Genomic DNA, 285221 nt, shown 5'->3' with positions numbered 1-285221 from the left:
CAGGGCTCTGCCCTCGAGGCAGCTCGGTGGCAGCTGGGGGCTCCCCTTCATCTCCCGCTTTCTCTCTCTCTTTAATTTTAATATTTCCCTGCAGCCTTTTCCTTTTTAAGCGGAGGAATGTGGAAGTTGTCCTGAAACATCTCTTAGAGCAGAGATAAAACTGTTCCGATCTGTAGAAATATTTACTTAGAAACGGCAAAGCTCAGAGGACTGCTCGTGCTGAAATTCGGGCCTGCCAAGAAGAAGGAAGGCGAGCGCTGGGAATGCCTCCGTGACCCTCGTCGTGCCTCCCAGGCACCTAAATATAAATAGAGACACTGTGACTACATGACATAACAGTATATTTTCCACGGTGCTGCAGCCTCATTCAGTGCAAAATTTGGATGAAGCCCATCAATGAGCTCCTTGGGGTGGGAGGAGGAGGTCGAGGCCGCGTTATCTGCGCTTCTTCAGGCCCCGCTGTGAATCCCCAGGGGTCTGCTTGGCTGTGCTGTTGCCAGATGCCTCCTAGGCATCAATTAATTATTTTTCTCAACACACCAGCGAGCTGAAGAGACTCTGGGCCTGGTTGGACAAGAGGAGGATGAGTATCCATGTGCATTGAGGCTCAGTAAACAGTTTTGCCCCGATTTAGGCAATTCCCAGCCCTCCCTCGTACGGCGATGTGAGCTGAGCTCGTGTGGTAGCCATGGGCACACGGTGAAACACCAACTGCAACCTGTGCCAGAAGTGAAAAAACAGGTCCTGACAGCCAAGGTTACAGCTTTTTCTGGCCATTTTCTGAGAAACATCAAACTTGGTGGAGCAGGAAGGAGTCTCTACCATAACTTCCATGGGGAGACTTTGCACGTGCTTAAAAATGTCGCGGCGTGACGTTGTGTTGTGCAAGTGAACGGGTTTTGGGGTCTGCCTTGGTCCCGGTTTTGGGGTCTGCTTTGGTCCATTAATGACTGTTATCTGAGTTAATGGGTATTAATGGAGTTGTGGGGATTAATGGATGTTTTCAGAATTTATGGATATTAATAGAATTTGGGGGATTTTCAGAGAACTCATTTCGTGCTAAAGTATCCAGAATACCTGCCAAGGACTGAAGTCATGCTGCCCTAGCTTGGGCCTCTCTTTTTTCCCCATATTCCTTGCAGCCTCCTAATGCTGAGATTGAGGGTTTTTTTTGAATATAAGGTCTTCATTGTGTGCAAGCAGGAAAGCCCCAGCTGGGTGTGAGCCCCTGGTGCAGGAGGCAATGGGTATGCGAGAATTGTCGCATTCTCCCTTGGAAAGGCATCACCCTCTTCCCCATCCAATGGACAGAAATTTGAGTTTTGGAGGTTTTGAAGCATCAAGGTCTGGAGCAGACTTGGTGGTGTTATGTTGGCTGCAGGTTTTGTTGATGACGTTGTCTTTTAACGAAGCAAAACCCCAAATGTGGCCATGCCTCGGGACGTTTCCCTGCCTCCCTGCCCAGCCCCTCTCTCGTTGCAGTGCGTGACGTGCGGGAAGGGCTTCAAGAAGCTCTGGTCGCTCCACGAGCACAACAAGATCGTCCACGGCTACGCCGAGAAGAAGTTCTCCTGCGAGATCTGCGAGAAGAAGTTCTACACCATGGCCCATGTGCGCAAACACATGGTTGGTGAGTGCAGGAGGCGCCGGGGCTGCGGGAGGTCTCCTTAGGGTGCTCGTCTGGCAATCCCATGATGACGAGCATTTTTCTATTTCTGCCGTGTTGGGAATTTGGGGCTGGGTTAACTCTTGGTGAGCTTTCTAACGGCAAGCTGAGGCATTGAGATTTGCCTTTTTTTATCCTGCGGTGCTGGGTGGTTAATGCTGAGCGTGTGCCTGCTCTGTTCAGCTTGCTTTTGGAGCAGGCACGGCACCGGGGAATCTCATTTATTTCATTTAACCAGAAAAAAAAAAAAAGACCTCAGAAGTGATCAAAGGAGGGTTTGAAGTGTAACCATCCTTCCCTTGTAAAAGAGGATGAGCCTGCGCCAGTGCTGGGCTTTGAAAAGCAAACTGCACATGGCCATGGTGGTCACGTCCCTCAGGCTGGCTGCTGCTTCAGGCACCAAAAAGGACCAAAAAAGGGATTTTTTTTGCAGGCAGTGAGGGAGGTGTCCCACACTGGGTTGTTTTAAGGAGAACTCTGGAGGACAGGGTGCTGTTGGTGAGCCCCAGGATGTGCTCACGGGTGGCACGGTGCTGCCGTGCACCTTCTCAAGATGTTTTTGGGTTGACCATGGTTGGGTGATTGTGGGATTTGGGGATCTTGGGACTGTTGGAGGTGGATGTGCGGGGAGGGTGCATGACGCTGCTCGCCTCTGCTCCAGCTCACACCAAGGACATGCCCTTCACCTGCGAGACCTGCGGGAAGTCCTTCAAGCGCAGCATGTCCCTCAAGGTCCATTCGCTGCAGCACTCGGGGGAGAAGCCTTTCAAATGCGAGGTAAGGTCCTTTCCCTGGGAAGACATTTTTTTGCATTATTTTAGGGGAAAAAAAAAAAGATTTTTGTGCCGCTCCCACACGCTGGTGATTGGGCAGAGGTGGGACGGGACGCGGGGGTGTTCGAGGTGCTCATTGTCCGCTCGTCCTCACCCTGCAGAACTGCAACGAGCGCTTCCAGTACAAGTACCAGCTGCGCTCCCACATGAGCATCCACATCGGGCACAAGCAGTTCATGTGCCAGTGGTGCGGCAAGGACTTCAACATGAAGCAGTACTTCGACGAGCACATGAAGACGCACACGGGTGAGAGAGAGCTCCTGGCTTGTGGGATGGGGAAGCGATGGGGTGCGGGTGGCACGGGTGGGGTTGGATGATCGCCTCTTTCTCAACCCATGCACCCCTCCCCAACGCAGGCGAGAAGCCCTACATCTGCGAGATCTGCGGGAAGAGCTTCACCAGCCGCCCCAACATGAAGCGGCACCGCCGGACCCACACGGGAGAGAAGCCCTACCCCTGCGACGTCTGCGGCCAGCGCTTCCGCTTCTCCAACATGCTCAAAGCCCACAAGGAGAAATGTTTCCGCGTCAGCAACCCCCTGGCTTCGGACACGGCCGCCCCCCAGCCCGCCGCCAGCCCGGCCCCGCTGCCCCCCGGCCCCGGCGTCTCCCCGCTGCCGCTGCTTCATCCCCTCCCACAGAGCCTCCCTCCTCCTCCTCACCTACCGCCCCCGCCTCCCCTCTTCCCCGCGGGGAGGATAAATTCCAATAACAACTAGGTGCCCCCAAACGCCCCGCACAGACTGCTCTGCCCTTCGGAAACGCCCGGGGAGCCGTGGCTTTGCTTGCTCTCTACCCCCCTTCCTCCTCATTTTGGGGTTGTTTTGGTGGGTTTTATTTTATTTTATTTTATTTTGTTTTCATTTTCTCGCCCATAAAGCCTTTTTTTTTTTTTTTTTTTTTTTTTTTGTGGAGAGGGGGAGCTGGGGGAAGCCCCTGAGGAGCGTGGATGCTGGGGGTGGGGGGAACCGTCCGTAAAGGTGCAGATAAAAGGCATCGCTCTCCGTTTTGTCCCAGCCGTCAGCCCCCGTGCAGTCTTCCACCAGCAATCCCCGTTATTGGGAAAACAGGGAAGGGAAGCCTCTCCCAAAGGGATTTTTCCCACCAGGAGATGGTGATTCAACCCAGCGAGGGGACAGATGCCGACGTGCAGGTTCCATCGGCTCCGTCCCCAGCTGGGCTGCTCGTCCCGACCCTCCCCGGCTTGCCCTTTCCCCACGCATCGGCTTCATCTCCATGCCAAGAGGGCTGTGGGGCACGGAGGGACACGATGCTGCGCCATCCTGGGTGCCAGCACTTCCGTATTTATAAGCAGAAATCTAGCTAGTGGTGCTTGAAACCCTGTACTGTAAAGCTGGTCTTTAATCAGGCCCTTTCCCCGAGAGTTGAGGTGGGCACTGTGCAAGAGCTTCCCGCTGGCCCTGGTGGCCTTTGGCGAGGAGATGTCCCCGTTGGAGAGCCATCAGCAGCCCTCGCCTCGTCTTCCTGCCCCAACACAGGTTTTCCTCCCCGATAGGCAAAAGCACAAACACCGGTGCTGTGTCCTGGGGCATCAGCAGCCAGCTGCCCCTTTGGTTTTGGGGGTTTTGGGGGGGTTTTCTTCTGGTCCCAGTGAGAGCCGGCTTGCTGGGGATGCTCTGGAGTTTGCAGGGTGGCTTTGGAGGAGCTCAGATGGCCTCGGGACCGGTGGGAGGGTGGCTCCGGGATGGAGGAGCGGGATGCAGCCCGTTCTCGGCAGAATCAGCCCAGAATAGTGCCTTAACAATTCGAATAAACCCCTGACCCTTAGGGGAACTCCAGGCTGGGAGCTGCTGGGTCTCATCCCAAGGATTAGACCCTGGTCAGCCCGTTGACGTCCCATCCTCCAACTTCTTGCCATGCCAGGAAAGCCCACGTTGCTCTACCAAGCTTCCCATCCCAGTAGGGTTGGCAGCCCCTTGAGGGGACCCCGATGTGCCCGTGTTGTCCCGAAAAGGGCTGCGGTTGGCTCAGTGTTGCCCCACGGTGTGGGTTAGCACCTTTCCGGCCACCTTGTCCTTGCGTGTTCCTCTCCCAGTGAGCTGAATGATGTTGAAGTTGAGCTGGTCTTGGATTTCACTTTTTCAGCCTGGCTTCATGCCAGCGGGGGAGAAGAGGAATTGTGGTGGGGAGCGGCAAAGCCAGGGAGGTTTTGCTGTTTTCTTTTTTTGTCTTTTTTTTTTTTTGTCAGACGCCGGGGGTCCAAGGTGGGTCTCTTGCTGCTGTGATTTACCTTGGGGTGTCACGCGTTGATCTGACCATGTCTTCGTGATCTCTCTGCCCAGGAAAATGCCCCTGGTCTGGGTCAGGGTGAGCTGGGAGCACCGCAGAGACCCCAGCCCGGGCAGAGAGGTGCCAGGCAAGAAGTGGGGCTCGTTGCAGCTGCCCAGGCCAGCAGATGTGTGTGGATGTGGTCAGGTTGTGGAGGAGGTCTGGTGGTGGTTAAGGAGGTAGAGAGGACACTGCAGGAGCCCTTTCTCATTCGCACCTCAGTCTGGGCAGTGTCGGGGTGCTGGGGAGGGTGATCCACGCCTGGCTCTGTGCGAAGTCTTTGCGCTTCGTCTCCTGGACCAAGCTAGCAAAGCGCTTGGGCACTTCTAAACCTGCCCCTGCGTAGCCAGGAGGGCTCATCCACGTGCTCAGGAGCTCTGCTGGATGGGGTTGTGCAGGGCCAGCAGCCTCACTGGGACAGGGCAGAGCCCGCTCTCCCCTTCTCCAGCTCCCACCTGTGAGGGACACGGGCTCTTGGTTCTTGGGGCCATTGGCTTTTTGAAGGGACCATGACCCAGCCTGGAAAGTAGTTGCTTTGGAGGCACTTTCAGTGATACCTTTGGAGATGTTGGTGGGCCTCAGTAGGGTGGTCCATGCTGTCTCCTCCTTCTCTGCCTTCCAGACCCCTTCCCCTTGGGCTCCCTTGGGTTTCTTTCCCCTTGCACTCGGCATTGAGACAGGACGGGAGCCCGCACCCCAAGGAGACTTCACCTTGCCTGTATGGTCTTCTGTGACGGAGCCCATCAGCCTGCCTGCCTGGCAGACTTCTCCCCCCAAGTAAATCCCTACACCAACGCATGCCCCCTCGTACCGCTCACCTGGAGGTGGCTTTCCCCATCCCTGCCCCAGCTCTTCCTCTCCCAGCGAGGACCTGTCCCGCTCAGATGTCACCAGGAGATGACAGCTCCTCCTCGAGGCTGATGAAGCCTCCTTGGGCTCAGGTGGGAAGAGTTGGCCCTCAAAAAACTTCCTGGTCCATGGAAAACCCAACGACTGCTCTCAACCACCTCCAGTCCCCTTCGAGAGCCTGCCCGGAGAGCCGCTTGGAGACGTCGAGATGTGACCATGCACACAGCACTTTGGAGAACCAGATCCCTGCTGCTCCCTCCCCTCTCCGAGGCCTGGGCAGCTCCCAGGAGTCCTACACAGCCTTCGAGCCCTTTTGTCTACGCCCTGACTCAGTCCCGATGTGTCTCGTCGTGTCTGGTTTTCATTAACGTACTAAGAGCTCAACCGAGTCGCTCCCACAGCGCCTCGTCCCACATCCACCCCGGTCGGCCCCCGTCGGCCCCCATTGGGTTAGACGGGGCGGAGGAGTTGGGTCCGTTGTTTTCAAGCTTTTTATATTTTATTTTATTATTATTATTATTATTTTTTAACTCTTGCACCTTAATCTCTCACATCCCTTCTTCGACAGACCGTGAGGGTGGAGAGGGGCTTGGTTTCCATCGCGCCTACCCGTGAGCAGACCGCAAGGCAACGGACCTGGCGGCGTTTTGGGTTTTCTTTTCCCTTTGCTTTGAACTCTGGGGAGGGAGGGAGCCACGCAGGGAGGGTTGTTTTTGTTTTTCTATATCCCAGGAGCCTGGTAGCACAGACCAGTTAGCCTCATAATGCCCATGAGGTACGGCTGGCCCTTCGGACCACAGCCATAACCCAAGCGCGGTGGGAAGGTGATGGGTGGACGGACGGTGGGAGGGAACGGCTGTGACAGTGCAATAGAGACGAGCATCCGCTGCTAGACAACTCCACTGATTAAACTCTTGGTTCGCCTGAAGTCAAGAGGGAAGGACAGATGGACAGACGCCCTTGGTTCACACGGACGGAGAGAGCTTCCCCGCACGCAGCCCCGCTTAATGACACGCAACCACGCCGGAGTTGGGTCGAACTCACAAAGGAAGAAAATTGTTGAAAAACAGGAACAAAAAAAAAAAAATAAAAAATAAGAACAACCTCGGTAGCATGGAACTTGAAGGAAATGAACGAAACCCCAAGCACTTGCCTCAAAACTAGTTTCTCATGCCTGGTGTTCGGCTCTGTATTATTTTGCGGCATTCAGTACCGGTTGCCCAAACATGCCAAGTTAAAGAGTGTATCGGTGGCTCTACTAGTGTGAACAACCTAAACGAAGCACTTTATTCTGTATAGATAAGGGAAGACGGGGAGGGGAGGGGAAGCGTGGATGCTTTTCGGAAGCGTCTTAAGTAATGTTCTAGGAAATGTATTATTATTATTATTATTACTTTTTTTTTTTTTTTTATGACCATGTGTAATCAATATATGTTTATCTTTAACGCCAAGTACAGCAGTTACTCTCTTTGGGACGGTGTGAGGAGGGGGAGGCTGAGGCTGCCGGTTTAGCCCATCGTCACGGGGCCACCGGGGCAAGGCTGCAGGAACGGGCGACTCTTGCTGTGGTCTTGGCCCCGTTGATTGTCCGGGAGGTCCCAAGAGGTGCTTCAAAGCTGCCTTCCAGGGCACAGCTCACAGCCAGCCTTGGCACCGCGGCCCCAGCCTGAGCCATCTTCTGCCTGGGGGTGCTGGAGCTGCTCTCTGGGCCACCGGCGAGCAAGACGAGCCACGGCAGGCTGTTTGGGGGTGTCCCTAGAGGCCATGGTCCTTGGCCGTGCTTTGAAACCTGCTTTTGGCCTCTCACCAAGGCACGTTCAGGGGTCGCTGAGCTCTGGAAGTGGTGAGAGGACAGAACCGGGCCTTTCCACCGCGTTCTCCCAGTCTGGAAGTGTTACGACTGTTACCAAAGAGGTTGCAAAGTGGAAGGACTGAATCAATAAACGATTTGTCTTTTATAAAAGAAAGCCTAAAGCTCCGCCGCTTTCTTTGTTCTTAGGGCAGGGTCTCGCTTCTGCTGGTGCCTCACACGCGTGGATGTCGCGTTGGGTTTGGTGGGAGGTGTCTGAGCAGTCTGTGTGAGGCAACTGGACTGTTGTGGGCCAACAAAAAGTAGCTTTTCAGGGAAGGGTGATGAGTGGGTAGAGGAAACAGCTCGATGCTTGCAGCCCCGGGGGTGTTAGGAGGGGTGAGGACTGAGCTCCTAGGTCCTACCGGCTGCACGAGCTTTGGGTGAACTAAGAGATGAGGCTTCCTGAGCACCTCTGCAGGCAGTGGAGAAAGCGAGGAACCCATCCAAAGGCACGCAGCACCTTCATTGATTGGAAATGAAGCTGTGGGAACCTCGCCAGCTGATGTCAGCGCCGATGTTGGGAAGCTAATGGAAGACGAGGTGATTTTGCTGCACCCATGGGATGTACCTGCTCCTCTACAGCTAGCATTGCCTGGAGAAGATACCCGGGGGGACCTGTGCTGATGGAGCTGTGTGCATCTCAGCCAGGAAACCACGGGGCAGCAGCAAGGAGTGATGCCTCCCTGGGTGTTCCTGCTGGCGTTTCTTCCTTATGATTTCCTTTGAACTGAAGCAGTCTCTTGGCGAGGAGGTGGTGAACCTCCCTGGGCCAGACTTTTGCTTGGCGTTGTGCAAATCTTCTGCCTTCCTTGGGCCAACTCTGGCTTGCAGACTCTGAGAGCTTGCCCTTGTTGCTCAAGCGATGGGATATTTCAAGCTCTTCTTTTATAAAATTGCCTTTTTTTTCTTTTATCTTTTCTTGCCCTGTGCCAGCAGTGGCGTCTCTCAGGGCTTCATAAAGGATGTGAACTGCACACGAGTGCTCACCTCCCGTTAACCATATCCCCAGCGGACAGCTGCAAGGGGAGAGGACTGAGGATTTGGACCTGGCTTAATCACCACTTCTCGAGCTGTTATTGAGGGACCACACCACAGCAACTTACCAAGACACAGCAGTGCTCCCCTTGACTTCAAAGGGCCCACATTTCCCCCAGGAAAGAATCTTTCGAGATTCTTTTGACAATGCTCTGGTTCCTTTACTCATGCAAAATGGTCTTTACTTCCAAACATGTTTTAGTTTCTCCGAGACTTCATTTTGAGCTAGACAAATCAGCCAGACTTTTGATACCGTAATTTTCATGCCACTTTCAGGGCGTTTACAAGGTTTGTATTTATTGTTTTTTTATCGTCACCCCCGTTCACTGCATCATGATGTTGTGTAAGCATCCAGCTGGCTTTCCTCTTCCTTTCCCTAGGTAAGCCTCTAGTCCTCATATCTACAGGGAAAAGCTTTAAGGATATGAGCATTAAGTTTCAGCTCCGAAATGCAAGAAAATAAGAATAAAATCTGGGTCTCTGCTAGGGCTCTCCATGGGGCTGGTTTGCTGGATGTGTTCATCACAGCTTTTGCTTGGTCCTTGTGTTTAGTTGCTGTGGACATTTGGTTACGGCTCTATAAGCATGCAGACAAAGTGAATTTCTTTTGAAACATTTTAAAGATTTATTTTTAAATAAACCACTGGTCAGGCAGCATGGACATCATTAGATTTTTGCTCTAACAGATCTTTGTCCTGCTGCCAGTACAGTCATGTTTCTATCAAAACATCATTATGATAACTTAAAAAAAAAAAACACAATGCATTTTTTTCTCAGTAGGAAGCTCTCTTTGAGCCAAACACGGCTGAGATCTCCAAGAATTCTGCAAATTAGAATAGTGTTAAAAAAAAAAAAAAAAAAAGAAAGAAAAAAGTTCAGAACAATAAAAATGAAAGACAGCATAAATAAAAAAAAACCTTTCCCTGAAAAACAGCATTTGTCCAACCGTAGGTCAGGACAATGTGATCTGTGATTGAAGATGGGGAGCCCAAAAAGATGGAGATGAGTGCTCACGGCCCTCCCTGCCTGTCTCTCTTCCCTTCCCTACCTTACTCCTAGCATGACTCTCCCCCTCCTGCAGTCTTTAGCTCTTTACATCTCTTCAGTCCAAAGTTGGGATGGAGATGAAGAACCAAAACTTTTTCTTTTCATTGCAATGTCCTACAGATTTCCGCTGCCCATGCTCACGTGCCTTTTTTCTTTTAACTGTCTCATCCCAACAACCTGCATCTCTTGGGAACTCATCCAAGTCCCCCCACGTGTCACCTGCACCACTAGCCTTCGCCTCTTCCTTTTCCCCTCCAAGGTGAGCTCTAGCACCACACCTCAGGTGAGGAAATAAATATATTAGAGACATCTCTGTCTGGGAAAACATCAGCTTAATTCCTTCAGACACACTTTCTGCCTCCACTCTTGGTTGGGGAGCTTCAACAGTGGTTGAGAAGATCGGAAGAAACCTGAAGTGGAACAGAAGTACAATCTTTTTGTCCCGGAGTAGCTCATTGTTCCATGTTTGTAACTCTACCCCAGCTCCATGCAGGTGCTAGGGCCCTTCTGTAGTAATCTAGTGAACTAGAATTAAATTAAATTCCCATAATACCAATAAATTCCCATAATGCCTCAAGATAATTTCCCCCTTTCCCATTTGATGAAGTAAAATGGTACCAATCACAGATGCAATGTCCTGCACGGTATCTAGAGAAACCTGCCATGTCTCTGTGCTGCTACGCATGGCCTCACCTCCCCCCGTCCCTCCTTGTCCCAGACCCCAGTGGAAGAAGTAAATCCTGCCCCACTACATCTTCGTTAGCCGCAAAACGTTGAGGCGCACGGGAAGGAAGGTGGCACCGGAGGCGTACTGGATCTCCCGGAGGACCCCTTCCCACTTCTTCTGCTCTTCGTCATATCTGGGGAGAGACAGAGAGTTATGGTGAGGAAAGCATCTTCCCTCCCCACTTCAGCTGCTCTCTGTAGTGCTGGGAGGCCTAGGGTGCGGGGTGGTGTCCAATGGAGGGTTTTTGGTCACTGTGGGGGTACCATGGGGACTTTCAGCCCTGATATACTTTGGTTCAACAGGCTAGGATGTGCAGATATCAGCTCATGGTCTCGCAGGAGACACCACTTCCACTGGAAATGGCTTGATGCTTGATGTCAAGATTGAACATCTCTGGTGAAGGCCAGGAGGTGCCTGCTGAGGGTGCTCTAGAGCCACAGAGCCGAAGGACAGGAGCTAGCCCTGCATTAGCAGCTGTCAGAAAGTGTTTTCTGACTGCTTCTCTGCTCCCACGTAAGACAATCTCATTTCCATCCTGAGCACTGGCTCTTCCCGGGGAGAGCGCTCATTGCACAAACACGGCTTCGAGCCAGAGGGGAGGTCTGGAACCAGCTCCAAACAAAATGTCAGTTCAGGAAAAAGCTGAAGGAGCAGATTTTGCCTGGTGTGTTGCTGTACGAGGCTGGGAGAAATCACTGAATTGCCTAACGTGCCCTCCAGCACAGCACAGGGCAAACACCTCACCCAGAGCCCCCATGCTGAGCCTTCAGCCTTGTGCTGAGGCAACACCAACATGCTGAAGGCATCAAGAAGCACAAACTATCTGTTCCCTCGGTGGCTTTTGCTGAGTAACGTCCCCCCCATCTCCCATACCACCACGGAGAGCCCCAGGGAAGGTCATCACCTCCAAACGTCGTTCAGCTCCGTTGGCACCAGCTCTCCCGACTCCGTCTCCACCGTGGCGAAGCCCCCGAGCAGGTAGAGCACCCCAGCCAGGCTCACCAGGCTGACGGAGCTGCGCTCCTGCGGGAACTCAGTGAAGGTGTCCCACCTGCCATGTCAAGAGGGGACACGTTAGGGCACCCTGCCAATCCCTGTCATCATTAGCAACTGAATTAACTAGCAGCAGATTAACTTGTGTAGGTTTACACGGGATGGGATCATACACTGCCTGGTGCTAGGGAGGTGTTCCCATCATCGTAGCTCAACTTCATTTCTCCACGAGTAGCTGAGCTGTGGTGCTCACCCAGCATGGACCAGCATGTTCCAGGGGCTGGATGCGACCATAAAACCCACCCCAAGTCAGGAAACACATCTCTTGCACAGGACAAAGATGACAAGATGAAGCTACAGCCCTGAAAAGTACCTAAGAAGTTGACCAGTTGATGAAACCACTTTGAGTGTGAGCCTGGCGTGATCCACAGCCCAGTGGTCTCACTGATTCCCAGTGGTCTGAAAAATACAGACTGGGAGAAACTGGGATCAGGAGTTGCAAAGAAACTCCTGAAGGGTTGGAAGCTGCTTAATATAAATCCACAGCTTGTAATTAGGCCCTGAAGGTGTGCCCAGGTACATACTTGTTGGTGGCGATGTCGTACACTTCCACTGAGTTGGTCAGGCCGGAGTCGGTCACACCAGCCGCCACGTAGATTTTGTCTTTGTGCACCGTGGCTCCAAAAAGTGAGCGGGCAGTTTTCATGGGAGCCAGCTCCTTCCACTCGAACTTGTTGGGGTTGTAGACACACATGTTCTTCAGGCACTTCCTAGAGAAAGAGGAGAGAGAGGAGGCTCGCTCACTCACCTGCTTGGCACTGCAGGAGGTACTGACTCATGCTCTGCCCTCCCTCTAGTTTGGGGGATGACTCCTTGGTTTCTCTTGGTTTTTGACTTACTTGTCGCTTCCTTTGCCACCAATGACGTAGACAAGGTCCTTGTGGGACACCACCGCGTGACCGTAGACCGCATAGGGGAGGGAATCGGCTTCACCCCACTTGAAGGACCTGGATCAGGGAAAGATGGGAGGCAAGAGGATTTGTAGCTTGCTGGGTGAGGCCCAGAGCACAGGGCACTTTCCAGACCTGGAGGTGAGTGCAGATCCTGACTAATGGAAAATAAAGTGTCTTAAAAATAGGAGTCTTCCAATGAGATAATGCTGAACCAGTAAATTTTGTCATCCTAAAAAAAAAAAAAAAGGAAGATCAAACATAAAACATGCCAGATGCTTATGCTAATGCTCATCCTTTTCTGCAGCATCCTCTACTTCTGGGCTTTGTGCATAAACAGTGCCTTCTTCTAGGGCCTCACATCATTTACAAGCATTACCAGCCAAATACAGATGAGACAGAGATTTCAGCATTATGTAAAAAATAAAAATCCAAGAGACTTAAGCGTGCAATATTCTGAGGACAAATTTATCTCTTTTTTCTTTTTTTCTTTTTAACCATGACCTTTGATTTTAAAGTGCTTTGGTTTGCCAGCAGCCACCAAGGTGGTTGCATCCACATTTTGGAGCGTGGGATTGTGCTGAAGTCTCTGAGCTAGCTCCAGGGCAGCTGAGCTGAGGACGTAGCTAAAAGATTTGGAAACCCCAAAGCGGTGCCTCTGCTAGGATACCCACTGCTTTTCCACGGCAGACCCTCCAGCTCTGTCCTCAGGCAGGGCTTTGACACCTTTATTTTTACATCCTTGTTGTTTATGTTGGGTAGCAGCAGCCCAAAATGGAAACAACTAAAATTTGGGGGCATTTGTGGTGATCTGGACCCAAGGGAAGGCTCATCATCGATTAAACAGCTACATTTAGTGGGCAGGTGTACAGGCACAAATAGGGCTGACCAATTTCTCAAGATCTGGCTGTTGATATCCACGTTGCTTAGAGTCATCCCCAATTTTTATTGATGTAGGATGAACCCCTCAAAATATGGCACTTTATTTTACCTAAGAATGGAGATGCCTGGGCTCTGAGTGCTTCCTAATTGCCCAACCACTCTAGGGAAATAGTTGCTATTATAGACCAGCAATTTTTTCTCTCCAGGTTTGTTACTGTTGACGTTTTTACCTAAATAACACCAGAAATAGGAGAGGTGTTGATCATCTCTCTGCCAGCCTCCAGCCAATATTTAAGCCACCCCCGAGCGAGCAGCAAGGGGACACGAGATATGTCCCAGAGGGGCAATAAATACCCTACTGTTGGGAAATTAAACTGGTTTCAAATCTCTGCCTATAAAACAGATTTTGGAGCACACAAATCTAAATATAAGCTGACCAAAGGCTTGTTAACACCTACCACTGTGCTTCTTTAGGGCAGAGAGGAGAACTCTTTGGATATTTCTGCCTTCTGTGAGCAGAACAGGATGGTCAGTTTTAATATAGCTCATGACATAACATGGTTCAGAGCCCATTGTGCAAAAATAATCATATATTAAGCCTGATATCAATCAGGGTGGGCCATTCAGTGCCACGTCTGAATAGTTTCAAAACAAGCTTTCCTGTACAAAACCACTCCCTGTGAGACCACAGTGAAGGTCACCAAAACACGAACCAATGGGCAAGAGCAGAAGGAAAAACTCCCCTCGCTCCTCCATGCGGGTGCCACGTGAGCATCTGCTAAGTTCAGTCCTTGATAATTTAATATCCCAGGTATGGCTCCCACCCTGGGAGCTTCAATTAGAACAAACGAAGCAGCTGGAGAGGGGCAGCTCGGAGCCCCAAGGTTCATCTCAAATTGCTCCCCGTGGTCCCAGCATCGAGGTGCAGAGATCAAGCTCTGTCTCTAAACCTGGTCCCTGAAGAACTGGGGTCATTTTTCACGGCAGCTGCCTCACCTTCTCCTGCCAGCCACCTCCTGCCCCTCGCTCACACGTGGACACTTACAGCCGGTCGTAGCACAGGACCGAATCCAAGGTCTTCTCTCCCTCCTTCAGTTCTTTCCCTCCGACCACAAAAATGGAGTTTTCTGCCTCTCCCAGGCCAAAGAGGCAGCGAGGGGAGGGCAGGGGGGGCATGCCCAGCCAGTCTGCATCCAGATGGTCATACTGAAAGGAAACACATACTCGTTAGTGTGTGCTCTCCCGGCGTCTTGGCTTAATGAAGAGCCAGAGGCTAAGAGCAGGGCTGTTCCCATGTGCTGCTCATCACCCCAACAGACACCTTCTGCCCATGCTTTGCCCCTGATGCTGCATCTGGTGCAGGACAGGGAATCTCAGTGCAAATCCAAGTCACACATCACCAGCTGTGTTTTATGACAAGGTGTAAGAGCAGAGATGCATGAGCAGGAACGTTTTCTGCTCCGTACACCAAAGCCTTGGCTTGGAACAAGCTTGGTTGTCTTTGGATAGGAGAGTCTCATGTTGGACCTAATTAAAAATAGTTCCTGGGACTGGAGGAGCTGAAACACTGAAGAGTAAAATGCCTTCTCCTCCCACCAATTCTCCCTCTTTCTGGCAAAGCTCAGTTACTGCGTTCCTCCTCTGCTTCTCAAGATACTGATGTCCTCTACCACCCTGGTGTGAGAGATGAAACGTGTGTATCTGTCGGCACAAACGGTATTTACACAACACCTATGTACCCAACATCTTCAGATGAAGCTGAGATCACGTTGCAAAGACCAGAGCTCTTCATGCTGACCACGGTGTGTCCATCCCACCCACCAGACATGGAGATTAATCCATAAAATGCCAGTAGGTCAGATGGCAAAGTCCTTGGACATCTGTGGACCAAGGCATTACCCCACTTCCCACCAGAAAAAAAAGGCGTGAAGGATTATGACACAGCACGGGGCTGGGGGCTCTTTGGACGTGGTGTGACTTGCAAACCGGGGTAATATTTTTAACACATCTTGGCAGCATCATGTATTAAGCCTGGGGTGACCTCTAGCAGCCCGTTTGGGGGGCCTCTGCATGAGGAAGCTGGGCTGAAGCACTGCCCGAAGCGCCGTGGAGCTCCAGCTTGCTGGGCTGCCTCCAAAATTCAGCCTCAGCTGGAGGCCTGTGGCTGTTGTCTCTGTGTAAGCTGTGGCCCACATTTCTGTTATTTATAGCACAGACCCGAGCAGCCCGGTCACCAGGAGAGTTCCTGCTTCTCGATGGCTTCAGCATTGTTTTCAAGGCATAAATCTTAGAAGTGACAAATAAAGGATACCCTTTTCCATCTGGAATGTCAACGGAATCATTTTGTTCCTGCCAAAATGTGCAAGGCCTCTGGGATTTATCAGCCTTTATATACATCGGTGCTTGTCCTCAAGTCTAAACTATCCCTGACCTCTCAGCAGGAGGAACACGAAAACAGAGGATAGAAACAGAGTTAGAAGATGTAAGATGCTGCTGCACTGACACCGTGGTTCAAGGGTTTATCACACAGCTGCCTGCCTATATCTATGTGAAGTTCCAGCTGAAAAAGGCTCAGAAGAACATCGTATTCCTATAGGAACTATGACCTATGTAAAAGGAACTGATGGAAACAAATCACACACCCACAAACTGACAGCACCTTCCAGCTCTGGGACGTGTCTGCTCTTCCCATGCAGGAGAGTCAGAGCAGGCTGTGAAGGCACCTCTGTCCCCCTTTTTTGGGGGGGAAAGCAGCTAAAAATGTCCATGATGTACCCCATTAAGGAACTGCAGACATCAATGAGATCTTCCCCTCCTCTTCTCCTGGCTGACAAGACCCAGACGCTTCTCTTCCTCAGCCCTAACCACCTTGGTGGCCTCCGCTGGACCCACACCAGTACCTCAACGTCCTCCTTGTACTCAGCACCCAAATGTGGGCTCACAAGTGCCTGATTAAAGGAAAAATCACTTTAGTTGACCTGCTTGCCACAATCATGGCAATACAACCTTGCTTGATCAGCAACAAAACAGGTGGAGTATTGATCTTTAGACATAGCTTGGTTACCTGCTTTGCACTGCTAACTGATGGAGCTGCCCACATCTGCTGCGGTCAAAGCTCCTGCTCAGCACAAAGGGTCATTCCCCTCAGCACTCCCACTGCCTTTCCCCTCCATCCTACTTTCCTGGGCCGCTTTCACGGTTTCTTCCCACTAACTCCTCATTTCACAGGCTGCACAGGCTCCAAATGCTGCCCCTTTCCAGGTGAGGCACCCACACGTGGCGTGGGTGCACAGCCTTACCCGTGCAACGAGGCAGGGAAAGGACCAAACTGTGTGTCTCAGCATGGGGCCTCCCCTTTGCTTTATCCTTTCATTGCTTTACTGCTTCCTCCAAAAACAGATGTGAGCCATGGGAGAAGTACAAAAAGATTTCTGGGTATAAGGGAAGAGGATATAGGATTTACTGGATTCATACAGGGTCAACAGGAAGGGTAGGAAACAGCCAAGGCAGGCTGAGCTGAAACTAGAACACACCCAGGGACAAGAGGAGCATTTGAAAAGGGATGGATATTGGATCTCTCCCGTCAGAGAGATCTCCATTAAAAATATAATGCTAAGAATCTCTAGTAAAACAATTTAGATGTCTCACCTTCATTTACAACCTTCAGTTTAGCATCATACAACAACGGATATTACTGGCATCTGGTGGTGCTCTTAAGTGGTCAAAGAAACAACAAAGAAATAAAGCTGGTACCTGCAGGAAGTAGGAGCTCATGGGATCCTCTTTGCTGTCCTCGTTGTAGTACAGTCCTCCGACAATGAAGATCTGATTCTCTTTGGTCACCAGACTGACGTGGTTCTTGGGGATTTGAGCAGACAGGGAGGCAAAGTAGCACTCGTTGGCAGTGGGGTCATAGGCCACTGCTCCACTGTCACTGACCATGAAAATGAGGTCCTGGAGGAACATGCCAAAGCGCATCGTGTCGTTTAGGATCCCTGGAAGGGCATCCTCCTCCGCATCTTCCTCCTCCTCTACTGCTCCATTGACAACGTTGTCTTTTGCCTGCTTTTCACTGCTTTTCTTCACTTTCTTCTTCTTCACCACGGTGAATTTGCCTTGCTGGGCATCCTTCACCATCTGCAGTTTCTTGAGCAGCTCTGGGCTGGACTTCACCACGGCATGCTTCTCCACGTGGTCCTTGATGTAGTCCTTGGGCATGAGGCGGAAGCGGATGCTTTCAAAGATGACCGGCAGGGCCTTCTGCCGGCTCTCACGGTCCTTGGTCCCCACCCACTTCATCACCACCTCGAAGACAGTCTCCTCTTTCTCGATGTTGAGGGAGTCACTGGAGATGATGGCAATGAGCTCGTCGGGTGAGAGCTGGTAGAACTCCTCATCGCGGGAGACCAGCGCAAAGCGATCGCAGATGAAATCCCGAGCTGCCACGGCCAGCCGGGCGCAATCCAGCATCAAGCCCAGCCTGAAGATGGCCAAGCAGTTGCTGAGGCAAAGCCGCTTCTGCAGGAAGGACACGCAGACGGTGAAGATGGAGGGGATCTGGAACATGTTGGCCACGGAGAAGATGTCCTGCACATTCTGCTCTGTGATCTCCAGCTCAGAGGTGTAGATATAATGGAGGATCTTACCCATGACATCTGGATCAACATCTTCCAAGCTGACCTCCTTCTTCTTGCTCTCCTCCATGTCTGAGAGGAACATCGCCCGGAAATATGGGCTGCAAGCCGCCAGCACCAGCCGATGGCAGGGGAACTCCTTCCCCTTGACTTTCAAGACACAGTCCAGAAACTTATTGTGGTCCAACATGTCCTTGAGTCCATCCTGGAGGAGAGTTTGCTGGTAGAGACGCAGTTCTTCCACTTGATCGAAAGGCAAACCCATAGTGCAGAGTAAAAGTTCTTATTTTTTCCCCAAACCTTTCACCAAATCTAACTGTGGATTTACAAATATTTCTGTCTGTGTGCCCTGGTAAAGAAACTTACTCAAAGCAGGTCTCCCTTGCTTCCAGCCTGTCAGCACACTGGGAATGTGAAAGGCTCGCTGCTATCGCAGCTGTCTGTGTACTTCAGCTTGCAGCGCAGGGCTTTATATATAGCTGCTGCGCTACAAAGCTTAGGAATCCATATTGGAGCATGTGTAAGCCGATCACCCTCTAATATGACACATGGGACAAGGGGGAAGGGAGGGGACGGGGGGAACAGCTGTACTTCCAGCCTTGATGCTTCAAGAGCGGCCTGGCAGCCCGTGAGTCACCGCGGGGGGAACGCGAGCTTCTGCTGCCGTCCCATGACGGAAGACGCGTGCGACCCCACGGCACGGCCGCCACGCTTGGGGAAAACATCCTCCAGATGAATCAACCCCCCTAATCTGCCTTCTGGGTCATCAACAGCAGGGCTGGGACCTCCTAACGCTACTAAATGACCACTCCGAAGCCTTTTGCTGTGCTAAGAATAGACGATGAAGTCAACGCTGGAAAGATGCAAGAAGGGAGAGTCTCGTGTGGGCTTTGTGGCACCCATGAGGCCAAACGGCTCATCCCCTGGGCTGCTTTTCTGCATGGTTTTGTCCTTTATTCTCCTCTGGAGTCACTTTTTGAGGCTGGATGGGGCTGGGGAACGAAGGTGAATTTTTTATTTACACCTGTGTATGGGGTATGGGACTTATGTGGGAAGTTACTTAAAAAGTCTTACCAAAGGAGGAGACCCCCGGAGTCTGGGGGAGGGATGTGCCTGTGTTGCCTGCACTATGTGCGTAGGCCCTACCAGCACAGTCTCTGGACACCTCACCACTAATAAATCCACCTTTTCCACATTTTGGTGGTGGAGAGAATGTCTGAAGCAAACCCAAAATATAGAGACCCCAACAGTGGGCTTCAACTCATAGACTAAGGCATCTAAACCCAGGTATCTCCTTGCAAGCTGGGGGTCTCCTGATAAGGTCTACTGAGATTGAGCACCCCCATTCTGAGGCCTAGAGCCTCCCTGGCCCTCAGCTGATGCTCCAGGAAAGCTGAGGACTCCATCAGGTCCTGCATCCTGCTTCCACGTCCTTGGATGTCAAAGAAGCCTCGTGGGACCTCAAGTGGCTGGTCCAGGCCCAGCTCTTCCTAAAGAGCTCTCAAGGAAGCAAATTAATTTTGGCAGGCATAGGTGAGCAGAGTAACTATAAGTGTTTATACCTACGCTGAAATTTCTAGATAAGTCTTTCATTTTATCTCCGTTATTATGGACCCTCTGGGCTCTCTGACACTCAGAGATGGCAGAGATTTAATTAACAAACTAATTAAATCTATGCAAGAATATTAGCCACTCTTCTCGGTGTATTTAAAGCCACATAACCACTTGCTCTGGAATGGATGTGCTTATAAAAATGCATTGTGCCATGACTGTTATCTACGTAAATGGGAGGAGGGAGGGAACGATACTGGTACGAAGCCCTCTAGTACTGGTGAGGTTCCAGCAGCATCCCAGGCAGTACCAATATAGCAGAGGAGTAATCACATACTGTTTTCAGAGCTCAGATCATAAACTCGTCTGGGCTGCTCATCTGTGACAGGCTCAAAGGATGAGCATTGATCTCTAAGCTGGGTCATACCTCAGAAATGTTCCTTTGCTCCCCGAGGTCTGGGACTGGACAACCCCATCCTCCCCTCTCCCTTCCTTCAGTATAAGTTTTTTTTTTCAATTTTTCCCAGCAAAATCCAGTGTGATTGTGCTATTGTTTGGGATTTTCTTTCTCTGCCTTTAATCTCCCTTGAACCCCTGCTTGTTTTCCTTTTCACTGTGCTCTCAGTGTGTGCTGTCATCTGAGGTTTGCTTCCACATTCCTCACATCACGAGGTGCTGCTGCCAAGCCAGCTACAGCTCAGCTCTTCCCACAGCAGATCCCAGATGATCCTGTGGCTTCTTTAAGTTTTATGGTCCACCCAGGAAAAGAGCACCTCCTTGGTCCCAAACCTGCTCTGAGGTCTCCATCATCTTCTGTGGCTCTGCAGAGCTCCAAGGCTTGGGGAAACAACCCCAGTTCTTCCAGAGTGCTGTCTCCCCTCACTTCTCATCATAAGGTGACACCTCTAAATGCAATGGGACCTACCTGAAATTGCAGCTTCTGTCATAAGTATGAACTTGTATATGGTTTTGGACTGTGCAGGTGATTGGAAATGGGGACTGGCTCTGGAACAGGTGAATATCCCACCCTAGGAAGTGGTAGGTGATGAGTAATGGGCTCAATCCCTCCATGGGCAACAGCTCAGTGGAGAGCAGGAAGGCATTGATCCACCTCCACAAATAAATCTTTCCCTTTAGAGACTGATGGATTGATGGAAATCAGTGCTTTTTCCAGGCAAACAGGGCCTGAGAGCTGTTTTGGGTTCATATTGACAGTTAATGGACCTTTTCAGCCTTCCAGAGTTCACCCTGGGGCAGACTTCTCCAGAGCAGCAGCGACCAGAGCTTTCCGCCCTTTAGGAAGATGGAACACCCTTCAGGGACAACCACCTCAGGACAAATGAACAGCTGGATTTTGGTTGCTTTCACCACCATGCCCTGCTTTGTCAGGGAAAGCAGACTCAGACCCCCCTGCCCATGCAGGGAGCAGCCCTATTGCTAAACACATCCAAGCCCACATGTCAGAGATGGGATTTACCAGGCTTCATTTTGCTCTGAAATGAAGCCAGCCCATTCTAGAGCCTGGTAGAAATGAGCCATTAGGACTGAAAGGCCGCAGAGACACCATGTTATTCCACATGGCTTTGGCTCTCTCAGTCTGGGGGGTGTTGTTTAAGCTCCCTGCAATCACAGGGAGAAGCAGGCACACTTGGAGCTGATTTCCTGCACCCATGTTGGGCAGTTGCCTGTGATGAGAGGGCTCCAGTGCTGCCCATCTTTCCCCTTTCACTTAAATCATGAATTCATACTGGACATCCTTAACTGTTCCCAAAGCCTCCTAACCCTGGCTCCATGCCATCCCCTTGGGTCCTGTCGCTGTCCCCAGAGAGCAGAGCTCAGCGCCTGCCCCTCCGCTCCCCTCGTGAGGGAGCTGCAGGCCGCCATGAGGCCTCCCCTCAGCCTGCTCTGCTCTGGGCTGAGCAAAACAAGAGCCTCAACCACTCCTCACACATCTTCCCCTCTAGATCCTTCACCAACTTTGTTACCCTCCTTTGGACACTCCCTAATAGTTGCGTATATGGCCCAGGCTGGACACGCAGACTGTGCCATCTGTGTTAACCCTGACCTCAAAGCATCTGTAAGCCTCCTTGGCTCCTGAACACAAGTACGTTCATCTCAGATAAGGAAAATTCCTCCCCAAACAAGTTTCTGCCACAGCCTGGTGGGACAGAGGCTCGACCTGGTGGACTCCAAACCCTCTGAGCAGCTCTGTGCCATGGGGAGGCTCACACAGTGCTAATGGGGAGACCCAGGGGTGCTCTTGGAGCTGATGTTTAGCTCTCCTGAAGCCTCCTGGGGCAGGGAGTGAAGAGCCAGAAGTGCTTTGTGCAGCTCAGATCCACAGCCTTCAGGTCCTCTCCACCATTTGGAGTTCAGACGAACTTTCATCTCATATTTAAGGTTACATGTTTCCAGGCAGGATCTCGAGCATGAAATGTTTTTCTCAGTTGTGTGCACACTATTCCCCCAGTCCTGATTTTTATTTGTTTATACTGGTTTGTCATTGCCATTTTACAATCTGTGTTTATGTGCAGGGGATTCGACAGAACTGGGGAGGTCTGGGGCTGGGTCCTGCCACACTGGAGACTCAGGACCACATCTTATTGACTGGTGAGGGAGACGTTTCTCTCTCTCATGATAGCAGTGGAAAATGAGGCAATTGACACCTGTGTAAATATTAATTTCTTACGGAGGCTTTGATCACGGTAGACTTTTCCCACCCAGTTTCCATTTGCTGCATCAACATGAAGGTAAGCTGGCCTCCAAGCAAGTACCAGCAAAGTTTAGAGGGTTTTAAAACCTAAAAGCAGATGATAAGGCACATATAGATGTGATTAGAGCAAGCAGTGATCGTTGTTACAATTTGGCTATCTCTGTGCACGTGAATCGACTATCTCAGCACCCCAGGGAACCCTCCAAACAGTGCTGACTGCTGTAAAATAGGCAACACAGCCCTGAACAGAGGTGGGCTACTCTGAGATAGCTTTCAGCTAACTGGCCCTGGTCTAATGGGACTACAGCAAATGATACCTGATGACCAATGGACTAAGTCATTGTCTTCAAGTGGACAATAGTCCCCCACCCAGGGAGGGGAGTGAGTGAGAATGAATGAAAAGCATCCTAAGGGGATCCGTTCCCCATCATTCCCTCCCGTACAAAATTTTAGAACAAGAAAGTTGAACGCAGGACCTACAGCCATGCTGGGTGTAACATGAAGGTGTCTAGTGTAGGATTATGGATTTGGATTTGAAGTTGCAATAATTTTTGTTTTGTTTTGTTGTTTTGGCTTCCAGGTGAGTTTTGCTATCACAGTCAAGTAATAATGAGATCAGGTGAGATTCTTTCCAGGAGGGAGATGGGCAGTTGATAAAACCCATTCCACAGAGGACTATGCTGAGGCTGAGGGACTCTGCACAAGGCTGAGCAGTGAGACATGGCTGCAATAGCACCACTTTGGTGCTTCTGGCCCACAAGATTCCCTGAACTTCTAATGACATTGATAACTAAGGGGATGTCTTCAGGCAAACAGATACAAAGCCCAAGTTCTCCCATGTACTGTTTCTCTAACAGATCGCTTGCTCGGTGTCTAAGATTAGCTCCTCCTGACAGCTCCATTAGATGCAGCTGCTGGGTAAATTTAGATCCTTAGTGAATGGGTTATTTTCTCCCCCAGATTATCCAAGTCAGGAGAGCAGTGCAGAGTCACTGAGTTTTGCTTTGTGAGTCATTCCAGCACCAGGAGCTGGGTGACTCTACTTCTCTTCCCGTGCAGCCAGGGACACCTGCAGAGACAGAGCCCTTATTCTCTGCAGCTCAGGGTGGTGGCTTGAGCTGTGTGAGGGTGTGAGGACACCCATATGAAGGAGAAGAACTGAACTTTACCCTGGGAGGCGGCACATCATATCATAGCTGCTTTGGTGGTAGAGAGTAAATGTGAGATGATGGAGAGGCTAAGAAACATCTACTAAAGGTCCAGCAGTAGACCTCTGTTTAAAAAAGCAACTGAAGAGGTTTTAGGGATGTGACTGGAGGTGCCACCAAGCACAATACCTCCCTCCTGTGCTTCCAGCATTTTGGACCAGGCTCCCAAAAAGAAAACCAGCAAGACTTCTGCCCCAAAAGCTACACAGATGACGGTTTTACAGCAGTAGACTGGTGATATTTTACCAACGTGGTAGTAGATTCAAAATACGAATGCAGCTGCAGCCAAACTTCACCGGCTCCAATTTGGTGATGTTGTTAAGGTTGATTTCTATTAATATCAGCAATGTCTGATGTGTCAAAAGTGGAGGCAGGTGAGGCCTTGCAGACATACCCTTGTGTCTCCCAGCTCTGATGGTAGCGCGTTGCCCAGGGTTTCACTGGCATCACAGCAATATACCATTGATGAGTGGCAGGCAGCAGAAACGTCCAACAATTATTTACTACATAAATAAATGACATTTATCAGGGACTTCATAAATTACTTTGGCAGAGCTGAAGGCTGGCAAAGAACCATTCCCGTTTCATCCACAGAGAAGCCAGAACACACCAGCACCAAGCATCTCAACCCATGGTTGCAAAGTGGTCCAGATCCCACACTCACCAAACACTGACATAATTCAGACATAAGGCCACTGAAAGCTACTGTAAACTGCAAGAGAGCTGGAACTATTTTGAGTTATAAACTCACCTCTTCCCCAAGGCACCGTGTTCCACATTCAATGCACTCCCTATGCAGTGTCCCAAAGTCTACTTCTCCTAGGAGGCTATCAGGCACTTTCCCTCCACCACCCAGCCCCAAATCGTTGCCCTTCATTCAGCGTCTTTCTCCTTTGGTTATACAGATGTGTGCGCTCCTTTAGCCACACAGGCTTTGGATGCGTGCACCAAAGTCAGTTGAGCAAAGGGCTGGCTGCTGGAGATGAGCAAGAGCAGGCTGAAGAGTCCTCTTCTTGTCGGCCATGGGCAGGAATGTGAGCTTGAACCTTTGTCCATGGCATGCAAAAAAATGTGAGTGGCATTTGGTTTGAGTCCCAGGGCATATATCACAGAGAGATGGCCATGGTGGCCACACAGATCTCACAACCATGGTGAGGAGCCTTTTGGGTCGGAGTCGGGGTCTGGGGACTGAGTGGTTGTGAGTTGGGTGCTGCGTTTCTTTGGCATGCCCGTTCCACAGGTGATCAGTACACGAAGCAGGTAGGCTTCCTGCACTGTCATTAACCACACCTGGGGTTGGCATTAAATCATTTTTCAAGACATTTAGGAGTGAAGGGACGTGATTTTAGATCATAACAGACATCACTCTGCACCGGTGACAGGGGCAGGAAGATAATTATTCTTCAGTGTGCAGTTCCTGGTCCTCCCCTTTGCTATAAAGGCTGTTCTATTTATTTATTAGCCTCTCGGTGGGTATATATCGTGCTGAGCCATTTCACAAGTCCTTAATGAACAGCCACAGGCATTGAGCACTTCACAGTGCATGGTGACCATTTGTTGTAGTGGAAGAAATGTGTGATGCTTGGACTGGAAGTGACCTGGCATGGTCTGCTCAGCACAAGCTCATCACCAGCTAATCCCCTTCTCAGAGCTGTGTCTGGCCCACGCTAAAACCTCCAGCTGTGGGACCTGAATAGCCTCTTCTGGGAGATATGGGCTACAGGTCCCATGGGAGAGCTGAATGGTGGTGGACAAGGTGTGGTGGGAAGCATGGGGTGAAATCTCTAGGCTTGTATCATGTCAGAGGGTCAGAAAAATGATGGGTACCTAAAGAAATGTCTCGGGAGCCTACCTCAGCAGTCTGTCACACACGGGGAGCCTGTGAAATGCCCACTGTGTCACAGAAAATCTTCCCTGCAGCATGGGGGTGACCTGTGCCTTCCAGGTGACTTCTAGAGGGGTGAGCTACAGCAGTCTGAACGCCAGGAGTGCGTGGAGAGCCCCCGCCAGGAGCTGGCCTGGCAGCGGTGGTCTGAGGGGAGTTGCTCTGGGACAAGCCCAGCGGTGTCCTCTCTACTCTGCCTTGGCTTTGTCACCCTTCTCCTCCTCAATGGCCAGGATGCGTTCGCGCTCTTTGATCAGCTGCACTCCGCAGTAGGTGATGAACCAGATGGACAGGGTGCTGACGGGGAAACCTGGAAGGTGGAGGGAGACACGGTCACCTCGGTGTGGCATCTCGACTAATGGGGCCAGCTTTTCTCCAGCACTTCTGCCTCTCAGGTGGGTTTGGGACATCCCTCAGGCTCATGGCCAGCATCATTTTCCTTTGTGGATCCAGCCCTACAGCTTCGCTGAGAGAGGAGAGCAATCCCCAGGGGCAGATTTTAGATGAAGAAGTGCCTGAACCCACCAAGGCACCCTAGACCATGGTTAATATTGCAGGAACATGCTGGAGCTTTTCTTTGAGCATCCCCTGACCTCCAAACCTGCTTCTGCCCCTCAAGTTCAGCCTCGGTGGTTGGCTTTGTGTCCAATTCAACCTGCCCACACCCATCCTTGTCCAGCACTGTGACCTGCTGGGAACTTTAGGCCCTGCTGATGCTGAGGAACAACCCCAGCCATGTCTCATACCGAACGCGGACACATTGTGTGCCCAGGGTTTTTGTCACCTGGGTAAGCGACCAAGAGCTGGGAGCTCTCCTTCCACTCTCAGGGCCTGAAGGCATTTGTGACGAGCCCGGTATCCACAGCAGAGGGGAGACACAGGCTTTGTACCTGCTAAAACAGGACCTCTGAAATGAATAATGCGACCAGCAAAAGCCAGCTAGCTCAGCGGGCAGGCACTCCTGGCACAGTGAGCCCAGAGCGTCACATTATCCATTTCCTATGCCAGCCCTGTCCCTGAGAGGGAGGAGGACACGGATTCCAGGTGGCTATTTATACTGTGAGTTGCTTGAGATGACTTCAAAATAGTCCCAGCATCTACTGGCAAGAAATGTCCAGATAATTCTGTTCATTAGGAGCCTAGCGTAAGGATTTGTACCCCTCTCCTTCAGCTTGATGCAGGACTAAAGCAAAAGGAGATGAACTAGGAGAAGAAAAGCCCTTTCTCCAGCAAAGGGATCGTTTCAAAGCCCCTCAGCCCTCCTTGGAGGGGTTCCTGACTGCAAGCTCTTTGTTGCTCCAAGGGGTCAAAATCACAGCCTCAGGCTGTGCGAGGAGATGTACAAACACACCTGGGAGGCAGCTCATATCCCAGAGAGCTCATGGGAAGGGTGGGAGCTCAGAAACCCATTCCTTGTACATTTTCCACAAGAATTATGAAGGTTGTGAGCAGACAGAACAAGTCAGTGGCCATACCATGTTGGAGGCAAGAGGACTTGGAAGCTCCAGACCTCAGCTCCCCTCCCAGTGTCCCCCCAGTAGGACGAGGATCCCTTGAAGGGGAAGGCCAGTGGCACCTCACCTGTCAGGAGCAGTCTCTTGGTGACCAGCTGTGCGAACTCCAGGCTGTTGAGGGCCAGGATGTTGTAGAGGACGATGGCCCAGAAATTCGCCGCCCCAAAAGCCGCCCTAATCCGCCGAGACATGGCTGCTGACATCTTGGCCTAGACAGGGGAGAGGAGCAGAGAGTGAGGGGAAACGGGGCTCTAAGGAAGGGTTGCTGGTCCAGCTCCAACCAGGCTTCATCCAGGATCAGAGGGGTAGGCAAAATTTAGGGCAGCCTTTAGTGTCTGTGGGATGAAGGAACAGGAAGAGAAGGTAAACTTCTGTTCTGCTGCTGACGCAGAAGCATTTGGCACCCTGGGCCAGCATTTTGAAGCCCTCTGTCCTTAAAAGGGGCAAGATGTTACACATGGCTTCACGCTGATTGTAATGCCTGGGTACTCCTTTCTTCATTTCTTGCCCTGGGTAAGCCTTTCTGCAAGGCAGATGAACGCTGTTATTCACCAGGATTATTATTAGCCCTATGTGCAAATCACTCCCAGCTCCCGGTAGAAATTGTTTCTTAGGAATTAAAGGGGAAAAAAAAGCTGAAAAGTAGTGACAGCAGCAGAGTGAAATTGTCACTGGCACATAAAATCCTCAGGAGCAGCTGCTCGGAGTGGAGCAGGGAAGTGGTTTATAGCAAGCTTCAAAGAGCGTGATGAATCCCCAGGCCACTTAACGCTGAGAGCTGTGGTGCCGCAGGGAAGGAGATTTCACTGCCTGGGAGTGCTATAATCTGATTAGAAGTTCAACGAGGAGAGCAAACAGGAGGCTTGCTCTGCGAAGTTTTGAGTCAAACGGGGTCTTTACTCAATCAGTTTAGGACCTCCAGACTTTGGGCTGGGCAAAGCAAATAAACAACAGAATTGTTTCCAGAATGGACTTCTCTCCAAATACGTCTCTGAGGCACCTTGATCCCAAACAAAAACGGGGCACTAAGCTTTGGAGCGGTTGGAAAATAATTCATTCTGATACCTAAACATTTACTTTTATCGGAAGTCAGATCAAAAGCTCTCAGAACACCAAAATGTTTTGCAGAACAAGAAGAACAAATGATTTCCATATGGAAATGTATAAACATTTCCTGGTGGACACACCTCAGATTTTGAATCCATCTGTGCTACTTTGGCGCCTTGTCGGGGCTGCAGCCCTGGTTCTCTTGGACTTTTTTTTTTTTTTTTCCTCTTTGAAAGCTCCACACTCAGCCTATATTTTCCATAAAGCAGCATAGGGACTGGGTAAGGAGCATCAGGACTGTCCTTTCCTTGCACAGCTGGGTGCCTGATCACAGGGTGGATAAATTTTGTAGGAGTGCCTGCTCGTAGCCCAGCTCCTCACCTCAAGCTTGGCGAAGGGCTCCCACTGGAAGAACTTCTGCACCCAGAGCTCGAAGTTGAGGCCGAAACAGTTGAAGACAGACCAGATGTAGACGATCTCACAGGGTCCCAACCACAGGGTGGTGACGGCGAACGTGGCGATGGTGGCGATGAGCTCCTTGATGATGTTGTCGTGGTTCTCTCCAATGTGGTCATACACGTACCTAATGGCCAACAAAAGTGGTTGGTGCTCCTTGTAGTCAAGGAAAATTCCTTCTCCCATGTTTGCCCACCACAAGCTCCACACAGACAGGCCTAAAGTGCCCCAGTGAGAAAGGAGGGACGTTTTGGATCGGGCATTCTAGCAATAAATTGATTTTGCTGCAGTCCAGCTACTCATGGCTCACAGTCCTCACAAAACTATAGCTCCTTAAGGAAAAAATACCACCCTTTCCCCACTCCTGCAGGTAAAATTTGATAAAATGTGGGGATTCATGTCTTAGACTTGCTGGGATGCAGCACTGCAGCACAGTGCAGCCACCACCTTCTGCACAGGTTTGCTGGTTTGTCCTGATGGCTGAAGAGAGTTAAGGGCTGAAAGATATGCACATGGAGATCAGGCCACCCTTCTTACACAGGATATGTAAGACTTGGGCTCAATTCCCCTTTCTTCCCAGTGAAATATGAATCTACCTCTTCCTCTGGTGGAACACTAAACCCATCAGACTGAGAGGTTTTTCTTGGAGGGAACTCTTATTCCCAGCTATGGGTGGGCTGTTGCACTTTGTTATGATTAATTAAATGGTCTTTGGGATAAACACAGCAAATCTGACTCCATTCCCTAGTGGGATTCACCCAGAAGAGAGGACACCTCAGCTTTGGGATGAACTGTATTTAATGCTTCGTTGCTGTGTGATAAAAGAGAAGACCCCAAACTAGAGTAGAGACATTGATTAGACACTTACTTGCATAACCAGTCATTAATCCCTCTGTCAAAATGCCTAAAAAACAGATGATAAAAAGCTTGTTAAAACACATGGGGCAATGACACTTCTCCATCCAGCAGTCATCCAGAGAAGGTGCCTGGTCCCCCAGCAAGGCCCACCTCAAAACTCATTCACAGCCATTCTCCATGCTCCTTCCTTGCACAGGTCCCACTCACCTCCCTCCTTACCCATTGCTCCCTGCCCAAAAATATCTCCTTGGGCTATGGCCAGGTCTAGAATTTAGGTTCAGTATAGACGGGTCAAGACGAGGCCAGCTGCTCAGAAGCACAGCTCAGACCTCCTCATCCCCACACACATTTTATTCAGGTCAGACACGCCGCTTATCTTCATCAATGCCCATGGGGTACTCACGTTTCTGCAAAGACGTAGAGCATGGTGATGCATTTGGGGGGCTGGGGAGGGTCCAAGTGGTCCAGTCTGGCAATGGTGTTGGTGACCCCAAACATAACGGCAGCTTTCACCCAGTCGTAGACCAAATTGGAGTAGGCCAGGCCAGCTGGAGCAAAAAGAGGGGTCAAGCAGGTGAAGAGGAGCACAGGACCTATCGTCTTCAGGGCTTTGGGGGACGTCATGACCTGTGGGACTGCATGGTCTACTGCAACAAACATGCCATTGAGGGGACAGTCTGATGATCTCTGGGACCAACAAAGCCCAAAGAGCTCTTCAAAGCTCTTGAAATTAAGTAGCTTTTTAAGAAGCTGGAACCATAGGACAACATCTTCTTGGGGTATTAGGGAGCAAAGTGTTTCTTGGTTTGATAGTCAGAAATGCAGGTCTTATTTCTTCCACCACAAGAACTTGCCTTCCCTGTAAGGCTTAACCTATGACAAACTCAACACAGTTCTCAACCCTGATCTCTAAGGGTTTTACCCACACTTTTAGTTTGAAATACACCCAGCACAGCTCCTTGTGGGTGTAGATGTAACACAGATGCTAGAGAAGAGCTAGGGCCAGAATCTCTGTCCTGGAGAGGTGTCTGACACCATGAAATGATCCCTGCAGGAACAAACACCAAAGAATTCAAATTCCCATGCGGCAGAAGCTAAAATGCCCCATCTGGGTGGGATTCAGCTCACAGATTAAAAAAGCCACAGGGCTTCAGTGTGGGCCATGCCTGAGCTCCCCCTGTGGACAAGGCAGATCTGGCAGATGTGGTACATGGAGCCCACAGCTCCCCTGGTGTAATACATCCTTGATCAGGTTATCTAGGTCCCTTAGGACACCCTAAATCAATGCTAGTGCCATTTGAGCTGCATTAGGACCTCCCCCTGGCCCCCAGCTGCCACTCTGGAGAGCCATCAGGCTCCTCCAGTCCCTGCTAGCCCTACGTGGCTGTCACAAACCCTATGGCATCTCATCTGCTGCCCCTGGACATCTATTTGGGCAACTCAAATCCTCCGTCCAGCTGTCCACTGAACGCTGGCATGCTACCCATCCCAGAAGTTTGGCTTCTGGAAGTCCCTAATCCAGCCCTGAAAGAGCACAGCCAGCTTTGAACGGAGATCAGATTTTCCTGGACCTTGTCCATTTAAACATTGAACATCTCCAGCTCTTTGGGAGAATCTGGGCCCCTATTGCAGCGTTTGACTGCTCTGTGCAAAAAATAATCCTTAGAGGCACTCATAATCTGTCTTGTGTTGTGCTTATTCTGTGCTGCCTCCAAGAACAGTCCACCAACAGCCCCGTTAGGTAGCTGAAGGCTACAGCCCATGCCCCAGCTCTGGGGTCATTTTGGAGGCTCCCAAACACCCTGCTTTGGTACCCAGAATGGGCACCCACCTGTGAAGGCATCTAAGGTGCCAGCTGTGCCTCTGTGGGGCTGATTTTTTGGGGTGCTGAGCTCCCTTTCAGCCCATATGAAGGCAACAGGACTGGTGTGGTGCTCAGCCTCTTAAACCCCCGCACGGCCACTCACCCAGGGACCAGTCCGAGAGGCGGTTCACGAACTTCAGGTCCGAAGGGAGGGTGAGGATGTAGAAGAAGTGGAAGAAGATGTCCACAGCGATGACGGCCCCCACGTGGAGGAGAGCATGGACCCGAATATTCCTCATCTCGTCGTCTTTGCGCCTCAGCTCCCGGGTGCTCACCTGCCAGGTGGCAAAGCAGGAAGAGGCTGAGCTGAGGATGGGCAGCGGGTTCCTCCATCTGGAGAAACATCCGAGGTCTAAACGGGGTCTCAACGCCCTCCTTTAGGAATCCCACAAGGGAATGCACCGCCCAAACCTCCGTTGATAGAGGATCCAAGTGACTAGCTCAGGCCAGCACACCCACAGGGATGTGGGACACGTCCCACCCAGAGCATCCCTCCAATAACCCCATGAGGGTGCTGAGCATGGCAGAACACCTCTTGGGGAGCACCCTCATTGCAGTGACAGGTCGGGCTGCATTGTAGGGACCTGAGCTGAAAAACACACCAACCAGGGAGCTGGGGCTTGGGACGTGCCCAGGAAGCCAACTTTAGGGTGGTCTTTGCACGGGTCACTAAGGGCGAGCAAATGTTGCTACCCAACCCCATCCACGGGATGCCAGAGCCTACAAGAAAAGACATCTGCATGCCCCGAAGGGGTTGGGAGCAGGGCTGGAGTCCCAGCTGAACGCCCTGCCCGGGACAGGTGGACGTGTCTGCTTGGGGTCATTTGGGAGGAGGAGGATGGCTGATGGTCCCTGGAGCTTCTGCTGCAGACATCTGGTATAAACGAGAGGGACAGCTGCTCGAGGGGCCATCCCGGTGGGCTGGGACCAGATCGATGGGGTTTTCCTCTTTGCTGTGCCCTTTGCAAGCACGGGCTGGGCTCTGCCTCCAGGAGCTGTCATTCCTCTGGACGTTGTAACACAAACATCAGCAGAGCGAGAGCTTTTAGGATTACGCCGGGCAGGCTGATGGCCTCGCTTCCCCACGTCGCTGGAAAAAAAATTGCTGCTGTATTCCAAATCCTCTTATGTTTATTGCTTTCCCTTTATGCCCTGCGAGAGGTAAGAGCTCTCTCCAAGTAATCTGCAGGCTGCCGCACCAGCCCTGCCGTCAAACCAGATGATTCCCGAGAATTAAAGCCTTTGCCAGATTTGCTCAGGTCTGCTGGATGCCAAGTGCTTTGCGGAGACGAAGAGGACGCTAAACCCTGAGGCAGGGGAGAAGCCAGGAGAGGACGTGTGGCTCCCACCCATCCTCACGTCTGTGCGGGGTGGCAGCCCTCTGCCACCGTCCCCTTGGGACTGGGGCTCCGTCCCCCACGTCTCCAGCCCTCCAGAAGTGAATTTGTTCTCCTAACCCCACTAAGGAAGAGTCTCTCCATCCTGAGTGGGACTGGCCAAGCCCTGGTGCAGGTGGGCTCCCACCACACGTGGGTGCAAAGCACAAGGGACCCACCACAATTCAGCAGCAGCAGGAGCCAAGGAGCCAGAGCCAGCCCCTAACTCGGCCCTAAATGGCAGCCTGGGGAAGGGACTCGATCCCCCTGCCCCTATAATTGCTTTTAGGGGGATTAGGAATGAACCTCGGCAGTGAGCTGCAGGTCCAGCAGTGCAGGGGGGCATTTAGCCAGGAGGTGGCAGTGGTGGCCAGGCCAAGACGGGTCCTAAGGGGTGGGAAAGGGTTTGGGGTCTTGTTCCCTGTGCCTCTGGGGACAGGGTTTTACGCAGCAGAGGACGTGATTGCTGATGAAGTGGCTACAAACGTCCTGGTTTGGGACTGTGTAAAAGGAGCAGGGGGTCACAGCCCCTTCAGGGGGCTTGGGCAGTGGGGCTGCGGGAGCTGTGGGTGCCTGGACTTCAGCCTGACATATAATGCATGACTGGAAGGGCAAAGCCTTAGGATGAGGTGGTGGGTGCCCCAAATGCTTCTGCCAGGGGGCTGGGAAGAAGATCCCGGCCGTCCCTACTGCTGGGAGCTCGGTGCACTGTGAGCATCCCTTATGAGGGACACCCGAGCTGATCTGGAGAAAGTCCCTGTGGTCCTCGGGGTCAAACACGAACCCTTCTAAACAGATCCTGTGAGACCCGAGGGATCTTCGGTGTAAGGGGATGCAGGGACTGGAGGAGCAGGTGCTTGGTTCTGCTCTTTGGGGTCTGCCCTTCCAAAAGCCCCTTTGGCTGCCTGCAACACGTGCAAAGATTTGGGGCCGCGGGACATTTCACGTGGATCGGAGGAAGCCAAAACACAGCCTTCTGCCCGACCTCATTGATTTCTAGAGAAAGAAGCTCATCTTAAGGCACACACACACAGACCACCCCTGGAAATTCATGCTCCTTGGGCAGACCAGGCGGATGGAGGTGTGCGACTGCCTTTGCTGTCCCAGCCAGCAGCAGGCAGAGGTCCCAGAGATGGGCACCGTGGCCTCCTGGCATCGCACAGCAGGACATCAAGGGCACAAGGACACCGAGCCACCATCAGAGCAAGTCCCCAGCGAGCAAAAACGTGAGCTGAGCCCTCCTGAGGGCATTAAACCCGAATAAAGAGACAAGGGAGAGGTCCCTGGGGACGCTCACCTGGGCATGGAACTGGTCAAACGTCATGACGGGCCCGAAGAAGAAGAAGGGGAGGTAGAAGTTGTACTTGAGGAGGTCGAAGATGGAGTAGATGCCCTCCTTCCTCTCGCAGCTCTCGAGTGCGAAGCTCATGCAGCGCATGATGGTGAAGCCGCAGCCTCCGTAGAAGAGGACATCTTGAAGATCAAAAGCTCCCGTTACAAACCCGCTCTGGACAAGAAACGAAGAGTTACCGCCAAGGAACGTGGTGCCACTGCTGTGCTCCCTCGCCTCGCAGAAGATATCCGTGCTCTAATTACCACTAATTACCCTCTAGCACCAGCAGGCAGTGACCCCTGCCACCCACAGGAGAAAGCCAGGGCCCCGTTGCCGTTGCCTCCTGCATCCCAAGGAGCTGGGAGGTGGTAGATCCCCTCGGCCACGTCCTCACCAAGAGGCTGTGGGCCATGTAGGCTTTGTGTTGGGATGGGAATGTCACCTTTATCCTGGGGACAGAGCCCTCCAGATGGAGGAGAGGCAGCAGGAGGTGGATGGAGAGGTGGGAACACATTTTGGGAGGTGGGAACACATTTTCAGAAGGACTGAAGGGCCTCACAAGGTTCTTGCTGGGCTTCTCTCCACCCATGAGGGAAAGTCCTCAATTGGGCAGACCGAGGGGCAGGCCTGGGCATCACCAAACCCACCCTAGCACCTTGTTACAGGAGGGGAAACTGAGGCAGGAACATGGCTTACCTGGGGGCAGCTAGAAAATTGTCATCTAAGCAGCAAGGAGGACCCAGGCGTCCCGAGCTCTGCTTCTCCCCCGGGTTTGGGCCCAGCCCGGGAGCTAAACCCAAGGAGAGGGACACGGGCAGGCTGGAAACGAGGCAGAGGGGTGGCTCAGCACCTACCTGCCAGGAGCTGAAGGGCTCCAGCTTGAAGGAGGCGAGGCAGCAGAGCCCGGCCACAAAACAGAGCCACTTCTGCTTGGCCAGGGCGACGGAGTAGAGGACGAGGCAGTGGGAGAGGATGATCATCAGGTAGACGAGCCCCATGCTGCCCAGCACGGCCAGGACCCCATAGAGCATGTACACCACAGCCCGGTGCTGCGAGCAGAGAGCCGTCAGCTTGGTGAATTCTCCATCCCCTTCTCTCCCTGCCACCCTGCAGCCTCTTCCCGAAACTCCCCAGGGGATCCCAGGGCCCCCCGAGGGATCCCAGGGCCCCCCCGAGGGGATTTACATCCCTGGCTCACCTGCGGCACCGTCATGGAGCAGATCTTGGCGAAGAGGACGTGTCCCGAGAGGGCGAAGATGATGACGTTGCGGAACGAGGTGAACCACATCACCCACTCGAAATCGGCCGCGTCCTGCGGGAGCATCGTTTCAAGAGGAAACCATAAAAACATCCTGGCTTTTTCCCCATATCCCACCCCGGGGCTCCCGAGCACTTTGGCTTGGTGTTGAAGGCGTGCAGACCTGGCTCGTCTCAGAGCGCACAAAGCAGGGCATCGGTGCTGCAGGGCTAATAATTCCTGACTACATCCACCACATTATTTAGGGAGAAAAAGCAAACACACAGGGGCTTTCCCGAAGAGTCAGGAGCAGAAAAAAAGCAGCTCTGCTTTTCCAGCGGCCAGCTGGGATGGCCGGATCCTTTCTTTGCTTACCATCTTCCTGCCGAAGTAGTGCCAGCCCGGCTTGATGCCATCCCGAAAAGCCTTTCTGTTCGCGCTGTCTGCAAAAGAATAAGAGGTCTGGGGACAGGGACGGCTCCAGGGACAGAAGTGGGAGGTTTTTCAGCAAGGCAAGGAGCCTTCCTCACCACGAGGATGAGCAAACGGGGCTCCAACACCAGCAGCCCCCTCCTGAAAGCGCCCACGTCCCACGGACAGCCAAGAATTGGGAACTTCAACCATTTCCACCCAGCTTACGTTAAACCCTTTTGGATCCAATCCCAAGGATCCCCAAGCCGTTAGGCACGAAAATTAAACCCGTGGCGATGCTGCCAGCAACGAGACCCCCACAACAGGGGGGACGTTACCTCTGGATGCCTCGAAGATGCCGCTGCCGCTGTACAGCACAGCACAGGTCACGGCCAGGGCGTAAAACCCCAGCTCGTAGCTGGGGAGCGTGGTTTTAACCCCCATGATGATGGGTTACGGCCCCAGTTGGTGCAGGGGGTCCAGACCTGAAAAAGGAGGGAAGGAGAAGGACTAAAAGCTGCCCTCCCACCCCTCCAGAGCCCTGACTCGCTGCTGGTCCCTGTTCTAGGGGCTTCCCCACAGGCTGGTAGGAGAGGAGAAGGAGAAAATGGCAACACCTGGGGGCAGCTCAGGTGTAGGGGATGAGGATGCCACGCCACAAAACCCCCCCAGGAGGGAGGATTTGGGCTCTTTCCAGCAAGTTGTGTCCATCCCCATGCCTGGAGATGCTACAAACCCCCCAGGATGGGGCATGTCCAGCATCAAGCCAAATTTCTCTCATTTTCCCCCAGGATCAGGCACAAAATGCCCACCTGGAGGGGCCACGGTGAGATGTTCCCATTCCCAATTATCAATGAGGGGCAAAGGGGGGGCTCCTAAAGCCCTGGGCTAATTACTCCCTTCAGTGCTAATTAACCCGGGCACTGGCAATGCTTTCCCACGACAGCTCAGCAGCTCCTGAGGGTCGGCAGCTGCCAAAACCATCCTTAGGGGCTGGGGCAGATGGAGGGGGGGGACACGGGGACCTGTCCCCACCACCTGGGTGCTGCCACCCCCCCGCTGCCATCCCCTGTAAGCTGCTGCTGGCTTAAAGAAAGAAAAAAGCAGTCGGGTGCCCTTCTGCTCCCCCATCCGCATTGGGAACCCTGCTAGAGAATTTGGGGTCGTGCTTTCGGCCGCTTGGAAAGGGGGGGCCCAGAGGGGGGGGGGGGTAAAGCCAAGCTGCCACCGCTCTGCAGTCCCCTGCAGCGGGGAGGCGGGGGGGCCGCTGGGGGATGCGGCTTTAAAGGGCTTTTGTGGTTTTTATCCCTTTGCCACGCTTTTCAAGGCTTTTTTTTTTTTTTTTTTTTTTGCTTGTTTATTTATGTACTTTGCGGGGGGGGGGAGACACAAGGTCAGTTCTTGCAGCCGGAGCGCAGCTTCCCCCCCCCACCAGCTGCTTCAGGGGGGGCACCCATGGGGGCCCGCAGCATCCTCACCCCATTCCCACAGCAGGGACCACCCCAAAAGCTTGGCCTTTTCCCCCCCCCCCTCCTCCAGCCCCATGTCCCTCCCCATTACTGACCTTGAGCCCCGGGGAATGGGGGGGGTCCAGCGTCCCGCACCGCGACCTCAGGACTTGGGGGTGGGGGGGGGACACCAAGGGGTAAAAAGTGAGGTAGAGGGGGGGAAAAAAATAATTTAAAAATCAAGGCAAAGCTTTGGGGGTCTTTGGCTTCCCCTAGGGCATCTCTCAGCTCGGTTGGGTGTCTTTTGGGGTCTTCAACCCCCCCCCCCCCGGTGTGTGCCCCCGGAGGAAGTTTGGCCGGGAGTGGAGCGCGGCAGCGGGAGGTATTTTTATTTTAGAGCAGCGCTGCAGAGGGGCTGGTTCAGGAGCTGTCTGTCACCGGCAGCTGCCGGAGAGGACCCGCTGCTGGCTGCCAAAAGCAACCCAAGCCAGGTTTGGGGCTCTGCTCCCAAAGCCTGAAGGGTTTTGGGTGGGGGGAGACACCCCAAAGCCCCGTGGGTCTCTGCGAGCACAGGGGGAAACCGAGGCACGGAGGTGAACGGTGCAAGCCCTCCCCGGTTGAATTGGCCCCGAGCTCCTCTGGAGGTTGTGATGCCTCTGGAAAACCTCCTTTTGGGGTCTTCTTTGGCATCTGTAGCCGAAATGAGGGGTGTTAAGGGGCTGGGTTGCGTTGTGGGCGCTGTTATTTTGGGGTCAGCCGAGGGCAAGGTAGGCCCAGCTCCGTTGTCTCCTGCCGGGCTCCTTCTGCCAAGCCCCTGGGAGGATTTGGGGGAGCTCACGTTGGGGCTGATGTCCCTGAACATCTCCTGGGGGAGAGAAACGAGTTGGGATTTTATGAAAAACCCCACAACTTGTCTGATTTGGGGTGAGTCGAGGCGTGTTTTGGGCTCCAGAGAGAGGAACTGCAGCATGGGCCCCCCTCGCTGAGGGGCTCCTCGTCCTGCTGGAGGCTCCCCGAGCACCAAGCCCCCCATGGGGTGACACTGAGGACCCCAAAGAGCCCCAGACTTCATCTGGACAACAGTCTGGGAGTCCATGGGATCTTGTTTTGGGGTGTGTTGGGGGTCTGGGGGGCTCCTGGGAGTGGATCCCAGGTTTTATCCCAGCAGAGAGCAAGAAGGAGCACGGCCCCATAAAATATCCGAGTGGGAAGGGACCCCCAAGGGTCATCGAGTCCAGCTCCTGGGTCCCCAAAGGGCCACCCAAAAAAACAGACCATGGCTGAGAGCATTTCCCAAACACTCCTCAAACTGCTGTCCCCAGGGCTCCCCGTTCCCCAGTACAAGACACGCGGTGTACTCACATCCAGAGGGCTTGCGGCTGATGATTTATTTTATTTTATTTTATTTTATTTTATTTATTTTTTATTATTTTATTTTATTTTATATTTTATATTTTATCTTACTTTATTATTTAATTTTATTTTACTTTAATGTATTATTTTTATTATTTTATTTTACTTTAATTTATTATTTTATTTTTATTTCACTTTATTTTTATTTCACTTTATTTTCACTTCACTTTATTTTTACTTCTTTTTATTTCGTTTTATTTCATTTTATTATTTTTACCCAGAGTAATTTGTGAGCTTGCTGGATGAGAAGTGCGACAGAGGTGCCAGGCCGTGTGGCAGTTTTTCACCAGGCTCTGGGAACAGCGGTGATAAAAATCATTTAGCTTTAATTTATAGAGAGCATAAAAAATTAGGATTAAAAAAAAAATGCTCTTGATTTCTAATATAATAAGATTTATTTTTAATGTGACCAGCGTGCCTTCCTCGGCACGGGGGACACCTCTGTGTTTGATTGCCCCAGCACTGCTGCTATATGGCTGGGGGTTGTTTATGGCCTCGAGCTGATTTTAATGATGTTTTTCGACATCTGGTGGGTTGCTGGAGGCTGTGGCCCTCTTCGGTGTCCAGGGCAGCGAGCAGGAAGGCGGTGGGGTTGAGTGAAAGGCACCCAGCTCCATCACGGTGAGGCACGGCACAAACATGGTGTAGGTTGGATATTAGGAAGAAATTGTTTACCAAAAGGGTTTTGAGGCATTGGGATGGGCTGCCCAGGGAAGTGGTGGAGTCACCATCCCTGGAGGTCTTTAAAAGATGTTGAGATGTTGAACTTAGCGATATGGTTTAGTGGAGGATCAGTTAGTGTTAGGTCAGAGGTTGGACTGGGAGATCTTGGAGGTCTCTTCCCACCTAGATGATTCAGCTGGAGCGGCTCTTTATGGGGTGAACTGGAAGGAAAGAGGGTTATAATAAACCACGTGGCTGTTTTATACTGCCTGAGGTACCCCCTTGGGTTTGCCCATGCACGTAACGCTGCTGGGAACGTGCTGCCACACCAGGACCTCAGCAGGCACCTCCCCGCTTGGATGGTGCGGGAGAAGGCAATGTTCCTGATTGATTCTTGCTGACAAACGAGCTGCTCTAAGCCCCAGGAGCTCTCCCCGTGCCGGCAGATGGGATTTGGAGCCTTTGCTCTGTAAGGGGAGACGCGTGGGGATCGAGGTGGCATTTGCTGCACGGGGTCGCCCTGTCCCGCGGGATCGGCCGGCTCGCGAGCTGGGCTCGGCGGGGAGAGGATGAGGGGAGAAACCCAACACCCCTCTTGGCTCCCTGGTGGCTTAATTTAGAGCCCAGGGGCTCTGCTACGGTGTTTTTCCATTTAAAGCCGACCCTCATTCATCGGTCATGCACGGGGCGATGGCCCCGCCGCTTGCAGGGCAGTAGCAGCTGCTGGCTGTAAGCAGCCGAAGGGGTGGGCAAAGCAGATCTGCAGTGCCCCTTCCTCCTGATTTCCCCCCCTGCAAAGGATTTAAACGTCTCCTCCTCACGCCTCGCCCTGCTCTGGAGCCTTTCCAGCCAGCCCCCAAAAGGCAAAGCCCCTGAGGGTTGGATGTATGGGGCAAGCAGCGCTCACAGCCCAAATTCGTGGCTCTAAATCAGAGCAGTTACAGTGGGAGCGGCTCCGACCCAGCAGCTGATCCTCCAGCAGAGCCCAGGGCACGGAGAGCTCGCGCGTGTCGATGCCGTCTATATTTAACCGTGCTAATGCAACTTAATTCACGTTGCGGCCAGCTGGTTCCGTAGGCTGCCCTCTTGCCATGCCCGCTGCCCGTAGGTAGGCTTGCTCGCCACAGCCCGAGAGGAAAATGCTGACAATTAATCAAAGGTCATGGGGCTTTATTCCCGGCGGCTCAGCTGCGCTTTTAAAATCGGCTGCATCCGTCAGGCACTTTCTGGCTGCTCCGTGGAAGTGCTCTGCCCAGCTCCGGGGCAGGAGATGACCTTTGGCTGAGCCTGAGCGGTTGGAGGATTCGTGCTCTTTGGCTAAAAGCTGGCTGAATCCTACCGGAGAGCATCCACAGCCTCAAATACCTGCAGCAGAATTAACTTAGGCTGTTCTTCGCAGCTGAACTGCAGCCACCAGCCTGCGTCAGCAGCACGGAGCGTTGTCACCGCCAGCTCGCCCCTGCCATCAACTACGAGGCTGAAAAAACTCAGAGTTTATTAAAAAGCGACCTGTGACACGGCTTTATGCTGCATGAAGGCTGTCCCAGAGAGGAGATGCTGGATACTCACGCTGCTTTTATCCAGCAGAGAAAGGCATCGTGGCGGCTGGCTGCAAACTGAAGCCAGAGAAATTCAAGTGGGAATGAAGGCAGGGGGATTCTCACAGGCTGGCACTTACCCGCTAGGAGAAACTTCTGAGGAAAGCAGGGGATTTTGGAGGTTTCAGATCAAGCCCAGCTGCATCTCTAAAAGAAATGTGGCTCAGGCAGCACATTAAGCTTGCTGGGGAGATTCTGTGGCTGGGGACCAGCAGGAAGGGTTTTTGTGGGGAGTGACACCGATATTCTCACTGGTTTTGGCTTCTGGGTGATGGGTTGGGAGATGTGGGGCCACTGCAGCCAGCTGGAATAGGGCTGCTGCTTCGAAGATGTGAGTGGGTTTCTTAACTTCAGTCACAGAACCACGTGCACTGGTAGAAACTCGCACTCATACCTTGAAAAATGGGAATCGGTTGCTGCAAGGGTCAGCACGGAGAGAATTCAAAGTCAGGTCTCTCTGTTGGAGGTGCAGAAGGAATTTATTTCAAAACTTAGGTGAAAGCTGAGAAGGGCTGGACCGCTCTGCGATCCCTCCTGCTCTGTGATCACAGACAGATCGCATATTTCCATGAGAAATGTTACTTACAGGTATGGGCTCCCTAAACAAGCCATTTCATTGTGACTTACTCCATCCTCCTTCTTCAAGGCACCCTGTGGTTGCGTGTGTGAGTGAAAAAAAAGGGAGAAAATGCTTCTGTGCAACCCCAAACAAGCATATGTTTAAAGAAACAAGTGTTGCAGCACTTGTGAAGAAGTTTGCACCATGTGCTAGCGAGCCATATGCGTTCTGTACCATACAGCACTCCCGTTTCTCTCTGAGTTCCCTGGGTTGCCTCAGAGCCATCCCAGGAAGAATTTTGCTAGAGAGCAGTACGATTGTCACTGCTGCAGCACAAGGACAGGAGACAGATGCTGACGGGGTGTTGGGAAGGATGGCAGCTTTCCCCTGGTGTCCTTACGGGGAAATATTATCGATTCACACTTCTGTGTAAGCGAAATCAGAGTCCAGCTGCAAGCTGCCAGCCTGAGCGCAGCAGCTACCACGTACCAAAGGTGCCTTGTGGGTTGCAGGATGTCTTTTCCTCTGATGTTCCTGGCAGGAGGCATCTGGCAGCGAGCAGTTTTGGTCCTGCTTGTTCGAGAGAGGCACCTGGCAGCTCTGCTCCACTTGAGCAGGGCTCTAAAACACAGGCAGGGTTAACGCCCAGGTGCTGAGCTTCTCCTCGCCTCCATCACCTCCAGACTCTGTGACCTGTTTGAAGAGACAGCTCCGGACCTAAGCAGGAGAAAGAGAGGAACCACACGGCTCTGACCACATCTGGAGTAACTCCTGCTCCGCTCTCTCTCTGCCTTATCTCAGTGCAAGCAGAGTCAGAACCCGACCCCGATGCTGCGGTGCTTTGCCCGTCCCCAGCCCCACCCTGTGCTGGTTGGGGCTGAAACCCGACAAACTTCGCGCTCACACAACAGGGCTGAGAAAGCAAAGCAGAAAGAGGAGTGCTTTCAAAAGACTTTCATCTGAAAAACAAAGCGGCTCTATTCCGAAATGACTAGCTCTCCCTTTGCTTGCAGTCCCCAGGGCTGGCTCTCTGCTGGCAGCCTGCATGTTAATGCCTTATTAGCTTGCGTTTGGTGTTCTCACCGCACTGCTTGAGAAAAGGGTGAGATGCGGGAGTTTTCAGCACCTCCAAAAGTCCCTCCTCCACTGTAGGAAAAACGTGCCTGTGTTCCGCTAACCTTTCTTCCTAATGAGAACAAGATCTGCCTGATGCATGCCTGCAGAGACCCAGAAATGTGGGAACTGATAACCTGGATGGGAAGTTTCACGTGAGCTGGATTTAAGGTAAGTCCTACTGATTGTGGGAGCAATCTGCCCAGTTTTCCTTTCCAGTGGAAACTGTACTGAGCTTCAGAAAACTCTGTCAGTACGTTCAAGCAAAGAAATAAGCCAGGATTGTCAACAGAGACCACCCAAAATGCTCCTGTAGATACCCATGTGCCAGGCTAATGCACTCTCTCAGCACTTAAGCACTACAGAAAACCCCAGAGGGGCAGGTGTCAGTGTGCAGATACACAAAGAACTCAGTTTGTTCTTGGCACGGCTTTGGAAGGGGGCTGGCATATCTCGTGTACAGCAAATTCCTTCATGTGCTGATAAAAGCGGCAGCGTAATGAGTATTGAGCCCTCTCTAGGAAAATTCATTTGAAACTAGGGAGGTTTTGCCTAAAATCACACCGCAGAAGTGCAGCTTCCTAAAGTGCACCGAACTATGACACGTGCAGCCTGAGAGCCGGCTGCTTGCTAACTCAGAATCCGCTGACATGCAAAATCTCCGGTCTTTTTGTATTTAATTTCCATTTCTCATCCTCTCTTGCAAGCGCTGACGACACGACATGATCGGAGGCTGCAAAACTCCACTTCCACTGCATTTCAATCCATGGGCACGCTGCCTGGGCTCGCTCTCTCCCTGCTCTGCAGTCCAAAGGACTCTGAGTATCTTGCTTAACTCTTCTCCTGTTTCTGCTGCCGAATGGCCTGTAGAAAGATATCCTTCACTTGGTCCATTGTGTCCTGGTACAGTTTAAAGTCTTCCTCTTTCTTTCTCACAGTAGTCTCCAAAGCAGCCTTCAGAGCTTCGTTCTCATCCAGCTGGATCACGAGCCTACGAGGAAACAAAAGGCAACTTTCATGTGAGCTGTGGAGCTTCAAAGCAAATTAGAACAGTGCTTCAGCTCCAGGGAAGAAAACCCTGAAACACATGCTCTCTGGTAATTTTATAACAGGCTTGAGAAAGAGCAGACTTATAAACACTTGTTCTTTCTCTCTTTGAGATAGAAAAGGGTATTAGAAGACCAAATACTTTTCAGATGTTTCTTTAAAATTGTAATTTTGTTTTCACTAATAGCTTGGAATCGATGGCTAAGGAAAGAAAAATAAAAAGGAAAAAGGTGCCTTTCTTGCAAGTGTTTTGTGCTGCTCGACACTGGATTAACATTCCTGGGTGTAATTTTTAGGAAAGTTATGTAAGAAGGACATAGACAAGAACAAACCAGAGGATCTGTGACTCGTACAATTTCCTGCTTTTTATTTCCTGAGGAGCCGGTCCAGGTAAGAGCACTGCTACGAGGACAACAATGAATCTGAATTATTGAGTTATTGAAAAAATGTGGCAGTAACACAGTGTGGAGGAAGGGAGAACATACCTCGTGCTCAGCTCCTCGACCTGCGATTCCAGAGGCAGCCTGGAGAGCTGGGCTGCAGAGAGCTCCTTCCTATCACTCATGTTCAAGGTGAGTCTTGAGTGACTGGCTTGGCCTGTAGATTTCATCACAAAATGGAGCTTTAGTAAAACAATCTTTTTCACTTGGTGAGGCATCGAGTAAACCTCAGGAAATAGTGAATAAATGTTAGGGAATCTGCTCGGTTCTCCGGATAACCAAAAAGATGGTGTAAATATATAGGATATATATTTTACCTTAATCTCCTTTTAGCAAAATTAAAACATGAGGTAGTAACGTGTATGTTTACCTGGACAGAAAAGTAAAAAAAGACCATCCAAAATATTTAAGGGTCCCAAACAACAGGTGATAGAAGCAGTTGAAAAGTGTTATTTTAACCTTTATCTCATTGTATTTCATTCAAGCTTATGACAACTGTTCCTTACTGAATGCCAGGTACATGTGTGGCACACACTAAAACAGATTTTTTAAAGCACTTTTTGATCCTCAGCATATGAACAATGTAGGTTAAGCTCAGTAAAGCAATTAAATATGCCCTTCAAACTGAGACTGTAAATCAAGAGTGCTCTCCAGAATAAAGCTCTCTCAGAACACGCAGCATTGCTCCTGCCATTTCAAATGGACACAACAACTTCTTCCAGGGTTGTACAGAAAGGGTTATGAGAAAATATCTCAAATTTACTACTGGGCTTGGAGAGTCAACACTGTGACTGCGCAAGGAATCCCTATAACAGAAGAAGGCTCAGAGAGGACAGGCATGGATGATGTGCTCACGAAGCTCAGAAAAGAACGTAGGAAGCAACCACAGCTATCGTGAGAGAAGCTGAACTTATCTCAACACCAAGGGGACTGGAGGGTAGCCTTTGCTGTAGATAAACAGCTGTGTCAGTTGAGCAAATGTAAACGGCCTTCCCTAAAACAATCCACAGAAAGTACTGCCTCAGCCCAACACAGAATATAAAAATCAACCAGCAAACCAAACCTTGAAGAGAACAACGGGCTTGAGCTGGCTTCAACTCACGTATTTCTTCCTGGCAAGTGGGGGCACCCAGCACCCTGACACCCAGAGCAGTGACAGGAACCATGTTTGTGATTCAACTGCACATTGCAGTCGCTATATGGTGCCTATGTTGTGATTTCAGTACATTGCTGATGTATTTTTTCTAAATTAAAAGACATCAGACATTTTTTCTAAATTAAAAACCCACATGTCGCTAAATATCTTCAAGTAAATTTGCTAATAAAACATCAAATCCTCCTCATGTGGAATATATGAAAGAACCTGGTCTTAAAGAACTACAGTCTGACAAAACCACATGGGGAGAAAGGTCATGTTGTATAACAAAGAAATGCTTTTGAACTCGATGCTGTCTTCCACAGGACTGAGGAAAACCTGCTTTTACTTACCCATTCTCCTCTGGGATTATTCTTTGCTAATTAGAAATTTGGATAAGACAGAAAAAAAAAAAACAAACAACAAAAGCACAAATAATTTCAAAACACAACTGTGATGTTTCTAACTACTCAGCATCATTATCTACTTCCCTTGCACTGAGGAGACTAGAAACATTAGATTAGTAATTAGATCAGCTCTCTCCAATTTTGCACTTTCAGAAAGAAAAGAAAATTTTATGTTAATTAGTGGCTTCTCTAGTCTCTATTTTATGTTCAAGCCTTTCATTCCTTCTTATTTCCTCAACTATCTGGCATGAAAGCATTTAGATAACCTACACGCTCTGCTGAAGGGATGTATTACAGATTTCTAGACTTGTTTCTTGTACAAACTCCAGAGAATTTTGGCACATTACAAGGGGCTGGGCTCTCTTCAAACAACTGCAGTGAAAGAGCCTGTTACCTACTCATCTTACAGCCTCACAGAGGATTTCTTCTTGTTAGTCTCCTTGCCAATCCTTTTCTACATTTGCTTTTAGTCCTCAAGCAGGCAAGGCTAATGAACTAAGTATTTAGTTAGAAGGAACCTGTTGTGGTGGTAGGAACAATTTGCTTCCTCCAGCTAGGAAATGCCAGTCTCTCACAGGTGAGTTACCAAACTGTTACAACAATTTGATCCAAATGGCTCGGAACCTGACGAGTTCATCACTACATCAATTTGAGGCTGCGAGGGAAATCTAAGCTGGGCACATGCAAAATAACAGAATAGCACATCAAAGCTTTACACTACCGGGTTGTATAAAAGTTTAAGCTCAAAATATCAGTTAAATTCTCCTGTAAAAGACAGCACCAAAATGCCCCTGTACTATTTAAGGCAGGGAGTCAGAGGAAAAAGCTTGTGATTGATAGCTGTATTCTCCAAACTCCCACCTGCCTACTACCTCTCCCTTCGTACATCCTAATTTCTTCCACAGAAGAAACGAGCTGAGAGCTCCAAAGTGCCTTACATCTAAACCCTACTGGGAATCCTAAGAGGTAGCACCCAATACCACTTCTGCAAGGCCCAGCACTGCCCTTCTATCGGGTTCAATGTCCCATATCCTAAAGCCCACAGGCTGGAGCTCTTGGCTTCTGAGCACTCTTCTAACACCGTGCTGGCCGCTGAACTGCAACTCTCTGTTTTGTGGGGTGAGTCTCTCTGCGAGGATCAAAGTTTTTCTGCAGTACCTTTTCTGCGTCAGGCTCTCAGCTAACGCAGGTAAGGCAGTGCTAACAATCAGTGGTTTCAGAAAAAGAAATAAGTCAGTACTGGCTGGGGCCCTTGTCAAGGACACAAAAGTTCAGAATTGATGGATATTTTACAGAAAGAAGTAGGTTTTAAGCAATCTTTCAGTATCCCTGCAGGACAAAGCTCCTCTGCATCCTGTTCCTACATACCTGGTTCTCTATATTCCAGATGGGTGAATGGCAGTGCTTCACCTGAGGTCCTGAGCAGCTTAAACTGGGGAACTTCGCCCTCCTGTGTGAATCGAGACCATAGTGAACAGCACCAGGCGTTTTTTTGCATCACTGTGCTGCTCCAGAGAGGTTTTATTGCCAACCACTGCACTGTGATGGGAATTGCAAATGCAGTGCAGTTCAAGCAGCATTTCTTACCTCGCCTGAACTGCACCTAAGGAGAAAGAAGATACTGGTGCACGTGAAAGGGAGGTGACTGCTCATACAGGTGCTCAGTACAGAGCTGTAAGAAGCAGATGAGGTAGGATGGGTACACACAATAGGAAAAAGCCACACCACGCATCTGCTGCACTGCGGGGCTGTTGTCCTACAGCCAAAGATCATGTGTTCCTGCGTGGGCCAGGCCAAGAGCACGTACAAGCTCTGTTATGAGGCTTGTGACCTCTCCAGTCACCATAACTCACTCTGATGCCATCCCAGTATTTGCCAAATTAAAATGCTTATTACTACTGTTCGTCTCCTGGCATTTAAACTCATTTTACTTTATGAAAATGCATATAAAAAGGGAAGCCACTGGAAAAGTTTCCTTAAGAATATGTACCATTTTATTGGTTTAGACACCTTACAGAATCAGAGTCCTTAAGTAATAAAAGAATCTGATCAGAGAAATAAAAATTTAACATCCATCATGACTTCTCCTCCTTTAACTATGCTAGTAAGGCTTTCATATTTATAGCAGGAGATTATCATGTTCACGGTGTAATAAATTACACCAGATCTAATTACTACATCACCAGCAATACTTTTTCATCGACACTGACAGGCCTTAAATTGGGATGCGTCCTTTAATTCTGCTCTTAACCTTCAGATGAATCTCTCAGGCAGAAGTGTAAAGGGAACACAGCATGGTCACAGCAGAGACGCAGAACGGCGTGAAGTTCCTTCTGTAGACCATCATCCCGTGAAAACAACATAATGCAAAAGTCCTGGTCCCATTTAAATCTGTGTCAGAGCCCTCTTGAATTAAGTGGAGCCAGGATTTCACCCTCAGTATCAGTCCACTGCTCTGAGCAGGTCCAAATCCCTGTGTGTAAGGTCAAGCACTCGTGTAGGATTGAGAGATGAGAGCCCAAATGTTGCTGCTATTAACCACCGGGGTGGGATGGGGGACACAGCTGTGGGTAAGAGCTCCACCTCACCTGTTTTGCCCCTCAGAGGAGGTTTCTGTGTACTTGTGTTCCTCCCAGGATCCATTTGTAGTTTTTCAAGCTGCTGCTCCAAAAGGACGCATCGCCGCCGCTCTTCCTGAAGCCTCTTCTCAACTTCCAAGACTTTATCGCTGCTTTCCTCCACCCTGATACGCAAAAAAGGTGATTCAAGCTTATTTATGTCCTAAGTATAAAGGATCAGCCAGTCTTAAACACTGAATCCTACTCCATAGCTCCCAGCAGAGGGAACAAGAGAAGTTTCCATGCATCCAAAGGCAGAAATCCCAGTGCGATTCTTCCAGATGACATCCTCTACATTTGCAAAACAGAATTAACTAATGAGTATAATTATAAATAATAGGTTGGCTAGTGGAGGTTGCCTAGATCCCTTAACTCTGCCTAAATTTCCCACTCAGATGAGCAGGCAAGCTGCAGATTGCTGAGGGGAGATCTTTTATTAGAGGAATACTAACTGCATCTTTTTAAACACGGGGAAGAATTTGGAAGGAAAATAGTTTATAAAAACATTGTCAAGCATTTAGCTGTTCTGCGTCAGTTATCTGCGAGTACGAAAAGAAGCTGGACCTTGCTTTTAATAAACTTGGCCGTTAGACACTACCGTGGAAGGAAGCGAGTAGAAGAGATGCAATAAGGGAAGAGCAAACTACCTGCCTGTTCACCTCATGGAACACCTCAGAAAATCAACTACAAAAGTTTGATGTGCACCCACGGATGTATTCAGGGAGCAGAGCCTGACACCAAATGATCTAGAGGAATTTAAAGCTAAGAATTGACTGACACACTGTATTGGACAATGCAAATACAAAAAAAAATTCCTCCCTGGCCCGATGGGTGATAGCTGATTACTCCCTGAATCAAGAGATTTGATTAGTCTTATTCCCCTCCTAGCTGGCAGAACTAAAAAAAAATATTACAACTATAATAAAATTATATCACTGTCTTAAAAGTCTAGCTACAGGCAAGGCTCCAACCTCCTGTGGCAGTGAATTAGCAGGCGGGTGACATGCTATGTGAAATTATATTTCTCCTCAGTGGTTCTGAATTCATTAAACTTTCGTTTGACCAGGTGTTCCCCTAGCACCCGTGTTAGACAAACAGAGGAGGGAAAATGACAGGACTCGTTTTTTATGAAATCTTCTGCCAATATGAGCAGCAAACTGAAATCTTGCTCTAGCTCTTTCCCTTCCTCAGGCAGGGCCCGATCCTACAATCAGTCTACAAGCAAGTGTCTTCTGACAGCATCTTCTGCTCTGCGGTGAGTGGCTGTGAAACACAGTCATAAATTCTGGCTGCTGCTGTAGGAAAATGCTACTCTCATAACCATTCGCAGAGCTCTTCTCTTGGCTTAAGCAGTATGCATGTTCCTTGAGGTTTGTTGACCTGGACTCCTACAGGGGAAAGGAAGGGGAGGAACGCCTCACTTTTTTTACATATATTCATGTTGAAATATGAGTGGATGCTACATTATCCTGAGGTCTTCCAAGAATTATTGCACACAATCTCGTAAAATGTACTTTACCTGCAGGAGCTCTTGATAAATGTGTGATAACGGTGGAGCTGCTGAATCATCACTCTGTGGCACATTTTACTAGGAACTGCACATTTCATTAACTCTGCATTCTTCATTAGCCCATATTCGCAACGGCCCCAGTTCAGAAATCACTCAGACCTCTGTCCTTACCTAATTGCACACCTCTATTAGTCACTGGGCTTACAGACCTGAATAAAATGCACGTTTCTAGGATTTAGCCCTTAAAAGCACAGGGGATGATACCTTTACCACAGTTTTAAGAAACACACTTTTCTGATTGTGATTAATTAAAAGTTAGATAAATGAGAGATGGATTGAGATAACGCAATCAAGCAAACAGAACCTACTGTATTCAAATACAACCAGACAAAAATGTGTCTTCCTGTAAGCTGGAATACAGATTTGGGAATCAAATCGTGTTTAAGGCAAATTGTCTAGCTGGGAAAAAGTCAGTAGCTGAAAGGTGTCTAAAGATAAAAGACTTTGCTTTTTCTTCTCTCCCAAAACCTAGCTTGATTTTAACATTGTCTTAAATTGAATTGAATAATGGGAAAAAATGTCACCGTTATGCTTCAGTTAAACCAGAAGAAATTCATTTAAGAGAGGATACAGTGAAACTTAAAAGAATGTGAAAAGCTTCTGGAGCAGAAATCAGATTATAACTCTAATTGCAGTATTTAGTATTGGTGAATAAAATTGCTGCCTAAATAACACCACGCATACATAAATACACCAACTCCAGCTTTATCTGAGTGTAGCAAGCTTGAAGACGACTCCATTTTTTCTGCACTTTGTTCTAAAAGAATTTAAAAAAAATGAATCATGAAGTCGGCAGTGAAATTGAGCAGAATAATTTCAAACGCCCCTATTTAAGGCAAATTTCACAGTGGCAGAGTGCGGCATACCGGACTGCACGCTACAGACTCTCACACGTCTCAACTGCTCCTTCATCACAGCATCCCACAAAGGGCACGGGCAGACTCAGGCACTACCTTTTCTGCAGCACAGTGACCAGTTCCAGGAGCCTGTCTCTTTCCACTTCAGCAGCCTGGCAGAGAGCCTTGTGCTCTGTGATCTGCGTCTGCAGCGCTTTGAAATCCAGGCTGTCGGTGCCAGCAAGCCTAAAAGCAGCAGAAGCGCAAAGAGTCTGTTTCCCATTTCACGAATGAAAGAAATGAAACAAAGACAGCCTTTGAAAAAAACATATCAAAATACACTTCTGAAGCCCGAGCCAGAACACACAGCCAGGCTCACTGACTCCCCCCAGCATCATGCTTGATACTGCAATACACGGAATAAAAATATGTGGAAAAAAAGCCACTCTGAGTTTCACTCGAAAGGCCTTTCCCCTTGCAATGATGCTCTCCCTTCCCATCACCCTTGAAAACAAACTTCCCGCACTGAGCAGTTCACCAGCACTTGATTCTCATCTCACTGCTCCTGCCAAAGAGAAGCCTGCACGTGGATTCTCCAAAGTGCTGTGCTAAGCTATTAAATGGCACACTATTGATTTTCTTTAACTGAAAGGCTTCAGGCAGCATTAGTAAAATGATTATTCTTCTGCTGAGTAGGTGATGAAAGGAAGGGGCAATTTTTCCACGTATCCCATTACTGTGTACTTCATTTCTTCTACCTCTGCACGGAAATATTCAAGAATATTTCCGTTAGAGCAAAAACCAGGAGAAATCCTGGTGGCTGGGGATGACAAAATGGAAAAGGGGGATTTATGGGGCATAAAACTAGCAATCAATTAAAACATTAAGACAACAAGGAGCCACTGCAGCCTGTGCCAGAACCCTTTGACAGTATCACGTAGAGAGGATGGTAAAAGAAGTTGTTTGTTCTCTTCCAACCTAGAAAATTCTGTGATTCTGTGATTCTGTGAAACAAAGCTGAGGGCTGCCAGCAGCTTGTGGAGCACTGCAGGTTTCCTCTCTGGTTTGTGATGAAGTTTACATACGTACCTTCCAGGTGGGATGTTATTGCTGAGAAGGGGAGGTTGAGTGGCTGCCGATTCTATGAGCATATGGCCCATCTTGGACACTGTGCTACAAGGGCGAAAGCTCTGTTAAACACCGAGATCTACAAAGGGCAGGTTCTCACACACACATACACAGCAGCTCGCCTTGCTCTCCGTCCCCAAAACGCACTGCAAAACCACGTTGCGTGTCCCATGTACAAATATTAAAGCTCGGTTGTTGATCGCTGTGCTTCTGGAGGCACTTTGCTGGCCCTCCACACCAGCATTTGGAGCTGCGCGTCACAGCGTGCAGATGTGGTGAGCAGGAACAGCTCTTGACCCTGCTTGGCTCAAGCTGAACATGCAAACAGCCACAGCAACAGCCAGTGCTGCTCTGTTTCCTCACGGGCACTGCTTGGACCCTCACATAGAGCACTCACATCAGACACCCACTAGGATGTGAGCCAAGGACAGGTTACTGGGTTTCTTTGATGGTGTTTGTGTATCACTTGCTTTCCTAACCAACTGAACCCCTGTTCTGCAGCAAAGTGCAGACCTTTTCTTTCTAGGTGTCTTTTAAAATATATATTTTATAGTATTTTGAACTCTTCTGCTCTTAGGAAGATCTGTCAGACTGCTAACACTAGAGTACCGCTTCCAGCCTGGATGAGTTTTATGCATCCGTGTGCTTGGGACATAAAATTCCAGTGTTTGTTTTCCAGTCTTGAATTCAGCTGCCCAAAGGCAATTCCCTTTTCCTTGCCTTTAAGCTGCAGCTAACAGAGGGTAAAGCCTTAATATTGTGGACCAGGCAGAGCTGCCTTCTAGGCTGCGACTGGTTAATCCATCCTAAAATCAAGTTAAGGTTGGTAATGACGGAAGAGGCTGAGTCTAAAAATGAGGATTTTTACTCTGACATCTCCAAGGGGCTTTAGCTCCTATTTATAGCATTTTTCATTTCATCTTTCCTGATAGGAAAAGATGATTCACTAAAGCAAAATGGAATAGAGGGTTCATCAGCATATTAAAGTTAATGGAATGAGTGAGCCCTGCTGACCAAATTAGTAACGGCTCTTGCAGTTTTCAAACTCTTTCACCGCCCATCTGACACATCAGACATTGTCAAGACAGAGCTATGTCAGCCACGAACACAAGAAATAATTTATGCATTGCATTTATGGGGTTCTACAAAGCCCATTCCCAGCCTAGCTTTCCTGCTCACCCTCCTGCTTACTATCAGCAGACATTTGAAGTAATTGGTAAAAGGAAAAAAAAAGTGGATAAAATATAGATTGGCACAAGAGCACAACGTCTGTGGAGTTGGAAGAGTGAGAGTAAAGTCAACCACTCTGCCAAGAAAACTTGCAGATAAGTTCTAACCCTCATTCCAAAACACTCTGAAGAACATTTCCTACATTTTGTAGTAATGTTCTACTCAGACTTAGGGATACATCTGACAATTTTCAGGCCAATCTCAGTGTCTAAAATAACACGGTAGGCTAGTTAAAATTCCATAGGAGAAATTAGTTGTAGCTTTAACTTGGTAAAAGAATTTCCTCCTTCCTCGGAAGGCCAGTCTCAACTCCTCATTGTCAATTTGACCACGAACTTGTTAGCACCAAACCCTGTGTTTTAACAGGATGGGATACAACTTGTTCTGGTGCAAGTTATGGTCCCTTCATACAGCTGGAATGAGACAGAGTTACGTAAGTGTGAACAAAAATCAGATATAATTATATTAATATGACTATAACGTACATGGTCCTCAATAAGGCTTTAAAAAGGATGTTTGTTAAGAGCAAACAGCGTGGTGTGCTTTCAACATTTCTGCAAGGAAATCTTACTCAAAGCTTCTTTATTGATTTAAATAATGCACCGGTGATTTACTGCTTACCTAAAATGGGGCTATGCATTAATTTGCCACCCTGCTTTCAGGAGGCTGCTCGTTAGAAACCCTGTTTCTCATAAGAGAGAAGAAACACAGGCACTTAAGTTAACCACATAAACATTATCTGAGCCGGAGAAAGAGAATTAGCTGCACTACCATCATGCCAAATGTAGTAATGTCTGCAAGTCTGTGTATCTTTCTCCGCTCCAGGACAAAAGTCCAAGAGACAATGTGATTAGAAATTCCCATATACTGTAAACAGCCCACCACAGCCGCTGGCACACAGCACTTGTGGTTTGATGCAGTTGTCTGGGAAAACCGTGCTTCTGAATAACTCCCAGCAACCTAAAACATTGACTTGAGGCTCTTCTTACCGAGCAGATTCAGTCCTTCCAGCCTGATCACCGCCTGATGCCAGAGGCTTAAGCAGAGTAAAACGTGGATCTTCTGATTGCTCGGAGGGTGCTATAACAGCAGCTCCTGGATTGTCCCCTTGCTGGGCAGATTTCTTCTGTTAATGGTGGAAAAGGTCATAAAATCAGTTACACAGCTCGAAGGAAAAGAGCTGCACTAATGCCTGATCAGCAGATTATGGTTATTGCTACAAGCATGCCACAACTTTTGATTTACAGGACCTGCTACGAAACTTTTCTTTAGTTTCTTACCACTGCAGAAGAGAAACAAAGCAAAAGTCAGTAAAAAGTGCTGTTTTGTAGGAAATGATGGGGTACACACGGTGTCACTACAGAACCTACAATACCACTGCCAGCATTGGTTTGTATCCTTAACCCAAGCTTCATCTTGGACCCAATGCTCTAGCCCCTGTTTCTGAGGTAATTGACAGATTCACAGCCTCACCATTGTGAGGGTTTTGTATCTTTAGGAACTGGATGTCTAAATACCCTTAACAAAACCTGAATGTAAGGTACCAGACCACACAAGAAGCCTTTGATGGTTTAGTGGACTGCCCCTCAATTCCTGTGCCATCTGTACACCTTGCACTGTTACTTTTTTACACTAGACCATAAAAGTTGAAGACATTCTTAACCTGCTAGTCCCTACAGAGCCAACCTTCCTGATTCCTCCATCTGTACAACGAATTTTCCACATGGCTGAGACTCATCAGACTCCTACGACTACCACGGAGATCTGAGGGAGTTTTTAGAGTGGCTCGCAGTGGGAGATGAGAATAACTCACTAGGGAGTCCCATCACTCCATGAGGGGCTGTAGCTGGGCTCCACAGCAGCCGGCTGATGCTGCCTCACCTACGTTTGCCTGCTTGCTTCCTTCAGCAGCCAAGGATGGTCAGTCCCCATTGCAGCCCTACACCTGCTGTCAGGCTGATGTCACTAATATTTCTGTATTTTTCTGCTGCTTAAACAGGTTGAAGAAAGAATATATATAAACAGGAAAGAAAATTAGAGTTACAGGAGAGGACAGAAGAGACTGTCAGTAGGGCAGGTGTTAGTGGCTTCAGCTAGCAACCATCTTGGACAATACTGGAGAAGGAAGTGGAAGAACAGATCTAAAATCCTTACAAGTGTGCTCCTCTAGTTCGTTTCTCTGACTACCTGGAGTGTGAGTTGCCCAATCTCCTCTTCCAGCTCTTTAACTTTTGCCTCTCGTTCAGCCACCAGCTGTCTGAGCTGCTCTATAAGGCAGTTTTGCTTCCGAGCCTCGTTGTTCAAGTGCTGCCCTAGCACCTGCTGAGACTCCTTGTTCTTCTCATCCTGCTGGCTCAGGTGCTTTAAGATCTCCTGCATTTGCTTCAGCTGACTCTGATAAAATAGAAATAATGAGTGAGATATTCACTTTTGTACACAATTATTAAGACTCCCTGTCTTTTACACCCTACAACACATTTAGGAGCGTGAGGGCAAGCCACTGCCCTGCCAAACTCATTCCCTGGTGTAAGCAAACTGATGTCACTAGCACTACTCCAAGAATTTGGTCCACTATGCTTTAAGCATGAGCTCAGCTTGCCTTCCTCTCAGCAGCTATCACTTCAAAGAATGGCCCAGCACATCTACTTGTTAACACTGAGACATGTTCTGCTGGGTAAGGGCCGTCTGCCCTCACTGGTCCTATCAAGACTTTAGGGGCTGGATGGCTCAAGTTGAAAAGATTCTGAAAGGTTCAGTTTGCTGGGAGCTTTGCTACTGAGTGTAGCAGAAAAACAAGCAAGAACGGCTGGCTTTTGACAAAGAAATAGACTTTTTCCATAAACTGAATAAAAAAGGAGATTTCAACCTGTTTTTTGTGACATTCGATTATGATCAGACTGCGTGACAGTGACATTAAAAGAGGAGGGTAGTGTGAGAAAACAGCTATGAGGCTGGGCTGTTTTGCTGGTGGGGTTTGGAGTTTTTCACACTCTGACAAATCTAATATTGTTGGACAGTTTATTCTGACAGGCGAACAGACTGCAAGCAAGGTACTTCTTTGATGTGATAGATCAAAATTTAACCGCTCCTTCCAAACAAAAATTTTGTCTTTCTGTAATACTTTTAGTGAGAGTGCTCAAACTTAGCAGAAGTGCCAGCTCTTATTGGGCTCCCCTGTAATCAGCCTAATCTGCTGGTCAGTGCCCATATTCCCCTCGTGGCTGCCTGGGGTGCAGAAAGGTGAATGCCAGCTTAGTCATTAGCCTCTGTTGACTAAAAGCTCTGTACAGAAGCAAGGATAACTGCTTTTAAACTTGTGAGAAGCTGGATTAGGACTTCTACTAGGAAGTGGTGTATATTCTCATTTTTTTTTCTCATTATTGTAACTGGGGAAAACCAAAGCAATCCCACAAGAGCGTGACAGCGGGCATTTATTTCAGCATAACTGTGTCTTGAGGCCCCAGCAGTACTCCTAGTTTTGAAGGCTCCACGTCCTCTCAGCTCCAGCTACTGCAACTAGATGTGCACATGGTTTAGTATGCATGGTTAAGGTCTTGCGTGTTGTGGGCTGTGTAATACAACAAATTAAAGTGCAAGACTGCAGGCATTCCCAGAGAAAAATAAATAAATTACTATCAGGGCTGAAAGCAGAACAGAGAGTCCAGTCCAGCTTCCAGAGTCAGGGATGAAGCCCTTCCTCTACCTAACACATTTCTATTTCCATCCTTCTGCAAAATGTTTCTTCCAACACTTGACTCCAAACCACCCCTAGTGCTGTCCTGCAGCTGTTGTGTGAGCTGCTCCAAAGTGCACAAGGGCTTTAGCTAACTCTGAAACCTCTGGTTGTCACAGTTTGATTAATCAGGCCCCTGTATAAGGTTCTCTGTGTCATTAAATGACATCATGTTTCATCACTTAGAGAAAGAGGACTGATTGCAAGGGCTGGGATCAACAGTAATGGGCAGTACCAGTAAGGCATCTATGAGCTCATCATCGTGTTTTCCTTTCTCCAGCAGGGTTACAATCTGTCCCTTCAGGGTTTTCACTTCACTGCACAGCACTTTGTTCCTGGCTTTTGATGCGTCGAGTTTTTTCTTCACTTCCTCGTGATTTTTTTGGAGAGCATCGTGTTCCCCAGTGAGTTTCTGCAGATGCAAACACATCGTAGGAAGTGACAGTTACAGCCTGGATACTTTGGTGAGCTAAAGAAACCACATATTGTCCAGCACAATCAAAAATATGGCACTGGTGTATCGTATCATCCCTAACTAAGCAGAAAGTATAAATAGAACTACTCACTGTTTGCTTGCCACCATCAAAAAAGGTCTGTCTGACCAGAAATAGAAGGGAACTAGGTTGGTTTAGTATGTGCCAGGAAGTGTATGATAATTCTGTCCTAAAACATAATTCTGTATGCTCCTGATCGTTCATTTGTCTCACCATATTCCCATGGGGAAACTGTTTTACTCCCAGATAGAGGATGATGCTGCCACATGGTCTACTAGCAGCCCTGTGTGGCACATGCTGTCTCCTGAGCCATGCTTTCACCTAGATGGAAGCGGCCAGGGAGTGTGCTGGCAGTCATGTAGCCATGGACAAGTGCAAGGAGAATTTTGGAGTGGAGCCTGAAACACAAGGGGAGAGTGGAGCCATGCAGATTACAGTTACCGAGGGAAATCTTCCCAGTGCTGCGTGCCTGTGGCTATAAATCTCTTCCCTTCTCATGGCCAAGAGTGAAAGGTGTGCATTACCCCACTGCTCACTCTATTGCACAGTCAAATTGTGGGGAGAAAAGCAGCAGCTAATTAAGCTCTGGAGTGGTGCCAGGTGGCCTTTACAGAAGAGAATCTGGGAAAAGAGCTTAGGGAAACGTGCTTTGCAAGCCTGCTTGTACAGCTGACACCCCCTGCTGCACCCCCCGTGGTTCTTATGGACACAGACCTATGGATCCTTTACACCTCAGGGTTTACTGCGTGCCATGAGCCATAGCCCCTTTCAAGCCCTAAACGTGTTTATTGTTGTAGCAACTCAATACAATAGATGGAGAGTAAGACCCATGTTCAAAATGCCTCTTGGAAAGAGTCCAGTGCAATTCTGAACTTTACTCTGCTCAAATGTAGGAGCCCAGAGCTGTAAAGATGTACGAGGTGTGAGGGGGATGCTTGGATTTAACACTGCGTGGAGAATGCACACCTGGCCACGGGGACAGGGGGATGCTCCAGAGGTTGGATGCAGCTAAGGCAGGGCTTCTGTCTACATGTGACTTCAGCACGAAGCCAGCACCAGCTGCACTGCAACCTGTGGCCTCTCTCCCTCTTTCTTACATCATACATCATGCCCAGTTGTCAGGTGGCCACGTTTCAGGCCCAGTGGATGCATCTGACGTGTGAATCATGAAGCAAGGGGGTGTATCATGTACTGCAAAGATACGCCTTGACATACAATACAGAAAACCAGCGCAGAAGCTTCTTGCACAGGCTGTGAAGTGTGGCATGACTTCTTCGAGGAGATTGAGTGGGTTTCCAAAATGGTCTTCAAGCAGGGCGTGTAACATACATCCCAAAAGTAAGACAAGTTCTTACTCACTATGTACCCAAGTAGGACTCTGTCAGCTCACAACATTTTACCTCCAAGGCTTCTTTCTTTTCTTTTTCCAAGCTGCGAATCTTCAGCAAGTTCTTCTCTTGGGCTGACAACTTCCTGGGATCAGCCAGCGCCAGCAGTTCCTCATCCATTTCACTCAGTGATGTTCTGCTCTTGGTTTGACCCAGCTGATTCTCCAGCTCTCGAACCTAGGGCACAACACAGTGGTCCAGCACGACAGAGCACATAACCAGAGCTCAGAGCTCACTTCTTGGCATTATCATGGTTACACAGAGCAGTGAATGTTTTTTTTTTCCACATTTATATTTGTTAGATGCTAACAAACATGCAGACACTTAGGGCATCTGTGCAGGGAGGAGATACGACCTCAAGACCTACAGGAGATAAAGGACACAAGGGAGTTCTGTGCTTTATCAAAGCCGAATGTGAAAGCAAGGCAGAGACCCCAAAGCATCCTGAATACCACTAAATATGTACATGGTCAACGGAATAATGTTAGATCTCCTCTAAAAGGGCAGACAACCACTTACCCATATAAATTTAAGCATCTCAGTCTTCAGCAGAACCATCATCCAGCATGTCCACATCTAAGGCACAGTTGAGCAGCCTGAACACAGGTATCTGGCAATGTTTTAGATGCCCTGGGGTTCTGGAGACACACGGCACAGGATCTACAGGACATCCCTACTCCTCCAGAGCAATGACCAAATGTCAAAGGAACACCCTATGGCATCTCAGCTGGCACTAGACACCAGTGTGTGGGCAACTGAACTCAGCTGCTGCATATCAGCTTCACTACAGATTTATTTTACAGTCAGGAGAAGGAAGCAGGATCACTTTGGATCCAGTGACTGTATTTACTGTATCACCACTGACTACAGAAGGGGCCTGTGGAGACTGGCTCCAAAATTTGTACAGTAGAGTACAGTAACAATATGCACAGCCTTCAGCTGAATCAAAGGAAAATGTAATTTTGTAAATCAAAGGAAAATGTAACTTGCCCATGGGAAAACAGAGATTAACAACTTCAGTCAGTGCAAAAATCACACTTCATTGGCATATAATTCAACACCAGAAAAATAGGAGGACTGTGTATCAAATTACCTGCGAGAAGTTTTTATGTGAGTCAGACAAACTGCCTCCCTGTCCCGAGCTGACATTTCAGCTAAATTGTGCCCTTCAGAAGATGCAGGAGTTAAAGATTTTACTTAAGGTCTCGAGGGAACAACTTGAACATCTTATCTGGCCTCAATTCTTCCCATCTGACTTTAGGCACTGAACAAAGGTGTCTAAGTCAGAGCACAGAGACTGACAGGGCTCCTTCTGTACGCAGTGGAGAGAGGCACCTTCAGAACATCCTGGGATTTTAACTAGGCTGCCACAGCTCTCCAGAGTCACTGAACTCTCTCCTCTGACACAGATGCTAAAGATCCACAGTTTAAATATGGAGGCTTGCATGTTTGCAATAGACTAATTAGCAGGAATTCTGAAAGACTCTGCACACATCATTACACGTTTAAAATCTAACACACTGTACCCATGCACACACAAGCACTGAAAACAGTCCAAAAGTTACTGTTAAGCTTTTTATTTCAACGGTTGCTTTCCTCAACACAGAAAATGTATTTGGCTGTGTATTTGTAGTAAGCTTTTTGTCCTAGGACATATCTTATCATCAGGTTTAGATGTTAAGAATTACTGAATGACGAACCAACAGTTTATCTCAAACATCCCACTCGGAGCTTGGATGCAGGCCCTGTGCAGGGTCTCAACTCACCTTGCTTTGGAGAACAAGAATTTGCTGGGCTCGCCCACGCCAGCTGCCAGAATTGGTCAAGAGACTCTGAATATTCACATCTTCACCGACTTCATTTGCTAAAAGCTGTGAAGAAAGGATTAGGATCAGCAAAAAGCCTAGGCTGAAATATCTGTGGAGGGGAGGGGAGGAAAAACTGCTCTCTCTAGCAGTAAACCCAAACCACTGTATCTGTACACAGTAGGCTGTGTATAGATAAAACCTGTGTCTGATATCCAGGATCGCATGTGATGTAAGCTATTTGGGACCATTATCATAACACAGAGTGTTGCTGCTTAGGAGGGGTTTGGCTAACATGCGCGATTTCATTTATTAAGGTGGGTATTTTGGTATTTTAATGTTTCAGTATTAGTCTTTAAGTTTTTATTCTTTTATTTTTTTTATTTTTTAAAGGTGAGTCTATATTTTTCTGCCTGCCTACCAAGTCTGTCAAACTGTACCATCTAGCTGCACAGGTGGGTGTTGTGACCTGTATCGCCTTCTCCTGACACCTGATAATATGATTAACATAACCAAAACCACTTTATTAGGCAAATGGCCATAATATGTAAGCATCCCGATCACCAATCAGTCCCCTTCTACCTCCCCCTTTTATAACTAGTTATAACTACCCTCTGGCCAGTCCTTATTCTACTAATTATCCCTAAAAGAACCCATCTGGCCCCGTAGCATCAGACAACAGGTGTCAGGCTGTGCTACCTCTAGAAGAGGATTTCAAATTCATCACCAAGGTTTCCCACGCATTGCTAACAGTTCTCAATACCTGCATTTACTCCGTACTACATATAACCAGAACTGAGCGGGAGCAGAGCAGAGATGCTGTCTGAATACACACCCTTGCAATCAGGCACTAAGCCAACCTCTCTCTTGCACAATTCTGAAGCAGCCACATTAACGAGAGCTAAAGTTAGTATGACGAGCGTTTAAATTATTTATAAAAAGGTCAGCAGAGTTCTATTTTTAGAAGCACATTCTCTACTCTGATCTGCATTGCAGGTCTCTTATGCAAAGTAATGAAACCAAAGGAAGCAGAGCACAGAGGAATGCGTTAAAACCCATCGTGAAGCAAGCAGGAAAAAGTTACTCTGGATGTCACTCCACCAAACTGTTTAAACCTGCTTTGGTTCAAGTGTGGTTTTTAATCTCAGTAACTTCATGGGACTGAAGCTTACATTAAAAGGTAATTACTTACATGTTTTGGAAAAGAGGAATGGGCTTGACTGTATGTTTCAAATCAGTCAAAATCTATTTTGCTGAACTGAGACTTTCAAACCTTAAAGGATCCTTACCCATCATAGCAGCAGAAATAATGGGAATGGTTATCCAGTTACGGGGGTAGAGCATGAAATCTGTGTGTGCCCATGTGCATATCTTTCCAATGCAACCACTATATCTCGGGTTTTGTTACCTCCTTACATTTCACTAATGAGGCTAATGAAAGCTCAGAGGAAAAGAAGCCTCCTCCTGATGTCACAAGAGTACACCTCTTGAACAGGATTCCAGCCACAGGCTGCATCCCGAAACAGTACCTTTTGCATCATCTTCAGTTCCTGCTTTGCTGACTGGACTTGGTTCCGATACTCCATCACTTTAAAGTTGGCCGTGGTTAATTTTTCTTGCAATGCTTTCACCTCTGCGCTCTCGGCCTTTGAAGAGAAGAATGGATGTGGTAAGAACAGAATCCTCAGTGAAAACTTAAAGTTATTAAGATGCACATATCCATCAGGATCACAGTACCTTTTTTTTCCAGGCCCATTCCCTAATTTGTGGGGTATAGAGGAGGTGAAAACAGAGCAATTTGGTCACAAAACTAGAGACAGGGAGACATCCAAGGAATGCACAATGGGAAAGAACCAAGTATCAATTATTACTTCTGATTTCCTCTCTGTGATTACAATTCATACCAAGTTTCCTTCTGTCTTCTTCAGAGTTGACTGCTTGATTCCTGCATCATCACCACCAAGGGAATGTATTTTTTCCACAGCTGTCTGTAGCTGGAAAAAAAAATGCACTGTTATAGAATGGATACAGTGAAGAACACACCTGCATGGAAGACTAATTAGAAAAAAAATACAGCAGTAATTTTAATGAACCTGAATGTTTATTTACTCTACGAAAAAAGAAAAAAAAAAAAGAAAAAAAAAAAAGAAAAAAAAAGGAGACTTCATTTCCCCTTATTTTTTATAAGGAATCAGGAAAAAAGCCTTTTTCTGAAATGCCTCCCAAAGAAGCCTGGGTTATTTCACTGTGAAATAACTTCAGGGAAAATGTCTCTGACTTGCTGCAATGGGATCAGTTATGGGTGTTTCTGGGGGATTTTCTCATCACAGGTTCATAAAATAAGAATGTATACATATAAACACAGATTCTATAAAGTACAGATCAGGATGTTGTCTCTGGATGCCAGTTTACTCACTTTTCAAGAATATCACAGGATATTTAATAAAAAGCACATAGCTCTATTCACCAGAGGAACTTAAAAGGAGAAATGACTACCTAACAACCTACAGCTGAGGTTCAGTAATGATGTTAAATCTCTTATTCTTCAGCTGGGATATCTCTGAAGTAGCATTTCTCAACAGGTGAAGAGTGTATCTGCTATTGCTTGCCACAGAATAGGAAGGCAGCCACATTGCCCCTACTTCTCTGGATCACGTTCTCTGTTGAGGTTGCTAAGACTTCTTGCTGGACAGAAGTGCAGCGAGGTTGGAGCTGGAAAGGCTGGGATGTGTTGCTTTAAAGCGATTGAGACTTCATTCTTTGAGGTGGGCAGGAAATCTTGGTTATTTGCCTGAATAAAAGAAGGCTCTAAGGAATAGCTTCTTCATTTCAGTCGTATCTGGAGAAACAGAGTGCAACTCAGGGCCATCTTACCTTTCTTTGCAATAAATCCATGTGCAGACCAACCACCGCTTCTATCCAGTTCAGAAATTTGTTTAGGCAATGGACCAAGAGTCAGGAATTTCAGCGAGTGGTGGCAGCTGCTGGGTCCCATTTCAGTGATGTTTTCTGCAAACACCCATTTGCAGTCTTTGTTCATGTTCTGCTCTTTGCTAAGCGATTGCTCAACGACCACACCCCGCATTTTGTTTGTGGGAACAGATTCGTGTTAAAACGCTTATGACTTCCATATTTTCCAGCTCTCATGCAAGCAAAGAGCTAACAATTATGTGAAATAACAGTGTTTTCCCCTGGTCAAAGTACATACTGCGACGCGTTTGCAAGGTGCCATCAATATGATTCATTTCCCTGAGTTTAAGCCATCTAGAAGCATATGGGATGAGATCCAACTCTCAAATTAACACTTTTCGTCTTCTCAGCGTGGGTGTCTCTATTCCTAATTAATGGAATCTCATCAATACAACCAGGGAAGTCTACTCTTCAGCTCACTCTACACTAGACCCCTACATCAGGTCAAGCAGATGTGCTGACTGTGGGTTCTTTTTTGCCCCCACACAGGTGTCTGGTCCTGTTGGAGGTGTCCAAGGGACGTGACAACAGCTGCAGCACCCGGAGTGACACCACTGTCATGTCCAACAGCCCTGTTTGGATGTCTGGGAGGTCAAGTGGCACCTCAAATGGTACTTTTATGCTTTGTGTGGGTAACTGAATTGTGCTTTTGTTGTCTTGTTCTATAATCAATGGAAAAAGATGAGTGGCTCTCATCAGCTTAGCATAAAAGTTACCGAAGAGATGTGAATCTCTGCAGGTTCCTCTGTGATAGCTCTCCTTACACCTCACTCAACATTTTTGATAGGTACCTCCCACTGTCAAGCACTGCTTTAATCCTACCCTTCCTTCACATCTTCATAGAGTTCTTCTGAACAAACCCATTCCAAAAACTCAGCCAACGATCATTAGTTTGGAAAAAAGCCATTCCAAAGGAGTCTGTGAGAAAATGGCCTCAAGTTGCACCAGGGGAGGTTCAGGTTGGAAATGAGGAGACATTTCTGCTCAGAAAGAGCAGTCAGGCATTGGGATGGGTTGCCCAGGGAGGTGGTGGCGTCCCCATCCCTGGGGGTGTTCAAGGAGAGGTTGGACGTGGTGCCTGGGGACATGGCTTAGTGGTGACATTGGTGGTAGGGGGATGGCTGGAGCAGATGATCTTGGAGGGCTTTTCCAACCCTAAGGGTTCTGAGATTCGACGAAAATACAGACCAGGGCATGGCTTCACTGGGGCCCACACTGTGGTTCATTTCTACCACAGATGAGACAGGTTGCTTCATTGGTCTTTGATTGTGATGGTGCTGGTGTCCAAGGAACAGATTAGTTCATACCTGAGGTGCCACTCTCTGCCCTGACCAGCACTGTTTCTTGAGGATTTCTGTTTACTTTGACTTTCTTTCCTGAAGCACCTGCAATTCCTTTCTTTTAGGTCAGTACCTGACAATATTTTACATTTCTGTGTCTTTACACTTCTGCAATAGAGGATTATAAATAAGATTTTTTTTTCTTGAAATTATGTGCATCTTGCTCCCCTACTTATTTAACTTCACAGGTCCTCAGCCACACCTGGTATTTCTTAGCCAGCCTGCCAGCTGTGTGACAAGGCCCTTCTGACCAGAACTCTCTGGATTTATGCAGTTCTCAAACCTGTCATCTGCCACTTCTTCATCCTCCAGGTAACTGGGATCCAATTCAGAGAGCTGAATGATTCATGAAAATAAGTGACTGTGAAAGATGGAGTCAAAATGCATTTGTCAGACAGAGCGATAAACATTACTGATACATTTAAATGATGCCTCCTGAGGAGGCGAAGTGAAGAAAAATGCATTGATAATGATCTAAAAAATTACAAATTCTGCAGAAGGAAGATCAGTAGTTGCCAATGAACAAAGCAAACACTGACATCGGGGCATCTAATTTTCATTTCAGCAGTCACCTGAGGGAAATTAGTCCTGTGAAAGGTCAGCCTGTATAAAAACATTGTAGTAAACCAGAAGAATACGGCTGGATGAGTGAAGATTTTCCATCTTAAGTGACGTAGTTCGTTACTGCCTCAGTTCACAAAGCACTTATGCTATTTGTGTTTCAAATACAAGTGAATTTCAGAGGTTGGACTCGATGATCTTGAGGTCTCTTCCAACCTAGAAATTCTGTGATTCTGTGTGATTCTGTGAATGTTTCTAACTGGCATTTCATACATCTTTGGCTTATTATTTTGGCGTAACCTACTGATAGCTTCTCCTAGCTCCTCCTTTCTGCAAAGGTGGAAACAGCTGAGGGCACACATCCCTCCCTCCTAGCATGGAAAGAAACGACAAGAACTCAAAGCAAGCATGAATGCAAGAGCAAATTCAAAATGGCAACGTTAATCAAACCCAGAGCTGCCACAGCTCCTCTGTCCCAAAAGCTGGATTTGTTTCTCTGAGAAAAAAAAAAAAAAAGAGAACAAGAAAAATGCCTCACTTCTCTCTCCAGCTCTTTGACTTTGTTACTCAGTTGCTTCACTTTGGCTTTTTCGCTCTCAGTCTCGGCAGTTATCTCACGATTCTTCTTGGCCAGTTCAACGATTTTAGCAGCAGCAACGTCCCCCGCTAAACCAGACGTCCCTGAAAAGCAGACATAAAAGCAAAGGACATCTCTCACAGGCAAGATTCAGAATAGACAATGCTTTTGTTCTCTGCCCGCCGCACAGTGTACTTTTATTGTCCGAGCCATCGCTCCCAGCGCTGTGCCAGGCACTTAAATGAGTAAGCGAGGGAAAAGAGGCGTCAGTGATCCAGCTGGGCTGCCTGGCACTTTGAGCCAGCGTCACACCGTGGCTAGCAAAGCCAAGTTTCACCCTGTAAGAACAGCCACACGTGAAAAGGCCACACCAGAGGTGCTAGCAACACACACAGAAAGGGGAGAGTGGTTTTCTGCTCACTGCTGTGAAGGACCATTAAGAACTGGCAGAACATTGTGGCATTTGTGGCCTGTTATGGAAAAAGACAACATTTTGTTTCATGCTGGTTGTTTACTCCTGGAGGAGTCGCCGAAACAGAGGTGCAAACATTTTCTAGACATCTGTCCTTAAAGGTCAGGAGCACTACTACAGTTGACTCCTGGGTAACAGCCAGGAAATTTCATTGTGCCTATTTATAAGTCCCTCCCGATAACGCAGGCAGCCTTACTGTATTACTGAGCTCTTCTAAACACACACTGCGCCCTCCTCCTCCTCCTCAGAGAGGGCTGGAGCAGTGTCACAGAGAAAGTAAGCCCCAGGAGTGCCCTCTGTATCACCTGGCTCTTGTTAACATCACACAGGTGAAGAAAAGTCCTTGCACAAGTGCAACATTGATATAATTGCATGCAGCATGCAAGAAAACCTCTAGCTCAGCAATAACTACCAGCCTGCAATAACAAGTCACGTTTGGCATATATAATGCTCGTTATTTTAAGAGTTTCCACTGATCTTCTTTATCTGATGTGCTCCCTCTCTCATCTAGAAGCTACTTCTTCCTTAGTTTTCCTAACAAATACCAGCTACTAAGGAGCACAGGACATACTAAACTAACCAAAAACCAGGCTTGTGCCTCCGTCTGATGGCATTGCACGTGTTTAATTAAAGCTCTTTCTTTCCCTGAGATGCGTGTGGGTCTCTTGCCCCAAAGTGGATAGGTGCAAAATGCCCCCAGCTGGCATCTCAGTCAGCCACGAAGCTGCAGCAGCATTTCTGCCTCCTGGTTTTGACCCAGCAATAGCCTGTCACCTCTCCTAAACACAAGCCAGAGGTAATTATGAAGAGTGGAGGTGTATGCATTATTTAGGTTTGCTTATTGCTGGTTTTCCGATGGTTTTCCCCTTCTCTGCTGGCCTGGTCATCGCTGCTGTCCTGAACAACAGTGGCACCCAGTGGAAGAGGTTCCAACTGCACAGCTCAGCCTTCAGAGGACACCCAAACCGTTTTCAAAGCTGGACTTTGCGTTCAGCCAGCATGCTGCGTGTGTCCTGTTCAGGCTCTTAAACAAAATAAGCCTGAATAAGGAATTTAACACTATGTAGCAGAGAAAAACTGTAACACTTTGGCATTAATATAAAGGCTGCTGGAGTCGTCATGTTTTGTGCTCATCAATGCAAGGTTGCAGAAGATCTGTGAGGAGCTGGGATTAATGCGTATCCCATAAGCACTACACTTCTTTAAAGGGATGTATCGTTATCAATAACAATATTCTGTGCCTCAGTTCTGACCTGGAAACCTCAGACATCTTTTGGTCCTTCCAGCAGCTCTTTTTCTAAGATGGGGAGCGGCAGCATTCATATTTTGCAGCTCATGAAACTGAAGGGGAGTAAGATGCAGACCTTAAGCATACATGCCAAGCCACTGCAAGGAACTCCTCATGGCCAACAAAGCCATGAAATTCTCCAGAGGGGAGAAATGTCAACGTTTAGGTAACTGCAAATGCCAAATAGTGTCAGCTTAGACTTTTGTAAGCTTAGGTAGCAACCCTAAGCGTTGACTATGTGAGTATATTCTCAGGTATCTACTTCTAAAACCCAGAGACAAGAGGCTTCAGTGCTATGGCAAATTACTGCCAAGCTCAACACCAAATCTCAGAGTTGTTTCTCAGTTAAAAGAGCTGACTTTGCTTCATCCTAGAAGCAGCTTATTAGAGAAGAATAAATGGAGGAAAGCACAATGTGAATGATATACTCCTTTTTAGCCCAAAGCAGGTGAAGAGATGTCATGTTACTATTTCACTGCCAGGAGGATTATTTGGCTCACAATGACTCTGTTATCCTGCCTCTATTGTCATCAGCATCAAGCAAACACTGGAACTAACACGGTGTGAACACAAAGCTCCTGCAGTTACCTGACAAAGCCAATCTGTCCTCCTGCATTTTTTTCTGGAGTTGCTTTATTTCAAACTCTTTGTCTTTCACCAGTTTGTACAGCCTGCAGTTCTCATCCCGGACCTCTCGAAGCTGATCCTGAAGTTGCTCGTTCTCAACTTCAAGCAACCTGGGGGGAAAATAAGTCGTAACGACAAAACGTCGCCATGATGTGCTTCAAAACAATGCTTCCAGAGATAAAATAATGCAATGACCGTGTGCTGGATGAGCTGAGCTCACCAGGAATGAGTTTACTGAATTAAGCAGAATATCCTGAACCTCAGGTCAGAAAATAACAGAAGCTGATCATCTGATATCTGATCTGTTCAGTTAGCTTGTGTCTTCTTCAAAAATTCTGCATTTCCCCATGTCTTCTGGGGCAAAACATCACAGAGTAGGTATCTTTTTAGGGCTCCTGAGGTTACAGAATAGTCTCAGCTCACTCATTCTGACTTATCTGGTTCATCAGAGGAAAGCAGGAAGGCTTGCGATTCAGCATCTGTGACATTCAGCCTTTACTTCCTCTGCTTACCAAAGCCACCAGAATCCAACAGAGCATAAATTACAAGAGCTGCCGCAGAGGTTCTTTCTTTAAAAACGAACGCTTCAGAGCAACTCACCAGAGGCCCATTTTCTGTGTCCTCATCCGATTTCTTCTGGTACCCCACCAGGACGGACTAGCATCGGTTTGTATTGTTAATGTCACTTTTTGGAATTCATTTGAGAACAAAGAATATCAAAAAGCCCTCTGAATGGGAGGAAATGGCCTCGCTTCTCCAATTCTTTGGTACATTTAGTAACATTTATGGGTTTCATCTCTCTCAGGCATACAGAGGATGAACAGCTTTAATCTCTTTGCTGCCCTTCCACGATGTTTCCTCCAACAGTAAAATCTAGAAATCAGGGCCATGGGGGCTCAATCAAACTGTGGACACACAGGCACCTACCCGAGACGCCCCAGATTTATCCGAGCCCCCTGTGCGAGGCAGCAGAAACGTTGCAGGGTCCTTGTCTGAGTCATGGGGACGCTCCTGATGTACCCTCAGGCACCCCAGATATCAGCAGGCACTGATGGCAGGCAGCTGAATTGAGCCTTAGGTTGCCACTGCCTGCCGTGTGACCTTGGGTAGCTACATTGTGGTGATTAAATCAGAGCCCCACACCTTTACCCTACACACCGAGTGCTCCAGACTGCAGCTGAAGCAGGAAGTAGGCAGCCTGAGTGATCGTAGAGGGTTGGATGTAGGCCAGTTGTTCCAGTACATGGCTGTGGATATAAGCGTAACGAGAGGGATAAAAGCATTTAGGACAAGAGGGAATGGCCTCAAATTGCACCAGGGGAGGTTCAGGTTGGAAATGAGGAGACATTTCTGCTCAGAAAGAGCAGTCAGGCATTGGGACAGGTTGCCCAGGGAGGTGGTGGTGTCCCCGTCCCTGGGGGTGTTCAAGGAGAGGTTGGACGTGGTGCTTGGGGACATGGCTTAATGGTGGCATTGGTGGTAGGGGATGTTGGACCTGGTGAGGTTGGACCTTGGAGGGCTTTTCCAACCCTAATGATCCTGTGATTCTATATCCACAGCTGGCTGTCAGCTTTCCCAATAGCCACCTGCATATTTTCTCTTCAAGTTTTAGCAAGCCTGTTGCTCAAACCGGGCTTTAGCTGTTAAACACACGCTCCGTGTGTGCATGTCAGAATAAATGACCCCTGAAAGCACTGTCATAAACAGCAGAGTCAATTTATAAGATGATTCACGATCCGTAATTAAGCAGCGCACGTCTGTTCCAAAGCTGCAAATCAAAGGGAGATCAAAGGCAGCTGTTTACAGAGGAGAAGAAAGAAAGCAGCAATCTAGGCAGAGAAAAGACAAAACTAAGTTATTCCCACGTGTACCACTCACAGAAGGGAACAACAAAACGAGGCAGATTTAATGAGGGATACACAGAAACATTTTCAACCTTTATGGTACTAGCATGAAAAAACTGTTCTAAGCTCCCAGCACACCTGGTAAGCGACGGCAGCCAGCTCTGAGGCTGACAAATGGTGATAAATGAAGCGGTACGGATGGAAATCCCAACTGCAAAGAGCTGGAGTCTCCTCTGAGAGACTTCTACGCCTTACAAAGGAGGTTCTACCCAAGTGGTTCGGCAAGGAAAGTCAGCCTAAAGCAGCAGGCCACAGAAAGCCAACCCGATTTACTGCAGCTCAAGGAAAGAGAGCTGGGGAAGCTTGTGAGCGAAGGCTGTGGCTGAAATTCAATGTTTTTCCCAATTCTGTCTGGGATTCTCCACGTGATGGGGAAAATCACTTAATCTGAAATGCACCAAACAGACCACGGAGGATAAAGCCACACAGACACAAAAACAAAAGCAGAAAGACAGACTGGATTGCCAGCTAAGCACCCGCCTGAAAAAAATTTGGATGCAGGAACAGAAAGCTGCAAAAATGAGCTCCGGAGATGTTAGAAGTCCCTAACATCTTATCTTGGCCGTACTGCAAAGCAGCATCTGTGCATCCTGGCAAATCCCCTCCAGAAGCAAGTCCTGATTGGATTTGCCACACTCAGAACCACTCTTCTGTCACATGTAGATGTACATGAACAAAGGACAACGCAAATAAACCTGCAGTGTGCTACACCTGCTACGTCAAACGGGGCTTTTAAGTCCGTGCTGCTGAAAGCAGAGCTAAGCAAAAGCTCCTGAACTACTCAGACCTCGGTTTCTGAACTGTAGGTGGCAGAGGAGCAGCCCCAGAGTTGCTGGGACTCTCTTGTACTCCATACCTCCTGCACCAGGATATTAAGGGAGATTCTAAGCCTCCCCTTAAAATAAATCCAGACCTGAAATGTGGGAATGAGTCTCCCTCTGCATTTAAAAAGAAAAATGATTCAAATCTCCTCAGTAATCTGTGCATACTCTCAGAGAAAATGTTGAAGGGATGATGACAGCTGGCAGAGGTCAGACCAGAAGCTTACACTGCTCAATCAGGCAGCCACGGAGAGGGAGTTGTGTGTGAAGAAGGGAAAGGATGGTGCAAGGAGGAGAGCACCAGGTTATTTCTGGAAGCTCAGCTCCCTGTTTTGCACAAACACCACATTCCCAGAAGCACCTGAAAGTTTCAGTGGCTCACTCCCGGGCTCCCTGCTGCAGCTTCTGTACTCAGGCATTCGAGGAAGCAATCTTTAGAAACAAGCTGAGCAGGGAGCTGCCCAGAGTAACACAGAAGGAAGATCAGCATTTAGGGCCCAATAAACCTGGCTTAGTGGCCTGATAAACCTTGGCAGAGGTGCCCTTCCCCGTATGGATTCTGGGAGGGAAAACTGTCTCAAAGGTATACAGCTACCTGCATGTACCACAGCACGTCACCCTGTCGTGACGCCAATAAAACAGCTTGTGGGGTAAAAGCTGTAACCTGGATCACTGAAAGGACTTGAGATAAAACTACCCTTGCCCAGAAAGGGAATGCAATTTCCAGCACAGCCCTGAAAACAGCTGGGTCAGCACAGTCGCAAGTAGAGAGCAGAAGCAGGAATTGCTCAGGCTGCCTTCGCCACTACCGGGGAGCAAATCCCAGAGTAGCCAACACTGTGCTAACTGCAGACATCTCTGGGATGTGCCCAGTTCCAGACCTGTCCCAGTCTGTGAAAATAAATTAATTAGGTCAGAAGGAGACACTGACTACATCCTAGGAGGAGGATGAATGATCTGAGCTGGGGCTCCAAATCTGGTCCAGTAAATTGATTTCTGCACTCGGCTCCGAAAGCAAGATTCAGGAAGAATCACAGCAGAATGCCCGGTGTCCAGACAATCCAGATACTCAACCATGGGTGAGATAAGGCCCAAACCCTTGCCACCAGGAAGATTTACAACCCTGACTTGTGCATCCTTGTCATGTATCTTACCTGTGAGGCAACCCTACCTATGAGACTCTCCTGTATCTATATTTCATCTCCCGTGGTTGTCTTTTGACTTACTAAATCATGGCACGCTGCACAAGTACATGAGGAACACTGTTCTGGGCTGCAGGCCTTTGGCTTGTACCCATTAGCTGCATGACGCTTTGCGCATCCTGGTTTTTGGAAATTACTGGTGTAGGAAACCTCTTTACAAGGTTAGGCAGGAGCTAACCAGTAGCTCAAAGGGCGCTGGTGATCGTGGAGCAACTGGAGGTGGGCAGATGGCACTTAGCACATCGCCTTAACCCCTCCATCCTTCCTTCAGCTCTTCGTTTGTGAAACTCTGATAACAAAGAGCACAGAGCAGTGCTCTGAGGCTAAACATATTAGAGTGAGGCTGCTGAAAGCCTAACACATGAAGATAAAGTGCTCTGTCTCTGTGAGTTTCATAAGATCATATGCCAAACATAGTTCTGTAACCTCCTGAGGGAACAGTGCTGCTACACCTTTACCTTTTGCTGTCATCTTCAGTTACAGGTTGCTCTGTTTCAAACAGGTTTAGATCATTCGGGATGCCGAAAGTCTCCTTTGCATCGCCATTGTTAACCTTCTGACTGCTCTGCTTGTCCTTTTTCCTCTCCATTAGATTCTGCAGCTTCCTTTGCTGTTGTTCCTGAAGAGCCTTAAACTGGCTTTTAAAATGCTCCTGTGCTTTTAGGTCTGACTCCATGGTTTACTAAAAGCGTCGCAGGAAGAAAACGAAGAGCAACAGAGAGCAGAGATCAACAGCACATTCAAAACATCCTCTTCTAACAGCTGCTTTGTAGTTTTTCCACCCCGACCTTTGCAGTCTCCCTGCCACCTCCTCCTCTTCCTCCTCAGCCTCACCGCCCCGCTTTAAGTGCCCTTTTTGCCATAAGCGGCTTTCAAACAGAAAAGCCTTCAGGTCTTTTTCACTCTAGTGTTCAAAAAGCAATGCCTTAAAATGCTTTTAAACATATCTGTTTAAAATAAACATTTTTAGAGAAGCGCAGGTTGGAGGAAAACCCAAACAAACGGGGCAACCGCACCATGCAACTTTTGTTTTTTATGACTAAAAAGGACGCAGGTTGGTTGCGACCCAGGCCTATGCAGCTTTGCTCCCCAGGTTTCAAAAAAAAGACCCAAATCCCCTAATTTTTGGGGCTAAGCTGGGACCGCCAATGAAAGATCTCTAGCTCCCCTAAACACCAGCAGTGTGGCTTACAACTTTCCCCTCAACTTCCGAGCAGCGAGTGCCACCCAGTGTGACCCAGCCGGGCACGGAGCAGGTCCCGAGGGCCCCACCGCAGCTCAGCCCCCCCTCAGAGGGGGGGTCCCGGCCTGGCTGCCACCAGGCCGCGCTGCCTCCCTCAGCCCCAAAACTTCATCCCTCGTCTCCCTCCCTCCCAAACCTCTCCCGTCCGCCTCTCCCACACCCCCTGGGACCACCTACGCCGCCCCCCGCACCCCCCAGGCCGGCGGCGGAGCCCCTTGAAGCAAGACCCGGGCCCAGGCTTCAGGCTCCCGGCTAGGCCGCGGCCTCACCCGGTTGCCATAGCAACGGGCGGGGCGGGCCCGAGCCGCGCATGCGCCCTGAGCCCGCCGCCGATCCCCCCTCAGCGCGGCCGCCATCTTAGCGCCCTTGCCCCCTGTCCCTCAGGGCTATAGGGCGGCCGCAAATAAGGGCAGCTCCGCCCGCCCCTTCTCTCTCCGCCCTTCTGAGGGAGGCTTGGGGTCCTCCATGGCAGCCCTGTGCCCTCTCAGGGCTTTTTTAAATCTCTGTGTACCCCCCTCACGCAGTCCCCAACCCCCCCCGAGGCTTTGCACCCAGGGGGAGCCCCGCAATAAATCCACAGTGAAACCTCCACCAGCTCCTCGTCTCCACTGCTCACGCCTGTTTATTCATATCACACCTTATTCATATCGTATTTTACTCATATCACACACTGCTCTCAACAAATCACACTGGTGCAGGGCGTTTCTTGCTTTATTAGACCTCCTGTTGTCACACTGCCACCATGGAATGTAAGCTAGTTGGAGAAAATCTTGCCTTTTTTTTTTTTTTTTTTTTTTTTTTTTTTTTTTTACAAATTATCTTCATCATGTTTTTGTGACTGCTGTTAAGAGATTTAAGGGGTTCCTGTGTAAAATAACACTGGCGCTCTGTGGAGAAAGGTTTTACACCTCACAAAGTATGAGGGGGGCTTTTCGGATTCAAACATTTTAAGACTTCTGCAGTACCGTTCCCACAGAAGTCAGATCATACATTTTAAAAGCATTAGAACACCAAATCAAAGTGCATTTTAAATGTTACATTTAAATGTTACCCAGAAGAACACTGTAAATACAGTTACAAAATACAGTAATCTTAAGCATCTGAAAACCTATAGTAAAAATAGGGAGCCGGTGTCTTCATTAACAATTAATAAATATAACATTTAAATAGCTGAAACACACCACATACTTATCTTATGCCTTAAATAAAAAAATAAAATAGATGTCTATAGATATCTTGGTATTTCAGAAGTCAGTGCTGCTGGAAGCTTCTAAATTACACAGCTGGAGGCTGACAAATATACAGGATAGGAAGTGCCAGCAGAACATTCACAGCATTCATGATGCTCTCTTACAGATGTGGCCTCTACCTAACAGAAGCTAGGTCAAACTTTGTCACTTTGGGCAACGGCAGCAAGGGAAGTCACCAACGGCAGGACTGAGCTTATGCTCAAGGGGAAGATAGAGTGATTGTACTCTACTATAGCCCCTAAAACTGGGATAGAGTAGGGTAAATCAAAAAAGAACCAGACCCTGATACCCATTTTACCCACTATGCAATCATTTAGACTGCCAGCCTCGAGACAGCGTACCATACACAAAATAAAGGGCAATTCTCTCAAGCCACGTATTTTTTTCCCCTTAAGAACCCCTCAATATGAAGTTTCTAGCTGCAGTACACAGGCCACCACCAGCACAGACGTTCAGGTTCTTCCATTATTCCTTGGGCTTTATCACGTACTCCCGTACCATTGAATACAGCACACCTGCATGATAAAAGAAAAAGATAGTATTAGAAAGCTGGGTTAAATATGAAACAAAGCTTTCAAAACCTGAACACTGAAGTTATGAGCAACCAAAGTGATGTTTCCCTTACTCTGTTTCATTTTCTTTTTAAACAGCCAAGATAAACACCACAGAATTCTTTACACACAGGAACTTTTCCTAGTTTAGTGGTATGAGGATCCCCAGTCAACGCTAGTTCCCTTTGCGGCTAAAGTCAAGCTTTGCTCTCAGACCTTCTGGGAATGCAGTAGGGGCAAACAGTGCTTCATGGGCTATAAATTCACACACATACACAGACAAAATACTAAAATAAGACTCAGGAAGTTGACTTTCCAGTGCATTAAGTTCAGAAACAGCAACATATTTACAAGGGAAACTATTAACAGCAGGTGGCCTTTTTTCTTATTGCTTCTCATTTCAATACCTTTAGGACCTCACATATTTTCCAACTCTGAAAGTGGTCAGAACTTCTACTCCCAATATTGGTTCAATATTGAATATCTGCACTTAAGCATTACGTGAACTCTAGGAAGAGTGAGCAACCAGGCATAAATATTTACATGTAGTAGCCTGAATGTTTTCACCCCGAGGGTTTTTAACACATGCTGATGTTACCCACCAGCAGAAGAGGTGTGAGAGGGTCTCCATGACCCAGAGGGCCCACCACAAGAACCTCCCGCTCGGTACCTACCACACGTTATTGCTCCCACCACGAAGCCCTGGGCTGCCACGCGCATGTGGATCAGGTGAAGCGACATTTTCATGTTCCCTCGGTGCTTCAGTTTGTACAGCCCATAGCCCACCACCGCCACGAAGCCAGCCATCCCTGCAAAGAAAGGAAGGCATTTATATGATTAAAAACCACCTCTAACACCTTGGTGGTGTTGTTCTATCTAAACCAGAAATCCTGGGACTAAGCCTGGTTTTCTCCAACATTATTTTTGCGTTTTCTTCCTTGTTTTCACCTGAGTGCCATCTCCTTTAACACACAGCAGGCAGAACAATGATTTCCACAGGTGTTAAAGCGCAACAGCAGCAGCTCACGGTGCGTCCCTCAGGGTGTCACGGAGTTTCCTTGCTATTTTTTCAGAGGACACAAGCGCCGCTCGCTTTCTTAGAAGGAACCTCACACCAAGAACACGGCTGGGCTGCGGGCAGGACACTCAGTGCTGCCGGTGCACGGGTGCATCCCGACATACCATCGCCCGCTGTGGATGTTATTTTGGGTCGTCGCATTTGGCGTGCTTTCCCCGGGGACAAGTTACAAGTCATTTCTCCCACCCCACGGGTCTGAGGTTCAGCAAACACCATTCATTTTAGCACTTGGACGGACCAAACGCAGCCCAGGCGGTGCCAGATCCCACCGCGGGCACCGATGCTCTCACAAAATACCCCAAGCCCAGTCCCTTTTATTCCACATTTAGGATTATTTACATAGCCCAAAGGTGGCTGCCAAGTTTTAAGGGCTGGGTATATTTTACTGCCCAGAAGCCAGACAGCTTGGCTGCCCGAACAGGAGCGTGCCCAGCTCTAGCTGAGAACCAAACACCCTTCCCCTGTGCGTAATTCACACGACAGCTTCATTAAACACAAATTAAGAGTTCCAGGGCCTTCAAGCTAGCTCTTAACTCAGGCTGAAGGTAAACTGCCGCTAATCTGCCTGCGAGAAGCCGGACTTACTGAGTCCATCGTGAGCTGGAGCACAAAGTCCTGTGACCACGAACCAGCAGCTATCTGCTGGCAAGGCACGGCTCACCCCGGCTGACCCATCCGCCCTCCATGTAAGGCGGCTGGAAATCAAACCCCGTCCCCTGTTAGAGGCAGTTCCTGAGCAGAGGAAAGTTCCCAGGGCACAAAACCCTCTCCTCGAGGCTTTTTCGGGTCTCGGCAGATTTTAACAGCATCCTTAAAACAGGGAACTGCTAAACCTCGTGGGAAAATGCATTTAGACTATTGGACTAGGGGATGGGCACAAAGAGAGGTGAAACCTTCAGGAGGTGGGATGGATTTGGGATACTTTTGGTTGGGCTTTCGTTTGCTCTAAAATCACTGTGTAGTGACCACGGAGCTCCCAGTCCCTCCAAAACAAGCCACCATCCTCACCACCACCCAGGATCACCCAAACTTGTTTTTTTTTTTTAACCTCACTTAACTTTTTTTTTTTTTTTTTTTTTTTTATAGGTTCTGGGTGCTGTGTTTAAGCCGAGCGGCCTCATCGATTTCCCCCTCTCCCTGACAGCAACCACCACCCCAGGTCCAAGCTGCTCCCACATCCCAGCCCGGCATGAGGAAGTCATTTCACAGCAATTTCCTCTTCACAGCGGGTGACCGTGTTTGCCGTATCGATCCCTCGCGGAGGAGATTGCCCACAGATCCCCATTTTTCCCCGCTTCGTCTCACCGATGGGCACGAACGGCGTCTCCTTGAATTTCCGCAGCAGCTTCGAGGTCTGGCTGCTCTCTGCCTCGTACTCGGTGAAGACGGATTCCTGACCGGACGACATGGTGCCGGCAAGGACACGGAGCCTCCCTGGAGATTTTGGAGATGAGAAGCACAGAGAAATTTTTTTTATTTTTTACTTTTTTTTTTTGGAAAAAAATAAAAAAAAATGGTTATTCCACGCGGGCCGCAGAGCTGAAAAAAAAATAATCACAACGCAGCTTATTTAATTCGCGTGAAATTTCAAGAAATGAGACCTTTATGCACTAGAACAGGAAATAACCAACAGCAACACGTTCCCACCACCCCCAAAAACTCCCTTTTTCCCCGCAATCCCGACCCCAAGCCCAGCCCCCCGCCGCCCCCGCGCTCACCGCCCCCGCCGGGTCTCGAACCCGCGACCCCTAGGCCCGCAGCTGCTCCACGCCCGACCGCCGGCACCGGCCGGCACAACGCCCCGCCCCCCCCTTCTTATTGGCCACCCGCGCCCCGCCCGCCCCGCTCCCATTGGTCCGTCAGGCGCCGGCCCGGCGGAGAACTACAACTCCCAGCGCCCCGCGCGGCGCCCCGCTTGCCGCCGGCCAATCCGAACCGCGGAGGGACCTCCTCCCGGCGCCATTGCGCAGCCGCCCCGCCTTCCAAGTCCTTATACGGGCAAAGAGGCGGGGCAGGGCGTGACGTCACGCGGGGTGGTGCGGAGGCGCGGGGGCTCCCCGGGCGCGCCAAAAGCTGGCCATGTGCCTGCCCCACGCTGCGTGCGCTCCTCCCCTGCTATTTTTTATTGCTATTTTTCCTAATTTTTCTTATTTTTTCATATTTTTTCGTAATGTTTTCCACCCCAGTCAGGTGTCAGGAGCTCGCTCCCCAAAGCTGCGGGGATTTGGGGTTGACCTTAAAGTATTGCTGCACCCCCGAGCTGGTTTTCCAGCTGTTGCTCCCTGGGGGAACAGCAGAGCGCTGCTTTTTCTGCAAATTGTTCGAGTTTTTGCTTCAGAAATGTCTCGTGTTGGTGCAAAGCCACGTTTTGACATCAGATGGGAGTTATCTAGCAAATGGTAAAGGCAGGCCCTGCTTTCCCTCCACCTGATTTTCCTGCCAATGTATTGCCTTTTTATTGTATTTTATTATTTTTTTCTTCTGAATTTTGGCTTTCAAGCACAACTTGGTTTTCCCTCTCTGTATGCCAGGCTGGAAATTTTAAAGCCCAAAGACAACTTAGAAATGGTTCCGGACTTAAACAGCAGGACCCTGGAGCAAAAATCCCCTTGGATCCTGCAGATCCTGAAACCATCCCCTAAATGAGGGGGCACCTCAATAGTGAAAGAGCCAAGAAATGAGGTTTTTGGAGGTCCCTGCCCCGTTTTTGCCCTGGGAAAGGCAGAGCCCCGCTGCCAACCTGCAGCGTTTTCAGCAGCACAAGAGCAAGCAGCCCAGCCTAAACGTTTGGCCGTACCGCTGAATTTCTCTAAGTGCGCTTCCCATTACTGATAACCTCGTTACCGTAATTGCCAAGGCCATTAAGGATCTGCAGAGTATAAAATGAGAAAAAGAAATCTATGCAATTACCAGGTCCTGAATTGAATTAAAGTCTGGTAATAAATGGCAGCGAGGGCTGCTCTTGGCCGCGGCTGGCACAGGCCCATCTGATCCCCAGCGGCTCTGAGTGATACGTGCTCGGCGGGGAGAAACTCGATTAAAAACCCAAACTTACGTTGTTTTTGTTGCTGGGCTAATGAAGCTGCAGTCACCTGGAGCAGCCCCGTTCAGGGGAGCAACGTTTTGCTGCCTGCTGACAGGGACATTGCCCACACGGGTGTGCTCGGGGGCTTGCAGGGGAGGGAGCAGGGCTTCATTTCCAACATGAACCTCCCCTGGCGCAACTTGAGGCCGTTCCCTCTGATCCTATCCCTGGTTATCTGCAAGAAGAGGCCGACCCCCGGCTCCCCACAGCTTCCTTTCAGGCAGTTGTAGAGAGCCATGAGGTCTCCCCTGTGTCCCAGGCCCTTCACCAGCTTCGTAGCCCTTTGTAGCCATTTATTGGGGTTTTTCAGCCCATACCTAGGTCTCTGCTACTCTCCCTTTGTTTCTTTAAGGACACTGATAAGGAATATCACTGAAAGGTGACGAAAGAGGCCCAGAAAGGTCCAAAATAAAACTGGCTCAGTGATAATCCTGCACTTGTCTCATCTCAGACAGCTCCCACAAATTCATTTCCCTCCCCAAAAGCTGTTTTTTTCCCCCAAAGCCTCCATCCCTGGAGGTATTTAAGAGGTGGATGCACCACGAAGGGCCGTGGTTTGGCGATGGGGCTCGGTAGGCCCTGAGGGTTGGATCTCGAAGGTCTTGTCCAACCTAGCTGGTTCTGTAGTATCTTCTACATACAAAAATAACTGCTTCTGCTGCTCCTCACCCTGTTCCCACCAGTGTGCTCCAGGTGGAAACCTAAACAACCCCTCAGTCGTGTCCTAGAGGGGTAGCGCACCCTGGCTCCATGGTGCTGGCGCCCCATCCTGGCCCACATCCCGTGGTGAAGGGATGCACGGAGAAGGGAGGAGAGTCTTGAGAACCTGACCACAGGCAAAACGGAGGAGACCTGAAGGATCTTGTTGCCCACCTCCAAGTGGGATGATGTCCGAAACCGCTGAGAACAGGACGGGAGTGGTACCAGCCAGCAGCACCCCGCCGCTCCTTGCCTAAACGCTGAGGAGAGCAGGGACGAGGATCCTGCAGCATCCAGATTTACTGGAAAATAATTAGATTTGTTGGGAAAAAAAAAAAATAAATTCTATGCTGGCCAGAGAGGTTTCCTGGGCAGCCCCGTGGACATCTCAGTGCTGAGAGCAAGCGGGTTGGATCCTGCCTGTGGGAGCTGGGCAGGGTGGACGTCACCTGAAGGTCCATTTCTCAGGCTGGGGCAGATGTTTCCAGTAATTGAGGTTTTTTCTGGAAAAACGAATCCGAAAGAACAAGTTGTCACATCAGGGCTGGCTATGTAGTGAGGAAAATGAAATTCAGGCTCTGTGCTGAGCAACCCCAGGAAAGGGGAAACGGAGCCAGGGCGGTTCCATTGAGCTCGTGTTTCCTGCCCATCCTCAGACACCACCACAGGAGCTTCCTAAAGCCTGAGTCAAACTCTGGCAGGATGGGAACTGCCCGCCGTGGAGAAGCAGCTCTTGTGAGTGACTTTTCTCTTTTGTGCTCGGTGATAAAGCCGTGGGAGAAACCTGGGGAGGTTCCTTTTTTTTTTTTTTTCGCCTTGGAGGCTCCGAGCGCTGGCACACGGGCGGGCTGGGATTAATGCGAGCACTCAGCCCACGTCGTTTCTGTCAGGGTGCGAGCATCAGCCCGGTACGGAGGGGGAACGACGTGGCAGGGAGGAGAAAAAAGGCTGAAGGAGACCCCAAAATGGGAGCTGTGGGGAAGGGTGGCTCTGCCGTGGGGCTGTCGGAGGTGCTGGGGAGTCCTGCTGGACGGGACCACACTCCGAGCGGCCAAGCAGCTTTGGCTTCCTCCCAAGAGCATCTGGCCGGGGATGGGTTTCCTCCAAAAGACGAATAAAAAAGGTCATTCCTAGGTCTTTATTCGGGGGCTGTGGCTGATGCACCACGGGGTGCTTGCTAAGGGCAGGCAATGAGGGAACATCGCAGCCTGGCCCAACCCAAATTTCCCTTCGTTTCAGCCGACCCCGGGTGCCTGGGATGGATATTTCAGCAACCCTGGAAACGGGACTGCTCCAGGTAGGTCCACAGCTTCCCCCCTCGCTGCTCTGCACCATCAGGAGCCCTCAGCATCCTGCTCCGAGCTTGGGGTGCTTTGCTGAACCTGCTTGGGGTGCAGCGGCTCCTGCTTCAGCCCCATCCTGAGGGGAGACCCAGTTCTGCCCCTGGCTGGATCGGGGGGACCTCGGCCCTTTTGGGGTGGCTGTGGGGTGAGCTGGGACCTCCCTCCGCCTCCCTGAGGCTGTTTCCATGCAGACAGAAGCGGGGCAGAGCTCTGCAACGCAGCTGGAAAATATGTGTGCTTTGGGATTGCTGGAAAAATGAGCCCTGAGGGAAATGAGGGCAGGTTTGGCCATGGCTCAAAACCTGTGCGGTTTTGGGGTCAGGGACATGTGCAGCCAGTCCGCCCTGGTTGCTGGCAGCAGGGCCCTACCAGGAGCACAGCCCCACCAACGTAAAGGGGCTGGTGGTGGGTTCCCCTCACCGAGAAGTGCGGTGTCGCTTCCCGGCAGCAGCCCGGGTGACCCCAAGGCAGCTCACAGCGGGGTGTGGTGCTGGACTCTGCATAATTTAGGGCATGAACTTCCCCAGAAGCTTTCAGTGGTAAGGAAGTAATGAAACATCCCAGAGAAGACCATGCTCTTAATGCGTGGGAGTGAGGAAACCAGAATGAGTTTTTTTTGGGGGTGTGTGTAGGCAGCCTTCTCTGTGCTGCAGGCAAAGAACAAAGAGTGCGGGATGTGGGATGAGGTGGCAGAGATTTAAACTTATGAACTAGAGGGAAAACACTCCATGATTTTTTTTTTGGATGGATTGGAATGATGTGGTTATCTCCTTCGCTTGTCTTTTCATTCTAGGCATCCTCATGGTGAGCTCAGCTTCCAAGGCAGCAACGACTGCTGCAGCCTTGATGGATGCCCAAGATTATGCTGCCAACACCAGTGACTACCCCTACGAGTACTTGGACGAGGTGGACTACATGCAGTATGGCCTTTGCACCAAAGAAGAGGTGCTTTCCTTCAGCAGGGCGTTCTTGCCGGCTTTTTACACCGTGGTGTTCCTGGTCGGCTTGGTGGGGAACCTTCTGCTCTTTGTTGTCCTCGTTCTGTACATCAGGAAGAAAAAGAAGATGACTGAGGTGTATCTGCTCAACCTGGTGGTTTCAGACTTCTTCTTGCTGCTAACCCTTCCTTTCTGGGCCCTGTACATTTCCCAGCGGGTGACCTGGGATATGCTGTGCCCGTTCTTAAACGCCATGTACACCATGAATTTCTACAGCGGTGTCTTCCTTGTGAGCTGCATGAGCCTGGACATGTACCTGCAGATCGTTGACGCTTGCTCTCTTCGCAGCTCCACGACACAGAGGAAATCCATCCTCGTCTTGGTGGCGGTGTGGGTCCTTTCCATCCTCCTCTCCGTTCCAGATGGCCTCTTCACCACCACGAAGCACATCAACAACCAAACCATCGTGTGCACCCGTGATTATGGGCAGGAACACTTGTTTTGGAAAGTAGTCTTTCAGGTCATCCAAAACGTCCTGGGTTTCCTTTTCCCCCTCCTCTTGATGGTGTTCTGCTATTCCCGCATAGCGTGCATCCTCACCACGTCACGGATGCCCGGCTCGAGGAGAGCCCTCTGCTTCGTCTTCACTCTGGTGGGCGTCTTCTTCGTCCTGTGGTTCCCTTACAACATCGTCCTCATCCTCCACTCCCTTCAAGACGTTGGCGTGATCCGGAGCTGTGAGAGGAGCAGGCAGCTGGACTACGCCATTCAGATCACCGAGAGCTTGGCCTTCGTCCACTGCTGCCTCAATCCCTTGCTCTATGCTTTTGTGAAGAAACGGTTCCGGCTGTATTTGTGGAAGATCTGCAGGAGAAGCGCTTTCGTTGACATCCAGCCCTCCGAGACAAGCCCCTCTTGCAGCAGGTACGCTGCCCAGCTAGAAATGCTGAGTATCACAACGGCGTGATAAATATTTACACTATTTTAAGTTATTTTTATGCCCTTGATGCTGTATTTTACTGGTCCTGGCCATGCGATGGGGTCGGCGTGAGTCATGTAGGCAGAAGTGGCAGCCTAGCACCGGCATCCAGCTGAGGAATCTCCACGTTGGGATTGGAAAACTCCGTGTGGGATTTGTTTCTGCTGTCACCGAAATTATGAAACGATTCAAAACGATCACCCTAGGTTTGTGCTAGAACAGAGGAAGGCCCCGTGTGAGGTTTGTGAGGCGTTAGTGGGTGAAGGAGCAGCTTGCCTTTGTGTTGTGCACAATCACATCTGGCTTCTCCTGGCTTTTGCTGTCTGCCAGGCAGATGTGTTTGTAGGATCACAGAACAATTTGGTTTGGAAGAGACCTTAAAGGTCGTCTAACTCCAACCCACTAGATCAGGTTGGCCAAGGCCCCATCCAGCCTGGCCTTGAACACCTCCGGGGATGGGGCATCCACAACATCCTTGGGCAACCTGTGCTAGTGCCTCACCACCCTCTAAATGAAGAATTTCTTCCTAATGTCTAGTCTAAATCAATCCTCTTTTAGCGTAAGACCAGTAAGAACCAGGGGGAAAGAGAAAAACCACAGGCTCAGCAGAATGGCGGTGGAGGTATTTGCCTTCCCAGGGATGGGTTTTGACAAGATAAAAAAGCTCTGTGACCACCTTTAACACAAGTATTGGCTTTACATCACCACAGGGTGACAGCACGGCCTCAGACAGGAGAGCATGGACAGCTGGTACCAGTCCTTACACCCAGCATAGCTTTAAAGTTCAAGGTCATTAGTTTGCTGGCCTTTATGTAAAAGGTACTGTTTGCTTTTGAACCTTAGCTGAGCTATTTCCAGCCTAGAAATAAAGTGAATACAGGAGTTGCATAGAATTGTGCAAATAAAGTTTATAATTTAAGACAAAACTCTCATCACTTTCTTACTTTTATTGTGAGACGATAGGACTGAGAAAGGCTTGGAGTTGAACCAGAAAGGTACGTTTGTTTTCACTGGCATTATAATTTTTTTTTTTTCCAGCATTTCTACAGTGAGTTTTCATGCTGTTTGAGTGAAAAACAGTAAAGCTGGGAGCTTTGCTTAAAAAAAGTGCTGAAGCACATAATTAACCGGCGCTGTGATGTGGCCTTCGCTCCGTGGGTTAGGTCACTGGGAGGGAATGTGGAAAGGGAGAGCAGCTGGGAAACAGATCAAAGATGAAGGCTGCGCTCTTTATTTTGTGATCTCCCCGAGGAGGGCCCATGGGACTGTACAGAACTTGTGATGGGATGTGTAGGGGAAGGGGGGAAGGTGGGGAAAACCGGGTGGATCGGGGAAGGGCAAGGGAGGGATAATGGGAAGGGGGTGTTAAAGGGGTTGGTTGTGGGTAAGCAGCATGCCCTGTGCCTGGTCACTGCTGTCTGTCCCATTTTCTCTACAAATTTTTTTTCTCTCTCCGTGTAACATCCCTCCATCCACGCCAGGTGCTGTGCCGTGCAAGGGGCAGCAGCTGGGGCAGGGGCTGTGGTCATCGGGACCCTGGGCTGGGCTGGCAGCAGCAGGGCATGAGGGACGGGGCCCTCTTCTGTCCCCCAGCTGTGGCAGGGGACATCGAGAAGCAGAAGAAAAGATGGGTAAAGCTCTTGGAAATCTTTCCTTGAAGCCCTTGTGCTTTATGCAGCAGCCCATTAACCCCGGTTGACTGCAACGTGCCTTCCACCTTAAAAATCCCTGCCTGTTAGCCAAGGGGAGAGATGTCCTCACACTACAGGGGAAAAGCAAATACTTGCTGCCAATCCAGGCGGATGCTGGCAGCTCTGCATCTGCATATCAGCCCCTGGATGGGAATAAAAAGCACTCGCCTGCCTCAGCCTGGCTCGGGGTCACGCTCCCGGCCAGGCACGGGGCTCTCATGGAGCTCTGGGCAGCTCTCCTCTGTGCCTTGGTGGCATTGCTGCTCGGTGGGCTCTACCTCCTGGGTGCCTTCCGGAGCCGAAGACCCAATGAGCCCCCTCTGGACAAAGGTGTCATCCCCTGGCTGGGCTACCTGCTGGATTTCCGAAAGAACAGTTCCGAGTTTCTAAAAAAGATGCGGAGGAAACACGGGGATATTTTCACGGTGCTGATCGGAGGCTATTACTTTACCTTCGTGATGGACCCCTTCTGCTTTGGAGCCATCATGAAGGAATCACGATCTAAGCTAGACTTCAGGTCCTTCGCATCTAAACTGGTCCTCCAGGTGTTCGGCTACAAGCCCATCCAAGCCAGCCAGAGCACGATGCATGCTTTGAGCATGAAGCACCTGACGGGAGATGGGCTCAGCCTCCTGACAAAGGCCACCATGGGCAACCTTCAGAAGCTGATGTTTTCCAAGCTGAGCTCAGGAGAGGAGAAGCGACCGTGGCAAGAGGACAACCTCTTCCACTACTGCTACAACATCGTCTTCAGAGCCGGGTACCTGGCTCTGTATGGCACGGAGTCCCACAGAGGGGTAGATAACGAGGAGGAGGCTAACGAGCGAGATCTCGTTAACTCCAACCAGCTGTTCAATGAGTTTCGGAAGTACGACCGCCTCTTCCCTTGCCTGGCCTACGCTATGTTGCCCCCCAAGGACAAACTCGAAGCTGAGCGGCTGAAGAGGTTCTTCTGGAGCACGCTGTCCGTGAGGAGGAGCTGTCAGAAGGACAACATCAGTGGGTGGATAAGCGATCAAGACCAATTTCTGGTAGAAAACGGTGTCCCTGAGTACATGCGGGATCGTTTCAGGTTTATGCTCCTCTGGGCATCCCAAGGCAATACAGGCCCCACCGCCTTCTGGCTCCTCCTTTACCTCATGAAGCATCCAGATGCCATGAGGGCTGTGAAGGGAGAGGTAGAGAAGGTCTTGAGGGAGAATGGCCACGAGGTGAAGGCAGGGAGCCCACCAACTGACATAACCAGGGACATGTTAAACCAGACTCCTCTTCTGGACAGTGCCCTGGAGGAGACCCTAAGGCTGGTGGCAGCCCCATTGCTGGTCAGAGCCATCCTCCAGGAGATGAGCCTGGAGATGAGCAATGGCACGGAGTACGTGCTCCGCAAAGGAGACAGGGTGGCTCTGTTCCCACACCTCTCCGTGCAGATGGACCCTGAAATCCACCCTGAGCCTCACAAATTCAAGTACGATCGCTTCGTAAACCCAGATGGCACCAAGAAAGATTTCTACAAGGATGGGAAACGGCTGAAATACTTCAACATGCCTTGGGGGGCGGGCGTATCCATCTGTCCTGGGCGGTTCTTTGCCACCACTGAAATTAAATTGTTTATCTTCTTGATGCTGGCTCACTATGACCTGGAGCTGGTCGATGGCGAAGAGGAGATCCCAGCCATCGACGTCAGCCGCTGGGGGTTCGGGACCATGCAGCCCATCCGTGATGTTCGCTTCAGGTACCGGCGGCGCTTCTGAGAAGGCCTGGTTGTGGTTTTTGGTTGTTGTTCAGGTGTTATCTATGAAATAAACTGCCAGATCGCATGGTCGCTGGATCTGTGTGGAGCTGACAGCTGTACGTCCTTGTTCGGTTAGTGGTTATTGCGGCTTTCCTCTCTACCTCCTTCACACGTGTCGCTGCTCTGCACCTCTGGTTCCTGAATTCGGTTAGGTTATGAGGTAAAAATTTGTCTGCGCGCCCACAAGAGAGCACAGAGGGACAATGGCGAGGTGGGGGAGCCCAAATAACAAAAACAACACCCTGCTGGGCTACTCCCAACCCCTGCACAGGGGCCACCAGCCCATCAGAGACCCATCCGCACAAGCCCAGAAGAGCATGGGGGCTTTGTGGCAGGTGGAACCCAAATTAAGGACTTCTGAGGAGCCAGCACCTCATCCGAGCCCCACAGGGACCTCAGCCATGTCCAGGACGTGCCATTAGGAGCAGCTCTCCAGACCGTCCCCACATCCAGGTGGGTCACTGCCGAGGGGTGCTGTGGGGTGCAGGGGAAAAGTGGGCATTGTATGGGTCATATGATGGGATGTTTGGGGACAGAACCAAAGGTTTGGGGGTCCGTGGTGCTGGCAGCTGGTGTGAGCATGGGTATGCAAGCAAGACCAAGCTGGATGAGGCAGGGAGAGCTGGGGATGAGCCCTGTGTGTGCCAGCTCCACCTTGGGACTGCTTTATTTCCCTTCAGAGTCCCAATGGCACATTGGAAGGACCACAAGGTGAGCAGGGATCCCAGCTTATTTTCCACACGAAGCGTCACGGGCAGGGTGGCGTCAGCTTGTAGTACACCCCTACAGGTCAGACAACAACAAATATCCTCTCCTTCAGGATTTCTTAGGGGCTTTCAAATAGCTTCATCTGTCGTCCCCTTCTCCCCTCTCTTCAAGATGTGCTCCTGTGAAGCCTCCACAGAGCTGCCCCTCACAGCAGAGGTGGGATGTACAGAGCAAGGACACAACAACAGCTTTACCCCTGCTCGTGCTTAAGAAAAGGAGAGATTTTCCAGTCTTGTTTACTGCTTTAGCAAGAGGAGAAGTGAGTTGCAAATGTCAGGAATAGCCTACGGCCCCGTTTTCATGCAGCATCCTGAACTGGGAATGCATGTGGCCACCTGTCCTTCCAGGACCGCAGGAGGCTGGCTGTTCAAGCCCTGTCTTGTGAACAGTTTCTGGGGATAAAAAAATCTGTGTGTGTGTGTTTGTGTCTGGCTTCGTCCCATCAACACAACACAGCTCAGGAGGGATCCCCTGCAGCACACAGCCAGCTCGCTGCTTCAATGCAAACCATTGCAAAACCCCGAAATTTTGGAGTTTGCAGAGGCCGGGAGCAGGTCTGTCCTCCTGCGAGGGGATGGCTGAGCCTGATCAGGATCCCGATGGTCCTCCACCCTTCCCTCGAGTCCCCTAGACGCCTGCTGAAAAGTGCCTCCCCCCTCCAAATTTAGCCCCCAGCCTCTGCAAATGCATAAAGAAGGGGATGGGGGTGGTGGGAAGGAGCTAGAAAAATGAACTGGGGCATGAGCAAAGACCCTAACAACCTCAGACCCTTACAGACTACAGCTGCTGGGACCTTCTGGGATCCCAAACATCTCAGTTTTATCCACCGAGGGTGATGAAAGGTAAAACTTTGCCCTACAAGCAGTCTTTTGGTTTTTCCCCTTCAATATTGTGGCTCTGGCAGCAGCACTCCTCCCAGCAGTTAAACCCAGCTGTGCCTGTGCGGAGGACAACGAACTGATTCTAACACTGACTTTGGACTTTGGAGGTTATGTCTGAGTGAGGAGCACGGCTCGAACGTTTTCACGTGTGGCAAAACATCAAAGCCAGACCCTGCTCTGTGTCGTGAAGGGCAGGCTTGTGCTGTAACTGCACGTCAAGGGCAAACGGTCCAGTGCTGCCACACTGGGCATGAGCCCAGAGCTTGCAGGGGTGGAAATTCGGACAGAAACTGTCAGGCAACTGTGGCAGAGCCAAGAGAAACAAGATTTACCTGTAACTGTACAAGGCTTGGCTGTGACGCTTCTGATTCAAAACTCCAGCACCATTTCACAACTGACATGTTCCCTCTATGGCTCTCATCTCTCTCTCTCTCTCTTTTTTTTTTTTCTTTCTATTTTTTCATCACACATGGATCCTTTTCTTTGCTCTGCTACCAGGAATTAAGCTGGAGCTCTTCTCAAGTTCTGGCCAATGGCCTGACCTTTGCACACTCCAAACCGTGCCCAGGGATGCCTTGGGATAGCCAGACAGGTCAAGGTCACAGCAAGGACGGTGCTGCCCCTAAAGACATGAACAACTGAACCTCCACACTTACAAATAGTCCCCGAAAGCAACTTAATTGCCTGGGAGAGCCAGACCCTGCAGCTGATGCTGGTAACTGAAAATCTGGCCTGACAGCCTCCCAGAAATGAGCTTGCTTGGGTGGTTTCTGGTGGTTTCTCCCCCTGGTGAAGGCAGCACTGCCCTAAGAAAAAAAACCACTGCATTTCAGTGCTTTATTTTCTCAGCTGTACTCCCAGCCAGGAAATCTGTCACTGACTCTTTTTTTTTTCCTCTATGACAGGAAACTCTTCCTTTCCAGATAACCTGTTTCTAAGTATATCGAGAGGCTGACGGCGGCAGCTGCCTCAAACCTTTTGGGACCCATGGGAGCTCCTGGTCGCACAGTGACGTCCTGGCCTGGTGACATCCCCACTCCAGGGCATGTTCTGGCATGAGGATTTTTTTTTTTCTGTGGGTCGTTTACATAAAGGCTGTTCATGACTAATGCACTTTGCAGTGTGTGTTTTTTGTTATCGCCTGTATGGGCTCCAGGTCAGAGGGGAGGGACGGGTTCTGCACAAACATGGACTAGGGCTGAGAAGGGGGGTGTAAAAATAATGACAGTGACAATGATTCAGCAGGAAAATGTGGCTTTACTTCCTTGTCAGAATGGTTAATTTAACGAAACAATATTGAGTCTGTAAAGGACACTTCAGACATGCCCAAATGCATGCAAGTGTGAGAAGCAAAAAATCACTTAATTTGAGGAAGTGTGAAAGCTCCAAATGGGTTAATCAGCAATCAATGTTTTATGCGTAGATGGGCTGTCCCCTGGCACCCAGCACTCCATCCCAACATGTACCAGCAAGAGTGAAGAACTAGATGCGCCAACAGAAACCTTACCGGGTTTGTAAAAGAAGTTAAATCAGAAGGAATCCAGGGTCCTGAAACTTTTAGTGGCCAGACCTCGTCATGCTGTCTGTGTTGCTTAACTCCTCTGTCCCTCAGGAGTGGGATCTGGCCCTAAAACCTTGGTTTTCTCTTCTGTACATCATTGTGAGGACAATATGACCTTGCTATTCAAAGTTTTATGGTCTATTAAATTAGTGTCTGCTCTCCACAGCACAGTGAAAGCTCCTTTGCTCCCAGGTCACTCTGCACACCATGCAGGAGAAGTAGCTGTGATGCTGCACGCGTCAGGTCTGGGACAACACGGGCTAAATGTGTTGGAAAAGACCACCACGGGTGAAACAGCATCACATCTAGTACTAAACTGTAACATGTTAGGAACTGATTTCCTATCCTCGTCCCTCTAAGGAGAGTGAGATGTGGCTCTGGGAAAGCCTCTGCTTGCGTGCTGCTTGTGGGGAAAGCTCAGGAAACCCAAGTGCTCCAGCAGGTACATCATTCATGGCAGAGAAGCTGGCAGGAACAGAGGTTATAAGGGCGAAGCAATGACACAGCTAATGCCGTCCTTCGTGACAGCAAGCAATCCTCAGCAGATTTTGAGGAAGATAGAGTCCAGTTCAGGTTGCTCTAGACTTTTCGGAAGAAATAAAACCCCTACCATTTGCTAATGCTGCTGGTGTCACATCTCGTGATAGGTGAGCCTCCCTGGAAAAGGACAGCTGGGCTTCGAAGCAGCAAAGCCCCTTGTGGTGCAAAGCCTGCATGTGTCGAGGTCACGGTCACTTCTGTGTGCTGAGCTATTCCCAGCACGTCACAGCACGTGCAGAACTATCTCGTGGCAGGCAGAATGCACAAATCCAGACCTTTATGAAGCCAGGCGGGCTGGGGCAGTGGTTTTTGACGGGCAGCAAAACAGGGCAGAGACTTTGCTGCAATGAACTGGCCGGGTGCTGGCACCACCGCTTCCCAGCTCTTGGATGTGCTCAGAGAAGGCTTGCTGCATGTTCTCGTTTTAGCCCTGCCTGTGAGGAAAGATGTACAACTAAATCCTCCACGGGCCGGCATCCTGCTCATGGTGAACATCTTTCCCAGAGCTGTTCATACACGAAGTCACAGCTTGGTTTCTCCAAGAGTTGTGTCTGTACGTTCATTTTTTAACGTGTCTCTATGGCAAACCGATGTGGGTGCAGTCAGCCAGACGAGGGATTACTGCTAGATCCTATGTGATGGGTTAGTTGGTCATCTAGATCTAATGACACACTTCAAATACACATCCAAAAAAACCCAAACTTTGTGGAGTTTACTCACCCTGAACCCCTTGAGAAGCACGGTCAGCTCTCAACAGCGCCCGTGGAGGGCTGGTGAGCTCTACGACAGCAGGAGCTGCCACAGAGGGTTAATTTGGGGCCCAGGGAGAGCAAGAACTCTTCTCAAAGCCAAGCAAGCTCTGCAGGGTGAGGATGAGATGTGCACAGTGGCTGGAAAGCCCCCGTTGCCATTGCCTGCCCTGCACACACCCTGTGCTACCAGGCTGCTCTCACAGAGACTGGCTCTGCTGTTTCTGGGTGACGTGGGGTGGAAAGGGTTTCCTCACAGAGTACGTAAGGTTAAAATCTCCCCCGTGGCACCACTGTCACACGCGTACCACACACCTTTGCAGCCTCTCGTTGCTCCACAGCAGCCCTTCTCCACCCCACGTTCAGTCTTGGGTCAGGCCCCGTGAGGATGGTGGAGACCTTGGCCAAGTGTGTGGCGTGCTGAGCCCAGCTGCCCATGGTGCTGTCAGAGTCCTACTGCTCCTTGTGCCTGGCACGTGGCAAAGACGTGGCATCACAGGACAAGTCACACTGGGAAGGACCTCATGAGGTCTCTGTTTCAACGCTCTGCTTAACTCAGGGTCAGCTCAGGGCTTTCTCCAGTTGGACCTCCACATCCAAAGCCTCCAGACACGCTGTCGAATACCCCACAACTGCTGCACTCTTCACTGTTTCCCCACCGTGAATCTTTCAGACATATTTACCCTGATTGCTTCTCCCAGTCTCCTGTCACCTTCCCTGAGTCCTCTCCACAGCAGAAATATTTTCCATTTATTTACCATTTCTTTTACTATTTACCATTTTCTTTGGGATCCGAGGCGGGGGAGGAGTGCACCAGCCACCCAGGCCGTGCTGCAGTGGTTACTGTGGGACAAGCAGGCGAGTAACGTGTCTAAGTGTCTGGTGGTGACATCTGGGGCTAGGGGCAGAAGTCAGGGCCCAGTATTTGCACACGGGGAGTCTTTTTGACCTCAGGGAAGGATTTGCAAAGCTGCTCGGGGCTAGTAGCTAGTCCCCCTCAGAAATGGCTACGCAAACCTTTCCCAGTTGTTCCTGGAAGCACGGAGCCAAGTGACAGTGCCATCAAGTTACTGTTAGTCAGCTGAGCCATGCTGACAGCCTGTATTTCTGCTCTCACCACGTGGCAATGCGAGTAACGTGGATTCATTTGCTCAGTTATGCTCAATTTCACTCACAGAGAGTGATGTGCACAGCCCCAGGCAGCCAGCCCGGCTCAGGTGATGCACAGTAACTCGACGGCACCCTTTGGTACCAAACGCTGGGTGCAGAGAGGGAGAGGGACACCATTTCTGGCCGTTGCCACATCCCCTTCACTGGGCAATCATGAGGCCGTACTTGGAGCACAGGAGGCCCCTTTTCTTTTCTCGTTCAGTGAGGAAATTCCTCAGTTTGGTGGTGGGGAAGGTAACCAGTGCTTGCTGCCTGTTGTCCAGACCGGTCTCCTGGAGCCAAGGACTCTGAAGGCACTCGGAGGCTGACGGCCTTCCCCTAGGACACAGGTGAGAAAGTCAGCTGGAGATCCACATCGGGTGAGGAAGAGCCTCACAAACGGGAGAGAAAAAAGGGGCAAGAGCCAGGACCTGTGCTAACTGTCCTGTGAGAAAAGCAGGCACTGCCTTACCAGGGATTTGCACACAGTGTGCTCTGGAGAAAGGACACGGCTCCTCCGGAGAGACCCGCGTAGCACCGCGTGAGCTTCACCTTCCCCTTCCTGGTTGTTCGCAGAAACTCGCAGGGCACATCGGAGCTGACAGGGTAGTTGGCACTCAGCCTGCCCCAAAAGAAGAGAATTATCAGCACGAAGGGCGTAGCTCAAGATTACTCCTTCTCCTGGGAATTCCCACCCAGCTGCGAGAGAAGAAGCTCGTGGCAATGTGCAGAAGCATGACATGGGAAAACAAAATCCCAAAGGGCAGCGTTTCATGACTTCAGCTGCTTTTTTTTGGTTTGTATAATTTGATTATTTTTTTTTGTTAAAGCTTTTCAGATGAAGCTGAGTGAAAACACCAGCAGCTGTTGTGTTGCAGAACAGCCTCCTTACTCTGTGTGGAGACCTCGGTGGGACGGGGCCTCCTTGCAAGGTGCAGCCACCTCCACACCCTTCTGGGGCACTGCCCAGGAGAGGGAAATGCGGTTAACTGAGTCATTGCAGCTCCCCTTGCTGATGACTCTGTAATCACACTTTTACAGCCACTCCTAGGGTAGGGACGGACAGACTGACTTACATGATGAACGCTGTGATTCCGACGGACCAGATGTCAGTCTGCGGGATGGCTCCTTGCTCTGTCAGCAGTTCTGGAGCTAGAAAAGCAAATCGGTGTGAGCCGAGCTCCTTTCCAGTGCCACAGCACTGAAGCCAGCACAAAGCAGCGGGTACTTTTATACTTTGCTTTATACTTCTATACTTTTATACTATACTATACAAAGATGAAAAAGAAAAACTTTCTAGTATAGGGAGCCAGTTGAAGTAACTCTCCTAGGTCATGACTGCAACGAAACCTTGAAAACATCAAACCAGCAGGGACTGCTGGCTGTAACGTTGCAGCCTTGAGCTTAGGACTCGTGGATGCCTGCCAGGGAGGTGTTGGCCGTGACCTCTGGTTGTGTCCCCTGTGGCCTGCAAGCGGGGTGGCTGTCACTGCTACCCACGCCCACCAGCTCACGCTGCTACTGGAGGGCAGCACTGAGGGGACTGCTTGCTGGGGCCAACTGCTGCCTTGCTCAGTCTCTCTGCTTGCCACAGATTGCAGACGATGCCAAGGTTCTGCGAATGAACTCCACTCACCCATGGTTTCAACATAGTCCGAGCACTTGTCCATGGTAATAACCTTGTCTTGCGTGTAGAACTGTGCGTTGCCAAAATCCAGCAGCTTCAGCAGGTTGGGCTCGGTGATGATCATGTTTTCAGACCTGAGATCCAGGTGCAGGATGCCGTGCGCGTGGAGGTACTCAGCTGCACTGAGGATCTGCCACAAGTAATCTCGGACCTCCACTTCTGAGTACGATGTCCTGGTAGAAGAAAAAGGGGATAGAAACCAGAGGTGTTGTATCTGCACACCTGAGAGCACCATTCTGCACCCACTGCCGTCCTCCCCTGCATGTCTAATCCCAAGAAACAACTCTACTCATTTAGCAAATCTATCATATACGGAGATTTCCACCCATATTTTCATTCAAGTTTACAGGTGCAAGAGGTTCAGGAGGTTGTGAGAGCTGCATGTTAGAAGAAGCAGAGGACACACAAAAATCAAATTGCAGATTTGATGCCCACCGTTCCCACTCTTTTAGTCAGAGAGCTCCAGCAGATCCATCTTCTGCCAAAGTGAGAAGCAACATGGAGGGGAAATAAGGCTTCCTGAGCCAGAGTATTCTGCTTATTATGGGAAAGAGGGGTTCGTATAAACTACTGTAGTCTTCTTTCAACAACTCAACCGAATGGCCCTGAATTGTTCTCTACCCCAGCCTTGTAGGGAACCTAACTACCTTTTAATGTCACGAGAAGCTGCAGAATAAATGCATCGCAATTCAGAACAGAACAGATGGAGAGAGTTGAGCCAGTCTGACAAGTGAAAGCAAGAGGTGCTTTGCTACCTACACCAGCCCTGATGGGGAGAAGTGTTCCCTCCACTTGTTCTTACCGTAACGCCAAGGAGTGGAGCAGTTCTGGTCCCACACACATCTCCTGGATCAGCACCAGGTGCCGCGGGCTGACGTAGGCTCCCTTCAGCTGAGCGATGTTTGTGTGGTGAAGCTTCCTCAGGACTTGGTACTCCAGGAGCACAGCTGGCTTGTCCTCTTGCCAGTAAGGGATAATTTTAGCAGCTAAAGTCTTGCCGCTCACTTTTTCCCTGCACTGTCGGACGATGCTGAAACGCCCCCTGGTACAGAGGAACACAAAGGCAGGTGAAGCTTCCCTGCTACTCCTGGAAGAGCCAGGAGCTTCTGTATTTCAAAATCATAAGGATCCCATGCTGTGGTTTTCATCCCTGCTGTGATTTATTGCAGCATTTGTCACAGTTTGCACATCCTCCTGTGTCTCTAATCTGTATGTTCGCTTTACATCACAGGAGGGAGATCCTAACTCCTCTGGAAAGAGAGAAGTTGGCTCATCCTGCCTAGAGCATGAGAACTGGCCCCTGCAGGCAGCTGCCTGCTTCTCTTGGCAACAAAAGGATCCCAAATCCTTCTGGGACTTCATTCCTTTTTTTTTTTTTCTAGACAGTGAAAGTTGAATCCCAACGCCACATCTGAAAGCACTACCTGCAAAGGGTGTTGCAACAAGGACCCTGGACTCACTCCACAATGTGTTAAGGAGCTTGTTATCCAGGACACAGTGCTCACCACAGACCTTTTTGCTCTCCCAGAAAATCCACACATGAATCCTACCAAACTAAGACGAAGCTCGTTTAGCCAGTGATCTGAGGTTTATTTGCCCAGTGTATTGCTGTGGTGGTGTTTGGAACAAACTGTAGCTGAGCAGTGCATTTTTAAAAGTGACTTTTCTAAACTCTAGCCATACGCAGCATTTCCTGCTGCTGAGTACTCAGTTGAATTCCCTACCGTTTGATCTCTGTTTGGAAGGCGTAGGTCTGGTAGGTTGGGAACGGCTCGGATGGTGTGATTATTTCACTCTCTTCCTCGGTAGCTGCTGTTGGGAAGCTCTTCATTGCAGCATGAAGCTCTGCAGAGAAAAAGTGGCAAGGATTACACTGGAAAGCAACTCCATGTGGAAACGAGAGCCTCTCTGAGCCACCCTCCACTATCTATGGGCTAAGATAAAGACAGTAGCAGAGCTTTCTCCAGGGAAACCTGCATGCTGGCTCCCACTTGAGGCATCAAGGGCTATGTGAAAGCAACAGAGTCTGGGCTGACCATCCACTAATTCCCTGGTGTGACCACTCTGGACTATACGAGATGGATTGCATGCTGTGTGGTCTGACTGTGATATCAAACAGCTCAGCTACCATTTCTTATCTGCTCACGTAACTAATCAACGGGGTATAGTAAGACGCTGCTAAAGGATCAGAAACTTATTTTGGTTGGGTATACTGGGGAAGCAGCTGGAGTTGGTTGCTCTGGTTCTGGCCTATGATTCTAAGTGCTCCCTGGAAATATTGCAGCATACCCTGACATAAAAAAGCATCTGCTTAGAAATGCTGGATGCATTGAAATAAAGGAACCTGACAGTATGGGCCTTTTAGGGAATGACTGCAAAGGAGCCATGTATTTGTTAATGAATCCTGGGTCAAGGGAAAGCAGAGGACTTAGGGTGAGTTAAAAATATCTCTGTGAACTGACTTTCACAAAGGAATAGCCTCCACTGGGAGGAAATTCCAGTTAGACCATCCTTTCACTTCTTGGAAGAAAATATTTTGCTACAAGGGTGTATTTTTTTGTGGGGTCATGGATTTCTTCAAAAAAAAAACAAACAAAGAAACAAAACAAAATGAGTGAATAGTACAAAGTATTCAAACAGAAAAAAAAAAAAAAAAGAAAAAATAAAGTAATTTGAGCTTGGTTTACTTTGGAGAGAAAATACAGCTGAAAAACACACCACAGTAGGAAGGCTACTCACAAGTATAAACCAGAGCGCATGAATTAACATGAATTAATTACGATTGTGTCTATGAGAAGGAACAGATCCATGGCTTTCAACAGAAGCAGATGAACATGAATAGATCAGTGCCTCATGTAACCTGGTTGTTGTCCCAGACCTCATGACCTCATGTGGAAAACTGAGTGGTGTCTTCAGGAGGCAATCTGCAGTTTCCAGATGCCTTGCACAGATATCCCCCTAATTCTGTCCTGAATTAGAAAATCATTTACTTTTAACTAAGAAAACCAAAGAGGGGGAAGCCCTAAAACACCTTGAGCCAAGTGGCATTGGTCTTGATGCACTTGTCCTTGATTTCTGGACCTGCATCTAAAAGAGTGCGCTTATTTAGATGCGGGAAGAACACGATGCTCTCCCAGTGCTCTTACCCATTTGATCCTTCCCGCTGATTTTCACTTGGGCAGATGGGCTGCTGTAAGGGCCCATGCCTGCTTTACTGGTGCAGGCAATCCTGAAGCAGTAGATAAATCCCCTGGAGAGGTTTTTGGCATAGTAGCAGCAGTCAGCAATGTCAGCAGCAAGAGTTGTCCAGTCCCCATCTTAGCCAAGGAAAGAGAGAAAGAAATTAGGACTCATTTAGGATGGTCAAGATGAAAAACTGACCTGATATGGCCTACTTTTGTGCATGGTGTAATTAGCTGTCAATGTGGCAAACTCACCTCTTCCAAAGTCAGCTGGTTTATGTTTGATCAGTCCAAGGTGTGGCAATAGTGTTTCAGAAGAATGGTGAAACTTTCCTGTATGGTTTCTGTTTAACTAATTCATGCCACCAATCTCAAATGCAAATATATATCATGAACTCCAAACAAAAGCCCAACAAAATCACCTTATTTTCCCTTTGGCTCTGTCTTGAATCTTGCTGAAATCATGAGCTGCAGGATTTCAGCAGAAAACCTTTAATTAACACCCTCCTAGAAAACCCAGTATTTCAAACTGAGGTTTCAAGTTCAATCAGCTTTTATAAAACTTAGGTGATATATCAGGGAAATGAAATTATAGGTTTGTCTTGGACTTATCATCCACGGGACCAAGGTGTGAACCTGAAAATTAGCAGCAAGCATTTCACATAGTGCTGTGTCCCACACTTTGTCATCGCTGCTGTGCTCAAGCTCAAACTCCCTGAGATTGTTCAGGATTAAACCCATCCCTTCATTCAAATAAACACTGAGAGAGAGCCTTAAATCGTAGAAAAGGCAATAATTCCCCACCTGAAACAAAGGTACCAATGATTTTGCCAGGTACTGGTGGAATTAGGGTGTGTGTATGTATAAGAAGGAGCTTAAAATCAGAGAAGTTTCAGAAAAAGCAGCATGTCAAAGCCTACTGTCATGCATAAGACAAGGATTACTTTTTCTGTTTATCTTAATCCTCCTGTGTTCAGGAAAGTAGGATTTCACTTGTTCCTGTCAAAAACACAGAATGTGATTGAAGATTGTAGATGCAGTTTCCTGGTTTTCTTCCTACCTAGAATAACTTGCATCTGGCATCCTCTCTAAAGTCTTGGCTATAGATGTGTCAAAAGGAATGACAATAAAGAAAGGTGTGTTGGAGGAAAAACAACTGGTACCAGCTTCAGAATAAAAGGGTACATTAGTGTTAATGCAGAATTAAGTGTTTGGAGAACTAAAAGGAACACAGAGCAGTACAATCCAAAGGGTGATGTATGCGTGACTGCAATAGAAGTGACAAACAATCACAGTACTCTTAAAGACAACAAAAATAATCCCAAGAGAGACAGAACAGACTCAGTGATTTGGTTCAAAGTTCATGGAATTAAACAAGAAAACATCCACGGATTTCATCAGGCTCTAAATCAAGCCTTGGAAGAGAACAAAAGGGATGGGATGCAGTTCTGTCAAATTTGGGTCATTTGGCTGTCTACCCTAAATTTCCTGCATCAATGGAGAAGGAAAACATGTCTGTTTAGTGTAAGGAGAACTGCCTTTTTGATGGACCATCCTTCTCCACAGACTGTACCAGATATAGGATGATATCATCTGCTAACCACCGCTGCTGTGGATGTTATTAGTGTATAATAATTTCATTCCTAACTCCAAATGAGGGAGCTAAAGCAAGGCTGTTTCTGAATAAAAACAATACATCCAGCTGGTGGAGAGATCAAACAAATCAAGATGTTCTCTGCAAGGCAGAAAGGCAGAGCTCCACTTTACCTTCACTCTTGCACTGGATGGTGTAATGGACGGGGGTGTTGGTTTCCACGGGTTTCCAGACCACCTGCACTCTGTCCTCGTAGACCTCCACGATGTCAGGGGGTGGAGGGCTGGGAGGAACTTCTGTCGAGAGGAGGCAAAACAACCAGTGAGTGTTAGCAGCAGCACTGCTGTGGTGCACACCCGGACAGCCAGCATTTGAGTTACAGATGTTCTACTTCCATATATATGTGCATGTATACATACAGACACATTCCTAGTGTAAGAGCAGTTCAGTTGTGCCTAGTTTAAAATCAATACGAAGATTTTGGAGTCTGATTCTATAACCACATGGTTACTAGACTAGTTCTAAATCCAGGAGAGAGACTAAAGGGCGAAAAAAAGGGAACAAACACTGCAAAATGTGCCACGCCACCAGAAAACAAGGGCTGTGGCTATAGATGAGAGCTGCCAAGGGAGAAAATTTCCCCTGAACACATTTGCATGAATCTCACTTCACAGGTATTTACAGGTCACATTTCCCTGGTGGCAGTACTGCCACCCCTAAACCTGTGGCTGCTTTCAGCTTCAAAATCTGCTTGCTGAACTAAACCAGCTTTGTGAAGTTTGTTAATCCTCAGCATCTCTCTCTCTGTCCACACTCCTGAATGCCTGCTGCATTAGCTATTACAGATATCCTTTTGTATTATTATTTTTTAAATCTACCCTGCTTCTAACTCTCAAGTCACAGAGTCTCGTGATTTCAGCTGGCTTCTTGCATCTAGCATAAGGGGAAACAACAAAACCAACAATCTGATGAGGGATAAATCCTCAAGGGCTGACCAGCTCTGTGTATAGCACTCACAAGAGACAAAAAAATCTAGATTCTTCTCTTACCTGCTTTTCTCATGATGCAAGAGGTAGATGCTGAACCCAGGGTGTTGGTGGCCACGCAGGTGTAAACGCCAAAATCATCGGCACTGACAGAGAGAATAGTTAACAGCTGGAAGTGTTTGAGTGTGGATGAGATGAGGATCCGACTGCTGCTGTGGACAGGTATCCCATCTGAAAGGCAAAAGACATGAGAAAAAATAAGTACCCTGCAAATTCAGGTGCCTAAACCTTCCCTGCACCCCTGTCCTGGAGGCTGGGGTCTCCCAAAAGGGGTGCAAACGTCACCTCTGAACCAGTTGATGTGCAGGGAGGAGTGAGCTGCCGTCCGGCACGACAGTGTTACGCACTGTCCTACTGCAGCTGCCTGGTCTAGGAGCTCTTCAGTGAACAAAGGTGCTGTGAAGAAGAGAAAAAAGTATTGATGCAGAGCGAAAAGGAGTGCTACGTGGGTTGTAAAGCATTTTTGTTCAGTTTTAGAGCATTCTGTTCATGCCCTGACATTCTGTTTTTTCTGAGAATTTGGTTTTCAGAGGATCCACTGGGCATGCAGGCACAGTGTGACTGCCCACACGTGATAACTCAGATGGATCTGGGGAACATGAGCATTGTGCAGCCCTGCTGGTACAGCTACAGCAGCAGAACCCCTCCGAGGGGAGGAAGAATAAGTCACAGCAGGAGTTTTCTGCTGAGCTGGTGTAAATGTGTGGGTAAAACTAAATGAAGGCATCTCAAGGACATGGGAATCAGATCAAGACAACATGAGGAGAAGGAGGATGAAATAAAAGATGGATACAGATGGAGAAAAAATAGCCATTTATTGGGCTGCCCTACTATTTCTCATCTCACAGTGCTGCCTGTTACAACTGTTTGCATGGTCTTTATACATGCATGCAGGTCCCTAGCACAGGGATTCACAATTCCCCACTTCTCCCAACTGGATACCCCATTGGATACCCTAAGATGCTCAATTTCTTTCTTTTTTAGTTTTCAAGTAGGTTTTAGTTGTCTTTTGTGGTTTCCTAGAATGGTTCCAATTTGCAAGCAAGGGCACGAAAAAACAGTTTTAGCAAAGACACTCTATACAGTATTGATAGAAACTATATGTATCAGTATAAAGGACTGATATTCACACATATTTATTGGTGATGCTTCATAATAAAACTAACTGGTGACTTATGCAACAGTAATACCTTTCTCTTTTGGCATGAGGCTGGGTAATTTGAAGGAAGCAAGTCCTGATTTCCGCTTCAGAGATCCTTCAGCCCCTGTCAAGGGCTCTTTTTCTGTTACCTCACTCCCCAGCTCACCAAACTCTGTTTCAAAGAAAGCATGAGAAGTCATTCAAGGCCGTCATTCCTCCTGTGGCATGCATTTACAGCAGAGTTCTGCCATTCATGCAAAAATAGCTTGACAGACAGGGGTGTCCTTATTAAGGAGCCTTTAGTCAGGATCCTTTAGAAAAGGCTGTGACAGCCATTACAAGGAGAATATATGAGAAAAGTGGGGTGTATCTAGGGGTGGCAGAGAAGTAAGGACAGATTCTGTGGTCCAGACATGAATATCATCAAGGTAGGCAGCTGGGGCGACTTTACTGACTTCACCCGGTCTCTTTAGCCTTGAAGATTTGTCATGGTCAGATGATAGCTGCAGATGGAGGCCTGCACAGCTTTCATGCACACTCGGGCAGGGGAATTCAGCTGCTGCCATCAGCAGATTAACCCAGCTGACTCTGCACTGGAGGGGGCTGCTAATAGAGAGCTAGTGGTGGGGCTGAGGACAGCTCATTTCATGACCTGCCACTGCCCGTTTTGCAATGACCATCTAACCACAGCCTCAGATACACTTGGGAAAAAGAAAGAGGCGGATTTAGTACTTAATCTACAAAGGCACAGAATAGAATACTTACCTTCCTCTGCCTCTGGCTCTGGAGACGTCTTTCCTTTTAGGATTCTTGAAATATGGGCAACAGAAGCTTTTACTTTCTTCTTCAGGCTTTGTTCCACTGACTGCTCCACCGAGTGAGACCTTCCATAGGGTTTAAAGAGTCCTGGCTTGCTGTAGAAGGAGCTTTTCTGCTTGCCACTTGAGTCCTTTTGGGGGCCGTACATTTCCCTATAGCTCTCCGACCCTTTTCCCGTGACCAAGAGGCTGGCTGCTTTTGAGTCCTCAGATATTTCCAAATGGTTCTTCCTGTTCTTCCCTTCTGCCTCCTCTCGGATGCACAGCCTTTTATCCTTATGCAGGTGTCCTGCAGGAGGTGACCTTGCCCTTGCCCTTTCACTAAAAGGTATAAACTGCCTGCCCGTCGGTTTGGGCGGGGGCTTCCTAAAGTTCATGAATTCAAAGGGAAAATAGACAATGTCGTACAGGTCGGAGAAATTCAAATAGGCAGGCTCCACCTCTGATATGTCGAGTTTTGGAGTTCCGCTGGCAGGACTGGGCGCTTCATCCGACAGGTCCTTGATTTTCACTAGAGAAACTTCTGGGTGTCTGCCGGTGTCCTTGCTCATGGGCACGTCACCGGGTGTTTTCTCGGCATCCAAGCTCTCCGTCGGGGAAACGCTCGCTTGGCTGGAACTGAGGCTCTCGAATGCTAAATCCTCCAGGTCTTCGCATTCATGGGGAACCGTCTGTGCCCCCTGCCCTTTTGGTGCCTCTGGCTCCTCGCTCACAGCAAGGTAGGGTTCTGCGAGGTCATCCAGCTCAGAGACTTCTCTTTCACCCCCTCGTACTGAAGGGCAGGAGGTGTCCGTGGGTGTTTGGCTATCGGGGCATTTGTAGAACATCTCTGTGGTTGGAGAGAGGTGCTTTCTGCATTCCTCCTGGCCAGATACTGACTCTGCCCAAACATTCATCTCTTCAGAGAGGGAAACCATCTCGTCCACTAAGCCCTCCAGCACAGCAGACTCCTCATCGCTGTAAAAAGAAGACCTGTGATGGGAGAGCTCCTGACCTCGATCCCTGTGGAGCAGCGGTGGGACAGTTTTTCCATCATCACAGCTTCCACTTTCTAAGGCAGTGTCTCTCCCCTCACCAGAAACCTTCAGATGTTCCTCATATTCTAGCTGATAGACTGCAGCCGGAGACTGAACGTCTGGTTGTGGAGCACTTAAAATACCTGGATGTGTGCCCTCCAGAGCAGCAGAAACTTTGCCACCAGGATAGACGGCCTTGTGCTGCTCAAACACCTGACTTCCAGCCTCGGGGCAAGGAGCAGACGAAGTCTGTCCCACCTCTGGGCTTCCACTGGTTGTGACAGCAGATCTCACCTCACTGTGAAGCGACGCCCTCGGATGTTCTTGCTTTTCCCTCTCGTAGACTGAAGGCAGGCCAGTATTTTGGGATGAAACAGCTATAGCCGTGTGTCTGCCCTCCAGAGCAGCAGGCACCACGCCACTGCCCTGAGAAGCCTTCTGGGGTCCAGATTTCCCCAGAATTTCAGCTTCATGGACCGAACTGGGAACAGATGAGCCTTCGCTCCTCAGAGCAGCCAGCCTCTCCTTGCTGTGAGCTGGCTGCTCCCTTTCAGCGTGCCGTGCTCTGTCAGCAATGGCAGTTCTCATCGGTTTTGGTGGCAGGACTTTTGAAACAACGGGGTGCTCTCCCTGTAGGATGGCTGGTGTCGTGTCTGCATGAACAGAAGCCTTTTTGTGGGCTTCCCTTTCACCACCGTGGGCTGAAAGTGGAGAGATCCCTGCAATACTTAGTCCTTCATCCTCCAGAGCAGCGGATCTCACCTCCTTGTAGGTCTTTGGCTTCTGGTGAGTATGTTCACCAGCTGTTTGCAGAGCTGATGGGACACCTGGCTGTTTGCCCTCCATGCCAGTAGGTGCTGGAATACTTTGATCAGAAAGTTGCTGGCTTTTTTCTTTACACACTGGAAGTGAATCAGTTTCTGTCTGTGGACCTGTTGGAACAGAAGAGCTTTCGTGCTCCATGAGATCAGACTGGACAATGCTGTGGCCAGAAGGCTTCTCATTTGAATGTTTCTGCCTTTTGTCTTCCCAAGGTGGAGCTGGGGCTGTCCTTTTGATGAGGAAGCCCTCACCTTTCAGCTCGGGATGGGTGTCGGTGCTGCGAGTAGACTCCTGGGGCAGGCGGTAGGCTCCTCTCATACTGCCAGGGGCTGACGTGGAGGTGGTCTCTGACTGTGGTACAGTCAAAATGGCCTGCACACCCTCCTGAAAAACTGTGTCACGAGCAATGCCAGAGGGAGATTTATCCTCCTTGATTTCATGTTTTTGAGCTGATGGTGCAGTTACATCTGAGTGCTGGGCAGACAGAATGGGGCTTTTGCCTTCCAAATCTCCAGCCTCCTCCTCCACGTAAGTAGCTTTTGACTTCTTCAGTAAATGTTTCCTGTTCTCGCTCCTTTGAGGTGACACTGGAAGCCTGTCTAGCTGTTGCACACAAACAGCTGGGCACCCATTACCCTCACATTGTGAGGAAGGAGAGAGCTGCTCTTCTGAATGATCCTTGCTGGCTCTCCTGAAGTCCTCTTGCTCTGAAGTGCCTGCAGAGCATCCCTTGCCTGGCCCCGCAGATATGTCGCAGTGCTCACTGCCCTCAGGACAACTTTCCTGTGCCGTTATATCACAGTCTTCTTCCAAAATATCTTGCTCCCTCACTGACCTGGAGGCCCTCAGCCTGTAGTCATCCAGGGAACGACTCCGGCTAGACCCAGCAATAGCAGGATGGGGAGGTTTCCTGGCGGTATCAAACGAAGCGGATTTGGTCAAGGAACCCAGCAGGCTTTCCCTGTGATCATCGTCGTCAGACTTGCCTTCTTCTTCCTCCAGTTCAAACTGTTCCAGGAGGGGTTCACGGAGACCACTGAGGGGCACTTTTGAATATCCAGCTTTCCGGAAGGTTCTTCTGGCTCTGTCCAAGTGCCTCCTGAGCTCCCTGCTGGGTGAGGAAGGCGTCCTTGCAGGTAGTTCAGCTGCTTGGCTGTAGAAAGTGCTTTTAATGACGCTCTGTCTAGGAACACACACAGGTGGCTTTTCTGCCCCATCCAGACCCTTTTCAGTTTTGTCCTTTTCAGATAAAAGTACGTCTGTTTTTTGTTTTTGAGATAGATCCGATGCGTTTTCTGAGGAAGTCTTCACTGATGAAGGTTCAGCTGCACCACTTCTTTGGGACAGCTCTGCTCTTTCATCTCGAATTCTGGACTGAAGCCCCTCCTCTTGCTCTTTTAAAATACCTGTCATGAGCTCTTTGCTTTCTGTAGGTGATTTGTCCTTCGCTTCACTTTTCATTGCAGCGTACTTCTTCCTCATGGGTTTTATAGGAGGGATTGAGAGTCTGGAGTGCTTCTCTTCTCTTGCATGTTTTGGAGGCTCCTGGCTGCTTGGGGTATCAAATATGGACAAGTGCAGCTCAGGGGCAGAGCCAAAGTGCCTCTTCTTGGGGAAGTGCGAGTTCTCGTTGTCTGAAGAGGAGCCGCTAGTGCTAGAGGAAGTGCTTTCCTCAATCAGATGCCGGGAGATGGCCAGGGAGGTGTTGTCGTGAGTCCCTTCCAGGATTTCTGGGATGGATCGCATCACCAGGATGGATTTATAGCACATCAGGGACCGCTGAAAGCCAACACAAAATACAGCACGATCAGCTGGAGACATGGTGGAGCATGGTAAAGCAAAATTACGAAAATGATCTCCTGCACCCTAAAAAACACAATACTAGTAAAATAATGCTGCCACCCTTTTATAGATAGTCAGTCTAAGCCTTTGTTGTTCATTGAGCCTCCCTCATCTCCCATTCACAGAGATGAAACCGTATTGACTACAGGGAACATGCTTGCTCTTGTAAACAGAGAAACTGGACCTGGTCTGAGATTTTTAAAGACATTTTGGCCATTCAAGGCAGATGGAGAAAGAGTTTTTAACCAAACACATTAGATAAGTGCAAGGTGCTGCACCTGGGTCGGGGCAATCCCAGACAGGAGTACAGACTGGGAGAAAAACACACACACACACACAAAAGAAAACCAAAGTAAAAGACAAAATTTCTGCTGACTCCAGCAGGAATGTAGACACCTACTCCCATCTACACACATAAAAGCAGGTGTCTTGATCTTTGTTTCAGTGCCTGGTGGAAAAGCACTGCACACAACCCAGGACTACAGTAAAAGCCTGGGTAATTTATTTCTGCCACATCCATATTACTTCTGGGCTTATTCGCCATTCATAGCCAAGCTGAGGTCTCTGCTGTGCTCACTGGCCTAGCACAACAGACTTTAAAAGGTTCTAATGTAACTGCAAAATATTTAATTAAAAAGAACTATCATAGATTAAGGCCAACTCACCTGCCACTTGCTCCGAGTCACAATGAATTTGAGCTGCTTGGTGTTAATGAAATGAGCTGTTTCAAGTGGGAGATTGTGCTGCCAGGTAGAAAGGAGAGGAAAATCAGTGGTTAAAGATCCTGACTGCATTTCCAGAGAAGCTGTTGTTGTTTGTTTTGTTCTGTTTTGTTTTTAAGGACTGACTCCTTCCAGAATTGTTTAATTTAGGAAAGTTATAATAGAACAAATTCTACAATCTCATTATGGCTACATTGTAGGCAATATCAGTTTTTCAATGATAAAAGCAAGCCTTGTTCAATGTACGTGATTCAGTAAATTTCCTTAATTATTATTTCATTTTTTTTTAATTTTTTTTTTTTTGTCTTCCTCCTTAGAGATTTATGGCACCTAAATATAAACCATAACTTCCTTCTGAAAATCCAGACTTTCCTCTGTATACAGACATGTTATATTTGCTCATGTCAGTAGTAATCTTTTGAAAGGAAAGATATCCTGGCAAGTAAACACTACTGTGTCTCCTCTTTCTGGAGAGCCATGCCTGCATTTCTGTACAGGACAGAAAGTAGAAGAGAAAAAATAAAACAGCAAATAATTATCAAGCAGCCTCAATAAGTTATCAAGAGCTGCCCCTTCAAAGGTCTGTTTCATCCTAAATTCCTTTTTATGGTTTTAGTAAAGAACAAGGGCAAACTTACCATGAACCACTTGTGGGACAGACAGTCCAAAGCGCTAGGCCTGTCTCTGATAAGAGAAAATATAACCATTTTAGTAGCAAGTCACTTCAAACAGCAACCACAAAATCTTCTTGAATGTGCCTGCTTCGTATGGACACATGTATACATATTTGTGTATGTTCTTTTGCTTCTGTTTTTGGAGTTTAGACGCCACAGAGACAGAAGGAAGCTTTTAACCCAAGATTTCCACGGGAAAATCCACATTTCCACGGGAAGATCCCACGGCACACTGTAGGGAGCCTGTTCAAGGGCATCAAGAGCACTCCCACGAGGGACTCGAACTCTTTAAAGGACCAAAGCACACATAGCTTTGGCACCAGGCAGAAAGAATAGAAATGAAATTAAAAAGCAATGACCTCTATACATGCCTTCAAGCCTCCTTTTGTGCTTGAGACTGCTTAATAAATGTGGTTCATATTGTTTAATTCCCCCATAACTCCCTCTGTAGCAGTGCTAGCTCTTCCCACTTCCCCATGTCATTTCAGAAACTCATCTGCCTGGAGCTAGGGACTAAAGACATTGCCATACCAGAAGCAGAGCTCTTTGGCAAACTGTGTTCTGGGTAGTGAATAAAGAAGAATTAGGGCATTACACACCACGCCTTGCTCAACTGTCCACTTTTCAAAGCAACTGCAGCTCTGATGAGCTGAGATCTGCCTGCTAAGACACCAGTATCTTTGCACGCTGTCTGTAGGAAGCACGAAAATGCACTCACTTGGGGTGCTGCTGTAGGATCCACTTTATAAAATCCTTTGCATCTTCACTCAGGTGAACAAAATCAGGGATAGTCCATGAAATTTCTCCATTTTGGATATTTAGAAGTGTTCCTCTGTCGTTCTCCCCGGCAAATGGAGACTTGCATGTTAGGCTTTTTCATTGAATGCCATAAAGTAAAAGGAGACAGACTTTAGATTTTTACTTGCTGTTCAACAATAGGAGCACACACATTTATGTGGGGCTTTGAAGAGGCCTGAGGGACTCCATGCGTGGGACTTGCAATGCTTGTGAACAGTGCATCCATTAACAGAGCATCTTTTACTACAGCATTACTCAACATCTGACTGAATTATTTATCCCTTACTCACAGATAAGGAATTTAGGGTCTGACTTTTCACAGCTACAGTAGGATGGTGGCTAAAATGAGCAAGATAAAGACTGAACCCAATCCATCACTCTCACTGCTGAGGAGAGCAGCTGTCAAATCCTTAGGCAGGGACAGTGACCAAAGCCTTTGCTGACACAGAAAAGAGTGACCGAAAGAGAAAATAAAATAAATCGCCGAAGGATTTGATGCTTCACTCATTCAGATCCCTCACTGGAAGGTGCTGGAGGGCTCTGACTGGCAAGGGGATGTTGAATAAGTATGTCCAAGCAGATTTATTTACCTTAAATATGTGATGACTCCAACAGCCCTGAGGAGAGAAAGAACACAAATGTCAGACGTCCATCACTTTCTCCCTCATTCTCAAGCACACAGCCCCTTTTCCTGCCACTAGACACCTTAGCACAGTAAGATAACTTTCTACTCCCCACCTTTCCAAGGAAAATAAATCCCAAAAGCTTTTGCTTTCACCTTTTTTTTTTTTTTTTTTTTTTTTTTTCTTTCAGCATTTTATAAGATTGGTCTCAAGTATTCCTCCATTTTTAAAGCACAGGTAGAGGCAAAGACTCAAAATACTTTTTAGAGACTGTTTGCCTTTTCTAGAAAGCCTCCTGGGATCGTTCTCTCTAGTTGCTGCCTCTTTATGAAAGATCGGCTTCTCTAAGATGCTCCTTTGCATTAATTAGCTATCAGAGTTCAATAATGAGTGACCAAAATAGAAAGAAGAAGCTTTAAATAGCTTCTTAAATAGGGTTCCTTAAAAAATAGTTCCTTAAATAGAGTTTGGGATTCTCCATGTTCACTTTTAGTTTCTTTTCATATCATCACGAGTCCAGTTACTTATTAAATGTTAACTTTTTTACTGCACCTTCTCTATCAACGTGCAGTATTACTCACTCGCAGTGCCCTGTTTGTACCTATAAGCGTGTGGTACATTGCAGACATTGCAGGTGTGACCAACAGCACGTGATTCTGCACAACAGTATCCCCATAGAGGATACTGAGCTTGTGATAATGAAGCCTATCCACTGCAAAATAGTTTGATGTATCTACAATGAATTACCCTATGGAGTGAATGTGCACACAGTACAAGGTCACAAGGTATTCCTAAGAAAACATTTATTTCAATCTAGAAGCCCCAAATTCTGGCAGTCTAGTGCAAAAGGTTTTTAGAAAGACAATAGGTTACCAGATATCAGTTGCTTTTGACACTGGTGACTGAGAAACAATTTCTGGGGCAACAAACTCTGGAGACCCATATCTGCTGAACTGGGGCTCAAAGGGGGTGATCTTCTGAGCAAATCCAAAGTCACAGATCTTAAGGTCTTCCCTTTCAGGATAAACCATGAGGATATTCAGAGGCTGGTAAAATAAAAATAAATAAATAAAATAAAATAAAATAAAATAAAATAAAATAAAATAAAATAAAATAAAATAAAATAAACTTTTATTGAGAACAGGCAATGTTTTCAGTTGTAGGAACAAATCAAATGGAAAACACCCATTCCCTGGCCAACAAGAAGCAACAACAAACTAGACTGTCACTGCACATTACCTTGATGTCCAAATGTAGGATGTTGTTGTCATGAAGATATTTGACTCCTTCCAAAATTTGCTTGATATACAATTTGACCTAAAAAAATCATCAAGATATTAAACAACTAGTCATTAAAGCATTAAACATTAATATTAAATTAAGAAGGTCCCTGATTCCACCAATGGTTTCATTTTTTTTTTTTCTGTGTAAGAGAGGAAGAGACTGAACAAGGAATACTTTTAAAACTGAACTGGACTTCTTATATTAGTTCTTGCAGTTGAAATAAGATGTGAACTAAACACTACTGTGTGGAATGAAGCTGTGACTAATCGGAGAAAGCCCTAATTGAATTGAAAATTGAAAAAATCAATTTTAGCAATAAATATGGGAAACCTGGCTACTAGACAGGAGATGTGAAACATTTTGAGCTTTGTGTACCAAATATTAAAAAAAACAAACCCACCATCTTGGAAACTTTAATTTCAGCCCTTGGATACCCGTACAATTGTGAAGGGATGAAGCGTTCAAAGCATTACAATATTAAACAAGTGAAGATATGGGATCTCCAGGTGACAGAGAGCAAAGAAATGGTGCATCAGCAAACATAGTGTGTATTAGGCTGAACGTGATGCTGGTGTACAAAATCACTGGTACTTTCTAGTCATTCCCTGAAGAAACTGAGCAATAAAAGCTGATGGGAACACACTTTAAATCCTGATTCTCTTTTAACAGATTATCAATGGCTCAGAGATATTCCTCACATTGGAAAAAGAAAATGCAGATGGAAATTATTCTCTGCTGAAGAAACAGGTGTTACCCACCAGCTCTAGACGTGCAAACGAGAAGGAAAGCTTACCTCTGCTTCAGTGACGACACTCTTCTTGAATAGACGGTCAAGGAGCTCCTCGCTGGAGCATCTCACAATGGCATTAAGGGCAAATACAGCTACAGGTAAATTACTATTTTTACTCTGTAGCCACCTCTGCTCAACTAACAGAGAGCAGAATTCATGAGATCTCATTGCAAACCGAGTCATTCGCTTCCAGATATTTCAGAAAAGATCTTTGGTGCTTAACAACCCATTCCCATTTGTATATGTAAGTATCATAGCTTTTCCTAAAACATCAGAAACATAGTAATTCAGTGAGGAGTGCACATAGCTATGTTATCCTGTAGAGTGGGGAAAGATTTTTTGTTTTGTTTTGTTTTATTTTAATCTCAGGCAAAAACTAAAAATGGCTCTTTGCTTTGTTATTTAATAACTGAGGTCTGCCTGAGGAACCGAATACTTCCCAGCCTCCTCAGAGAAGAAGCACAGAAAAAGATACAACTCCAGAATCAAAATCAGGGTCTTCCGTGTTTCAAACTGATCCAGCAGCCTGGTAATTCTGTCGTGGGACAGAGAGGCAAGAATATCCCTCTCCTGATGTGCACGAGCCTTCGTTTTGCTTCGCAGAGGGATGAATTTGGCAGCACAAGACACTCTGTTCCCTTTATGCACAACTCGTTTCACAAAGCTGAAGCACCCCCTGTGTAAAATCAAAGGACAAGCCCTGCTCAGACTCGGTTCAAAGCCCCCTGCACTGCAGGTGTGGACCTTTCCACTCCCCAGCCTTTTTCAGCTCCTACTGCTCAGGGCTGAAACTCTCCACCAAAACTGATTTTCTTGTGTGTGAGCTGCTATTGCCCTCTCCCGGCTGTCTCCAAAACTAAGCAATGAGTTCCCATCGAAGGAAAAGGAATTTCAGGTGCTGAAGGTTTGTGCTGGCAAAGGCTGATGCTATTGGACCCCTTGGATGGACACAGTGCTTGTAAGTACATTGCTGTGGGCTTTTGAGGCTAATATTGCCCAAGGGCCATACCTGGGCACCTTTTCTGCCAGCTTCTGGCTGGTATTTCTCTGGTTGGAGCCACCTGGACCTACGGGCTCTATGGACTCTCCCAGCCTGGCAGAAAGCTCAGAAAAGTGTTTCCAGCCCACCTGCAGTGGGGTGACCTCCCACTTCTGCCAGTCCTTTCCCCATTCCCTACTTTTTCACAGCTGGGACCCCCTTCTGCCTCTGTTTGCTGCTGCTCAGCAGCTGAGATGGGCAATTAGCTGTACTCCTGTGTGATGCTGTAACATTGGGAAATTCCTTTACCTTCCAATCTCCTGCTTAACCTCGTACAGGGAATGGAGTTTTCTCCGGGTGGCCACTTTTTTTGCTGCTTGGTCTTTCTTAGCTTTGGAAATGAAGAAAAATGTAAGGGTTAATATTCAGATCATGATATATACCAGTATAAAAAGTTACCTCAGGACAGGGTAAAGCAAGAAACTACACAGGGCTCCTCTAAACTTCTGCACAGAATTAGGTGCAGTTCTCTGATGACAAAACCTGCCAACACAATCACTGGGGTTGCATCTTCACCTGACAGCAATCAAAGGACTCAGGCTAAAGAGCAGACCACCACCAGAGGCAAGCCCCCACTTATTTCTGTGGCCCATTATATCTGTTCATCATATGGTCTCAAGCAGGGAAAAAAAGCGAACAAACTCCTTTGCCCATCTGTATAGGTGATTAGATCATTTACTTTTATACTGGATCACACCATACCATTAATATCCAACTGCTAGGTAGGAGTACATGTCAGAAACCATACAAGTACCAGAAGAAGATGGCAACAGTATAAATATTTCAGGGGCTATGACATCAACTCCTGCAGCTGAAAGAATGACGTTACCTTCATGTACAACAAGCTCAGCTTTGCACAAAACCTCCCCTCCTACATTTTTGGCTACACAGGTATAGACACCACCATCTTCTGAGCCAACGTTGTCCAGGATTAAGAAATATGTTGTGCCTGCCATCCCTTGGTACAGCCTGTTGCTGTCTGTCAGCAGTGAAGTGCCCTGAAAGAATGAAAGGACTTTTTGGTACTAGAAAACCAAGATGGAAACATATTTCTCCTCTTCAATGAAATGGAAAGAAAAACAGATGCTGGCTGAAGAAGTCCTCACGGCTGTTTCTCTTTGTTACACAACATTTATTTTATTTTATTTTATTTTATTTTATTTTATTTTATTTTATTTTATTTTATTTTATTTTATTTTATTTTATTTTATTTTATTTTATTTTTTATTAATTAATTATAATTATGAACATTTTTTCATAGGAATACAGGCTTGGGAGGGACCAGGGCTATGTGGTTTATGTTTCATCTCTTCCAACACACCAAGCCTGGGCAGTCAGCCCAGGGAGCACAAAAATCAGCAGCCTTGTTCCTGCCTGGTCTCCAGTTTGTGCTGGCATGCATTCTGCTTTACACCCATAAATGCCATAAAAAAAGATTACAGGACGGGATGTATGACATAGAGGGCAGATTAGATTATGAAGATGTGCAGATCTTATGAGACCATTTGACTGGGCAGTAAAAAATGTTAGATGGAATTTAATACAGATAAAACATAAAGTGATGCAACCCTGTTTCTCCATGAGAAACAATGGGCTGTGAGCTGTTCTTTACGACACTGCAGCAAAACTTTGAATTACAACAGATCACTGCATGGCAACACCAGCTGCCAGATGGCAGTCAAAAAAGAAAAAAAAAACAAAAAAAAAACAGCAACAGCAAAAAATACATACCAGATGTTAGAAATTATTAGGGAAGAAACATGGAAGGTGATAGAAAGTACCATTTTATAAATCCTTGGTTTGCCAAGAGTGAGGAACTGTTGCAGCAATGCTGTCTCTGTAATAGCTTCCAGACAAGGACTGATAGAGCAAGTTGGGGCTTTTCAGCCTGGAAGGGAGGCTTTAGCAATGCGATATGACAGAGCTGTCTAAAATTCTGAATAGTTTGGAAAGAGTGGGTAAGGACAGACTTTTTCTGATACGAGAACTAAGGGCACTCACAGAACACTGAAAAGAGGGGATGCTTTGGGCAACATACCATTGTTGGATTGAACTCCTTGCCAAAGGACACTGCATGCAAGAAGCTTACATTGGTGCAAGGGGAGACTAAATAAATGTATGGAGGAGTGCTTTGTTATGGGTTAGTGAACCCATAACAAAAGTTCATCAAGTTCAGGATAATCCTGAGCTGAAAATGTTAGAGACTGGGAGAACACCAACAGGATGTATCACATATTCTTGCCTTGTTCTTATCTTTTCAACGTGTTCAGGTATGTGTAGGTGTGCACATGTAGGTGCATGAGGGGGTTGTTTGTTTTTTAAGGTTATTTTATTTGTCTGAGTAGCTTATCCTTGCCCTTCCTATACAGAAGGTAGAAAAAAATAGAATAAAAATTTTGTGAACAAAACCAGGTTTTTGGACAGAAGAGTTCCAGACAATCATTATGGAACAATACTGGCTTGTTTGAGGAGCACGACAATATTCTGGGGAACAATAACTGATTTCTGGTTCCTTTCCAGTAAGTGGTAAGTGATCCAGTGATCACTTACTGTCCTTACTCACACTCAGTTTACTCAGTTTATAGAAGAGGCACAGAGCCTGGAAGTCAGCTGACAATTGCAAAACCATTCTTAAGCCCATTTGTGACCCCGAAACTATAGCACACATCTTGGTGGCCCTCAGACGGACACCTCCTGCCCACCTAGGTCCCCAAACCTCTCTGTTCATCCTCCCTGTGAAAGGAGCCTCAGTGACAATGGAGACAAGACAAAGCAAGGTGCATGACTGGTGTTCCAAGGAGACCTGCAGCTGACTCAGCATCTACAGATACGACCCAGAATCAGTGTAAGAGGTGTAAGATGAAAGAATAAAAAGATTTCCCCCACGGAAGTACTGCTTTGCAGTCCTTTCCACAGTCCAGGGAAACGTCTGCACTTACCTTAAACCACAACACAGTAGGCTGAGGGGTTCCTTCAATGACTGCCTGAAATTTGGCACGCTCCCCAGCATTCACCTGCACGTCCTCTATTGTCACTTGCATATAGGGAGGACCTGGTGAAACACAAAAGTCTGAGGCATTCATGATACCATAACTTTGTCCACGGTGTGCTGCTTTAGGTTGAGTTACTCAAATGGGATTTCCATGACCAACAATTTTGGATATGGTATTGTCTTAATATCAAATCAAGAGATATCGTAGTAATATTTCTGGGCTTCTTTATATTGGCATTACCTTTAGGCTTCTTATCTTCATGCTTATATGTTACTTTTTGTTTAATAAACAGTTATTGGTCAAGACATTGAATTATTTCAAAACAAAAACCACCACCACCAGAACAGTCAATGAGAGATATCAGCCAAAGAGAAGACAATCGACAATCACAGGATTTGGGAAATTGAAATAAGTCTCTTCCTTACTTGTTGGGGTCTTATCCTCAGTCTTGTATACATGAGTTCTTTCCGTGGTCTCAATATAAACTTCCTTGTGTATGTCCCAGACCACATCTTCTCTTCTGTACCAGTCTCCTGCCCCTGCAGCTGGTGGTGTTCTTTCATGAAGAAAAGATCATTACACAGTCACGTATAACTGCAGGGATATAGGATTATACCTTGCTATCGGTCTATGTGTTTAACCACCAGACAAAACAATATCTACTTAAAATTAATAAAAGAAGAATTTAGTTTTGGTGGAATTAATTTCTCCCCAAGCATTTATATCCTTCTTGCACACTGCATGCGTGAACAGGGCTCTGAAGACGATAAGAAACCTACAAGAACCAGTTCAAGTCACCACCTGCTTCTCTACAGAGGACTGACTTTTCTGATAATGAAGTCTGCCACGTTTGGAAATCTGTGTACCAGAACCTGTATTCACCTGGAAATGGGAACAGTGCGCTCCTGAGCGCTCTCAGCTCCAGCCGCCGCCTCTTCATGGGAAAGGCCAAGGCTGGGTTTCGGTGCACGTGGCTCTTCAGCTGGAATCTGCCTTTGTGCTTTGTCTGGTGGCAGAAATAGGGAAAGTTAGACAGGTCACCTATGAGGGCACAGCTGAAACCAGGAGCGAAACTTTGGAGTCATCTCCAGTTTGACTTGTGTCAAAGCTGAACCCATCTGACCTCAGCTGAGTGCAACTGAAGTTAAGGGGGGAATTTGGCCCTTTTGAGAAGGCCATATGAAGCGAAGGGCTGCTTTTTATTATTTTTTATTTTTTATTTATATGAACCTTTCTGTAAAGAAACACATGCTAGCACAAATAGAAAAGGCAGTCAATAGGGACAAAAAGAAGTAGGATGACTGAAAGGAAAGTGTTAGTTCAGAGCATCCATTTTAGGAGATAATTGAACTTGGGTTCCACCAGTGTGTGACTATGATGAAATGCCTGGTGTTAGCTTTCTACACAAAAATAATACAATTAAGATATGCATTGTAAGGACAGTTTTGGATTCACTGGTGCAATCAGATTGCATGGAGATAGACTAATTTGGAGGAGTAATCTGGTACACCTCCCTTGGGTTCTTGGAAAATGTCCCCATACAGCTCTTAAATTACACCAGAACAAGGTTTGGCAGCTGAACATTACGGGAAGGAGGAAATAAAAAGATGGAGGAGCTCGAAGGCAGATGAGATTTTTGTTTGTTTGTTTGTTATTATTACTAATTATTTGATTAGATATATCATCAAAAAGTGGTTTGAGCATCTATGCCAAAAGTACCTGGTTTTCTTTTGACACTGACCACTAGAGTTACACTCTAGAATAAAATTCATCTTTTCCATCTGAGAAAAGAGGAAATCAAGAGAAGACTTTTGCCAGTGGGAAGGAGCTTTTGGGGGAACATTCTGAGAATGTTTGGTGCAGGCTGGTTTTGGAAGAAAGCAGCAGTTTCTAGAAAGCACATAATACTGCTTTACTTTGATGAGCATGATTATTCAAAGCATTACTGGCAGGGTCAGAGATCCCAGCTGGGTGGAAAATGGTTTTGTGCTTTCCTGTTGCCAGCACTATCAAAATATTTGCCCTCTTTTTATTTAAAACATATAATCAAAGGGACAGTTGTCAAGCCTCCATCTTATTAAAATAATTCCCCTGTTGATAAGACCTTTAGCTGCCTCGAATGAAAGGACTGCAGAGCCATCACATTTGCTATTCTGTGTTCTCTGTAGTTGAGACTAAAGAAATAATCCATTTCATATTTTACTTCTGATGATTTTTAAATAATTCTGCTTCAGCAGATTATTTGCATGGATGACTTCCCACTCAAAGAACAACAACAAAAGGTTTTAAAATCCTGCCATTTTTAAGCAGATGCTTTGTGTCTGATTCCATTCAATGGCTCTGAAGTTTTAGACAAATATATTTATATATTTATATTTATTTATTTTTTAACAGTGTCTGGAGTTTGAGGGCTGCAGGCTACCTGACAAGTCCTTTTAGGATCACCTTGGTGGAGGCCAGATGCTCTGACAGGACACAGACAGCTCAGACAAGTTGTTAGGGCAGAAGCACAAGGAGGAGCGGAAGGGCTGCAGCTTGTTCGTGCGTTTCAGAAACACCACAGACATGAAAGCCTCGTTCCCATGGCAAGAGACAGTCACACACATCATTGGTGTTAAGCAAATAAATTGCTGAGGAGTCTCCTCAAGCTCCAGGGCAAGCGAACTGCAGGTGAACTTGTGCCCTACATGCTGGAGAGCCTCTGGCAGTTGACGAAGGGCTCTTAAATCTCCAGCTTGTTTATGGCAGATGAGGAGAAAAACAATCTCCCTTCCCCACCACACCAAATCCCATTTCCAGAAAGATCTGCCCCAAGCTTCGTGCCAACCTAACCCCAACCCACAGCCCCACGTTTCCCTGGGTCTGAATGTCCTCTCTTACCCTGCAGCTGCTCAAAACAAAACGGAAAACCAAGGAGGAAAAAAAAATAAATCCTTATTTGTGTGTTCAGCATCATTGTCTCTCTCAACTTCCCTGTGACACGTTCCAGATTAATTCCAGACCTACCGTGCCCTCCAGCAGCCTGGGTTTGGGTGCTGGCTTCGTGAACGGGAGGCGCAGCTGCTGCTCCCGAGTGGTCTGAGGGAACAGGCCCAGGAAGGCCATGGCCACCAGCTCCTTGCATGCCCGGGGGAAGAGTCACAAGCAGTGATGCCGAGTCCACAAGTTTCCTTAGAGCTGTCTTGATCTCCTGGTCAGCACGCTGAAGCGAGGCCTGGACAGAAGTCCCCAGCGCCGGCTGTGAGGAAGCCCTTCCTACAGACAAGAAGAACAGCTTTTCTCTCTTCAGCGTAAAAAGAAAACAGCAGCAGCATCCAACCCCTCGCAAGCAGAAGAAACATCTGTCATCACGTCCTTCTCCCCTCACAGAGCAGGGAGATGATGCAGGAACGCTTATTCCAGCAGGAGGGAAGGTAGCTAAGACTCAGGACAAGGAGACTGGCACGACAAACTTTGGACAGACGCATCTCATGGGGACGAGGACACCGCACCACACCGCGTGTCCCCGGCCCCTCAGACAGTGGAAGGAGGGATTCATCTCCCCACATTGGGATCCATCTCAACCCCACACTAGCTGGCCTGGCAAAAATACTTTCATTGAGAGCAGTGAAATGAAGCCAGAGGTGACCTGCTGTGCTGATACTGAGGCTATGTGCGAGGAGGATGAAATTGTACCAAGGAAGGGGAAGGAGGAACGAGCACGTACCATGCTCGGTGGCGCCTCTGAAGAAGGGAGATAAGCCTGAAAGGTTGGCAAAAAAGAGTTTGAAGCTACTGATTGAAGAATAATGTATTTGTCCTCCTTTGCAATATTTAGGTTTGCACTGGAAAGTGCCTGAAACTTAAATTTGCACTCAGCTGTGTAAGATACTATAAGGGCAAGGCCAGCTGGTGTGCACATTAATGCACAACAGATGTGGATAGGGAAGCATTATACACGGGAAGACATACCTTCTACCACAAGAAACTACAGTCCTGAAGAAAGAAAGAAGACAAGAAGCTTTCCAAACAAAAATGGATTTTGAACACACATCTTTGCAGAACAGCCACCTGGGAGACAAATCCCACAGACTCCTCCCCAGCCAGCACTGGAAGAAGAAGCTAGGCAAGGTGGGATCAATGGATAATTCAGATCGGAAAGGACCTCAGGAGCCAATTGCATCCAATCTCCTGCCCAGCACTCCTTCCCCAAAACGTGAGGCACAACAAAAGGACAGATATCTAGGGATACCCTTAAAGACCCATCAAAAATGACAAAACCCATGTCAGAGTAAGACTATTCATCATGTTTACAATGTGATTGCTCACAAAGGAAGAGTACAAATGTGAATGATGTTGCAGTCCACGACAAAATGAGCTAAAAAGCTCTACTTTAGACATCTTATTCTGCTTGCCCAAACCTTAATTATTTTAAAAATATTTCATAAAGGAAGTAAAAAAAAGAAAAAATTCCTGTGGGTAAAAGAAAAATAATTCTGATTGTATTCTTGAAGCAGAAAAAGTGACTCCCAGCCATACCAGGAATTGGTTCCCAGTGGGCCAAGATGCAGGGAGAGCAATCAGGATCTTGCTGAAAGAAAAAAATAAAGTCAGTGCATACACATGGTTCTGACTTGATTCATGTCATTCACATACAGCAGGTCCTGCAGCACTTTAGGCAGCCTTTAGGTAGCAAATTCACATGATAGACCTTAAGGTAAAGTTGAAGGCTAGGTTTGGATCACCCCCTTTTAACACAAGTCACTTGAATTTATTTTTTTTTTTTCTACTGTCTTCCCCCCATAGTTATGGAATATTTCACTTCTGGGTCTGTTGATGGAAAAAACAAGTTTTGCTTACATGTCCCAGACTGCCCCATCAGCGGTCATCAGCACTGGGCTGGTGAAAGATCTTTAAATATTTCCCTAGAAAAATATTTTGATTCCCTGGAGTTCCTGTTATGATTGCTGCCAGCTGGTGCTGCCTTACCAGCTGGGCAGCTGCCAACAAGTGAGCCATTTGGAAAGGCATGAAACACCCTCGGTACCTCTCAAAGAGAAAACATATTTCAGTTTAACTACGACTTGTACTATTATGGTCAAAGGTGGTATTAAGTTCAAACTAAGAGAACTGGTGAAGCAAGAGGTTGTTGTCAGACATTCCAGGCCTAACAAGATAATGCAGGATTCAGCGCTCCCGTGTTGCTAGTACCGTTGCTTTCTTCCCTACTTAATGATGTTACATACTGGGACTCAAGCTGTTGACCTGAGGAGCTTGAATATTAGCTAAGGTACATCAAACTAACACTGAGGTGATGACACTCCTGCAATGGACAATGTGTTTGCCAGTCCTAAAATCTTGACCATGAACCTTTCCACCTCACATCTCCTTCAGCCAATAGCCAGGAACACAAGACCCACGGGTATTTTGAAGCTCCAAATCACCCTCAGAGAAGAATCCAGGTAGACAAGCACTGTTCAAAATTATTGAGCAAATTATTGAATGATCCTAAAGCTGAAGAGGAAGTATCCCTCAAAACAGGTTCTTTCATTTCCACACTTCTGAAACTGTAAAAAAAATGCAGCTAGAGCCGAACTGCATTAATAACATCCATGGGCTGCAGCTCAGCTCCTGTTGGTTGATGGGAGAAGTGGATGAGCTGACAGAGAATGGAGTGCAGTGAACAGAGAAGAACACAAAACCAGCAAGTTTAGTGACAGCCGATGCAAGACATTTATTGATATAAACTCAGCATCTAACAGCATATCTCGCATTTGATTTGCTTTGTTGTTTTTTGTTTGTTTTGTATCTCAAGCAAACTGAAGTTTCCACTTTATTAATACCTGCAGGAATTATGGTAAAACATTGTATTAAAATTTTAATACAGCTGTGTTTTCATCTACAAGACATAAACCCCCACACGTCTCATTAGTTATCTACAAAGTTTAATCACTTACAAGCATAACTTTTAACCTCTAGGAAAATATTTTGAAAGAACATGTGATGGACTTCTCATAAACCTTTCATTTTTTGAATAGAGTTCTACATAAAGATTTTAAACATTCTTTTCAATTGATTTTCTTTTGCTTAGATTTCAAAAGAAAGTGTAAACAGATGTTAATTATTTTGGGCTAATGAGTATTTTTTCTATGACCATCTGAACTGCAGCTTTCTAGCTTCTTAAAAAAAATACCTGAGCATCAAGCACATCAGGAGGAATATCCACATTCCTTTATCCATCTTGACTCTCTTTTGGATGAATATTATGTTTTTAGTGACTAATATAGAGTAAATTCCTTTGTTAGCAGTATCTACGTAAATCCAAATGAAATTCACTTCCTCCCATGGAATTGTTCTGTATGGATACTTGAATAACTGAGAATAGAATCAGGTCTGATACAAAAGAAATACTTTCCATTTCAAAAGTATTTCCATGTTGTATGTCTGCTACTTTCCAATGTACAGTGCAATATATGAAAGAAGCACTAATATATATCCATTGTATTGCTTAATTATAAAACAAACAGTATAAACCAAAGAGTTGTTATCAAAAACAGAAGAGTAACATAAAAGAGGCAAATGTAATTTCTTTCACCATATGCAATCACTGGAAAAGCATCTATATCTGGAGGGTGGTTCACGTGGTACTACACATAATATCCTGTCTGGATATTGAAATGAAAAAGGCTGTGAAATGCATTCATTTCAGTCACCACATGATCAAGGTGCACCCACTGAAGAAAAAAAATGGCATTCTTTTCTACAAGCACCTTTTGTAAATTCAGTCCCTGTTAGCAGGAATATTGCCAGGAGGACTCCAGAACAACTTTCACAATATTACCTAGCTGGGAAACACTGAGACAGAACATCACACACCAACATTTCCAAGGCAAAAACTCACTCAATCCTCTCTCTTCATGCTAGTTAGAAATTCAGCTGCATCTGAGCATTTCTGGTTTCCCTGTACCATCTAAATGAAAACATTTTCTACTATGACACGGCCACACAACTCAGCAGGGACAAGGTGTTGGGACTTTTCACCCCTTACCTCTGTCAGATGGAGAGGGCCAGTGCTTGGTCCTACTGAGATCAATGACAAATTCCAGTTAACTTCAACTGGGACCAGTATTTGGGCCTATGAGCTCATTTCTTCCCAGGGCTGAGCATCTTGTTGAAGGTTTGTGCAAATTTCACTTTTGGTGAAGCCAACAGGAACAAATGAGCCATGCCCAGTGAATCTCAGCCTTCCCCCCTCAATCAGCTCTCCTGCTGCAAAGCTCCAGAGAAACTCAACAGAAGGCAGTAAGGGTGATGTCTACAGTGCAGTTCAACATACGTGGTTACAGTAACGTGATGCAATTGTACCTGGCAGTGCTTCCAAGCAGCCCAAAATATTATCAACAGGTGTATTCTTCAGCCAGACATTTATGGTAAAGATCTGTTACTTTGTTTTGTTTTTTAACTTTGTTTGAGCTCCTGCTGCTTAGTAGCAAATTCCTTTTAGCATGTTAGGAGACATCACCCATCAGTCTGCTAACGGCAATGTTTCACCACTGGCATGGACAGGAGATCAAATATACCAGATTATTCTACCAGTAATATTTATTGACAAAGACCACATTTGTGGTTCTTTGTATGTATTAGCATTTGATTATAGATGCAGAAGTCAGTTTGTGCAGCCCTTTAATGTTTTGCTGAGCATTAAGTAAATCTGTGTTTTAAAAGGTATGGTTCATAAATCCACTACGCTAGAATGCAGAGAAAATGAAACCTACATCTTTACACCACTAGGAAGTGGACTTGAACATAGCTGTCATTTTAAATATGGTATTTTTTCTTCTATTTTTATTTATTTTTTTTTAAACTTAATGCAGAAGAAAGCAATGAAATCCTTGACCTCCTCAAGTCAGCGGGACTTTGACCACTGACTTCAGTCAAGTTAGAATTTCAACTGAAAGGTCTGAGCAGCCCTTTGCATTCCTAGTAAATGCAATATTGCCGAGTTATTTCATTCTGTGGCAGAAGTTCATAATAATTTACTCAGACTGTGCATGTTGAAAGGTTTATTAAGAATTTTTTTTGGCAGAGCTAATTGGTGTCAAAGCAGTGCGAAACTTCATGACCTTCAGGTGCACACCATGACAGGAGACTGCTTTAGCTGGAAACAGTATTCCTACTCTGGCTGCTGAAGGATGCTGAAAAGCTTGGGTACTTTCACCTTCTTGCCACACTATAATTTACAAGTTGGCACTTGAAATCATTTTTATGTTCACGAACAAAACAGCAATTATTTATACTTGTGTCACAGGTAGGAGAATCAGGCTTTTCTTAAACCTATCACCACAGCTCCACTCTGGAATGATATATGTTCACCTTGATCAAAGCTTTTAAAATTACCAAACTGACATACATGTTCCCTTTAAGACTGGAAAAACTCATATTTAAATACATTTTTTCAAAGGTATTCCCTCATACACATTACCTTGTAAATCATTGCCACCAATTCTCCTCACCTACAACAATTTTGATTATTTTTTTTTCTGCTTTTCTTTTGTGTTAAAAATTATGCTTGTATCTGCTCAGCTTTGGGAGAGGTCTTCTGTGCTGATGTGCAGTGTCACAGGCTCGCCAACAGTCCCATAGCTGAGGGTTCTTGTGGAAACTTCAGTTTTAAAGCTCGACTGTCCGTTGTCTGCCGAGAGCTGGACTTCAGTGCAGAAAGATGGTTTCACCGTAAAGGAGGGACCAGAAGAAGCAGCTGCTGTGGCCGCGTGCACTCCAGGCGTCACCGCCATGCAGGTATCACTCACGTGGAAAGAGATGTTTGAGGGGCCTACAGACTGCACACCAGTTACTCGAGATGCCGACACGAACACGCCCCCAGGAACGTGCTCCTCAAACTTGCTGAAAAATCTTTGCCTGGGCTTGGAAACCACGGGTCTCCCCAGGTTCAGCAGCACCGGCTTTCCAATCGTTGGCTCGTTAATCTCTGTCTGGAGCACGGAGATCTCGCACGGTTTGTCTGCTGTCTGGTTCTGATCATCACACCCGTAGGTCTCGCCTTCTTCAGGAACATAGTCTTCAAGATCCTCCAAAGTTAATACTTTGCCATTGTGGGTTAAGATTTTGCGGTCCCGGGTGCTAATGTCTTCTGTCTGTAGTTCTTCTGGTTCATCAACTATGACGACATTATCCTCTTCTGGAACGACATCTGGCACTACTTCGGGTATCCCCTCTTCAACAGGCCAGGATGTGTCTAATTCATCCTCCTCTTCTTTAACCTGGGGGCTCACTGGTGAGAACAGAAGTTGGTGTTCGTCTGCAGCACCTGTCTCAAAACTGAAGATCAAGGGCTCGCCCCCACAGGCAAGCAGTGGGGAATCGACACCTGATCCACTGTGGGCACTCGCTTCCTGTGGGCTGCTCTTTTCTTCAGTTCCGTAATCAATAAATGAATTATTTCCTAGTTGTTCAGACCCACACGGGGAACTTCTGTCCTCGCTGCTGCCTTGAGGTCCTTCCTGATCTGTTGTATACACCAGGGGCTGGATATCAACTTCCGAGAGACTGTCTTTAGGCAAAGAAGATTTTGACTGTTCCACCAGTTTATTGTTGGAATTGTTTGTGTTTGGATCGTCATCTGGGGAATGCCTAGGCCTTGAGCTGGGAAAAGTGAATGTTAACACCCCTGAGTCATCTTTTTCTTGTTTTGCTGGGGAAGATCCTCTTTTCCTTGCAGGTTTTGGTGATTTTTTCACCTTGAATTCAATTATTTCTTCTACTTCAACCCATTTGCGCTTTTGCTCTTCTGTCTTGGTGTCTGTGATTTCTCTTGCTGCTGCTCCTTGCCTGTTCTCGGGCTCTGTGACATAAAGCATGGGGACAGCAGACTTCGATGTTGCCTCTTGCTCATGTCTGTGGACAGGCTGCCTGATCTTTGAAACGTAAACTGGTTCTGGAGTTGGCTCCGCTCTTGGGGAGCGGGAAGGTGAATGACCTGAAGAAGAACGGGCAGGAGAAACCCTTCCCCTTTGCCTTGGGCTCTTCACCACCGTGGTTATCGTTTCCTCGCTGATGAGGGAAAGGGTTGAGATGGAGTTGGCAAGAAGACGAGACTTTTTGGGGAGCCACACTCCATCCGCACATGCCGTTGTGGATCAAGGCGCTACGGTGGGGTTAGTTTTATGAGCACTCCAGCTTTTGGTGAAGCGTGTCATTTTGGAAGGGGTACACACACAACACACACACCCACATGCCCATCTCCACTTACTTTCTGAATCAGTCAGAACCTCAGTGCTGTTTCCCCGAGGTGGATCCGACCTCCATTAGCCTCCTTGAGTGCACAAATACGAGTACCTCCAGCTGAGAAATGGTCTTCTGGATGCTGCTATATCTCACATGCTGTGTTGACCACCTACTATGCTACTTTGGACCCACATAGCAGTTTCACCCAAAGATTTTAAACACTCGTGGTGTTCACCCTTTTTCTAAGCGTCCTTGGCTAAAATCTGGGCTTCAAACTCAGTGACAAAATGTTCTTTTTTACAGTAGGGTCAGTAGTTTCCTCTTTTTTTAATAAGTCTATCATATCTTTATGCTGTTGATTATTTTGAGACCACAGGTCTACCTTTCCACAGGCGGAACTGTTACATTAAGAGGGCATTTGGAAGCCAAGAAAAGGAAGTTAAAACATTTCCTGCAGAAGTCATCTATGTCAAACTATACTCATTTTTACTCTTCATAATATTGTCATTGCAGCCACAGCCTGATCCTACTGTCAGAGATTGCCATAGGAATACCAGATCAATCTGGGATGCATGATTGCTATTTCTCAGAGGAATTCTGCTTTATATTTTCTGAGGCATCCACAGCAGTTGGGATTTCTCAGTATCTCTGCAGAGATACACACTGCTTGTGTCAAAACAATCCTCTGCTCCCATCCCGGAGCAAACTCACTTTAAATGAGCTACAGATTAAATTGGATCAATAACTAAAAGCTGGGGACAGGAACACCCAAGCTCAGTCTTTAAGGTTCATAATTCAAATCTTTAACATGCAGTTACTCCTGCAGATTTTTTCAGTGCCATTTTTCACATGGAAAAACGTGATAGCAAAGACAGCGTTTGCTTTGCAAGTGCAAGGAAGCTGATGCTCTTCAGCAGAGGTAGCTGATTCAGTAGAGCCAAGAGGCAAAACTGATTTTGTTTTTGTACTGAGATTCTCTTCCTGCCTCCAAGCAACAGAGACTGGAATAAAAAAAATAGAGGTATCTGAAGGATAAAGACAATCGCCTGAGGTGGGAAGGAGTGATTATGAATCAATACAATAGCTTTTTTTATTCTTCTGTTTCTCTCTGTTCCCTCCCCAGCCTCAGCAGCTAGTCTGACATGCTGCCTCGAAGGGCTGAAACCAATAGTTCTGCTCTCCAGACCTCCGTCTCTTCAGTCAGGACTGAGACAGGTGAAAGGAGCCCCTGTGAAAGCAGAGCCTGTTTATCCTGCTGCAATTCCCTAACCAGCACAGAAGGCTAACCAGCTTGGACATCTTGTAGGCTTTCTCATCTACCAATTTGATCTTTGGAGACTGGACTTGGTTTGGTAGTGCCTTCTCCTAATGAGATCAGATTTTTTTTTCCATGATTTTTCTGAGGATGAGGTAAAGGTCAAGATTGGATATTTCTTTTCTCCCTGAGTTGCTTTCTCTTCTACTGCTTACCTCCTATTGCTTTACTCTTTCCCAAAAGTTATCAGAATTTTTCTGTACCTCTTGTTGGGCTTGTTTGCTGACACTGCAATGCAGAGCCTTCATAATGACCACGGCACCTTTCTGAATTATGCAAAATTAAGTCCCTTCTGATACAGATGAGAACGAATCCTTTTTATGGTTGCATTAGACTTTGCTCTATATTGCAAAGTTAAAATGCTTTTTTGGCTCTGGGATTTACACATACAGATATTGTTCAATCTTGTCCCCAAATTACCTGTTAATTTTTTTCCTGGTGGTAGTTTCAAAGCTGCTGCTCTTGCTCTGCTCACTACCTTCTAAAGGATGCAATGTGTCCTTAAGAGAGCTGTTCCAAACTTCACTCCATCACTATCCTACTGATATACTACTGAGTTGAGGGCTTCCCTAATGGGTTTGTGACCCCATCCATTAGCAAAAAGTGGGGGATTTCCATTAGTCTGAGATCCCACTCATAAAGATACCAACCTCCTTTGGAGCTGCAGCCCTTAATTTAGGAATCACTTCTCGAGTTGCCCATGGAGCAGTTAAAAATTTACGAACCAGCTGAACTGATGGTATTTTGCATTAGTTTGTCTTTATTTAATCATACAATATTAATGTTGCTTCTTGTGATCTGAAATCATGAAGAGGACTGTAAGCTTAGTGAGGAGAGATGTGAAATAAAAGCATTTTTTTCAGCTGATTTACGAGCACAGATATGTAGAAAGATGAGCTTTACTAAGCTTTAGACATGACCTGTCTGTGGGTGATTGCTTCCTGCTCATGACTTTCTTGGGATGTTTCTGAATGTGATATCAAAAAGCATTTCTCTTTTTTGTTACCCTATAGATAGCTAAACCCTGGCTCTTGAGATGGCATAGGCACCTTCATTTTCTGGCCATTGCAAGGTTAAAAAAAAAATAAAATTAAATGACTTAAGGTGTTAGCTGAATGGGTGTATTCAAGGAAGGGGGCAAAGTCCGACTTCCTTCCTGCCTCTCCTTCCTGTGCTTTGCCAATTTATCAGCTGTTCAGGTTAGAAGCTGCTAGGACCGGGAGGCATGGCTTCTTATGAACCACTGGCTCCAAAGTGGCTAAATGATGACATCTGATAGTCATCGCAGAAAATAATATAAGAAACAAAAGGTAAAACAATTGCTTAAGCATATTTTAGGTGTCATTTCACACATCCACCTCACCATCTAACAAAATTGTTTAAAAAAAAAGGCATCATGTCCAAGAATCACAAAGCATGTCCAAGTCGATGATTGGTTTTAGCAAAATTATGACTCCGATGGAAATGCATTTCCCCAAAATATACATTCCGTAGTCACCTATGGCCATTAAGTTATGGCTTAAATTTTTTGAAGGTGCTCTGAAGGCCTAACGTAGGACAATGTAGTCCCTCCAGGACATGAGACAATTTAATTTATGTACTTGCTTATGACACTTATAAACAAGAAGATACTTTAAGATTTTAATGGCTGATGAGCTACTGGTCCACACATAATTGAGAAAGTACTGATTTTGCTGCAACTAATCTTTATATATTTCAGTATAAATCAGGATCAAAGTAACCCAGAAGCCCAAGGAAAAAAAATCATATTAGAAATAGAGCCAGAGAGGGTAAAAATGTGCAGCTTCTTTCTGCTTTATCATGAAAGGCCTTCCTGGAGAATTAAAACAAGAAGGCAAAAGAAAACATTGTAAGCTGTGTTTGTTATGTTTGTACATCTTTTGAGTAGCCAACGCCTTTTTTTTTTTTAAAAAAAATTGTGAGTCAGATTCTACACCCTTGAGCCCTTGTGCAACTCCTGCATTAGTCAGTGAAATTTCTTCTCATATAGAGTCCTAAAATTTAGCCTAGTTGCTGTGTCTAACAGCAACTTTATTTATTTATTTATTTATTTTGAAGGGGATAGTAAGATTTTTCAGGTTGTCGCTTTGCATAACACAAAATACCATGAGATCTGGTGGAATAGGAATGAACACACTTGCATGGCCAATAAACACAAGCTTGTTATTGGATCATGCATAGGCAGCAAGGCAAATCACAAATGTTACCAGAAAAAAAAAAAAGTCAGCACTTACATGATGATGGTTTTCTTGGGCACTTTAGTCTCTTGTTCAGTGACTACAAAGAAAACAGTATGAACAGCATGGGGTTAAAGAAAGGCAAAAGCTGAAATGATTATATTAAATTTCCTCAGTTATTCAAAATAAAGTGGAGTGAAAAAAACACCTGTACCATCCCATCCATGCTTTCTGTGGTTATTTCCAGCATCGCTTTTAATGATTATGACCAAGAATAAGAACTCAGAGTGCCCTCTGAACAGAGTAATTTAGATTTGCAATTAACTATTTTGTTGAAAACAATATCACAAAAAAAATGTTTTTTGATGTTGTGAGATCCTGGCATTTTTGTTTGGAAGGGCAAATATAGAAAACAAGGTTCTTGTTCTTTTTCCCCCCCCTTCTTTTTCCTTCCCCTATAATAAGTTAGTGATAGTGTAAGAAACCTGAAACCTGGAAATGTCTTGATATGAAAAACCCTGGAGAGCTGAAATTCTTCAAACTGTGATTTCACTTACTAGAAGAAAAGTTTCCCCAAAACACTAAACAATTTCCACTGTGGACTAGATTCAAAATCCAAGCTGATAAAAATGAAAACTAAAATCATTATCGTCAGAACAGAAAATTGGAGTAAAATTCTCAAGGAAGTCCAGAAGGAGCCCTGTAATACACTTATGTCTACTTCTTCATTTTTTATTTTTTTACTTAATTTGCAGATTTTCATGACCCTTGTCCCATACTGAACTAGAATTTTTTGATAACATTTGAAGAGCTAATAGAGATTTTCATCAGGTTCCCAACTTATCTGTCTGAATAAAATTAAGACACTGAACCAGACTGTTGTGAACATATTCTGAGCTACTGAACTTACATGAGATTGAGAAAAAAAGAAGAGCAAGCCCCATCTTTTCTTTAATGAGTTAGTAAAACTAACTAACTAGTTAGTTAGTTTCTAAAAAACTTAATTTAATGTTAAAGTAATTTTTTCAGCAATTGGTTTACAATCTTCCAGCCAGCCTATAATAAATAAGCTCTGGTCTGAACAATTGAAAGTGAACTGCAACTCAAAAAAAATATCTATAAAATCACAAACAGTTCTTGCCCAGGGAGCTTGTAGAGTGTGTTATTTGTCATATATCTTATGATTCATGCTGATATTTTTAATAGTGGCCAAAAACTGCATTGCCAGAATATTAAAAATATATTTACAATATTATATGGAAAAGTTGAACCTAATTTTACCTCCACTTTCAAGGCATTTCTTCTGCCGCTAGGTAAAACTGCAAATCCCACGATAATTAAAGAGAATTTTGTGCAAATATTGATGGTAGTATCTGACCTAGAGTTTTATGCTTTGTTTGCAGAGCCCTGTCTCGTTTATGCATGTATAAATTTGGAATAATTTCCAACAGAGTCAGGGAAGTTACTACAGAATTAGTAACTACAGATGGGTTTAAAAATAATCCATTTGGAAAAAAGAGTTTACAGCCTATCTGATATGTCAAGGATAAAATTATTTTGAAATGTTTATATGTGAATGTGAATAGAATATAACTTCTTTACCTACCTATTTAATAATTTTCAAGTATTTTAAAACATCCTTTTTTCAATTATGAAATATGTCACTCAGTGATGGAAGATGAATTGAGAGCTCAAACAACTTACTGTGCCCAGGCTGGAAATTTCCAATGAATATGTAAATCCTTAAACTGATATTGTGGAATTTTTACATATTGCAACTTTTAGAAAAAGTCAGCAAATAATATCATGAGATGAATCCATAAGCAACAAGAGAATCAGTTCTGATGTAAACAGGAAATGAATTAATTTGATTGCACACCTAAACACAGGTGTTTAAGCAATTACTATAACAGCAACCCTATTTAGATAATAATTAAATATATAGTTAACAATGTCTGTAAGAAAAATTCCCCTGTAATGTTTACTTTATTACTGTGTGTTCTGGAAGTCCTCCCATATGACATTGATTGCAGCAGGTGCTAAGGAATTCAGTATTTTGAGGGTCAGCAGGCCTGGGCATGAGGAAACTGTAAATGGCCTGTAGTAAATAGGTCCTGATGAGCTGCAGTTTAGTGCATAACAGATCTATTTTATACGTGCTATGTCCAAGGTGTGAAGGAGGTTTTAAGCAATTCTTTATGAAGGATAGAACCACATGAAAGTAGGATGAGAGAACTTGGGATTCTTTTTCCAAGAGGAAAATATTCTGCATCCATTTTAGCACTGGATTTATCATTTCAACTTGTTTGATAGCAGTTTAGGAAAACAGCTTTGCAAAGCAGGAGCCCCTGATAAGCAGGTTAAAAGCTGTAAGCATTAGGATCAGCCAGTGCTTCTACAGGACTAGAGTCCTCTTTGGTTAATACATTAAATCAGTGACTTATGATATGAAACATTTAGGCTAAGTCTGAATGAAAGTCAGCTTTTGCTGCTCTGAAATGGATGAAAGGAGGTTTCCAATGCAGCCTTCACTACACACTTTAAGTTCTACTTTCTCCACTCACAGAAGCATAAACCTATTTTTTCTGCTGGCATAAACTAGGGGAATGCTGTTCTGCATTCACCCCTCTTCTGCTACGTTTCAGAGATAAGCCCACAAGAGAGAATGAACAAAACTGTCATGAACTGCTACAGCTAATCTCAAAATGAGCAATTCATGGACACAAAATAATTTCCTAAACTGTGTGAATGTAATGCAAACGTTTTTCACTCAATGTAAAGGGAAAAAATGTCTTAGTCCTGCAGCAACAGAGACTGCTGTAAATACAGATTGTGCTCTCTTGCATTTTGCACTGAACACCCCATGGCTGGCACAAAAATGAGACTAACTGACAATGATAACAAATTTTAAATAACAAGATTAATATCTCAATCATCACCCCAACTGGGGAGCTTTAAAATGTTCAGGGGAACAAACTCATATGCCCTATTTCTTCAGGAAAAGGGTAACACTAAGAGATCTAATGCTCTTCTACATTTAAAGCAATCTCACGTTTGAGAACCTCAGAATACTCAGCTTTACCTCACAAGAGGAGTATTGCCAAAAGCCTAGTAAAAAGCAACTAAATAACTTTCCCACAGCTCTGCATGTGAACTAACACAAAGCTATGAAGAAATTTCTGTTACCTGTGCTAGATTTTGGGTATTTTTCTTAAAGGTTTTGCTTATCTCCATTTGAGTACCTGATCCCTTGACCTACTGCTGACTGTCTCATTATACATCCTGGACCTGCTCACCCAGATGAAAAAATTCAACTCTTTCCAGAATCTGGGCTTTGTTTTTCTTGAAAAAAAAAAAAAAAAAAAAAAAAAAAAGAACAAGTTAGTGAACCTGCGATGAGTGGATTGCAGTAGTAAGGTGTTAAAAAGGGATGCCAGAGCACATCAGCCCATGTCAGGTCGGATCTGCTGTATGTAGGTTAAGCAGCAAGGCGGGTGGCCACAAAGCAGACAGTCAACTTGAAGTCAAAGAGACAGAACTTCCAATTACATGTTTTTAAAGTGTCTAAAATTCTCCCAATATCCACAGAAAGAGGATTTTTAAAGCAACTCTCCGTTGACTTCAGTGAAACAACCAGGTGTAACTGAAGGCAGAAGTCAGCCTTTCAGGCCTGAAGCCTAAATTGCAACTGTTTGCAAGGGGACCCTTAGTTCAGTGGGTTTCATCCTTCTTGAATTTGATCCTTCCAATGGATCTGCAAATTCCCATACCATGAATTTAAACCTAATAACAAGAAGTTTGTTTTTAAGACCCCCTAATGTGGGTCTGTGGACCATCACTGACTGCAGGTCAGGGCCCATAAACCACTGTACTAATGGTATCCCAACTTGTAACAGTAGGTTTGGCTCAGTATAATAAACAGTACAGAAAAGGCAGGAGAATAACTAAAATAATTGCGATTAAAGGCTCTTGGGTGCCTCAGGAGGCTCTGGTAATAGACATTTCACAAAACCAACAAAAAATCAGGTAGAATGTAGACCCACCATGCAAGTGAGCTAGGAAACAGACGCAGTTATCTATTTTCTAATGTAATAATACCACACAGGAGTAATGTAGTCCTCTTGGTGAAGTTAGAAATAATCCCATTTTCACAAGTAGGAAGGATTGTAAGGATGGAAAGTGAAAGCCTTCATAAGATCCATCCGTCCTCCTGTTCTTTGCCAGATGAGCTTGATTTTTCAATAGGTAGATCAAAGATGGTTATTGATTCCCAGGAAAGCAATGAATTCCCTCCTCGTTCAAGAGCATTGTGCTAAATTCATCCCTGATACAATTCTGCTCAGAACAGTAATAATGCGCCATGGATGAGCCTGCTTTTTGCTCCAGCTGGCCTGGGGCAGCTCTCGCTGTTTCTCCATGGAGGTGACTCAGGGAACTATTTCCTTCCCTATTACCAAGTTCAGGCAATTGCACATCATGGACCAAAAACGATCTCATGATAATATTTCTGGAGCTTGCAGGCAAGCTCCAATTATGTTTCTTCATCCAAACCCATAAAATCTGTTTGTTTATGACTGTGGGAATGACACATTACATGACTAATTCAGGGCTGAACACACATTTGTAACCCCATGAGCTGAACAATGCTTCACAACCCTTGTGAAGAGTTTTTACTTGTTTTACAACCCTTGTTTGTTTTTATATCTTCTGTCTTGGCACGATGGAACTTCATGAAGATATGCCACCCTAACAGTAATTTATTTCTGTTCCTCTACACACTGCATATAAATTATTTCTCTCTCTTTATGCCTCAGCAAGGACAAAGCATTAAAGTACTTCAAGGTTTATGCTACTGAAACAATTCTAGTGTAACTATAGTAATACCATTTTCCCTGCAATGTTGTGGAATGATTTGATGGTACTCTGGTTAAGGACCATAAGGAAAACAAGCATAAAACCCAAACAAGTGAGTATACAGATCTGGATACTACTCTTAATGGCCTAATGTGGCTGAATCCTCATAGTGTAGCAATACATTATCAGCCCCTACAGAGGGCTGACCCCAAGGTCCATCCAGACCAGGCTCCTGTCTCAGACAGGACCAGAAGAAACCTGGGGAAAATTATAAGAAAATAGGAGAGTGGAGTACCATTTTCCCAAACTCTGGTCAGTTTGCTGCTTGGCAGTTCCCTGAGTCAGGTCTTTGCATTTGATGGCTCTCACTTGAATGTTGATAACTCTTATCCCATGTCAAAAGCACACTGAACCCCTGTTATTATGAGTAAATGTGAAAACACTGACAATGAGGGAAGAAGGTTCTACAGCTGTTGGCAAACCTCTAGCTGTTGTTGGCTATGTCTCCTCTAACTGCATCTGAAACAGCTCTCCAACACCAATGCTTGCTGGCATGGGATGGCCTATGCCTATCCTAGTCCTTTCTCTCACCCTCCAAAACAGTAAACCATTTACTATGTACTATAAATTGTCCCTTGGCTGTATTATCTCCTGAATTGCTGCTGGGAGCTCTTCTAGAGAGCAGCACTGGTTGGCCCATGCCCAGACAGCCAAGGACATGTATGAAAAAACAATTTTGGATGCTGGGGAATGTGCCATACTCAGATATATCCACTGATATAAACTAATTCATGATAGGTTTACAATAAGCATGCCTGACATTCTGCTTGTGGGAATTCTTTTAGTACATAGGTAACTACAAGAAGTCACTTTCTAAATGTGTTAAGAAATAGATGCATTATTGGGTGGGTATAAGATCAGCCCATATCACCCTACTTATACAGATTAAAGATACAGGGGGGAAAAAAAAAAGTATAGATTCTATGACTGTGTGATGTTTAATACCTGAACAGTCCTAGCTAACAGAACTAAATTTTTCGTGACATACTGCTGTCAGTTTTGCTTTCTTAATCATTCCAGAAGCTTTCCAGTAGTATTTCAAGAAACAATCACAATACATCTGCAGCTTTACTTACTGGCCCCTGTTTTCTTCTCGGTAATATATAACTCATGTTCTGCCAGGCTGACATATGTTTTCAAGTACTGCAACAGGAATTTTCAAGTACTGCAACATTTTTCTTGTGCTAACAGTGGTGTGACATAACCTTCATTTACTCCTCCTTTCTCATATAATGCATTTATGAACATTATATGATAAAGTTGATTTGCCAGTTATGGAAATCAACAGATGGTGATGGGTATAGAGCTGAGCTGCAGTATACCCATGCACATCTTGATAGACATACACAGACGTACACCAATAATCAACGTGGATAAGATTGCAAATATATTTGAACCTTGATAAGATTGTTTTGGAGTAATTCACTGGCATACTTACAGAGCTGGTCAAGGATCATACCTTCTATGGTAATGGCTTGGTCTCCTCTCCTCTCCTGAGTCAGGGCTGCAGCAGTGTGATGGTAAAGTTCTGCTCCGCTTTTTGCTGACCCTAATCTGTTCATCAGCTAAAGAGAATTATGCAGTACTGAATAAAATGCAGGATGTTTTTATAATATAAATCTTTCTATACTGTATTACAAATGCATCACAACTACATGACAACAGACAGAGATGAATACGTGACCCCAGATCAAAGCCACAGTTTCAATGAACGCATGCTGTTCAGTGAGTTCATTATAGTGTTTTACCACAAATGACTCACACAGACAAGTTACAGCAGAACAGCTAGCTTAGTTACTTGTTGTTTGATCTGTGACTTGATCCTAATGTGACTTTATCAAGAGGCACAAATTTCTGTCATATGCCATTTAAGCGGTAGTTAAGCAGTTGGTGTTTTCTGTTTATCATCCATTAATCCACTCAATCTTACTCAGCCAAGTGAATACCAGATTTTGGGATCTTAGCTAAATGGCAAATGCAAGGTAATGTGATTTTGCTAAAATTCTAACAGAAAACTTGAATTTATATAGATCACATTAAAAATTATGTGGAATAACTGTGAGGTTGCTGTGAGCTGAGCTGTGTAAAATTTTATTCCTGAGTCCTGAGAGTTTATTACTATTTTATTACAGTGAATGCACAGACTATGACTAATTTTTAGAGAATGTTTTACAGCACATTTGTTCTAATTTTGTTAGATACTCCCCATATACACTTAGTAAATAAGCAGGAATGTCAGTGCTTTCCAATTCTATTTAAACTTTACTTCTTACTCTTGGATTTGTAGTGGCATGAGTATGTTCTAATTTAAAGATGGACCAAAACCAAAACGTCACATCAGAATGATCCTTGACTTTACAAGATGTAGCTCTAGAGATCTGGATTTAAGCTCTAGAATAAGCTCGCCCTATTACTACATGAACAGCCAAACTGTCAGATCATAATATTCTGAAGCTTCACAATTCATATCTAGTTATGGAGAACCTGACTTGTATAACCTTTTTTGATATGGCATGCAGCAACAATTGCTCAGCCACTAATCTCATGCAGTGGATCTCAGTAAAATGAATTCTCCAGTCTATGTCATGTCAGACAGCAAATCTCTAACTCACTGTGAACTTACTTCACATTCATAGTGTCCCATATCTTCATTGGAAGGGTTCTTGACCACCAGGACTAAAATGCCACTCCGTGGTTCACTGAACGTCTGGTATTTATTTGTGTCCTTCAACAGTACACCATCTTTGTACCATCTGTATGTGGAAAACACTGAACATAAGCCAGGAAAAATAGGCAGTGTCAAGAAGTCCCCAGCTCACTAATCCATCTGTTAGATCGGGGGCAAAAAACTCAGGAGATAACCATTAGACAAAAGCTTGTTTTCTGGAAGACAGGTCTACAGGTAGGTAGATCACACATGGATACGGAACTGTACAAGTTTATGAGATCCTCCTCAAGACACCTCATCAACCAATGCAGGGAAAAGAACTTCTAATCATGAGAAGCTATCCTGAGCTTTCTATCTGAACATCCCAAGCTAGTTGCTTAATTTAAGTGTAGGGTAGGGAGGATAAAGGAATGATAAAAGGGCATTAGATCTGATATAGAGGTATTATTTGTAGGTATGTCTTTTCAGATTCTAGTGAGAAAAAAATTGTTGAGAAGCTCAGGAAAGGTGGGATCAGGAAGAGCCAGCATTGGAATGGCAATAAGGTGGAAAACACAGAGGAGAAAGGGTCATAAACTGGAAAGTAAAAAGGCAAGGAGACTTGTCTGGCCATGCAGAATGGGAAAATAGGATTTGTCCCAAAGCTACGTGAAGAACTGACCTGATTTGAGGCCTAGGTGCTCCTTCAATAGTACAGGTAAACTGAGCATCTTCACCCTCGACAAAATAAGCATTTCTAACCTTGTTCACAAACCGTGGTGGCACTGAAAGGCAAGGATAAATGTAGTTTACACAGCTGGAAATAGGATAACTCCCTAACAGATACAAAGGATGTTTACCTGACCACAAAACTCTCATGATTTCTGCACACAAAACAGTAAAAGACACATATTTTTACCTGTGAACAATTCACTACTATTGTATCATCAGAGAAAAAGTATTATCCATTACATGCTATACAGAACTTCTGGAATATCTTTATGTTCCTGTTTATGGCATTATATTGAAGACCTCTTTGAAACAATGCATCTGTGCAGGTCTTTACCTTGAACAAGGATCTTTCCCAAGGTACTGGCATTTCCAGCAGGACTGGAAGCAAAGCACATGTACTGTCCTGAGTCAACACCTGTTAGGTTGTCCAAGATCAATGTACAGGAACCATCGGGGTCTTCTATTATAATGTGATGGGGATCCACCTCCACTGGCTTTCCATCTTAAAGATAAAGGGAAAAAAAGTCTTTGTAAATAGTTTAGTATGTTTAATAATGTTTTCTCCTTAGGAATTTCATCCAGCACTTCCACTTCAGAGGACTGAGAGCTGTGTTTGCTCTTTCAGCACCTGATAGTAGTAGTTGAGGAATGAGGTCTCCATCTGTCTACAAAACAATCGGTAGGTAAATCACTGTTTGGGCATGTTGTTTATCATCAATCCTCATTTAAAAGTGAAATTCTCTCACAGTATGTGTGGTGTAGTTATAGCTCTTATTTGTTAGCCAAAGGACCACTTCCAAAGTGACTGTAAGCATGTAAAACAAATCTTTAAAAAATATGAAGTTGTAGAAAAGTTGTTTACTCTGCATTATAGCAATGCTGGGGAACAAGAGTGTGTCCACAGTGCTGCCTGTGCCATGACACAGAAATGCCTGAGCTAATATAAATAAGTTGTTCATTTCCTAGAAATTGTTTTACTGCAACAAGATGTAGCTTCACACAGACTAAAAGATAAATTTGAAAAGCAGGGTATTAACTCAAAGGAAGATCTGTACTACCTGTGTCTGGGTGGTTTAGTAGCTAACAGTAAGGCTAGAACTGGGTATCTCTAGATGATCAGCTTTTATATTACTCACTGACAGCTTAGCACAGAGCAATGTACACAGAAAAGAAGGCTGGAGTATGCATTTTGTGACTTGCTTCTCATACCTTTGTACCAGCTGACAGATGGCTTGGGAACTCCTGTAACTTTGCAAGCCAGCTTGACTGTCTCTCCCAGCTCAGCTGTACAGTCTGCCAGTTCTTCCTCAAAGTCTGGAGGTACTGAAACATCAGAAAAATCATGTTAGTCCCAAGGAGGAAAGAATGTCTGTAGGATGGCTGCTACAAGGTAGGATAACAGGCATAATTTCTGCAGTTCTGTGAGGTTCAGATGGAAAGCTGAGTAAGAAATTTTAGCAGCTAGTGACTTTCAAGGTGAAATGCTGTCCTTGCTTATTTGAGAATAAACTGAGTCTGACAAATGTCCATTGTTGGCTATAAAGATGAACAAAAAGAAATATGAATTTGTTGCTGATATGGAGGTATTTTAGACCACAATTTAATAAGCACATCCATTATTCAGACACCATGCAGCTGCGACAGGTAAAACAATTCCCCCAATTAAAATACACCCTCGACATTAAAACTAATATTCTGTTGGTCTCCATACAGCAAATCTGTGCTTTGTTAGGAGACTTTTATTTTGACTTATTCCTACCACAGAAAACTATATAAAATTGTTCTGATAGACTTTTTAATTAGAATACCTGACTAAAAGCAAAACAACAAACAGACAGGACTTGCTTTCAATGTATATACATGAAAAACAACTATTTTCTGGCATTTTAAGATGACATATTTCCTTATGCTGTAAAGTACAACATTTCAGGCTTATAGCTGGACAATAAATATCTAATAGCCCTGCTGACAAATTTTGTGGATTGGAAATTGGTAGAATATTAAATGACAGCAAAGACAAAATGATTTACATGACAAGATAAAAATCCAAAGCAAATCTACATGACCAGGTACAACAATGTAAGCCAGATGTCTAGAGTAGAGGGTTTGATATCCAACAGTAACAAGTGTCTTTATACTGATATCAGTAGGGCTCAGGTTCAAATCTTGAGGTTCTTTCCGTTCGAGTTTGACATTTTACAGTGGGACACGGCCTTTGTCACCAAATTCAGTGGTCAGCTACCCTTCTGTAATCCTTGCCAGATAGAACACATCTCTAGTGCCAACGGCAATTTGTGTTTTAGAAGTTTCAGTAATGTTTGTCTGTCCTCCAGAGATGCACATTTTCTGGGCTATTGTGCTGGAAGACAGTAAACTCTGTTTATTAACAAGGACATCTAAATATGAAGACAGGGAACTAAGCAACCACCTCAGCATCTGACTCTGATCCTCCATCAAAGGGAACCCACGTAAGGGGTAGCAGCTGAAATGGCCAGGGACAGCCAGCTCTTCTCAGATCATCAGCCTGTGTTTTACACAGTTGCACTGCAGATACTGCAGAGTAATTAGAAAGCTGTTTGCTCTGCTATTGTCTCAATATCTGTACAGGTCCTGTGGAACCTCTGTCACATACATGGTTTGATGGTATACAGTCTCAGTTCTCTTGATGGCAAATGAAGAGAGTCATAAACCATGGTCCCATCCTGATAACAGTGCCTACCCCAGTTCAGGCAAAGGACCTAACACAACTATAATCATTCCAGTTAAAGCTTACTGCTTGCAGTCATGTGAGTTGTTAGAGCAGTGATGTAATTTGTTTTTAACCTGTGGGAAACTTCTAACCCTAATTCAGTTCAAGAGGTGACATGTGACCCTATCTGTCCTGGCAACAAAATCTCCTTCCTGAATCAGGGAACCACCCTGAAGCAAGCACTAGGAAGTCTGGGCTGATCTGGGCCATACTCACTCCAGACAGGCTGGCTGATTCTCTGCTGTATGCCACAGATCTCCTTCACCCAGGAGTTCTTGATGTTCACTGTACGCGCCTGAAGGAGATACTTGCGGACTGAATCTTCCCGTTCGTGCCAGATCTCAAACGCACGGTCATCCCCTTCCACAATGTCGTTCACATCGATGTTGTTCAGCTGCATTACAGAAGGCACACAAGAAAGTTAACAAATTCTTTGTTCTTCTACCTAGGGTTGAATTTCAGACAGAGCATTCCCCAAACCTGAAATCCCACAGTTTAGCACAGTTCAGATCTGGACCTAGCCTTTGTGAAACAGAACTCTCTTCAATAAAGGTTTTAAATTAAAGCAACTATTAACCATCACCATGTCTCCTGTGCCAGTGTGCACCCTCTTCCATGGATGTTAGTTATGTCCTTCCTATTAAAGCATATTAGATGCTCTAACAGTAAAATGGGAAACAAAACTAATTTTCATTGCCTTTAAAGATTTGTCAGACTGCATGCAACGTGGCTTTGGTTGAACAGAAGTCAGGGCCACTTTGCAACCCTTTCCCTTGTATACCCAGCTTTCGGATACCAAACAAATATTTTCCTGGGAGCAATTATTACATTTCAGGAAAATAACATCCAGTGGTGCAGCGCTGGCAGCAACACCTCAGAATAGTTAGGGACTACATGAAAAGAAGTTAAAGAGCAGGCACGCTCTAGACAAAATATCCCTTTCTTCTTGGAAAATAAATTTTGTCTGCAAATAACCATGAGAACAGAGATAAAGACTTTCAGAAGGCCCTGGCTGCACTTAGTCAAGAAATCCACAGGGCTTTTTGTTTTCTTGTTTATTTGTCTTTTTCTGGAGTTCAGTCTTTCTGCAACTTCTTGCAGTTTTAATCTGAGCCCTGAATGTCTGAAGATGAGATGGACAAATGCTTTGAACTTTTCATTTCTAAACAGGAATTGCTTTCAGAAAAAAGGATGTAAGCAGTAAAGAGAACCACTGGGATTGTGCCATTTGACAAAAAAATGCATTTTCTCCAATTTACTTCCACTGCTACGGACTGTCAGAAGCAAAGACCAAATGTTAGCAAATACGCCCAAACTAAAATCAATATCAATGTCACACACTTTTGCAGTTAACTCAGTGAGATAACAAAGAACTGTAAACACTTGTATGTGTAAATCTCATTGACACACAGTAAAAATCCACCCATGCTTCTGGTGGTTTTGGGCATATTTCTAACAGGGTTCACAGAGAGACTTTTGGGACAGACACATTTTACTTCTGCTACAAAGACTTTCAGAAGCAAAGGAAGAGCTCAAAAGAATTTAAGAAAAATCCTGTTTTTAGATAATCTGAAACTGGACATAAATGTGAAGTTCTCAATGACAGAGAAATGCTGTAGGTGGGGATGTAGTGATCAGACCTTCATGATGTTCTTGAAAATGTAGCTGTAGGTGTCCGTCTTTGTGTCTCGTTTTGGTTTGCAGATCACAATGTAATTCTTGAACAGGAAGACATGTCTTTTGTGTCCTTTCCATGCCATTCTAGCTCCTGGAGCTCCTTCCCACACAATGAAGTGGCCCTGATAGGAAAAATAAGAAAGAGCACATAGTGGTTACTCTGCAATAATTACTATGGTGATATCTCACCATCATTTTCCAGCAATGAGGTAACAAATGCTTATTGTTATATCTTCACCTTATGCACTGTTGTTTTATTACAGCATAGCAGATTGTTTCTAATGCTGCTGCTGATGACAACTTCATGCTGATGGTGATGACAACAGACTGACAACAGCAACAGGTGTGCACGCAGTGGTTGTCATTACATTGTCCTTTAAGTGTGTGTTGGGTTTATGTGGCAAGGGCTTGGTAGCAGGGGGGCTGCAGGGGTGGCCTCTATGAGCACAGCCCAGAAACTGCCCCATCTCAGACCAGAGCCAGCTCCAGCTGCATCCAAAAGGGACCTGCCACTGGCCAGAGCCAAGCCAGAAGTTCCTCTGCAACCTGTGGAGAGGCCCCTGGTGGAGCAGGCTGTCCCCCTGCAGCCCATGGGTCCCACATGGAGCAGATCTCCACACTGCAGCCCGTGGAGGAGCCCCCGGTGGAGCAGGTGGATGTGGCTGGAGGAGGCTGCAGGCCATGGAGAGCCCCGCAGGAGCAGGCCCTGGGCCAGAGCTGCAGCCTGTGGAGAGGATCCCACGCAGGAGCAGGGGGACCCGTGCTGGAGCAGTTTGCTCCTGGGGGATGGACCCCGTGGGATAGAGCTGTGTGGGAGCAGTTCCTGAAGAGCTGCCGCCTGTGGGCAGCCCCCACAGGCTCAGTTCAGGAAGGACGGAATCCCATGGGAGGGACCCCGTGTGGAGCAGGGTCCTTATCTCAACCCTTGAGCCCTTTCCATTGTATTTTCTTCCCCTTTTCCTTTGAGAAGGGAAAGTGAGAGAGCAGCTAGAGTGGTATTCAGCTGCCCAGCAGGGTAAAACCACCACTATGTGTTGTTATATTCACTTCACCAGTACTAATGCTGATAGAGAATTATATCCTGTGTGTTATGAGGGTGCTTTATATGCTTATTTGATTTCCTTCACCAGAGAAAGCTACTCATTTTATGTGTCTTCACTAGCAGCTCAGTTAGTGGTTCCCCCTAGCATTAGGGAGAAGCAAGCACACTTAGGCTGTGATTCACTGGACTGTTTTTATTGAATGACTAAATGTGGACAGCTGAATTCCACCAGATGTTCTCACGATTGCTGTAATTTTGCCTTAAAACCCTGCTTAGTAGAAGACTGATTCCCATGCAAGAGAGGGGATACAACAAGTCAGAGTAAGTAACTTGCCCAGCGTAACACAGACTGAGAAATTCCAGTTACCTGTCGGATAGGTTCACCAAGGCTTTCCAAAGTCCCTGGGTAATTCTCAATGAGTGAGACATGAAGGTTGTTTTCTGCTCTTCGGGTGAGTGCTGACACAATGGCATAAGCCTGCTCCAGCAAAGTACAATTTTGGCTATTTCTTGCTTTGTTTCGGATTAATTCCTGTAGACGAATGATGCAAATGTTACTGTGTGGTCAGAATAAAAAAAAGTGCATTTCCTTCGAAAAATAAGTTTCCCAAGTATCTGTTCCAGCTCTTTCATCTGAGCAACATTTATCTTATTCTTTCACTGCTTAGTTACCAAAGTCTCTGCTTTCCAACCCATTCTGCAGCCTCACTGACTAACCAGCCTGGCTTTTCCTTTTATCAATTGTAATTAAACAAAGATGAAGTTGCAGCAAATACCGGACATGCTTCAGTGATTGAAAACAAAACAATAAACAATAAACAATAAACAAAGCAACACACCAAAGCAATCATAAATGTATCCATTGTGTTTCTCTTGTGCTTATCCTGATAATACCATAAGGCAAGAAATTCATGGGACAATGCTAAATTAAGAGTAGCTATTTTTTATATCTATAAATATGAAAGGATGGAAAAAGTATAAAAGGGCAATTATCTTTTTGCTCTCATGTTTGTTCACATGTCTCTCTTTTAGCACTGAAGGCATGGGAAGCACCCATGCTTACTGTCTGTTCCAAGACATCCTTAAAATCTTGATGTCTGTGTGCTGGCAGGTGTTCAAAATCAGAAAGTTAATTTGATCCTTCTTCAAACTATCCACACTGCTTACTCACTTCTGTAAGCCTAAAATAAATATTTTTTTGGCCAGACAAGTTTCCTTCTGGATACTGTTGTGCTGCTTCCCATGAAAAATCCTACAGAAAAATGCTGTTTTGAAGCTTTGTCCTGAGGTCGTGGCTAGAACCTAGGATAGCAGGACAGATGAAAACTTAAAAGCTGAAATATTTCAGGATAGTAGAACAGGGAAGTGGGGAAAAGCTTTTCAGAAACAGAAATTTAATCGTACTATCATGTCAATACAAAAAACAGTGAGGAAAATTGGTACTTCAGTGTCCTGAACGTTGGAAATCACTTATCTTTATAACAAAACTGTTATACACATACATTTATCCACATACCTATCTATACATGTATATACATGTATGCATCTACTTAAATTTAATTCAGATAAGGCTTGCTGAAATTTGTGGTGTTGGAGACTGTGAACCTCCATCTGGATTTACACCTATTCAGGGAGCACCATCACCAGTAATGTTTACTGCCTTAACTTATTCAGTCAGTTTTTGACAGTAGTTACATCAGGAGGAAGCCAAGAAACATGAAATAAAAATGTTTCGTTCCCCCATGGGTTGCACAAATCAGAATATAAGCCTATCAGAAATAAGCATATAACAAAATCTCTTCACCTTGATAATAGTCTGATATTGCTGGATCCTGTTTATGGGTTTTTCCAGATAGTGCTGCAGTGGTGGGATAAGTGGATGTGAGGGATCTTCATTAGATAAAATTTCATCTGTGTATCTCTGAAAAAAGTACATAGAAGAAAAAGAGAAAATATTGTTATAAACAGCAATAGAAAGGATTACTCTCTGAAAAATGCTCATATTATGCCCTTTCATAGACCTATCTCACTATTCCAAAATTGGATACCTCTACCACTTTAATATGTAAATATGTTCACACATTCATTGTGTCTACTGGAGAGAGCTAGACAGTGAACGCAGAGTATCATATGTAGCAATTATTTTACTCCAAAATATTTAATAATTCTTTTCAGGATCACAGTTGTAATTAATAACTACATGACACAGTGGATTATAGGATGCACATTCAGCAGGTACTTTGGTTACTGTTTACCTTGTAGAAATCCTGGACAGCTTTGCTTACAACAATCGACTCAGCCTGTACCCGCCCCACCAGGTACTGGATGTACTTATCAAATTCTGCCTCATGTTTAATAAAGCACATGGCCACATCATCATCAGTGTCACATTTCTGCAGGCCTCGGAGGAAGACACTGTGGAAGCAAACAACAAAAGACACCTGAGGAGAAGGTGGTGGATTGAGGCTAGAACTCAGCCCCAGCAGCCAGATCTTTAGATCAGGAACAATCTCAGGTCAACACAATTAAGTTATCTTAAAAGTAAGCTGGATGCACGGAGTCTTGAAGCATTGAGGGGTATCATGGAGTCCCAGGCCTGTGCTCTGACTTAAGTTATGCCATCATCTCTCACCCCAAAAGGTTTATTAGTTCCCTTGCACCTTGGCACTGCCTATGCTCCACATCCTTCACAGTAACCATAGCTACTCTATCTCTGACACCATGTGAGCCATTCTTTGGTCTCAAATGACAGCTCATGCGAATGCCTACCTGGAATGGAAGCGAGCAATGTCGTCAATATTTCTGAAGATGGTGGATTTCTGACTGGCAACAGCTCCTGGGACATTGGGACAGACCTCAGTGTACTTAAGGTGATGAGTCTGGAGGAACTGTAGATCCTGAATGTAATCCTCTTCTGAGATCAATAGTTCTTGAATAAGAACACTGAAGGGAAGACAAACAGGCAAAAAAAAAGATCATCACAATTATCCTCAACATGTTAAAAGACTTCTAGGCTCTAATGAAGAGATACTTGATCAGAGTAATAGACTCCCTGGAGTGTGTTGACTAGGTCCTCCCTGGCCATAAAGGGAACTTGGACAACCTCACTCATGGTGTGCCAACTACCTCTACCTTACAGATATCCACTGTTAGGGCAGATGAAACAGAACATGAGTGATGAAAGGATTTATGTAAAGCAGACAGCAGCAACTTCATTGCTACATTATGTTACCAAGAAAGCAAATATCTCTGTGACTGCACATTCAGTAGAGTGCTGCTCTACAGGAAAGTAATACAAGGTTGTAGCTGGTCTTCTGAGGGAGCTTTCACTGTTTTTAGACATCATCCTCATATAGGCACCCTAAAGAACAGAAGTACCAAAATTTAAGGTTTTTTTTTGTTTGTTTGTTTGTTTGTTTTTGTGAAATAACCACCAGTATTCCATCACTAAAATCCTCCTATCCACCTTTCAAGTCACCCAAAGTAATTTAGATTGCCTGGATTTGGCTGAAAATGGCAAAAATCAGACTTCAAACATTGTAAGTCTTAGAAAGGGTAGGTGTCAGATCTCAGAAGAACAAAAAAGGCAACTCTGGCAGAAGGTACCTCAATGCCAACATTCACGTTAGTTCAAAAAACAGCAAGACTCAAAGTTGTAATAAAAAAAAAAAAAAAAGGCAAGACCTTACCTTAGTTTCCTTTTATATTCATCCTCAGAAACAAATTCTCCAGGAAACTCAGGAACTTCTGTTGATCCCCACTCTGGTGACAACTAAAACAGAAGAATAAAAAATATATATTCTCTTAAGTTAACAGTCCTTTTATCAGCACACACTGAGAAATGTCCCTCATGTGTTTACAGTCACTTTCAATAAATTCTAAAGCTGCAGTGTGAAATTCCTTTCTTGCTGAAAGATGCTCTTTCAAACCCAGGCACACCTGCACACACAGCCAAATAATGCCTAATCGTAACATGCAAAAAAAAACAATCATTTTGCAGACCTCTTCATTGACCTCCTCACTAATTATTTCATGCAAAAGCAATGACTATAGATGGCAACAAACCCACGTAATTTTACATAAAAATAAACACAGTATGATGAGTCACCTTTAATTTCTTGTCCAGATAAGCTGGAGATACCCAACCCTGCCGAGATGGGCTGGATTTTGTGGGTTTAGTCCTGACCAGCCACTTCAGAGGATGAGCCGAATCAAGGACTTCCACATATTGGCCTTCCTTCAAAGTGATGGTCTCCTTGTCAGGTGCAGCCGGCACATAGTCAGCTGTGACCATGTAGACATCAAAGATCTGTGTGGATGAAATGACAGTTATTTTGAGCTCTGAAAAGTGAATACAGTAACACCAGCAGAACACAAGTGTTTATCTATATTTAATGTTTTATTTCCCAGCCTCTTTATGGCAAAAAGAATCACTGTTTGCTTTTTGCAAGTTGGACACAGTTTCAAGGAGGCTTAAGCCATATTTTCAAAACTATCCAAGCTATTTGGGATTTACATGATTAAAGAATGAATTTTGCTCCCAAGGAAAAAGAATGGTCCTGAAAATGTCAAAACTGGCCAACATTGCCAAAGGTTTTTTTTTTTTTTCTTTTTTCTTTTCAGAAACTTTTTGAAATGAACATTCAAAACCATCCTAATTTACACTAAATTCTGTTTTTACCATTCTGATCAACTGTAACCAAGGCCACAGAAAATCAAGCTCTGACTTTCTGAAGCCGAGTGGTGAAAACAAAAGGTATTAAATAAATAAATGGTTAAGTTTTGACCATGTTGACTTGAACAATTTGTTCAAGATCCCACGGTGAGCCATGAGAATTTGATTCTCTTCTCTGCATCACAGTTCCAATATATTTTATTACTAAATGCACCTACTGAAGTGAGGTACATCCCCAAAGGGGTTGGAGATCCTTAAAATACAGGAGACTGATCATTCTAGTGTAAGGTTTTCTCCTTGTATGAAACTTCCCCATAAAGGTATCATACCTCTCCTCTGGAATCCCCATCTTCAGATTCAGATGAGGATTCCTGAGCAATGGATGAAGGTCTGGATCGTCCATGCCGAGGAGATGCAGAGGGAGTTTTTGACTCCTCATCGCTCTCTGCACCTGGCACTCGTAGTGTAGCTAAAAAGCAGAGCAACGCAAAAGTAAGAAATTAAGATCTCCTATTTAAACATGAACCAAATCTGTAACAACTTTCAGTGTCCTAAAAAACAAACATTGCCAGAGAAGAGCACTTGCAGTATTTAGTGTGATATCCTGCTGATATATAGGACTGAGTAAAAAACTGAGATGTTTTAATGCATAAGGCTATGTGCCTACTGCATGTATTGTTACTGCATTGCAAGAATATCTGCAGGAGAGGTATGTCTCTAGTTTTGCTTCAAGATAAAAATTTACTACATGGAAATAAATAGATGGTAAGATAATCAATACACAATGCACAAAACCAGATATTTTTCACATAATTCATCAAGTCCTTGATTTACCGCACAGCTATGCACAAAGTTTTCAGCCTTGACTAGATTTTAAAACCCATTTTGAGCTAAAATTTTAAGACATAGGAAGTCTTCAAAGCAGAATTCCTCTCTTACTCAAGAGTGATGCATATCTGAATAAATCAAAGCACCTACGATGTTCAAAATGAACTTCTTCCATTTTTACAATTTGTTCTACACTCCAAAGCTCACATTTAATCCTATTTACAATAAACATTGTATGCCTAAAATGGACACTAGCCATCTCAGTGTATTGTAGTAGCTTATTTATTCTTCAAATTTGTAGACTAAGACGTTAGTTTGGATGGGCTCTTACTAAAATTCTTTGTACTAAACATTTACTAATGTTCATATGCTTATGCAGGCTGTCTCAGAACCTGCTTCACAAACGTCACTGATATTTAAAGACCAAATGATAACAAAGACTTCATATTTTTCTAAACTAATTAAATTGTGATTGCCAGGTTGCTTACCCTGACTTATTTTTGCAGATACCATTTCTGAGATACGAGAGGTGAGTTTCTGGAAGAACTCTTCTGTTCCAACATCAGCTAATGAAATAGGGGTTTTGGGTACACCTTCCCTGCCAGCTTCAAGATCTCCTGGAAACAACAAAAAATCTATTAAGCATTGAATATGGTATTGGAAAGTCATTTTTAAGTAACAAAAGCTTCTGTGGAACGAAGGTCTAAGTTTCTTCACTTCTGTTGCTTTTATAATTGTTTGCTTGAATTTCCTTCACAAAAAAAAAAAAAAAAAATAACCCTGAACAGAGACCAGTCCCAAAAAGTTCCAATATTTTGGACAGTTACAAGAGAACAGAAGGACAAAAGTAGGTGGTGATCATGAAAAACATAGACAATCTCAGCTGTAGGTGTAAAGTACAGAAGAAGGTGAGAGAAAATAACTTCCCTTACCTTCAGAGGGTTGAACAGCTCTGAAAAAAAGAGAGTAAAGCATAGTTAGAAGTTAAAATGAAACATGTAGTAAGAAAATCTAATGGAGAAACAACTCCTCACAACTTGTGCATGAAGGCTGAGAACAGCTTGATTAGGACTCTGCTTGGTGTTGGGCAGTGCTGTTTATCCAGAACACCTCCACTGCTATCTAACACAACTGGGGAGTCACTGAAGTAGATCAGTGTCAGAGGGCTCACCCTAAAAGCAGACACCAGCACTGGCTCAGTTGAATCACTCCATATCCTACAGCTTGTACTGTCTGAATTCCTTTTGGCTACATCAAGATTTGGAGCACCAGGCTCATACAAGCACAAACACTTGGCTGTCTTAACCTTTGAGCCAAATCCCACCTGAGAATTCTTATTCCTGACTTACTTTAAATCTGTAACTTGATAAGACCTGGGTGCTTGGGAAATGGGTTGCAGAGTAACCTCTGTCTCTCAGGTGCCACGTGGACAAGCTGACAGCTCTTACTGGAGGAATTTTGATTTCAAAGAGAATCATGCTACAATGACAGCTTTTATTAGCACCAAGCTCATTCATGGGAAAGGGGCAGGAGACTGCATTGTCAATACTGACTGAAAATGGCTGCACAGGAGTGAAGAACCAGCACCATTTGCTTGCATCTGGTGAAGATATGCTTGTGGTGTTTTCCAAAACCACAGCTCTGTCAAGACACTAATGTCCTGAATGCACCATCTCTGCTATTCCTGTGCTTCTGGGAGTCAGACAACACCTCTTCTGTCAAATTGTGGCAATTGGGGCGAGTTTTCTGACAATGAAAATCAATGCTCTACCAGGCCTCTACAGAAAGAGTATCGGCATTTATTTATTTATTCATTGTAATCTTTCAGTGAAGCACCTGAGCATGGTTATGTGAAGAAATTACCGCAAACGAATCAAGGATATAAATTTTCATTGCACAAACCGATCTGCCCTAATTCTCTGTTAGTACACAGAAAGCAGGAGAGAGCTCACTCCATTTTCAGACAGTGATAAACCATGTATCTTCTAAGTATGCCTAACAAAGCCCCTGGGAGATGCTGCAGTGAACCAACTGAATTCATAGTGCAGCTTGCTTCACACCAAAATCCCCGTGCAGGTAATCTCTAAAATCAGCCGTAAAACCTGAACGCTAACAGGCAAGCTTGATGCTTTCATGAAATTACGTTTCAGCTGAAAGTTATCAACTATTATAAAGATTATCATATAGCAAACAGAACATTTATAGAGGAATACCAGCTATAAACTTTTGGAAGTTACAGACCAGTGTCACTTAGTCCAACCAGGACACATGTCCTCTGCTTTTTGATTAGGTCCCTTTTGTCATCAATGGAGATAGACACTTCCAGACAGCAAACTGACTCCTAGGATGGAAAATTCACGCTCTGGAGGAAGACTGATCAATGCTTGTAGGCTAGGTATATTCTAGAAGCTAAAGCATGTTTAGGTGGATATCAGTTTTCTGAATGTACCTCCCTAATAACCAGGCCAAGTATTGCAAATCAAGAGGTTATCTTAGGGGCATTTCTAAGTGAGAAGTTTGTGAGCAGACCTTTTTGATCTAATACTTTTTTTTTTCTTTCTTTTTTTTTTTTTTCTTTATTTTATTTTTGTGAAGCATCAGTGTATTTTATTGTTAGCAAGCGCATTACCCTGCATTTTTTTTGGCATTCTTCTTAGAGGATGAAAAAGTAACAAGATTTTTATATGGTCCTAACCAAATATTTTTTTGTCCCTTATCCCTGTCTTCCTTGATAATCAGGAAGAAATGTCTGACACTGATATTACAGCATTTATTGGACTCTTCATTCATGGGGCCTCAAACTATTTTACTAGTGTCCATGAATGAATGATCTGCATATCTTATATCAAGAACTATAAGGGATAGTCCCATTTTAGTGATGGGAAAAATGAGTTATAAAGAGTCAACGGTCAGTACTACAGATGTTGGTATTCAAAATCTGTGTTCAGGATCCTCAATGGAAATAGGCTCTTTTTTGTAGGTACTAAGCCACTCACTTCTCACTGTTTTACCAAAATCCTTTCCAGCTTCCTTGCAGCAACCAGACCAGTGAGCCCTCTGTCACACACAGTGGAGGGCTGTTAGCGTTAGGTTGGAGGTTGGACTCGATGACCTTGAGGTCTCTTCCAACCTAGAAAATTCTGTGATTCTGTGATTCTGTGATTCTGTGATTCTGTGAAATCTGGTGGTGAGACATATACAACATGTCCAAAGTACAACACTGCCTAAAAGTGACTTGGGAACTTCTGCAGGATGACACCAACACTGTTCCACTTCAGCATGGGTGGCCAGCCACTTACCCCAGCGTGGTCATTATGGCTTCTGATACCATCACGCGCTCTTGGGTCAGAACTTCAGCTTCTTTCACTGCAAAATTAGGATTTATCATCAGGATGGAAGACATAGGATGGTCTTTTTATATATTTATTTTAGGCACATTTTCTAGACATGGACTACTGGGAATACTGACATGGTGAATCTGCTTTCTTAGTAGCTCCTGAGCTGAGATACATACTCCCACTTATGTGATGCAAACATTTTGTTCCTCTCCCTGTATACAAAGATGTACGATTGTCCCATTTCTCTACAGTGCTCAAGCTATTCTGTTGTAGCTCTTAGTACAGTAAAAAAGTGGGATGAAAGGAAGGATAAAACAAAAATGCTTCCAAGTCCTTCCTAGTGCTGCTCCTACTCTCAGACTGTATTTACTTCCCCATCCTCTTACTACGGGGAACATGAAAGAAGTTAAGGAAAGCTCAGCAATAGTGGAATCAAATAATTCTGTCTGCCTTGGATTCCTAAATGCAACTCTGCAATGCAAAATATCCTAGCAGACTGAAATATTCATCTTAAAATATTTTATGATGAGTTTTTCTAGCTATTTTACATTGCTTTTTTTTTTTTTTTTTTTTTTTTTTTGTCTGTTTGTTTGTTTTGTGTGTGTGTGGTTAATGTAGTTCTTTCTCATACTTGTCTTCTGCTTATACAGAAAGGATGCTGCTTTTAATTGAAGCTAGAGTCAGAAATCAAAAACAGTATTATAAAATTTAAGAGCATCATCATCTGCAAGGCAAGCAAAGTCATAGCTAATCTTGTGAAAACATATTTATTTTGGTCATGACTTGATTATTTTCCTTATGACTCATACTCCTAGGACCTGTATGAAAGGTAATATGGAGAACATGTCATTATTATAAGAAAAATTTACCATCTGCAACTTCTAGGGTGGCAGTGCAGATGGACTGGCCAGCTTTGTTGGTAGCAATGCATGTATAAGCTCCACTGTACTTCTTTTTAACATCCAACAGGATTAGACTGTGATGCATATTTGAGCTGGCAAGTTTATATCCAGGAGTATCTGGTTTGATCCACAGGATGTCTTCCTGAGACTCTTCTTTCAGCCAAGTAATAGTTGGTGGTGGATGTCCTAAAAGGAAAACCAATGCAGTGAACTTGTTTTCCTAATGGTGTCACTTCCACACAATCACAAGCCATGCTGTGAACAAATGCTGCTTTTGATGTTTCCTGATTTTTCTCCAAAAATAGGAGTCATAATACATAATAAAGGAACATAAACCTTTCTATTGCACACTCATAAAGACATTAAAACCTTTTTAAAAGCCAAGGCTGTTAATCAACACATCTTCATAAGACTAATATTTATTTTTATCCCTATTTTTACATACAGAAAAATGGAGGTGAAGATGAGTAACATCCTGCAAAGTGCACAAAATCTCTTAGAATTGGGAGTAAAGTCCCAAACTTCAGATTAAATACAGGAGATGAGGCTGCAATGACTTGGGTCAGAGAGCATCCAAAATGCATCATGAAGTTATGCAATTTAAGTGTTATGCAGGGAGACTAGCTAACTATTCACTTACCTTCAACTTTTACAGATAATGTGATGCTGGCACCTTTCTTCACCTTTTTATTAGTAAATCTTTCTAGGAACCTTGGTGGTATCAGCTGCTCATGGGAATCTGAAAATGACATTATTGATGAAACATGGTGACAACTTCAGTGTGAGTTTAGACTACTGAAAAATTCCTGCAGGATCTGTCATCACCTGCTGTGGCTTCTCTCACCTGTTTCTGGCTCTTCTTTCTCATCAGGATCTGTAACACAAGGAGAATAAAATAAATGACAAATACAAATGCCTTTCTGTCCATGAGTTGATGAAAAAAAATAAACAGAAAAGGGATTCCAGAGGATCACCCATTGCAGAACATATTACATAAATCTTAGTTCTATTAAAACATTATTCTGAAGTACATTTATTAATAACGACAAGAAGGGTTCTATAGCACAGGAATGTATTCTGTTTAGGTTTTCAAGTACTATTACAACACATACTTGCAAATATCATTTTTACATCATAAAATACAATGCCTCCCTACCAAGATGACCTAATTAGTAATTTCATAACAATTATGTTAATAAATACAAATGCATCTGGTCATCTCTGAAAACACCAGTTTCCACAACTCTCAAAATTTTAATTTATGACAGTGTCTTACTACAACAGCCTGACATATGACTTATAAGAGGCCCTCAGTTTCAGTGAAATTAACCGTTAATGTTAACGAGGGCAGGAGTAAATTGTATGTTTATGAGACAACAATCAGATCCTAGAGAAGTGATATGTCTCATCTTTGGGACTCACAGTAAATTTACTGAAGAACTAAGATTAAAGCACGTCATGTTTTAACTACAGCCTTCCCCATCTCCCTTGACTTCCCTTCGTAGGCTTTCTCAAGAAAAAGAACTATACAAATGTAAAGATTTCCATTTGTAAAGGTTTCCATTTTTCCAGAAAATCAGGTGCCAAAAATAGGTCAGTATTACCTTTGACTACCAGCCTGGCTGATGAATATGCAGAACCAGCAGAGTTGATGAGAAATATTGAGTATTGGCCAGCATCTGACTTAGTGACATTGAGAATTTCCAGTGAGTGCAATTCCCTTTTATTGATCTTCAGGATACGATCCGAGGCCTTTAATGGCTGCCCATTCTTGAACCAATAGAGACGGGGCTCTGGGTACCCTGTGAGGAGCAGTTACAGACACAGACAAGAGAATGCATTAGCAACATTGATTTGGGAACATCTCCAACCAGGTAGATCCTTCTGGACAGCCAAAGAATCCTCAACTGTGCCCTGGGATGTTGTTTTGAAAGTTTACCCAACTAGAACTGACAGCAAAATCATGAAATTCTATTTATTTATAAAAGTTCTTTTGTGTCTCTTCAGTTTCTGGCACTCCACATATTTGTTGCATATCCAAATGCCTTCCAGGTTGGAAAGGTAATGATCATGCCTGACTTGCAATGTACATATGTAAGTGAAAAGTCCCTAGTGAAGTAAAATGTGGGTCTAAGCACTCTGGCTTATATCACAGTTTAAGTATTGGCTCCAAAAACTGAAGCCAAAAGATTTTTCATCATTTTTACAGGCAACAATCAGAAAACAAACAAACAAACAAAAAAACCCAGTACCTCTCCCTACCATAGACAGGCAACATCAAAAGGATGTTTCTGCATTTTTAAACTTGTAGTAGTGACTCCCTGACAGAGTAAGGCAAATCTAGTATTGTTTCATTTATTAAAGAGCAAAAAGAACACTCTCACTGTCTTTTTTTTCTTCCTTATTGTTCCTCTATAACTAATGTGCTCAGAGACAGCAGGACTCAGTTTTCAGAAGCGTATGTCTGTAAATATCCCTGTAGATATAGGAACAGAATGAGACACTTAATTTGCTTGAGTCTTCTGCAAAAGTCAATGCATTGGCATTGACTTGTCAGAACACACAGACATTCTTCTGTCTGTTTTGTGTAAACATGGAGCAAAATGCACAGACTGGGGAAACGACTGCAAAGCACATCAGAAAACCTTGGCCAGCAGTTCACCCTGACAACAAACCTGGAACAAACGACAGTGTTGTGAGCTCCCCTCACCTTTCACCTTCAGGTGGAATTTAGCCAGTGGTGCTCCAGGTGCCACATGAATATCATGAAGTTCATCAAGGATCTGGGGCAATTGCTCTTCTTCAGTGGTAGATTCCTCCTGTTCTCGACTAAGAAGTGATTAGAATTAGAAAGAAGAAAGTCAGCAAGCCAGCGAAGAGATAGAAATCAGAATTGCCTATTTTAGATTAATTTAGTCAGTGTATTTTGTCATTATGACAACAGATTCAGCACCATATGGCATTTAAAGTAATGGGAAGATATTGTGAAGAAATATCCAGGCTAGCCTCGAGGCAGCCAGCGTAAGTTTCCACATGATAAATGTCCAGCTGTTGTAGTTATGTATGTAGTTATCGTTGCATCTGAAAATTCAGCTGGTCGGTGTTCCTTTATGACATTAAACTGGCCATGCCAGATATATCAAAAACAGACTTTGTATAAATACATGTGGCAATCTTATCATTCCAAAAGTCAGAAAGAGCTAGAGTTTGATATTTTACCTTGAAATATATTCTTTGGCACTATAGTAAGAAGATGTCTCTGTTGCATCTGCTGCTGTCTCATAGTCAGTGCTGGTCACTGTTAAATGGAAAAGGAAATGTTTTATATACTCTGAAACTTTATATTACTATAAACATACTTTCCCAATTAATGTGACTGGCAGTTTGATTTCATTGCTGCTACTGCAGTAGGCTCCCACTTGCCCCTGCATTATGTAAAACATCTCAGTTTATCAGAAAAGCTTTGCTCAGAGCCTCTCTTTGGTATTGGCAAAACCCAGCTGAACCAAAGAGGTTTGGGAGTGAAACATTTTGTGGGCAACGTGTACATATTTTTAATATGTAAACAGTGTTTTTCTTGAAAAAAAATATATATATATCCACCTCTGAACATGACCCCTTCCCTCTGTTTTTTTCTACAGTGTTTTTGAGACTTACAGTCCACTCGAAGCTCAGCCTTGGTTGAAGCAACTCCCATGTTGTTTTCAGCAAGGCAACGGTAAACGCCCATGTCAGTGGGGACCACAGCTGTGATGATCAGCTGATGGCACCCCTCCTGGTCCTCGTTGATCATGTAATGATCATTTTCTTCAATAGCTTTCCCATCCTTGAACCAGCGAACCGTGGGGAGGGGTTTGCCAACAACAATACAGTCGAAGCTGACAGGATATCCATCTTGTACCTCTTGGTTTTGGAGCTCAGTCAAGAACATGGGAGCTAAAGCCAGGGTAGTTTGGAGAGAAGGAAGAAAAAAGGGGTTGTGTTAAAATATGTATTTTAGGAGCACTGCTGCCCAGAGCCTGAAGACTTCTGGTTTACGGTTTTAAATTGCATAGTAGTTTTCTCCATGACAATACTCAAGAAGAAACTCCCTGGAAAACACTGTGAAGATATTCCACCATATGCATTGTAATACCACAGCTGCAAACTGGAACATTGTCTTAGTTCCTCCCCTTTTCAAAATGTCTTTTCAGTCAGGCTTTGCAGTCCCTTGCCTTCATCACTGATCTGCCCTCCTCTCCCACATACAAGAACAAAAACTTTATCTTTTTTTTTTCCAAAAGTGCAAAGTTCCCAGGAAAATATCTACACAAAATTAAAACCAAAAATTGTAGAAATTAATTCAGGAGTGAGAACATTCTGACATGTTCTAGCTGCCTTTTTCAAATAATAAACAAAATGTGCTTTACCTACCTGTATCAGAAGTCAGCAAAGGTGGTGGTGGTCTCATTACTGGTGGTGCAAACTTCCCAGGGGTGGGCGGTGTTGCTTTCCCAATACGCAATTCAATTTTCTTAGGGCCCTGTTCTAAAATGTCAATCTCCACAGGAATTCCCAGAGCACCGAACATCTCTCTGAAACGAGTGGCGGCAGTTTTTGCCTCGGACAAGATTTCAAACTTGATGTAAATGTATTGGTCATCCTCACGATATGTCTGATGGTCAACCACATCTATGTCCCCTTCATCCGCGCTGACAAAGAGCTCTTCCTCCACATCAGATATCTCCGTTGAAATCTTGGCCCTGAAAAGTCTATGAAGTCTCCTTCCTGCTTTACGGAAAGCATCATCCAGCTCGCTGCCAGAGGAGCTCTCTGTCTCACTATCAGTGCTTTGTTTAATTTGCTTCTCCTTACGAAGCACTTGAGGTTCCTGCGTGCCAATCACCACCTTGGCACTATGTGAAACCTTCCCAAATTTATTGGATGCCTCACAGGTGTATTTACCTGCATCTTTCCTGTCCAGGCCAGTGATGATCAAAGAGCAGGTCCCATCACTGTAATTATCTATGTGATAGTAGCGACCATCCGAAAGTTCTTCCCCATCTTTCAGCCAACGGACTTTCATGTCAGTTTTGCTGTGGGCCACACACTCAAGGTGGAGAGTGCTTCCAGGCTCTCCACAGAAGTCTCTGAAGGTCTCAGTAAACACTGGACATTCTTGTTGCTTGATCTCTTTCCTGACTTTGTAGCCTTTGAAAGCAGCCTGGATCTTCACAGCAGCCTTGTTCATGGAAGGATCATCTAAATCTGCTATTTCTGGTTCAGCTGGCTTAGCAGCCGGGGCAGCCACAACAGTCTCCACACTGGATTTCTCCCACTGTTTCCATAATTTGCCTGTGGAGACAGACTGAACCTTGGTAGTAACACTGACACTTCTCTTTCCAGCTTTCTTGAGGTAGTTCACTAGTGAAGGAGTCCCAGCTCTGGACTCATCATCTGAGCTTGTAAAGGACAAATCTGCTTCTCCTGTCCTGGCCAGCTCATCACATGTGGAGTACTCCTCCGAGTAATAGTGAGACATCTCTGCTTCCTCCTTCTTCAGCTTCTGGAGCTTCTCGTCCTCTTCAGGCACCTCACTGATGGAATCCAAGGTGGGCTCCCGGCTCATCCGGCGTTTCTTGGCCAGAGCTTCCCACAGGAGGTGGAGGTCTCCCTCCTGTGCAGCCTCAGGGGGCAGCCTGGGCTGGACATGGCCATCCACCAGCTCTTCCTGTTGGCTTGGAGGGGGTGCTTCCCTGGCAATCTCTTTTAGCATTGTCACTGTAGGCACTGAGGAGAATTAAATTGATAAGATGTTAAAAGACAAAGTGCTCTGAAAAGCACATGGAAATAGTATTCTAAAGTCTTGTCAGAAGAGGACCAGTGGCACTTAACTAAACGTTTTGTTGAGAAAAAAATATAAATTTAATACAACTGGACATGATCTTGGGCAACGTGTTCAGGGTGACCTTGCTTCGGGCAGGTTGTACTACACACCAGATGTCCTTTTCAACATCATTTATCCTGCGATTTTATGCACGTGCTTAAGACAGGACCAGACAATAACTTTTTTTCTTCCTCACACATTTGAATAATAAAAAAAAAAAGAGCTTTTAGAGTATATATTTTAGAATAAATTTATGAGCTTTTAAAATGTTGCAGTTGATGAATATCTACTGCCAGTGGAGCCTGGAAAGCTATTCATGCTCACCCTGTTTTAAAGCTAGACAGGACTCCATGAACTGTCTTGAACAGATGTCCAGTGGCTGTAATGGGAGGTGAGACTCCCTTCAAGTGGAGGTACCTGCCAGTGGATACCCTGGGTTAGATTTGTCTAAGTCTGAAAGCTGTGACTCACTGACCTGCCACAGTATGGTGCCCAATGACACTGGAGGTGCTCCAGGCTGTTTGGGACATTCTCACGCGGCTTGCAGATACAACACAACACCTATGAGTAATCTTGGTCCCTCCAAAGAAGGAGATAGAGTCCAGGGACGGTATCCTAAAGCACCTCAGTTGGACTAGATGCCTATGTGTGGGCAATCGAAGGTTAAGGTTGCAATTCAGCTTCCTATGTGCTATGACCTAGTGCCATTTAGGATGGCCAGGACAGGGGCTGGCAGATATCACGCAGAACCTATGAATGAGCCTTGCTTTTTGAAGTGGTAGCTGAAGGCCAGGCAGGATACCCTAAAGTATCTCAGAAAGCACCAGAAACCCAGGTAGAGGCAACTGTATCCCACCTTAAACATCAGAAAAATCTTATGTGAGCAGATCAAAACTATTAGAAATTCAAGAATTTACTGATCTATACCAAAAAGGAAAATAACAATTCTTTGTAGATCTTAGACATAGCTTGTAAAAGAAAACAAATTCCAGTCCAACCCGTGGAGATGTCCCTAGATGTCCATAAACAGAACTGATTTAACAGCACCTGAATGCACACACCGTACCTTCAAGACACAAGCTGGCAACAGATTTGACTTCTGGAGAAATCATGCAGGTATATGTGTCCTGATCTTCAGGTTTAAATGAATGAATAATGAGTATTTGCTTTTTTCCATCGGAGATGATTTCATATCTCCCTCCAGCATGTATTTGTTCTTTTCCTTTCAGCCACGTCACACTCTCTTTGATTTCACTTGATAATATGCACTCCAGGCGAGCCACGTCCCCTTCTGAGACTGATCCTCCCACCAAAGGATGGGTGACTGTAACTGTAGGTTCTGCAATTAAAAAAAAATAAAATGGTGAATTAACACAGAGAACATACCACAATCTGACTTTAAGGCACTCCAGATCACTCTTTGAAATGTCCATCCTTCATTTAATTGCTGTAGACAAGCAAAAGAAAAGGAAAAAATCACTGGCAGCATCCAAAGTTTACACTTCCAAAACTGTACAAGCTCTCCTAGGGGTTAAACTAGCTCCACTTAAATATATACATGCAAAAGTCATTGCATTTTTTCCATTCCTGTGTTTATTTTCTGATCTTCATTTACCCATCACAACCAGTATTCAAGCAGTCCTACAGATCGTAGAAGATCTTAATATTTAGAAGTGAAAAACCAAAGAAACAAGAAGAATAAAAGAGAAAATAGATAATGAAAAGATGCATTCATCCAAGTGCTGAAAGAGAAAAAATAAAATTATGCTAGTTTAGGAAGAGTTTAAAAAATCTCAAAAATCATAAAGAATATCTAAAAAAAAAAACAAAAAACAAACAACAAACTGTCTTCTTGCAAATGACATACTGTTTGTACGTCACTGAAGCTCAAAATGAAGTCAAGAAAAATGCATCAAACGTGCAGATGTTGACTTGGACCTGACGACTCAGCACATGGCTAAGTTCCTGCAAGCAGCACACATCTGAGTGTGATCCACCCCTCTGCTCATTTCAGCAGGGTGAGGGAACCACTGCCCAAAATACCTTGGATTTGTTGTAGACAAAGTGAGCATATGCAGAGTTATCAGGGTCCAGCTGACACAGTGGAAGTTTTGTTGCAAAACCATCATTGAGTATCTGAGCTTAAGAGCAAAAGAAGATTTTTTTTTTTTATTACCATTATTCTCACTTTGAGGAATTTACTTGGCACTCAGCTATCACAGAAGGAGTTGCAAGAAAACAAAGATTGAGGCAGTGGCTCTGCCTTCCAAAAGTGGCACTTCCAAAGTTACACCAAAAGACAGCAAAGAAACTGTTCTTCAGCACTCCTTCATGGGGGTTATTACAAAAGATATGCAAATAATGTAAAGAGAGAGGAAGATGGGTGAAGAAGACAACATTGCCCATCACAGCTTCAGTAGCAGGGTCTCGGTTGCCACAAACACATTCCAGCATGCTCCTCCTGATGCATTCCATCTGAACTCCACCAGAAAAGAAACTCATGGTCACCGGACAACACATGGATGCAGTGCAGGCCGCAAGACAGCTTGATGCAGGTTGGAGAAATAAGGGTCGAGTACTAACAACACAGCAGGTTTTGCTTTGTGGCAGCCCAGAACAATTTTTTTTCCAAGCTCTTTCTCCTGTATTGTGTTGGCAGCAAAGCACCGAAAGGTGTTGCAGAGTGAACTCTTCCAGGAGATACCTGGGATGGGAGAAGCAGACATGCCATGCGAAACAGGCCTACAACAGCTTGCAGTCCTCCATGGGGGCACCTCTCCTTTCTCACCTAGCTGCACCGTTTGAGGGAAGTGCACCGGCTCGCTGGCCCCAACTTTGTTTAGAGCCGAGACGCGGAATCTGTAGGGTTCACCTGGGGTGAGATCGTCCACAATAAACTCCGTGTTTGGAATAATGCCCTTGCTGCATGACTGCCAGCCAATACCTGGGATTTTCCTCTCCACTTTGTAGCCTAGGATGTCACAACCACCGTCGCTCAGCGGCTTGTACCAAGACAGAGTTACAGAGTGACTGTTCTTACTTAAAACTTCTGGTTCTTCGGGGGGATCAGGGTGGGCTGGAGGCACAACAGAGGTCCGGTGATGCATGATAAGAACAATATTGCTTTATACTAAAACAATCTGAGAATTTTCTACAGGCAATGAAAAAGAAGCACAAGAAATTCACCGTTTGTCTCATGGTAAAGCTGAGGGGTGCATGCCCATGACTGAGACATACCTGTGCATTGGCTTCTCCTGCACTATCTACACTGCTAAAAACAAATTTATTTTCCAGCTGCCCTCTCAGACACTTAATGTCACATATTATTGTGATACTTTTCCTGCTACTTTGTCCCACCCAATTCAAAATAAAGATGACCCTATACTATGTGTGTTATTTAGGAACTTGGCCGAATGCTTCAAGTACATTTGGGCCTCGATTTTCTTCATTCAGGTCTGTCCTTGATGGCTATCAGGTTACCATTGGACTACAGAGTAATTCAAGCAACTTCAATAGCAAATCACCTAATTTCTGTGTAATTGCTGTTTGTCTCATAGCATCAGGCAGTAACAAATAAATACATAATGGAATCCTGTGGCATCCTACCAGGCTGCCTACTGACAATCATACTCAGTACAATGGAAAATGTTCCTTATCTAATTTACTCTTTGGCTTAGAAGTTGGAAATAGTTCTAGTTTTCAAGTTCATGGCATTTACCAAGTAAATGACCTGCCACCGTGTACTAAACCAATAAATTAAAAGTAAAACGGCCAATTCTTTAATTTTGAACATCACAGTTTTTTCTTCCCACATAATATAGAGTTCTTTTCTATATTTTCAGCCAAATTTCATCTACAAAACCTGCCATCAGGAGTTCATGAGGATAGTATTTTACAATTCCTGAAGTGTAGATGCCCAAAATAACGTAAAACTGCTTTCAATGGAAGATATCAGGCATCTCTCAAGTCTCAGCAGTCATTAGAGAGACAGAACAGATTACCTGAAATAATTTAAAGAAGGGATGGTCAGTCAGTGTCTCTTGAATGTCTCAAGTACAGCATACAGCTCAAACACATTGCAGTTATCTCCTAACCACCCCTGGGCTGTGCTGGCATGACCATTGCTGGATGACTGACCTATCCTACTGTGGGAAGGAGCCAAGCCTTTGGGTGCCGGCATGGATATTGTCAAACCATTTGTTTAAAATACTCCTCAAGGGAATTTGGCAACTATTGTCTTCTCCACTTACAAAGTACTCCAAGAGCTTCTCACTCATGTATCTCTGAAGTACGAGGTGCAAGTTTCATAGATTTCAGGCACACAAAGATCATAATACGCAATTCAGTAATCTGGAATACTGGTTGCCTTGCACTTGAGTAGATTAGCAGACTTCATAGGGTTCTCTGCTGCCCTTGATAATTTTTCCACATGCACTCCAGTGCAGCTCCTTCCTATGCCCACGGGTTTGCTGAAGGTGATGTTGAACTCTGAATAAATTCATTTCAGTGTAATTGTGTTACACTTTACAAAGGACTGCAGTTAAAGAAAGCTGGTGAACACCTCTATCATCACTAGCCTGGTCTAATTTTATTCTGATGGGCTGAATTATTTCTGGTCAAGGAACAAGTTGCCCTGAAGAATTTCCTCAGACAAAGAACACTACCTCGGGACATGGAAGGCAAAGAGAAAAAAATCAGTACAAAGATTAGAAAATTTGAGGTTGTAGCTCAATGCCAAAGTCTGAGATTTCAAGTGCCACAGGGCTAGAACAACAGACACAACATATGAACTTACCTATAACAGATAACTTGGCTGATGCAATTATTTCCCTGGAAGCAAAGGTCACCTCTCCTGAATGATGTGGTTGAGCTTTTCTCAGAATAAGTTTGTATTTGTTTCCATCTGCTTGTACCTCCCAGTCCTCATCTGACTGGATCTCCATGTCATTAATATACCAGGTAACTTCATTAATTGGCACAGCTTCACTTAGAACACAGCTAAATGTAGCTTTCTCCCCTGGAGAGACTTCCACATCAGTGAGAGGCTGCAAGATCTTCAGGCGCCATCCTATGGATGAAAATAATTAGACCCTCAATTAAACAACAAAACAGGTAAAACAGGTAAATTAAACAACAAAAACAGGTAAAAGATGCTGTGAATATTTGTGTTGAATCTCTGGACAGCCAGGTCCCAGAGACCAAGGAGATCATTAAAAGGGAGGTTATGTATATCGCTAGAACAGATGATATCACTGGGGTCTGAAACTTCACAAAACTTTCAGGAGAAAAAAATCAACTAAGCAATGTCTTTCTTTTCCAAGTAGCAGAAAAATACAGTGGAGTTACTTAAGGGAACTTGCAGGGCTTTTCACTATCTGAATTCACAAATCTGAAATGGCTGCTTTTGTCTGTTCATCTTACTGAACGATTTGTGAATGCTGCCATGAAAATGTGGAGAAGTGCATTACTTGCCCGTAGGATCCTATATCTCTATGACATCCGTATTTGCAAGGCATGACTCACCATTTGAATTACGCTATGAACATACCTCAATTCCCTACAAAGTACAGCAGGAATCTAGGACAAATGGATTTATTGAATTCACAGATTTGCCTACAGTTACCCAAGGTGATTCATGCTCCCGATGTCTCGATGCAAGTGGAGAACGCATAAGGCAGCAGTGCAGAGACAATTGGGTTTGTTAAGAGTTGTAAAGAAATCAGGTGGCTCCTCACAACTAGCTTGAATGAATGGATTGAGCAACCACAGCCTGATAAGACTACACCTGGCACCTTACATGACATTTTGTACCCTTCCAGAGCATCTTACCAATGATAGGACATGTGGCAAGAAGAAACCATGCTAAGGATGGCTGTTCTTGTAGTTAGAAAGGGATTCTGATCAGTTTAAGAGCATAAAATACTAGGATACAGAGATAATATTGTTGCTGATATAACTCATCTCTGAAGCTCTGATTTAAATACAAACACAACTCAACTCAGCAGAAAAATGACAATTGTAAGACAGTAAGACAGTCATTTGCTGTTAACTGCCAGCTGATGCTGCTTATACCTATGTCATGGCATACAGAACAAGGAAAAAAAAAAGGACATTTTAAAAATATCATCCATCTATTGTGTGGGAAGAAAAGTCAGATAAAAAGAAAGCAGCTTATGCCTTTCCTCTGTGCCCTTCATAATATGTTCATGGTTAATTTGCCCTGTCCAACTAGAAGTTTAAGCCTCCCCATGCAACACTTGCTTCAGTTACCTTTCACTGTCAGGAAGGCTGAGGTCACGGCGTCGCTGCACATGAAAGTCACCCTGCAGCTGTCCTGGAGAGTCAGGTTCTTGAGCAGCAGCAGATGCCTGCGCCCATTTTCAAAATAAACCATCTCAGTGTTTTCTGTAGTTTTGGCAGGCTCATCATCAATCAGCCAGTTGTAATCACAGCACTCGGGCTTGGAAAGGTAGCATTCAAACAGGGCTTCTCCTCCTTCCACTGCTTCTACATTTTCCAGGCCCTGGACAATGCTGTTCTTGGCTAGCAAGGAAAGAAACCAAAGGGTATTAGTGGGCTGCTATGCACAGCTGAACATCAACAAGCCTTGGAGTACCAGATGACTCCCACTCCTGAAAAGCTGATGGAAAGCACAGCGATGTGATAAAGTGTGCTTGAAGGCTTAGCAGTTATTTTCAACCAGGCTGTAACATAAAAATATATTTAAAAACATTTTAATGGTTTAAAAATAATGATGAACCCCTAGGACCACTAGCATTTTATTTAAACTTCCTCCAGAAGCCCGACTTCTGTTTTTGCAAATAAAGAAAAAATGTTGGTGTCCTTCTGTCTCACAACAGGCACAGTTCCCCCAGATCTCCCAGGCAGTATGGTCATCTCCAGAGCTGGGGAGATGTGAACCAACTGGCAGCTCACGATGCAGCCTTTCTGCCATGCAAAGCAAGCACAAGAGAATATTACGGCTGGCAAAGCTGTAGTGACTGTCATCGGAGTTAACAACACGTTTTGCAAGTCTGCTCCTTGGAAGCATGCAAAGAATTAAAATCTATATTAACAGTATTTTGAAGAGCAAATTTGTGAATTATTATAAAAGCTCTATGATAATGTATTAGCTTTATTTTCTCATGCATGTGTGGTTAATTGTGCACTCAGAAACATGCCTATACCTACACACCCCACTTGCCTGCATAGTCGCTGCATGCATCGGTTGGTATTTGCACAAAAGCAGCCAGCCTGATGCAAAATTAAGCATGGGCTGGTGCTTGCAAATATAATTTCTGTTAGACCAACTACATGGACAAATTATATGCACAGCAGTGGGAACCCACAGTTAGGTATATACAGTTTACACAGATACCATACAATGGTCATATTGTCATATCAATTATGATCCATAATATAAACCAATGACCTGAGACATTCCTGGTTAGGATCTCTATAGCTAGAATTGATCTAAACAAAGTAAAAAATAATGACAAATTATTTACTCAAAAAAAAAAATAAAATCATGAATAACTGAAACAGTTCTGTATTTTATGATATTTTTACTTATGGAGGACAATGAGGGTTTTGTAAATCCTTAGCAAAAGTATGATTTTGTTAGAATGGAGCCAAGCTGTTTCTGTGTGTATTTTTGGAGCACTACTTTTCCTAACTATGAAAAGCAGATAATTGTAGATCCTACCTCTACCTCCTCTGGGATATTTTTAGATTACATTCATTAATATCTTTTTAAATCCCTAAAATGCAAAGTGCTTATCAATGTAGAAAATACTATAGTTAATAATATGCTGCTGTTCTATACTCACAGCTCTGATTAGGCAAAAAGGCATAATTTTGCCTAACAAAACATGATAATTCAGAAATCAAATCAGAACCCCTGTCCTTGCTGATTGAACTAATTCACCCGGGGACTGAAAATAAGAATTCCATATGCAAACAGCAGAAAAAAAATTAAAAGACATCAACAGAAAATCATAAACCTATTATTAACCTTTTTATTTGCTGATTCTCAGGGAAAAAATCCCTTACAAATGCTGATTACAAGTGAGGAGGTATTTCCCAACTAATTGGTATTTGAAGCAGGTAAAATACCATGATAACTTAGCCATTAAAAAAAAAATCACACCTTTTATTAGCTACTAGTTTTAGAGCATACTGTGTGTAAAAATCACTCCCTAACAGAAGAAAGTATTCTTATTATTGCTTTGGGCCAACATTATGTCTGAGAGTCCACAATAAATCAGCAGGACATATCCCATTGCACTGATGTTTCAGCCAGATCTGGTTCCTTGTTGAAGGGGTGTGATGCGTAAGTGGTGTAATGAGTGAGCATTAATTAGAACTAAGCTCTAGTGAAATGCTGCAGCTTCATATTCAATTCCCATTAACTCCCAACTACTTTTATTTTAACTACTTTTAACTTTTAATTATCAGCAATGGAGTGAACACCAAAGAGAGGGTTCTAATGTGTCACTTATTGCGAGATGCTGCCATGATTTTTCCACCTTGTATTGGGAAGCCATGATAGTCTTCCTCTTTGGCTGGAAGACCTCACCTTGAACATCAAGTGCAGCCATCACTTTAGTGCCTTCAGCTTCACAAGAATAGATGCCACTGTCTTCTGGTACCGTAGGTTTAATTATTAGCATGCTTACATTCCAGTCCTGATCGATAATCACTCGCTGCCCATCTGCATGTATTTCCTGATCATTTTTCTTCCATATGGCGTGCACTGGCCTAGAGTACTGGCATATGAACTCTGCTGTGCCATCTTCATCAACAGTTATATCCTGCATGGGACTGACCACTTCAATGGTTGGATCTGTCAACCAACACGTCAGGAAGGACATGCATTAGTGCATCCTCATGGAAACAGCAACTTAGAGACTTCTGTCAAGCACAGAGCCCATGGGAAGCAAGCAGAGTGAAGGTACAAGCAGGAAGCTGGCTGGGCACACTGGGCATTAGCAGTTTAGTCTGTGTTTGTATCAGCATCAAGCAGGACTGAAGCAAAAGTGGCACGTTATAATACAACTATCATGCTGGAGCATGGGCCACCGACAATTAAGGCCAGCACTTTAATAGCTCTGAATATGAACCTCTGTACAGAATATCTGCTGGGAGTCCCTCTAGGCTTAGTTTTCCTCCCAGCATGGTTGAGACACCATCTAGACTAGGAAGCAGGGAGCGTGAACCACTTCTGCTTCCCAGAACGTGCCAGGAGTGCAGGTGTGAGACAGGAGAGCTGTGGATGGGATGCTGAGAGTGGTTCCCTGGGATGTGCAACCTCACAGCCACATGAAAATGCCATGGGAGGCTCCTTCTGTATGAGCAGACAGCAACCACTCATTGAAAAAAAGTCCAGTGCTCAAATGTAGATATTCATTCCTGTCCTGTGCTGGTGATGGTAATGTGTCAGATGCCTTTGGAAGTATGGGGAGCGAAGTTCCAGGTCAGTTGTAACAAAAAAGGGCACTTCACAGGAGAGAGGTACTTGATATTTTGATTAGCTATGTGTTCCTCTGTAGAAGAGACATAATTTGGGTAAAAATAATATGCTGTTTCCTTTACAGTAGGTGATCTAGAGACTCAGCTGTGTGAATCAACTGAATTCTCACCTGCCAACAACTGAAATCTCAAATTGCGAGCCCCCAGAATGCTGGGAGCAGCGGGATAGGCAGCTCCTCTGAAGATGGTGAGATCCATGAGGTTGTTTTAAACAATTGGTGTCTTTCTTTTAAAAGGCTATTTCTGCTTCTTGAAAGGCAGCTTCAGGACGGTAAATAAATCTAACCTCAAAATACTGTGAGCTTCCAAAGCAGCCCAGGAGTGTCTCCTGAGATGTCAAATTGGACCACCTGCATACAACTGCAAAATATATACTGAAAAGAAAAATCTCAATGGAGTCTGAAAAGTGTCCCTGCAATATCCTTCTCAGCAGAACCACATCACCTCCTTAAAATCTTGGTAGGGCTACTGATACTACAAGGGGACATAAAAAGATTGCAGTCAGAGAAAGCTAAAAAATTTCAAATTCTAGCCAGTTCACAAACTGGCTAGAATAAACTACACTGTATCTCTGCCTGGAATGCTCCTCTTAAAACTGGTGCATTGGGTGGAGGACTTGGGATGTTACTGACAGACCTTGGGAAGCAAAGACAATTTTATTAATGTCTCTTAGAAAGTTGTTGCAAGTCTTGCTCCTGCTCCCTAAGTCCCTTTACCACTCTGTGAGTCTGTCTGTGTGTTTAAGGAGAGGAAGATCAATGGCAGATCCTGGAGATGTTTTGCTAAACCAGGACTGAAGAAGCAAGAAGGTATCTTTGCAACCAGGGTAGTACACTACCATCCCATCTCATAAGATGCAGGCGTGCTCCTTGTAGCAAATGTCACCTGTGGTCTTGAAGAAGGAAGGTGTCCTGCTTCCATTGCCCAATCACACTGTCCCACTGCTGGGATAAGATCTTGGTGGCCCTATTTGCCCTTGCAGAGCAGCAGGAAGCTCCTTGAGTCTTAGGAGCCAAAGAGTTGCACTGGGGTCTGTAATTCTCACTCTACCCAAGGGGGTCAGAAGGCTGCAGATCTTTCAAACTTGTCCCGTTTTCCACATTCCCCTATATGAAGATGTCGTCATGCTGGGGGGTTGAATGAATGCAGTTCTAGGGCAGTGATACCGTGAAGGTTGAAGAACCTGCCCTAAGATCTCACTTATTATGAAATATCTCCAGTTATAAGCATGCCTTACATGATGAGAATGGGGCATGTGGAACGGAGAGAAAAACAACTTGTTACTTGATGAAGAACAAACCATGGATAGCTAGATAGATTGAAATATGCCTAATTTGAAGAAAGATCTATTTCTAAGTCTCTGGCCAAAATAAAATGCAGGAAAGTGGCTTTTAGTACAAGCACAGTTGGAATTTTACTAGTTTTTACTTTCCTGTTAAATCAAACGTTCCTGAGCACAGTGCAACTGGGGTGTATTTTAAATACTTCTCTCATCCTAATCCAATGATAGCCATAGACTACTGTGATTCATGTTCACATCTTGCCTTAATGGAAGCACAAAATATCCACACACGTGTGTAGTAGCATGAGCTGTGGGGTTGGATGAGATGATCTCCAGAGGTCCCAATATCAACAATTCTGTGAAATTAAAAGTTCTCAGGATCCCTTTATCTGGCTGAGTAGAATACCTCATGATGCATTTATTTCTAGTTTATGCTTTATGCCCAGTGGAGTTCTTTGCCTAGAGAGCCTGGAACCAAATTCTGTGTCAGGAAACATGAAACTCAACAGTCATACACATGGACACGGGATTTGTGGGTTTTACACATCGTTTCGATGCTAGATGACTGTGATATTAGTAAAAATTAATTGGTATTTTATCTCTGCATAGAGTTACATTTTCTGAATGTACAAGGGACACATTAGATAGAGGAGAAATCAATCGCTGATTCAATTTCATATTGTGGTTCATTCCTGTTATGGTGAATAGTCTGGGGGTAGATTTTAATATACAATGCTTATCCCTTCATATCAATATATTGTATATATTTATATATGTAAATCCCTTTTCCAAACAATGAATAAGTGTTACTTTTTTTTTTCTGACAAATAACAAATTTTCCCAATGGCTATAAAGGGGCTGGATGGGAAGCAGCTTGCTTTACCATGAAGTCTGGAGCTCAGTGTTATTTGCAGTTTGTGGCTACCCTTACCAAATGAGAAAAATATTCTTTCAACAGACAAGGTTTTGGTAGTACAGTGATGACCATTAGTTTTCTGGCAATCAAGAAATGAAGCTCTCTTTGTCTCTGGGTTACTGCAATGCCATATACCGTTTGGTTTCCAGAATGAGCTCTGAAGCCATTGGCATATAAGCACAAGATCTTGTCTCAAGAATATGCTGAGCTCAGTACCAGTAACCCAGCTATGGAGCAGCACAGTGATCAACTCTGGGAATTTCCAGCCACACATTTTTTTTGTGGTATTATAAAAAAAAAGGTTGAAGAGAGATAAAAATCAGGCACAGTGGTGAAAACACAGTTTCTTCTCCTATGTATGTTCAGCTCCATTGAGAAGTCCAGTGAAAGCAGTAGCCCTGCCACCCTTCTTCACATGAACCATTCAAAAAGTTGAAAAAGTTGATGTGCTCGTACCTACAAGACTTCTGGAGTGAGTGTGGGTGACTTGGAGAAGTGAAGAGCTGTGGGATTATCATGCCACAGAAGAATCGTGGAGAGATTTAGTAAGGGTAGCCAGGAAGGCAGAAGCACTAGTGCACTGAGCAGTTCCAGAGATGGCCATCTTTGTCTATCTAACAACGAAATACCTTTGACTAATAATTTAGCGGAAGATATAAGAGACCCAGCTCTGAAGGTGACAGTGCCTGAGTCGTGGCACGCCACATCATTTAGGGTTAAAGTGTGGATTATCCCATCCTGCTCAGAGATTTCAGTCACAAAGTTGTTGTGAAGGGGAGATCCGTCGAGCCACCACTGTACATTCTTCACGCCCGGGTGTGAGAGCTCGCAGGTGAACGTGGCCGACTCACCCACAAAGACGTCTGTGTTCTTTAAACCAGAAACTATGACTGCTTCTTCTTCTGTATAACAGAGCAAGAGAAGGTGCCAAAGGAAAACACAAGCGTAAACATACACAAGTTCCTTCTTGCAGAATTAATCTAAGCAACAGTGCAAGTTGTCCAGGAGAACTGAATTTGTAATGCTGTTCCAGGGAATAAAAAAGAGTTTAAATTTCTTTAAGGGACTGAGAAAACGCCTTCCATCCTTCACCCACTTGCAAGGCAGTGTGTGTCTGCAAAAACTGTTTCACTGAAAGGACACCATTCCATTACTAGTTCCTGGCTGTCCTGTGTGTTGTAGCCATCCGCACTGACATTTGTATGCAGTGCAAGGTGGACAGTAAGCTTAAAAGTTAAACAGGATATTTACGTTCAGTATAGTAAAAAAGTTATACAAGTATCAACAATGATAGAAGCCATAATGAATAATAATGTGAATTTCAGTATTTTTCATAACAGTTACTCCAAGCAAATGTTTTTAAGCAGTACCACTGGTGCACAGTACAGTCACTACCTTGAATTACGTTATTTTATACACATTAGTCCAACCCCAGCCTGAATGTAAATGTTTATGTCTTCACTGAAATCAGGGAAGAAATGAACGGAGTTTTAACTGTTTGCATCTGTGACAAGTTTGGGCAGTTACTGCCAAAGATTTTTGTAAGAAATTCAGGCAGCAAAATCAGAGGGTTCCCACCAAGTTTTGTCTTACCTTGCACGTACACAGAACCTGTGGTGATCTCGTATCCCGTGCTGCAGGTATAATCCCCGCAGTCATCAGGCTCCACGCCGTGGATGATCAGCTCGGCAATGCTGCCTTTCAGCTTCATCTCATACTTGTCGCTGGGCTGAATGACGACCCCTCCTTTTCTCCACTCAACTGGGGCGCCTGGCTTGGAGATCTCACAGTGCAAGACAGCTGTTCCCCCTTCTTCAGACTCCACATTTTTCAGTTCTTCATTAAACAGCACGGGTAGTACTACAGTGGAGAAGCATCCACAACAGTAACATGGGTCAGGGGTGAGTGACTTGCATGGTCCTTTCTCCAGCTTGGCATTCCCCATCTTTCTGAACCACAATTTACCAGTTGGAAATGCCAAGCCCAGAGCAGGACGTTTGAGTTGTGCCTTAGCAGACACTCATGAGGCTGTTGGTGTGAAGATGACCACTGCTGCCCCATAAAGGATTGGCAGAGGTCATGGGCTGTAGAAGGGACTTCACGTGTGCATAACAATAATTTCCAGTGTAAACAATTAGAGGTACAAAATTACCAGTAACAGCAATTTGGACATTGAATCACTGAAACCACGCACTGAGCAAAATGCTGGTTATGGGGGCTAAGCTCAGGACCTAGAAGCATGATCTTGTTGTCTGAATTAAAATACACAGCGTTCAGTATAAAATTAATAAAAATATGAAATCCAGTAGGTAGGAATAGCTACTAGAATTTTGTCTTTTCACTAGAAAAAGACAAAGAGCCACAGATCTTGGGCTGCTCGAGCACAACTAAATACAAATGGCTTCATTTAAAAAAGGCCTGGTTTAGGTATAGTGAAATACTATACCTAAATACTATACCTAGTGAAATAGTCCTGTCTTTTATTGCCAGGACTATCAGAAGGCAAGTTTTTTTTCTCTTGTATGTACTCTCCATTAACAGCAGCTGCAGTTTTGCTCTCAACTTCCACAGTAAGATCAAAATTGCAACTGAGAATTGGGTTTAGAAGATACTATATTCTTCTTTAAAGAGCAGACTGAGGATCAAACCCATTCCTATAGTTGAAATTCATAGATAACGGAGTGCTAACAGCAATTCAGAGACTAAACTTAAATTTGAACCCTACAGAAGGCAACTACAGCTGTAAATTCTCTGACATCAGGCAAGGCTTCTCCTACCTTTGACTTGCAATGATGCAGTGGTCTGTTGATCCCCCGAGTCGCACGTGTAATCCCCAGCATCCTGAGCCTCAGCATCATAGATGAAGAGCTCAGCATGTGTCCCCTCTTGCCGGATCTCGTACTTGTCATTTGAGTGCAGCACAGTATTTCCTTTCCTCCACTCCACAGGTGCGTTGGGCTTCGTCAGCTCACAGTGCAGCACAGCTGTGCGCCCTTCCTCCACCTCCTCATTTTTCAGCCAGTGTTTGAAAAGCACGGGTAGGGCTTGAAAGGGAGAACGGTGCAAAGGGAACAAACAGGCAAAATGAAAATATAAAATATAAAATATAGAATATAAAATATAAAATATAAAATATAGGAATGTTTTGTTTTTAAGGTATGGGTAAGAACTGGAATGGTAACACCATTCATGAATTTCATGTACAATTCTGTCTGTGTTTACCTGCAGAGGGTTGTCTAGTTCTAAACCAGACAGAGGAGGTGGAGAAGGAGGAAGAGGAGATAACCAGTAGGAAAAAAATCAGTTCTACAGGAGTTGCATTTTTTCCCCATTTTCTAAAGTTTATTTTCTCTTTTTTTTTTTTTTTGTGCAAAAAAAATTCCCACCTAACTTCAATATTCATTTTTGAAGCCCCGAAAATGACCACCCCTTCATTGTGAAAAGTTGCTTGTTTTTATCCTAGTCTTCCTAATAAAATATAAATATATATATACAAATTTCTTTTGATGCAGCTTGTACTTGTTGCCCCTCATCTGTTTACTGGGTATCCCGAGAAAAGTCTGTCTCTCTCTTCTCTATAGACCCCCATTAGGTAGTTGCATACAGCAATGAGATCCCTCTTTTCTCTTTTCTTTTCTCCAAGATGAACAAAATCATTTGCCCCTGCCTTTCCTTATACTTAGAATTATTAAGCTTGGAAAATACCTTCAAGACCATCTGGTCCAACCATCACCCAGTACCAATATCACCCCACTAAATCATGTCCCTAAGCACCATGTCCAACCTTTCCTTGAACACCCCCAGGGACAGTGACGCCAACACCTCCCTGGGCAACCTGTCCCAATGCCTGACTGCTCTTTCTGAGAAGAAATGTCTCCTCTTTTCCAACCTGAACCTCCCCTGGTGCAACTTGAGGCCATTCCCTCTTGTCCTACTTCATGTTCTCCAGTCCTTCTGCTGCACTTGCTCCAGTTCCTCAATGTCTTTCCTGTACTGGCTAGCTCCAAAAATGTGAATGTACTCCTCCAGCTGTGGTCTTGCAACTGCTGAGCAAAGAGAAAATCATACCTTTAACTTCTAGCTTGGCTGTGGTCTTCCCATCAGCTGTGTGGCAGCTGTATTCTCCCGAGTCCTCACGGTTCAAATCGTGAATGAGCAGCGTGTGCACATTCCCCTCCCGCTTGATGCTGCACTTCTGGCTGGAGTGGATCACAGACGTGCCTTTCTTCCACTCCACGGGGATGTCAGGCTTGGACACCTCGCAGCACAGTTGAGCCGTGCTGCCCTCCTGCAGCTCCAAATTGTGCAGGGCCTTTACAAAGGTGACTGGAGCAACTGTGGGGAAGACGGTACAGACACTGCTGCAAATGGGGAATCTGGCACTGCCCCAGATCAGAACTGAGTGCCCAGAGTTGTACTTTGAACATGATAAAAGGGGAACAAACAAGATAAGTATTGACAGCCAACCTTTCAAAATCATTCTATAGAATTTAATGAAAGGTTTATCAGAGCAAATTTCTGAAAACATCCTGAGCAGGAAATTAATTCAGAGAATATTCTTGACTTTCTTCAGCATTGATTATGACATATCTTAGATGCTTGTTTCAGGATAAGTTGGGTGGTCCTCAGAGGATGTCTGCTTTGCTCTACAGACTGTGAAAAGGTCTAAAATGACTAGCTCAGATGTGCATGTCTAAATCTTTAATGCCTAAATTATTTTAGCTGAATCTTCCGAGATTTCCAGAGACCCTTGCTCCCACATACACACCACCAGAAGCTAAGGCAATATCAGTAGTGCTTACCAGTAGCTCCTAAACCTTTCTTCCTGGAAGGAAGCTGCTCACCTTTGACAGTTAGCTGTGCTCCTGAGGTATGCTGCCCAACTTTGAAACTGATAGGCCCGCAGTCTTCTAGTGTCACCTTTCTCAGGATCAAAGTGTGACGTGTCCCTTGGACTCTGATCTCATTCATTTCGTTGGATTGCAAGGGAACATCTCCCAGGAACCACTGAGCATCCTGGGTTGTTTCTCGCGACAGCCTGCATTCAAACACTGCATCTTCTCCTTCATATGAAGTGACGTCCTTCAGCATCTCCACTATGGTTGCTGCTGGTTCTTTATGAAAAGGTCAACAGAGTTTGATATCTATTTTCAAGTGAAGCCTCCTATTTTCCTAGGTTAAACATTTTGTTATGCTCGTTCTTGACAGTACTGTATTATTTGAAAGAACTAATGGCCCCAAGGCACTAGACACTACATGTATGGGCATACATAGTGTGATACGTTACTCTTACATATACATTATATATGCATTTATGTGTGCATATGTATTATGTACATATATGTGATAGTCTAAAAAGTATGCATGCAATACTATATTGTGTATATAAATAATAGACACACATTTTTATATGCAATATATGTATTGTGAAAACATTGTAAACAGATTTTAGTAGGTGATGTTAACATTAAACCATTGACTAAAGACCCATTTCTGATTCCCCTGAAATAACTTTGAAATCCCTCTGGGCACAGGGCAATGTCTAACTGTCAAATTACTTAATCATGTGCCACTGCCATAGCAATGATCTCCGTACCACATTTTCCTATGTCCAGCCCTACCTTTCATGTGCACAACTGCGGTGGTTTGCTGGTCCCCTGTATCGCACATGTATTCCCCAGCATCAGCTTCCCTCAAGTTGTGAATCGTTAGCTCAGCCACAGACCCAGACTGGCGCATCTTGTACTTGTCACTTGGTCGCAGCACTGTCCCAGCCTTCTTCCACTGCACAGTGGCATTTGGTTTTGAGATTTCACAACTCAAAGTGACGGTGCCACCTTCTTCAGCTTGCTGGTTCTGGAGTGGTTGCGTGAAGATTACTGGTAAAGCTAAACCAAGAGAAATCAGAGGAAAAGATTGCTTCATTGATGACTGTGTCACTAAGTCTTGCATTTAGTGAAACTGTAGGACCATTCCAAACTTGATTAAAACTCAAAGTCTTTAAAAACCAAACAAGGAATGCACATTCTGACGACCTCTGGAAATATGTTCCACAGGAGTGGCCACAGATATGGGCTCTTGAGCATCTAAGTGCATGTAACTCCAAATGGGTACACTAAAGCCACAACTCAAAATCCTATGCTTGATATCTAAGCTCCTGGGTGTTTACGAGGGTGCACAGAAAAATAACATTCCACAATGCTTCTCATTTGAAAGCTGGACCCAGAAAAGAAATGAAAGTTTGATGTCTCTGCATTGAAATATAACAGTGATGGGTCAAGACAGAGTTTTGGTAGGTTGATTTACAATCTGCCATGTGTAGAACTTTTGTTTCACAAATCTAGTTGCCTAGAAGAATGTTGGTGGCTCCATGAATAATGCTGAACTGGGATTTATAAGGGAAGGAGATGGGGTTATAGAAATAACAATGACCAAATAGCTTGAGTTAAGGTTTTTGTACAAGGGCATTTGAAGTGAAGGCATCCCACTATGCAGCTAACTCCTGCAGCCCTATGACTCTTTGGAGCCAAGACAGAAATATGGAGTGCAGAGAAATAATGTCTTGACAAACAAGTTTTGTGAAGACCTAGTCTGCCAGACCGCATCACCGTTGAGTGAGAAACCCTTATGACAAAAAAATAAACAGACTTTCTGCCACAGTGTCCCTGAATCTTTCATATGGAATATCTAAACTAACCTAGAGCTCCCTAAAAGGTGAGTGAAACATTTTTTCACCTTTCACTACCAAGGATGCCATAGTTTGCCCATCACCAGAGTCACAGATGTAGTCTCCAGCAACCTTCAGCTATAGATCATGGATGAGTAGCTCCACAGCAGAGCCCTTTTCACAGAATCACAGAGTCATTTAGGTTGGAAGAGATCTCCAAGATCACCCAGTCCAACCTCTGACCTAACACTATCAAGTCCTCCACTAAATCATATCACTAAGCTCTACACTGAAATGTCTTTTCAATACCTCCAGGGATGGTGACTCAACCACTTCCCTGGGCAGCCCATCCCAGTGTCTAACAACCCTTTCAGTAAAGAAATTTTTCCTAGTACCCAACCTAAACCTCCCCTGGCACAACTAACTTTTGCTTTATCTCATACTTGTTGCTGGCCTGGAGCAAGACTGACCCTTTTTTCCACTTCACCGGTGCACTGTATTTGGAGAGCTCAGAATCAGGGGTGACTGTAGAACCTTCCTCAGCTTCCTGATTTTGGAGGTTTCTTTCAAAGAGTGCTGGAATGGCTGGGACTACACACGGAGACACAAAGGCCAGCCACCATCACAGAATGTCCTTACAGTACAGATATTCTGGCATCACTGGATCCTGAATTTAGTGTGACAGCAAGCATGCCTTCATGGGAAACACGTCCTCAAAGGATATTTCAAAAGATGATATTTCAAAAAAACTTCCAGTCTCCTTTTTATTTCAGTTGATCTTCTATCTCACAAAAAGACCCATTAACACTCTACTCGTAGCAGGGTGGATTTTGTTATCTCTTTTTTTTTTTTTTTTTTTTTTTTTTAGTGGGCATAGTGGCACATTACACCTATTTTTAAGACCCTAAGCATTAACCATATTTAGGTGCCCTGATTCCCCTGATTTTCACCTGGAATTGAGTGCCCAGGTAAGTATGAGCACTTTGATTCTTGAGCACCATTTGTCCAGGTGGGAATACAAAGGACAGAGGTGCCTGAGAATCAGAAAGGTGTCATGCTAATTTTAGTTCCTGCCTTGGTTTTCTGAGTGACAAAAAAGAAGGCCTCGGGTCTAGACTTGTGGAAGCAGTTACTAAGCTTGGAACTACCAGATTTAACTTCTGAAAGCAAAAGGACTCAGTTGCTTTACATCAGTAAAGCAGATCTGAAATCAAGGACAGTACAGCCTTCTTGCAAGTACTCAGCCAAGAAAGTGGAAAAAACTTCTTGTCTTAAAACAAAACAACCTACCTTTAACAGTTAAGGTTGCCGTTGTTTGCTCGTTTCCATTATCACATGTGTATTTGCCTGAGTCTTCTGGTTTTAAGTGATAAATCTTTAAAGTATGGATTGTTCCCTCTTGCCTGATTTCATATTTGGAGCTTGAGGAAATCACCTGGGCACCCTTCTTCCACTGCACTGCAACATTAGGCTGGGAGACCTCACAGTGGAAGGTGGCAGTTTCTTCTTCCTGCAATTCTGTGCTGTGTAATTTCTCCTTAAAGACTGGAGGTGGCACTGAAATTACAAATGCAGTAAAGGAACTTACAGTTTTATTTATTTTGTTTCTCTACAATTGTAAATTTACAGCTGAACAGTAAAGTATTAAAATATACTTTAACTTCTGTATAATATTCTGGGACATTAAAACAAGTGAATGGATTTCTGATGAAACCCACTCAGAAATATTTTGTGAAGTTACTGGAAGCACGGATCACAAACTTCAGAGATGCTTTGGTCAGTTCAGATGGGATGGGGACTTTGATCAGACCAACAGTTTCAAATAGGAAAGGAGAAAAATGTTTGACTGAGAATTTACTGAAAATAGTGTTTAGAGAAAGAAACACAGTCAGCTTCAGGACCCCGGAACTGGTGGTTTCTCCACTTTGGTTCCATAGTGGTTACACCACAGAAGAGCACATTAGTACATCATGTGCACTTGGAATCACAAGCACCCTATTAACATGTGCTAACAAGAAGTGAACAGTGGCCTTAAATTTCCTATTAGCATACACAAAAACAAAACATCACCTGTTCTCACCAATCTTGTTTCTTCAGCACATCACAGGGCGCCTTACCTTTTACTGTGAGCTCTGCTGTAGACACGTGTGGTCCCACTCGGAAAGCGATAGTGCCAATGTCCTGCTCTGTCACCTTCCTTAACGTTAGCTTGTGGATCTTTCCCTTTTCCACCGAGATCTCATTCATTTCATTATTTTGCAGAGCAACATCCTGTAGCTTCCATTCAACATCCCTTGCATTCTCATGAGAAACCTGGCACTGAAAGGTGACATCATCCCCTTCGAATACCACCATGTCCTTTAGGCCACTCACAATGGTCACGTCAGGCTCTGCAAACAGCCCAGGCAGTAGTCAACACAGGAAAAACATGGATCAAATCACAGAATCAGAGAATAATACGGGCTGGAGGGGACATCTGACACTCATCTGGTCCAATCAGAGCCAACTCACAGGAGATTGCTCAGAGCCTTGTCCAGCTGACCTCTAAATACCTCCAAGGACAAAGATATCAGAACCTCTTAAATTACCTTTCAAACTCTGCTGTTTGACTGCTTTCAGTGTATGTGGCAATATCTCTCAGTTAGTGGTTTTATTGCTTGCTCTGTCTCAGAGATGCACTGCATATTGATTTTTGTAATTATGTTTGAGACTGTAATTGGGTGAATAAGGCTTGAATGCCAGATTCCAAATTCAGGATTTTGAAATTTGTTACATTTGCACTTAGATATCTTCACAGAATAGCATTAAAAAGTGATCCCTCTGCTGTCTTTTTGCAAACAGAAATACTCTGTGCTGGTGCTTCATACTGGCTGGGTATCTGGATGGCATGGTGCTCTCAGCATGGCTTATTGGGTTCGTGGGAGCACAGGACATTTGTGCTTTGGTTTGCTTGAGTCCTGTTTCTAGGACAGTGGGACAACTGTAGATATGTGCAGAGATCACACACACACAGTTGGCAATACCTTGCTTGTACCCTGAACCTGATGGAGAATACTGAAAGAGAAGCAGTGCAGTCTCCATCTGAGCAAATACAGCACATATTTATACAACTGAGGTCACTCTGCACGAAAAATGGTGCAGCTGGGCATAGCAGGCAGAGTATCTATAATATGGATGAGCCTGTAGGGTGGTTGTTCCAGACTAGTGGTCCAACTTGAATGCAAGCTCTATCTGCAATGACATCAAGGCCAGATGCAGCTGCCATGTGACTGGAAGCTAAGGATGGATGAACCATCTGTTCACTCACATGCACATGATGTCAACAAAATATTTCAAGCCCCGAATCAAAAATTTCAGCTGCCTTATCTTCTCCTGCCCACCAAGTGAATCTTTGCTTCTGTACATTCTTACAACATAAGATTTTATATTACTTCATGATGCCCTTCCTGCACTCTGTGTGCATTTATCACAATAATATCAACTATGTTGTAAAATCCTAGCATCTTAAAGTGAAAATCCCCTTGCCCCAGGAAATGTCTCTTGCCTTTCACAGTCAGTTTTGCAGAGGTCGTCTCGTCTCCAGCCTTGCAGGAATATTCGCCAGCATCACTGGGCTCCAGGTGGTGAACACGCAGCTCACGGACGGTGCCGTGCTGCCACATTTCGTACTTGGAACTGGAGTGAAGCAGGACTCCATCTTTCCTCCACTCCACTTCTGCTTTGCTTATGGAAATCTCACAGCGCAGCTTGGCTGTTCCTCCCACTTCCACTTCTTCATTCTTCAGCTGCTGCCTCAGCTGGGGCTTGATGGCTGCAAAGTGCAAAAGACAATTAACACATGAACATTGTCTTCAATGTACAAATGAATGCTCAGGTCTGGACAACTCAGCACAAGTCACCCAGGGTCTGGAGCTGCAGAACAAATTTGCATTATGTGGTTATATGATTATTATAACATTTATTTATTTATTTATTTATTTATTCATTTAATTCTGTATATCCAGAGAAGGAGAGGCTCAGAAAATTGTATATAAAGCAAGCACGGGACTCACAGCTGAGGCAGGAGCTGCTTCCTGGGCCAGATCCAGCCCACAGGATATAGCTTGAAACGTTGTGGCTTAGGTAAAAGCCACAAGTTCCACCTAACAGTCAGAGACAACCACAAACACTTCACAGATGACAATTAATCACAGACATTACTCCTGGTTTGTTTAAACACAGTGTTCTCAGGATCTTCATGGAAGGACATTATAAAAATTGAAAGCAGTAGATGTTTTAAAATGCTTTTAGTAAATGTCCTACAATTAGATATTGATCCAAGTGAACAAGCAATAAATGCTAAGTGCCAGAAATAAAGATCTATTAGAATTTCAACACCCCCATGATGCAGAGTTTTACCACTATCCACAGAATGGACCAAGGCACTGTGCTTTACAGGCTTAAATAGCCATTCTACAAATCCTGTCTCATACGATCATCTTTTCTGTATTCTGGTTTATGACTGGGCACCTCCTAAACCTTTTGTCTTTATCTTACTTTTTGGGGGGGGCTTATTCACCAACAAATAACAGAATACCATCTATACAATTCCACAAATCCCTTTGAACTTCTGTTCCACTGGGATGCAATGCTAACCATTCACTTTGAGGACTGCTGTGCTCTGCTGGTCTCCTGTATCACATGTATAATCAGAGGCATCTTCTGGTTCTACATTATGGATCACCAGTTCAGCTGTGCAACCACTTAATTTAATTTCATATTTGGCGCATGAGAAGAGCTCCATGGTGCCTTTCCTCCACTCCACAGTCGCATTTTCCTTTGTCAGCTCACACTGGAATTTCACTGCAGCTCCTTCTTCAACCTCTTTGTCCTTAAGCTCCCTTTTGAAAAGAACTGGTAGGGCTAAAGAAAAAAGAAAACAACAAAGAACAGAAGCTTTTATTCAAGACAGAGTTAAGCCTAAACAGCATAGATAGATGGACCTTGGGGAAACAAGATACTGTTTGCAAGTGCTAGATTCCTAGGCAGGATCCATGTTTTCTAATATGCCTGGAGCTGGTAGTAGATCTTTCTGCATCAGAAGCAGCCATCTGCACTTATAACATTTCTTTTCTTTGCTCCTTGACTCAAATCCTTCCCAGGGTTAATCTCCTTGAATGGATTTATCCTTCAGTTGAACTCGCAAAGATCTCAGGAGTAAATCAGTTGAAAACTCCGCGGACAGCCTTGACAGATCAGGAAGGTCATCATAAATCTGATTCCAGGATTTGGAAGAAAATCTTTTTTGAAATACTTAAACCACATATCATGTGAAATGTCCAGAAGTTATGCTAAAACATTATTCTTTCTTTAATTTTTCTCCAGCTGTAAAGCCAAAAAGTATTTCTTCTTAGAACCCAAGACATAAATGCAGCACTGGAAGAACAAAGTATCATCCTTTTCCATTCTTGAAAATGAAAATATTTATAAAGAAAAAAGAACATGTAGTTCAAAATCATCACGTTCAGAATGCTGCCTTGTGTTAGATGCAATCTACTGCTTTTTGAGTCAGCTCATACCACATACCTTTCACATTTAAAGATGCCTTTGTTTCCTGATCCCCAGTATCACAGCTGTATTCTCCTGTATCTTCTAATTTCAGATTATGTATTAAAAGCTCTACCAGGCATTCCCTTTGTCTCATTTCATACTTCTGGCTGGGCTGCAGCACCACTCCTCCTTTCTTCCATTCCACTGAGGCATTGGGTTTTGATAGCTCACAGCAGAAAGTAGCTGTACTTCCTTCCTCTGATTCCTTATTTTGAAGGGGTTGCTTAAATGTGACAGGTAGTGCTGCAAAATTTGAGAGGGAAATGTTTTAAGAGTGTTTGAGTCCCAAAAGGATCCAATCCTACCATCATTCTGCAGAAACAGCCTGTTCTAACGATTCCACAATCCTTGGCCTGCAGCTCTCGTTCTTGGTAGCACCTTTCTTGAAGTATTATATGAACCAAGATCTGAGGACAAATGGTGAAGGTAGAAAAAGAGTGGTCCCCAGAACAGCCTGGTGTGCTGCCTGAAGTAGTCAGACTTTCCTGTGGATGTCTCTCTGTGCCAGCTAGGGATCTTTTATTCAAAAACCACCAAGACACAGTGGGACATGCTCTTTCCTACATGAACCCTTGTTCCTCAATAAAGGCCTGAGAGTTTGCAATATTGAGCTAAGAATATTCCTTCCTCCCCAACACACCCCAAATAAAACTTCTAGCAACATATAAAAGATTAAGTTAGCATTTAAAACACAAGAAGAGGCAGTGCATTAAGAGATGACATTAAAGCGATAAATGGAAGAAGGAATACAGATTTCAGGCTATATCTTGCTCAGAATGGTAGAAGGAGCTGAAGAAAACAGATGTGGCTGCAGGTGTTTGCACTCAGTTTGTACCTGAGGCTGGAAGCCTCAAGTAATAATACAGCACATTCATGTTAAAAAAAAATATTTATCCACCAGTTGTTGCATCTCTTATCAGCTCAATCAGGCATTACTCCCAGTTATGCATCTCCCATGCCTAGTGAAGCAATCAACAACCAAAAGAATCAGCCTGCCTAGCTTATCTTCTGTTACCTGTTTCCCAAATTCCCATGCTTCCTGCACTCATAGGGCAGAGGGGTTCATCACATTTTGACATCACAACACCTTTAAATTGCTTTGATGATGGCAAATCACTCCAGATACTGAAAGCAGAACCTTTCTACCCTGACCAAGGGTCAGACTCAAGTAGAATAGGTAAACTGGCACAGACCAGCAGCAAAACAAATAAATATCCTTACAGAATACTAAGAGATGCTCCTTTCACTTCATCTCTATTGAGCCAAGGGTCAGTACTCTGCCTACCATGTACGGTTACTGCAGCTGTTGTCTGCTGATGTCCAGAGTCGCAGGTATACTCTCCTGAATCATCCAGTTCTAAGTCATAAATGACCAGTTCAGCAGTGGAGCCCTGCTGCTTCATTTCATATTTCAAACCAGGGTAGAGAGTAATATCGCCTCTCCTCCACTCCACTGGAGCCTTGGATTTGGTAAGCTCACACCTCAGTGTTGCCATACCACCTTCTTCTGCCTCAGTATTCTGAAGCTCTTGTTTAAAAAGTGCTGGTAGGGCTATAAAATAGAAACATAACTTACAACATACTGCAGTTGGGGTTTGGGAAAGAGAAAGTAGAAAGAAAATGGAAACACCAAAAGAGCTTATATGCAGATGGCTCTAAATCTCAATGCTGTAGATTTAAAGTACAAAGCTATTTCCCCATGGGAGGTAATAGGAATATCTGCAGAACAAGAAGAAATTGATTTCAAGAAGTTACATTTGCCAAAAAAGGTATACTAACTTAACCCAATCCATGACTGAAAAATAGCAGAATATGTTTCCCACTATAAAAATAGCCAACATGTTGTTCTGATTGCTGAAGATGTGTCCTGAAGACCAGCAGGACTTCTAAGAGTTCAGATTCCCTTTTAGGGCAGGCCACTTGTAGGAGAGATATTACAACTACCCTGAAAGTAAGAGACTGAGAAAATGCATTTAGCTCTGCACTGCAATTCCCGTTTTCTACCTGCTCACTCTGTCAGGCTGCATGGACCATGCTATTACACACCTTACTTATGAATCATAGCCAAGTCTTCTCCAAGAGCCAAGTGACAATAAAACACAGCTTTTGTATCCAGGAAAAAAAATATATTTATATATATATATTTATATATATATGGAGTGTTTGTTTGTTTTACCATTGACTGTCAAAGTGGCTGTTGTCTGCTGATCTCCACACACACATGTATAATCTCCAGCGTCCTCTACATCCAGCTCATGGATAATCAGCTTTGCAACAGCACCATCTTGTCTCATTTTATATTTGCTGCTTGCTTTGAGCACCTCCTGCCCTTTCTTCCACTCCACCACAGCAGGTTTAGTCAGCTCACAGTGCAGCGTAGCTGTCCCACTTTCTTCAGCTTCTAGGTCCTTCAGGTCTGTTTTGAATTCTGGAGGCAGTGCTGGAGAGTAAAAAGAATTACCACATATGGAATGAATATTACTAAAAAAAAACCCACTGAAGTCCATTGGGAAAGGATGCGTGGTGCATTACTAAACCCTGATCCAGGCCAGTGGAACACAATGGGAAAATCTCCCCCAGCTTCCCTGGACACTGCATCAGGGCAAGGACAGTGAGAAGAACCAGCGCAGAGGAGGAGGAGAAATACCAACAGGAAACTATTTTCCATATTCCAACAGTAGGAAGAAGCACATAAGCTACCTCCAAAGGAGCACAAAAGCCCAAGCAAACAGAGAGGGAGTGGGAAGAGGACACAGCAACAGAGACTTGGGTAGCTCTAAGGTCTGGAGAACCTTAGTCCCAAGGACTACTTTACCATGCACTGTTAAGGCAGCTGTAGTGGTCTCATCTCCACACACACAGGTATAATCTCCAGCATCATTCAAATCTAAATCATGAACTACCAGCTCCACGACACAGCCTTCCTGGCTCATGCTGTACTTGTTGCCTGAGGTGAGGATGCGATGGCCCTTTTTCCACTGGACAGGGGCAGATGGCTTGCTGAGCTCACAGTGCAAAGTGGCCGTTCCACCTTCTACTGCTTCCTTGTTGGACAGTTCCTCTTGGAAAAATGGAGGCACAGCTGAAGGATGCAGGTTAAACATATTACAAACTGAGGATATCTCCTGGGGTGGGTGGGAGTAGAAAGTGACAGGGTACGGTTGTGAAGGTTATGGAGGGGCAGAGCATCAGCAACAAAGAGAGGAAAGAGAAAGGAAAACATCCTACTGGGAATATATACCTTAATCATTTTGGTTTGTGCTGGCTTCCTACTAGCAGAATTGCACTGTCATCAAGAGATTTACACCTGCTTTCTACCAGTTTCCATATAAGAACCAAGATCATCATCTGTGAGCTCCTTAGTTCACACATGTGATAGTGTCTTTCACAAAATTCAAGCCTTTGTAATGTCTTTTCCTTCTTACAGAGCAGTTCCATGGAGCTCTAATTGTTGGCACAACTCCTTCCTCATCATTGTTCCTTCTTCCTTGAGGTGCCCTTGAAAAGATTCAGCCAGGGCTCACAGATGCTTCTTGACCCCAGAGAAAATCTCCAAATGCTGAATCCCAAGCCTGTACTCCTGCCTCAGAGCATACTTTCCCCATTTGCTTAATTCTAGTAACCACTGCAAGTTATGTCCTTGAAATTAATTTTGTGAACTTCACATATGTGGTTCTATTAACTAGGAGAGATAACAGGATATTCCACCTCTTGGACACAAGGTTGGATATCTCAGATCTTAAATGGCTCACACCACAGTCGTGAAGCTAAATTAAAACATCCCACCTAGAAAACCAGATTCGCAGTGCTAACCTATCTCTGTGCATTAGGACAGCTGTTAGGGGCACAAAACCCAATATAAACATACCTCAGCACAGAAGAAATAACTAACACAGCCTTATTCTGGATACTGCCTATTATACCCTACATTCAAATGCTAGGCATTGAGAATGCCAGAAAGGAAAGGGAAAGAAAAAGCAGAATTGTGTTTTAGGAAACAAGGGCAGGAAAGGAAAGATAAAAGAACAGTGGTTTTATATGCTAGGAAAGGAATACCAGAAGGGAAAGATAAAAGGACAGCAGGTTTGTGATCGAGGAAAGGAAAAGACAAAAGGATGACAGAGAAGAATATAGAGTAGTATTTTCTAATCAAAGGTCACCAAAGACAGGCAATGCTATTTCAAATAAATGGAAATTCAACTAATAGGGTTGAACAAACAGACATGGAAAATCGAACACCTGCTAGCAGAGGATAAACATTTCTAGTTAGGAAATAGGGGGTCAGGATAGTTTTACCCTGTACTGTTAAGACAGCTGTGGTCTGGTGCTCTCCGCACACACAGGTGTAGTCTCCTGCATCTTCCTCAGCTATTTCATGAATCACCAGCTCTGCCCGGGTCCCTTCCTGCCTCATTTTGTATTTCTTGCTCATTTTGAGAATCCTCTGGTCCTTCTGCCACTCCACTGGAGCAGCCTTGGTGAGCTCGCAGTGCAGGGTGACATCTCCACCTTCTTCTGCTTCCTTGTTCTTTAGCTCTTCCTTAAAGAGTGGTGGCAGAGCTGAAGGATGCAACACGGACAAATGGTCATCAGAAAACCAGAACTGAAAGACTAATTTTTTTTTCCATGCTTCGGATTATTTCCCTTTACACCTCCCTTTTTCAGCCTATTCTAAACTTTAGCTATAGCCTAGTTCAGAAATCCTGAAAGCATCCTTCTTCAGGCAGAGTAAGTTATCCTTACTATAGATAAGAGATCTTATCTAATCTTATCTATAACAGTCAATGACCTGACTGTTGTTTGTCATGGTGAAAAAACAATACTGAAAGTGTCAACAGCACTCACGAGTAACACTACTGGGTGCAGTATTTGGAGGCTAGTAGAAGAATGTTGTCATTTTCTGTTTTGTTTTTATTGAAAATTTATAGCCCCATCTCCATGAAAGCAGCCAGAGTTCAAAAGAAAACTGCTTTTAGTTTTAAATTGAAATTTGAAGGGTCATTACACATAAATGGAGAATTTCAAGTTCTCACTAATCCTCGTTTTGAAAATTGAAAACCATAGATTGAAAAAACTTCAGGAAAACAAATTCTTTTCATTTACCCACAAATGTGCCTCATGCACAACTACTGTTAGCTGTGCATTATACAAAGAGCACTTCCAGAACATGTCAGAAACATCCATCATTCAGGAAAGCTCAGTGAAGAATCAGGAGTTTTTGGAAAAAGCTGTAGGGGACAGAACTGGATCTGTGATAGATTAACTTCCTCAAAGACAAGGGCTGTTACTCCATTAAAATAGATACTCATTAAGGACAAGAGAGCTGAATATCAGGCAATGAGATTATTAAGATAACACAAGGATGTATTTCTGTATTGGTCTGTTGGAAGCTAGTAGGATAAAGAAGGGGATAACTGCTGATAACCTGTCTGTGTTACTGTGTTTTTTTGGTCCCTAACTGTCAAAGTAGTCCTTACTCTGCTGATCCCCACACAGAAGTGCAGACCCCTGCATCCTTCAAACTTAGGTCGGGGTACTGACTCTGAACTCTTATCTCTTTCTGCATGCCTTAAAGATTGAGGTACTCTTCCTTCCACTGCCCAGGAGCAGTGGTGGCCAGATCACACAGCAGCAAGATTTCTCCTTCTGTTTCCTCATCCTTCACTTCTCTGAGCAGTTCTGTAGAGCAGGGGGCCTGACAGACCCCTGTCTGCATGTTTTGGAAAAGACTGAAGGTGGCTGAAATGAACTGTGGGGGTGAGGGGCAAAAGAGCTGGAAAATGTAAATATGTAAGAAAAGGGATCCTGAACAGAAAGAAAAATCTCTTTCTCCTTTTAAAGGGAAGCAAATTTGACCCCAAAATTTGCCCTATTTTTTTCTCAGAAAGAAAAAACAAAACCAAACACAAGACAAGTTACTGATCCACGTCAGAAATAGTTGAATTTCAGAATGATGACTATCTATAATGCTATTTATTAATTTTAGTAATGACTTTTTACCATGAACTGTTAAGGTTGCTGTTGTCTTCTGGTCACCACAAACACAGGTGTAATCGCCAGCATCTTTTACTTCTAGGTCATGAATGACCAACTCAGCAGTGGTGCCATGCTGACTCATTTGATATTTGTCACTTGCTTTTAGCACTTTGGACCCTATTTTCCACTGCACTGGAGCTTCTTTGCTTAATTCACAATGCAGAGAGACTGATGCTCCTTCCAAGACTTCTTCATTTTTGAGTTCTTCCTTGAAAACCACTGGCAAGGCTGGGAATGGAAAGTCAATAGACAATGTATTTAAACTAAGACCTCTGCATTTGTGATCAGCATAATGAATTATTAATTCAAGTTTAAATCTGTCCAAGTCAGATACTTTAGCTGTTGGGGTTACCACTACAATGACCTGGAAAACTAAATCCACCAGTGACAGAGAGAAAAGAAGTGCTCAGCTGAAAGGCCAAAGTGCAGTACATCAAAGGATGGATTCAAAATGCAACTTAAAGAACATACGACACAGTTACCCTCCATGGGAGCAGAACATCTCAGTCTAACAGGATCATTTTCTAGGCACTGTGACCTTAAATATGCAGCATAGACATCAGTCTGCAAGATGAAATAGTCATTTCCTCAGCTTCCTTTTCAGGAATATCAGATAAAATTAAGAGGCCAGAACAAAAAGTTCTAATTTTCCAAATGCAAATTAATTCCTAGGAAAAAGCCTAGAGCTGAGAGGTGAACACTTCATACAGCAGCAGGATGCTGCAAAGAAACAAATAATGGACACTCATCTGCAAGATGAATTTACCATTCACTGTCAGAGAAGCAGTGGTGTGTTGGTCTCCACACACACAGGTGTAATCTCCTGCATCCTGAAGATCTAGCTCATGAATTTCCAGCTCAGCAAGGACATCATCCTGCCGCATGATGTATTTTTCACTTGCTCTGAGTATTTTGTTTCCTTTCTTCCATGACACAGATGCAGCCTTGGTCAGCGCACAGCGCAGAGTGGCTGTTTGGCTCTCCATGGCCTGCAGGTTCTTCAGTTCATCTTTGAAAAGCGCAGGCAGGGCTGAAGGTCACAAAATGGACACAGGACATTAAAATGACATGTCACACAGATGATGGGAGGGACGAGGAGGTACAGAAACAGAGAACATTTTAGTGTGGAAAGAGGTTCCTTTCCTCGTAATCCTAGGACTTTAGATAAAGCAACAGATGGAAAAGTAGCCTGGATGCAACCAGATCTTAAATACAGCTTACAAATTCATAAAAATTCAGCCACAGGTGAACACACAACAAATAGTGATGAGCTGGTAAAGAAATACACAATGGTACAGATATACAGATACAGGGTTTTTTACCATTCACTATCAAGGCAGCTGTTGTCTCCTGTTCTCCACACACACAAGTGTATTCTCCAGCATCTTTCAGTTCTACATCATGGACAAGCAGCTTCATGACTGTGCCCTCCTGTCTCATTTTGTATTTGTCGCTGGCTTTGATCAAAGTGCTTCCCTTTCTCCACTCTGCCTGAGCAACTTTGGTCAGCTCGCAGCGCAGAGTGGCTGTTCGACCTTCTGTTACTTCCTCATCCTTCAGGCCTTCCTTGATGCGTGCAGGCAGTGCTGAGGATGCAATGACAGAAGGTTAAAATGGAGCCGCAAACGCAGCCTCCAGATGAGGAGCAGAGCTGCAAAAGAGAAAAGCTAGAGCAACAGCAGCGAGATGTCTTAGGGCCTGGTCTCTTCTGTTTCATAAGGGATCAGGTCCTGAAGCCACTTTGTATGGGGTGTAGGCTTTCCCCTTAGATCATAAAATGCAAATTAATTACCAGGACAAGCAATGTCAGACAAGAACAATGCAGAAAAAACAATGGACATGGGAAAAAGTATGAATCAAAAGCTTGATAATGAGTACATCTAGATGAAAATGGTTATTACCGTGTACTGCTAAGGAAGCTGTGGACTGCTTATCCCCACACACACAGGTGTAATCACCAGCATCACTCTCATCTAGGTTATGGATCACCAGTTCTGCAGTGGCATCCTTCTGCCTCATTTTGTATTTCTCACTAGGTTTGAGTACTCTGTGCCCCTTTTTCCATTCCACTGGGGCAGTCTTGGTCAGCTCACAGCGCAGAGTGACTACTTCACCCTCAGTGGCTTCCTCATCTCTTAACTCTTCTTTGAAGAGAGCAGGAAGGGCTGAGAAACAAAGGAGCAAACATTTTCATGACATGCAACTCTTGGCCACCAAAAAATAAAAATTAACCTGATGTTTACCGCTATCTGTCCATGCTTCATTATTGACATGAGAACCATTGCACAGAAGGAAGATACCAAATTGTATTACAGCCACAAACAGCAGGAATGGGAAGACTTCATGTATGGCCAAAACTATAATTTCCTTAGTATAATTCAGCCCGGGAGATCTATATAGGAGGTTATACCAACATTAGGAAAAAAAGCTAAAGGAAAAAATGGAAAGGTTTATGCACTAAGGATGCCTACAGACTTAGCTTGAAAGTTAGAATGAGGCTGAAGGGCAAAATCACAGACATATAGAAAGGTCTTGGGTAACAATAAAAAGGAAAAAGAAGTAGGATGCCTCCATTGTGAATATCTTCTGTAAGATCATCACACCAGGAGGTTCAGGAATATCATAACACCCACCTCTTTTGGAACAATCAATGGAATCATTTAAAGGATAAGATTGGATGGTGATGTGATAGTAAAATATACTGTGGAAGTAGTAGGATGGGATGATGCCTACTAAGTCTTTGGAAAGGGATGGGGACCACTTTTGGATAAAGAATGTATATATGAAAGAAAATAAGAGGAGGATCTCCAAGTCCTGACTCCAACCATAAAGAAATAAATATTTGGGAATACAGACGTAGAGGATAATGGGGCAGCCACCAATATGAAGCAGGAGAGCTCATGGATTTTAGAACAGGCAATGATGGAGCAAAGAAAGGGGAAATTATGTGTGAAATAAGGCAAGCTTCAGTAATTTAAGAATTGTTAATTATGACCAAGTAGAGGCAAATTTAAAGGACAGGGTTTAGGAGAGCAGAAAGCTTTTTGGAAAAACAATATTAAGGGCATAATTACAAAGACTATGCAACTAGAAGTACCATCAGGGACAGCCTGCCTAAATCATTAATTCTTCAATGTCCTGAAAGTCAGGAGAGCTGTAAAATATGGGTGGTTTAGATCACTGTAAAAGAAATACTACAGAATATAGAGGCAAAATCAGAAAGGTCAGGTTCCCTGCATGTCTCACGAGGGTCAAGGGTAGTTCCCCGTTCCTGAGCTCTGGCACGTCATGGACAGAGACCAATATGAAAGAAGGACTGAAAGGTAAGCTGAAAAATGATGCTGATATCAAATGTCTCCAAACACAGATGTACATTCTGTGTAGTTGTATCCAACAACTGACTGGTATCCTCTGCTCGCCTTGTGGTACTTTCTTGTATCAGAATATTGTCATGCAAATCCTAGAAAATATGGCCAGCTTGTACTAGAAAGAAACAGAAATAATACAATGATATTCCATAAGTAGATTAGAAGGAAGAAAAACAACAAGATACAAGTTGGTCTACCTCTCTTTCAGGAATGTAAGTTGATAGTTGATGACACAGAGAAAACTGAAGTGTTTACCTCCTTTTTCTTTTTTAATATTAAAGGTTAATGATAGCTAAGAAAGTAATAGAAACTCTGACTGAGATAGGGAAAAAATGGATTAGAGAACATTTAAATAAACTTGATATTCTCAAAAGCACCTTGGTGTGATGACGTGTCCTGAAATGCTTAAGGAACAAGCTGAACCAGTATCAGACATAAACAGTTGCACTGGAGAAATCAAAGAGAATGGGAGATGTTCCAGAAGTACAGAAAATTAGAAATTCAGAGGTGGAAAATGTCTCACAGACTGAAATACAGGCACTTAATTCTCACAATGTAAACCAAGAGTCTAAGCTCCCCGGACATATCCAGACAAAGTCAGTGAAGCCAGTGGATCTATCTGCTATCCATCTATCAGTAAACATCTGCTACAAGGTAAGCTGGATGTCTCCCTGACTTCCTCTGACTGTGTTGACTAGATCTCCATTGGCAACAACAATAATTTAGGAATACTCACCAGTCTTACTCAGTGAGCTGAACTTCACCCACAGTGCTTGTCTTGAAAAAAGACAGGACAGGGAGAGGCAGAGAGAGGATCCAAAGAATAATGGACATTTTAGGTTAACTTTAATTCTCTGAAAAAAATATTGTAGCAATACACTCATATTTGCCAAGAGCTATTCTCTTCATGAAGGAGAGGACCAGTGTAATTTTTCTTGAGTTAAATTAGTAAGTTTCACTGATTGAAACAGTATATGTTGTACACCTTGATTTTATTAAAGCTCTTATCCTGAAATAATTCTAAGGAGGAAGCACTATCAGTTGGAAAACCAGTCAAAAAAAATCAACTAGGATTTACAGTCACAATGAAAGAACAAGTTGAGCAGAGTACTTCAATACTCTGGAGTCTAGTAGCATTCAGCATTTTCATTAGTAACTCAGACAATAAAATGTAGAGCAGTTTTACTAATTTGGCAGGTGATCTCAAGCTGGGAAGGGAGAGAAACTGAAAGGACTTTGTTAAACAGGATTAGGAATAAGATCCTCATGAAGCAGTGGTGAAAAAAATAGGCTGCAATTCAGCAAAAGCAGGTGCAAAATACTGAATTTAGGAGCAAATAATCAGCCACACCACTACAAGATAGGGAACAATAGGCAGCAGATCTGCAGAGAGAGGTTTGAGGTTACAAGAGATCACAGCACAAACACAAGTCAAGAAACGTAATTCTGATGTGAATAAAGGAATCATCGTAATAGGATGTATAAAATGGAGTCTCATATGCAAGACACATCAAGTCCTTCCATTCTACTCCAGTCTGGAAAGCCTCAGATGGAGCGCTTTAGTCCACTTTTGGCCACCACAGTTTTAGAAAGATGTGGATTAACTGAAGATGGTCCAGAAAGTAACAAAGATGAGCCAAAGTCTAGAAAACATGACCTGCGAAGAAAGAGTGAAAGGAATGAAGTTGCTTAGTCCAGAAAAGAGAATACAGGAGGAGACATGAGAAAAATTTTCAAATCTGTAAAGTCACAGAAAGAAAATAATATTTCTCCATGTCCACAGGACATGGGAAAAGAAGTAAGGATATAAGACAGCTCAAGAAAGATTTTTGTTGGCATTCAGAAGAACTTTCTATCAGTAATGACAGCTAGGCAGTGGAATGAGTGCCCAGGGGAACTGCAGATTATTTACCATTAGAGTTTTCAAGTGCAGGCTAGATAGGGATGATGACATGAGGCTTACGGATGGACTAGATGACCTGTAGATGTTCTTTGCAATTCTGTTTTTCACAGCTAAATTGGAAGTGCAAGATTAAACCCATCCTTGTGTTACAGTTAAATATCAAGATGAAAGTCTGGGCACTGAAGCAAAGAAATCAACTCATACTGATTTTTAAAGTGAGAAAAATGGCTGAAACTACTTGCTACTCTCCTACATTACTTGTGGAAATAAAGTTCTCCTCTTTCAAAGAAAGTTTACAGATGAATTTGACTGGGGACTGTGAAGCATTCACATTTCATAATGCTGAGTATTCTGCAATAACAGAATACAAATCTACATGACTGTCAGTCATAGCTATATAAAAAAGTTGCATTAAATCGAGTTTTGTTTGCACTATTCATAATAACCTGTGAAATCCTAATGTGACTTGAAATCTAAGATCACTCTTTTTTAAGAAGTACAAATCTGCCTGCTACTCCATCTCTCTAGGTCCAAGTCAAAAGTATGTAAACAAGAACAAAAAATGTAAGCATGTGGAATCCTTCAGCCTTCAGTGTGAAACAAATCAATACAGCCATGCACCAAAAAGAGCAGGGAGAAGAAAATGGGTAAAACGTTAGTAAAATTCATGGAACCATAATTCTCGTTAGAATTAGATACAAATCACAATAAATGAAAATAAATAAATAAAAATTTAATAAATAAATAAATGCATTACAGACAGAATTAATGATGTCAAGATTAGAGAAAGAACTCAGTGTGTGTCAGTACTGAGGCTTCCAGAGGAAGACAGGAGAAACACCACACAAAAGTATAATTTCTAATTTCTGTGTTTGTGTGTTTTTGTTTTGTTTTTCTTTTACCGTGCACTGTTAATGCTGCAGTAGTCTTCTCATCTCCACAGACACAGGTATACTCCCCAGCGTCCTTGACTTCTAAAGCATGGATCAGTAGTTGTGCTGTGGTACCCTCCTGTCTCATAGTATATTTTTCACTTGATTTGAGCACTTTGTGTTTCTTTTTCCACTCCACAGAGGCAGCCCTAGATAGCTCACATTGTAGTGTGGCTGTTCCACCTTCTGTGGCTTCCTCATTCTTCATCTCTTCCTTGAAGCATGCAGGCAAGGCTGAGGAGTTCAAAATGAGAAGAATGTATGACCATAGTAGCTATCCAAGTGACTACTTATCTGTGGTCTGTGGACCGCATACGACAAGTAAAACCTTCCCTAATCAAACTAGAACTGATAATCCCTTTGAGAAACATATGATGGTGACTCTGGGAAGTTGGAGAACACCTTGTTCATAAGGCAGAGCTTTTTACTATGACATGGTCTATGGCATGAAATGGAGAAACGTACCAGTCAATTTCTTCAGACTCTGCAAGACTGTGTCTTGCCTTACTTTGGGTACAGCTAGCACAATGGAACACAAAGCCTAACTGCAGTGTCTAAGATCTATTGCAGTGCAAATCATTACTGAAAAAGTTCATAAATTAAACCATATCTGAGGCATCAATCTCAGTTTTCCATGAGATTTATCCTCAGATAATGATCTAGAACTTGACATGATCAGAATTAGAATTAGAATTAGATCAAGTTCTGATCTAGTGATCAGAACTTGACAGTGAAATTATTCTCAAAAAATGTTTAACACCACATTGAAAACTATCTAAAATAACTCATCACCAAATTCTAATACTGTCAGTTTTGGGATTGTAATGTTTTATCAACCAACATCAGAATAACATGACTTTTCTTTTTTAGCAACTACTGCTGCACATGAGCATCAAAAAGTGACGTGGAACCTAGATGAATAACTGAATTTTTTGCAAGAAATGCCTGACCTTTTCCTGGTATTGACCACTGTATTCAGGGCTTTATGCCTATGTCCAACCATACGTAGCTAAATTCATGAGTACGTCTGCAATTTCTAGGCTGATCCTATCACGTTTTTAAGAAACAGCTGGTCGAAATAATCTACTTCATTAGTTATATGAGTTTTTTACCATTCACTTTTACGGCAGCTGTAGTTTTCTGATCTCCGTAACAGCATGTGTAATCTCCAGCATCTGTCAGATCTAAGTCACGGATCATCAGCTCAGCAATTGTGCCCTCACATCTTATGGAGAACTTGTCATCTGGCTCTAGGACTCTGTCTCCTTTCCTCCATTCCACAGAGGCTGCAGGCTTGTTCAGTTCACAGCACAAAGTGACTGTACCATTTTCTGTGGCTTCCACATTCTTCAATTCTTTTTTAAAATGCGGAGGAAGGGCTGAAGATCACAGGTGAAGAGAGAGCACTTTAAAAGTGAGGAAATACTGCATCTTGTCTGCTCCACTGGATTAAAACCCTTTAATCTCTAAAAGTTTTGATTTAAATATACAGCACCCAAGAGACAAACAACAACAATTTTAGGGGCATCCCTGCCTTATTCTTTGTGACATACTCCTTTCAGCATGTATAAACTGAACTGGAAATCAGGATTGCAGAACTATGACTCCAGTACTGGGACGTATGTTTTAAAGACATTTTAAGATATAAACAACAGAAAGCTGGCCCCAAGCTTTACATGAAATTGCACAGCTCTGTCTTAAGATCAGATGAACAATCAAAAGGAATGCTATGTTAATTAGAATTCCAGGCTGCAATGCATCTTCCTCACCTATCTCTCTCAACTGTTATCATAACAGAGCACCTTCCAATTCTATTCAAGAAAAAGAAGAGAAATCTCTGTGATAAGCCTAGAAATCAATTAATGGAAATACTGGAAGTGCTATTCATGACCAAGGTCATCATTATCTGCTTCCAAACTCAATTAACATGATAGAACAGAGACAGAAAAGACTGTGTGATGCTATTTATCATTCCCAAGTGACAGACTTTCAGTAAAAGATATTTGCAGTGGTTGACACAGCTGTCATAAAAATTTAAATAGATGGAATCAAGACTTGTTTGTGATCCTACATGAGCGCACAGATGACAAAAAAAAATCCCTATTAAATTTATGTATTTTACCATGCACTGTCAGGGATGCAGTAGTTGTCTTCTCTCCGCACACACACGTGTAATCTCCCGCATCTTGTTCCTTCAGGTTATGGATTGTCAGCTCAGCAATGGTATCCTTCAGCCTCATTTTGTGCTTGTCACTAGGCTTGAGAACCTCTTGCCCTTTCTTCCACTCCACTGGAGTGGGTTTGGTTAGCTCACACTGCAGAACAGCTGTCCCGCTTTCTGTGGCTTCCATATTGGCGAGCTCTTTTTTGAACAGTGTAGGCAAAGCTAAGGAATATAATATAAACAGAGTTCATCAAAATCATTGACTGGACCTTGAGGAACCTAGGACTAAGTCCTGAGGCCTGTCCTTCACTATCACAGGAAAACAAAACATGCAGTCTCTGTAAGCAGTCATCTTGCACTAACTAACTGACATTAATTTATGGAGTACACTTGCCATTTCCCTGCTGATTCCAGTAGTCTTCTCTACCCATTTCAGTCTGAATTCATTTATCTTGAACATTAATGACTTGAATTCTTATTGAAAGACATAGCCCTTGGTAACAGCACTGCTAGCTGGAGATCTGCACATGAAACACCTTTCCTAACACCTTAAATGATGTTTCTTGTTCAGAAAAAGGAAAAAAAAAAAAAAAAAAAAAAAAAAGTAATATAAATTTAGGTGCACCTTTAAGCCATAATTTTCAAGGCCACAAAGGCTCTAGTGTGAGGAATACAGGTGTTTTTTCAGCACTCTGCAAGTTGCCTTGTGGTGTGTCACCATAGCAAAAAGGAAGTGACTTGCACAAGGAAGAAAGTGTCAGCTCAGAGGAAGGCAAGAGCAGAACTACCTTTGACTGAGAGAAAGAAGAGGTAAAAGTGTGTAAAAGCGTGCTAAGAAATCTGAGAGAAGAGAGTTTGTCTCCAGCACTTCATCCTTAAGATATACCTTAAATAAAAACATTCCTTTCAGTTACTCAAACTCTATGTCAACTGCTGCTACCGGAGGTGTAACCAAAGGTTTTCACTATTCACCATGGCAGATACAGGAACATATTTTGCCTAACTTCTCTCTAAATTGGAACCTTCAGAGTAATGGCTTGTTGGTGGTGGTTTTTGTTCATTTGTTTGTTTTTTTGAAATTGCCATTTAATCAGCACAATGTATCATGGTCCTGCAAAAGACAGCCATTCTCTCCCAAACAGAGAACAAAAATCTCTTGCTAACAAGCTCAGCACCCTTAATGAACATTCCTCCAATCCACTGATATCAGTGAGACACAAGGTACAATCCTTCTGAGAACAAGCGATTTGCTAGATGCCTAGACGCTTTTGGCCTTACAAACATCTGCCTTTTCACTCTAACAACATGCAGAAGGGTCTAAGATAAGAAACTCTCACAACTCTACGCTGCCATAAGGCCATCAGTGTCTAACTGACAAACAGTGGGAGACAGAATGAAATACGGTCAGGCAGCAAACCAAGAAAAGGCTGCAGAATCAAAACATCAACATGGGTGAGAAGAGATCTGTCAGAGAAAAGGGGGATCTCTGAAATGCTGCTATCATAGAGGAGAAGGTTTTGTTTGTTTGTTTTTTTACCATGGACTGTCAGGACAGCTGAGGTCTTCTGATCTCCACACACACATGTATATTCTCCGGTATCTTCTACTTCCAGATCTCGGATCAACAGCTCTGCAGATGTCTCTTCTTGTCTCATCCTATACTTATCACTTGGTTTGAGTGTCTTGTCCCCCTTTTTCCACTCCACTGGGACCCCGACCTTGCTCAGCTCGCAGTGCAGTGTGGCTGTTGCACCATCTGTGGCTTCTCTGTTTTTCAAACCTTCTTTGAAAAACGCAGGTAAAGCTGAGAGACAGCAATATGAGCAGTGAGATGTAATGCTCCAAAGAGTTAAAATTAAACTCTGATGTTTAATTTCCCTTTTCCTTCTTATCTTGAATTGGTTTATCAACACAAGAACATAAATTGTCAATAGTGTCTGTGAAACAGTATGAGGAATGAAATTACTGCAAAAGGATTTACTGCTTGCAGTAATCCATAGAGATATTTTACATGTACTCAGTCACAAACCAACAGAAGTAGAAAACCCATTTTTTTTTTTCTGTGAAATTTCAAAGAAAAAAACTAATTTGAAATTTCTGAAAAAAATTGGTTTTCTCACATGAAGTTTTAAAGTGTAGTGAAAGGAGGATATTTACTACGTTTTCACAAACTTAAGTAAATGAGACGACATTCTACATTAAAAAAATGAAACACTGAAGTTTCATTCTAAATGTCAGTTTGAAATGAAATTGTTCATTTCAGTACATGATGGGAAAACAAGCATTTTCACTTCAACTGAAATATTCTTTCAAATATGTCAGTTGCGGTAAAAATCAAAGTTTACAATGAGCCTGACCATCACTTAGAAAGTTTGGTCTTGCTTTACACTGCAGAGTAACTGCATACAATGACAACTGGCCTGTATATAAAAGCAACTTGTTGTCCCAGGAATAAAGTATGGGAATAAGATTCTAGGGAATTACCTCACCTTTCTGAATGTGATGAAACCTTAACACCACTAAGTCATAAACCATTTTAATGGGCTTGATCGTAACAGAAAGTCTGATAAAGGAAAAACAAAATGATCAACTTTCACTAAAATGGTAGCAGCCATCCCGGTTGCCTATCTTCTTTGAACTTGTATTTTGACACCCCTCTTGTGCCATGCACACCAGCCACGCTGACGTCAATAGGAACAGTTCATTGACATCAGTGGGCTGTGGGTATGGGCCTGGCAGAAGGAAGGAGGATAACCAAGTGTCTGCCCAAACGGACAGAGAAAACAAGAGTTAATTTTAGGATGTGTCTTGTTTTGTTAGTTTTACCATGTACTGTTAAAACTGCCATAGTCTGCTGGTCTCCACACACGCAGGAATAATTTCCAGCATCCGTCGTGTCTAGATTTTGGATTATAAGCTCAGCAACGACACCTTCTCGTTTCATTTTATACTTGTCACTTGATCTGAGGGTCTTCAATCCCTTTTTCCACTCCACATTAGCAGCAGCCTTGTTCAGCTCACAGCGCAGAGAGACACTTTTACATTCTGTAGCTTCTGTATTTTTCAGTTCTTTGGTGAAAAGAGTGGGTAGGACTGCAGAGTAAATGGAATACAGACACAGCATCAAAGCTGAGAAAGCCTGGCCCATGACCAGTAGGTCATGGCCTCTTGTCCCTTGTCTCCCTGAACCTGCATGTCACTAAAGTCACAAAACCTTCTTCACACTCCAGGATTGTGTTCAATCTCTAACAATTCACAAGAGATTTCAATTAGTTTCTTTTTTTTTTTGGTCCTCTCACTTTAAAATTTGTTTTGAAAGCCGTGTTGTTTCTCTACAAACTTGACAAGTCATTTACCCTTTATTTTATGCATCACAAAATTAAAGGGATAAAATTAAAATAAAGGGCCATACATCAGTATGAGGCCCAGAGCATTTTGTTTCCCTGGAGGAAAGCACCAGTTCTACAGAAGTGCTTAGATCATGGCACTGTCTGTATTTTTGTAAATGTAGCTCCTCAAGTAAAACAACTGTAAACATGCTGTTGGCTTTCTGTAGATATACAGGATATCTTCTGGGAAAATTAAAACAAAATTGGTATAAACAAATAAATAAATCTAGATGTAAAAGGCCTGGGAACAGCAGGAGCATAATAAAGAGTATTTTTTTCAGTAAGAATCCTTATGTAGCATCACATGTTTTTGAAAATTTTTATCACTTAGGAGCAACAGGTGTAGCAGTCTAAGTAAAGAAAGTAAAAAATTAATCTCACTTTTAGGACAATCCCTATGGGAAAATTTTTAAACAGCAGGTACACTGGACTCAGAGATTGTGTTGAGCTGGGACTTGTACTACACTTGTCATTCAAACATAGTACAGAGGAAGAAAAATAGCACATCAAGAGGGGATCAGGTGGAGGATGTGCAGAGAGAAAGAGACAGAGGAGAAAAAGAAGGAAAAAATCAGCAAGGGACAGAAATGGAAAGCATGTAGAGATCAGATGTAACAGGAGAAAAAGAGGAAGAGTTCAGAATTATGTAGATTTACTTGGGAGGATGTGTGTAGGGAATTTCTTTTTACCATTTATTGTCAAAGCAGCCGTAGTCTGTTGATCTCCACACACACAGCTGTAATCACCAGCATCTGTCAAATCCAAATCCTGGATGATCAGCTCCACAAAGGGGCCTTCCTGTTCTATTTTGTATTTTTCACTTGGTTTGAGGACTTTATTCCCCTTTCTCCACTCAACAGGAGCCGATTTGCTCAGTTTACAGTGCAAAGCAACTGCCTCACCCTCTGTAGCTTCCTTGTTCACCATTTCTTCTTGGAAGAGGATAGGCAAGGCTGAAGGATGCAATACCAACAGAGATGGAATCAGAAATATATCAAATTGATTTAGGCTTTTCTGTGAATTAATGGACTACAGCATATTCATTTAATCAAATGTACTACTGCTAGGTGGATACAGTTGTAAGGGGGAGGAAGATCTCCTGGAGCAGAGAGAAAAAAAATAGAGAAAAAAATATAGGACATTGCTGAGCTGTCTCAAAGCTCAAAAAGCACAAGGGAATATTATCTACTAGGGTGACTCTGGCTCCACAGAGCTACCATAAAACTTCTTCGAAATCATACCGACCAAACTTCAGACAACCAGCAAACACTGTCAGACACACTAAATTTGGGGCTTAATGAGAAACATGGGTAGAATGTTTACCATTCACTCTCAAAGTAGCTGTAGTCTTCTGGTCTTCACACACGCAGGTGTAACTGCCAGCATCGGTCAAGTCTAGGTCTTGGATTACCAGCTCAGCAAAGCGGCCTTCCTGTCTCATTCTGTATTTGCCATTTGGCATCAGCACCTTTCCGTCCTTCCTCCACTCGACCGAGCTGCCTGCCTTGCTCAGCTCGCACTGCAGCGTGGCCGTTCCACTCTCCGTGGCTTCCTCATTCTTCAGCTCTTTTTTGAAGCGGACTGGCAGGGCTGAGAGACGCAGAATGAACAAGGGATCGCAACCCAGGGCCCTGCCCAGCACCTCTGGTCAGAGGCTGAATTGTGATTGATCAAATACTTATCCTAACACCCTCATCCATAATCATACCCTGCCTTTTTTTGTGGCTGGTAAAACCCACTCTCTAGTAACTCTTTCTGTGGAAATCAATCTCAGATTTGATCTGGATCCCACATACAAAGGACAAACTCATCCTCATCATTAGAAGTAATGAACTCTCCTCAACAGAAAACCCCAAGGAATCTTTTTCCATACTAATTCAGGAAAGCATACATGCACGTCAGTACCCTTCACTTGAGAAGGGTCTCTGAGAAGACATTACAACAAACACACATGCAATATGGGGCATAATGAAAACAGATCGTGGACAGGAATTGGGGAAAGAAGTGACACAGCAACATGAAAAAATGGAAAGATGACAAAAGTAGATGCAGGACATAAAGGTAGGTGCTGAAAGAGAATGTACAGAAAGGAGGAGGGAAAGGATGGACAGAAACATTCCAGAGTTTCTTGGGTTATTTCTGACTTTTTACCATTCACTGATAAAGCTGCTGTGGTTTTTTGGCTTCCCACTACACATGTATAGTCTCCAGCATCCTTTGTGTCCACATCATGGATCAGCAGCTCAGCCACTGTGCCCTCTTGTCTCATCCTGTACTTGTTACTCGGCCTGAGAACAGTGTGCCCCTTCCTCCACTCCACAGGGGCCTCTCTGCTCAGCTGGCAGCGCAGGGTGGCTGTCCCACCTTCCAGAGCTTCCAGGCTCTTAAGCTCTTCTTCGATGAGTGCAGAGACGGCTGAGGAATGAAGCATTCTCATTTTACTTCAGGAGCATCACTACCAAGTGGTCACCCCATATGGGACTTAAAAAGCTGAAACAAATTCGCTCGGCACAGCTAACAAACCTTTACCTACCTGCACTTCCAGGACTCTACTTGCATTTACAATAGCATGCAATGAGTTTTCAGGGGAAAAAACAATTATTTTGCAATAATTAAAATATAAAAATAATTACTCTGCTGCTGCCCAAATGCTGTTGGTCACAGATATATGAAAAACTTGCTCAAGAAGTATAGAACAGAACTGCATATTATTTAATAAAGCATGTGGCTGAGGCCCTTCTTACCTTAGAGCTCAGGCAAGTGCCTCTGTCTCAAGAAGAAAGCAGAATGGTTATTTCAGAGGCAAGAAAAGGTACCTTGTTATTAGGTCAGGGACATTTGATTGTTATGTTTTAGTATGAAGTTATTGTCCTAGAAAACAGATAACATAATGGACACAGCCAGAGCTGCCATTCGTTTATATGGATCCCTTTTTTTTCATGAACACTCACTGTAAATGTGCAGGACCATGGCAAGAACAATAACAAATGGTCACAAGCAGGTGTCTTATTCCTACCATGGATTTTGACTTGGGCTGTGGTCTGCTGGTCTCCAGTGTCACAGGTGTATCTTCCCGCATCTTCTGGCTCTGCATTATGAATCACCAGCTCTGCCACTGTTCCCTTCTGCTTCATTTCATATTTGGCACTTGCCTGGAGTGTGGCTTCTCCCTTCTTCCACACCACAGTGGCATCAGCTTTTGTGAGTTCACAGCGCAAAGAGACAGATTTCCCCTCTTCCATTTCCTTGTTCTCCAGGGGTTGTTTAAAAAGGACAGGCACAGCTAGAATACAGAACCAGGGATCAAGACAAGCCCCCTTGTCTTGCTGTACAAGTGCCCCGTGATAGCTGTCACCCCTAAAAACAGTCCTTTTTCAAAAGGGCAGAGCAGTCCTAAACTGCTAGTCCAATTAATTCCTTGTTGCTGCAGGGCTCTGATACAGTACCTATGCCCTAATTCTATCTCCATCATAAAATACTTTTGGAGGCTCTCACTCTTTTTTACTAAAGCTGTCTGTATAATGGCATAGGGGAGGACTGACGGCATCTGCGGGCCTTTAAAAAGGATGTTTGGGGGACTTTGGGAATCTAAGCATTAATCAGTTGGCCACCTGCAATTTGCTAGGGACCAGACCTAACTGCTGTGCATTCCTGTCTGCGCTTACATGTTACATTTTCACATTCTTCCCATGCTCTTATGCTGCTGGTCTCAAACTCTAACTCCGGTCTTAGTCACAACCATGTAAAACAGCTAACAGGTCAGGAACTCTGGCACATACAATACAGGAAACACACCCCCTGCACTTATTGTGGGCTTGGTGGGAAGTTACAGATTTAAACTCCCAGATGTAGAACATAAAGTTACATAAAATGTATGTATGTATAGGTACACACAAGTATGCAATATTGCCATTAAATTTTAAGCATTAATTTGTAGATGATACTACTACAAAAAGAAGTGCTGTGGTTTTGTTTGTTTTGTAGAAAAAGCCTGTAATGCTATAAAACAATGCATTAAGAAAGTGCTGCAATGCATCCAACCTTGCCTACCATTTACTTTCACCTGAGCAGTGGTCTTCAGTTCCCCAGCGGTACAGGTATAGTCCCCAGCATCTATCGATTTGACATCTCGAATAATGAGCTCTGCCACAGTGCCATGCTGCTTAAATTCATGCTTCTCACTGGCATAAAGAACAGTGTCTCCTTTCATCCATTTCACTGGGGTATCAGGTTTGCTGAGCTCACAGGTCAGTTTGACTTGCTTTCCTTCTTTAGCTTCTTCATTTCGAAGCTCTTTCTTGAAGAGAACTGGTACTTCTGGAAAAGAACATTGCGCATGTTTAAGGAAATGCACGAGCTTGAAAATCACTTTTTCTTTTTTGTTTTATATACATATATATTCTTTTTATTCAGGTAGAAAACCACAGGAATGAAAATACACTAGCAAACAAAGCGAACAGATTCTTACAAATCACATCTGGCTGCCAGAACTTTATAGAGAAGTCTCAAAAATATTCAGGACTGGATGCTTTTTATCTTTGAACCACTATTTGTACTATTTAAAGACTTTGCTGTTATTGTTGTTATTAACAAAAGCAGCAGATGCTGCGACTACTACTAATGACTCAAAGAGTGTACAGCTGGTTTCAGTACTTTGGGCATTAGCGTGCAATTTCAGTCTTAAAAGGTCTTTAGCAATGGCCTGCTGCTCAGTTATTTGATTTTTTTATGTCCTGTCTCCTCAGTAGTAAAGAGGGCACCAAAATTATGTAAAGTAGCGCAGGGGCACTGTAAAGGCCTAGCTGTGAGTGGAAATGTCCTACTTCAGCTTCCCTGTGCTATTTTGGAATGACAGCAAGATATGTGGCACAGAATACACAAACAGAAGCCAGTTCCACCAGTGCAACTTAGCCAAAATCTTGGTGGTGCAAGAAGTCAGTCAGGGATGGCAGACACTGAGCTACATTGCAGACTGGTAGTCAAAGCTCAATCACTGGCACAAAAAAAAAAAAAAAAAAAAAGTAAAATATAACCAAGGTCACCTCATACATATGCACAGAAAACACAAATAAATGACAAGGCACCTTTTATCATGGTTAGCAGTGTTGATTTCTTATTATAAGAAACCAAGACAGATTTTCATCAGACATGAATGTGGACTTAAAAACAGCACAGAAGAAACACAGGACATGCTGGACACGAAAGGGTCCCTGGGGAGATTCCTATGCAGGCTCTATCACAGCCTGGGACTCAGGACTTTAAGGTGAACTACTGCAGAGACAGCATTTCTTGAGGAAAAGGAGGGAGGAAAAAAGGTCTAATAGTGTGTTTTTATGAATATGGAGGCTGGCTACCAATTCATGATGTATTTGTCCTGTGGCTGTTGAAAACTTACAGTCTATTCTTCTCTTCTCTTTTCATCTTTAATTTGTGGATACTTACAGTATCACATGAATATTGAATTTTTCTGCTATTTTTGTATTCTGCTATTCTGATGTGACTTATTAGGTAAAGGAATGTTACAACACTACAATTTGTTGTAGGCATCCTTACAACTTGATTCCTCTGCATCTACTAGTGATCTGAATACATGTTTTTAAATGCTGCATCCATCCACACCCTTCTGGGTGAAAGGACAAATGGGGCAGTTGTGTAACACTCGTTATGAATGCTTGTTTATTTTTTATCTAACAAAAAAATTCCTCTTCATCATGGGTAAGATCCAGGTCCTACTGGAGTCAACGCAGGTCCTTCTTTTTGTGTAATGGGTTATGAGAAAGCTAAGGAAAGTTGTAAAAAATCTGGACCCGTAACTATCTGCTATCACCTTCCTAACATCACTCAGCTGTTCTCTTTCATTGCACGGCAGACCTCAGCCTTAAACTGGTCTGTTTTTTTGTGCTCTGGGTGAGCAGCTTGCCTTCCCTTGTTGTGCTCTGAGCTTCAGGTCGACTATTCCAATGATACAAAACCTTTTTGTTCACATTGACTTCTCTGATCTGGATACAACTTCTGAACAGCCTTTCCAGAGTGTGTTGGGAATAACTGCGTGCAGGATATCCACTGGTGAGGCTAAGCACTAATAGCTTGCTGAAACTTGCTTGTGTGAATGAGCAGATGCTCTCAGGAACTCAGGTCCTCCTCAGGCTGGGGAAGTGACTCACAAGAGGCTGGAGGAATTATGATGAGAGGGCTTGTAACATGAATAGCAGGTGAGCCTAGTTCTCACCCAGCTCATACCCACTGCTCTGCCTAATATACTTGGTGCTTTCCTAAAATGCTCAGGAAATACACTAAAATCTCATGTGTCTAAGAAAAGAACGTTGATTTGTTGCAGCTCAGACAATATAACCCTTCAGTTATCGTCTCCTGCCTGACAATGTTCTTTGGAATAAATGCTTCAGATGTGCTACTCTCAAAAAATTAGCTACCTAAAGCAATTATCTAGACTAATGTGGGTGCGTTAACTTCTTCTTGGAGACAGCATTGGAGACAGCTTCAAAGGTGACTAATTTTTTTTCTGGATTATCTCTTGGGCTGAGTGGATATTCTACAGAGACTGTTCTCTGCTGACCCATTGCTGACTGCTCTAGAAAGATGAGACACTTAACTTCCACAGAGCCCAAATTGGGTAAGATGAAGGATTTTCCTGTCTCACATTCTGCCACCTCTCTGGATGCTGCCCTGGATGACTTAATTAGGACCTTTCCTGCACTGTGGTGCAAAGACATGAGGCTCCTTCTCAGTATAGCTTCACATATATAGCTTATAGAACAAAGTAGGACCCAAACCATCACTCCAAATGTTCTTACCCTTGACAGTAATAACCGCACTACTTTTAGCTGCTCCAGCCTCACACTCATATCTGCCACTGTCTCTTTCTTCTGCCCCGTGAATGACCAGCTTGGCTTCAAATCCCGACCGGCTGATGTTATACTTAGAAGAATTCCTAAGGCTCTTCCCATCTTTGCACCACTTTACAGGGCTGTCTGATTTGGAGATTTCACAGTGGAGAATCACATCCTCTCCCTCAGTGACTTCAGTATCAACCAGCTCCTTTGTGAAGATGCAGGGCTTTTCTAGAATCACATAAAAATGGTCTGAGATTTTCAGAAGAGGTGCAGATTTTCAGATCACAAGTAATCTGTAAGACTTACGTCCAAGATCACTTGTGTCAAAACTACAGATCAGGGTTAGTAATGAATAATTTGGTGTGCATCACTACAAAGCCCTCAGGAAGGCATCAGTCACGCCATAAAATGTGGTTTAGTAAATACCTAACGCCACCTGGAAGAAACTGAGAAGAAAATGCCTGTAGAAGAACATGAAAAAGATCTCTCCAATCTCATTAAACATAAGCAAGATGGAGGCACTATTCCTAAACACTTCTCAATGTGGGTTTATTAGTTTGAACCTTCTAACTGAATGCTTGAAGTTAATTCTAGATGAAGGGAGGTGCAATACTGATTTCCCAAAGCCAGTTATATACAGCAGGGCTCACCTCATTGGCATGAGGTCATCTAAAAACTAGGCAGATATCCTTGACTGCTCATGTAGAATGTCTCTATTATCAGTGGAAGATGACATGATCCTCCAAGGACCAGACATTTACTTCCAAAATATGTCATTAGGACAGAGATGAACTGCTCTCTGGAAGTGCTTGTCTCTCTATATAGCTTATAGAAGTTTGATAGAAAAAGTCAAGGTAGATCTTACCCCCCAGCACTTCTGGCTTTATTATTATTATTATTATTATTATTATTATTATTATTATTATTATTATTACATAAAAATCCAACTCATCAGAAAACCAAAAACTATTCTCGTCAGCATTACAGCATCCTGTACTGGTGTTACCAAAAGGAGTAAGCCTTTTGCAAATAGGATCTTTCATTTGGCTTCAGAAAAATCTATTTGCAGTTCTGTGGCATGTCAAAATTTGCCAACTGGGGCAAATTTTCAAATTTTGAAAAAAAAAAATCTTGCAAGAAACATGATGATTCTGAAAAGAACGAGAATACAATCTGACACAGCACAGACTGTTTCACATTTCTGTATAATAACAAATATTTATATTTCCCATAAGGAAACAAAATTTCTTTAAACCTACACTCTCAGATTGTGTGGCATTCATCTTATTCCCTCACTATAAAAGTAGACTAACATTGCAGGTTTTGGCCTAGTTCAACATTTCTGGAGAAAACATTGTCAACAATGAAGAGCAGACAACACATGTAATTTGCCTTTCAAATAATGGAACATAAATTAAAAACATATCAGTTGTTCTTTTTTCTTTTTTTTTTTTTTTTCCTTGAACTAATCTGTTTCTTCTCACTCATCATTACTTTGCCACCCTTCCAGCTTGGCTGAAGGAAAACTGGACAAGATATCCAATGTACCATCATTACAGTATAACATTCCCATCTAAGGTCCAATAAATTGACAGCTCTCGAGGAATGCAAAGAGTTAATTCCCCACCCCTAGCTTCATCATATAGTTAATTATATTCTTGAACATATACAGATATACATATTCTGGGGTCAAATTTGTTGCCTTTTTTTTTCACCTATCCACATTATCCCGTAGAGATTTTTATGCATTCTCTTCTCTCCTGCAGTTTTTATGCTTGAATTACCTTTAACAACCAAACTGGCAGATGTTTTCTTATCACCAGCTTCAAATGTAATAACCCCCGAGTCCTTCAGTGAGAGCTTTTTCAGTGTTAGCAAGTGATATCCACCAGGCTGAGACTGGATGTCATTAAGTTCATTGGTATGAAGTGGGGTTTTATCCAAAAACCACTGCACTTTGCTATAGTCTACAGGAGAGATTCTGCATTTGAACATGGCAGATTCTCCTTCTAACACAGTGACATCTTCCAGGTCTTCTGTTATTAGCACTTTCTGGCCTGAAAGGAACACAGATACACCAATTACTGGAATCTTCCACTCCTAGCATGAAAAAACTTATGGGTTATGGTTATGGATTTCCCACATGAGTATTTCAAGAAGGAAATACATTCATGATACAGAAGACTGAAACATAACTCTCGTGTAACTGAACACAAAAATAATTCACAGGAAGATAATATATACAGGACACACACCAAAGTAGGATGAAGACAACTTCAAAATACCAGAACACATATAGCAGAACAAGTAGCCAGCACAATGCAAATCCAATGTTATGAAGTTTCTCCTAACGGAACTACCTGGAATGCAGCATCAGGGAACTTTATTTTTATCTTGAGCTTTTTGACAGAGAACTATTTTTAACTCAGAAAAGTCAGTGTCAGAAACCTCACACTGAATTCAGGTTCATCAGCCCCTCCTCACATCAGCATTTTGGTTTCTAAATCATTCCTAAAGTGCTCCAGAGGTAAATACTTCAAATCAACAAATTGTTTTGCATGTCCAGTTCCATGTTGCTAGATTTTTGTCCACATGGACTGTTCATTCTACATATATCATGTATCAGAACCAGAAGTTAAATCTGCTATCCATATGCTGAGAAATAGATCTGCCTGTGCATGGATGGCAGCACTTAAACACCTGGACATGTAGCCACCCAATACCACTGCTCTAGTTCATACAGCCTTTCCTTTCGGGGCAGTTGGCCCCCTACACACATGCACAGAGCCTCTAATTAGGCCAGGAAACCGCAATCCCAGAGATTTGCCATAAACGTACAAATTCCACCAAAATAACGTTTGCTGTTGGAGAAACAGGATGTACAGTCTTATTCCTCTCATGCATACCTTGCACGACTAGCTTCGCTCTGGACTGGGCATCACCAATGTCACAGGTATACGTGTCACTGTCACTTTTCTCCAAATTATTTATGGTCAGCTGCAGGACTTGTCCTTTCTGCGTGATCTCATATTTCTTGCTAGCCCTGAGTTCAGCTATGCCTTTCCTCCAGACCACAGAGGATGCAGTTTTCTCACTCTGGCACGTAAAAACTGCAGTTCCACTTTCATCAACTTTCAGATCTGAAAGTTCCTTGACAAAGTAATTAGGCTTTTCTGGAAGGGAAAAAAAAAAAAAAAAAAAAAAAGGAGGGGGGTGGGGAGAGAGAGATATTTGTTACTCCAGCAAGTCCAGAGCATAGAGGTGTCTTAAATCTTCTCTGCTCTTCTGCCCCCACTTACAAAATCACAGCATGCAGACATGGAAAGGGTCTAAGATCATCACCAAGTCTACCCCTTGACATAGGATATATGAAGTAAAATATTTCCAGAAGATATCTAGAAAGTTTAATGCCATTGTACAGTTGCTGGTGAGATCTCATCTGGCAGACTGTGCATAATTTTCATCACCCATATTCAAAAAAGACTAATTCAAATTACTAATATAGATTGGTCCTTCAAGTAACACACAAGATTATGCAGTTCCTAGATATTCTTTTAAAAAAACTTTAATCCATGACATTTTTTGAAAACTAATAGTTGACCCTGCTTAAAAAAACAGAAGAACACCTCCCACAGGTTGCTGATATTTACCCCAACTTTTTTAAGTGCCAGCCCCTGTGTGTGTTTCAACTGACCCTGCACTGTGATCTTGGCTTTCGTTTTACAGACTTCTGTCTCACAGGTGTACTCCCCACTGTCCTTGACTGTGGAGTCATGGATGATCAGGATGGCCCGTGTTCCCTCTTGGTGCAAGTCATACTTCTGGCTTTTTCGGATTGCTTTGCCATCCTTGTACCATCTGATGCTCACATCAGGCTTTGACAACTCGCAGCTCAGGCTGATGTCCTGCCCCGCTGCTGCTGTTTTATCCTCCAGTTGTTTTGTAACCTCTGTAGGTTTTTCTGAGGGAAAACAAAAATAAATGAGTTCCAGGTAAAAAACACAATGAGAAATGCAGTAAGATTAGGGTGTTTTTTTTTTTTGTTTGTTTGTTTGTTTGTTTGTTTTTGTTTTTGTTTTTGTTTTTTTTTTTTTAATTCAAATATCCAGCAAGTTTTCTCATTCTCCCATGAATAATTCAGGTTATGATGGGGAAGTGAGAGACAAAAGCAATCTAATCTTGTTCTTTAGTGCACATTAACTGCAGTTACAGGCTCTCAGTGAACAGCAATGATCACTTAGAGGAATTTAGGACTCATCTTGACAGCATCCTTTTCAGAGGCCATCATTTTGTTGTCACTGAAGTTACTGCAGGCCTACACTTAGGGTGAGGTGTCTTTGTCTAAATACAGACATTCTTCTTCCCCTCTTCTTCTGAGGAAGGGAAGAAAGAGAGCGGCTGTGGTGGGGTTTAGCTGCCCAGCTGGGTAAAACCACCACATACAATTAGATGGCACAAAGTCCATCCCTTCAGCTTCGACTTGCAGGATATTTGCACCTACAGTTATTTGAACAGATCATTCTTGATTTACTGCTAATGGAACTAGCCAGAGTGAGAAGTGGAACTAGCCATTTCCAACACCACTCGGTGTATTCTGCAATTCTCACTTATCTATTCAAAAAAAAAAAAATCACCCTTTTACTTGCTTTTAAGGGAAATTCTCATTGCTTCAAGGCTCATAGAGAGGGCTGCTGTTCATTTTAACCATATCACAGATTTTCCTCCATGGTTTTCTGAGACACCTTATGAGAAGAGAGTAGAAGATACCAACCCCCAGACTCTCTCTGGTCTCATTACCTTTCACAACCAGAGAGGCTTTGGAGATTAGACCACGGGCAGTGAAAATGACTTCCCCACTATCATCAGGAATCGCACTTTTGATGCTGAGAGTATACTTCCGACCCATGTTGAAGGCTTTAAATCGCCCTCCACTTTCCACTTTGCTCCCATTCAGTGTCCAGCTGAAGTCATCAATGCTTTCATGGGACAAAATGCACTCAAACGTACAGTCTTCTCCCTCCTGGATTTCAGTGTTCTTCAGCCGTTTGGTAATGCCAATGTTCAGTTCTGGAAGACAAAATGTAGGTTAATATAAGGAGAAAAGGCATTTACAATTGACATTAAAAGTAGTACTGACATTTTTAGACCATCAGACTCATTTATCTGCAGGATTTGCAGGACGGTACCGCATTCCTTACTGATGTATTTGACATGTGAGGAATTCCTCAGACATTATCCACTCAGAATTACCAGAAAGCTATAGAAAAACGGGCATGTGAATCTCCTGGCTTCTCTCTGGAAGGACTGTGTGGGAAACAGCTCATTCCACGAAGCAGAGTGAAGATTTAATGAGGAAAAACTAACAGACGGAAATACTTCTGGATATTGTATGAGACAAAGGCTTCTGCCCATGATGAGAAATTGAATGCTTTTATTTGTGTATTTGTTACCATCCTACTCCTCCAGGTATTCAAATCATACTGAAAATCAAAACTTGTTTTGTTACCAATGAGAGTTCAAAAACCATGAACACTCCTCCTTCCTTCAAGAAGCCACAAGGATTAGAGGACAGATTGGATTGCTGGCTTCTTCAGCAGACAATATTGAACTTCTTTCATGTACCCACAACAGACTCTGAAATACTAGCTGAGCCATGTGAAACAAGCTGCCTTTTTCTTTTCTTGCCTTCCCCCCCCCCCTTTTTTTTTTTTTGGTAGGTTTGGTGTGTGTCTGTTTTGTTTTGGGGTGTGATTTTTTATTTCTTTGTTTTGTTTTGAGAAATCAATTGCTCTTCTGTGAGAGTTTCTCCACTTTAGGAAAGTTCAGAAAGAAAACATTGCCTATATATTGTTGACACATCCAGAGATTTTCATGAAAACACGAGGTATACTTCCAACAAAGAGCAAGAACTGTTCAGAAATCACTGTGTTAAATTCCAGTAACAGTTTTATAACGGAGGCAATTTATGCTCATGGGGGAATAGGTGTGAGACACAGGGACCAACCCGCATGTATTTTCAGCACCTCTTTACTGGCAATTGTCAACAGTACTTACCCTGAATGCTGACCTGTGACTTGGCAACATCAGTGCCAATATCACAGGTGTATAAACCTGCATCTGTCTTCTCGAGGTCATGGATAAGGAGACACAGAGACTTCCCAGACTGTATCTGCTCATACTTGTTGCCAGCAGTGAGCACTGCACCATCCTTTTTCCAAACAGGTTTGACCTTCTCTTTGGAGACTTCACATTCCAGTTTAATTACACCTCGCTCCTCACCAAAAACATCATCCAAGGACTTCATGAAGACAGCAGGCTTCTCTGAAGTTTACCAAGCAAAACAGGAATTAACCAGGAATTTAAGCTAAGAAATTTTCAGTTGCTACCAGATATTTGAAAAGGGCTTGAGTAAACCCTTACCAAAACTGATGATACCAATACCTAAAGAAGAGAACCTAAAGCAGTTTCACACCTCAAGACTTTTAAGTTTTATGGAAATCAGGACAGCACTGCAATTGTGGTCTCTCTCTGAGATTGCATGGACTCCTTTTTTGACTGTGTTGGATCATCTGTCAGGCAGAGGTGATCCCAAGGGAGATGCAGTCACAGGGAACAGGGCTTGAATCAGACATGTATGGCATTAGTGAAGGACGAAGGAATAGCCTCATACTTAGAAGATGCTCAACAAGATAGGCTAAGTAAGGAAACCCTTGCATGCATCAAGAAGAAGAAGAAAATGTTCTCTGGGGATGCCCTTGCTTCGTGCAGCAGTGCACAAGCAGAAAGTGGTCTGGTGGTTACAAGAAACACATGTGAAGGGAAGAAATTGGGATGTAACTATTCTGAAGCTGGAGAGCTGGCACTGCCTTCAAATGAAGCAGAACTCATACAGCAGGCAGCAGAATAAAAGGATATGCTGCACACTCTCCTGAGCACCTTTGCTCTTGCCTCTAAAAGGCATCAATTCCCTTTACTTATCTTAAAATATATTTCATGCAGAAATTCAGGGGAATTTTTTGACCAGGTATAGAAGAAAGGAGGAAGAGGAAATACTTCAGACTCTCTGAGTAGGCAGAGTAAAAGATTTATTTTTTTCTGATGCTTTAGGAAAAGCAAATTAGTGATGACCAGGAGGCAAAACATGAAGAATGGTCTCTGAATTCCTGCAAGAATATGTAGGATATTAGACTCTCCGACTTTCAGAGAGAATGTCTCAGAACATTTCCCATTGACACTTCCATCCTGGACCAATGCAGATACATGATGGAGTTAATTTAGGGTAACGAATCCCTATGAGTTACCTGAGCGTGCCTTTTGAAACAGGTGTATTTCTAAAGAAAATATTTTAAAATTTTGATAGACGTTTTACCTCATGTTTCTAGCATGCTTAAAGTAATATCATGCAACTTACCATGGCTTAGCTGGTGCACGAGAACATGTTAAACCACAGCAACTCCGTTCTGTGAGCGAACTTTAAAACATTAAGGACAGCAGCAAATTGTGTCCTTTTTGTTCATTTGAATCAATCCAACTTGATGATAGATTCACTGAAAAGTGTGCCCTGCCCTTGGAGGTACACTGAAGCTTAGCTCTTTACAGTCAAAAATCTTTAGAAACGACAGTATTTATCTATTGAAGAGAGCCACAAGTAAAGGAAATTGGCCTTGAAACTATAGTTATAATAAGTAAAAGAATGATAAAGAGCTATGGAAATTTTTGGCAGGACACCAAAACAATTTTCCTTAGGAAAATCATCAGCTACAGTAGAAACTTATACTGGAAGAAAGCACCTGAACACTTATCCAGAGGGATGAGGCTTAGAAGGAGGATTGCTGTGTGGATATGGCAAATAATAGCTGCTTTACATCTCTTAGTTCATGAAGAGTATGATCAGACCCACCTATCACCTTCAGATGCGCAGTCTCTGACACCTTGTCTGACTTCATTGTCACTGTGCCAGCATCTTCAGGCTTGATCTGCTTCATCGTCAGTGTGTAGCAGTTGCCAACATTCTTGATGTCATTGAAATTGTTGGTGTAAAGGAGGGTGCCGTTCAGGAACCATTCCACATCCTCGTCATCATGGGACAGCTCACAGGAGAAGACAGCAGAGCTCTCTTCTTCAATTTCCACATCCTGCAGGTGTTTGATTACTTCTACATTGCGGGCTGTTGGATAAACAAGGTGTACCATTACCACTGTTGCTACATATTAGTACTGTTACACAAACAGATTTCACAGTGTTCAGGGCTTATTAAATGATTTAGCCTGATCTCCTGAACATCACAGGTCAATACATTCCATTTATTTGATTCTGCACTTAGTCCAGCAGAAAAGCATCCATTACAAAAGACTTTGTTGTCCAGAGCCCTCAATTCTCCTTTCACATATAAATCTTTTTCTTTTACTTAAAGATAAGTAATTCTTCTGAAATGGTAATAACATTACAGTGATATCTAAATACCCCTGAGAGCTCCAGTCCCGATGTTCTAGTCACTGCACACGCACATATACAGTGTGTAAATCATCCCTGACTCACTACCAGGGAAAGAGTCACAAAGAAGATGATATGAAAACAAGGTTTTTGGCCACAAACAGCTGCTACAGAGATAAAACGATTTGCTGAGGTTTAGGGAGCAACAGGAAGTGAATTATTTTCTTTTCCAGTCCTTGACCAAAAGTTTGTCTTTGAAGCTTGTCTACACATGAAGCACTTTTTCTCAAGGACTGGTTAACTCAGAAGAGGGTTTTGGAGAATTAAAAATTTTGTCATTTGGATGAACCTCTGCAAGGCTAAACTTGTGAAAGAGTGACAGAGATCAACTTCTCTTACAGTTTTACCAAAGGGGAAGAACTGGCTAAATGCTACTGCTATACCAAGATGTGATAGACCCCCAGTAGCAGATGCATTATAGATAAAAGCTGACACAGTAGTCAGTGGAAATGAAAACCACAAATGTTCACCAAAAATCAGAGGCCTGTAGCAGTTTAACACAAGAAAAACATTTTTAGCAAAGAGTTCCAAAGACTTCAGTTCCTTGAACAAAAGGGAAAATGATGTGCCTTAAGAAAGACAACTACACTTCTGCCCAATCTCAGCACTTTACCGAGACTCTGCCCTTCCACGTACACAATCTAATTGATGGTAAGTGCTGGATTTCAGTATCTTGGAATATCATCACAGTGCATAATACAAATACACCAGTGAAAATGGTATGCTTGTATAAAATTAGCAGAAAAGAACGGTGGATTTTGACCTCAAGAAGAGAAAAAATCTAGAGTGAAATACTGAACAGCAAAATGACATGCAACAGGCAAGCCTCCCTCCTGCGAATTGCTCATACCTTCAACTGTCAGCGTGGCTTCAGTCTCTGCATTTCCTGCCCTGCACTTGTACACACCAGCATCTTCAGGCTTCACCTTCAGAATCTTGAGCTCTGCTGAATGCTTCTCCCGCTTGATCTTGTACTTTTCAGAGGGCTCAATGGGCGTGTGGCCCTTGAACCACTTCACAATCTTTGGAGAAGGCCTGAAGTCACAAGAAAGGATGACAGAATGGCGTTCCAAAGCTGTCTTATCCTCCATCTTCCTGGTGATCTGTATATGGTAATCTGCAAAGCAGGGTTGGAAAAGAAGAAAGGATGAATGCAATCTGAAGAAGAGGAAAGTTTCTAGTCCGTATTTCATGCCCATTAATTTCATGTATTTCATGTTCACAACAGTTCTGTGAGCTGCTCAGATGATGCTACAGGTTTCTGTTAAGGACCTGATTTATCTTGAAGCTAAAACAGCACAATAATCTATAGCGGATGCTGGTAACTATATTTCTGTAAAATAATTTGTACCAAATGCATGGTCCAGTTCTGGTTCAGTGCTTATTGAATTGCTCTTTGATTGAGGACTTTACTCAAATAAGAGTGAATTAGAGACAAAACAAGGACTTCAGGATGTGACTGTCACCATTTACTATGGTGACAACATAAGATGAAAAGCCCTGAAGCTTTGTCCCAGATCAAATCAATGAAAAAGTGGATTAAGGAAATCTGCCAGCAAACTTGTCTAGTTCAGAAATACGACAAAATAAATTATCTTGGTAAATTTCACCTGTTTTGACCATTTCTGTAAAGCTAAGGAAAAAAAAATAACAGTCTTAGCTCTATAGATTTGAATACTAGGCACACCACATCCATTAATCAGATCCCTTCCTGAGACATTGCTGTCTCATTTAGTGCCCAACAACTTGTAATTGGGAACCTAAGCAGACCTTCCAGGTATACGCACAACATTTCAAAGATCCTAGGCAGTGGAGCTTTGTTAAGCTCTGTCTGAAAAATTAGGTTCCAGAGACTGTGAGAGGAAGGATCTCATAATCTAATTCAAGCTAGAACGTATCACATTACCTCTGACAAGCAGGTTTGCTGTAGATTTTGATTTGCCGATGGAGAACTGAACGGTGCCTGTCATATCAGCACTGGTTTTCAGTATTGTCAGCCGGTGGATGGTGCCTTCTTGCTGCATGATAATGTTTCTGCCAGCCTGTAAGACTTCTCCACGTAGATACCATTTGGGAGGTTTCACAGATGGAATGGATATCTCACATTCAAATTTGGCTTCTTCAGGCTCAGTCACGTCCTCATCACACAGCTCCTTTACAATATTAATGGATTGCTCTGGATGAAGGATGGAGCAAGAGAAAGCAGAGATTTAGGAGCCACGAAAGAGATCTTTGATTGTCATCCTGCACATTCATGCCATCTTTACTTCACTTGAACACTGAACCAAGCTCAAAAGGCCTTAAAGCATCCTCTTTTCTTTTTCTCTTTTTCTAAATAAGAATAAATACATATTGCCGGTAACAGCTCAGACAGTAAGACTATGACAACCAGAATATCCAGATCTCCTTATTCCCAGTCCAATTTCTAAAGCAGACCACTATCTTCCCATCCTGATGTCAAACTCTTGGCACCATAACTGGAAAATTTTAGTATTTATTATTCCACGTATAAATGCAATAGAGGTTCAGTGAAATGCAGATGGTGTTAATAGGAAGGATATTAGTAAACTATAGCAACTTTTCTCTGTACAACAAGCTTTGTCCAGTAGATCTTATAAAGTTCTCCATGAATTGAACCACTCTCTTTAAGAGAATGTACAGTTTTCCAAGATGTTCCTGCCCTTATAATCGTACCAGGAAGCAGTATCAATGAAATTCACATGAAATCTGCACTCAATTAAAAACCCAAGTGGTCCTGTGTTTTTAAAGTAAATGACAAAGGCTTTTGAATCAGTCCACCCTCCTTTCAATGCATCTTGGAAGGAAAAATTGTTTAGTACCTTCAACAAAGAAATGAGCACTGCTTTTGTCATCAAAGGCATCACAAGTGTATGTGTCCTCATCTTCATAATCTGCATCGTTGATGATGAGCTTCCGATAGACACCTTCACTCACAATTTCATATTTGTCACTAGGGTGAATTTCCATATCCTTTTTATACCATCTAACTTCAGCATTGGCACGAGATACTTGGCATTCCAGGAATCCCCGATGTTTTTCAAGTGCAATTTTATCCCGCAAAGGCTTCACAATTTTTACAGGCAGCTCTAAAAGGAGTGAAAAAAAAAAGATGCAATCAGTGCAGTTCCTGTGAAAGGTGTCAATTAAAATCTCAAAAGCAGTATTTCTTTTATGGATAGTTATTTGGATGATGACAGGAGTCCCCACTATATTAAGCTAACACAGCAAGTAAAGACGTATTAAAAAAAAGACTTGCTATCCCTATTTTACGACTTGGATGGCTGAATTGCAGAGATAACAAGTAATTTACTCAACAAAGCTGGGGACTAATAACAGATTTCCTGAGCTCTTTGTCAGTGTGTTAACTCAAATGTTTTCCTTCAATTTCTTTATCACTTATTTAAGCTTAACATCCCCCCCCCAAAAAAAAAGAAAAAAAAAAAGTAATAAACTCTTCTGTTTTCAAACATAAACCAGCAAGAGAAAATGGAAGAGAAAATCAAACTATGCCTTTTTTGTCCCTCAAAGTTCAAACATGAATCTTAATGCCTAAAGGTAAAAAATCAACCTCCTCAGAAAATGAATTGTTTTACTTAGCAAATGTAAATCCCCAACAGTGACATGGATATTTCACCTGCACAAACGTTGGTAGGAGTTTTTATTTCTGTGAAAGCTTTAAGTGTTGTTTAACTTTCTTCACGTTAAAAGTAAGGGAAATTAATTGGTTTATAACAGAAGACAATTTAAGCAGTATTGTTATCAAAAGTATAATTACCTTTCACTCTAAGCTGGGCACAAGATTCTGCCTTTTCAGCGACAAATTTGATCTCTGCTGCATCTTTGACTTGGACACGTGTGTAAGTCAGTGAATAGGTCTTTCCTGAGAACAGACACACAAACACACACAGCTTCCTGTGAGAAGAAAATTCACTCTTCAAAGCACATTGCTAGGTTGGCACCATCTGTCTGGTTTCAGAGTATCACTACCTGTTCTTGCGGCAGCAAAGCTGACCATTCCCCTACACCCACATCCCTGTAACAAAGCGTAACCTAACACAGATTCTCCTCCAAGGACGGACTGAATGTGGCTCCCATCATCAGAAAACTACTTGAGACAGAAGGATCCCACCCACTGTCAGACACAAACTCCTTTGAGAGATTAACTGACTGCCCTGTTCACTGTCACTTAGGAACAAATGGCATTTCCTACCTGCTGCTGGCAGCATGGGATGGTGGCATAACACCAAATTTGCCACACTAGAGTTCCCACCATGTCACTGCCCCAGCCTAACTGCAACCCAAAAAATAAAAGGGGAACTCTCTGCTGAACCTTCTTAACTTGAGTTCAGAGGTCAGGCCATTATGCTTATTCTCCCAACCCGCCCCCCACTCAAGGATAAGATCCCCATTTGAATTCCTACCATCTTGACGCATTCTAATATTGTCATCAGCCTTCAGCTTGCTGTCGTCTTTGTACCACTGGGTTTGGACCTCATCATGTGAAATCTCACAGACGAAAGATGCACTCTCATATTCATTCACTTCCACATCTTCCAGTGGTTTAACAATCTTGATATCTCGGGCTGTGAAATCATAGAGACAAATATTTATTGGGGTTTCTACATAGCTGAGCGCAGTATCTTTACCTTATGCATACTAGCATGGAAAAAAAAAAAAAAAGAGAGAGATTGCATTTTATTCTTCACCACCTTCCCCCTCATGGGTGATATCTCTCTTCAACACAGCAAATACATTTTGCACTTGAACCTACAGAGATAGAATTACTAGTGGCAGTGGAGATCACTGCAACTGTATTTTATGGAAGACAGAACTTGTCTTTCAAAAATGTCTTTTAAAACCTGTCTAAACATATTAATGGAAGAAAAATCTGGCAAGAGAAACTAGACACACCCCTACAATCTCATGTCACTATAAACCTGTCACATTCTTATGCTTCTCTGCATGCCCCTCTCTCATTCCTTTGCTTGTGTGCCCAGACTGTATCAGCCACTTTTTACCTAGGGGGTACTTTTGTTTAAGAACCCCTTGAACTTGGCATAATCCCCTTTAACTCGACAGATCTGCACTTGTGTATGTCAGAACTGATCCATATTTCTGTGCTACTGCAGCCCTTTCATTTTGAAAGGACAGGTCTTGATACTTCTTAGATTAGCCCCAGGAACAAGTTCAGGTATAAATCGACCCATCCCAGTCACTAGGTCAGGGAGAAAAGGGGAGTTCAGCAGAGCAATGAAATAGGACAGATATTCGTGAAGAACTTGCTAACACTGAACCCAAGTGGCCACTTGAGGACAGCAACTACTAAGAAATGAGAAAAAAAATGGTCTGTTTTTTCATCTGTCCTGGAAAACAAATCTGCCAGGGCACAGCAGACATGTCTGTTCAGTAACTGGCCTTCAGCACGGGCTTATGATCGGGTGCTTCAGAGCCCAGTGACAAAATACATCTGGTGCTTATCCAGGGCAACACATGGAGGGAAAATCTGTCTTGAGTATGAAGAAGAGATGCAGTCAGAAATCTTTACATGTTCCTTAGCATTTACTACGTAAAAAGTATGGCAAATCTTGAGATCATTCCCAGGGCTTGTCTGGTCTCTATTCAGGCAAAGTCCCTCTATGATAATGACAGAAGCTAAATCAAACCATGTGTGTGTCAGCCACTGATGCCCTGCTTTGTGTCAGGCTCTCCAGTATCTGCTAATTTGTTCATTCAGAAACACCATTTAAATTCCAGGGAAAAGAAATCACTTCTAATAAATGGAAAAATAAGTTAGCACTTCCAAAAACAGCTCCTATAAGGATAGAACAAGCACACAACAGCTCTGACGGTATGTATTTTCTCACTGAGAAGAGAAAGGTATCCAAAATAGTAACTGAGAAATGCACAAACTGTCCATGAAGCATTTCTTACTGTGGAGTAAAATACTGCAGTAGAGGTTATTTCCTCTTTCAGTTGAACATACCATGAACCTTTAGGGTAGCTGATGTCTTGTCTTCAGCTGCTTTACACATGTAGGTTCCCTGGTCTTCATATTCACACTTGTGAATAATGAGACTCCTCTTATTTCCTTGGGAAACAATTCCCACTTTTTTACTTTGCCGGAGCTCCTTCCCATCCTAGAAAAGGCCAAATCAGATCACCGTCAGCAATTCTACATCTGCACTGAGCAAAAGAAGCATTATGATCTATGCTTAATTCACCTGTCTTAAGCACAGCACGAAGCTGTCAACATGTAGGAATGGGTGAAGAACATGCACAAATTTTGGCTGACCTGTGACAGCTGTTTGCAGGCTTAAGGCACTGTACAGGATTGGCAATAAACCCATTTGGACATTAGCTTGGAGAAATGATGTTATCCCCATCTAAGGGAAGAATCAGGTGAACCCCAAGGAAGGTACATGAAGTGCCTGAGCTCATCCCCAGGCTATCAGGTAGAAAGGGAATTGAGGTCTCACTTTAAACCATAGTTCCCAATGAGGCTATAAATCCTGTGTGAGAACTGCTAGGTATGAATTGAAGCACAAGACTGCACTCCTATCAATAACAGTGCTCACATTCTGTGCAAAAATAGCTCAGATATTCACTTAAAATGCAAGAGAAATTTCAAACTAATTAACGTATCCAGTAAATAATAACAAGGAGTGATGAACTGGGCAAATAAATGAACATGAAGGCAAGAGAACAATGCTAAGACCTGTACAGCAAAGGCTCACATCCCTTGGAAGTGAAATTAAAGGCTCTCATTTCCAGAGAAATCAGAAATGGAAATACCACTGCCCATCACATGCTGTACCTTGAACCACTTAACATCCACGTTGGGCCTGGACAGCTCACACTCAAAGGTGACCTTGTCCTTCTGAGTTACACTGACGTCTACCAATGGTTTGCTGATTTTCACAGGCAATTCTGGGAAAAAAGAAAAAAAAAAAAAAAAAAAAGAGAGGCAAATACAAAAGGATGTCCAATTAGTAGGGAATGAGGTCTCTAGAAACATCTGGCACAAGGAAGAATGGATAGGCAGAGCCTAGTGCCTATTTTCCATGTTTAATATAACTTCTAAGTGAAAACAAACCTCCAAATCCTATTGTTTTGGACACATTATCATTACATGTACTAGGGACAATGATGTTACAATAATCCTGTTGATATTTGAGTGAAATGTTACTGATGAAGAAAGTTGGTTGCCCTCTTAAAGGCTTACTCTCTGGGGACAGGAGAAGGTAACCATGTCCCACACCAAATAGGGCCTCAGACTTTGGGGTCAGTGTACCTGTCACAGTGAGCCTCCCTGACGAGTGAATGCCATCTGCTTTGAAGGAGATGAGTCCTGCATCTTCAAGAGTCACAGAAGAAAGTGTCAGTGAATGCTTTTTCCCCTGGACGCCCATAATAATATTCGGAGCAGGCTTCAGCCGAACGCCGTCCTTCTGCCAGGTCCCTTCCACATCCTCATGGGACAGCTCCACCTCAAAGGTGACAGTCCCTTTCTCAGAGACTTCGACGGGTTGAAGGCCTTTCACCAGCTTGATCTGCCTCACTGAAAAACAACATGGACAAGTTGGAGATCTCATAGCAACAGCTGAGAAATTGCATCAGGACTTCCAAAATACATTAATTCCTCACAGAGGTACAGCACTTGCCAATTAAACAACCACCTTTGCAAAAAAAATAAAAAAATAAAATAAAATATCTGTCCCTGACCATACTGCTAGTATGTCTGCTCTTCTTAAATGGATGCTTTCAGCTGGGAAAAAGAGGTCCCACAAACATTGCAGGGCCCTTTTTCTAGCCAGTTCCCCTCCATCACCACCCACTGTCTAGACCAGAAATCAACTAAATAGTATAGCAATTTTTAACTCAGTAAATTGCCCCCTAAATATATCCTCACCTTGTACTATACGCAGGACTGGGAAAAAAGTACTTTTACAAAGGTCTTCTCATCATAAAGCAGCAAACAGCTGGGGAATGGCAAAACTTCTACAGAATTTATTTTAATAGACAATAGTTCATGTCAAGAGATTTGAAATTTCATACCCTTGTTCTTAGGATAATTTATGCTATAATTAATTGACCTAATTATGCTTTTCCCTGATGAAAACTTAGAGGTGTATCAAAAGGAGGATCATCACTTTACTTATGACTTATTTTTATTTTATTCTTCCTCAGACGTCTCCTCCTGGAAGTGTTTTATTTATCAAAATAAAATATTCAGCCAAATAGGCTATTGGTTGGAGCAGCTCAGTTGGTTTTAGGATCTGCTGGCATCTTAAGATCAGAACAGACACTGATCTTTTGATTAAGCATCGTTTATACTGGAGTAAATCCATAGATTGGATTGGACTGGAGTAAATGCAAGTGAGATTCCTGTACACCGCCCCGTTCCTGCTGTACATCATAACTAAGGCTTGGATGATCACATGCGAAAAGAATTCCCTACGACAATGATCTGATTTCCAGTTTTCATCATGGTTCATCTTGGATCCTGGTTCATCTTTCACCTTGAGTTTCAGCCACTTAATTGAAACTATCTCAGTTCATCAACGGAGAAGCTATCTTTTTTTTACAGCGTCTCTAAGTGTAAGCGATGAGAGTGCAGCTGGGTATCTGCAAAGCGCACACCCAATAATTATCTGGTACCAGCATTCTCCCTCTGTCAGAACAGGAAGGTTATAAACCAAGAGTCATGCAAGCTTGCATGAGACACCTTGCACAAAACTATAAAACACTGTTGGTAGCTATCAGGACTAGCCATTTTTTTCCTGTATAAACATTTTTCCATCATTATTTTTATTAACACTTGGATATAACAACAGCCAGCATCTAAAAAACTCACGCAACTGAAGCTACAACCAACTGTGGTTGAAACATCTTGCTGGAAGAAAACTGACTCAGCCAAAGTTTGAAAAAAACACCTCAGAGTACAACGTGTAAAAGAGGATGCAGTAACAAACTGCCCCACACTGCCCTGCATTCTTCCAGCACGTGGTGACCAGGGAAGTACTGTATTTCCCTACCTTCTCTGGAGACAGTTCATCCAATTTAACTGAGACAGTCAACCTGAATCTAGATCTAAATCAGGATTGTAGTCACCTGTGGTTCCTTGAATATTCAGAAAGACACTCCAGAAGGTAATTCAATACATCTACAACTTAAAACTCTTATTTATTAAAACACTTTTTTTTTTTTTTTTCTTGGTTCTCTGGACACAAAAGGAGCTGAAGGAGGATTAGATTTAGATTTAGGCTGAATGGATCCAACATTAATCTAACAGGTGCTGGTCTAATGTCTGTGGGTTTTTTTGTTTGTTTTTCCCAGAGCCACTCATTTTGGAAAAAAAGATGAGCAACATCCTATAGAAGTGATAACCACCACATTTTGTGACACTAAAGCAATGGGTTTTGACAACTGTCAGCCAGGCAGATTTTGAAGATGAAGTTGTCCTAACAGTGCATGAAAGTGATTTGACAAACGCTCTGTATGAGACAGTTTGTCATTAATTTTTGATATATTTGATTCCCACTCTGCTCTTAGGCAAACAACCCTAATCCTCATCTTGCCCTCTCAAGCTGCTGCCTCACAGATGGGGCAGAAAAAAAACACATCTGTATTAGTAGGGAGATTTGAAGTGGACTAACTTGGAGAGGGACAGGAAATTGCAGGTGTCAGGGAGGAAATCCAGCCTTTAGCTACAGGCACATGCAGCTGCACAGAACCATGAAGTGAAGGACAAAGTTAAAAATTAGAGCCTCAAAAAAATGAGAATCCGTGGGGTTGTTGCTACTGATTTCACCATGCCCAACCTATTTCCAAGCCTAAACCTCTCCAATCAAAAAATGGAAAAAAAATATATATATATATGTATATATGTGGGAAGAACTACTGGTGAAATTTTTCATGATGTTAATAATATGCACAAAATCCTAGAATGGTGTATTGGGTTTATGTGGCAAGGTTTTGGTAGTGGGGGCTCCAGGGGTGGCCTCTGTGAGAAGAATCCAGCAGCTGCCCAATGTTAGATAAGGGCCGGTATCAGACAGCTCCAAAGGGCCACGCCACTGGCCACAGTGATGTTGTTTGTGCATTTGTGAGAGCAGAGTTAAGAAAGGGAAAAAAAAATGCTGCTCAACAGCAGCTGGGAGAGAGGAGTGAGACCCAGCCCTTTCAGCGCTGCTGAAAGCTGTAAAAAGAAAAATCTGAACTAATACAGATAATCAACTGGTTTATCTTGTGTAAAGGTTTGTACTCCCACCATCAGAAGATCACAAAACTGCAAGGCTGGACATATCCAGAAAAATCGTCTAGCCCTTCTCTGCCACTTCAGGACACACTCAGCTCTTTATGTCATCCCAGACAGGTATTTCACTAACTTTTTCTTAAACCCATGATGGAGGCCTCAAAACCTCTCCAGATGACCTATTCAGTCATCCAACTATTAAAAAGCTTTTTTATTGTATAACCTGGATCTTTTTCATTGCAGTTGAAGTCCATTATTTCCACATGGAGAACAGATTGTTCCCTTCCACTTTATAACAGCCTTTTATGTACTTGAAGTCTGTTATCAAGTCCTTCCTTGCCTATTTTTTATGACCTACACAGCACCAATTGGTGGCAGGGGCTTTGCAGACAAGATTAGGTAGTCCTTAAGTGCTTAAATTCTATCTTCATCTATCCTGTAACAATCATGACAAAAGGATGCAGGAAAAAGGACAGAAGTACAGGGCTACAGCTGAGATACCATTAGCTTACTTGAAAGGGTAGCACCCACAGACAGAAGATTTACTCTTGTGTTGTTTTTTTCTTTGTTTTTCTTTTTTTTAACCCTGACTGAATATAAAGAGTTGTTCTGAAAGAGGTGCTTTATAGAGAAGAATTAGGGCAACGGATGGGTGAACAAGGGAATGGTCTGCTAAAAGCCATGCAAATGAAAAAACAGAGTGTACCACGGAGTGAGAAGTTTCAGAAGAAGAATCATCTAACAGGTTTCATAGTCAGCAGCATGACTGAAAGCTCATGGGATGAGATGAAGGCAACAGGAACCAGCCAGCCACATTCTGCTTACTGCCCTCTCTTCCACATTATCTCAGAAGTTTGACTGGTGGCCAAGCACACAGCTGTGTCCCCATGTCAGGTTTGGTGGCAGTGGCCATTATGATAATGGAAGAGACCAGAATCCATATCCAAATCCTGTCCAGAGTATTTACAGACCTGGCAATCATTCAACTTACTTTCCACGTTGATCTTGGCTTGGGTCTTGTCATCAGGACTCTCACAGCAGTAAAAGCCCCTGTCTGCAAAGGAGATGTCCTTAACCACCAAGATATGCTTTGTTCCCTCAGCTTTGATCTCTATTTTTTCACTGGGCTTCAACACAATGCTGTTCCTCATCCACTTCACCTCTGCAGGCTTGGTCAGTTCTACCTCCAAGGTCACTGTATCCTTCTCTTCAACTGTTCGGGCCTCCAGTTTCTTCTTGAAGGAGATTGAGGCCTCTGATAAAGGAGAGGAAATTACAGTAAGAATGTATAGGATCCAGAAAACATGTTTTCAGAAAGAATTAAAAAGGTGTCTTAATTATCTCTAGTCCCAATGAATTATGAGCATTCTTATTTAATGAAGCAAAAGCAGATATCCCCTCCCACAGTCAGAGGGAAGGCCACAGCATCAGTGACAGCCTGTCAAGGGTGCATTATTGCCTCTTACCTCGGACTCTGAGATTGGCTGTGCTTTCTACACCCTCTGCATTGGCAGAGATTTCAGCTGCATCTTCCAGAGTCAGATCAGTGATCGTAAGACTGTGGTTGGTGTCCTTCTGTGAGATCACATACTTCTTGCTGGCTTCGATCTTGACACCATTCCTGAGCCACGTGACTACAGCATCACTGGGAGAAACGGTGCACTTGAACACAGCTTCTTTTCCTTCCTCAGAGACCACACTGTTGAGACTCGTAACAAATTTCACCACTCTGGGAGCTGATGAATAGGAAGAAAATGTTTAGGAGCATGTCTCTGAGGCATGGCATAAGCACCTTCAAAGAGCCAACAGATTCAATGATTTCATTGGAAGCATCAAAGTTCATTACTTACAGTAATAAAAAATGGACCATCATATTTACCATCTCTGAATAGGTTTTATGTATAAAGATGCCAGAAGAAAGAGGCAAAGAGGGGAAAAATCCTGTCTTAGATATGGGATACTTAATTCCAGCCTCAAATAAATTATAAAGGTTGATTTGCCCACGTATCAGGAGACCTGAGCTCATCAATGATGTTCTTCACAAACAGAGGTTCCACAGACATTCAGAGAAATAGTGGAGTTTTGCACTTTGTTGTTAACACAGGGAACAGCATAAACACATGAATAAACTTGGCTTTGCAGGGTTGTAGCAGCTGAGGAGGGAAGCCAAGGATCTTTCCACATTGTCACCATTCAGTTCTAGAGACTTACCTTTGGGGGTGATGGTAATGCTGCTCTTGTCATCTCTGGACTCACAGAAGTACTCTCCCTCATCCTCAGCCCGGATCCCTGTTATTGTCAGGGTTCGTTTGACACCCTCCTCGTGAATCTGGAAACGTTTGCTGGGCTTGATCTCAACTCCATTCCTGCGCCACACCACCTTCCCTCTGGCATGACTCACTTCACAGGTCAATGACACGCTGCCTCCAATCTCAGCATTAACAGCTTCAAGCTTTTTGGTAAACTTCACTGGGATTTCTGAGGTGCAGAGGAAAGAAAAAAATGGCAAGAAAGGAAAAGTTAAGAAATCTGTTCTATGAAACCTGTTCTAGCCAACCTTAATAAAAATATATATGAAAGGTGGAGATTACATTGAAATGAAATTATATTGGCATTATCACTCTGTAAAGCAAGAATTGTACTTTAAAACATGATTGTGTTTGTGTTGTGCCTTTCTTTCTTATTTAACCTAAGGAGACCACAGTGGGTATTTTTATTGTTTCATTGTTTGATTGGTTGTGTTTTTTGTTGTTGTTTTAGTTTTGATTGTTTGTTTGTTCTAAACATCAGAGCCTAATTTGCCTGACTATGCATAAAAACTACGCATCAGCTTTGTCACACTGGTGAGCAGTCAGGAAGAGCTAAGGCTCTGCCCATACCCTACCCACTGGAATAGAAGGAGACAGAAATGGTGTGATAACATTGGAGAGCAAATGCCAGGAAAAGCACCCATCTTAGGTGTCCTTGTTGCCCAAGAGGCCACTGAAGGATGAAAATTGGTCTTTGAAGGCAGGAATGACTTTATTGGCACATGGTAGGGAAGCCGCAGTAGCTGCAAAAGCAATTCAAGTCTAGAGGTTGGAACAATTTTTGAGAGAGGTACAAAATCTTCACCTTATCCTCCCACAAGAGAAACACAACTGATAGGAAGGGATACAACTTGAAGGCTGCTATCTGCTCACCTTTCACCTGTACTTTGAATTCCTGCTTGTCACTTTTTGTCTTGCAAGTGTACACAGCAGTGTCTGTGCTCTCCGCCAGGTTCACTGTCAGAGTCCTGGACGCCCCCTCGCTCTTGATCACATACTTCTTGTTCGCCCTGATTTCTGCTCCATCTTTGAACCACTTTACTACAGCAGTTTCAGGCGTTACTGAAGTAGTCAAAATGATGCTTTCATGTTCTTGAACAATGAGGGGCTCCTTCTGGACAACTTTATTTTCAAATTTAGCCTCTGGTTCTAGGAAAGACATTAAAATAGAAAAACTAATAACTTAATTCTCCAGTCCTTAAACACAGCAATTTTCAATTTCTGTCTTCATGACTCACAGTCACATACCAGCTCCTCTATAAACTCTAATAACACAGGGAATACAGCTGAATCTTTGTGGCTGCTATAATCTTTCGATGAGTGGAAAGAAAGAAAATCACCTGTCAGGTAACCCTAAGCTTTTGCTTAGAAGAGAAGCAGAGGAAAGGAGAGGAAAATACACATCCTGCTACCTATAAAAACTTGTTTCTTAGAGATAAAATGACCTGTATAATATGTGTTCTCCCATTTTTAGGATTCTAAATCTAGTTAAGAAGTATTAATATGCTAAATCTGAATTTATGGTCTAGTCTCTTTTCTGCTTACTCCCTTTCTCTTGGCCTCTTCTCTATATTGAACAATGCAAAGACAATTTCATGCATGATGTGGTTCAATAATGTTGTTCCAGGGGAAATCATGGCTGCAACATGGCCACTGGGTGGGTAGATAACATCCAGTTTTCCTCTAAGCCACACAGAATGCTGCTTAGTGCCTCCAAAGTGAACACTCACCAGTTGGTTCCAACTTGAAGGTCAGCTTTTGGCCAGCAGCCTCACAGACGTATTCTCCAGCATCTTTCTTTTCCAGCTGCTCTACAACCAGACGACGGGTTTTACCCACAGTTTCTATTTTGAACTTCCTGGAGGAAACAAGCAGTCTGCCATCCTTGTACCATTTTACTTCAGTTGCATCTTCTGCTACCTCACAGCTCAGAACGGCGCTTTCAGTCAAGACGGCATTTACCTCCTTCTGTACCTTTTCCTGGTTTATAAATGCAGGTTTGGGCTCTGAGAGCAGAAAAGGAAGAAATTATTCACAGAGAGATTAAAATGAAGTCATCTTACAGATTTATGTGCACAGGCTGGTAAATATTCAGGTTGTCACTTATAACAAAACTGATTACCTTCACTAGACAATATCTACCCTTCTGTGGAAGCAAATTGCAATATGGAAACTAGGGAAGACAGACAAAAAATGAGATAGGCCACATTGTGCCAAGCTAAAGCCAAATGTTTCAGGTCCTACAAATACAGGCAATTGGTCACAAGAAAATCAGATACAGGCAAACCCTGAACAGAGTCTATTGCAACTGGACCACTCTGTGATAATTACTACACTTTTTATTTTATTGTCCTCCACTGTAATTCAGACAATGTCTGTCTTACCTGTGACATCAATCTTGAAGGTCAGTTTCTGGCCAGCAGCCTCACAGGTGTATTCCCCAGCATCTTTTTTCTCCACCTGATTCACCACCAGCCGACGAGATTTGCCTTCTGACTCCACCTTGAACTTCTTGCTCGACGTGATCAGCTTCCCCTCCTTGTACCATTTCACGTCGGTCTTCTCCTGGGCCACCTCACAGTTCAGCGTGGCATTTTCTGTTAGTGCAGCTTTCACCTCCTTCTGCACCTTCTCCTTGTTTGTAAATACAACTTCTGGCTCTGAAAAGAGAGAAAGATTCAGCATTTACAAAATATGAAGTTGCCCAGTCCCCTTTGGGCTTACAGAGAATGCTGGAAACCATCTCTTTGACTTGACAGTACACATCTAAAGCTACTGGAGGAACATGCAAACTGTTCCATGTGGGGTGGGTGTTTTTTTTTCTTGTTGTTTGCTTGCTTTGTTGTTTAGTTTTTCAAAGAAGCTTTTAGTTGCTTCATGACAAATCACAGAAAGATTAGTGTCTCAGTGCAGCAAGCTAAGAGATCACCTGATGGATCATCATCACTCTATTGCAGGGCCCAGTTAAGGCAGGAAATATTTTGGTTGAAGTTGAGTGCAAACTGATAAATTCCTAGCGGCAGAAACTGCACCATGCTGTGTCAGAGCCCCATTTGTTGATTTCTCTGGTTCCGACTGCCTCTGCTGTCCGAGCAGCACCAGATCATTTTGTCCAGTGTGAAGCGTGCTTGACCAGGACATCCATGGTCAAGACTGTATCCTTACTTCCTATGTGACCTTTAGGAAAGCCTAGCCCATCTCACATTATTGCATCCAAATTGTGAAATACCCCTGTTCTCCAGGAGACATCTTAGTCAGGCACTTGCAAGAGGAGCAGTAGGCAGACTGAGTCAGAAAACTGAGTCCATTCTCCCACTCTGAAGCCCCAGAAGGGCAATGCATCTTGAATGACACTCCATGCTACTTTCTCCCCCAAGCTGTCATTTATCACAGAATCATAGAATCATTCAGGTTGGAAAAGACCTCTGAGATCATCTAGTTCAACCTTGAACCTAGTACTAAAGTCCACCACTAAACCATGCTACTAAGTTCTACATCAACACATTTCTTGAAGACCTCCAGGGATGGTGACTCAACCACTTCCCTGGCCAACCTATTCCAGTACTGCACAATCCCTTCAGTACAGAAATTTATCCTAATATCTTCCCTAAACCTCCCCCGAAGGAATAAGCATAATAGGAAAAACTTGGAAAAAAAATAAGAAAAAAAAAAAAAGAGCAAAAAAGTGCATACTTGAAAAAGAAGCAAACTTGAAAAATTTGAAGCATAATAAGAACTCTTACAAAATAATAATCATTTTTCTAAATATCCTAGAAATAGGAAGGAAGGAGCAAATTATTTTCTCTCACCTGTAACTTGAATCTTGAAGTTCAGTTTCTGGCCAGCAGCCTCACAGGTGTATTCCCCAGCATCTTTCTTCTCCACCTCACTCACCACCAGCCGACGAGATTTGCCCTCCGACTCCACCTTAAACTTCTTGCTCGAGGTGATCAGCTTCCCCTCCTTGTACCATTTCACGTCAGTCTTCTCCTGGGCCACCTCGCAGCTCAGCATGGCATTTTCTGTCAGTGCAGCTTTTACCTCTTTCTGCACCTTCTCCTTGTTGATAAAACCATCCTCCACTTCTGGAATTGAGGGTAAAGCAGCAGATTCAAAAAGTGAACCTCTTCTATACAGCCCTTCCCAAATGCTCACATCAGTCTTTGGACTGTGGTGCTGAGAGGATGGCATTCCCACCCAGATTGCCTTCCAGTGCTATCAGCTGAATGTTAACATCTGAATTAGATCAAGTGCCAGTGAAGGACTCCTTCAATTTAGATGGCCTGAAACCTGCTTTCATTTCTACTACCATAATTCTCCAAAATATGCAGAAAAATTCACATTTCCTCAATGTCCAGCAGAGCACCAGTGCACAGAGCTGTTAAGAAGTTTGTATAAGTGGACAGAAATTAAATTGTCCAAACAAGCTGAGAGTTGTAATTTACTTTGACAGCAAAAGCAAAGGTAGGCTTGAGAAGCAATCTTTGTGAGTACATTCTGTGTTTATTACCTTTATTTGCCCAGTGTTTCAAAGATGTGTCAACCCAGAACTATGTTTCTCTAATGAATTTAAACTAGCTAGCCCCCATGGTATTTGCTTAGCACTGCACGGTGCCAGAATCAAAATGCAATCTAATACATGAACTCTTCAATTTGCTTTAAATTCATCAGGATATGACCAAGGTATGTCAGGGTTAAATCCCATTCTTGCTCATGTCATGTTGAAGAAACTTGTTTTCCTCACCTACCACTTCTGAGAATGGTTCTAGTATGGCAGAAGCGATAATAAAAAGGTTTCCTCTGTAGAATCAGAGAATGGATTGGGTTGGAAGGAACATTTAAAGATCATCTAGTCTCATCCCCTTGGCATGTCCAGGACCATATTTCACTAGATCTGATTGCTCAAAGCCCTGTCCAACCTGACTTTGAACACTTCCAATGATGGTGCACATGCAATTTCTCTGGGCAACCTGTTCTAGCATCTGACCACACTCGTCATAAAGAATTTCTTCCTTATATCCAATCTAAATCTACCCTCTTTCAGTTTATAACCACTGCCCCTTGTCTTGTCAATACATGCCCTGGTAAAAAATCTTTCCACATGTTTCGTATAAGCCTTTGTTACATATTAAAAGTTTACTTTTCTCCATTTCTGTAAAGAAAAGCCCCATTTTTTTTAAACATTTCTCTCTTACCTGATCCAGAGAAGAAAAAAAATGTGAATTCCATTTAAATTGTAATTTTTTAAATTTACAGAAAACCACTAATTCATGCCTTCCTCCATCATTGTGACCAAATACTGGCTCTAAGACTCCACAGTAAAAAAGACACTTTATTTCAGGAAGAAGTATTGAGAAGAGAATTCTTGTGATCCGAAGATTTTCTATATCCTTTAATTTCTCCTGCAAATATTGAATTCTTATTTTGTTATCTCTGAATCTCCATTAGATTAACAGACATCCTGGGCTTAGTCTACAGAAATCCTCTAAGTTCTCCGCTTTCAAAGAAGCAGACAGACCTAACAGCGTGAATGGACATGAGTTGAACAGCAAAATTTAAATACTCCATCAACTGACTGCTGAGGTGGAATTTGTCAAGCTATGCAACTTGTCTTTCCTTCAGTTTTGGGGGGGATGTAAAACAGATGAAACACTTACTCACCTGTAACATGAATCTTGAAGTTCAGTTTCTGGCCAGCAGCCTCACAGGTGTATTCCCCAGCATCTTTCTTCTCCAACTCACTCACCACCAGCCGACGAGATTTGCCCTCCGACTCCACCTTAAACTTCTTGCTCGAGGTGATCAGCTTCCCCTCCTTGTACCATTTCACGTCGGTCTTCTCCTGGGCCACCTCACAGCTCAGCGTGGCATTTTGTGTCAGTGCAGCTTTCACCTCCTTCTGCACTTTGTCCTTGTTTGTGAATACAGCTTCTGGCTCTGGGGGTAGATGGGGAGAGAGAGACACTAGTCAGGCCACTTGAAAGAGAATCTGGAGGCAGAGAGGGAGCTGGAAAACTGAATCCATTCCCCCACTATGGAGGCCCATCACAGCAATGCATCTTGAATGACACCCTGTGCCACTTTCTTCCTTCAGTTGCCATTTACTTGATGCCTTAGAGACCTGAACTTGCACAAAGCTTTCATGTAATGTTCTCCCCACAGGCTGAAACGAGCCCTTCCAAGACAAACAAAAAGTGTGCAGATGTGGGCCAGACACCCTATTGCTACCACTGTGTCCCTGCTCTGAAACGTTCTGGGAATTAGCTGCACCGCAGAGTTGTTCCACTTGCACCAAGACACGGCGATGGAGAGGTGCAATCAGAACCTTCCTTTTTATGGCCCTGTTGCCACAGTGAAGAGAAACTCTTGAATTTTTTAAAGGATGGAGCTGCCTCAGAACTGTACTTGGAACACTTTCTTGCTTTTCCCCATCAGAGCTAAGTCATCCCCATGACATTCTCCAAAAATCTGAAGTGTCATTGGAAAAACTCTTACAGAATAATAATCATTTTTGTAAATGTTCTAGAAATAGGAAGGATGGGACAAAGTGTCTTCTCTCACCTGTGACCACAATTTTGAAGTTCAGTTTCTGGCCAGCAGCCTCACAGGTATACTCCCCAGCATCTTTCTTCTCCACCTGATTCACCACCAGCCGACGAGATTTGCCCTCCGACTCCACCTTGAACTTCTTGCTTGAGGTGATCAGCTTCCCCTCCTTGTACCATTTCACGTCGGTCTTCTCCTGGGCCACCTCACAGCTCAGCGTGGCATTTTCTGTTAGTGCAGCTTTCACCTCCTTCTGCACCTTCTCCTTGTTTGTGAATACAACTTCTGGCTCTGGAATTGGGAAATGTTAGGGAAAACATATATAAGATACAAATAGCTTGTCATGCAACCCTCCATTATTGCTGTCAACAGCTTTCCTCAGAGATAGACCTTTTGGCTAAGTCATAAGCACAAACAGCTTCTGAAAGCCCTTCAGTGCCTTGTTGCATCCAATAGAGGATAAAGTTCTCCCAGTCCAGATTATAAAATCTTTCCACAGGGAGCTAAGAAGAGTTCTTCTTTCAAACAGTGTAATAAGACCCTTTGTAAATGAAACTGAAAGGCAGAAACTAATAATCTACTACATTTTTTCCTCGAACAGCTACTGCTATCAATGACATTCATTGTTTGAAGTAAAATAATGGTTTGGTTTTACCCTGTACCATTCCTACAAATGGCATAGAGCTATAGTAAAGTCATATAACTGAATCATGAAATAAGTATTACTGTATTTTTTATAGCACAAAGGAGAGTTGCCATCTCTCAAACCAGAACGAGGCACATTTGTCTCTAATTTCCTTGTAGGGTCACTCCCCAGTAATATATACCACAGAACACACACACAGCAGAGCAAGCAGAGTGAAATCCAATCAGCTTGTATCTCAGTGAGACCCACAACTGGCAGTCACATGAATCTCAATGCTGTAATGTCATGCTTTTGCTCAGACCACACTGGGAGGAGGCCAGCCACAAACCACCTCCAGTGCAGAAGATAAATAACCACATTCTCAGTTGAGTCCAAAATAAAGAGCTTTGAGGTGTGAGTGGTGCATTGGGCTGTGTAGATGCACACACTTCAAAGATGACACTGTTAGATTCTAGTGTGAATCCTCTGAAAGAAAAAACAGCAGGTCTTTGCACCAAATCCAATTCTATTGTTTCACGTAAACTTCTGGTAGTTTTGTCTGTTTTAGTTTTCATTGCATGCATCTTTAGAGTTTTCTTTCTGTGCACAGTTAAGAAATGACTACATCAAAACTAGGTAGTCCTCCCTCAACTCTTTCAAACAAGACTGAAGGAAGATTTATATATCATGACAAACGAAGTATGGGGTACTGTTTGCAACAAAAATAACTAGCAGCAAGAATAGAAGGGTATGTATTGATGATAGAGTTGCTTACACAAACTGCTGGATATTGTTCTGAACTTACATTCAAAGCGTGTTCCTCAATTCCTCACAAGGCCATATTGGTAAAATCTTTCAGCAAAGCCATGTCTTGTATAGATATGGTAGAAGCGAGCTCTGTCCCAGTAGAGACAGAAACTACAGATTCTTAGACTGGAATTAGAGATTGCTAAAGTGTGGAAGGACTGTTGTATGTTCGTCTTGTTCTTAAATCCTATTTCTTAATAACTATTCTTGGTCAGTCTCTGAGAAAGAATACTGACATGCATGGATTTCTCTCTTTCCTAAAGTGTCCAAGCACATGCACATCAATTTTTAAGAATAACGATATGCGTTCTGTTGCAGAACCACATAGGTCAATGCTGGAAATAAATCGCTGGAATTCTGGAATCAAAACACTAGGGAACTGTCTTAAAAGTTATGACCAAAATAAATAAATAAATGTAAATAGGTAATCTCTCACCTGTGACATCAATCTTGAAGGTCAGTTTCTGGCCAGCAGCCTCACAGGTGTATTCCCCAGTATCTTTCTTCTCCACCTCACTCACCACCAGCCGACGAGATTTGCCCTCTGACTCCACCTTGAACTTCTTGCTTGAGGTGATCAGCTTCCCCTCCTTATACCATTTCACGTCGGTCTTCTCCTGGGCCACCTCGCAGCTCAGTGTGGCATTCTCCTTCATGACTGCCTTCACCTCCTTCTGTACCTTCTCTTTGTTCACAAAAGCATCCTCTGCTTCTATAGAGGGAGACAATTTAAAATGCAAAGATACAGTCACGCTGTCCAAAATGTTCATAACAAAATGCAAAATTCAGCTTACAACAACTTAATGCATCTTTGTCATTTTAGAATAATTCCATACCTGCTAAAGTGAATGAACATGATCCAGTTTTAAAATGTTATTTCTATAAGTTAACAACCTAACACTTCCTTCTCTGGACAACTAGTGGACTACTAAAACCATATATTCTTCATACCTTATAAAGTTTTAAAGCAAGTAAGGTTTTTAATCAAATATTTTCCTAACTTAAGCACAGAGCTGTCCCTAAATGAGCCACTTGCAACCCCCTTGGGTATCTGGATGGAAATCTAGCTACTGTCATGCAGCAGAGAGGGATGCATTAGGTTGACCTACTGAAATCCTTCTTAACTCCATTTCTATGTGGTTCATGGAGCTATGAATAAACTTGTTTCTGCAAAATCTGTTTTTAAATGAGTATAGTATTTGCATGGTTACATTAATTAGAAATTGGAAGCCAACAGCAAACAGCAATTATGAACATGATGTGCTCTGTGATATCTAGGTATCAGGAATAATTCCTTCTAAAATCTGTGGTAATTGAAATATTTTGTACACAAAAAATATACTCATATTAAAATAATATGCACAACCAGTATTTATTTGACCTCTAATGACATGCTTGTTTCAGCCCTTGTCAGCAGGAATACTGCATCTTTTAGTGCATACCTGCAAACCAATCTCAGCTGTGGAGAGAATCTTCAAGAGTGAAAAAAAAAGTTTATGTTACCGAGCCCCAGAAGCCACTGATGATTCTCAGCAGTTAGGAATCTGACATCATGACAGAGATTCACTCAACTTTAGCTACCCAGGAGGTAGAACTGGTCTCAGCTCCCAGATTAAGGCACCTAAACTTAGATTTCCCAGTGAGAATGTGCTACTGGAAACCCTGCTGTAGTCAGGGGTCACCCTGTCAATGGTCACTTCACAGACTGCACTGATTAGGACCACATTTCAGTTGCCCACATACAAGTGTCTTGGGCAATTTGACACACCCTGTTCACCCAAGATGTCTTCATGAGGCTGGGAGATACACCAGGGACTCTCGGGAAAGCTGCCCATTTCTAGTAGGGCAGCTGGATGTCAGCCAGGGATCTCCAGAACGTTTCAGGAATAACTGGAAGCCTACATGAAGGCATCTGAACCAAATCTTATGTCCATCTTGGGAACAGATAGAGGTAAGATGCATCTACCACACTGTGAATCAAACTCAGTTTTGTAGAATGACAAATAAAATAAAGCTGCAGAGTGCATATAAACTCAGAATATGTTGAAGGCAGCAATTAATCACGATAGGAAACAGTACTGAGAGAATCTCTCTCCTACCTGTGACAACAATCTTGAAGGTCAGTTTCTGGCCAGCAGCCTCGCAGGTGTACTCCCCAGCATCTTTCTTCTCCACCTCACTCACCACCAGCCGACGAGATTTGCCCTCCGACTCCACCTTAAACTTTTTGTTTGAGGTGATCAGCTTCCCCTCCTTGTACCATTTCACGTCGGTCTTCTCCTGGGCCACCTCGCAGCTCAGCATGGCATTTTGTGTCAGTGCAGCTTTCACCTCCTTCTGCACCTTCTCCTTGTTTGTGAATACAGCTTCTGGCTCTGGTATTTGGAAATGTTAGAGAAAATATATGTAAGATACAAATAGCTTGTGACTGGAAGATATTATACATATTTTGTATACACATTGTATAGGACAATTTCTTGTAAGGAACATTGCTTTACAGATGTGTTTATCATACATTATAATACAAACTCTACAGACAGTCCTCATAATCATTCTGTCTCTCTAACTATTCTTTTCAAACAGCTGGAACTCCTCATTTTCAAATTTCTTCTAATGAAGACAAAGATAAATCTTTACCTTTGTATTTTTTTCATATTGCTACAGTCTACATTTGAGTTTAGCCAAATACAACCCAATTATGAATCGCAGACTTCACTATCACATTATTTACAGGAATTTACCAGCATCTGAGTATGTCAGGTTAAGACTGGGTATTTTTCAGAAAATATCTTTTAACTTAATTCCAAGGAAATTATAAAGATACAGTTCTTAATATAGAAAAGTACTTGGCTTAAGTTAATTTTCATAGCTCAGTTTTATGCATAAAATATAATTTTCTGTACTTGGAAACCTCTGACTTTTCTGAAAACTGACTGAGGGAATCTTCTCTCAATAATTAAGACAGGAAAAATGAATTGTTTAAAGACACTTTCTTCCACAGTTCCCTTTGGAACCTCTGTCTCAACAAATGGAGTGGGCATCAAAAGGATATCGTGTATCCTTTTGATAAAGATTTCACTGTATATCATGAATCTTGACATAATGAGATTGCAGAACCAACTCTTTCTACTACACTTTTATCTCATTCTCTAACGTGTGCAGCACTTTGTGTGTTTTTTTATGATAAGCTAAAGGGCCATAGCTGCATTCCAATATTCAACACTAAGAATCTAAACTTCAGGCTGTCCTTAAAATGGATGAGTTTGTGCTACCAGTGGAACCCTGGAATATAGGAACCCTGAAAAGCTTTCTGAATGCAGTGGTAAGAGGATAAATTAAGATTCAGAAAGCCATTGCACTTTGGGATAATCTAGTAAGACGAGGACTTCTGCAGCGAAAGAGCCAACCACTCAAAGAGTACTCGTAATCCCTTCCTGACTTTCACACTAGATCATTTTCCAGTGAGTGCTGGGCTTGCACGTCACGTTACAGTGGTACACATGAGAAATACAGCAACAGTAGCTAGGCAAGCGCTCTCCACTTACGACAGAGAGGGAAAGGTGTTAAATTACCTTGTGCCGCCATGAAGTCACCCAGTTTGAAAGAGAACTGAAATCCCTTGGTTTCTGAGGCAAACAGCTAAGAATAGCCCTCAGCTAGTGAAATTCAAGTGTAAAAGCCTTACATTTCTGCGTTTCCTATCTTCACCCATGCAGTAATGTATGAGCTGGCTTCAGCAGCTGAGGATGAACTTGGTTTATTCCAATCCATGCCACGGTCTTTCCATCAATGTCCATGTTGTGTGACAGATGTCTCTCAAACCTAGCCTTACTGTAATCCATCCTCCACTGAAACTGGCAATTTCCTGAGCCAAAAGCATGAGCTATACAGCTCGTGATAAAGATCCCAAGGCCCTCAAATCATACCCTATGTACACCATGAGGTGTGGGGAGAGTAACAGCTGATGGCTGACAGGGCAGCAGCAAAGCTTTGTGCTATAGGAGCAGTTGTACATTGCACGCTGAAGACTCCTGGGAGTGGGATGCCCCAGGACAGGGAGAGCAGAAAGACTGCAACCTTTACAAGGGAACAGAACGCAAGCTATGCCCTGCAAGGACTTCAGGTCTCCAACATATGTGCAAGCAGGAAAGTCAGTAGACTCAGAGTGCAGTTGCTCCTCTACGTAGCTGATAAAATGCCAGACCTCAGCCAGGATTAAGGTCCAGTATGTTCAATGCCGAAAGAAATTCGGAAAGAAAGAAATTCAGAAAGAAAGAAAGAAATTCAGAAAGAAAGAAAGAAATTCAGAAAGAAATTCAGAAAAAAAGAAATTCGGAAATAAAGAAAGAAGGAAATTTGGAAAGAGAGAGAGAGAAAGAAAGAGAGAAAGAAAGAGAAAGAGAGAAAGAAAGAGAAAGAGAGAAAGAAAGAGAAAGAGAGAAAGAAAGAGAAAGAGAGAAAGAAAGAGAGAGAGAAAGAGAGAGAGAGAGAGAGAAAGAAAGAGAGAAAGAGAGAGAGAGAAAGAAACAGAGAAAGAAACAGAGAAGGAGAGAAAGAAAGAGAGAAAGAGAAAAAGAGAGAGAATGGATTCCTTGTTCTGATCAGCTCAGAATATGAAACAAAAACCATAAAGTTAACAGAGAGCCATCTGACTTATGAGCAGAGACAGCAGAGTATAACTACAACCAATAAAACAAAACAAAAGCCCTTCTTATCAGCCAATTCAGAAACAGTCAGACCTCTCACAAAATTTACTGATACCAAAGAAATCCATACTGCAGTTAGAACAAGAGAACTGCTTCAGTGCTAAATCCTCAGACTCCAAATCACATTGCTACAGGAAAAAAAAAAAAAAAAGCAAATAGAAATACACATTACTGGACTCACGACTGGTCATTACAGATGTAAAACTTGGAAGGAACAGTCATCTCCTTTGGATTCAACAGACCACAGACAAATGCAATGCATCAGATTGAAAATTTTTAGGGCAGTATGCTACAATCAACTTCCAAAACTTGATGCAGCCACAATAAAGTAGGGTGTTGTAAATGCTACTGTTGCAATATTGATTGGTAGACCAGTGTTGCACAGTTCTCATAACTGCATAAATCCCATTCAGGTATCCAAAAGCAGCTGATGTTGAAGAAATTGGTAAGGGAAGAACTGGATGAAAGGTTGTTAAAAACAACTCATAACTCAAGTTGCACGTATCTGTACCCACTTCTGTTCAGCATCCACAAAACTGTTTCATGGTAGAGTCATGAGGAAGTGTACAAGTATGTGTTTGCACAGCCAGACAGTGGAATAATCAAAGAAATTCTCTGTTTTGGTAGACAGGATGTTGTGCAGAGAAAAGATGAACTGAAGAGGAGAGAAACAGTTACTTTCATGGATTAATGGCAAAAATAAGGGAAGGAATACCAAACTGGAAGAGGTCCTTTAGTACAGTGCCCCCTAGCAAAAAACTCTAGATTCAGTATCTGACCCTAAGGAGGCAGAGGAAGTCGAGTGGCTGATAACAAGATACCTGCATGCAATCAGTAGACCTGCCAAGTTTGACACAACCTCACTGAAATGGTAGCTTAGGCCAACACCGAAAGGCAGCCTAACAGTATTTTTGGACTGAGAGAACAGGAGAGAACACCTAGACACAAAGAAAAGGCAATGAAATATCACCCAAAACGGTGGGTTTCTCATACCTGTGACAACAATCTTGAAGGTCAGTTTCTGGCCAGCTGCCTCACAGGTGTACTCCCCAGCATCTTTCTTCTCCAACTCACTCACCACCAGCCGACGAGATTTGCCCTCCGACTCCACCTTAAACTTCTTGCTCGAGGTGATCAGTTTCCCTTCCTTGTACCATTTCACGTCGGTCTTCTCCTGGGCCACCTCACAGCTCAGCATGGCATTTTGTGTCAGTGCAGCTTTCACCTCCTTCTGCACCTTCTCCTTGTTTGTAAATACAGCTTCTGGCTCTGGGAGGAGATGGGGAGAGAGAGAGAGATTAGTTAGACCACTTGAAAGAGGAGCAGGAGGCAGAGAGACAACTGGAAAATAGAATCCTTTCCCCCACTATGGAGCCCCAGTACATAATGCACCTTGAATGACTCTCCCTGCCACTTTCTTCCCTCAGTTCCATTTACCCAATGCCTTAGAGACCTGAACTTGCACAAAGCCTTCCTGTCCTGTTCTCCCCACAGGCTGAAACGAGCCCTTCCAAGACAAACAAAAAATGTGCAGACATGGGGCAAGCACCCTACTGCTCACCATTGTGCCCCTGCTCTGAAATGTCCTCGGTTGTTCTGCATGCACCAACACGCGGCGATGGAGAGGTGCAATCAGAACCTTCCTTTTTATGGCCCCATTCCCACAGTGAAGGCAAACACCTAAACTTTTTAAAGGATGGAGCTGCCTCAGAACTGTACCTGGAACAATTTCTTCCTTTTCCCTATCAGAGCTAAGTCATCCCCATGACATTCTCCAAAAATTTGAAGTGTCACTGGAAAAAACACTTACAGAATAATAATCATTTTTGTAAATGTTCTAGAAATAGGAAGGATGGGACAAAGTATCTTCCCTTACCTGTGACCACAATTTTGAAGTTCAGTTTCTGGCCAGCAGCCTCACAGGTGTATTCCCCAGCATCTTTCTTCTCCAACTGATTCACCACCAGCCGACGAGATTTGCCCTCCGACTCCACCTTGAACTTCTTGCTCGACGTGATCAGCTTCCCCTCTTTGTACCATTTCACGTCGGTCTTCTCCTGGGCCACCTCACAGCTCAGCGTGGCATTTTCTGTTAGTGCAGCTTCCACCTCCTTCTGCACTTTGTCCTTGTTGATAAAACCTTCTTCTACTTCTGTAGAGTGGGAGACGCAAATTAAAATGCACAGGTATGTTCGTGCTGTCCATAGTTTTCACAACTTAATACAAAATCCTGCTTAGGAAAGTTTCACACAGCTCTGTCATTTCAGAATGGTCCCCACACTCAGTTGAGATACACCTCAGACCCCGTGTACAGTCTGAGGGCAACACAACACTGTTGCTGAGCAAAATGTTGCAATGCCTTAAGAGTTCAGGTTCTTCCTATCTCAGTGGATGCATAGGATATCTGTCTTGTTGCTCCATAATGTAATGCACACGTAGTTATCTGATCTTATCTGCCACTGTTACACTGTTACACTGTTACATCTTTGCTGTAGCGAGGTGGGGGTTGGCCTGTTCTCCCACGTGCCTGGTGACAGGACGAGGGGGAATGGGTTTAAGTTGAGCCAGGGGAGTTTTAGGCTAGATGTTAGGAAGAACTTCTTCACTAAAAGGGTTGTGAGGCACTGGAACAGGCTGCCCAGGGAAGTGGTGGAGTCACCATCCTTGGAAGTCTTCAAAAGACGTTTAGATGTAGAGCTTAGGGATATGGTTTAGTGGAGGGCTGTTAGCGTTAGGTTGGAGGTTGGACTCGATGACCTTGAGGTCTCTTCCAACCTAGAAAATTCTGTGATTCTGTGATTCTGTGTGATTCTGTTACTCATACATAAGCCTTGTCCATTCTAGGTGTCTTCTTGAACCGGCTTCCAGATCTATTTTCCAACAGATGTGGGAGCTGGCCCTACCTTCATCCCCATAAATCACAACAGCACATATCATTGTTTGCTTTTCCTTTACCAGGTAGTCAGAAAACAGCAAGGTTGGTTAAGTGAGATTCAGGTTACAGATGAGGACACCAAGCTATAAGTGTCTGTGTGACAGTGAATGCACACCAGCTGATTGCCTGATCTCTGTCACTACCTCAGTGAAGATCTATGCTACCCAGTCACTGGAGCATAGAAAGTGATTTATTCTGGTCTGTACCAAAGCAGACTCATGGGCCATTCCGTGATAAGAAACATCTCTCCTACCTGTGACAACAATCTTGAAGGTCAGTTTCTGGCCAGCAGCCTCACAGGTGTATTCCCCAGCATCTTTCTTCTCCACCTCACTCACCACCAGCCGACGAGATTTGCCCTCTGACTCCACCTTGAACTTCTTGCTCGACGTGATCAGCTTCCCCTCCTTGTACCATTTCACGTCGGTCTTCTCCTGGGCCACCTCGCAGCTCAGTGTGGCATTTTGTGTCAGTGCAGCCTTCACCTCCTTTTGTACCTTGTCCTTGTTTGTAAACACATCTTTCTCTGCAAGAATACCACAATAGTCACACAGTTTTTTTGCAGTAGTCTTCTCCAGTGCTTATTCAAGTTCCCCCTATTTCACTGTACTTGCCCCTAACAGAGCAAGTGCTGGCCCATTAGGGCAGGAAAGCACCTTCTCTGCTTTTCCACTGGTAAATGATGGGTGTGTGGGAACTGTGGGACAATGTTAAAAAATTCAAGCACAGAGTTGGACCTGAGGCACCAATATGCACTGCCTGAACCCTCCTCTTTTTCTCTTCTGGTATTTCTCTCAGCTTCCAGCGAATAAGAAAGGAACAGCCCTCATATCTAGGAATCACCCATGTTTTTTTCACCTATCTGAGTCACTTAAATTTAGCAATTCTCCATCTAATCAGTGCTCTTCAACACCCCCCCCTTCCCTTTTATTTACCCCTGCACCTCTGCTATCACCTTGCACTGTAATTCTGCATGAGTGTTTCTGCAGACACACCAGCTGACTGCGAGAGGTGCAGAAGTAACCTCCTTGCCTATCATTTCTTGAAGTTACAACTAAAAGTGTGTGTAAAAAACTGTGATACTTGACTGCACATCAAGTCCTACAGCTGAAATATTGTACCCAGAGAGGTTTTAAGATCATTCTCCAACTGTCAGATATTATTCCAAATGTATTCCTTGTTTCCAAGTATTTTTTTATCTTTATTCGGAGTATTATTCTGAGTATTCCTTGATCTTTGGAATTTTGGGCATTTTCTCACCTCTGACTTTGACTTGGAATGTTACTTTGTCGTTCTTTGTTTCACAGGTATAGCTCCCTTGGTCTTGCAGTGTCACATTTTTGATGATGAGCTTGCGGTGTGTCCCCTGAGAGATGATTGTTGTCCTCTGGTCCTGCTTCACCTCAGTTTGATCCTTCTTCCATATGACAGTTCCACTTGCAGCCGACACCTCACACACAAGCTCAAGGTTTTCAGAAGGACTGACTGATATTTCTGGAGTTGTTTTGGGCTTGTTGACAAAATTAACAGCTTCATCTGACAAGAAAAGGAGAAATCAGTTTATGCCTTTATTCAGTATTATTCAGCACAATGTTAAGATATAGTTACAACTGATTGTTATTGCTAGTCACACTTGGGTGATGAAGTTTCATCTCTGGAGGTATAAAGGTACAGATGTGTGCATGGTAATACTGCAATTTAACTAGGGCAGAGCGTTAACAGACACAGCAATAAGGTGCCCTTACAAGTCAGAAAAGTCCTCCCACAGAGATACAGCAGAGTTATCTGTACTGGGGAACTCATTGCTCAAGTTTTAAGAGAGTTAGTACACAATGGTCTCCAGTTTGGAAGCCGGGTATTGATAAATATTTTATAAATGTATACAATTTTTTTTTATAAATGTATACAAATAATATTCAGTGTGTTTTAGTCAAATACATGAAATTTTAAAATCTTTGCAATCTTTGATCTTTTAAATCAAGCTGAGATGCCCTCAAGTTACTGACAGCCTTTTATTTTTTCAACCATTTTTTCTTTAACATAAATTCAGTTTTCTGTATTTCTGTATTATTTCTCTGTATTTCTAATGTTAAAATGAAGGCAACTAAGTGGAAACAGTCACCTTGCTTGCAAAATGTGAGCAAACCTACTCAATACGCCGTGTCCCTAAGCTAACAAGCAGTGTTTGATGAGCACGTCAGGTATTTCATAGCCTTCGTTCCATCAAGCCAGCCCCTGCCTGAGGAGCAAGCTGATGGCTGTCAGTTACCAGCAATCTTGGCTCAGTATTGTATTTCTGCTAGCAGCAACTGTTGCTTTCAGTCACCAAATATACCAAGGACACTTGCTATGCTACACCCATGACAGACAAGTTTGTGGCATCAGGAAACAGATATTTCATTTAAAACTGTAATCATTAGGAGTGATCTATTCTTTTAAAACTATACGAGCAAGGAAGGATGCTCCCTCCTGAGTCCTGCTGTTCAAAACTGTCGGGGTAACTCAATACCATAAAGGCAGATTGTTTTCCTGCCCAAAGACCATATCATGACTGTTTGGTACTTCATATTAACAACCTGAAAACATTTTGTGGTGACATGTGAAACAAGTTGGAAGTTGCCCTAGCTAAGGTTTTGTTAACAGGCTGTAACTCATTCCTTGTTCATCAAAAAGTTCGTGGGGATACGCAGATACGTTGCAGATGCTGCTGGTTTTTTTTGTTTGTTTGTTTGTCTGTTTTGGAAAAAAACAGCAAACAGAACTGGGGGCAGGATGCAGAGTGAATACTTGAGCAAACACCACCTGTAAGCTGGAAGCAATCCCTCTAGCTCAGTAAACCCTCTATGAATCCCAAGCCCGGTGCTGTGCTAAATCTATCAGCTCTGCTAAGTTTTTAAGTTAGCTGATGGACAGTGTCACAGGAACTCAGATGTACTGCTACAGGTCACAAGCAGGGAGATGTTACTTCTCTTAAATTGCATTGCACTGCAGCACATGGATACAAAATGAGAAGCTTTCACTAGAGTTTTAGTTTATAACTGAGGACTGGGTTGAAAAATTAGGTTCAAGACACAAGCCAGAAAACCACCTTTAAGAGAAAGCTTCCCACCAGGCTATGCAAATTGAGTCAGCAGAATTTCACAGATATTGAATTTCACAGATAATTTCTTGTGTTATTTTATACTCCAGCTCCATCCTGAACTGGAACGCATCAGTGAAAAGCATTATTCTTCTGGGCTTGATGTGAGAAGCGCGTGCTCGAGCATGTGCTTTATGCTGATGGGTATATGCCATGAACTAATGGCTGGGCTTACAGCACCTCGGGGAGACATCTCAGAGATCACAACGTCTTTTGGGAACAAAAAGAGATGCTTAGCTCTCCAAATCTCCAAGCTCCGACTTGTCAAATGAGGACACAGGACTTCCATGGCAAGACTTTACAACTGCTTCAGTCAGGATGTTCAAGGATAATATAAATGCTGAGGCTATCCTTAAACTAAAAGCCCAGATGTAGCTTTCAGCCGGCTCACTACATGGAGTGTTTGAGTCAGGACTCCAACCCTAGCAAAACCTTGAGTGGACCTGAACATAGAACAGCACGGTTATATTATTTGCCTGTACTGTGGATTTGCAAAGGGACTACAGTGAGGTCAGAGTTTCTGAAATAGTGCTGTGAAAACTTAGTCCAAAGACCTGGCAATCTACAAGGCAAGACAAGTAACTTGAATCAAGTTCTGAGTTCCTAACACAGACTCTGATCCCATACTTGGATCAGAAAATTACCTGAGACTTTTAAATCAAAAATAAGAGTGTCATCTCCAATTTTGCATGTGTATGTTCCCTCATCTTCTTTTGTCACAGCTGAAGCCACAAGCTTATGCAGTTTCCCCTTATCTTCCATGGTGAATTTCTTGCTGGCCGTGATTTCTTTGCCATCTTTATACCATTTAACCATGATGTTGGCTTCAGAGGTCTCAGAAACAAATTCAGCTTGTTTTCCAGCAATGGCCCTGATAACTCCTCCAGTTTTCTCTTTGTTTACGAAGTTTGCAAGTGCTGAAACAAAAATATGGACACATAGTGCTGGTAAATAATAGCATAAACATTAGAAAACATGCACGTAAGGTATTAATTTATCGTAAGAACAAATATCCATGTATAATTATGGATGTAGTCACTAGATTCTAATTCAGAAGCAGCCAAATTTTCAGCCTTTACAAACCATATACCGGATAATCATACATACAAAAGCCAGAAAACATACAGAGGCTAAGCCAAAGGGAGATGAAGTCCTAGGCAATTGGGCTTTAAGAAAATACCTGAAATAGGAAAAGTGAGGAAATAATTGAAACAAGCAAACTGGAAGGAAAGCGATGAAAGATATCCAATCATTCTATTGTAACCTCCTGGCAGAGAAATCAACTGCAAAAAAGGTTAAAATATAATCTAGATAAATAAAGTTAGAATAAATTAAAAATCTATGGAGATATCACATAGGACAGAAATGAGAAAAAAAAAAACCTTCCTGGAAATCAAGTAAAGCACAGAAGACAGACGATGAATCTGGCATCTATTAATGCATAGTGGAATAATCAAGTCACTGACTGCAAAGATTCAAAAAAATCACCAGTATCCTAGCCAAAAATGTTAGCCTAAAGCCACAGTCCCACTTTACTCTAGATAACGGAATTAATCTTCAAACCTCTTGTTAACGTATTATTTTAAAATAGCACATATAATTAAGTCAGATATTTGGGACTGTGCTGCCAAAGCTACTAAAATCAAAGTCTTTATTACGTATGCATTTTTTTCTGTAATTTCAAAAATGTGCACACATAATACTAATTAAACAAATTTGTACCAAATGGCTGTGTTTTAGGAGCTCAAGAGCTAGCTGATGTACACTGTAGTTTCTGAGATCCTGTAAATATGTTTAACTCCATCCTATAATAATGTCAGATTAAAAAAATCATTTTTCAGAAGCTGTTCCTTCTAACTGCACATTACCACTGCTGGATATAAGCCCAGTCCATGCAAATGCAGTTATTGGTTTTTGTTGCTGATACAGTCCATGGGACAGGACCAGCTAAGCACAGCTCTCACAGGATTTGCTCCAAAGGTGTTATTATCTGTGCTACCTCCTGGTGCAACTCATGAGGGCTTTCCTTATCTCAAAGCCCTCAGGAGACCTTATCAACAAGGGTGGATTTTGCATTTAGTTTCCTTCCTTTAGATGTATCATCTACCTGGACTTGTGCAAGGCATTTGACACTGTCCCCCATGATATCCTTGTCTCTAAATTGGAGAGACGTGGATTTGAGGGATGGGCTACTCGGTGGGTAGGGAATTGGCTGGATGGTCACACTCAAAGAGTTGTGGTCAACAGCTCAATGTCCAGGTGGAGATCAATGAGTGGTGTTCCCCAGGGGTCAGTACTGGGACCAGTTCTATTTAACATCTTTGTTGGTGATATGGACAGTTGGATTGAGTGCACTCAACAGGTTTGCTGACAATACCAAGCTGTGTGATACTGGAGGGAAGGGATGCCACCCAGAGGGACCTGGGCAGGCCTGCTCAGCTCTTGTGAGACCCCACCTGGAGCCTGCACTCGAGCAAGTCCAGAGGAGGCCAAGTGGATGACCAGAGGGCTGGAGCAGGGTTGCTACCAGCCCTGTTTTTTGGGGTTCAGTAAGTCTAGTGCAGCATTTTCTATGGGTAAAGAAGTCATACCAGATACATTTAAACAACGAAGCCCCATTTCTTATTGATTTATCTGGGGTTCTTCTTCCAGTGGTTTCTCTAGAGACTCAGGATGCTGCTGCTTTCCCTTCAGCAGGACAACAACACAGTGTCTCTCTTCTACACAACTCCTATGCCCATGAAGCCTGTGGAGGCTGAATGTTGCTGAAATCTCCACCCCTCTATCAGAATTACTGGAACTTGTATGAATTAAAAGGTTTGGGAGGAAGAACAGGAAAATTGGTTTGTTCATGCACTTTTCCATTATTAGAAGATTAGAATAAAAAACTACACCACGGCAGGCTGAAAGAAACTTCTCAGATGTCCTGTTTCGACACATGAGGTCGTGTGTCAGAGGACATCTGGCACGTGAAGTGTCACAGCAGTGTAGGGACTGCAGTGATAAATGGCAAATGCACCTTCTAGTGGGGCTTTTTGGGCATCAGGCCCAGCAAGCGGCACACCTCTGGCAGCAGCTTGACACAGAGGCCTCTCGGCAGCCGCGTGATGCCCATGTGCTAGACCCAGCTGACCTGCAAATCAAATGATTTACCAGCTAGCTGCATCTGATTTACAGGAAGAACAGATCAAAGGTGGAGATGCTGGAAAGTGAAATAGTGGGACAGCATGACATGGGAACTAGTTTTGTGAGCCTCATGCTGCAAGTATGAGATGTATCAAAGCTGATTCTCTAGTAATCAAGCTACAAACAGCAGACATTTAAGTCACAGCTTGCCAACACAGATTTTAAAATAATAGCATTCATTACTCATTTGATGGTCACATTACAGTGAAAAACACATAGACATGTCCATCAACTAAGTCAATTAAACCCGTGGGTAGATCTGCCAGTGTGAAAAATTATGCTAAAGAGGCAGAGAGAGAGAAGAAAACCAAAATTAAGAACAGCTGCCAAGTGTAGACAGAAAGTTCCTACTCCATAAATTTAGTCCCATTTTTCAATTTTTTATTTTATTTTTTTTTTCAGCAGTCTTCAGGTCTCTTTTGAGTTTGCCTTTTGAGAATAACCAAGCAAGTAAGTTTTCCAATGACAAAATGATTATTAATTCCAATGCCAAAAATAATTACTCCAGGGTTTTGTTGTTTCTAGAGATGAATTAGTGTGACAAGCCAGTAGAGTATGATGGAGAAGAGCCTCATACGTACTCAGTGTAGTCATTGCTGGGAAGAAGGTGCCTTTGCATTACTGTAATCTGCAAGCAGTCCTGAAGATTTAGGACAAAACAGCAAATCTTTCTATGGAGTACACAAAGGATTCTCACTTAATGCAACCAACGCCCAGCACACTGATCTCAGAGATCAGACCTATAACCTTCAGCAAAACAGGTACCTGGGCAGAAAATTTAACCTTCTTTTTACTACTTTGTATTAAATGACAGAATGACAGCTAGGTAAAAACCCCTGTAACTCTTCAGAGGTCTTATCCTCTTTCAAATTTTGCATCACTGTCATAAAAAAAAAAAAAAAAAAAAAAAAAAAAAGTGCTATTTACATCACCTCTTGTAGCTATTCTAAGAGAATAGCAGAAAAGTTAGGTTGCTCTTTCTCCCATCTTTTCCTTGATTTCTCCTGTATCTTAGGGACAGATTACAGAACAGAACAAAGAAATCAAATGTCTCTACAAAGTCAATTTGCCAGTTTAAATCAAAATAGCTACTGAACACACCCCAAATGACGTCTGATAATGGACTAGACTGTCCTGGAGTCAGGCTTTATACTCTGAACTTCAGCAGACTTCAGCAGACACCAGGTCCATGGACCTGGTGCTTTTCAGCCAAATTCTGGTCCTGTTCAAGGCAGACAAAGCTCTCCTTTGAACTAGTTCATAAGAGCTTGCACAGATAGGAAGGATTGCGAGACAAAAGTTTCATTCCACTGGTTTCAGAGAAAGGTTTAAGGACTCCACACCTTTCTCTGAGGGTGGTTGTGTAGTCACTGGGCCTGCCAGCTACAGAGACGGCATGCAGTAAGGAAAGTACAGCCATGAAGGTGGGAACAGCTGAACAACAGAGACCTGTAAAATTGAACTGGTTCAAATCTGTCAAACAGGAATCATTAATATGTGGTTTGTTCAGCCCAGAGCAGAGGAGACTGAGGGGAGAACTCATGGCAGCCTGCAGCTCCCTCATGAGGGGAGCGGAGGGGCAGGTGCTGAGCTCTGCTCTCTGGGGACAGCGACGGGACCCGAGGGGACGGCATGGAGCTGGGACAGGGGAGAGTCAGGATGGGTGTTAGGGAAAGGTTCTGCACCCAGAGCTGCCCTCGTCACAGCATCAAGTCTGCCCGAGTTCAAGAAGCATTCAGGCAATGCTCTTAGATACATGGTTTAACTCTTAGGTTGCCCTGTGTGGAGTCCAGAGATGAATTTAACAATTCTTATGGTTCCCTTCCAACTCAGGGTATTCTATGATTCTATGATATAAAGGAAATCATATTTTGCTGTTTGTTCCACACGGCCCTCTATCTGAACACCCTGCAAATAGCAATGAGTCAAGCCATTCAAACATGCCCTGGAAATGTCTGTTCTTATTTGCCAGGGTACTGACAGAAAACAAACAAATAGATGAAAAACAAAAAACTGCCAAAAAACAGTGCCAAGATTACCTTGGTCTCTTCACCTTTAATCAGAGCTGAACTACCTCCTGAGTGACTTGCCCAACATCACATAGCAAGCAAAGGGCAGAGATGGCACCATGACCTGCCTCCATGGCTGAGTTTCTTCACCTTTTCACTACCTACAATTTAAGCTTATGAAATAAACCCTGCAGAATTTCAAGATGCCAGTTTGAGTGAAAACAGCTCTTACCACCGAGATGGTGTTACATGCTATATTCACTCCCAAATTCTCCTACTCTGGGATCTTAGACATTGTCAACACTAGATGCCGATGGGAAGTTAAGACAACCCTCAGTTCCAGCAGCTCATGCCACCACCTCTGGTGCACTCCCTTTCTGCCCCTTGAAGACTCTGTTGGTCAGGAATAGGCCTTTCATGCAAAGCAGCCCAGTCACATACCTTTCACTGAAAGCTGAAAGACCATTTTATCCCCTTCGCAGACGCACTGATAAATTCCAGCATCCTCTGTTGCAATGTTGTGAATTTTCAGGATGTGCTTCTTCCCCACAGCTTGAAGTTCGTATTTTTCACTGGCCTTGAGTTCTTTCCCATCCTTCATCCACTTCACAGTAGTGTCTGTGTCTGAAAGCTCAGCCTGAAGCTTGGCTTCCTCACGCAGCCGAGCAGAGACCTTTTCTATATCTCTGCTCTTGTTGGTAAATCTCACTGCAGCACCTGTCAGGAACAAAGGCCTCATTATTTCAAGTTATATCAGGCTAGCATGTCCCTGATATGTGTTTGCTGCAAGACCTTTGAAAAAGTGTTAGTTCCTGTTCCTGCCCTCACAATTTTTTTCCCATTTCAGGAGATTTAATCTTTTTTTTTCTTTCAGATTCACTGAGAAAAAATGCACATCTTTCTACTGATTAACAATACTCTAAACGTGCTTCTGCAGAGATTTTCACCCAAAGCCAAGCACTTCCTTACGTAAGAAACATTTTATTCATTACCTTTTGCTATGCAATACTAGTAGATACAGATAGTAATGCTCCTTTACTTTTGAATGATTCCACTACAGCCAGAAAATCTAGCCAAACCTGGAGCTGAAATTACCAGTTTAGAGATTCAGCAGTTTGTCTGGTAACTGAATCTACTGACTGATGGTTGGGAGCTGCAGAAATTCCCAAGCTGACATTAAGCAGTCTAGTTCAGATACCAAGCAGCCAGGTAGACTGACTCCCTCTAAACTCTGTGCTACCACGGTTAGGTCATTACCAGGACCCACATTAGTCCATATGCTGCAATTTCATGTGTTTTGTACAGTCCAGGCCATAGTGCAGGCCTCCAGCCCCTGTTCTAACCATCAGGTCATAGCAACTGTCCCTTGACTGGAAGAAGAAAGGACAACGATCAAAGTAAATACCTCTCACTCTCATCTTGGTGCTCACATCAACATTGTTGGCAACAAATTTCACTTCTGCTCCATCATCGTTCTTGGTGACATTCTTTATGATTAGGTTGTGAGTAGTTTGGGTTCTCTTAATGATATAGGTCTCACTTTCCTGCAAGACTTTACCATTAAGGTACCAAGTTCCAGAACATGTTTTTGTGAGGTCAATAGTGAACGTGGCATCCCCTCCAGGTACAGCTTCAACAGTTGTCAAGGGGGTTTTCACAGCCAGGACCGGTTCTGGGAAAGAAGAACAACTTGTATGTCTGAGACCAAAAGACACAAGACTGCCATGCTGGAGAACAGTCCTTCCTAAGAACAAAGTTCTCAAGGTAAGCGAGACATGAGGATAAAATCTTGCATATACTGAAAGCAATGCACAGTTGGTGAATGGGATTTGATTTCTATGTCTGCCATTAACTGACCTGTGGCACTAGATTAAATCCTGTTTCCTGCACAGATAGAACAACAAATATATTTTACTTATTTTTTCCCTGCTGTCTTTAAAGGCATGACAGACGTAACACTTGCTAGGCATCCTGAACCACCCAGGATCCCTAGCAAGCGTGCTATTTCTTTAATAAGAAATATTATTCTTAGATTTTAAAAGGATCTTCGGCAGAACACTAATTACTTTTAGATATTCTAGGGAAGCTCAGGCATAGGTGGTCAGCTAGGGAAAAGAATGACACAATAACAAGACAGAGTGTGATCTGGGTCTAAGTAGATATTGCTCAGTAGAACAAATCAAAGGAAGAGACAATCCCACTATACATAATTCTGTGGCATACTGGTACCCTAGAAATAAAGTAAAATACCCATATTTCTCATAGTAACTCTGAGACTATAGAGAGACCAATAGAAACCTGTTTTTTAGGACCATATGATCATCACAGAAACATTCTTTAGGTGCAATTTCAGTACCTAATTCATATACTGAAGATTAAATCATAAGTACACCTTTATTTTTCCTTTTACACAAGCTCTAGAAGAGCTTCTAGAGTTTCTCTAGAACTTCCAGGCTGAAGATCCATTACAGAGAGCTCTGCCTCTCACACAGCCTGGTGTGAGATATTGGAATATAACCATATTCACAGCTATATCACAGAAACCCAACTTGCACCATTTTAGTGATGGGCAGACATTGAAATGAGGTAGGAGAGCTAGAAGCGAAGGAAAAAGGCTTTGGAGTGCTGCTGCTCTGTACTCCTCAAAGACACGGGAAATGTCTTTAGAGCACCAACGTGGCAGGTCAGCACAGGCTGACCCATTTCTCTGGGGGTTTTGTGCTCACCGAGGTGCATGCTCCCTGGGAATTCCAGATATGGGCTCTGTCCATACGCGTTGACAGCAGACACTCGGAACTGGTAATCAGCCTCTTCTGCCAGATTGCTCACCGTGAACTTGGGGACAGGGACATGAGACTCGTGGCACCTCACCCAGGTAAAGCCAGTTAGTTTCTTGCGTTCCACTACGTAGCCGTCGATTGGAATGGGGCGGTCCAGCTTCGGAGGGGACCATCCTAGCGTCACTGAGGTTTCTGTTTTATTTTTCACCACGGGGTCAGCTGGGGGCTGTGTGGGAGGCTTCTTGGGAGCTGCACAGAAAAGAAAAAAAAAAAAAAAAAAAAAGGCAAGAAATTTATTATAGAATCATTTAGGTTGCAGAACACTGTCAAGATCATCAAGCTCAGCCATCAAACTGACCTACTGAGTCCTGTCACTAAACCATGCCCCCTACTGCCATGTCTACACATCTCTGAAATACTTCCTGGGATGTAGACTCCAAAACCTCCAAGAATGGGTACTCCAAATGTTGGAGTAAAAAAGCCACTGTGTCTCACTGAGGAAAACTAGAGCTTCCACTGGTCTAAAGGCTGCCCCAGGTTAATAAACATCCATAAAACCTTAGTGTGATGTGGAAAAGCAAGAGAATGGATGGAAGATCCTTTTAGATTGCATTACACAGACTTTACTATGAACAACTCACAGGCTTAAGCCCTCAGTGCTAGATACAGGCCCATGCCACCTCCTATACAGCTCTTGGATGAAGCAGACTAAGGCTCAGTATGTTATTTTCACTCAGAAGAGGGATAAAATCACCATCAGAAATTGTCCAAAATTGTATGCACTGAACTCCTCTTCCACTTCCCTAGTGTGAATCCAACCAAAAAAAAATGGGACATCAATGTGATTTTATCCTTCATCCACCTGCCTACTACATGTCATTCGTTGAACAGGGCATTGACCTGCAATAATACTGCCAGCCTACTGGGATTCATCTGCTGTCAGAACTTCAACCAAACCAGAACTAGGTTCTAACAGGCTTAAACACAGACCAGCTAAACGACTGGGATGTTTCAGAGATAAAAGATACACATGAATAAAGAGTGCAAGGGTTTTGAAGTCACACTGTCTCACAGAGGTCTCAGTTGTGGGCTACACAGGCTTGGCTGATCTCTGCAGCCACTTTCTTCTGGGAATCTGTTCTGCCTCTGAATTTCTTGCCACACAGACAGCCTTCTGTAAATTTTCCCTCCCAAGAGTGATAGCCGTCAGCAGGGACCTCTGTCAGGAAAGGTGTTTTAGTAATCTGTGAAGAGCCAGCTTTTGGGGTCGGGGAATTAACTTTGAAAGGAAATGATGCAAAAGGCATGTCCCACTGGGGGACACTACAGCCAAGGAGATGTGGCTATTTTGTGGTACCTGAGGTCACATATGACAGATTTATTCCTGCAGGTAATTGCATAGCAAAGATTTACGTTCACCCTCTTATTGCTCCTGTAGAGAAGGCTAAAATCCTTCTCTATGTGCTTCCACTGACATGGACAAGAGGCTAGGAATTATCTAATGTGCTCTAGTTACAGATTACTGACCCAGTAAATGACTCATTTTGTTTAATTCTGGCTATTTGAAAGTCAGCTGCCTGGTTTAAGTCAGCCATCCAGACTCCAGCTGCAATCCTACAGAGAACAGCACACTCAGGAGCAACACATCCCAGCTTAAAGGTGTGTGAGGCAGGGGCAATGGGTTGCACATTGCAGATTCTCAAGTATTCAAGACTAAAGAGGGAGCTTTTGTGATGAGCCTAGACTGCAAACTGAAGTTTGGGAGATCTGAGCTGCTCTCTGCCTCAGTTTACCCATCTGTAAAACAGGCAGACTAATAACACATGATCCTAAGCAACTAATATATACACATTTCTTGTCTGGTGAATGGTATTAAACAGCTAACAACAATCTCATCCAGCTAATTGAAAAGATGTGGACATAGCACACAGTAGCTTATCAAATAGGCACAAAGTGTAAAAATAGGAAATCTCAATGTGATACACTTTTTCTTCATTACATAAATAGACACATAAGTGTTTTGGGGTGCACTGTTACCAGCCTGTCAGTTGCTGCTGGTCAGAGCTAGATGCCAAAGGTCCTGCTAACATAGCATTAAGCTGAAAACTAGACGCTGGAATCGGATCTCCTGACCTTACCATCAGAAACTGAAATGTAATATTTTGTTCAGAGATACCTGCTTGCAGGAAGACAACTTCTTCACTTTTTCTGTTCCATGAATCAGCTCTTGCTTCATAATTTAAACAGCAGAGTCAGAAATCATGCTGAATATTGTCATTCCCATCCACGCTTGGTTGGATTGGTTACAACTCAGTTACAACTTCCCAAATACCTTAGAAAATGCCACAATGCTAAGATGCTTATGCCTTTTTTTTCTCATTAAAACGTGTAGCTTAATAGCGTCAGAATGCCCCAAGCACTTTAGATAATACAACAGTTTTAAACTGTTATTTAAAGATTTGTTTTTACTACTCAGTAATTGCAATTTGGAGGTGCTGGTGGGAGAAAAGAAGTATTATTTTCCCTGAGTTGGTGTTCACATGCAGACTAGAACGGCAGTGGAGGCAAAACCCACACGTCTGGGAGACACAGTGCCAAGATACAAACACCTGCCTAATAAAATCAGGCAGTTTCATCAAAATTTCATTTCAGGTCTGTTATCAGCTACACTGCACCTGCTGCTACTGCTCTGCTTGGGACCCTTGCTCAGATCAGATTTGCCATCTGAAGGAATTCTCCAGCCAGCATATTATATCTGTTGCCCCACAAAAGGAAGGAAATTATATTTTTAGGAGGAAACATTTTTACTTTTTCTTACAGGTGTTTGTTTTTTCTTTTATTTTTATTTATATTTTATTTTATTTTATTTTATTTTTATTTTACTTCAATGCAAACAGCTTAGGAAGCTAAAATCAAAGTAATATGCTTTGAGTTTGTTGAATGCTTGACTGCCCCTGAAATGTTTAGTGTGTGAGTGTGTAGATGTTCTTTCACAGATGTTTTTGCTTCCTAGAATGGAAATGAACTTCACACACTGCCAAAAATATTTGGGACACCTATCTACTTCCCTGTAAGAGCCAGCATACCCACAAGCTACCCTCCTGTCTCTGGAGATTCAGGACTTAGGGAATGAACTGAATGCTGGCTGACACTTCCCTCCAAATACTCACTGAAGAGAGAGAGAAAAATAAGTGGACACAAGAACTGGTAAATAGCTCTCAGATAAACTAATGATTTTGGAAAATGAAGGTCAGCTTGCAGACACAGTACCCACAGCACTACATGCATAATGAAGCAAGATGACCACAATGCGTGTAGCTTACAAATTGTTTTCTAAGCACCTCCCAGTGTGCAGAAATCACACATCCCTTACCACTACGTTGTGTATTCATTCCAGTTTATATTCATCCCAGTTGTCATTTTATATTCATTCCAGTAGGGAATGAGAATGGTATGGGGGAGACACATTTGTGCCATGCTCTTTCCCAAAATGTGTTTTTTCTCTCTGTTTTGACCTCTCCATAACATCAGGTTGTCGTAAGCCTTTTCTGGCAGGCAATGAACTTCCCCCTGTCTTTGGACAATGCATGACTTACCACGACAATACCTGGAAAAAATAGTGCTAACATGGGAGTACCTGCTTGCTGGGGAAGACACAACACCAAGGCCAAATAAAAGGGGAACTTACTGGTCACTGTGAACTGGGTAGAAGTCCTGCTTTCATCAGCCAGGAAGGCAATTTCGCCAGCATCTTCTATCGTACACTCTCGGATGATCATGGTGTATTGCTTGCCAGAGCGCGTGATGGAGATCCGATCACTGGCTTTCACCTCCTCTTTGTTTTTCAGCCAGCGGATGTTCTGGCATTCGTTCTCCAGCTCCACACAGAAGATGGCTGTATCGTTTATGGAAACCGCAGTCTTTCGTGGAAGTTTTTTAATGATGTTCCCTTTAAATAAGAAAGTAATTATGATTAGCAAACAGCAGATATGAAAGTGTCTGGTAACACGAGACCACCCAGACTACAGCTGTTCTAGCCAATAGCTCTCACCTAATCGAAACATTACAGACACTACACAGGCATTCCTAAATGAAACCCTAGGCTCTGTGTTATACAGAAGAGATAATCCCAAGGACTCATTTTGCCCTTCAAAGAGAGAAAAGCAATTTTATTTGACTACAGTCTCTCATGTTTCTAGTCTCACATGCAGTATCTGTTGTTGGGTAAACACAAGGTACGTGGCTTTGCCAAGAACAGATTTGTCTGTGATATGGCTTGTATTGCCTGCATATTCTAGGAATTTGCACAAACAATCTGCTGAAGTAGGTCAGTCTTTAACCAGACAGGTCCTCGGCTGTCTCTGGGATTTTGCTTCCATTAAATGAGCAGTAAGTTACATAACCAAGAGGCCAGACACAGCAGCCACCTAACTTAGCAGAAAATACATTGACAGCCTCAGATTTCTTTTTAGAGTGAGCCCTGAAATTCACATGGAATTAAGTCACTTACTTGTGGCCTTTCCAAGCTACTGTGATTATGATTTAGAAGAATAATGTCAGAGTTACAGGATGTGACTGTTCACAGGGGAATGTGTAAGGTCTGAAGACCAGCCCTATTGATGGATAATGACTGTCTCTAGCCCTGGAACAGTCCCTGCCAGGCAGAAGTGCCCTCAGTCAGGCAAAGCACCTAGAGATACTTCATGAGAAGCAATGCTGAGCTGTTTCATGGAACAAACCAGACGTGTTGCATCAGGAGGATTCAGTATCTGTTTTCTGCTCATCCTCTCTGAAGCTCGACTGTGTGTCTGCCCTTGGCGGTGTCCCTCTCCCTGCAGTGCCGTAGAGCTGTGCATCCTGCCAAGCTCTCACACTCTCCCAACCCCACCCTGCTCTCGAATATTCTCCCCCGAGGCAGGCAATGGGATCCCCTGGTAAGCCTCTGCCTCCTTTCCCTCCTGAGAGCTTCACCTGGCCCAGTCACTCTCTTCTAATGGAGCTTGTTGTAGGACCACAGCACAACACAAATACCAGATGTGCTACCAGGGACAAACACATTTACAGTGTTTGAATGTCTTAGACATCCTTTTTGTTCTGTTAGGGTTATCTGAACTCTCAGGTGTCTGTGGGCTATATTACCCCTTCTGCCTTCACCCATACAAACTGTTAAGCCTTTGCTAATGACACAAAAAGGAATATGCCCAAGGATGCACAGCACCCAACTATCTTGCACCAATTTGTGTAGTGGAGAACTTTTGTTTTCAGTGGAAGTAAACTCAGGCTTCAAACAAGACAGGAAAAGTGTGATTCTGTAGCTATTACAGGTCTGCAACTCACACTACAGAAAACACATCAATGATGGCAGTGTAAGCAGTATCTAAATCAAAACTGCAGGTCCTGGAGTTGCACAGGTAAGTGAGCAAATCGGTGAGTTCGGAACTGATGGCCCCTTCTGCAGACAGGCCTGTGTCTCTGATGAGCGCATCCACTGGTTGTGAGACACCAACAGTGCACCCAACTCTATGCCTACATTAATTTCAGTCCCAAGTCACCAGTCTCAGAGGACTTGGACATGGATCTACACCTACATTTTACCCCTTACTCATCGGCCTTTCATACTCCAGAAAGCAGCTCCCGATGTCAGAGCTCTGAGACATGAACATGGTTCCCAGTTGGAAATGAAACTGGTGGTGACCACACATCAGACCATAGGACAGTTGCTAAGCCAACTTCCCAGCGTGGTCAGCACCACTCTCAGACCAGATTTACCATTGTGTCTGCCAGACACCCAACAAGACCTGTGTGAGACAGCACCAGGGGACACATCCTTTGCTTTGGATCATGTTAAGGGAAGTCTACAATGCTGGGCTGCAGCTCAAGGGCTTTGCCTTCTAGGAAGCCCCTTCAAGCACAGGGCCCCACCAGGTGACATGTCTTGAGCAGAAACACAATCTCTCCCTGCTCTGTGACCCCGTGTCCCAGATACGCCCTGGCAGGAGACCCAGGGACCCACTGACCCATCACACGTGGCTCTCCTCTCACTGTAAGGGAGTCTGCTGTTCTTCCCTACACACATGCAGGGGATGAACGTGGTTCATAAGCTCACATCTGGAGGCTCACGTGTGCATCTGGCACTCAGTAGGTGAGGCTTGGCCTATCTGAAATAGTGATTCTTCCTTACCTTGGACAGACAGCTCTGCAATGGTCCTGCTCCCTTCTTTCATCTCACAGATATAGACAGCATCATCGTCTGCAGTGACGTTCTGGACGGTGAGCCGGCGGTACGTGCCCTCTTCCTCGATGTTGTATTTCTTGCTCTGCCGGAGTTTGGTTTCCTCCTTGAACCAAGCTGTCTCCGTACTAGGAACAGGTACCTCGCATTGGAACGTGGCGGATTCCTTCTCCCGGACTTCAAGATCCTTCAGTTTTTCCTTGAAGGGTATTGAGGGTTCTTCAGGGAATTAAAAAGAGAGGAGAAATAAGAATTTGGGATGGTCTGGGGTAAGAGGCATGAAAATAAATAACTTATTAGGGAAGACTTAACCCTAACACTCCTCACTAATGATATTGGTTTGTACTGGGCTCCCATCCAACCCCAGAATCAAGTCCTACCGCAGTAGGTGATCTGCTCTTATCTTAATATATATATACTAGATCTTATCAGAAGTATTTTTGAGGATTTACCTATAAACGAACCAGTGTCTGAACTGTTTACCTGCCCCACAACACTGCCCAGGAGTTAGCTCTAATCCTGAACTGGTGCAGCATCAGGTCGGTAAATTCTGCTCTCATGGCCTGCTCGTCCTCTAACACGAACGTCTCTGCACCGTACTCGCTACGTGCTACAGGTGGGTAGGACACAGGGCAGCAATTCTACGTAAAGGTGAGCAGCTGAGCTAGTCAGCTGGTGCAAAAACCAATGTGTTAGGGGTCTTGTGTCAGAAAGGAGCTCAGTGGAGGGGTCTGAAATGGCACAGAAAGATGAGAGGTGTCTGTGCAAATACAAGCAGATGTGGGGGAAAGCACTGAAGTAGGTGATGGAGGTGCTCCCTGTTCTCCCTGCAAGCACCAAAGCCTCTGCATCTGCTTTGGTCAATGGCAATGAAAGAATGAGAGAAAAAGCCCGAGTCTCCTCTGCCTCTGCTTTCCTTCAACAACTGGGCTACAACACTCTGGCTTAGGGAGACACCAGAGTGTAGATCAAAGGGCAGGACAGCTGCATGGCAGTGAGAAAAACATTTTACGAACAGAACAATGCAGATGCCATTTAATTCCTGTGACAGCTGAGCTGTGAAATCATCCTGATACCCCAGCAACAAACTAGAGAAAGAGGAACTGAACTGAACAGGGCAGCCACTGGTCAGCGGTGCCACCACCACGTCAGACGCTTGGATTAGCTCATGACGATGTGTCACCACTCGTGCTTCATGAGAAATTATGTCGTGATGTGTACCTCCACCTTCTAATAGCTCCTGCATCAGCATCCAGGCTGTTCTCATGGTGCCATTCCCCTCTTCTTGATCACACTCCCTGGCTGATAATTTCAGCTGGTGGCTAGCAGCTCGTAATGGCACGTGTTAGCCTAAGTGTCAGGCAGGAGTGGATTCCTCTTATATTTATGAGCCCATGCCCACAGTGGCACATCTCAGAGCATGGCTTAAAACTTGCTTCTCGTGCTTTCAGTAGCTGAGTGTATACCCAAGCCATTGTCTACCCCATCCTGTTCCCCCACTGTCTTTGGTGTGGTTTGTTCTTTATTGAACTCGAGCCCTGGAAATCCATGTTCAGTTTTGCAGGGCTCTTACTCCACCCCTGGCACAGCCAGAGCTGCAGCTGTCATGGACACCTCCAATCCTTCCCAGCTGAGCACAGCCTGGACAGAGATACCAGACCCTCAGGGCTTGGGCAGGACACCTGGAGGGAGCGATGCTGTATTACCTGTGTGATACTGAACCTGTGTGGCTACCCCAGGACTGAAAACTTACCGGGAACCCATGCAATACCTTAGGAACAGGGACGTGTCTTTTTGCCTAATGTGTTTCGTTTCAACGCAAGTCAAAGTCTTGCAGTAACACAGACCTGCTCTGCCCCCAGTCCATGTATTAATTATCTTCCTCTTCCTCTATCCCATGGAAAATTCAGCCTCCTGCCCTGCACTCTTGTATTTCACATCTGGAAGCCACCCATGTGGTTAGGGGGAATGGTGTGGATGCAATTCTCATGACATGGGACCAAGCAGGAGGATGAGAACAAGCCTTTATCAGAAGGATGCCAGCCTTGAGGAGATATTGCTGTGTGAGACTGGAGGGACTCTGGAGCTGGCCATGAGAGCACAGGGGCATGTCCAAGGGCCAGAAGGAAATCCAAGATGCACCTGAGAAGCACACAAGCCTGTTTCCACATTTGGAGCAGCTGGCCATGTCATTAACCTCTCCCTTTACAGCCACCAAGCAGTACCTAAGGTAAAAAAAAGCTACCCCAAGAAAAGGCTCTTAACTGTATAAACATAGGCAAATCATTAGATTCTTTCTTACGTGTTGCAGTAAAAGAACTGCTTTTCCAGCCAGGGACAGTAGGTACAAGGCTATCTGTGCCAGCCTGGGGTCACAGATCTCCTCTGAAAACAACTTTGCTTTCATTCTGCTGATGTGCACACACGTCTTATTTTGCTCTGAATGGGGCTTCAGAGGGACAGCAGCTGACAAACTGAACTAAAGGCTGCAATTTTCCCAGCCCACTGCTCTTTTGGAGAATTGAGCGAAATGCTCTGAAACCCACCAGTCTCCTCTTCCTGAACACACCTTCATGTCCTTTACACAGTCTAACCTGTGCCTGGTCAGCTGTCAGGCAGAAGGTGTTAATTTTGGTAACGGGTCAACAGAAGGACCCCACTGGTCAGAACGGTGAGTTGCCCAGAGACCTCTACATCGACCTCTTTCAACCCACACTGGGCTGCAGATACTGCAGATATCAGTCAGATAGTGACATTTACAGTGCAAATCCCCCAGCCCAGGGACCCTCTCTTACTTCTCTGTGCAGCACCCAGCACAGCTCTCAGTTCTGTGCTGCAGCCACAGGCACTTGGGGAAATGTTTCTACAGATAACGACATTATTCTTGATCTCTCGGACTCCATAAATATTGACTGCTCAATTCTACATGCCTGTTTGTCACACATTACTCTTTCACAAGGTAATTCTCAATGTAAGCTCTTGTTAAGTATGACTAATATGGAGGATAAAACCATTGGGCTACCAATTTCTTTCCTTATCCAAAATACTCAAAATGCCCTTGGAAGATGAGGTGTGTTCATCTGAGGTTACCTGTGACAGTTTTCGCATAAGAAGTAGCACCAGTTCCCACCTCTAGCTCCTATAATACCAGAGCTGGTTAGAAGTTATTTAACATCAAGTAAAAACAGCAATCTCTTTCTGGGAGAATGAAGTTTGAAGTATGAAAACAAAGATTTTCTGATCACTCCGTATCAACCATTCATTCTCTAGACACATTTACTTCCATCCAAGCTCAGTGGTGCTAATTTAAGCATCTCTTCTACTTTGTCCTTGTAGCACCTGAACTCCCAACATGACTCATTTTCATTCACTGAGTGCCCTGAGAGGTCATTTAAATCCATTTCTACTGTCAAAATGAATTTATTTTTTTAATGATGAATTCTCCACAATTTTTTGGCTACATTTTTCTATTAATCTGTCTCCAGACAAAGCAGAAATACTCACCAAGGCACATAAAAACATTTCTAAAGAAGGAAAAATGAAAGACCTACAAAATCCTGCCTACTGGGAAGAATGTGAGATGGAAACAGCACAACAAAACCCCAAGGGAGCATGGAGCAAGAGCAGTTCATGGAGTCAGTGGGAAAGCTGCAAGAGCTTAAACCAGCTATAAATTTGGCTGCTTGTCTTGAAAACATATTTCTCCAGAGTGTCATAGGCTTTTGTTCGGTCCATACCAACCAAACTAGCAATGAGATGATGTTAGATGTTAAAAGCAGGTCCTGCTCACACATATTTTGCTAAGAATAGGTGCAGCCTGCGGAGAAGCTAGTGTCTTCCTAACCTTCCCAAGGCATATCTGCCTGCCTGACCTTTCTCTTTTCACCTGTAGGTCTTTTCAGACATGTGCTCTGATTGCTGATTTTGGGGTGGGTCTGTGCAGACCTGGGAGTTGGAATTGATGATCTTTGTGGGTCCCACCCAACTCAGGATATTCTGTGATTTTCACCTGCCTGCATTTCCTCTTGCCTACTCCTGGCTTCTTAAAGGTTCTCCATTTATTATTCTAGAGGCAATTTTTCCATTTGTTACAAAAAAAAAAGCCAATGAGAGTAAGAATATGGAAAATACTTCCAAGAGTAGCTATCTGAAGGTGTGTGGATAAGCTTCCACCATCTTGTTTCCTTGCTCTTTTCCTTAGTAACTGTGCTTTTAAAACTGCCTCTGTACCTCCACATTCCTCATGTTTTAGCTCTTTTTCAGATCTCAAATACAGCTACCATGACAGTGGTCATCCAAAATCACTTCAGATCAGAAGAAGAAAGGAGTAGCCTCAGCACCGGTCTGTTTTTCCAGTCCTGATCCTATCTGAGCCGCAGCCTTTAACCTTTCCATACAGTATCTGATTACTCAACTAGTCCCTCTGTATTCAGTGACCCAGTCCCAAATTCCTTTCCTCAGATGAACATTGCTTGGCCCAGGCCCAAGGATAGAGACCTGTACGCTATTCTTGCTCACTTTACGCACGGCTTAGGGACATCTTCAAAGCCTTCGGGAAATTCAAGTCATTAATTCACATTCTTCCCATCAACTGTGCTCTTTGGTTTGTCAAAGAGGTTTGCTCTTGGGAAGAGTTTCTTAACGTTTACAGCTCATGTTTCAGTATATGGTTTGTGGTTTTATCCCTGCTCTAGACACTAGAATCCAGCACATTTCTGAATAAGAGTTATCAACTCTTGGTTTTCCTTAACTGTGATGGTGACTCTCTGCCTTGTAGCCTTGCCTTTTACATTTACACCTAATTGACTACATCCCATTTAAGAACAAAAAATTCTCTTTCAGCTCAATGATCTTTAAGACATGGGTTTGGCCAAGTGTTCAGTCCCTAGGTCTAACATTTAGACTGACAAAATACAGGAGGCGAGCTAGAAGATGCCTGACCTGTGCCCAGTCCTGTACCCTGCGAGGCTGCTACTAACTACCTCCGAGGCAGGATGCAGGTAGTTTTTCTTATTATTACACTTAAAACACCCACAAATATTCTCACTCAGGTTGAAATTATGTGCTATATGTGAACCAGAATGCCAGAGAGTACTTAAACCCTTGAAGCTTGCCTACCCGTGTATCTGTGGCTATGGATACACTCTGGGGAAGCAGTGTCACAGGCTCTACAAACATGCTGCCACCTGTGCAAAGCCACTGTAGCAGCTTTGTGCTGGCAGAAGTGGCTGCATGGGGAGTTTTTCTCAGTACTGCAGAAGTGCCTAAGAGAAGATAATGTGGCAATATGACCTACCCCCCAAAACATGATTGCAGATGAGCTAAGGACACCACCAATGGCATAATGGACAGAATTAAAAGTTCCCTTCATTGCTCCATCATTCTGCTGTCTTTGGATGGCTGAGGACTTCTGGTAACAAAAAGGAGAGTCATTATGTAGGGCCTAATTATAACCAGCCCATGTGGATTTTCCATGGCAGCCTTGGCCTGGCCAGCAAGCCCACTGTGGTGTAGTGTAACAAAGAAACATACCGCAAACATTTCCACTTGAGCCCTCTGACTCACAGGCGTCTTTTGACAATGGACATTGATAAATAACCCTTTCCCATGGTGCCTGCTCCCAGACCTGCTGCTTCACATGCTTTCCCTGTCTCTGTTGGAGCAGGTGCCCCCGTTGGGAATAACCACATAGGCACGGGGCAGTTCTCTGCAAGACAAAAGCTAGGCAAGGAACGGAGCCTGATCCACGCTCAGAGTGAAGAGGCTCGGTCTTCTCCCTTGAGTCCTGTCTCATAAGGGAATCACAGAGTTATGGAAGGGGCCAAATGCCCTTCTCGACACCACTCAGCACCTCCGAGGGATGGCAATGAGCAGGACAAGTGCCAGCAAGCTCGGTGGATCGGGTGTCACTGACAGACACAGGGACTGAGTCACTGACGGGAAAGATGGTGAGCACGAAAGGAGAAGTCTGGAACAGGGAAACCAATAAAACTGAATAAAAGCTGAGAGTCTTAAAGACAAGTTTCAAACACAGACCCTTCCTACTGATTTAGATTTCTAACACATTTTGCTTCCAGTCAAAAAAGTCTATTTTGTCACACAAAGTGGCAAAGTTTTGTTGTTGTTGTTTTGTTTTGCTGTTGTCATTTTGTTTTTGTTTTACATCTGAGAGTTAATTTATTGGGGTTGCAGACTGCCTGCTGAAGCCTTGCCAAACGGGAGAGCAACTTGAAGATTTAGAACTTCCTCTGTGAAAATGTGTCACAATTTTGTTTGTGTTCTGAAGAGCTTGTCCTGACCTCCACCAGAGCTGAGGGACCTTCTGAAGGCAAGTTCATCACCACTAAGTATGGCAAGCAGAAGCATGCTGGAGCTGGTAGAGATCTGGGAGCATACGAGGACTACAGGCTATCCAGCAACACAAGATGGGAAAAGACTGAAGAGGCCAGACAAGAAAAATGCTGCTTGTGGGTCAATCTGGGCAGAAAAACTGAGAGGAGACGGCATTAGAGCTGGGGTAGGCCCCCCAAGGGATCCAGTGCAGCCTGGCACACTCAGTTTGCAGGGAGGAGTTTCCTCTGCCACCTTTTAAATGGCATAAGTTAGATTAAGAGGACCAGTTTGATTAAACCCTGTGGTGAATTTAAACCCCGATATGATTAAACCTTGGAGGGAAAGATGGGGGGGGAGGGGGGGGTTAGCTGAACCAGAGGATGGTAAGGGATCTCTTAGATTACTATAAATGAGGACAGAGGAGATCTTTAAAGATCTAGTTCATTCCAGCTGCCCCACAACCTGCCAGTTCAACATCATTCATCCCCAAATGATGCTTGTTTATTGTGCTTCCTAAAAACCTCCTGTGATGGGACTCTCTCCCCTTCCCCAGGTCATCTGTTCCAGCACTAACCCCCCTTTACAGCTGGAGGGTTTTTCTTCATGCCTCACCCACACCCCTTTCCTGAAGTTCTTCCCAAATTCCCACTCGGTGTGGAAGTGCTTTGCCTTTCTTCTTGTGGGCTGCCCACCCCAGCGAGACGTCAGCACCCACCTTTGACAGTGACCAACACGGAGCTGTAGGTCTGTCCCGCCAGGTTAGAGGCTGTGCAGGTGTACAGCCCGTTGTCTACCTGCTTGCAGAAGAGGATCTTCAGCACGAAGTTCTCCTGATCGTCCTCGTAGATGACGTGCCGCCGCCCTTCCGAAATGACCTCGTTGTCCTTCTTCCACACGATCTCAGGCTTGGGCTCGCCCGTCACGTAGCAGCTCAGCTTAGCGTGCTTGCCCTCTGTCACGCTGCACGTGCGCGTCAGCGCCCCGAAAGTTGCATTGCGGGCCCCTTTGGTGGTGAGGCCAGCTGCCCGCTCGTAGTCCCGGGAGAGGCTATAACCAATGCTGGACAGCCCTTCTGTCACGGAGTAAGACTGGGCAGCCGTGGAATCAAAAGACCCATGGGCTACGTCCGTCTTCCTGATCTCCTCCCGCCTCTTTTGCAAGTGAGACAACAAGGAAGCCGTCTTGCCGCAGCTGGTGTCGAAATGGCTGCTGCTGCCTGGGTTCGAAGAGCCCTGCGTTTCCACCACCAGCGCAGCTGAAGCGCTGGCGGAGCCGATGGGATTCTCTGCCCGGCACGTGTACGTGCCGCTGTCCCCCAGCCGGGCACATTGGATGGTGAGAGCATTTGACTCCCCGGCGGACTCGATCTGGAAGCGGCCTGCGTCAGCCCGGTTCCGCAGGTGTCTCCCGTCTTTCTCCCAGTTCACCGAGAGGGGAGGGCTGCCCTGAACTTTACATTTGAACATGGCATCCTCGCCCAAAGTTACTTTGATGGAGGACGGTTTCTGGATGAAATACGGGGCTGACTCTGTTACCGTGGTCTCCTCTCCAACTTTGATACTGACAGCAGCAAAAGCTTCCCCAATGGTGTTCTTGGCCCGGCAGATGTATTGGCCACTGTCCTCCAGGCTCAGATCATAGATTGTTAGCCGATAGAGATCCCCATCTTCTGTAGTTTTAAACCTTCCCCCAGACTGGACTGGAAGTTTATCCTTTTCCCAGCTCACAACTGGGATGGGGTTCCCAATGATCTGGCAGCTCAGGGTGGCATCCTTCCCCACAGACACCATAAATGCCTTAGGCCGGGTCAAGAATCGGGGGACTCCACTGAACGAGCTGTAATCCATCCTGGTTACCTAAAGGGTGAGAAATAAAAATGTCAGGAGTGAACAGATTAGGTGGTACAAGCAAAGAACTGTTGCACTTTCATGGTTTCAGGACATTTGCCATCTAGAACAATCTGGTTGGGGCACGTTTTCATCGTTCTCACTACGGGTGAGAAGATTTTACATACTTTTTGGATTTGAGCTCAGTCATGTGAATCTACTGAAGGAGGAAGTGGCCCACTTTTCCACTGGAGTCACCGTCCCTGGGGGTGTTCAAGGAAAGGTTGGACATGGTGCTTAGGGACATGGCTTGGTGGTAGGGTGACGGTTGGACCAGATGATCTTGAAGGTCTCTTCCAACCTTTATGATTCTATGATTCTACAGAGAGCAATGCATTTAGGGTCCCCTTGAGTTCCCCATGGCATACTAACTTACCTTCTTCATTTGCTCCTCTTTCTATGGACTCCTGGATGTCCTTCCCCTACAGGTGAAGTGAAACTACTTCTAATCCTCCAGGAGCAGAAGCCCTTTTGCACACTGGCTGTCATTTACTTAGACAAGCAAAGCACAGCTCAAGGCCTGCTCTTGACCCTGCCGGCACCAGAAACCCCAGGGTACACCAGCCGACTCTTCCCGGGAGCAGGATGAGGCCTGGGAATAGTGCTCTGTAAAGAGCAAACTCCCCAGCTCCAAGCCTCTCTGCAAGTCCTATTCACCAGACCCATGTGCACTGTTTCTCTCCAAGCTACTAGATGTCCTCAGCTGTATAATGCCAGACACTTGGGCATTAGCAAGTTGCACCTCCTTGAGCTATGGGAGCTACTGAAGGGAGATCTGCAAGGCTGCTCTCACATCTCTGCTTTTTCACCTTCAGAAGGGCTACACAAAGCAAACTGCACCAGCATTGTAAGTAATTCAAAGGAAATAATACGCAGTCACCCTGACAGAAATATCCTTCTTAATCCTACAGCAGGTTGGCTTCCCTGCTGGCCACAAATCCACCCACTCTCTCACCCAATGACAGATGCATGCCCTTACAACCTACCTCCCACCTCCAGCAGAAAGCACTAAGAGCAGGCCAAAAACGTGCTTTCATTTTTTGCACTGTTTGGGCAGAAGTTGCATTAGTTTTTCCTCCTTCCCCCAGTTCCCGTTGCAGTGCGTTAATGTTAATATGCAAATCCATAATGGCACAAGGGGGTGGGAGTCGAGTGGGCTGTTGACCTGCAGCATGACCTTGGGGAAACTGTCTGCTTGCCCTTTGCCTTGGCTCCCCTCCCAAATTGTCTCTGCATTAGGACAGGGATGGTCTGATGAATCATGATGTGCTCCATGTATATGACAAGGTACTTGCTGGAGTATATGACAAATCATGCATGAAAATTAACAGCAAATTACCGTTTTTCATTCCATTGTCTCTGCTGGAGACTGAAAGGCACAAATTACCATTAAAACTAAATATGGGGAAAGCAGTGGCACAAAAACACAAAATGTTTTTCATTCTAATCGTTATTACCATTGAGGACAGTATAGCTGATCTAACCTTCAGACTTCATTTGGGCCATGGATCTAAGCCAAAACCAAATGCAGTCTTCCTGCTATACATAACACAAAAAATACACGACTTACAATCTCTCCTGTCTCTCTCTCCAACATATTGAACTCTTAAGAAGCAGTCAGACACCTTTCCCTTTAGAGGAAATTGATACTCGCTAACGTAATTCAGATTTGCTTGTGTTTTTTGTTGTTGTTTTTCTTCCAGTTATCGAGCATATTGCATTATTCCACCAAAAATCTTTAGCAATTAAATAAATTGTTCTCAAAGTTTAAAGCTGAAAAACAGTAATGGGGAAAAATCACTGGGTAAATGCTAAGAATGCAAAGAACAATTGACCTGCAATCATTAGTGCTCAGAACAACTGACTTTCTGTGCAGTGGTCACCCTTAGCAGTTGAAATTAATGTACAGAACTGTTTTTCCCTTGATCTCAAACTGAGTTCAGAAGTCTGTAAACTAGTTTGCACTTCCTATTCCCTCTAAATTCAATCTCTGTCCTCATGTAAGCTTTAAAATATATTTTCCATAAACACATGCAAGGCTGCAAGCAGAGAAGCTGCATGAATGCTTGGAAGATGTAGATACAGGCGTTGGGCTGGAGCCAAAGTACACTGAAGTCAGTGGAAATTTCCACTGAAGTTGATTGAGTGATGATCAGGGTCTTCTGCTTGTTTGAGGCTGGACAGTTTTAGTGGGGTGTGTGTGTGTGTGCTGGGATCCAAGTTCACCTCTGGAGAATCTAGCAGGAACATTAATGACAGTAAGAATGAATAAATCAAGGTATGGACTTGGAGCTCAAGTCCTCCCTAATCTTTCCTGCCCATCAGGCAGAATTTCAGGCTGCATCGTGGCATCAAAGTTTTTGGGTCTACCTTCACAAGGCTTTACTGTGTCTCATCCTTTCTAAATCCCTGGTTTTTGATAGATATATCACACCAACTCCATTTCCACCTTCAAATCCTTGGCATCAAAAAGAACAACAGAGTGAAGTTGCTTCACTTCTTTGAAGCAGTTCTGCATAATATGGAACAGTGCTGGAGCACGGAGACGGCTACGGACATGAGGTGTGTGGCTATGAGCCAGGCAGAGACCTTTCATCAAGCAGTGGCTTCCTGTGAGCAGCATTGCCTCCCCTGGGCACCAGGGGACATCTCCACGGCTGGAGGAGAGCGGAGGGTGTGCGGTGGGTGCTCACAAAGCCTGGCTGCTACAAGGTGAGAACAGGAATGCTTCCTAAAGCTCTTGTGCATTCACATCACCCACCCTCCTGTGCTTTCCTTCCACTCACAGCCTGCTTGCACAGACACAACCCTGTTCCAAACGGATGCCTCACCATTCACTGGCAGATCTGACAGCCAAGAGCAATTAAAACATGAGGAAACTGCAGCATCAGGTGCCTATTGCTCTTGAACTAGACTGGTACAGCAACTCCAAGACGCTTCTCTCCAAGGTCTGCTCCCTCAAGTTGCAGCCTCCCTTCCCCCTTTCTCCCAAACCTTCCCCTGGTGTCTGCATCTTATTTCATCTCATCACCTTGCCATCTACCAGCTTTCATCACGCACCCTCACTGAACGGTTCTTATGCCATTATAGATGGCCAGGATGACAGGAGACCACCAGGCATCAGTGACAACAGTGTGCTCACCAGAACTATTTTAGATACATTTCTAACATGGTAGGAAAATAAAACAGGGCTTATTCCTTGCTCTGCCACTGGTTTACTTGTATAATCATGAGAAAATCACTCGTATCTTCAGTCTCTGCCTGAATGAAAACATTGTCTTAAGGGTGTTGAAAGCATGAAATCCCATTAACAGGCATGAAATCTTAACTTGTGGCAAGGATGAAGCTACAATAAATATCTAACCAACAGCCAGACATAACAAAAGGCTTAGATAGGTTGGACAAGATAAACTACATTTTACTAGTTTAAATAGGATTAAATGCATCATCTTAGATTAAACTGATAAATAGATTATGAGTAAGAGGGAGAGGATGGCCTTGTGGACACACTGCTAAAAGATTTATTTTTTCTCTATTGTGCAACTTGTTAATCAATTTAGTAAAAAAAAAAAATAATCACTAATTCAAATTCTTTATAGGCACATGCAAACATCAAAAATCATAGTAACTCTGCAAATGCCAGGGTAGCTCTCTTGGAAGCAGCAGGACTGACAGCAAAGCATGAATAAACCTTGTCAATGCAAACGCCCCTTCCAATTAATCTCAGACATTTACCAGTGTCATATTTCACTTTATAATCCCACTGTGATTAATCATTTGCAGCAGAGATCACATTCCCATCGGGGTGTTTCTGAGCGCACTGAGGGCAAAGTAGCGGTACTTGTAATTTAACCGCGTAACCGCGTCTTTATTCATTCAAATTTTCACTATTTTGTGTTTTAGGGAAAGAATTGTCATATAATGTAAATAAATTATAGGAAATAATACACTGCATGCACACAGCCCAGGTCTCTAATGCTCTCCTCACAGCTGCCAGACTCTACCTTCACCTGCTTCCCCCAGGATAAGCAAGCCCCTGACAGTGGACTTCCACCAAGGGCACATTTACTTTCAAGATTCTCCTTCTGAAGAGAAAATAAATGGCCTTCAGGGAGAGAAAGGTCTCTCCTCTCAACAAGGAAACATCACCTCAGGCCACCCTGCCGACTACAGCACTGAGAGCAGGCCTCCAGGATGGGCACCCCAGCAGGCAGCCCCCACTGGAAGCCGTCGCAGGCATCTCTGGTTACATCAATGAGATGATTCCCTCCTGCCACTTGTCTTAGCCCGAGGAGCCAGGCACTGCCCTTGTCATTAAATGTCACCCCATGTATAGGCAGCACCATCGCTCGCTTGACCTCCCGTGACTTGCTGAGTGGGGCCGGGTAGCGGATGGGTTTCTCCTCGTTTCACCGATGTTGGGCTGCATCTGAGAAGCCTTCAGCAGCCCCTGGGCAAGCAGAGGCCTCACACTGTGGAGTACTGCCCCCATTGTGATGCTCTTTGGCATGAGAGGGTACAGAGGTGGCAGGTTATTCTCTGCTGAGGCCTCTCAGGTCAATGGTTAGAAAGGAAATCCTGTCCACCGTGACCCTTTGCAAAGAGCAAAAAGCACTGTGCAATGTGCCTCACAAAACATTCCCTAGACAAATGTGGCCATGAGCAGCCCCCCTGAAGAACAAGGAACTTTAAGGGTATTAAACACTTGACAACAGATCCCTAAACCTAAGAGACTACTGAAATGCAAGTCAGGAACACAAGGGTTCTCTCAGAAACACATTAAGACCCGTCACATGCCTGCTTGCTCATTTATTCAATCAGCTTTAGAGTTCATGTTTCCTGGGCTTTCTCCACAAGGACAACTGCTACAGCCTTGCACTCCTTCCTCTCCTGAGATGAGAGGCAATTAAGTCAGGAAAGCTCCTGTTCCTGGGTCCCAAACCCTTCCCGCTTGGAGGATGAAATGCACACCAGCACACCCAGTGCTACGTGCCCATCACACCTCTAAGGCAGGTGTAAGTAGAGATTCGCACAGACGCGCTGCTCTGAGATGACAGAATTGATCAGATGCCTGTTTCATCAGCACAGGAACAGGATCTGTCACGGAGGAGCTGGACACAGAGCTTAGCCTGGGCTACTCTAAATTCCTCTTCAGTGAGAGACAACGGATTTTGGCATGTTTAAAGGTCACTTGGTGAGCAGATGAAAGCCTTCCATGGCGCTTTGGAGGATAGGTGTCCATACTCTGTAGGAGATTTGGACACAGAGGACTCCATGCATTAAACTAAGCCTGCTGCCGTAAGCTATCTCAAGTCAGAGGGAGGCTCATTTACCTTCCCTGCTATCTGGTGCCTCCATAGTTAGACAAAGTCCACAGGAGATGCTCAGGGAAGTTTCATAGCTGGTCAGTGGCTAGCATGTGGCATTCAACATTGTGAGTAGCCCTCAGAGACAGCTAAGCTCAAGACAAAGCAATCTTTTCATCTGGTCCACAGGGAAGGGCTAAATATGCACCAGCTATCTAGGAAAGGACCTACACCACCTCAGGCTCCTGATATGAATCCTTAATAATCTGAATATTTCCAGTGACTGGTGGCAAACGAGAGAGTAGAACCATTAGAAAACTCTAACAAGTATCATTCATGAGGTTTGAACAACCTCGTCTAGTAGGAGGTGTCCCTGCCCATGGCAGAGGGGTTGGAATTAGATGACCTTTAGGTCCCTTCCAACCCAAACCATTTTGTGACTCTACCGAGCGAGACAGTCAGATCACCCTCCAGTCACATAAGCACACGGTTAATGTAAAACACGGGGGGCTGAAGCCAATTAGATGACTTACATTGGTTCAAGCACACTGATCTTTCCTGCTTGATGAAGGCAGACCTATTGCTTATGAAGCTCACCCCTCTTTTAACCATACAGACAGCATTCGCTTTCCTTCTAACATATCCATAGGTCCAAAAAGGTCCATAGGTCCACATAAAGACTTCTTCCTACTAGGGTTTTGCTGCAGCATGCAGCTTCATTGGGATCCCCTCCTTGATGAAGCCACAAAGACAACCCCAGAATCTTCCAAAGGACCAAAACTGCTCAGCTCAGCCCCTCTGATACTCAAGATGGTGTGGCATCATGTTTTCCTTTTATTTTTCTGAGCCTAAAGCCACCCAGGCTGCTCTGACAGCACATAAAGAATAGCTACAATGCAGGGGAGTTCTTAGGCATGTGGCGATGCTCATCACTGCTTCACGGGGCTGAAAAGGCAGGACACGAGTAGAGGGGAAAGACAAAAATTCTGGGTTTGCCACCCTGCGGACAGAAAAGGAGTGATGCAAACCCTAGCAAATTTATCACAGATTTCCTCCAACTGGATTTTGATTAAAACATACCCAGGAGGCAAATGGCTATGGCAGAACCCCTGCCCTAGGTGCACCCCAATGTCTGCTCAGATGGCAAGGAATGACAGCGTGAGCTGGGTGAGCTTGAAAGGTTCAGAAAAACAGCAGATTCACACGGATTTATATTACTTCATTAGTCTTACAGTTTTGAAGGCTGGAGTTTTACATGCCTGAAGTTGGCAGCACTATTCCACAGTTGAGCTAATACACATTTCCTCTCCATGCACACACACCCCCTGGATGTGTACACGTACATTTCTCTCCCTTACACATTAAATCATAGAATCATCTAGGTTGGAAAAGTCTTTCAGGGTCAGCAAGTCCAACCACAAGCCTGACCTCCTGGGTCCCATCACTACATCACGTCCCTCAGTGCCACGTCCATGCATCTCTGAAATACCTCCAGGGCTGGGGACTCCACCACATCCCCGGGCAGCCCGTTCCCATCCCTGACCACCACCTCTGTGAAGAAATTCTTGCTAATGTCCAACCTAAACCCCTTTTGGTACAATCCGAAACCATTTTCTTACTTTCTGTCACTTGTTGCATGCATATCCACAAAGACCACAGGCTCTTACCAGCACTGAAACAAATAATCCCAACCCTTAAATACATCACCACCAGCATTAACAGAGAAGGAAACTGGCTTTTATTAACCTGGGAGCACTGCCACGAGTTTTACCATGTGTGATTTCCTATGTGAGGGAGTTTCAGGATCACAACTGCCGCAGGGACAAAGAATTCCCTCCGTGACAATTAGCCACGAGGCTGCAGCCCCAACGCTTGTATTTTAACGGGTGGACGTCATTGTCATTACAGCCACTCCACCCCATTGAGCTGTAGGGCCGAAAATAGCCTCAGCTGTCGAGCTCCATCTCTCCCCATCTCTCGTCAGAGCCATTTGTAGAAATGTGAGGAGGGTGGGGGGCTGTGCTTTCAATTGGTATTGACACCGGAGAGAAGCTCAGAGGAAAAAAAGTTCTTGCTGAGGAGAAAAGCAGCGCAGGCTTTATGCCCTGGAAATAATTCTTAAAAACAAAACAAAACACTCCTTGCTGCCACCTCTCCGCAGGAACCTTATTTATTCCAGGCTCTTCATGCACACTGCTCTTGCCAGTTTGAGGAGAAAATGCAGCAAGTACAACCACCAGCTTTAAACCTGGCTTTCCTCTCTTTTCTTCTCTCCTTTGGAGGCCGATCTTTGCTCTTTTGCTAACAAGGCCAGAAATAATTAAGCAAAGCAAATCCATAGTTGCTTCAGACCAGGAGAAGGATGGATTTCCTCCGTCTTCAGCTCCATCTTCAAATACGTTTCGCGAGACGAGACATAACTCCAGCCCAGAAACACTGACAGAGGAACAAGCTCACCCTCCCTCAGCTAGGACCACCGTCCTCCACTCTCTCCGAAATACCAGATTCCCCGAGCCTACTCCTCTTTAGCTGAAGGTTTAGGTCTTACCTGGAGTCTTGTCAGGGTCTGAGGAGGTAAAAAGCTCTGGGCAGGGTAACAGCCGCTTCCTACTGAGATGACAGAAGGGGGAAGGGGGAAACAGGGAACAGAGGACGTGGGGGGACCATGTTGCTTTTGGTTCCCCCCTTTCCCCTTCAGCAAAATAAAACAGAAACCCCAGCGAGGACAGGGACGTGCAGCAGGAGGTCCCCCCAAGTCCCCCGGCGGTGCCTTTGCGGCTCGGGGTTAGGCTGTGCCACCCCCTCCCCACCCCTCCTCTCGCTTGTCCTCCTCCCGTCAAATCGCTGACGTGCTTCGCTTTTCCCTCTGCAGCCCAGCTCCAAAATAGCTCCGGGTGTCATTTACCGGGGAGATTAGGTTTCCCGCGGGACAGAGGCGAAAGGGCAGCGTTTTAGGGACTCGCTGGGACAGTCCAGCAACAAGGGGGGACACATCGGAGGGGCGTGTGGTCGGTGGTGTGGGGGACAGGCTGTGGTGACAGCACGGCTCGGGATTGCTTCTCCAGAGCCCATCCTGGAACCAAGCGATAAATGTGAAGCAGGGACTCAGGAGCGGGCTGTTGCCAGCTTATCAACACTCACAGGAGTAATGCCTCTTTCAAAAGGCATCAGATCAATAGTGGGTTTATTTATAGCCTCCCAGGCAAGAGTTGTTACAACGGCAAACAAGCAGTGAGTTAATAACCCTCACTATATCTCCCTTTTTGCAGAACAAATTTGTTGTGCACTGCATTGGCAGAAACGGTGTTGAGTTGCACACGCGTTGCATCTCACAAGCCCAAGATCTTATTTTCTACCTGTAAAACTGCCATTTTTTAACTATTTCCTCAACATGCATCTTGTGCTAACTCTTAGTAGCAATCAAGGCTCACAATTTTGAGTTTAAAACTCAATTCTGCTAATGATATAGGAATTAGGCCAGAGCCTAGCAGAGTCCCCCACAACAACTTCACCTCCACATGGCTATCAGGAATGGGCTGTGAGATATGCTTATTTTTGGCAGGAAACAAAACAGATAACATTCTGCATGTCTGAGGACATGGGTCAGCTGAAGGCACAACAACGTGTTGTGTTTACTCACTTTCCAGAGGACAAAAACACCAGCAAGGGAGCAAGTGGGAGTGGTATTAGGGATTTTGAAAGCAGGGGCTGATAAGAGTAAAAGGGACCAAAGAGACACTGCAGAAAGGTGGCATGCTACAGCCTCATGCTCCCCACTCCTTATGAGTCAAAATACAGCCAGAAATTACCCACAGTGGGTCAAAAAAATGACTATGAAGCTTAAGATTGAGGGGGGAAGGCACCTAGATCTTAGGTGGTGTTTTCCTAAGTTCCTCCAGTTGATAGAGAAAGCCCAGGCAGAAGTAGACACATCCTGGCTTGTGGTATCATCAAGAGAGCTTTGCAATCCTGAACCAGAACATGCTAAAAAGTTCCTGATATAGTTCAAGATATCAATACAAACACGGTTTGATCAGAAAGCACAGGCAAGGAAAAAAGGGAGAAATTATCTCCTGAGGTGGGTACCTAATGCTGAGCCTCAGGAGATAAGGACAGGAAAACTGTAAGGCTTTGTTATCAAATCAACAGTCTGCCAGCCAGATGGAAGGTGAAAAACTGAATCCCTTTGAACCTGGGATTCTGGACAGTTTTCCATTCAATTTGAAGTCTGCCCATCTAGTTCATAAGTTTTCTGACTTGGCCATAGGTAGGGTATGACAGACGATGACAAAGTCCGTGCTAACCATCCACTGCTGTCCCCACATCATCACAAAATGCCACGAGGTTGGTCAGGCTCCACTGGGTATTGATCCACGCACGGTAACTGCTCCTCATCACCTTCTGGTCCTGAACTGCCAGCACATGGGCTGAGGGATGAGGAACACCAGGACCAGAACCCAAAGCCACAGGCAGTATGCACAGAAGTTGCATTCTTCCAGAAATCTCACCTGCCATTAGGAACATAAATTAACTAATTAACATGCAATTAATATGCAACATGCAAATCAATTACTTGATATGCAATTAAATAATATGTGGGATATTAATATGCAAGACTCACTATTTGGAGGTGCTAAGTGTAAGACAAATGCACCTGCATCAGCTCCACGTCGCAACCCTGTGATAATAATGGCACAAAAATCCCTCCCAACCCCCCAGCTCTGTTCCTGTTCAGTTCTGCAGGCATCAGCTGAAACCACCCAGCATTGTAAGGGTGCTGACACTCCCCTGATGTGAGTGGAAACACAGGCACATTTTTTGGAAGGGCATCCAGCTGTACACCTTCATTCACTAGAGAGACGGACAAGGAGCGCTCCTTTATTCTGGCTTTAGGGTGCTTTTTTGGTGGTGGTGGTCTGTTTTATGGAAGGCTTTTAAACAGACTTTGGTCAATGAATGTGTGATCCTTTTATTTTGGAGAACAATGGGAGAAAACACCAAAACTGGGTTTAGAGTTCCAGCAAATTGTCACATATTTTCCTAATGGGAAACAAGATCCTTGTTTGAATTTAATGGGAAAGAAGACCCTTGTTTGAATTGCTCCCCACCTTTGCACATCACCAAGCCCCAGAATGGTCGAGGTGGGAAGGGACCCCTGGAGATCATCTAGCCCAACCCCCTGCCCAGCAGGATCACCTAGAGCTGTGCACAGGATGGCAGCCAGATGGGTTTTTAATACCCCCAGAGAAGGAGACTCCACAGGCTCCCTGGGCAGCCTGTTCAGTGCTCTGTGACCCTGACAGTAACAAAATACTTTCTCTTATTCAGCTGGAGGCTCCTGTGTTTCACTTTGTGCCCATTACCTTGTCCTGTCACCAGGCATCACTGAAAAGAGACTGATCCCATCCTCTTAACACCCTTCCTTCAGATAGCTACACACGTTAAGACCCCTTCTCACTTTTCTCTTCTCCAAGCATATTTCCATGGAGCATTTATCCCATCACTTAACTCATCTCCTTTCAGCTCCTCTTACCGTGCCTGCCAGTACTCCGGAGTGGCATTCCCAGGCACCACAGAAATGAGTGATCTCTCTCCATGTTCTTGCACTAGCAGTTGCTTTCCTGAACTCTAACTCATTGCAGATCTCTTCATTTGAGTGGATTTCCTGAGATACCCTGAACAAAGGTCTCTAAAGCGAGATGAACTGAAGTAGCAAGGAGTTATTTATCTACCTAGAAGCTACAGCATTGCAGATATAAACTAAAGGAAGAGCTTTATATCAACTAACAAATATTTGAAACTATAGAAATAAATTATTGATAGACTGATGAATAGGTTGAAGTGACCTGCATTTGAATGAAAACACAAAACACCAGTATCAGGCATGATACCTGTCCCTTCTCACCCTTTGTGAAGCCAACAGCCAGCTCTTCCACAAGGATGTCTTCTTCCCCTCTGTCCCTCCAAACATCAGGGAGCTGTGCTTTAAGGAGCAATTTCTATTCATGTGGTTTTAAAATAGAGAAAAATCTTTGCTCATGCTTGAAAAGTTTGTATCTTTGAGCTCTAGAGTTGTTCATCTAAATTCTAGGTTGAAAGCAAAAGGATTCCAAAGTGATTTAACCACAGCTTGCAGAAAACAAAATGAGCTGTGCTTGTTTTTCCTTCAAGCAATCAATGAAATTCTTTGAATTGCTCTAACTGGCAAGGCCTAGGGCATTAAGTCTGATTGCAACATTCCTCTTAAGTGCTACATATTTTGCATAAAGAGGCAGGTTTTCATCAAAAAAGAAAAATAAAACAACAGTAACAAAAAGAAACAAAATACAAACCTCTTTCTCCCTCCAGGAGGTTTTTGTTTTTTCAAAGTGATGCTGTAACAAAAGTCTTAAAAGGTGTCACCTTTTTCCTTCTCAATGTATTTAGCTTTCACAGAAAATGACCATAGTACAAAGGGAAAATTAAGTATTTGAGGAAAAAAAAAAAAAAAAAAAAAGAACAGAGGTACTGGATTAACTTTTTTTTTTAAAGGCATCTTTCCAGAATTTGAGAAAAAAATAATTTGTGGACAGACAATAACAAAAAAACAAAATTGACACATGCTTGCCTGGCTTAGTATTAAAGGCTTCAACAACAACAACGAAATCATACAAAGGTTCCTATGCCATCTTTTTCTGTCTTTTCCTGCCCTTAACATTAAACCTATTTCTATGCAGAAAATATGAAACATCTGTCCCATAACTTAGCCTTATATGCCCTGAATAGTGATTCTGTGAATAAAAAAGACACTTCATGCCCTTCTGTTCTGGCAGGAAGCCTTGACGTGGCTGCAGACTGCCACCTCCACTTTTCTCTTTGGCCTTGGCAGACCCAGTTCTGACCCACCAGTGTTTTTCCTTCCTCTCAGCTGGACCAAATCCACCTGTCTGCATGAATTTTATGCACGATGGCCAAAGCCAGGCAAAGCCCCTGGGGAAGCAGACCAGCGGGATGACTTGGGCCTTGCTAGAGACTGCCAGTCCCTTTGGGCATCCCTGAATCACAGAATCATCTAGGTTGGAAGAGACCTCCAAGATCACCTAGTCCAACCTCTGACTTAACACTAACCAGTCCATCCCGGGATGGACTCTGCTGTTTCACAAGAGCCGGGCATTGCTGATCCCAAATCTACTCGTGCTTCCTAGTAATCCCCAAATCCTTCACAGAACTGCACCTGGACAGCTATACCCATACTGTCACTGAGCACTCAATTGTTATTAACGCCTTCCCTCTCAAAGAACTTCATGTATTTCTCAGACCTCTTCTCAAATCCGTGATTGTGGAGCTCTAAATCTGACTTGCCAAGGTCATGATACACCCTGTCAGAATCAGGTTTTCAGAAAAATGTCAGTGTGCCCACAGCAGAGCCTGCTCCATAAAGCCTTTTGTTCTGACACTACGTCACACATCTGGCTGCAGCCTCCTTTTACTGGGTAAAAATAAAGAGTTTCAAAGATGTTTTGACACCTCCCCTGCTTTACTGAATGTTCAGCCAATCCTTTCCTCAATCTTTTTTAATCATTCATATAATTGTAAAATGTTTATCATCATTAAATCGCTTGCTCCTTGCATCTTTTTCACACCGCAGCTTTTCTTGACTATTTCTCTAGGCTCATTCCTGTTCAGGCACACACGTACATCCCAGCTAGAAGCCTGACCTTACAGCCAAGCTCTGTTTCTAGGTAGCCTACAAACCTTCCTTGATTACCTTGGCTCCATCCTGAACAGGGGTGCCAGCATTTCTCTATGCATAACTAAAATTCCTCTGCACACAGCAGCCCCATCCATTATACCTAAACTTCTCCCAGCCTCCTGCATATGAGCCCAGGTGAAAAGCAAGCAAGGAAGTGCCTCCCTCTCCAGCTGTATGTAAAGTGCTCCCACTAGTCTTGGTACAGCTGATAAACTTTTGAAGGAACATTCCCCAGTACCCACTTCCCATTACACGATCTGACATTCCTCCTAAGCTCTACCAACACATACCAGAACCCAAAGGGTAGGGAGACAAAGCTGTAACCAACATGGCCAGACTCTTCTGATAGATAGAGGAAAAGGACAAGACACAAAGTCACAAGGAAAAGCCAGACTGGATACAAGAAAAATGAAAGCTTTCCTTATGAGTGGTGCAGCACCCAGAGAGGCTGGGGGATCTCCATCCATGGAGAAATGCAGAATTGGAGTGGACAAGGTCCCAGGCTATGAAATTTGCCCTCCTTTGAGCAGGCAGAGAAGTATATACTGTAGAAATCTCTTCCAAGCTTACGTATTTCATGATCCTGAGCTAATCAGTTCTTCTCTTAGGTTTTGTACAATACTTCTGTCCCTGAAAGCTGTCTAATACTTCCTAGATGTTACATGGATCATTTTTGATGTAAAGGGAATAAAAGGAAGATTAGGAATCATTAGTTTCTAGATTGATTCATGAAGAGGACAAAAGTGCACTATTAGACACAGACACCGGATATATTTCTTCTTTTACACCAAGGGCAGTGCAATTGTCATTACTAAATAATATTATTTGTAGAAAACATTCACTTCTGAAAATAAAATTGTCCTCATAAAACATTTCCATTGCTTTTAAGACCTCACTATGTCTTCCATGGATGTTTTTCTTTGCATTTTCTCTCATCCCTTCCTTTCTCTTATAATTTCACCTCTTCAAAACACTCCCTACCTCCTGAAAACATGCATTCTTGAAGAGCACAGGTAATTATTTATTACCCTTGTTTTTCAAAAAGCAGCATTTATTTCTAAGCACCTGACATTTTCATGAAGGCAAGGGTCCAAAACATTATCATAGTAGGCTCCTCTGACCAAGTGTTTTATCACTGAGTGTCAGTAGTTCACTAGCTCTTGCCTTGCCACTATAGCAAAGTTAGAAGCTTTTACATTGGATACATTAAAATTTAATCCTGATGCAGGTACGGTTTTGCTTGTCAACAACTTTTGTTGAGTGGTGAAGATCTTCAAGAATATGCAAACACCTTGGACCATGCACAGACAACTGAAGAGACCATACAGGAGCTGGTCAGAAGCTTTTGTACATAAATATTCAGACAATAACAGACTATCAGAAGAAAGTAGAAGCTGATTTACTTTATGGGATGCCTGTCCCATGAGAAGTTTAATCCATTTCAAAGTTACCCCAAAGTAATGTCTATTTTTAAGCATTTAAGTAGCACCACTGATGTCACTGGGATGAGTCAGATGCTCGAAGCTAGTCGTATGTATAAAGCTCTTGCTTGATAGTGATTTCAGTTAAGGAAGAGGTGTCAGCATTGATAAAATGGTCTCATTTTCTCATCCCAAACCTTCTTCAGACCTTATCCAAGGCTTGTCCCAGTGCCTCCAGAACACTGGTGTTTGACCATCACCTCATCCCTTCTTCTGCCTCTCCAGCTCACCCAACTGTTGTACTTCATCATTAGCTGAGCTTGTAGTGACACAGATACCATCATCCTCCTGCTAATACACTGCCTTGTGATAGGTGACCATGAACATTTTACTTAAGTATCCTGATAAAAATCTCTGACACCAGCAAGATAGTTTGTTTCCCTCCTCAACACCTGCAGTTTCATATGCCTAATCCTTCCAACTAAACCATTTGTTCTTCTGGACATTTGAGTCTTGATGTAGTTGTCTCTGTTATGGTGATCTGACAGGATAAAGTCATCTTTTGCACTACAAGCCCCATGCAAATACACATTAAGTATTTGTTGAAAACAAGAGCACCACTTCATTGTTTCCGTGATCCATCAATTCAGCTAGATTGCTTTTCTAAAACTTTTGATATTGATTGCCCACACATCTTCATTTAAGGTTCTGATAAGTCTTTTGCAATCCTATTTTGCACACTAAGTGATTTTAGTGTATCCTATATTGCAGTACTAACCAGAAGCTTTTAGTGTCATATTGATACAACCACACTGACTTAAACTCAAGCAGAGCTTGAGTCCTCCTATATTTACATTAAGAACTGCCTTGCCTGCCTCCCTACCACAGAAACTAGAAGGAACTCACAGATATCACAGAATTTCTAGGTTGGAAGAGACCTCAAGATCATCGAGTCCAACCTCTGACCTAACACTAGCAGTCCCCACTAAACCATATCCCTAAGCTCTACATCTAAACATCTTTTGAAGACTTCCAGGGATGGAGACTCCACCACTTCCCTGGGCAGCCTGTTCCAATGTCTCATAACCCTTTCAGTAAAGGAGTTCTTCCTAACATCTAACCTAAAACTCCCCTGGCTCAACTTAAGCCCATTCCCCCTCGTCCTGTCACCAGGCACATGGGAGAACAAACCAACCCCCACCTCGCTACAGCCTCCCTTGAGGTACCTATAGAGAGTGATAAGGTCGCCCCTGAGCCTCCTCTTCTCCAGGCTGAACAAGCCCAGCTCCCTCAGCCGCTCCTCGTAGGACTTGTTCTCCAGGCCCCTCACCAGCTTTGTCGCCCTTCTCTGCACCCGCTCAAGCACCTCGATGTCCTTCTTGTAGCGAGGGGCCCAAAACTGAACACAGTACTCGAGGTGCGGCCTCACCAGAGCTGAGTACAGGGGGACGATCACCTCCCTAGCCCTGCTGGCCACACTGTTCCTGATACAAGCCAGGATGCCGTTGGCCTTCTTGGCCACCTGAGCACACTGCTGGCTCATATTCTCTTATATAGTTCTATATAAGTTCTTATAGTTCTATAGTTCTATATATAGTTCTTATAGTTCTCATATAACTCTTTCATTCAGTAAGTCTGTAACACTGCGAGATGGAAGAGGGAAATCAGAAGTGGGTCCTGAGAGTTATGTAATGTATGAGCTTCTAGAAGATTAGACAACTACATATGCAACACTGCCTACATAAGAACTGAAACTCACTCTTACCTACAGAAGCCACTCTTTTCTTCTACGTATTGATGGAAACATAACCCTGCGAGTTTCAGAAGCCCTTAATCTCATCTACATTTCTCAGAACAGCTTATAAGCAAATTTAAAGCTCATGCCGTAAGGAATTATTTCTGTAAGTCAGGATGCCCATACAGCTCCTCCACATTGCGTGTCTTGCATGCAGGGCTCTGCACAAAACCAGCTAGCTGCGAGTGAACAGGCAGTGGGAAGCCTAGCCTCTAATGCAATCATGCTAATAAAGAAGGAAACAGAAAATGAGAAAGATTATATTTGTTTCAAACAAGCTGTAAGCTCTGTGAAGAATTGTCACTGAAGATGTATTTAGGGAATTTCCAGATTGTCAGTCACTTGGTAGCCAGTTGTTCTGACACATGTGCACTCTTGCACTCACAAAACCAGACAGAAATTTAAAAGCAGATTTTTCCCAACAGTGATTTTGCCATTAGAGCCTATATTCCAGCTACCTGCATCTATAAAGTCACAGTAGGAACTACACTGGCTCCTGATTTGTGTGCGGACCTGTGAAAAGAAAATAAATATTTGAGTATTATGTATTACTATATTATATTCAATATTATACTTTTTATTTTGCTTTCTTGAACAACAAAGTGAAACAATAAAACGATGGGACTGAGTTAAAAATCTTATGTTATGTTAAAAGCAAAAACCTACTAGCCTCACATTCAAGTTCACAATTTGTGAAAGTTTTTTTTTTGTTTGTTTTTTAAAATGCAACATCAATGGTTTGCTGTGACAGATTCTTTGACCACCACCAAAGACTTGAAAAGTCACAAATGGAGGTGGAGGCAAGGAAAGGGGGGTGGAAGGAATAAGGGAGAGGTGGTGAAGAGCTGCATTTGAGTTATATGTTATGTACTACCTTCAGTAATGGCTTACCCAAGGCAGAACTATCTGGGAACTGTATATTGAAAAAAAAAAAAAAAAAAGAAACAGCAGAAGCTACTTAGCAGGCTGAAAGGACCATCTGAAATAATGTTTTGTAATAAAATTG

At 44.4% G+C, this 285221-nt stretch overlaps 8 protein-coding genes and 1 long non-coding RNA gene across 30 annotated transcripts in view; 4 read left to right on the top strand and 5 right to left on the bottom strand.

Moving 5' to 3' along the window:
- The window catches only part of ZBTB47 (zinc finger and BTB domain containing 47), a 19075-nt gene extending 11472 nt beyond the window's left edge, over positions 1-7603 (top strand). The window contains exons 3-6 of the mRNA XM_084508321.1: positions 1483-1630; positions 2328-2443; positions 2601-2745; positions 2856-7603. Of these exons, the coding sequence (XP_084364447.1) occupies positions 1483-1630; positions 2328-2443; positions 2601-2745; positions 2856-3217 (771 nt within the window). The 3' untranslated portion in view covers positions 3218-7603. The remainder of the gene's footprint in view (positions 1-1482; positions 1631-2327; positions 2444-2600; positions 2746-2855) is intronic.
- Positions 7604-9124: 1521 nt separating this feature from the next.
- On the bottom strand, positions 9125-18509 carry KLHL40 (kelch like family member 40). The gene is made up of 6 exons (XM_084510015.1): positions 16876-18509; positions 14168-14328; positions 12190-12297; positions 11875-12060; positions 11202-11348; positions 9125-10430 (listed from the first exon to the last, which is right to left on the bottom strand). The coding sequence occupies exons 1-6, from the start codon at positions 18019-18021 to the stop codon at positions 10319-10321; spliced, it is 1860 nt and encodes a 619-aa protein (XP_084366141.1). The 5' UTR covers positions 18022-18509; the 3' UTR covers positions 9125-10318.
- Positions 18510-21846: 3337 nt separating this feature from the next.
- On the bottom strand, positions 21847-37008 carry HHATL (hedgehog acyltransferase like). Of its 3 annotated transcripts, none has more exons than XR_014689697.1 (12): positions 35548-35782; positions 35174-35241; positions 34760-34873; positions 34416-34610; positions 33526-33735; positions 30956-31127; positions 29392-29536; positions 28999-29034; positions 28056-28257; positions 26695-26836; positions 25081-25423; positions 21847-24274 (listed from the first exon to the last, which is right to left on the bottom strand). XR_014689697.1 is itself a non-coding variant. In XM_084509877.1 (12 exons), exons 2-12 carry the CDS (start codon positions 35651-35653, stop codon positions 25302-25304), a joined length of 1512 nt encoding a protein of 503 aa, XP_084366003.1. In that variant the 5' UTR covers positions 35654-35694; positions 36774-37008; the 3' UTR covers positions 21847-25301. The 3 variants fall into 3 exon arrangements, 2 of the variants coding, with proteins under 2 accessions (XP_084366003.1, XP_084366002.1); XM_084509877.1 differs by adding an exon at positions 36774-37008 and having other exon boundaries at positions 21847-25423; positions 35548-35694; XM_084509876.1 differs by having other exon boundaries at positions 21847-25423.
- On the top strand, positions 35894-43283 carry LOC311431901. 2 transcript variants are annotated; one of them, XR_014689698.1, is made up of 2 exons: positions 35894-36035; positions 39922-43283. It is a non-coding gene; the product is annotated as an uncharacterized lncRNA (long non-coding RNA). The 2 variants fall into 2 exon arrangements; XR_014689699.1 differs by having other exon boundaries at positions 35906-36035; positions 40133-43283.
- On the bottom strand, positions 42664-73141 carry CCDC13 (coiled-coil domain containing 13). Of its 3 annotated transcripts, none has more exons than XM_084509873.1 (16): positions 73013-73141; positions 72055-72278; positions 67631-67779; positions 65244-65386; positions 61739-61828; positions 61364-61480; positions 59796-59900; positions 58042-58206; positions 56383-56559; positions 54602-54808; positions 53404-53540; positions 51146-51229; positions 50174-50302; positions 47621-47775; positions 43536-43647; positions 42664-42994 (listed from the first exon to the last, which is right to left on the bottom strand). In XM_084509873.1, the coding sequence occupies exons 2-16, from the start codon at positions 72270-72272 to the stop codon at positions 42835-42837; spliced, it is 2148 nt and encodes a 715-aa protein (XP_084365999.1). In that variant the 5' UTR covers positions 72273-72278; positions 73013-73141; the 3' UTR covers positions 42664-42834. The 3 variants fall into 3 exon arrangements, with proteins under 3 accessions (XP_084365999.1, XP_084366001.1, XP_084366000.1); XM_084509875.1 differs by having other exon boundaries at positions 73031-73124; XM_084509874.1 differs by having other exon boundaries at positions 73017-73112.
- A 391-nt stretch (positions 73142-73532) lies between these two features.
- On the bottom strand, positions 73533-77508 carry HIGD1A (HIG1 hypoxia inducible domain family member 1A). Its single transcript, XM_084509878.1, has 4 exons — positions 77437-77508; positions 77024-77152; positions 75315-75449; positions 73533-74604 (listed from the first exon to the last, which is right to left on the bottom strand). Exons 2-4 carry the CDS (start codon positions 77124-77126, stop codon positions 74555-74557), a joined length of 288 nt encoding a protein of 95 aa, XP_084366004.1. The 5' UTR covers positions 77127-77152; positions 77437-77508; the 3' UTR covers positions 73533-74554.
- A 392-nt stretch (positions 77509-77900) lies between these two features.
- On the top strand, positions 77901-83688 carry ACKR2 (atypical chemokine receptor 2). Of its 2 annotated transcripts, XM_084509995.1 has the most exons (3): positions 77901-80237; positions 80742-80799; positions 81639-83688. In XM_084509995.1, exons 1-3 carry the CDS (start codon positions 80067-80069, stop codon positions 82748-82750), a joined length of 1341 nt encoding a protein of 446 aa, XP_084366121.1. In that variant the 5' UTR covers positions 77901-80066; the 3' UTR covers positions 82751-83688. The 2 variants fall into 2 exon arrangements, with proteins under 2 accessions (XP_084366121.1, XP_084366122.1); XM_084509996.1 differs by lacking the exon at positions 80742-80799.
- A 418-nt stretch (positions 83689-84106) lies between these two features.
- Positions 84107-89007, top strand: CYP8B1 (cytochrome P450 family 8 subfamily B member 1). Of its 2 annotated transcripts, none has more exons than XM_084509993.1 (2): positions 84107-86698; positions 88800-89007. In XM_084509993.1, the coding sequence occupies exon 1, from the start codon at positions 84672-84674 to the stop codon at positions 86202-86204; it is 1533 nt and encodes a 510-aa protein (XP_084366119.1). In that variant the 5' UTR covers positions 84107-84671; the 3' UTR covers positions 86205-86698; positions 88800-89007. The 2 variants fall into 2 exon arrangements, with proteins under 2 accessions (XP_084366119.1, XP_084366120.1); XM_084509994.1 differs by lacking the exon at positions 88800-89007 and adding an exon at positions 87125-87141.
- Positions 89008-91473: 2466 nt separating this feature from the next.
- On the bottom strand, positions 91474-276038 carry OBSCN (obscurin, cytoskeletal calmodulin and titin-interacting RhoGEF). Of its 15 annotated transcripts, XM_084509857.1 has the most exons (122): positions 275816-276038; positions 266791-267931; positions 259692-259961; positions 257199-257459; positions 253457-253759; positions 252136-252402; positions 251172-251447; positions 246180-246452; positions 243657-243932; positions 242650-242922; positions 241338-241613; positions 240455-240730; positions 236855-237130; positions 235192-235467; positions 233339-233614; positions 232439-232714; positions 230587-230862; positions 229162-229437; positions 228508-228783; positions 227651-227926; positions 226680-226946; positions 225935-226204; positions 225460-225723; positions 221505-221771; positions 221028-221140; positions 220197-220350; positions 218635-218796; positions 217989-218093; positions 217033-217299; positions 216099-216368; positions 215043-215309; positions 213600-213866; positions 211754-212020; positions 210497-210766; positions 209394-209660; positions 208606-208872; positions 207484-207756; positions 205661-205927; positions 202899-203165; positions 201865-202131; positions 201000-201263; positions 200172-200438; positions 199538-199801; positions 198286-198552; positions 196997-197263; positions 195418-195681; positions 194408-194674; positions 193266-193529; positions 188994-189257; positions 188415-188678; positions 187859-188122; positions 187057-187320; positions 185353-185616; positions 183872-184138; positions 183233-183496; positions 182342-182608; positions 181033-181299; positions 180103-180369; positions 179012-179278; positions 177585-177857; positions 176758-177024; positions 174422-174688; positions 173645-173914; positions 172869-173135; positions 171578-171844; positions 170394-170660; positions 169430-169702; positions 165650-165916; positions 163342-163614; positions 161867-162139; positions 158138-158410; positions 155619-156974; positions 154863-155141; positions 154425-154503; positions 153916-154034; positions 152810-153007; positions 152050-152079; positions 151846-151944; positions 151173-151391; positions 150265-150331; positions 147898-147917; positions 147454-147582; positions 146467-146606; positions 145571-145771; positions 145152-145234; positions 144232-144405; positions 143718-143877; positions 143267-143383; positions 141830-141994; positions 140384-140542; positions 138960-139137; positions 137204-137317; positions 136329-136496; positions 135945-136047; positions 135239-135368; positions 134075-134180; positions 116971-117219; positions 114847-114970; positions 114390-114520; positions 113911-114023; positions 111801-111969; positions 111221-111302; positions 110408-110608; positions 109936-109996; positions 109098-109175; positions 108732-108904; positions 107826-107852; positions 107156-107308; positions 106402-106447; positions 105707-105784; positions 101309-104978; positions 100593-100715; positions 99688-99798; positions 99406-99573; positions 98530-98652; positions 96727-96897; positions 95305-95425; positions 94383-94622; positions 93530-93753; positions 92970-93045; positions 92366-92515; positions 91474-92232 (listed from the first exon to the last, which is right to left on the bottom strand). In XM_084509857.1, the coding sequence occupies exons 2-122, from the start codon at positions 267920-267922 to the stop codon at positions 92055-92057; spliced, it is 30822 nt and encodes a 10273-aa protein (XP_084365983.1). In that variant the 5' UTR covers positions 267923-267931; positions 275816-276038; the 3' UTR covers positions 91474-92054. The 15 variants fall into 15 exon arrangements, with proteins under 15 accessions (XP_084365983.1, XP_084365990.1, XP_084365991.1 ...); XM_084509864.1 differs by lacking the exon at positions 188994-189257; XM_084509865.1 differs by lacking the exon at positions 205661-205927.
- Positions 276039-285221: the final 9183 nt, after the last annotated feature.

This window comes from Aythya ferina, assembly GCF_964211825.1.
Source record: "Aythya ferina genome assembly, chromosome: 2".
Lineage (NCBI taxonomy): Eukaryota > Metazoa > Chordata > Aves > Anseriformes > Anatidae > Aythya > Aythya ferina.
Note: the sequence above shows the minus strand (reverse complement) of the source record. Positions and strands in the feature narration are given on the sequence as shown.

What these genes read in the sequence shown, in the direction of transcription:
- KLHL40 (XM_084510015.1), bottom strand. Translation starts at nt 18,021, where the DNA reads ATGGGTTTGCCTTTCGATCAAGTGGAAGAACTGCGTCTCTACCAGCAA. An exon ending in TGAGCTCCTACTTCCTGCAG is followed by an intron (nt 14,329 to 16,875) that starts GTACCAGCTTTA and finishes GTTTCCTTTCAG; the next exon opens with TATGACCATCTGGATGCAGA. An exon ending in GTCCTGTGCTACGACCGGCT is followed by an intron (nt 12,298 to 14,167) that starts GTAAGTGTCCAC and finishes TCCCTGATCCAG; the next exon opens with GTCCTTCAAGTGGGGTGAAG.
- HHATL (XM_084509877.1), bottom strand. Translation starts at nt 35,653, where the DNA reads ATGGGGGTTAAAACCACGCTCCCCAGCTACGAGCTGGGGTTTTACGCC. An exon ending in TTGACCAGTTCCATGCCCAG is followed by an intron (nt 31,128 to 33,525) that starts GTGAGCGTCCCC and finishes GCCACCTGGCAG; the next exon opens with GTGAGCACCCGGGAGCTGAG. An exon ending in CCTCTCGGACTGGTCCCTGG is followed by an intron (nt 29,537 to 30,955) that starts GTGAGTGGCCGT and finishes TTTTTGCTCCAG; the next exon opens with CTGGCCTGGCCTACTCCAAT.
- CCDC13 (XM_084509873.1), bottom strand. Translation starts at nt 72,272, where the DNA reads ATGGAGTCAGACCTAAAAGCACAGGAGCATTTTAAAAGCCAGTTTAAG. An exon ending in AGAAGACAGAAGGAAACTTG is followed by an intron (nt 61,481 to 61,738) that starts GTATGAATTGTA and finishes TTCTCTTCAAAG; the next exon opens with GCCGAGAGCGCAGAGGTGAA. An exon ending in AAAAGAAAGAAGCCTTGGAG is followed by an intron (nt 56,560 to 58,041) that starts GTAAAATGTTGT and finishes TTGCATCTGCAG; the next exon opens with AAACTCACTGGGGAACACGA.
- HIGD1A (XM_084509878.1), bottom strand. Translation starts at nt 77,126, where the DNA reads ATGTCGTCCGGTCAGGAATCCGTCTTCACCGAGTACGAGGCAGAGAGC. An exon ending in GACGCCGTTCGTGCCCATCG is followed by an intron (nt 75,450 to 77,023) that starts GTGAGACGAAGC and finishes CTTTCTTTGCAG; the next exon opens with GGATGGCTGGCTTCGTGGCG. An exon ending in GGTGGGAGCAATAACGTGTG is followed by an intron (nt 74,605 to 75,314) that starts GTAGGTACCGAG and finishes TTTATCATGCAG; the next exon opens with GTGTGCTGTATTCAATGGTA.
- ACKR2 (XM_084509995.1), top strand. Translation starts at nt 80,067, where the DNA reads ATGAAATTCAGGCTCTGTGCTGAGCAACCCCAGGAAAGGGGAAACGGA. An exon ending in GCCGTGGAGAAGCAGCTCTT is followed by an intron (nt 80,238 to 80,741) that starts GTGAGTGACTTT and finishes CCTTCGTTTCAG; the next exon opens with CCGACCCCGGGTGCCTGGGA. An exon ending in TGGAAACGGGACTGCTCCAG is followed by an intron (nt 80,800 to 81,638) that starts GTAGGTCCACAG and finishes TTTTCATTCTAG; the next exon opens with GCATCCTCATGGTGAGCTCA.
- CYP8B1 (XM_084509993.1), top strand. Translation starts at nt 84,672, where the DNA reads ATGGAGCTCTGGGCAGCTCTCCTCTGTGCCTTGGTGGCATTGCTGCTC.
- OBSCN (XM_084509857.1), bottom strand. Translation starts at nt 267,922, where the DNA reads ATGGATTACAGCTCGTTCAGTGGAGTCCCCCGATTCTTGACCCGGCCT. An exon ending in AGCCACGCTGACAGTTGAAG is followed by an intron (nt 213,867 to 215,042) that starts GTATGAGCAATT and finishes TTTATCCAACAG; the next exon opens with CCCGCAATGTAGAAGTAATC. An exon ending in CCAGGCTGCTGGAGGGCACG is followed by an intron (nt 114,971 to 116,970) that starts GTAGGTCTGGAA and finishes TTCTGCCACCAG; the next exon opens with ACAAAGCACAAAGGCAGATT.